Raw genomic sequence first — 288,358 nt, 5'->3', positions numbered from 1 at the left:
CTTACGACTGTTGTTGGAAGAGCGTCATGTGTGTTGGGAATACTTCCCTCGCTCTACCAAGTCTTTTCTAAATTACCAATCAAGCCACACAAAACTGGTAAAAAATGGCATTGTTTTTTCTAGCCTGAAATCTGCCATGAACAAGTCATGTCTTGAAAGAATCAACAAAAGTGTTTTGCGTCAAGTTGGCCGATTAAAATCTAGCGGTTACCCTTCTCATGTGATTTTCAGGGAATGTGATAAGCTTCTTAGATGGATCAAGAGCGGGGATAAGCCAAAACTTGAAAAAAAAAAATGTTTGTGGTGGTGCCTTACATGCATGGTGTGGGGCATGGTTTAAAGAATGTTGCGGCGAGATACGATGTTTATGTGGTCTTTTCAGCGCCTAAAAAAACTTAGAGGTGTTTTGCAGGCAGGTGGAAGAGGCTAAGGCAACAACCGCGAAGAAAAAGACTGGGGGTTGTCAGACCAACCATAAGAGCCCTTTTGTGCCCTGTAACGTGGGGGTTGTCTCCAGGATTCCGTGCACTTGCGGGTTGAGTTATATTGGCCAGACAGGACGTTGCATCAACGCTCGTCTTAGTGAGCACCACAGGTCCCGAGATAATGGGTCTTCTTGTAACCTTGCCCATCACTGGAGAGAAGGTACTTGCTCCCCTCTGTTGTCTAACACCGTCATCCTAGGAAAACATGACAGCCTAACGCGGGAAATTTTGGAGGCTTTTCACATCCGCTTGGAACCTGATAGCTGCATTAGTGATCCTTCTGTCGCACTAACTGATAAAGAGATGATGTTTTTATCCGGCCAAGATGTGTAGTTTCGCGCTCGTGCTGATTGTCACCTTTGTGGGCATGATTAGCAGCTTTGTGTCGTTTTCTTTTGGCTTTCTCTCTTGTTTGTGTTTGGCGTTCTTAGTATTTAAGATGCTTTGACGTTAATTAAAAATCTAGTTGCGAGTCAGCGCTTGTGGTGTCCTTTCTTCGTTGTGTCCTGTTGTTTTATTGCGCTGTTCAAATATGAAGAGCTGAAATAACTTGGAAGTACTTGCAACTGGGCTTGTTGGTGCATATTCGTGAAAGACTTAAGAGCGCAAACGGGCAACACGGACGAGGAAGGGAACAGGACGAGCACTCGTCCTGTTCCCTTCCTCGTCCGTGTTGCCAGTTTGCGCTCTTATATCTTTCATGAAATAACTTGCTATGCGAAAAGCAGATGGCGCTTCTGCCCGCTGGCGTGCCGGCGGGCGCAAGAAGCCCCTATGGGGGTAGTGCTCTCTGGTTCAGTCGGTTGATCGTGTGTGGGCTGCTGCCACTGTTTTGACAAGGCGTTAAAGTGTTAAAGACAGTGCGAACACTGGCATAGGCTGTCTTGTCACTTAGATTCGACACGGACTAGCTGTAACACCGACAGCGTGCCGCGGCAGGAGCAAATGCAAGCGTCACGTCGGGCCCGACCTACTGCGCCGTAAAGAAGCGTAAAAACACATCTCGTACATGATACCGAAACGAAAAAAGGAAGCGGGACAAATTGCAGGATGGAACGTCTTTATTACACAAGGTTCCATGGCAACAACTTACTAATGTCTTTCCTTGTGCGAAGTGCCCTGTGCGAGGCTACTGACAGCGCCTCATTTTCAGCAGCTTTTCCTTTCTCGCTGCACGCCGCACTCTTTGTTTACTGACTTTACAAGGAAATGCATCCTAGTCAAGGTGTAAAACTTGATCACTTCTGTCGTAATTCGGCGTCCATGATCCTCGCAGCCCACACCTTGAAGCGTACGTCCCTGAAGAAAATGCAGAAAGCGGACCATGCTATCTGCGTGTAGCTTATTGCGGCTGAAAAACACCGTAAATGCGTTGTCAAGCTTTGCTATGAGCTGTTCAATTGGCCTTGATGGATAAACTAAGCCTCCATGGTCAAAATTTTGAGTAAGCGAGGCATTGTTGTTTGACTCAGCTTGCAAAGGCAAAGTGCGGAAAGAAGTTGCACATTCAGGGCAAGGAAATCTTTTAAGGATTTTTCTCACAACATACCCAGCTACATAAAAAATTAGTCTGCTGTCACTTTTTTTGTCTGCACAGCCCTGATGGTCGCTCAGGCTGCTGTGCTCCGCGAGCAGCTCTGCAGCAGAGGCCAAGTTTCCTCCATTCAGTAAATTATCGACAAGTTCAGATATTCGTGCATTTTTTTCTTTGGCTACATCAGATGGTTGCAACAGGGCAGTCACAACTTCTGCAGGAACGTTTGCTCCTTTTGGCGGCTTTGCGAGGCTGTAGAAAGCCAGGTAGTTTATAATTATCAAAAACTGCCCCACAGTTGGATGGTCATTGCAACCGAAGCACTGGCGCACAATCCCAAATACATTCTCCATCCTGTCTTGGCTTAGGTTTGCGGTCAACAAGTACTTGTACTGCAGGGACGTGGTCAGGTAGTTTACCAGCGACAGTGTGCTTTGTAGCGTTACACGCAGCCCAAGGGCAGTTCCTGCACTTAAAAAGCCGCCACCCTGCTGTGCAGCATGTTCCTCCCATTCTTTGAGAAAAACAATGAACTCATTCAAAAACTGTGCACTTCTTGAATCAGCACGAAGGCCTTTTGATGGTATTCTAGACGACATTATAAAAATTAGTCTTTCCATTAGTTTTACAAACCGTTCTGTCGGTTCTATATTTCGGACGTTGTCCCTTTGCAATTGGTCCCGGTAAAAGAAAATACCCTTTAGTACCTCCTGACTGAAGAGCTGAAATGCAAGGTTTACTCGCATTTTTTCGAATGCACTTGGATGCACATGTGCTTGCGTGATGTGTGGCATCACCTTCAATGTCACAGATTCTTTGTCCATTTTCCAGGCTTCCTCTATTACATAAGCATGAACATGTCCACCTGGAATTTGTATGCCTTTTCCAACAAAAGCTTTCCGCACACACTTCACCAGGTGAGGGAAGTCAAATAAGAAGTGGATACTTCTTTCTTTGTTTATAGGGTGGGGCACTTTACACTTGATTTCCTTGGATGAAGCTGCACAGATGAGAAACCAGTATCAGTAACTGATGAGCTAAACAAAACAAAAGCCTTTAAGCAGTTTTAATGCAATAAACCTACCTTTGATGCCGAAGAGCTTCCACAGGCACCTGTTCCAGGGAGCTCCATCACTTGTCCAAAAATCGACGAAGACCCGATTTCTCGGCAAGTATCGTGGCTTCAAGAAGTATTTTCGAAAGCATAGGAGCTTTCACATTGCCTTTGGCAGCAAATACCCCTAGAATTTGTGTCCATTTCCCTGCAAATACAGAACATTGTATTGTGAGGAAAATAGTGTAAGCACCACAGGCATGGTGTCAGTGAAAAAATATTTTCAAAAAACATCTGCTTCGTTCTCAAAAATTTAACTCATAAACGTACACAAGTACTAACTTTTGTATAACAAAAACACAATTGCACAACCTTACTTGACTAACACACCTTGGAAAGGCTGGAACAATATCACTAGGCCATGATCACTCAGCACGGTCTTGCTGCTTTCGTCGTTAAATGGGCCGAAATCAACAAAACCACTAAGTCCACCAGAGCCCATCACGTTAATGTTCTCGGAGAGCTTTATCTCGTCGAACACAAGGCCCCCATGGCGACTAACTTCATCCATTTCATTTGAGAATACGATGCGATTAAACCCAAATGTGCTCTTGAATCCCTGCAAATACTTGTCCAGGCATGACTTGCTTGGCAAGGCCATAATCTCATGCCGCCTGACATGTTCATAGAGCTACGGGCTCCTCATTCGCATGAGGATACATTCCAGCACCCACAGCTGATCGAACCGCATGCCCCGGGTTGACTTTCTGGAAGCTGTCTCGAAACATCCCTTCACAGCAAGGCGCTGCTTTGGAGGAAGGCCTCCGATTTTCTCCTCCAGCACATTTGTTGGGATGGACTGCGTGAGTGCCCGGAGGTCTTCGACAGTCTTGTTGATCTTAGACAGTTTTTTTTTGCCCGGAATAAGTGAAGGGATTTTCGCTTCCTTGTATTTATTTGTTTCAAAGTTGCTAGTCGCTTCTTATGTTGCCTGTTGATCTGGTTCAAGATGAGCTTTCTTGAGTATTTGCATCGTAGACAAGTATTGCCATCGGACGTCGTCACAGTGCAGGCTTTCGAGAAGTATGCTTTTCCATACTGTGTATGTTGGCCAGGTGAGAGAGGCTCAATCTGACAGCCAGGACAAAGTAGCAATTTATCTGCCTTCATCAACGCTGCGACGGCGTCCTCTTCACACTCCACATGAAATTCTTCAACTTTGATGCTTCTGCAGTGCAATGTGCAGATGTACCCAGCTGCTTCGGCGCAAGCCGAAAACGTTACATGCTTGATCACGAGCACGTCACTTGGTTCCAAACTGACGTGCCACCTGAAGCACAGAGTGGCAGGATCGTTCAACAAAACAATTCTGCAACAAGATGATGACGGAGGGACAATGTCACGAAACGGATGCAGTGCGTGCGATGGCAGTTCTAATGTGCACCCTTCAGCACTGACATCTGCAGGGTCTTTGATTCCGTTACCTGATGCCATGCGCTTTGATGGTGGCAGACAGTTGTCCGCTAGGTTCCTTTTTTTCCTTTTCTGGGGAACAGGCCTCGTCATATAGGAGGGAGCATCAGGAAATATCGTCGGAACGGCATCATCGGTGAGCGCTGGCCGCTCGCGATCAATTTCCACAACTTTCCCGTTTATGACATGCCTGAACGTCCTTTGAATGCAGCGTTCGTCGAAATGCCTTGAGCACACTACACAGGTTTCGTCGAGAGCCTTGTCATCTCGCTTTATGTTTCGAGCCCATTCTTGCAACCGATGAGGGTCGGACGGGGCGCGGAACGACGACACTTTTTCTTTCGACGACTTGTAGCCACCTTTGCAGAGTGGCACGAAACACGTGCGTCCTTTTTTTCTCGGCATTATCACACGTGCTGCATAGACGTCACTTTTTTTCAACACAACGAGTCATCGAGAGTCGCACAAACAAAACACACAAATCAAAGCCCGCGCGCACTTGCCAACTGGCTGGGCGAACGGCGCGGCTAGCATAGCGCGGCCAAAGCCGCTCGCCTGCAAGCAGCAGCGCCACCTACGCAGTGCATCCAAACTGGTTTCACAGGGGCCCGTTGAAACGGCGGCCGTTCACGACACTAGGAAAAACTTCTAGCCTCTGTAGCGCAAGTGAAGCCACCGGAAGTTGAATGGCATGTCCCGGAAGTTCGGTGTCTGCTGTGTATTTCAATGCAGAAAGTCGTGTCTTTCACCCTTCCGTCCTCAGTTTTTCGCGTCGTTTTCGTGTAACGTCTACTGTAATACCAAAGGAATAAGCAAGCTGAACGTGAAAAATGTGAGCATTGTTCGGGGAACAGTGAACAGGAATGCATGTCTCAACATGCCGCGGCAAAGGGGTACGTGCATTAAACACTATTTTCTGACCTGGTTCTTGTCTTCCGAGCGTAATTAGGATAAGTAGTGGAATGACGATGAGCCTAGGTCATCTTAAAAAACAAATTTTCCTGTAGCAAATAAAAGGGAATGGCGCGGAAATCCTGAGACGTACTCGAAGAGCCACTCGTTATGCAGCTGCCAGTGTTTCAATTTCGGGTTGGTGGCGCACGATGTCTATCCTCCTCGATGACAGGTGATGTTTATAGATTTATTGTGACATTTGCATTCCATACGTGCTTTTAATCGAACTCTATAGCACAGCCACATTTCATCTACACAGCACGAGAGAAACGACTGACGAGAAAGACGAATGCAGCAGCGCATGTGACAAGTGCTGTTTGAAGTCAACTGCACCAAGCATCACGAATAACAGCCAATTCAGGCATAATTTGCTACAGTGCGAAACAGTACTTGATACACTAGCTCCGTCGAAAAAGTAGTACCATATACCTTTTGTACGCGCTAATATGTATACTAGCAGAACACCGACGGCACCCCACCAGACTGTGGCCTCGCCCTAGCTCGCTCCTGTTCGGTCTAAACATAATTCGGTAAAATGGTCACTGCAATGTCGGCTGCCTATTGAAGGTTTCCACCTATTCTTTCTTAAATGTATCCCCCTTTGATGGTATAACTTGGGCTTAGAGCGCGACAACGTGCATCGCATCAAAGAGGAGAGTTGGCGACGCAAGCGCAACACAGAGCTGAGCACACGAGGCTCCGTACGTACTGTGTGTAGCAACGTTCTGTCGTCTGCTAGTGTCGTCCCATAGCGATGCAATGGATCCTTATTTTGATACGTCTTTCCGAGAACTTTGCTGCCCTCCTCATGCAGTTGACGGCGCAACAGGTAGGCGTTGTCATGAAAAAAGACGAGAACGTAGAAAAGACAAGGTGCTAAGAGGAAAACGAAAACTAGAACAGAAAAACCGTGCTGAGGTCCGATTTCATGCACTGCCAAAGGCTGACTTCTGGGACATGCTGTCCAACTTCCGTTGCTTCACTTTCGGGCGCCCGATGCGGCATCCAGCCCCCTAGTTACAGTGTTCTAGAAGGTTGGGTTCTAGAACACTGTACCCTAGTGGAGATCACTGGGTCCCGCTTTTGCCTACACAACGAAACTGCTGGCGCCAGCGCCGCCGGATCTCTTTGACGTCACGGCCTGAGCGTCTTGTTTGTAGCAAATGTGGCGCTGCGTTCGCCAGCGCAGCGGGGTGTAGGCAAAAACGCACCGTGCCTGCACGGGCACCAAGCGATGCTGCCTTAGGAACTAACTCTCGCACGCGAATATTAGCTTTATTCGATTCAGAGCTGGTTCACGGAACCAGTCCTGAAAAAGTGTCGCTGGTGCCAGCGCAGTGCAGGTCCAGTTCTGTGGTGCAGGTGCAGCTCGTCAGCAGCGCCGCACCTTATGTGTGTACAGGCAGTTCTTGTCTGCTCGCCGTGGTGGTGTTCAGCGGTGCAGTTCTCGCGTGTGTTTTTTGTATGCGGTCGCTTTCGTGCATAACAAGACTTGCGTCGTCCATGGAGTTGGCCATGGTCGACGACGGGGACATCACCTAGTTCCTTGTTATGGAGTAGTTCTACTCTTGCGACAATGAATACCAGGAAACCGACTCCGTGCTGTCTTGCCGCAACTCACTTGTTTGGACCAATTGCAGCCGAATTCCGAAGTGCTGTAAAAGCGTGGTTGCAATTGCTACTTCAATTTCGAATTAATGAGCTCTTCAGACTATCTAGAGAGTCGTTCGAAGAACTTTCGGGCGCTTCAAGGCCCTGCATACTTTCCGGTGCCTATAGGGGGGCGCCAACAAATTACCGTCGAGAGCCCGCCTCGATCGCTCATTTAGCTCTTTATAAGCCGTTTAAAAGCTACCTCGCTGCTTTGCGTGAGCCCCGGCATCCCCGTAGCCGCAGCAGAATTAATGTCCAGGCAGCGGCGAACCAGCAGCTAGCATCTGGCTAGCGCAGCAGGCAGAGGTACCGGCGCCGTCAAAACACGTCCGCGATTCGCCCTGCGCGTATTTTTCCAATAGCCCACTCACCATTGTTGCGCCATTTGAAAAAAAAATGTTTCGTGTGATCTCGCACGCACACGGACAGCTTAGCTATCTGTTACAAGTAGCAGGTACAACAAAAAACACAGTTACCTGCTGTCGCGCATATTTCAGCGTCATTTTCTCGCAAAATGACATAGAACCCGTCGACGACAGCGAAGGCCTCCCTCAATTCACGTTCAATACTTACGAGCATGTTAGCGTCGTCTGCTCAAAGTTGTCTGCATGTGTACAACTTTCCTGCACCTCCTTCGCGGACGGTGCCAGGTTCCTTGCGCCACAGCAACACCATGGTTGCACCCAAATCAATCGCGGACAGTGGTGCAGGGGGCGCTGTGAATCGAGGACATTGGTGCAGCGCACCGTGAACCGGTGCCGGCGGTGCAGAGAACCACGGTCGCGGTTCGCGGTTTCGCTAATAAGGCCTCTGAAGTGAACATCCGCCTTCGCGACGGAAAGCTGAGGGCATGGGCGTTCCTACTGCAAGAGCATAATGCACTCCCACGCCTTTCAGGTTTCTGCGCATACCATTCACCATCTATCCCTGATCGCCGTTGCACCGCCTCCTCCCTCAGCCCAGGTAAATCTGCAATTTATATTCACAGTTCAGTTCCGCACACACCGCTCGACCTTTCACGGTGGTGCAACACACGTCAAGAGGTTGTCGCCCTTCTCGTAAAACCTGCACGCACACCCCTTATTCTAGTTTCTTTTTATAGTCGTCCTGGCTCCGCATCTCCCAATCTGGGATGGGTTCGTTTTCTACGTTCTACCAACTCGGGTATCCCTATTCTAGTTGGCGGTGACTTCAACGGCGCACACACTGCGTGGGGTTACCCATCGGATTCCTCAAGGGGTTCACACATCCAAGGGAGCTTTTCAGATCATTCCTTTCAACTTTTAAACCACCCGAATACTTCTACCCGCCCACGAGGTGGCCCGTATTCACCTGATTTGACTTGGTGGTTAGGCCCCGGTAACCCTCGTTGGGCTGTTGATTCTGATACTTGGGGTAGCGATCACTGCCCTATTTTTATCTCCCTCACGCCTACGCGTCTACGGAAAATACGCCGCACTGTACGAATAACATCATGGGATTCTGTACGCGCAGACAATCATTTATCTACATTCAACCCCTCTTCAGCATTGTCTACTCTATCTGATGTTCTCGCTACTCACACTATTACCACTACTGTAAATGAAGATGACCCAAACCCGGACATACATCTCTTGAATCTGTGGGCTCTTCGTCGCCAGGCGGATCTTTACGCTACTCGTCACCCCGATGACCCTTCGGCTCTTCCTACTCTTCACCGCGCTACCGCACGGGCGCGGCGCTATGCAAAGCGGCTAGGCAGGCAACGCTGGGCTGCATGGTGTGCCCGCCTGTCCTCTACGCAGGGCAATCGACATCTTTGGAGAGTGTTTCACGCCATGGAGCGCCCTTCTCAGGTTGCAGATTACACAGAGAGCATTCGCCTCGCGCTAAATGTGGATGAGGACACATTTGCACAACAAGCGGCCCGTCAATTTTTTCCAAACCATGACTGCACCGCTACGTCTCCACCTGACTTATCGGTAACAGAGCCCCCCGATGGGATTACTTCTGACCTCACCATGGCAGAGCTGCTGGCCTCCATTGACCGTTTAAAAACTACTACTACTCCCGGGCACGACGGCATACCTAACTCCTTATTCCGTAACTTGGAAGGGAGGGCTTTGGAAACCCTACTTGATACTTTTAACGAAGTGTGGCTTTCTGGCGTCATGCCGGGAGACTGGAAGCATTCTATTGTGGTTCCAATCCCCAAGTCAGGTCAGCCTCCAGTATCTCTCTCGGCCCTTCGTCCAATTTCCCTTACCCCTACCATCTGCAAGCTTTATGAAAACATTCTAGCCGCACGCTTATCATGGTGGCTGGAATCCCATGATTGTTATCCAGATTCCCAAATTGGTTTCCGCCCACATATTGGAACGGAGGACGGCCTTGCTACTTTGGCTGCTGACGTGCTTGACCACTCTCCATAGAGTCACCTTGTACGAACCGTAATCGCTACAGACATAACAAAGGCATATGATAACATCCTTCACTCTGCCATTCTTGCCTCCCTTCAAACTCTTGGTCTCCCTCACCGGTTCCTCCTCTCCATTCACGCCTTTTTAGCAAATCGAACCTTCAGCGTGCGTGTCCACGGAAAGCCCTTTGGTAATTTCACTTCCAATAGAGGAGTGCCGCAGGGCTCCGTTCTCGCCCCCACATTATTTAATGTGGCTTTAATTCCTCTGGTTCGAGCCCTAGAGACCATCCCTTCTATCCGCGTGCTTGCATATGCCGATGATATCACCTTGTGGTGCTGTCATCCAGATGCGTCTGCTCATCAGTCGGTCCTTCAGCACGCGCTGGATGTATTGACATCTCGCCTCCCACCTTTGGGTCTAACACTCTCTCCTACTAAATCATGTTTCATTCGAATTGGAAATAAAGCCGCCTTACGGAAAGCTCCCCCTTTAAATTTTACGGTACATAATTCTCTGATTCCTCAGGTAGAAACTGTTCGTATTCTTGGTCTTCTCCTCCATACATCTGGGACTGGCACCCCGTGGCTGACAGCCACCCGTAAATCGGCTCACGCTACTCTAGGTCTGATTCGTCGCATAGCTATGCGCTCTGGTGGCGCACGTGCTCATACGGCCCGCCAGCTTGTGCGCTCTATCCTTCAGCCACGGATAGTATATCAGGCTCAATTTCAACGTCTCACCCGCAGACAGTGGGACTCCCTTGAAGCTATCAATCGTGAGGCTATGCGCGTCATAACATATCTGCCTCGTTTAACACCCATACCTGTGCTACAGGAGTTCGCCCAACTTAATACACTCAGTGAGATCATCGACCAACGGGTGGCAAATAGAGCTCGAAAACAGTCTCTCAAACTTCATCGTTTAAAGACACTTCCACCGTGGTCCTATTGCCAGCTCACTGACAATCGCCCCACTGTTTCCCCGTCGGTATCAGCAGCGTATCTGCCTGAAGGGTGCATATTATACACGGATGCATCTCATTCTGCAGCCATTTACAATGCCATTGCTTCCCTTCCGCTCGTTCCAACATTCAATACAGTTCACATTTACACCGACTCCCGCGCCGCCCTTAAACAGCTGAAGGCTGTTCGACGAACGTTCCAGATTTCACAATCTATTCATGTGCTCTGCGCAAAGTATCCATGTCCTGTGCGCATACACTGGATTCGCGGCCATGCCCAGGATCCACATAACATTCAAGCGGATGCTATGACTCATCTTCATACATTAGACGATCCGCCACCTTCCCCTCTTCCCCCAGATCCGTTCCTGTCCCACGTTTCCGATTCCGAAGTTCTGCGCCAGCGAACACGCGCTCTAATTCCTCCGTGTTCGCACCCTCTCCCCCGCAGTCTTACTCGGCAGGAGGAGGTATCCGTGCGCCGGATTCGGGCAGGGGCGGCTCTGACACCATCTGTCCGTCATCGGTGGCGTGCCAAAGATCTGCCACTACCTGACAGGTGCCCTCACTGTGGCGCTGCACCGGACATATGTGATGTGCGGCACTTGTTGTGGACGTGCCCAGCGACGGCTGCTATCAGAAAACGGCTCCTCAGGGAGGTGGGCCTGCGGTGGAACCGCGAAAGTGACTTCGTGAAGTGGGCAATGGACAACCGTTTCATTAACAACCTCTGCGACTACCTCAGCGCAACGGTTCTTCACTCCTTCTTTTAACTTTCAATCCCGTGCATTCCTTCCCCCCTTTCCTTTTTCAACTTATGCCTCATGGCACACTTCTCGAATAAAAAAAAAAAGAACCACGGCTGAATCGAACAAAGGTATTTCAAAACGTGCGTGATCCCGGTTTACGTCCAGCCATTTCACTCCAGAGTACGCGAAATATTACTGGACGTCTTACAGCTACTTTTGATAAGGCGTGCAAATGCAATCTCTCTAAGGAACTCTGTCGACGGTGCAGCATACTTAAATGTTTTATTCTGCTTGATGAAATGGACATTTCTGGCAGGAGTCAAGGTTCCACTTTGCCGGTATTGCCCACAATGCTCTTTTTGTTCTCTTGGTTTTGGTAGAGCTGCAAAAGCGCATACATAAGCGTTTTCCTCGAGCTTTCAACGAAAATTACGTTTGCTCTACAGAGCTAAATATTTCAAATCATTCTGCTTATTCTAAAATTTGCATTCAAGTGCGTGCATAATTCTGCTTGATCAGAGTTGCTTTTATTGTAGTATTTGCTGATTTCGCCAAGTTCTGATCCACCTGCAATGGCAAAATTCAGGTAATCTGGAAAATAACACTGCATGAATTTTCCCATATCCTAGCGACGTTTAATCATTTGCTGCGACTAACGTTGAAAGGATATTTGTTCAAGCTCGCAAAAATGAAAATAGAGAAAACGAGGCGTCGTACGCACCAAAATCATAGTGATGCTCCAAATTGAAACACCAGCCTTAGTGGCTCTTATGATATGAACGCTGACGGCAACTGGCAGCAGCTGTTTTTTTTTCATTTTGTGTGCGAAGAGATGCCCGGGACGTAGTGTGGGTGACTGTCTTCTGAAAAGGGCCCCTGCGTTCAACTTACGATGACACGCACACGGAGTAGCCTGTCTAAACTTCTCAAGAGAGCCCGACAGAACGCGAACGAGTTGCAGGCGTTGATTCTTGCACTGTTCGCCGCGCGACTGAAGAGCGACGGCGCGGATTAAGAGATGCAATTATATCATATTTAGATGCAGAAATACAATACAAGCCGCACAGCCGATCCGTCGCCGAACTTTGACCCGCTCAACGGCCGTTACCCGACGCTTTCGCTCCTGTCTGAACACGATAAACTTGTGGAAACTTATGCCGCTGCATTTCTTCAGCATTGCGGCTCAACCAACCGCACCGCAACTCGACGGGGTATCGCGAATTACGTTGAAAAAAAACGCAAACGTGGCATACCCAGGGCGCACGGTACCGCTTTGTGCCTACACAACGAAAGTCACTGCTGACGCCAGCGCCGCCACATCTTCTTGACGTCACGGCCCGAGCCGTTCTCCGGCGCGGCCATTGGACGGACGGACGATGAAGGCGTCCCCTTTGAAACGGGGTGATGGCAGTTGCCACCATGCTCAGTTTTTTTCTTTTATTTTTGTTTAACTGCGTTGTAAGTTATTAAAATTCGCCATTTTATTTAAACACGTCTTCCTACACTTCTAACCTTATGTCACCTCTCTGCTTTTGAGCCACCAATCTTCCAGTCGCTTTCTGCTAATTTCCACCGCAGATTAATTTACATGACTATCTCTAAACCCGAGGGCCTCAGGAAGAGTGACTGTGCCTGCACCGGCATCGGGATGGATACCATCACATTTTAGTATGAGGTGTTCTATTGTTTCTACAATTTACCACACACAGCAAGTGTCATCTTCGTTAAATTTCTTTTTGTAGCTGCGCGTTCTAAGACACCCTGACCTACCTTCCAAGAGTAGGGCACTACCTCTTGTGTTATCATAAAACGCTTCCTTCCTGATCTACCTTTTCCAGTATCGATATAGTTCCACACTGTGCTTCGCTTCCATTGAATTTATCCAATTTTTACCTTCCCCGTTTTTAACCTGTCGTCTAATGCTCTTTCTTTCTCCGTCCTCGTGTCTGGCATATTCACTGGTTAGCTTCCTAGTTATTTTCCGCCATTGTGAGTCAACGCTCTTTCTGCACAGGTATTTAAGTACCTTAGCTGCCCCCCTGTAATCGTCCAATTTCCTCAGGCGCTCTTAGTATAGTATTCTACTCTCACCTTCCCGTGTTCGAACGATGCCCAGGCCATATCCCACTGTACTGCCTCGTTTGTGGTTTCCCCGTGGGCACCTAGTGCTAATCTTCCAGCAGGTCTCTGATTTACTTTTCATCTCAACAGAACTTCCGCCCTTAAGCACATAACCGCATTCCCTAAAGTTAGCCCCGGCACCATTATTCCTTTCCAAATACCTCTCAGTACTTCATACCTGTTCTACCTTCACAATTCCCTATGTTTCATTATCTCGGCATCTCTTCGCCCTTTTGCTATAAGAGACTGTTCGTGCTTTTCCGTGTACATCTGCCCTTCGTTTACCCATAACCCGAGATATTTGTATTCGCCCCCTCGGGGTATTTCATGGCCTTGTATTGTAAGCTCCAGATAAGTTGCATCGTTGAAAATCATCAAACCTGACTTAGTTGACTTAGCTGACTTGATTGACTGGGATTCCACGCGCATACTTGAGAAAGAAAAATCATTATCTACTCGTCTGCTCAAGGAATACCTTGACATACAAATGACAAGCCAAGCGATTAACAGGACACAGGGCAATCTACCCGAGATATACATCCGCGCGATACGCAACGTTTTCCCTACATAAGCAGCAGCCCGTCTCGTTTTTCATCCCATTGTGAACAAGGCACCCGTAGTGGTGCCGAAACGGAAGGGCTCCGGAAATTTCGACCACCTGGGGTCCTTTAGCGTGCACTGACATCGCACAGTACACGGGCCTCTCGAATTTCGCCTCCATCGAAATTCAGCCGAGCGCCATAACCACTCAGCCACCGCGGCGGCTGTTTTTTTGTCCTAGCCATTACATAGAAAGAAGAAACAAAAAGGAAAAGTGGAAACATTCACTATTAAGACAACAGCTTTCACCTGCAGACCCCAAATGAACAAAGCCTGCCTGTATAGTGAACAAAGCAACTAGGCTGTCACGGATCTAGCAATATAATAATTTTGAAAGTGGGCCTCCTGCTGTGAAACTGGCAACGTTTGTGCCCCTAGAGACAAGCAGTGGCGAGAGGCAAGAAGCCACAGACGAATGTAGGTAGGACAGGTAACTGAACGAGGAAGTAGTTCCCACAATTGGAGAAGACAAGGGCGAGACATGTTATGTTCTTCCTTCTATGTTTGTCGTTTTGTTTTCACAAGTTAGGAGTAGATGTTTGTTGTTGTTTCACTTTTTGAGGAAAATGGGGAGGGGATTGTTCATCTTGAGACATGTAGCCCAAGAGACAGAGCACAGGAGTGACTCAAACAACATTAGTGTTTGCGTTTTGTTCCTACTGTTCTGTGCGCTTGCACCCCTTGTCCCCAAATGAGGCATTGACATGATCTTACGTGGTGCTATGCTGGTAAAAGGATGTGTGGTGCATGCATATGGGTGTGGCATTAAGATTCAAGCACCAACACACGGCTTCTAGGGCGTAGGAATTACGGGAGGAAAAAAAACCTCAAGGATGTAGATGAATAGTTTAGTTCTTCAGTTTGCCTTTTCTGAAAAATTCTGTGGCAGGAGGTTTTAATACATGTCAGCCCACCCCGCATGTAATACTCCCTTGTGGGCCTTTGAGGTACAAATAAATAAAAAGGTAATGCCCTTTCAAACAGTATAATTTGCAGCTTTGGTGCAAGATTTTCGGTGGCCACTTCAGGGAGTGTTTGCCCAGAGCTTGTAGTGATTGCTTAATGGCGCTTGGTCCCAAGAACCGTACAGTTAACCAATTGCCCTTGTGCCTCTTGGGGAGAAAATCTGAGAGATCAAAATGACAATTTACCATAGCTGTGAACAGTAATGAGCTGGATGTATTGCCGAAGAGAGCCGAGGTTATCGCTTGACAGTGGTAAGAATTTTGGGTTGGTTAGAGCATAGATGGCTTAACACCATCTTCCATATCTTAATAGATATGGCATTGTTGGCATGTGTAATTAAAAATTTGTTTCTATGAGTGTGGCTGGTGAGCTGTCAGCTCGAGCATGACGAAGTTGTAAGCTCAACCAGAAGTACCTGTGCTGTTTGAGCTCAGGGCAAGAGCTTTGAGCGAGGCCACTGCACTACGTCCCTGTTGTACATTTGGCTTTCATGGTGCTCCAACTTTCTCTTTCCCCCACCTCTGTTAGGAATGTCGCCATGGGGCCGAGCGAAAGTGGTGGGGTGTAATTAGAGCAGTGGCATGGCCATAAGGTCCATCCGAACAGCACCGCGTAAGACTTGTTTGCTGGATAACTCGCCTCAGTTATGTTTGCGGGGCCAATGTGGTAAAAGACAGTAGAGCAGCGGAAAACATGCCACGAATGGTGGAGAGCTATAGTTTGGCGGCAACCTTTGATGCCTTTGTTGCCATTGTGGTCAAAGTTATCTGTGAGACCATCAAGGGCACCACCTGTTCTGAATGCATCGCATAGCAATAGATCAGGGCTTAAATTTTATAGTTGGATCATGGGCTTTACTGCAGGAGGTGTATGAATTGGTTCAGATTTCACATTGAGGTGCATCAAATTCAGCAACGTTAGTACTCACAGGTACAGTAAAACATCGTTAAGGCATACCTCGCGGAACTGTGGAAAAACTGCAAAGCGGCAATGTTGTCACGAAGACGACGAAGCTGGAAGTGGTGCGGGAACGGAAAAGTCACGTTATAGGCGAGTGGCCATTAAAATCATCTCACTGCCATCATTCATCGCCGCTTATTATTCGGCTGGTCGCCACTTAACATTTGGTGTGAGATGCGGGGTATCATCCCCATCCTGGTCCTGGATCTTCGGAGTCCTCCGCCTGCCGTTATCGTCGGCCGTGTGCACCGGGTTCGCCCCGCTGTGCCCCAGCCCGCCGAACCTGAACTGACCTCGCCGCTCACCCCAATCCCGTCCCCCGCCCTGACCACAAGACACGTTGACATGACAACGCTGCCGCGACCCGAGACGCCGCCCACACGTGAGGACACCGCCCCCCTGCACATGCCATTCGGTGCATTCAAGGGCTTCGTCCATCGGCTACTGGCGGCCTGTGTCCCGGAAGCTTCGTCGACCAGGATTCATTCACACATATCTTTCATCGTGACGCCCAACACTTCCCCCCATGCCATTTCTGTTGTACCGTCCTCCTCTGAACCCACCTCGACTGAGCCGTCTCTCCGTCGGTTTCTTCTTCTATTCGCTATCGGGATGATCGCTCGGCAGCCCCGGTGATATGCTTGGGTATCGGGACCGAGGTCTTCACCGCATGACGATGAACTCTGCAGACGACAGAGGGAAGCCTTCAGGAGGGTTGGTAAACTTGAAGGTTTATTTACATATTTACAAGAGAAGCAGGGAGACCAAAAGTCAGAGATGAAGTGCCGTGAAACCAGCCAAATCGCGGCTTAAATACAGTGGATATTCCCTAGGCACCTAGCTAGGGAAACCGGTGGCGGATCAAGCGTCCAATGTTCAGACACACTCTTCATAGTCTCTTCCCTAACCCCGTGACCGCTCCGCCCTCACAAACACGTGCACAGGCGATAAAGAATCCTGGCGCCTTGAGGTCCTGGAATGCTGTTTCCGACGGGTTGACCAGGTGCATAAGGTCGTTGGCTTTGCAGGCGGTGATCCCCTCCGTGGGAAAGATGCGTCCTGACGGCCCCGGGATTCCAGAGGGTAAGATGAATCAGCCGTGTCCGCCCCCGCTTTGTCTGGCCGCGCAGGTGCAAGCGAGCGAGGCGGGTCCAGCGCCTTTGTTCGGGTCTTTCTGCCGGTCCACGTGAGGGCGCAGTTCGGGAGAAATGCCGCATTCCATACTCCGGACGAAGGGATGAGAGGCCTTTCGTCACAGCTCACCGTCGTCAGGAGCCGTTCCTAATCCTCTTCTCAGGACGACAGCACCTTTGGTCAAACATAGTTCGATGGCGCCTGCCGGGCTCGTCAGTTCCCGCTGTCGGGGCCTCCGATCACAACACCGGGTAGTGTCACTAGAACGACGAAGCTGGCAGTGGCGCGGGAACAGAAAGGTCGCGCTATAGGCGAGCGGCCATTAGAATGATCTCAATTCCATCGTTCATCGCCGCTTATTATTCGGCTGGTCGTCACGTAACAATACGCCCAAACTGAAAGCAGCCTGAGTATATCCGTTGACTTGGTAAAAGATGATACCTGAGGCATTTCAAAGAATGTGCAGGTGAAACGTTTTAATCACATAGCTACTAGCGCAGCCTCAACGGTATGTATACCAGGTCCCGTGTCCCAGCTGCTCTATTAGGCCGTATTTGAGTGAACAAGCAAGTGTCTAGCACGCATGCAGGTTTTTCCAACAGTACAAGTTTAGTTGTCTTCAGCTTCCATGTAGGCGTTACTTTCATTGCATGGTGTTTTGCCAATGATGGAAGCAACAGTGTCAATACCAAACTGTGCTGTAGAAGTCTTGGACTGCAGTGTCTAATGCATCACCAATCATGCAAAAAAAATGAGTCTCCGCAATGCGTCCTCTGCAACAAAACACCTCCTGTGGACAGGAGGTATTTAATAATACCTGCTCTATTCCGAGGCCTGGATTGAGAACAGTTGGGGATAAGAGTTAATGGAGAATATTTTAGTAATCTGCAATTCTCAGGTGATATCGCTAAGTCGCTCAGCAGATGAACTGCAAAGCAAGATCAGTAAGCAGAATGGTGGGTCTAAAGAATTAAAGGAGTATTGACACCTAACTTTTGGGGGGGTGTTTTTTTGTTTGTAATGATACGTAAGGCATTGGTATACATGAATTACCACCTGGTATTCTCCTATAACCACTAAATAATTTATTATAATATTTCTTTCTCGTGCTGTTTCGGTCTCGGTTTCAACAGCCGAATGAGGACTGTGACGCCAACGTGTGCTTACAGGTCACGTGAGGCATGAAAAAACTGCAATATAATCGCTGCTTCCACATTAGTTGTCATTCCGGCTCTTGAGGAAGGCTGGCTTCAGCAGTGCAGTAAATCATGACGATGAAGCAGCGATTATATGGGCGTTTTTCCATGCCTCATGTGACACAAAAGCACTCTTTGGCGTCACAGCAATTTTTCGGCTGTTGAAACTGAAACAGCGTGACAGAAAAAATTCAATTATAAATTATTTAGCGGCCATGGGCAAATATCACATGGTGATTCATGCGTAGTAGTATTTTCTGCATCGTTGTAAAGAAGAAAACATGCCACCAAAATTACGTGTCTATATTCCTTTAGCACGCAGAAAACCAAATGGAAAATGCTCTTGGCCATTCCCTCCAATGCAAATGCTGTGTGGTGTATAATATTGTTACTTGGTGGCTGTCCAAAGAGTGAGTTGCGATGAACGATGGCAGAGATATAATTTAATGGCCGTTGGCCTAGCGCGAGTGCTCTGTAACGCACCACAGCCAGCTTCGTCGTCTTTGTCACAATATTTCTTTTTCTCATGGACATTGTCACATGTAGGAAACTGGGTGGTGTGTCATTGTTTGCATAAGAACTTAATGACACTGAGAAGTTCCCTAGGCAGCCGCTGACCACACACCATTCGTGGCAAAATTACTTTTGAAATGTAATTAAATTTCATTACTAATTACTTTTCTAGAAATCACAGAAGTAATAAATTACATTACAAATTACTGGTCTCAAAAAGTAATGACATTACACTACAATTACCTGACAAGTAATGAAAATTACTTAGTTTCGATGCTAAAATGTTACACCTTGGTCATAGTGTGATGACCCCCATAATGCGCAGGTCCACACGGGACGGAGAGGCAAAGAGACACCGTATGGCTCAGTTTAAACAAACAGGTATATTCAATAATTACACATGATTAAGGTTATACATCAGAGGCTGGGGCGTCCGAGCTTACGTGCCGACGACTTCATGGGGGCGATGGAGTGGCTCCGGAGTTGGGCTCGAGCGGTTGCTGGCAGAAGCTGCACGCCGTCGGGCTTCGGCGCTGAAGGCACTCTTGGCGAACGATGTCGTCCTCAGCTCAGACTGGACTGCATCCGTTTACATGTGCTTTTAAGCACTTGATTAACAAAGGACTAAGGGCGGTCATTTCCAGTGGCCCGCCCAAAGCATCAATTCTCCAATCCAAAATAACATGCGAGATGGGGACAACCCCTTGGGTTGGGCTTAGCCTCGAACCCAGAGTCTGTTAACAATACAAACTAAATAAACAACAAAAACGCCACCACTCTCTCTCAAGTGAGAGTATACACAGGCTCTCTCTTCGGAGCTAATTCACTAGCGCCTGTCTTTCCACATTCTTGGCGAGTACTGCCTGTCCGCCATGACAGGTGTCCGTCACGGCCCTTCTGGGAATGCGCTTTTGTTCACGAGGCACGGCGGGAAGCTGTGGGTGCCTTCCCGGCGATAGCCCACGTCGAAAGGGGAAGGAGGGAAAGAATGTTGTCTTCGCGGTAGCGCATAGCGTCGGCTGTGGTACGGCGCGCTCTGGCCCGCTGACAGCTCCCTTGTCCTGGAATGTGCCCGGGAGGGCCGCACCTGGAACGGCCACGCAAATTGGGGAGGATAAAGCCTGTTTCCCCGCGGCGGCGGCGGCGGGTCCGGTTGTTCTGGTCGTCACTCAAAGAGCATGGCTGGGTAATTGATGATGCCGCTGTCACGGCGGCGGGTCGCTTCGTTCTGGTCGTCACTCAAAGTGCATGGCTGGGTAATTGATGATGCCGCTGTCATCTGGGTCTCCGTCTACGCCGCGCCGTGGAACGCGGAACCTCGCAGCACACAAGGAATGTCACACTCGCTCACCCTCCAGAAGAATGTTCTCCGAACATTTGAGTCCCTGCAGCTCCCCTTGTCTTTCTGAATCGCCTCGCACAGTGCGTCCGACAAAACACTTTTCGCTGCACTCAACACCACTGCACAACACCAATGCCTCCGCTGTCATAACTGGCGTCTCCAGGGGCAGCACTGATCTTCTTTTTCAGATAAACATGAAACTCAGTACCCAAGCCTCTCCTTTCTAGTCCAAACTGGACGAAATAAATTTACCACAGTTACAAAGGAGCTCCCACTTCTAGCACGATCACGGCACAGACAAAAATATAGATAACGAAAGGAAGTAGGGCAGGTTCTGCATGCGCTCCGCATGCTCTCCTGTGAAGGTGTTACTTAATGACAGAAAGGTTTAACTATTAACTCCGATAACTTAACACATACGCATATAGCAATGTTATGAGCTGCGGCATTACACAATTCTAACCAGTTCACAACTCCGCTCTGTTTACGCCATTAGTCCGACTTAGCTTTCCGATTTCGCAGCGGATATCGGCCTTCATGAGTCATACTAAGTAAGTCTGTGCCCCTTTGTCTGCTTTGGGACTCGCGAGGGCTCGTGGCAGGAGCCTCTCCTGGCGTTATCTGCGCGGCAACCTCGCGCGCTTCTTCTTCTAGCAATGCATGAAGTAAATCCGGTGGCATTCCGGCCGTCACCTCGGGCGCCTGCCGAACAAATGCAGGAGAGGGCGTTTCTTGCGAATTATCTGCGCGCTCCACTTCACTTCTGTCCCCATCAAAATCCGCGCTTTCCCTTTCCTCATTTCGTGAATACTGAACCGGTGTCGACTTGAGGCGATTTGCGTGTATCCTTATCAAACGCCGGTTCACGTCTCGGACTCTGAAGTTTACCGGAGAAAGCTTCTCGACAACCTCGCACGGTCCTCTCCACTTCGTCTGGAACTTACGAGCTAGCCCAATCTGCCTTTGGCAGTTTTCAATGTACACGCTGTCCCCCACATCAAACGGCGCGTCTCTAGCACTGCGATCGTGCACCTCCTTCCTGCGCTTCGCCGCTTTCTTTAAGGACTCCTTTGCGATGTCCCTCGCCACTTGCAAGCGCGATTCTAGCTCAACCTTATAGTCGTCCAGTGAAGCGTATGGGACACGACGGGGGCCCTCTGGCACTTCACTAGGCTGGTCCGGGTCTCGGCCGTAGAGAAGAAAGAATGGCGATTCGCCCGTGCTCTCGTGTGCTGCGGAATTGTAGGCAAACATTGCATACGGGAGCCACAAGTCCCAGTCCCGCTGGTCGCGCGAAACAAAATGCGACAGGAACCCGGCCACGGTTTGGTTCAGTCGCTCCACCGCGCCGTTGCAAGCCGGATGGTACGGTGTTGTCTGCTTCTTAGCGATCTTAAGCAGCTCGCAAACTCTCCTCATTAGCTGCGACACGAAGTTCGTTCCCCGATCTGTCAAGAGTTGCCTCGGGGGTCCATGTCGGAGCACGATCTGTTCGACAAATGCTCTTGCAACCGTGTCTGCCTTCTGATCTGGGAGTGCTACCGCTTCCGCGTATTTTGAAAGGTGATCGACAAATACTAAAATGTACTTGTTTCCGGAAGTGGTCGTGGGCAATGGGCCCATTATGTCCATACCTGTCCGCTCGAAGGGAGCCGAAACCTCAGGGAACGGCTGAATTGGAGCTGGTCTTCGTCCCTTGGGTGTTTTTCTTTCGAGACAGGAATGACACTTCGCACAGTAGTCTCTAACATCCTGTCGCATGCCACTCCAAAAGTACAAACGCTCCACACGCCTGCGTGTCTTCGCTACGCCAAAATGACCGGCGCATGGCGCATCGTGAAACGCGCGAAGAACCCTTTCTGCCCACGACCGAGGTATGACGACTCTCTCCCAAGCGGTTTTCTCTGGTCTCCCTTTCCTGGTTGGCCTCGTGCGCCGACACAGGGTGCCGTCTTTGCCAATGAAATAACCTAGCTGTTCGGGGTGAGACGGTGCGTCCTCTAAGCTTTCGATTATTCGCTTCAGGTCCGGATCTTTGCACTGCTCTGTGCGTAATTCGGCGGGGTCGACTACGGGGACAAACTCATCTATAGCTGCCACGGCAGCTGTGCGGCTGAGTGCATCAGCATTCAGATGCGTCTTTCCTGACTTGTGCTCAACTTCAAAGCAGTATTCCTGCAGGTGTAGATTCCATCTAGCGAGTCGCGAGCTAGGGTCCCTGACACTCATCACCCATTTCAGAGGATGGCAGTCTGTGACTAGCTTGAATTTGCGGCCGTAAAGGTAGCATCTGAAGTGCTTTACTGCCCAGACAACGGCGAGGCACTCCCTTTCCGTAGCTCCGTACTTTTGCTCTGTGGGGCTCAGCTGTCGGCTAGCAAAAGCAACGGGATGTTCTTTGCCCTCGATAACCTGAGATAGCACGGCACCCACTGCGAACTTTGACGCATCTGTGGCCATAACGAAGGGCAAATTAAAATCCGGGTGGAGCAACAGCGGTGCACTCATTAGCTTCCTTTTCAGGGCCCCAAAAGCATTCTCCGCGTTTTCGTCCCAGCGAAAGGCGACATTTTTGGCTGTTAAGGCGGTGAGCGGCTTAGCGAGCTTGGCGAACTCCTCTATGTGCCTTCGGTAGTAACCGATCAGGCCGAGAAACTGCCGGACCTGGCGGACGCTAGTCGGGGATGGAAAATCCGAGACACACCTTAGTTTCTCAGGGTCCGGTCGCACGCCGTCAGCTGAAACAACGTGCCCGAGGTATTTCACCTCGTTTTTGAGGAATTGGCACTTAGAGGGCTTCAGCTTGAGACCCGCTCCTCTTAGTCGCACCAAAACCTGCTCAATATCGAGCAAATGGTTCTCAAAACTGTCACTGTATATGATAATGTCATCCATATACACGAAGCACAGCCTCCCCAGAAGACCTGCCAGGATAACATCAGCGGTTCTCTGCCAGACAGCAGGGCTGTTGGCCAGACCCATCGGCATTCTTTTCCATTCATAGTGCCCTGAGGGCGTGTTGAATGCCGTTTTCTCGGCATCTGCCGGATCCATTGCTATCTGCCAGAATCCCGCCGCCATGTCCACTACCGTGAAGTACCTGGCAGAGCCCAGCTGAGAAAGCGTCTCCTGTATATTGGGGATGGGGTATGGATCGATGCGAGTTACGGCATTTAGTTTGCGGTAGTCCACTACCAATCGATACGAGCCATCTGGCTTTTCCACCAATAGTGCTGGTGCTCCCCAGGGTGACTTTGAGTGTTCGACAATGCCGCGATCAATCAGGTCCTGCACCTGCCGCTCCATCTCCTCACGTTGGGAGTAAGGAATCCTGTACGCACGCTGGTAAACGGGCGATGAAGTGCCGGTTTCTATCCTGTGCTTTATAACGCCACAGCAGCCCAAATCCAGGTTGGACGCGGCGAATACCTCCGAGTAGTCGTTCAGCAAACCAGCCAGAGCCTCCCTCTCTCTGGATTTTACGTGAGAAAGATCGAACGACACCTTTGGAGCAGCCGAAGGACTAGCATGCTCTACAGTTGCGAGTACCGTATCGGTGGGCTCACGTTGCTCTATCGCAGAGGTGAAGAAAGCCAATGTTTTGTTCTTGGGAAGGCTCAGTGGCTGCTGGCTACAGTTAACCACCCGTAGGGGCACTCTGTGGGCGTCATTAACTGTCACGAGGCACGCGGCTGCCTTCAGGCCATTGCTGAGAGAGTCGACCGGCTCAAGCACTCCCACGGCGCCGCTCTCTACATCTGAAGGCACAAACGCGTACAAAATGTGCTCCGACCAAGGAAGGACGACCGCCTCCTCGACCAGCCGGACGGCAACCCGCGAATATACCTTCTCCAATGATCCCACTGTTTGACGGGTGTCAATATCGGTAATGCGAATCTCAGCCCCTCTCCTGTTCAAAAACGGAACTTTTGAGCCGCCCGCATTAACCTCTTCCTCAGAGAATGAGACTACTACCTTCCCTTTTCTCAAAAAATCCTGCCCTAATATACCTGACACTCCGTTTGGCAGAGACACCGTGTCCGGGCATACGTAGCAGGGGTGCTCCAATGCAATTCCGCCGAGAGAGAAGTGTAACCGGTAGAGTCCACTTATGCCAAGAGGATCCCCCGTTATGCCTACAAATTTGGTTGCCATACCACCAGACGCTTCCAACACCTCGCGGTCCCCCTTCCTTCGAAGCGTGTTAAAACTGCTCTCCTTAAGCAATGTCACCTTTGACCCCGTATCTATCAACAATTCCATGCAACAACCATTTAACTTGCAACGCACAACAGGGCATGCCTCGTCGGCCACACAAACTACCACCACCTCATCATCCACTGCTCCCTCCCCACGCTCCTCAGGCTGGGGAGGACTAACTAGTTTTTTGTCTCGGTATCTGGAGCCCCGCTGTAGGCTTGCTTAGGGCGTGTCTCGCCTGCTTCTCTTTGTGGCTCCCCACGGCGCACGTTTTGGCAGAACCTGGCGATGTGTCCGCGACCCTGGCAAGCGAAGCATACGATTTCTTCAAAATCTCGCATACCGCGCCTGTAGCTTTGTGGCGGTCTCCGGTTTCCAGCGAATGAGCGCTGTTGAGCGCGCGCTTCAACCTGGCGTTCTACCTGCTGAGATAGCAGCTGTTCTAAGCGATCTAATCGCTCTGTCAAGAGAGCAACCTCAGGGTTGAGCACCGCTCTCTCTATGACGCGCACTCTCGCTGCGGCTGCCGTTAACGCCTCATTTCGTTCCTCATCCAATGCGGCCTCCACGGCTTGGTCGAAATTGCTCGGCTTGCGCGAGAGCACGAACCGGCGCACGGGGTCTTGCAGACCAGCCACGAACAAAGTGGTCATTTCCTCTTTAAGTATATCCTCCGTGTATTTCTTCTTTAGCTGGTCTCCTTCCTCCTCCCTGCTTAACGTATCGCGCGCTAAGCGCTGAAGCCGCGACGCAAACGTTCGCACGTCCTCCCCTACCATCTGTACGGCGTCACGGAACCTCTGTACCCGCACGTGACGTGGTTCAGTGTCGAAATGCTCAAACGCGAGCTTCTTAAATTCCGCAAATGATTTTGTGGATTTTACTTTTTCGTCTCGCCATGCAAAATCATGAGCAGCTCCTGCCATCTTACACCTCGCCATTCCCAGCATTTGAGCATCGGACCATCCCCCCATTTTCCCAATCTCTTCTAGCATGGAAAAGAAATCGCAGATTGGAACCCCTGTCTTATCTCCCGTAAACGTCGGAATGACGCTTCCTAATGCCAGCATGCTTGCTCCGAGCGACGGCTGTGGAGTGGGAGCTCCCTCAGATAAAAACATTTTTTTTTCAAGCCCTCCGGTGCCTCAAGCCTCTCAAATGGGGGTAAAAGTCCCACAATCAGTCCCGTGATTCCCTTTTGATTACAATTTTGAAGTCATGAATGTCACAGCATTCAGAGGACATTTGGTTTTGAGACCCCACTTCTGACACCAGTGTGATGACCCCCATAATGCGCAGGTCCACACGGGACGGAGAGGCAAAGAGACACCGTATGGCTCAGTTTAAACAAACAGGTATATTCAATAATTACACATGATTAAGGTTATACATCAGAGGCTGGGGCGTCCGAGCTTACGTGCCGACGACTTCATGGGGGCGATGGAGTGGCTCCGGAGTTGGGCTCGAGCGGTTGCTGGCAGAAGCTGCACGCCGTCGGGCTTCGGCGCTGAAGGCACTCTTGGCGAACGATGTCGTCCTCAGCTCAGACTGGACTGCATCCGTTTACATGTGCTTTTAAGCACTTGATTAACAAAGGACTAAGGGCGGTCATTTCCAGTGGCCCGCCCAAAGCATCAATTCTCCAATCCAAAATAACATGCGAGATGGGGACAACCCCTTGGGTTGGGCTTAGCCTCGAACCCAGAGTCTGTTAACAATACAAACTAAATAAACAACAAAAACGCCACCACTATCTCTCAAGTGAGAGTATACACAGGCTCTCTCTTCGGAGCTAATTCACTAGCGCCTGTCTTTCCACATTCTTGGCGAGTGCTGCCTGTCCGCCATGACAGGTGTCCGTCACGGCCCTTCTGGGAATGCGCTTTTGTTCACGAGGCACGGCGGGAAGCTGTGGGTGCCTTCCCGGCGATAGCCCACGTCGAAAGGGGAAGGAGGGAAAGAATGTTGTCTTCGCGGTAGCGCATAGCGTCGGCTGTGGTACGGCGCGCTCTGGCCCGCTGACAGCTCCCTTGTCCTGGAATGTGCCCGGGAGGGCCGCACCTGGAACGGCCACGCAAATTGGGGAGGATAAAGCCTGTTTCCCCGCAGCGGCGGCGGCGGGTCCGGTTGTTCTGGTCGTCACTCAAAGAGCATGGCTGGGTAATTGATGATGCCGCTGTCACGGCGGCGGGTCCCTTCGTTCTGGTCGTCACTCAAAGTGCATGGCTGGGTAATTGATGATGCCGCTGTCATCTGGGTCTCCGTCTACGCCGCGCCGTGGAACGCGGAACCTCGCAGCACACAAGGAATGTCACAATAGCTTGTGCAAAATTTCTAGAGTTTTTTGTTTGCACCGCCACTGAGCTTGAAAATGGGCGTAAGAAATTTTGCCCCTTTTTAGTCAATTTGAACAGCCGCTTTGCTGATGTAGATGAGGTCTTTGTCATATCACTCTTCAATCAGAAGTACATCGTTCAGTGTGTAATATGGTCCCACCATCCTGATTTTGAAGAATTTGTCATCCGTGTAAACAGTGAGAGTGCATTGACTGCTTATCCACGCATCATCCCAGAAGTGCACAGGTGCGCGAGAAGCTGCCAATTCTGCTGTTGAATTGATTTGTTCTGGAGGAAAGTTAGTGGAAATACATTGCATGCCACTGGGACACTGTTGCCTATCTTGCCCTTGAGTTATAAATACGGCCTCAGATGAGGCCACAAAAACCCAACAACTCATGGCCAACTTTCTTATACATGTCAGTTGAGACTTCTTGTCAGTGCGGTGACGTCAAAGTACTTGCTCAAGCACTCGCAGTGCGTCTGCGCAAAGGTGCCATATGGCATGACTTGGTCATCGAGCTCTCTTGGTGGCCATGCAGTGCGTTTGTGTGTGAGACCTTATGCAGTGCAGGGAGATGCGTAGCAGCCCTGTGACTGATATGCAGACTCTTCACGATCTTCACCAAGGCAGTGCTGACGCCTGCGCGCACATCACCTCTCGTCCGCGTGCGCCGCTTCCCTGGGGTGCTGGCTATTACTGGTTGCGCGCTTTTAAGGCAAGAGCCTTAAGTGGCACATTAACATCGATACCCGGCTATGTTGTCGATGTCCAAGAAAAGTGGTTCACAACCCCCAGTGACATCATCAGCAAAGAGAAAAATTTCTTCTGAGGGTGCAGAGAATTGAACCAAGGGCCTTCAGATTGTGAGGTGATCGCGCAACCCATGGGCCACAAAACCGCATTGCTTCGTGGCAAGTAATGATTCATTTAATGTATGTGTTGCCCTATGACTGTATGCTAATGAGAAGGTATGTCACTAGAAAGGAAGGAAGCAATAAAAATTAAACAGTGAATGTTTTTCGCCTTCAAAGCATGGAACTAGTCTCTAGTGCCCTCCGTAATTCATTCTTGTTTTGGGAGCCGCCGCGGTGGCTCATTGGTTATATGGTGCTGGGCTGCTGACCCGAAAGGCTCTGGTTTGATCCCGGCCGCAGCAGTCTCATTTCGGTGGAGGTGTAATGCTATAGGCCCCTGTACTGTGCGATGTCAGTGCACTTCAAAGAACCCCAGGTGGTCAAAATTCCCGGAGCCCTTCACTATGGCATCCCTCATAGCCAGAGTCGATTGCTTTGGGACATTATATCCCCATATACCCTATCTTTGCTTTGTATATGCTCATCTCCACAAACGCGAGGCCAAAGCATAGCAGATACGAAGAGAAGCATGGACTCGGTATGCAGCAAAAGTAATATCGCTAGTAATTAATTACTTTTCCGTGAAATTACTGCTTGAAGGTAGTTAATTACATTACTAAATTGCCAGGCCACAAAAGTAATGAATTACATTACCGAGAGAAATAATTTAATTACTGTAATTTTATTACAATAATTTAGTTGCTGGCTAATCTTCCACACGCTGATTTCAAGGTGATTGCACACTGCTTTTCAATGAATTCGAAATCCTCACTTGATATCTCTTGCAAATGGTACGAAACAACGCCTGTTGCATTTTTAAGGCTAAGGTTTGTGCCACCTTCCCTTTTATTTTTGTCTCTCCCCCCTTTCCCCCTTCATATGTTTTTTTTTATGTTATGAATGCAATGTTTTAGCAACAAGCTTGAATTAGCCCCTATGAAAAATTTTTTTGCTGGTCTGCACGTGACTGTCTCTATGTCCAGGTTTTGCGCCATTTCCTAGTCCCTGGCATTTATTGGCACTTTCACTTCAATAAAACTTTTTTGAATGTGCTGGCACAAATTTTGAAAAGTTCCTTTGCTAGCGCTTGCAAGTTGTTTCCATATTTTTTGTTTCCCATGGGGGTGAAGTTTCATGGTATGTCCAGTCCGTCAACTATTTCTTACCGTTCTCAGATACTTTGTCCCGTTACAGTTGTGCATTGTGGAAGAGCCGCAGCTGTTCTTAAGATGCTTTGTGTCCTTGAATTTGTGCAGGGCAGCAGCGGCGTCTTCTCCGCAGTGCTCAGTTGCATATGGGCAAAGCATCCAAAAATGATGACTAGCTTGGCTGGTATTTTCTCTTGGTCTCTGAGTGCATCATATGGTCAGAATTTGGCAAAATTAAGGACATGTATACCAGGAAATCGTTTCAAAAAGTTATCCAGGATTTGAATTATGAATAAAAATAGCACAACAAGCATAATTTTTTCGTTTTATGATATTGCAGATTACACGAACCAAGAACAGAACAGCAAGGTTCTATTGTATTTCTTTGAAGGGCTGTGACAGTTTTAAAGGTTTTAAACGCTGTCTAGCAACCTAGAATTGTCAAGAGGAATTTCGTTTACCTGGAAAAATCGGGCCAAGTCTCGGAAAAGGACAGACTGAAATTAACGCAGAGGTCTGCTGCGAGTTTTAACGATACTCTGAGTGTCCAGCACACGGTCCGTTCTTATTGGCATGCCATCTTTTTTGCTTCTGATGAGTATTAGGCATGGCAGCCTGTCTGTTTTAGCTGTCTTTTTCTTGTCTTCAATTAAGTGAGCATTGTATATACTAGTTGGTTCTGTACAGGTTGCCACACTCCTCATTAAGTTTGGTCTTGTGCATATGAATAGACACAGCTACGTTCAAAAGTATTTTCTGTGGAATAAGCCGTGGTCATAGTAATGTGCAGAATTCATGCACTTTCAGTATACTGATGCGAGGTGCCACGTCACCCCAGTGTGGCATCAAAATCGATCTGTAAATCTTGCTCTTTCAAGAGTCACAGCTAGGCTTGCCTCACCGGCACTCATGTTATCAGCTTGTATGAGGCAGGGCCTCCAACCTGCATTCAATTCCATGAGCACTTTTGTTTCCTGCAGTGTATATTTATGGCATCACTGGGACTCAGCTCCAGCGGATTCCTTACCCTCGTTCATTGGCACATGGATCTCCATGCCTTCACCACCCACCCCTTTCCAACTCCCTCCTCCTCTCCCCTACGGCGCGGTTCAGGTGTCCACGGAGCGTGAGACAATTACTGCGCCTTTCCTTCTTTCACAACCTCCTGACCCTGACCTCGTCAATCTTGTAGGCTATTGCAGAAACAAACAGAGGCTAGTTTCTCTGCGGTTCGAGCTGTGATGACGAGGTCGTAAAAAGCTGTTACTTTTTGTGGAAATGCTTGGTACGTGTGCGCACCTGTGTAACGCTTTGCTTCTATTTCCCAGTTGTGGCCTGCACCTGAAAACGTCCATCGCCTGGGCAAGCCCAGACGGCCAGCCGATCAAGTTTGCCTCCGAACAGCGAAAGCGTCCACTGCGCCTGCGCTGTGATACGCCCCGAACGCTGCCGTCCCTGACGCTACAAAAGGAAGCAAGGCGGAAATTTGGGCGAGTTGGTAAGTGTTCGTTTTTGCTCTCAGCGCAACACGAACGGGACACAAGACGAAGGACTAGCACAAACAGGCGCTGACTATCAACTGGTTTTTTATTGAAGAACGAAAAGCGTATAAATACAAAACAGTGAACTACTTATCAATGAACAAAAGTTATCTGGAAAGCACGTGGGAGGTCAGATAGCTCAATTCCCTCTCGGATAACGTTATGGAAGGGCTGCTGATACATTTTGTGCCGTTGTTGTGAATATAAAAAGCCTCCATTACCTCGCGTGTTAATTTATTGTTATGTTGGAACAGGATGTACGTGTTCTTGTAATCGGGGAACACATTGGAACTTTTTGGCAGCATGTCGTCTCAGGGTATCTTCAGAGGCAACTGTCTTCTTTGTGCGTTCCGGACCCATTTGTGATTCCCATTTCGGACTTGCTGGTCGATTTTCTCAAAACGGATAACCCCGGTAACTGCATGTTCTTCAGCGTTGACGTGGTGGACCTTTATTATTCCTTGCCACATTGTGAACTCATGGAAGCTGTGAAGATGTGCATAACACAGGACAATGATGAAAGTGCTTTTATCGATAGATGCGGTGTCTCGGTTGACCGTTTCTTAGAAATCTTGTCCTTTTATCTATCTGCAACAGTGGTTGATTAGGAGGGAAAGGCTTTTGTACAAGCGTCAGGGGGTTTGCATAGGCTCCAGGGTGGCACCTGTGTTAGCCGACATCTTTTTAAGCAGGGTTGATAGGAAAGTTGAAAAGGCATTGGATGGGGTAGTTGTCAGAATTTTTCGGTATGTCGACGATTACTTGGTGTTCACCCGAACAGGCAGTTTGCCTAGAAGTCTGGTCGACGTTCTGAAGACTTTTAAGGAATGCGGACGTGGGCTGGAGTTCACAACTGAGGTTCCCAGCAACAAAGAACTGCATTTTTTTTTATTTGGCACTGTGTGGGGTGGGGGGGGGGGCACTTGTGTTGGTGGTATCGCCCGAGGACTGCCAAACCATTGCTAAACTTCCGGTCTGGCCATTCTAAGCTCATAAAGGAGGGCATTGCTGTATCTTGCCTGCATTCAGCTCTCAGGAAATCTTGCCATGAAAGGACGCGAGAGAGCATTTTGGCGCAAACAGGCAGGTTACGGGTGAACGGGTACCCAGATCAACTCATTTCCAGGGCAGCGGAGAAACTTCTTATTAGGCAGCTCAAGAATGGGGCTCAGCCGAAAGAAGCCAGAAAGAAAAAGCCGGCTGTGGTCCCGTATGCACACTGCTTGTCACATGGGCTGAAAAAAGTTGCGGGCAGATACGACGTTGATGTCGTCTTTTCTGCACCTAGAAAACTTAGCGCAATGTGCAAACAGGTCAATCAGAGGCACTACGGCAAGAGCAAGAGGGATGCTTGTCAGGTGCGTCATGTGTCGCCATCTATACCTTGCGAAGTAGGGGTGTATGCCAGGTCCCCTTCTCCTGCGGTGCCATGTACATTGGCCAGACTGGCAGGTGCGTTAACAAACGCTTGATGGAGCATGAAAACACCAGGATAAATGACCCCCTGTCTCACACAGGCTCCCACAGCAGGCAATGCCAATGCAGGCATGAAAAGGATCATGCAGAAAGGAGAACTAAAGGGGACCCCCTTGCCCAGGCGTCTTTCCAGTGCAAAAAGTGCCAATGTGTTCCCGATTACAAGAACACGTGCATCTTGTTCCGACATAACAATAAATTAACACGCGAAGTAATGAAGGCTTTTTATATTCACCACAACGGCACAAAATGCATCAGCAGCCCTTCCATAACGTTATCCGAGAGGGAATTGAGCTATCTGACCTCCCACGTGCCTTCCAGATAACTTTTGTTCATTGATAAGTAGTTCACTGTTTTCTATTTATACGCTTTTCGTTCTTCAATAAAAAACCAGTTGATAGTCAGCGCCTGTTTGTGCTAGTCCTTCGTTTTGTGTCCCGTTCGTGTTGCGCTGAGAGCGAGAGCTACAAAAGGAACTGCTTCATCGCCTCCTGCTACATTTGGCAGTAGCGACGACCCGTGTGCGCACCTGTATAACGCTTTGCTTCTATTTCACAGTTGTGGCCTGCACCTGAAAACGTCCATCGCCTGGGTGAGCCCAGACGCCCAGCCGTTCAAGTTTGCCTCCGAACAGCGAAAGCGTCCACTGCGCCTGCGCTGTGATACGCCCCGAACGCCGCCGTCCCTGACGCTACAAAAGGAACTGCTTCATCGCCTCCTGCTACATTTGGCAGTAGCGACGACCCGTGTGCGCACCTGTGTAACGCTTTGCTTCTATTTCCCAGGTTAGTCAAAGTACAGTTTTTTTCTCTTCTTGTTTCCTTTACTTCGTCGCTACTGCCTGGTAGATAACTTAGTGCTTTTGCCTCAAATAGTTTTGTGGAGCTTGGCGTTTGCACAGCTGTTTATTCTTGCCCCTTTGCATTGTTTTTGACTGTTCGTTAACACTTGTTGAGATGAAGGACGAGATGAAAGCTGAATTTGCCAAGATGAAAGAGGAAATGAAACAGGAACTCAAGGTTTTCCGCGAGTCGATGGAAAGGGACCTGCGTAGTGAATTCCGGGACCTAAAGAATGAACAAAATAATATAACCCAAAGCCTCGAATTCGCGCATGCAACAACAGAAGAGCTAAAAAAGAAACTGGATGACGAGGTTGCTAAAAACCGCCAGATAGAAGCTCAAAACGAGGCCCTTCAAACGAGGCTCACGTCGACGGTGACCAAATTGAAAGACCTAGAAATCCGGCTAACCCGCTCTGAGCAATACTCAAGGAAGAACAACCTTTAGATACAGGGTGTGGTTAAAACTGAACATGAATCAGCCCGTGATGTTTTGGCAAAGATCGGAGATGTTATAAAAGAGCAAATTACTGAGGCTGACATCGAAGTCTGCCATCGTGTGCCAACCCGAGATCCCGATAAAAGTAACATCATCGTCCAGTTCCGGGCACGCACTAAGCGCGATAACATCCTCGCGAAAGCGAAAAAGGCTCGTTTCACGAACAGCAACATCGGTCTTAACACTTCAGAGCCCGTCTACATAAACGAGCACCTATGTCCAGCACTTAAAATACTTCTAGCCATGACTGTTAAGAAGTACGAAAACAGTTGGAAATCCGTTTGGACAAGCAATGGGAAGATCTACGCAAAGCAGGCCGATGGCATGCAGGCAGTACAAATCCTCAGTGAAGCTGACATCAATAAAATCTTTTCAGACCAGGCTAGGCTTATGTCTTCATCTTCAAACAGTGACTGAAGTATGTACAGGCTTAGCTGCTTGCACAAAAGGTAACAAATGATATGCACAAAATGTCAGTACAGCTCAATGCCTCAAAAGCCTAAAACCTGATGGCATTATCTTTTCTGCACCTAAATGCCCGTTCGCTGGAATATAAGCATGGTGATTTCGAACTCCTGCTGAATTCCGTAGATATCAAGTTTGATGCTATTATGGTATCCGAAACCTGGTATACTGAAGCTTCCTGTTCGTTTAATGATCCGGCTTATAATAGCTTTACACTTTGCCGTCCGCATAAAAGGGGCGGCGGTTTGCTGCTCCTTTTGAAACATTGTTTTAACGTGCATATCGTCGAAGAATATTCCGAGTCAAATGAAAATTACGAAGTATTGACTGTTCGTGATGCTTGCAGATTTTTCACCGTGGTTTATCGTCCACCACACGCAAACGTCGCATTTTTTTTGCGTTTTCTTGAACATCTTTTTGACTTCATATCTTTAAATAAGTACTCATTATTTCTTGGTGGCGATGTAAACATTGACATGCTTGTCAATTCAACCTGTCGAACTGGTCTGTTATCTGTTTTTGATGCATATGGCTTTGTTAATCTCATAAATGAGCCCTCACGTATAACATCATCCTCGCAAACTCTAATTGATGTATTTGTTACAAATGTTGATAAACCTGCAATCTCAGGAACTCTTGTATGTGATATTAGCGATCACTTTCCTATTTTCGTATTTATTCAGGATAAATATGCCCCCAAGACAGACAGCTCACCTACCTTGCTTTTTCAAAACATCACCGATACTTCTTTGAACAGTTTTCGCACTGATATTCAAGCCCACGACTGGACTCATGTTCTTGAAAAAACTGATGTTTATTCCATGTATGACGCTCTCATGTCAGATATTTCAATCCTGTACAAAAAACATTTCGCGTACATGTCACGCGTAAATAACAAAAACTCACGGAAGCCATGGATTACAAGCTATCTTCTAGCTCAAATTAAAATAAAAAATAAGCTATACTGGAACTTCGTAAAATCAAAGGATTTGTCAGAGCTTCAAACGTTTAAATCAATCAGGAATCGTTTAAATGCCGAACTTAAGCATGCCAAGCATCAGTATTTGATGGCGCATTTCAATGATGCAATTAAAAATACTGATTTGCTGTGGAAGCGTTTAAACAGTCTTCTACGATGCAAAAGACAAACTGTACGTACAAGCATGAGGGTGGGTAGTACAGATGTGACTGGCAAGGCGCTCTCTGATATGCTGAATGACCACTTTATTGGTGTGAGTGCCTCAAGCAGACTGCCGGCAATAAGTTCGGTCCCACTTGCCGGACGAATTTCAGTCAGTAATAGCGTGGTATTTTTCCCCACAACTGCGACAGATATTACATCTGCATTTCAGGCAATGAAAAATTCTAAATCACTAGATGCCGATGACATGCAGATTTCTCCAGTTAAGTATGCCCTTTATCTGAATGCGCCTGTCTTATACCAACTATATAACCTGGTTCTAGAATGCAGCTGTTTTCCCAGGAACGTGCAGATTGCAAAAGTGGTGGCCCTATACAAAGGAGGTGATAAAAATAACATAACTAACTTTCGTCCCATCTCCGTACTGTCTATATTTTCAGAAGGTTTGGAAAAGATAATGCACACGCGTCTTGACAATTTCCTAAACAAATTCTCTCTGATCTCGCCGTATCAGTATGGCTTCGTGAAAGGAAAATCCACGGAATCTGAAAAGGAACTCATCATTGGCGCGCCTTTGACTGTGAGCGTTCGACTGTGTCCGTCATGAAACCTTATTGTCTAAGCTGGAGGACTACGGAGTGCGCGGCAGTGCAAATCTTCTTCTTTCTTCATAACAGGTGCCAATATGCAAATCACAATAATCATAATTCTAACATAAAAAGAATCCCTTCCGGTGTACCGCAAGGAAGTATCTTTGGGCCTTTGTTATTTGTTGTTTATATTACTGATATTTTTCCCAGCATGACGCCATATCATGGGTCGGCTACGCGGATGATACTGCTTTGTTTTTCAGAGGGGCAAATATTGATGATTTAATTTACTCTGCAAACCATGCACTGTCATTTGTTAGCGACTGGTCGCAAAGAAATCATTTACGGTTGAACGCTAAAAAGACACAGGCTATTCTTTTCCGCACTAAGAACACAAATGTTAGCCCCGAAGGTAAGATACATTTAGACGGTGTGGAAGTAAGCATTGTTAACGATATTCAGACCCTTGGTGTAAAATTTTCTCGGACCCTTGCGTGGAATAAGCATGTTGAAGTACTCTGCAATAAACTTAAGGTTTGCGGGATACTAAACAGGCACCGCCACTTCCTACCGACCGCAGTTAAACGCGTAATTTATCACGCACAATTTCTGTCTACACTAAACTACTGCCATCTAATCTGGTCAACTACATCTAAGGGAAACTTAAAATCTGTCAGAAACGTGCCTTGCCTGCGATTGCTAATATTCCATGTCATGCGCATACACTGATTACTTTCATCACTTTAAACTTCTTCCCATAGAATCCATCTTTTTCGTCTCATGTCTACACTATCGCTCGTCCGTTTTGGCGTAATCGCAGCTTCCTGGACTTAATAAAACTTCCACCCCACATTTCCTTCTACAATACTCGTCGAAATGACTCATGGGTTGTGCCTTTCGGTCGTACAGATTATGGTCGCCAGTCCATTTCTTATCACGCAGCTGTTCTTTTAAATAACCTTGCGGCCATCGATGTCTGCCCGGAAAAGATGTCCAAACGAGGAGTTTATGCACATTTTCTTGCAGCTAACGCCTGATAAATTTTGTATGCTTGTGTTTGTACTTTTTGGTGTTCTTGATGTATGTTACTTGTTGCTTATTTTATTGCATCCTGTGTTTTTGACTGCCATGAAGTGTTCTGTAGTGCTGCAGATTCTTTTTCTGAATGGTGTTGAAAGGTTCTTTTATAGGCATTTTGTTTAAGCTGAAGTGTATTTAACGAAATCTGTTTCTAACTTTGTGAAGCTAAATGTGTTTTTTTTTCAAACTGCTGCCGAATTGTACATGAGGGGGCCGGGCTTCGTCAAGCCGCAATCATGAGGCTTTTACCCGCCACCCCCTCTTTCTCCTTGAGAGAGAAAATAAAGATTTGATTTGATTTGTCCTACATGTGGTTTGCTGCTATCGAAAGGGATGCCAGTGTGTGCCTTCATTGGAAAGGCAGTGCTTCTCAGTGATGAGCAAACCAACCCTTGTCAGCCCTCTTGTTCAAGGGTTCCTTCTTGAAAGCCTGAAATATTCTTTTGCAGTACAATGAACAGTGTATGGAGTCCCTGAAAGCATGCAGAGTGTTAATAATAATAATAATAATAATAATAATAATTGGTTTTAGGGAAAGTAAATGGCGCAGTATTTGTCTCATATATCGTTGGAGACCTGAACCGCGCCGTAAGGGAAGGAATAAAGGAGGGAGTGAAAGAAGGGAAGAGAGAGGTGCCGTAGTGGAGGGCTCCGGAATAATTTCGCCCACCTGGGGATCTTTAACGTGCACTGACATCGCACAGCACACGGCCGCCTTAGCGTTTTTCCTCCATAAAAACGCAGCCGCCGCGGTCGGGTTCTAACCCGGGAAATCCGGATCAGTAGTCGAGCGCCCTAACCACTGAGCCACCGCGGCGGGTGCATGCAGAGTGTTCCGTTTAGAAATTTTCCATAATTTTCGCAAAGTAGAGTTTCGTTTCTGTTGTGAAAGCACATGTAATGTCAGCACATATGGCCACCACTCTTATGAACCACTAAAAGAAAGCAAAAACTTGTGAGCATAATTTTAACAAACTTCCAAATCTAAGAGTCCAGATTACAACATTGTACAATGAATACATCCCACTACACCCCATGTTACTTTTAGGAGATCAAGCACTGGTTGATTTTTCAAGCATTTTTAAATTTCTCAGAGAAGCCAATGTTTTATACAAACTGTAGATATAAAAAGCGTAACCTTTAACAAAAGCTCTAACCGTGTGTTTGGCGCATCATAGCCTCAGTTGCTTTTGCGCCATTAAAATCAATACAACTAACTAACTAAGAGTCCGGATCAGTCAGGCACTTCTCGTCTAGTGAGAAGGAAAACAGCTGCTGAAATTTCAGCACAGATTCCTAGTTGAAATGTGCCAGCATCTGTGGGTCCGTTACGGCCAGGGATTCCAGTGTGGTGAAACCCATACACTAGAGTCAAGTGGGCCATGTCCCGTCAAGAATGCTGCATCTGGGGCAGCATTCCACAGCTGGAGGTGTCACAAAGAAGTGTGGAAGAGGTCGTCTTGTTAATGCTCTCACTCTTGTTGTAGCTTAAGCTGCTTTTCATCGATTTTTGTGTCATTAATGTTTCTCAACAATGCCACGTCACGTCATACGCCTTTTCAGTGTCTGAACTGTGACAAGAGCATCTCCACCGCAGCCGCGGCCTCGTGCTTGCCTCGGCTACGGGAGGTCGTGGGTACGATTCCCGCGGCCTCCGGTCCTCCAGCCAATTAGTTCAATAGGAACAGGCGGTCCCCCGGCCTAGTGCTCGGCTCTCCAGGGCTGCACTGCGTGGAAAAGATAGACTGCGCCTCAAAATTCCCGTCAAATGCGGGCACAAAAACGTCTCCACGTGGATAAAACCCGCAGTCCAAAACTCTCGCCTTGTGCCAGTTACAAAACTCACAACGTTCACTTCTCTAGCCTCAAGAGAGATGTGCCATAGCTCTCTCCGCTCACAAACCCCCTTCGAGCAAAGTGCGGCGGTATTTGATTGCTACCGTTGTGGCTGGCTCACACAAATCAGCAGGTGTGCATGATGGGTTAAAAAAAAGATGGGCTTCTACCGCACGATGTGGATTTAGGGTTGCTTGACGGCGGAACTTATCTCTGATCCATCAAGGCAACGGTTTGGTTGAAGACCCTTCTCCCAAGTATCTCACCCTAGATAAGCCGAGCACCATGGCGGGGAAATCTTAAAACCGGTGGGTACCCGGCGGCACTGGGAATCGAACACAGCACCTCCCGAATGTGAGGCGGATGCTCTGCCACAAGGTCGCGCTTCGGTGCTATGACCTTCGCCAAAAGGCCGAGAAATGAAAAGCCGAAAGATTGTCGTTCGGCAGCTTACAAAGTCAAGCTGTCATGGTTTTTTCCTGAACACAGTTATGGCTCGGGCTAATTGTACCATTCTACATGATTTTCCCTCATTCACTGAGACGCTCAATAAGCTTTAGGATGCGATAAATTATGAAGAGGAATGAAATATTTGTGTGAAATGTTTCTTTTCATCACTGCATTTTGTGGAAACATGTATGTATTGTGATTTCAAATGTTTTATATGTTGAACTACTCGGAAATAAAGCATATCGCAGTACTGGCCGGCATTTCGAAAGGCCTTGATGCACAGCATGTGTACGAGAGCAGACGATGCAGCGGTCCTTGTGTCACTACTTTTGGACCCCACATGACCAGGGTTGCTGCTCTTCCTCGTGAGTGACGTCATAATGCACCCCGACACTCAGAAACCGAAATCGCTCAGTATAAATAATGCGGTAATATTTAATGTTCACATTTAAATTGCGGAGCACGTATCACGCACCGGGTGGGAGTATGCAATGTTTGAAACTAAGAACACTCCAACCAAAAACTTGATGTCTCCACCCCTTTAAGGTTTTGGGTTTAGCATATGGAGCTTGTGACCTCCTGTGTGCCAGCGTCAGAAGCCTTTCAGAAACCCTTTCGTTGTTTGTCTTGACTGTTTTTATTCATTCTTGGTCCATGCCTTGTACACCCTTCTTTTTGTGTGTGGTTTCTCTGGCACATCTTGAACAATGTTCCTTTTATTCTTTTTAAGGATCTTTCTAATGTCCATACGCAAAGCCACTACAGGAGTGCGTGAGCTACTGCTGTAGCCTGGTGGGAGATGTCCTTATCTTTTTTCCCTCTTATGCATTAAATTTTTTGTGTATTTGTTTGTGGGTTTCTCTTAGTGGTTTATTAGTTGCATTTTATTGTTCTGAGCTTGCAACTTTTTCTCTTTTCATGGCATCTAACTCTGTATGACTGACACTAGTGGAGGGACTGCAGCAGCCGACCTTGCATGGTGCGGCATTCTCTGGTCCAAGGCACCTATTCCCCGTTCCAGGCTACTGGCTCAAGATTGTGCCCACAAGTCTGCACCTTGGCCTACAGACAGAGTCGCATTAGGCCCACGTCGGCCAGGACTTCCTTGCCAAATAGTGTTCCTACCGACACGCCTTGTCAGTAATTGATGAAGCGTATGAATAAATGAGTAACAACTTCGTTGGCCGTATAGAAAAACCGTGTTACAAAGCAGTTTTTTTAAGGTCATGCCCAGCCACCACATTGTTTCCTCTGAGCAACCTACTCATCTCTGAGGTAAGTGCTTGCCGTATGTCGCATCACAGTCTGAAGTGTTGCTGCAGAACTGCATATTGCCTTCCTGTTTATGCCACTGCAGCAAAAAATGCTCCACAAAGCTAATGAACAAAAAAATTTCGCCAACATACTGCTTTGAGACAACTGCTAAACGGGTGCTGAAGCCCACTGAACATTGTAATTGAGGCCCTTTGAATTGAATGTTCTTTGTAGGTATTTTACAAAGGCAAGATAACAGCCCTAGCAGTGCTACTGGGATTGCAACTCGCTGCAAACGAGGCGGATTCTGTAGCGCTGGGCTCTTGCTGGCAGTTTGTGAAATTGGCATTACCCGAAACTGCATTGTAAAAGAGCATAAAGAAAACGATGTCTTCCTCGGTAATTCATGTCATGCAACACGACATGGAAACCATCACATGGCCAGTTTATCCATTGCCTTCAGGTTCAAGACATCTGCCAGTTTCTATGCGGTAGCTTGAGACTGTTGCACTGTAAAATTACATTTCTCTTGAAGGCACCTTTTGAGCAGGGATTGGGTTTATTCTGGTTTTCGTGATTTATGTTTCGGGTGCACAAACTGGGTAATATCAGGCTTTAACTGCTAACAAGAGGCTCTAAATATTCGCTAAATTTGATTTATAGTCTTACTGTTGTAACATATATCTTTCCTCAAGCAGAACGGTGGCTGAGTGAATTCGCATCACCTGTTAATGTCAGATCATTTTTTTCTTTTCTCAGCTGCTGAGGGCCATTATTGCCAGAGGGGTATGTAAGGTGTGTACTGTAGACAGGGAAATCGCTTAATTCAAACCGACGGTATTTACAAACTGGCACTTCGCTCCCGTTAAAATCGCGTATTTCAGTGCGACAAAGCTGCCGGTAATATAAGCATACGCAGCGGCCGTACAGCTTACCTGTCCTGACCGATGAAGCATGGCAATGCAGCGCGCTGCATGTGGCCATCGTGGAGAACCACTCTACTACCCCTGTCACACGGTGCTTTCGAAGGGCAGTTTATCTCCCCAGCTGCGCTCCTGTTCCTGCCACGACGTGGGACCAGTTTATTTTAGCCTTTGCGGGGCCTATCGAGTGGAATCTATGAGGCGCCGCTGAGAGTGCTGATGAGCGATCGCATAAGAATGAAAAGACCCATACCAACCCCTGTAGTCGGGCTCTCTTTATTTCGAACTCTGCGTAAAGAACTATTTTTCGGTCCCCTTACCTTTTGTTTCTAACCAGCATAGTTTGAACAAATTTTCGGTGACTTAATAGTTTGAAGTATCGAGGCGTCGAATGCCTGACCATTGGCACGTGGCCATATATATGTTTCCCACCCATGGCGCGCGAACAATTTGTCCATAAACGTAATGACCGTTGGATATATTGTCTTCATCTTCAAGACTTGTCGAAAATCTCAAAAGTTTATTACAGCGACAACTTTTTATAGAAGACTGCTCAAAGGGAGCACGACTACAAAACCACCGCCGCACACAAGCGCCCACTCTTGGCGTTTTTAATTCAGTTCCAATAGATTGACCGAAAGTTTGAGCTATAAAAGTGAGCACGAAACAACGAGAATTCACTGTGTGAGCGTGTGTTTGAGGAAGGATCGCGCATAAAAGGTTTTACCACTAAATGCACTGATCATAGTGCTTGCATGCGGCACAGCGAAACGGTGATATCAATATAGGATGGAATTCCGCATCTGGCGCTTCTAGCCCTCGCAATGAAAAGAGGCAGGATTAATTTTGCCCTTTGCAAAACAAGCATCCAGTAGAACCCGCTGTTACGTTCGCGGTTGCTGCGTTTTTCCCGGTACGTTTTTTTTTTTTCATATGAGCCAGATAGTCCAGCTGCCACAGAAACCCCTACAACTGAAACTCGATCATCTATATCTGTTACATAATGTAATTGTTGCATAATTCCCTTGTCGTACGTCGCGAAAGTTATATCACGATGGTAGTTTACACCGTCCCGGAATTCGTTCAATGCGCGCGTAATTGCGACGCCAGCCAGCAAAAGCGATACTATACACGTACTCTACATAGACACTTGTTCGCCGCTGCGTTCGGCGACTTCTGGAAGCACCCAGGCCAACGCCAACACACTTGCAGACCATGTGAATTTTTGTGCGTCTGTTTGCAGTTACATCGACGCTGCGACGCTAGCGCGAACGACAGCACAAAAGCGAAACTATGCCGCGGCAGACGGCACAAACAGCGCTGTACGAAATGCGCTTGCGTGGGTTCGCTCCGACAATTTTGTTTCTGCCATCCGCTTTATTCTTGTCGCCTGCACCTTAAAATACACAATTTCTAGATTCCAATATAGCGATGATTCTATGGGATTAATGCGGCCACCGCGATAGCAGCGAAGAAGCGCACGCGTACCGCATGTTCGCACGCTCCAGGCATGCTCCCTCTTCATTGCTAAATACCTTCCACAGACAGCTGCTCAGGCTAACCGAGACTCATCGCAGTGCGTTTCTGAAGGACGGTATTTGCTAATGTCAGCTTTGTCCCCCTTTCCCTTATATATCATGTTCATTCTACTTGATCGCCATTGGATGTGCCATACTGGGCACATCCAATGTGCACAGTATGTCCCATAAATCCTCTTGAATAACGTTGCCGTAGGCTCGCCTGATATCCAGAAATGCTAGCCATAGGGGCCTGTGTTCCTTTTCAGCAATCTCTATATAATGCGTCAATGAAAACAGGTTGTCCTAGCTCCAACCTCCTGTTTCCGGAACCCATTGTGTAGCTCCCCTAGCACCCCCTCGTTCTCCACCCAAGCCTGCAGTCTGTCCTTTATAATCTGCATCACCACCCTATAAACCACACACCTCACTGTTATGGGACGGTACTTGCTTATGTCAGCTTTATCCCCCTTTCCCCTATATATCATGTTCATTCTACTTGATCGCCATTCATCCACTATCATTTTGTTCACTAAATCTATTAATGTTTGCTTGGATTTTGGTCCTAGCTTCTTTGTTAACATAATCGGAATACCATCTGGTACTGTCGACGTGTCACTAGCAACCTTCTCTTGTCGTAACGCGAGTGCGTAGCTGCGCTCTCTGGAGGGCCACTGCGTCCGACAAGGCCGCGCATCGAAGCGAAGTGGCAGATGACGGGAAGCGCCACGCCCAGGTCCAACTTCTGCGCCCCTCAACGGCGATGATTGGCCGTGTCAGACGCAGTGGCCCTCCAGAGATTGCAGCCACGCACTCGCGTGTTCAGGGTGGACGACCCTGTACGTATGGGACCGCTGCTCGCTTCGACCGATGGATGCCTCGGGGACTGCAGAACCACCGTGCCTGATCCTATTTCTGACCATTGCCACACGTTGTAAAGAATTCACATTACTAACTTGCCTATACTGTGCGCAAATCAGGACGAAAGCTCGGAACGGATGAGCGCACATATGGCCACTCGAACAACCCATAAATTACGCGAAATGAAAGCGTATTTTCATACGGTCAATTACGACAAGATTTTCCTGAGAAAGCTTCGAAAAGACTCATTTTTCTGGAGTGCCTTCGAAGGCACAGGCACTACACAAGTACAAGCACACAAACCACACAAGCGTCCTTTCACAACGAATGTGCCACACCACACGTCCAGAGCATCCAGAGGCCGACCAAACAAGCAAGCGATGCAAAACGCCCGCGCCCGCACGACCGGGATCCACAAATCACAAATGACGCCAAGCCAATTAACTAATCCATGAGTGAAAATAACGATTTCGTTATTACGACCAGGTCGGAATAACGATTTGGCTTGGCTTTCCGTAATTTTCACCTGGTCGAAATAATGCCGGCCCGCCGTCACATGTATATGACGCCGCAGCCAATCCACCTTGGCCAAGCCACAGCCACAACCCCACTTGAAGCTTCATTCTTCGCAGCGACACAACCTTCATGTTTTGCATGTCCGGCGATAGTCTTGAAGCCTAGTCATAAAAAGTACAAAGGAGAGTCTGTCCCACCTTCCTTCACGTGGGTAATATACAGCTGTGCAAGGTAGATTTGCAGGTCCGCTTCGTCAGCCGTGTACAGGCCGCATCTTTGTCGACCGCTACCAAAGTAGCACGCAAGGTCTTCAAAACGTCTATTTTAGAGAGAAAACGAATAAAAAGGATCTTCGACCAAAATAAACGCTTTCAAGAAGCCTTTTAACGTCAGGATTCGATCTGTCTAAACTATGCGCTTAAAAGAGGACTTTAGAAAACGTGTCCTATCTCTGCCCTTTCAAAGGAATCTTAAAGCCGATTAAAACTTTGGCGGGAAAGGAATCCTATTTTGGCGGCCTTTTTGGCCTCACTATGGATACGGGACAGATGAACGATTCTATTTTATAGAGGACACAAGTTTTGGTAGGAAAGCATTCAATTTTGGCGGGCTTCTTGTGGTGTACGTACGTGAGGTTGAGGACGGGTTCTATTACTGCCCTCTTTAAAGGGAGACTGAGGCGGTTTTCAAATCTGCTAACCTTCTAGGCTTTTGAAGTATACTCATTGTTGATCATGCTTGTAAAGTTATTTTTTCAGTTGTTGCAAGAGCACCGCCACAATCACAGATTGAATGCGCGCCGTTCAAATCTCCCGCGTCCCGAGAGAGCGCAGGAGAGGAGAACAGCAGAGAGAGAAATCTCTTCCATGTCGGCCCGTGTGACGTCATTATGAGGAGCCGGAGACCCTCCGAGTCACATGAACGTGCTTTCAGTGCGCGTAGTTCCTCGTGTTGCCGGCGTTGTGGTCGTAATCCCAAAGTGTTTCAGCCGAGTTTTGAGCATCCGACCACGTGCAGCCGATCTAACATGAGGTACTGCTGTGCGTTCGGGTGTACGAGCACCTACGGCCGCGACGATGTCGTCTTCCACACTTTCCCGAAAGATCAAAAGCTCGCAGCGCAGTGGGTCGTTGCTGTGAAGAGGGAGAGTTTCAAGCCTACCAAAGCAAGCGTACTCTGCTCGAAGCACTTTCGTGACAGCGACTACGTGCAGAGCTTGTCCCTAATGCGATCGCTAGGGGTTTCTGTCAAAGGGGCACGGCTGAACCATGACGCGGTTCCTTCACTATTTTTGCACAAACGAAGCATGCCACCACCGCCAAGAAGTGCATTTGCTAAAAGAAGGAAACATGAGGTGGGTGCTTCTACTTCCGATTTTAAAGTCATTACTCTGCGGCAGTTCTGGTCTCATTTGCGTGTGGAGCTTTGCATGAAGCGTTGACCGCGAGTAGCCCACGCGGAGAGCGATCCCGCGATGGTACGGGCACAGCGCCGCGCGGCTGTACTCGGGTTTCCTTTTCTCGCGCAAGGGGATATGCTATAGAGACCCCTGCGCTAAACGTCACTTAACTCATCAACGAAACACTGCGGATGATTCCTCGCGTGCAGACGGGACGGGCAATTATAATGGCAATGTTCCTGCGCATGCGCACTGGCGCCTCGCTATTCCCCTATGTCCCTAACCGATAGCTTCACACTTTTTAAATCTGTCCAATTCCGATGTGGTTATGCAAATGCGATAAGTCTGCAGGCGTCACAGTATTCTTTCGAGATAAACATACATTTCGATGATCACCAAACAGCCGAGAACGACTTCACATACGCGGTTTTCTTGCTTTGATATAAAAATTTTCAGTAAAGAGCAATTCAGTAATCCAGTACGCTTTTTATCCTTTCAGGTCCTTGCAGAACTGCTTGGAGAAGGATCAAGCGTGGAAAAACGATCCAAAATTGGCCAGTCCCTCTGGTAGCTCAACAGACATTGACGCTACATTCAGCCTGAACATTAGTTGTGCATGCCTATGGACCTCCTTCACCCCGCGACGTCACGAAGATGCGGTGGCGCTGATGTTAGCAGCGACTTTCGCATGGTAAGCAAAACAGCTTCCGCTTGCCCGTGCCTACCGCAGCTGCCGCAGCTACCGGCGGCTGCTTCAAGCCTGTGCACTGCAGAAGCAGCATGTATTGATCAGCTGCGCCACTGCTGGATCCGCGTAGTAGCATAAAAAATATTAAATTAGCCTTGATGGGTTTCTCGCGCATAAATTCCGCATTCGGAAACTGTCTAACAGGCATTGGGCCACGATAGTAAAGTGCGAAGTCTGGGAGTCGATAGGCACTGCCACTCAATGCACTTATAGCATGCAAGTTACTGCGTTCATTCCCCTGAACTTCAGGATAGTAGGCTGATAATTGCTCAAGGAAAAAAAGGACATGCAGCTGCACACGTACTTATCACCTTGAGCCGGAGTGCACGGGGCGCCAACAGGTTCACTCGCCCCCAAGGAATGCGTTTTTTTTGTTAATAGCACACCATGTTTTAATGGCGCGTTTTATGGCATTTAATATTTACTTGAAACTGTTCCTTGATATGACGACGTAATTATTTCATTCGAGTAGAAAGAAGTCTGGTAAGTTGTGTCAATCTTGCGCGGTCGCGTTGGTGTGCTTAGAATAGCGTACCTTAAGTGTGCTAAACGCCATATGCTTTTTCAATGCATCATGCATGTGTCATGTTTCATGAGGTAGTACATGATCGCGAAGCTTGTTTGGAAAGAAGCAGCCGCAGGCGTGCTACTAACAGACACGTAGCGAGATTGAGAGGGGACGCGGCAATGAAGTGTTTTCGTTATTCATGCATGCGATATGTAACTAAACTTTGTGCAAATATGAAATTCCTACGCTCGTTTCAGTAATTCCTTTTATTTATAGCTATACCTGGTGCAGTTCTGGGTAATTATAATTAACACCGTCGTCAAGTCCCCCCAAGGGCTCAAATAATTGAGTAGATAGGGCGCAGTTTTTTATGCCAGCATGTACATAAAGCCCTGTTCTGTACGATGACGCGATTAGTTCTTTTTCTATATGATCAGTATTTGTGCATGCATATTTACATGAAAACGTTTCTTACAAGAAATAACTAACACTACTGCACGTGTAGGGAAAAAAATCGAGAGATTTATTACGCTCCTCAACGTCTCAGGAATAGTTTGCAACAACTGGAATCATTTGATTTTCATGCGAATTACGAAGGTGAGTGATCCAGTCGCAGAAAATGTGAGAGGTCACAAAACGAACCTTAAAGTTTATTCCCTCGTTTATGGCATCTTCGCTTTCGCTTTGGTCAAAGAAATGCGGCACTGAAATCAAAGAAATTACCTCACAATTTTTGACGACCACACTTCTAAAAAGCGTAATTTATAAATTTGTACTCAATATTTTGCTATAATTTTTCGTCACGAAACTAGAATTCAGGACTAGGAAAGAAAATAATTCTAGAAATCAAAAAATTTCACCAAATCGACCAGCTTAACAAAAGGACAAGTCGGCCTGGCTGGTGCGTGGTCATGCGGCTAAAAACAGCGCTAAGCGAGACAGATCAGGGACACGACGCTGTCCCCACTTTTCGCACAGCGCGACACGTACGTATGTCAGCAGACGATGAGCGCATGTCTGCTCCGACGAAACAAGGCCAGCACTTCCCCTCACTATTGTCCCTAAGTAAAATCATTCCGGCTAGTGCAGAGTGTCAAAACTTGTTTTATTCAATGCCTAGCGCATAAATAAACGGCAGGAATGCTTTCTACATGTTTACTACTAACCATATATACAATACAGTGGCAAACTATTTCTCTTTATAGGCCACACGTGGCCAACGCGAGCTCGTGTACTTCAACAAATTACTAAGTTGGAAGCATCGACCATTGCTATGATTCGCAGAAACTGGAAACGCGCCTACAAGCCTTGAAAACCCGCGCTCAACACCTATCCGCGATGCCACTCCCCGACCTTTTGCCTACCACGAGCTTGCTAGCGACTGCAGCGCCACCTCGTTTGTTTACAAACATGCAGGAGGTCTATACTGTGCATCAAATCATGTCTGTCTGTGCTGCAGATGTCACAACAGAAGCTGGAACAGATCTCTGTGCAATGCCACATGAAAACTTCGGCGTGAAAAATTCACTAAGTATTCTCGCTCTCACTGGTAATGGCCAATCTTCAGCAAGCAGAGTAATGCAAGGCATTGACGCCTTACACATTATATGATAACCTACTCATTATTGCAGATTCAGCACATGATGCAACGCCGGAGGTCAAACTGACAGAGTCTTCTGACGGAAGACACAAGTCTGTCCAAGCAACGATGCGGCCAGCGACAAGAAGCACAGCTGTACAGGCATGTGTGAAAAGCATGGCATCACGCCACTCTCAGACAAAACCACACACCGTATTTATCGGTATGTGCCTCCACATTCAGCGTACATTTTTGATGCATGCATTTGTACAATAATGACGGGGAAGGGGGCAAAGCATTAGAGGTTTTCAGTTGCACTAAAATTTCCGCATATTCTATGTTGCGTGCAGGGGTAACAAGTACTAAATGCAGCTGCACATATCACATGATTTTTAGGCATTCAGGCTGGCAGTCCCATGATAAATGTAGCCACTCAAACGACCATGCCAATCCAAATAGAGGCCATTGAAAATGATGACAGCACAGAATACGAAGGTAGAGATGAGAACTACGATGATGAGGACTACAGTCCATGCGAAGAATTTGAAGAGAAGTATGCGATTTATTAACAGTATGATAAAGACTTGTTTGCCCTACTTTTATTCTGGTGCCATAAACATTCACTCCTAATGTTTTTCATGCAAGGTAGCGTGTTTAGGCTGTCCAGTGCGATTGAAAATTTGCCCATTCACTTCCAGGCAGGGATGTGTTGGAAACTCCCCAGATGAACACGGCAACAAAATTTTTTGGTGCAGAAGTACCTTTGGAAGCTTTTCCAGCTGTGCACAGAGTGCCTCGCACCTCGTACAGTCAGATTAGAGTGTGAAGGCACACTTCTAGAAGTTTATGGGGAGTGTGCATCTGGCCATTTCGTTTACTGGTGTAATCAGGACGTCGAAAAACAGCAGCCGATGCTCAACCTGCAGTTTTACGCAGCAGTTCTCTTCTCTGGATGCAACCCAACAGCTACACTGAGAATGCTGGCTTCAATTGGTGCACCGGTTGTGAGCAACAGGACGTTTTCTGCAATCCAGAGTTCATATCTGTGGCCTGCAATTGACAGGGTAAGGAGTCATTGTGAAGAAGTTTCCAGCTTTTTTGCATGGTCAAGGTTCAATGTGCAGTTTTTTTTCAGGTTTGGAAAGAAGAGCAGAAAAGTCTGCTGCAAGAGCTGCAAGGCCAACAGGTGAACCTTGCTGGAGATGGAAGGGCTGATTCACCAGGATTTAGTGCTAAATATGGCACGTATACTCTGATGGACGTTGAACGCCACAAAGTCTTGCATTTTGAAGTCGTGCAGGTGCGTTTCCACTTTGCTACAATGTTCTGTAAATTTCTATAGCTCACTAATGCTGTCAAATGAACTGTAACGCAACATTTAAATATCATGACTCCTTTCTACAGCACATGCATTATCATTGGCTTAGCCTTGAATACCCGTGCTGGTAGATGAAGCATCAGCACAGCACTACCATTGTTAGAAACACAAAGATTTATTTTCTCAAAAATAGTTACAGCTGGGAAGGAGAGACCTCCATACATGCAGTCTTTTTTTTAATTGGTAGACACGCTGCAAATCACACAATGTCCTTTGCCATTATCATTCCACAGTCCAGTGATGCTGGCAGCAGCTATCGCATGGAGTTAGAAGGCCTGAAACAAGGCCTTGCTTTTCTGGAGAGTGAGAGCATCAAGGTAGCAGTGCTGGTGACCAACCATCATACACAGATCAAGTGCTTTCTCCGCAACAACAAAGCTGCAATCACCCATGAGTTCGACGTGTGGCACATGGCAAAAGGTATCTAGCAGCTGCGGCTTTACGGTGGCTGATAAAATGTTATTTTCAGCATATTTATGGAATATATTACATTAGTTCTATTTTTTTAATGCATTTTAGGTATCACCAAGAAACTGCAGACAGCTGCAAAACAAAATAACTGCAAGGAACCTGCACCCTGGATTAAGTCTGTGTGCAACCATCTGTATTGGGCGGCAGCATCCAGCAAAGGCAAAGCAGAACTCATTGTGCCCAAATGGCTGTCACTTCTTAACCACATAAGGGACATCCACACACACACGACCAGGCATCGTTCCCCACGTGCTTGCACGGTGACACTGAACCCAAGCAGTGGCTCAGAGAAGGTATGTTACATTTTGTAATGAAAATATGTGAAAGGCCCTAGCGAAGCATAATTAGGCACATCTAGGTTTGATATATAAAGTAATAAAATTCCAATAAGAGAGAGTTTCAGGTAGGGAGACAATCTCTAGAGTACTATTTACTGCGTGCTTACAGGAGGTATTCACAGACCTGAAATGAGAAGAACTGGCAATAAGAGTTAATGAAATTTGGTGATCACGTTGCCTTGCTAAGGAACTCGGAACTCCAGAAGAGTGGCGAATCAGGCTAGTTGGTGCCTGTTTGTCATTTTTCGAAAACGCTAAAACAACATGGACAAAGAAGGAACAGACAGGGATGGGCGCTTGTCCATGTGTGTTCCTTCTTTGTCCGTTTTGTTTTAGCGCTTTCTAAAAATGAACTCGGAACAAACTGCAAAGCATTATCGATGACCTCGACAGGCAAAGCAGAACAGTGGGTCTAAAAACTTTATGCATAGAACTTAAGCAACGTCCAACAGTCTCTGAAGCGAGCAGTGGTTTATGATAGGCAGCGAAGCATTAAAAGTGGGAAGGGAAGAGGTCTAATTAGTGTAGGTAATAACCGCAGATCCAGACCATGAGAGTAAAAGAAACAGGATAATAAGAATAAGGACCAGTGCATTTAACAAGTATGCTGAAATCATGAATGGTAATTTACCAGCATCGCTCAAGAGGAAATTGTACAACAGCTGTATCTTACCGGTACTCACTTATGGTGCAGAAACAAAATTAGCAAAAAAAGTTGAACTTAGATTGAGTACAATGTTGCAAGCTGTGAAACTGAAAAGTGTAACATTATGATATGAAGAGAGCAGAGTGGGTAAGTGAACAAACGAGTTAATGATATCCTGGTAGAAATCAAGAGGAAATGGCAGGGAATGCAATGGAGAGGCTGGAAACCTATGGTTGTTGAGATAATAGACTGCGTTCCAAGATTTCAGCAACCTGTGCAGTGCAGCAGGATTTCAATGAAAAGCTTCATGAGCTAAGTAAATAATGGCTGTTTCAGTTTCTTCCATACCATTTATTACAGTGCACCTCAAATACCAATGTTTATTAAAACTATCGAAACTTATAAGATGTGCATTACTGAACACAAGTTTATTTACTGGTGTACTGAAACACTTTTTAACTGGTTGATGCAAAGCATACAGCAAGCCGCACACTTAGATCTTTACAAAGATATAATAATGGCTGTTTCTTTTCAGAATCAAAGGCTTTCCAGAAGCTTCAAGACATTGCAAATTCTAAGGCCCTTCTGCAAGACATGCCACGGCTATCTACTAGACATCAAACCTATGGATTAGAGGCATTTCATAGCCTTCTAGTGCATTTTGCACCAAAGGCCTACCATTATTCGTATTTGGGAATGAGGGCCAGGTAAGCTGCTGTCTTCTATTCTCTACTTTTACAGTCAGAAGCCATCGATATCACAAAACAATTGTGTTAAACAAATGTTAGACATGCATCTGTAGAAAAAGTGAAAGGCATGTAGGCACGTGCCACCGCTATATGAACAGGTGCCCATCTTAAATTACACTTACTGAAATTGTCAATAGTTGCATCATTTCTTATGTCGTCTAAACAGAAATTGAAAACACAGTCTATCGAATCGGAAGGGATTTTACATGCCGACACTTTGTGGGCATTTAGTTTCAGCTGTGTTTACCATGCAAGCACTGCATTTTCATTTTCAATCCGCCCGGCAACTGAGGCGATGCTTTGTTCTCATAGCTCTTCAAAAGTAGTACTTTGCTCCTCCAGTGTTTTCATCACGTGTGCTCATCGTGCTTTCAAGCACTAATTGCTAACATGGTGTTGTGCTCAACGCCCATCAGTGGCCTTCTTTTGTCACACAATCTTTACAGTGGGACTGTTTACATATGTTACAAGGTAACACATTTTCACGCTGTCCTATGCAACTTTTTCAGGACCCAACTTGCTGTAGTTCACTACGAGAACAGTGGACGTGGTCAGGCACGCACAAAGGGTGGCACACTTCGATGGTGTGTTTGTTACCCAAAGGCAGCAGTTGGTGACCCAACAGCTTGTCCAGTAAAGGAGCCACCCACTCATGGTAAGCTTGCACCACCTAGTTTATTTGATCACGAAGAAACTGAATATTGTACAAGCTACAAGATGAAATGCTCACACAGGCTACGTCAAACGCCTCCTCGACAAGGTCTACGTCAAACGCCTCCTCGACAAGGTTGTAGCCATGGCTGAGAGCATGCAGCCTCAGGAGAGGAAAACTGCTCCAGAATCTCGTCCACCACTCAGCAGCAGTTTTCCAAAGGCCCAAAAAGAGAACCTGGTCGAGAAAAGAAAGTCAAGGTTCAACAGACAATAATCAGTTTCTTACCATCTGCAGAGAAAACACTGGTAAGTAGTACGGGGTATACCGCATGTCCCAAATCTGAATGTGGCTTGATAGCCATTGTGACAGGTGAAAATGTACAGCAAAGGATGTGATGACATGCACCGTATACTTTAATTAGGGAAAACTAGTTACCAAAATGTTCGGTTCGTCAAAAAAAAAGAAAAACGGATATTACTAAACATAAGGCAGAGTAGGAAATATCATGCAGCCACTAGAAAGTATGTAGACCACTGTGCACTATATGCTGGGGATTGCGTAGATTATTAAGGAAAAGAATGCAACCTTGATAACCACTTTAACACCTCTATCCTTTCCTTTATAGCATTTTTTTCCTTTAGCTTTTTTTACCTTTTGCTGTTTTATTGCCATTGTTCATTTGGTTCTGTTGTATATTTCTTGAAAAGGGGGGGGGGTCTGTTTTTGCATTCTTTTCATGTCAGTATGGCTATTAACCTGCTTCTCTCCTACCTGTAGGTGATAGCCTCCATGGCTAGACAAGAGCTGTTTGAAGACCAAGTACGCCATCTTCCCACCCTCCTCACTCCACTCCTCACCATAACCCCAGTCCATCCTCCTTAGAGTGAATGGCCTATATAACCTCCGCCAATGATGACCGCACTTGACCTGACAAAGACAAGTCCTCTTGTTGGAACGTTGGCCACTGGACTGAGGCTCTCCCTTCATTTTTTTTTAAGATTGAAATCTCCCATACTTCTTATCTGCCATTACGAAAGAAGAACCAATGCACTACTACCACATATTTAGCAACCATTGCTGTCTTCTAGAAAATATTACTAGCGACAGACTGGTGAACACACCATACGGTATACGACAGTATCTGCATGATCTTAAAAGCGCTATGCTTCTGCATTTCTCGACAATTTGCAGGCTAGCACGAAAGAAGACTTAATCATTTTGCTTAGTGTGCTTCATGGAATAGTCATTTGGTAAGCAGAAAAACTTTCTTGCCACCTTTCTGCTCTGCATTTTTTCGGTAAACATGTTGCAATTTTTTGGGCCTTATTGATTGGAAGGGCAATGATGGTGAAGAAATGAACACAATGCACATTTATAGCTAGGAGTTCAGTGTGTTGGCCCTCGACTACGGCACTATCCACCAGACTGTAGATGTAGCTCAATCTTTCACAAAATTTAGTTGAACGATATTGTATCCATCATTGGATGTCTATGTCCAACCATTTAACCATGCATGAACTGCAAACAGACCAACTACCTCAATCCAAAGCCATACTAGGGAGACAGCTAGACGCCAGGGCAGACTACAAAGGAAAGTTTCACCCCAATTACAGATCTTCAGAGGTGATTTTTTGTCCTTAACGCAAGTAGGTTTTGCATTGCCAACAAGCTTCCAAAATGGTTTTTATTTTTTCTGTGACAGTGTTTAATTTATTTTATTATTCACAGTAGCAATTCTAACATGATTAGAGTTTTATTGCTTTAGCTTGCCCTTCTAAGCGTTCGATAAGCCAAACAGACCTTGTCTCTTATTTCAGTTTTCTGAACAAGTGTCTACTGTGCATGCATCCATATGCTGCTAGCGTATAATTACTGCATGGAGCCCCCATAGTTGCATTTATGCCCAAGATTTAAAAAAATAATTTAGCTGACGTAAAATCTTATTTGAAGTGGACTTGCGAACTCACTCAGCTGTAGAAGCTACGATTTGCTTAATCCCTGCAGCTGCATCTTTCAAGTTGGTGTTCAGCCTAACTGCCTTATTTTTTCTGTCATACTTGTATCGGTGACCGCTACCGCACGTGTCGGTCTCTCGTATACAATACTGAAGAGCCTCAAGTGATCGAGAATTTTAGGGCAGCGTCATCAACTCCCCATAAAGGAATGAAGTTTTACTAACTCAGACATACTTGCTTGGCACCGGCGGCAATAAATGCCACAATACAGCTATTCAGTGTAGTAAAATGCAACTTGATATTGGTTCAACATGTGCCTAACTGTTTTGTTGCTGCTGGCGTAGTGGATCATCACAAGCAGCCACTGAAATGCTGGATGCCAGGAGGCTGTCACCTACTACCTATAGCAGAACAACGCTCGGCCAGCTTGTACATGACTGCTCAATGGCAATAATGGTCATTGAAGTTACAACCCGTGTAATCCCTGCTGTCTTATCTTGCAGGTTGGTATTGGGACACAATTATCTTGTGTGACCTCGCTGAATGGTAAGAGATGTTCTGCCAATCTTCACAAATTAATGCACCTTATTAACATTTTTAGAGGACCACAAATGCTTTTTCCTGTCTTCAAAGCGGAATAAAATTCTGTTTTTTTTGCCATGTGGTTTCTTCATGTCAATCACATTAGTGCCACGTTCCTGCACAGTGATTGCAAGAAAACCTGCCACAACTCAGCAGACCCAGCTAATTTAAATTAGTCCTCACTCCAAACAGCCATTTTTCTTGCTCTCACTTTGCGAAAACCTCAAGCACTGAAAACAACACACACCTCTGTAGGAACCTCTCTCTGCAGGAACAAGAAAAAGGTGGGTTTCTCAGACTGTATCCAGGAGACAACTTGGTAGAAAGCGTCGACTGGTTCTCATTTGTTTTCGGATGAGCCAAACAGCAAGTACACTGCATTTCGCTATAGCCTGTGAATGAAAAGTGCTAAAATTTCCCCCAGGGTTGATTCAAATTTCTCTCATTAGTGGAGCATAAATTTGCTGTTTTTTTCAATTGTTGTGTTAAACCACAGGCTATCATAAATTTCGCAGTAGCCGCACAGAGGAAGTCTCTCCTAGCGATTTCTGGCACTTGGTAATAAATGCAGCAGAAGTACTCATCTTCCATTCTGTGCATGCATACAAACACCTGCTATGAACAAGTAATATTGCAGCCACAGCGAAAATACGGTTATGCACAACTGGGTGCCACCCTACATGCGAAAAAATCGCGTACCGGCATCAGACACGTACCGGAAATTTTTTCGCGAATGGTGCCGGCCGGCGCATGCACAACCAACTACGAGAGCACTGTGGACGGCTCCTTTCGAAAGGGAGGCCCCTACCGACGGCAGCGAGTCTTGGCGCAGTACATGTGAGCTAGCGAAGTCGCCTTTCCATTGCATCAAGCTTCGGGTATAACTGCCGCTCTCCAGCGTAACCAAAGCAATATTGCGAATCACATCGCAGCAGACGAACGCACTCAGATAACGCACAATCAATTAATTGTGCAGCAACATAATACTTTATACTCCATGCAACGCTTTGTACGTTGTGCTATTGCCAGGCGAGAAAAATGTGGTCGCGGGTCTTTTCACACATATGCCACGGCACGATCAAGAACGCATCGTAGGGCAAGCGAAAGCAAACACATTCCGGTTTAGTCGTTTCTGTGGACTACAGGCGCACTGTCACGACCTTCCGAATCTTCCTCAAAGTCCGAAAGGCATTGTGCGAAGTGGCTTATCGCGAGAAAGTTATCGGACAGTCGTCAAGCTTCTGCAATAACGACATGCAACTTCGAAAAATGACGTACTACGTACCAGAGCAAGTTTCCAACGCCGGTAGACGTTCCCGGCTGCTCTTCGCTCCCCGCCGCCACGGACATGCTGCGTCGTTTGTGTGTGCAACTGGCACGAACACATACAGTGAAACACCGATGTTCACGTTAGTGTCAAAAGTGTCCTATAATCGCTTTTACAACACCGCGAAGAGCTGCAATCAGCACGCAACGCAACACTGGTGCCATAAGGTGTATCCAGACGACGGACCACGGACCTGTTTTGGCCCGCGGACTAGCGATCACGTGGGGTTTCGCTTCGCCGGTCCTCGAAGTGTCACGTCTTCGTGGCCAATCAGAGGCGGCGGCGCGACCCGTCATGTGCCCCGAGGCGCCGGCTGCGTATTTCTGCTCCTCCCCCCTGACAACTCTCCCTCCTCTCACATATTTAATACCCTGCCCTTGCTCAGCCCCGTTGCGGTGTTCCCTTCCCAAAGGAGACATAGGGCTGAGCACTCCCTTTAATTTCACCCCCCTCCCTACCCCCACCGACCATTCAGAGAATCTCAATTGTGCTAAAAACGACAATTAGCGCTTGTTTTTACCCAATTTTAGTTCGATATTCGAGTTTGCAGCATCAAAAACTCTAAGGGGCCGCCGCAAGCCCCTTATGTCAAAATACTGGAAGATATATATAGCAACTGCACAGCTACTATAGTCCTCCATAAAGTCAGCAATAAAATTCCAATAAGGAAGGGCGTCAGGCAAGGAGACACGATCTCGCCAATGCTGTTCACCGCATGTTTGCAGGAGGTATTTCGAGGCCTGAATTGGGAACAGTTGGGAATAAGAATAAATGGAGAATACCTAAATAATCTGAGATTTGCTGATGACATTGCCTTGCTGAGTCACTCAGGAGGTGAACTGCAAATCATGATCAACGAGTTAGACAGGCAGAGCAGAACGATGGGTCTAAAAATTAACATGCAGAAAACCAAGGTAATGTTCAACAGCCTAGCAAGGGAACAACAGTTCACAATTGGCAGCGAGAGCCTGGAAATTGTGCCGGAATACGTCTACTTAGGGCAGGTAGTGACAGCTGATCCGGATCATGAGAGGGAGATAACTAGAAGGATAAGAATGGGGTGGAGCGCATACGGCAAATTCTCGCAGATCATGAGTGGCAGTTTACCAATTTCCCTCAAGAGGAAAGTGTACAACAGCATAATCTTACCGGTACTCACCTACGGGGCAGAAACGTGGAGGCTAACGAAAAGAGTTCAGCTTAAGTTAAGGACAACGCAGCGAGCCATGGAAAGAAAAATGATAGGTGTAACGTTAACAGATCGGAAGCGGGCAGAGTGGGTGAGGGAACAAACACGGGTTAATGACATCCTAGTCGAAATCAAGAGAAAGAAATGGGCTTGGGCAGGGCATGTATTGCGAAGGCAAGATAACCGCTGGTCTTTAAGGGTAACGGAGTGGGTTCCAAGAGAAAGTAAGCGTAGCAGGGGGCGGCAGAAGGTTAGATGGGCGGAGGAGATTAAGAAGTTTGCAGGCAAAGGGTGGATGCAGCTGGCAAAGGATAGGGTTAATTGGAGAGACATGGGAGAGGCCTTTGCCCTGCAGTGGGTGTAGTAAGGCTGATGATGATGACAACAGACGTTTCTGCAGAAAGGCGCATCTAATTCTGGCGGGCTGTTTCGGCTCGGCGTTTATCTCGGTGGGCAGTTGCCCATCTTCATGCTTGCTGTCTCCAGGGTGCATTTGCACGCCTGAAACGGCACGCTTTCTCTAATTCCTGCACCTATCCTGATTCACGATGTGCAGATTCCTCATCGGGTTGCCAGCTTTGGGGAAACCTGTGTGTCGGACGTAACCCTTACCGCAACTCTGCCGCGTTTCAGCAGCGTATCCTTCGTCTACATATTGCTTCCCAGCTGCACGGCGGCCATTGCTTGTGCCTTCGTGCGCTCGCCCTGCTCTTCGCGCCATCGCTATGCGTGAGTACCTTTGGACATCGTCGCCCGGTAATGTCCTGCAGCGGTCTTCGTGAGAATCTGCCTGCAGTTATATCCGCGTCGCTGCCTATAAATTAGAGCAAGGTTGTTCCCTTGTCCTTTGTGCAGTGTCGTCGCTGCACGATGGATATCACGCGTTCGCTCCTTCTCGCCACCGCTGCGCGGTGGTAAACTTGCTCTTTGTACCTCTTCAACCTTCCCGCTGTACAGCGACCATTCAGCGCACACACTTCGCACCATCGCGGTGTAGTGGTTCTTCGGCGATCCTTCCCTGCTCGCGCCACATTTCCACCATGCTGTGTCTTCGCGGCTCCGAGTGCATACCATTTACCAGTGCTTTTGTCCGACCACAGGGAAGTGTGGCTACCTCTACGTGCACCTTGTCGCTCACATGCCCTCCTCTGGAGCTGTTGCAGCTGCAGCGTCTCACTGGGCTTACGGCGTCTCCATGCTCTGCTGCTACATGGGCGACTCTGGTGGATCGTGCCTCCTGGATGTCGCAACGACTTTAATTTATAGTCTCCGAAGGCTGGTATCGCTGCAGCAGACACCATCGGGTGTGGGCCTGCAGAGGCTTCTCTGCTGTTGCGGATGTCATATGGACTTACCTGCCACCGCATGCCCCGCCGCCCGTTATTGTCCTGTACCAGCTGGGGTATGCGACGCCAAGTGTGTCATTCGACCAATCTCTCCCATGTGTCCTTGATTATCACTCAGGAACCACAATCCCCCTACTCGCTCCGCGTGCCCCTCTGCCTTTGCTTTCATACACACCCAATCGCCCAAGATCCCGTTCTCCAATCTCAAGTTCACAGCAGTGCTTGTTTTAAAGGCAGCATAACTGTGTCTATGCCCCAGTACTCCTCCCACCTCCGCATGCATGGGTATGGCTTTATTCGCTTCTTTTATCAAGTTATACAGAATATGGGTCGCTCTTGCTAAGATAATTGATTCGCCGTGCTTATGTAGTTTTCTCGCCTTCGTACGCGAGGACACTATATAAGCACGGTGAATCAATATCCGGGAAGGCGCAGAATGTGCGCACGTTTTATTTACGCTGGACTAGAGATATACTTAAAGCGACATTACTTTTTGTTCTCAGAGGCGAAGCCGCCATGTTACGCCAAGAGGGCGCATTAAGCATCAGACAAAACAATATCGACGCATTTCCTTTAACTCTGCTGTTTTTGAGCTGCAGCCTATTGTTCAATAATTGCAACCTATAGAGGCTGTTGCGGGATGAAAGAACAATCGGTGTGCCACGTACGCAGTCTGTGCAAGGAGGCGGGAAAGTTCATGATCTGCTTGTGCCTATTTGGTTTAGGCCGTTACGCCATGGGCGATGCCGTCAGAGCTGTTTTTTATTTTTCTTGGCCTTCTAATCTAACGAATATATCGCGACATAACAAGCGCGGGCATACAAGTGCATGTAACCGCGGCTAGGAAAATTAGCAAGTCTCAGAAGACCCTGAGTGGAATCTTAGCTTTTCTTTTCTGATGCACCGTTCATTTGCATCAGATGCTAATGATATGACTTATCCCAGATGCTTTTTTCTCTGCTACCCCATTTAGTGCAGCCCGCTGCTGCTTGTGGCGTTTGTTTTGAATAAGATATTTTATTCATCGTAATAGAGCGTTGCTTTGATATTTTTCTCTTCAACTACGCGGAATAGCAGCAGCTGACGCCACCATTAAGCTTGCAGCGCGAAGCAGGACCGTTGTGCAGTGCAAGCTTGATGTGGGCCCACAGTGCTCCAACTCTTTTGCTGAACAAAATTCATGAGAACAAAATGGGGGCTACAAATCGTATCTCCATCTTCTAAACTACCTGCATTCGTATAGAAAAGGTCATCCTGTTGCTCATTCTACGACGTTTGGAAGTATTCAGTAGACCACTTTTTAAAGTTTCTTGCCTACACGCCTAGAAGACGTATTCCGAGAAGTCTTTTGAGCCGGACATTAGACGAGCTATATGACTGATATAAGACGTTAATCAGCCGAAAACGATTTTCCACACCGTTTCCTAGCAGTTTGTTTCGTTTCGGATAGTTGCTCTCAAGACGTCTTATATCTGGATTTCTGCTAGCTGGGTAATGCTGACCTCTCTAACACTTCGCTTATTACACCTAAACTGCGGCTGAATTTGCAGCAACAGCACTAAATTTCGCTAAGTGCGAGCCCGTGCTCACCTCGCAGCACCGACTGCGGCAGTGATGAGCGCGCGAGCAGTGGCAGCGACCCCGTGCTCATGAGCGCGCGGTTTTTAGCGTGCAGTGGGACGCAATGCCTCGTTAATGAAGTTATCATTACGCGAGCCTCTCCAAGCCTCTGCCTAACCTTTCCCACGCCCTCACAATACGATTTTCCTCGGCTTCTTTTAAGAGTTGAGTCAAGGAATAAAATATTAACTGACTGACATGTTAGGATGTAATCCAAACACCTAATGAATTTCGCAGCATCGGCCTGGGTGCAGACTCCCACTCCGTAAAATCACCTGGTTAAACATGACACCTTACGTTTAGAAGCCGCCACAACAAGCTTATCTAGAAAGGAGGCTTGCTTGCAGCTTTTAATTAAACTTCCATGACGATACACGTCATTCCCTCACTATATGGGCTCTCTGAAAGTTAGTGCGCGAGCTATAGGGTCACGACGAGAGTAGCAGCAGTTGGCATTTGCCAACGCGCTATTACAGAAAGAAGTATAGACGCCTAAATTCGCTGGCGTTTTTTTTTCTCTACAACGATGCGGAAGACACTAATATGCATGAATCAACATGTGGTATTCGCCTACGACCGATAAGTTATAACAGAACTTTTCTGCCAGGCTGTTTCGGTGTCAATGGCCGAACAATGGCTGTGTCGCCAAAGTGTGGTTATATATGTCACGCGAGGCATGGAAAAACTGCGATATAATCGCTGTGTCATCGTTCTAATTCACTACAGTGCTAAAGCCAGCCTTAAGAGCCGGAATAACGAATAAAGCAGCGAGCTAATCAGGTCTCACGTGGCCTATAACCACACTGACGTCACCGTTCGGCTGTTGAAACTGAAATAGCACGGCTAATTCGAGTATCATTTAGCGGTCGTAGAATACCACGTGGTAATCCACGTATAATGCCTTACGCATCGTTACGAAGACACACGCCAAGAAGTTAGGTGTCTATAGTCTTTCCTTGCCGCGCCCATTGAGCATATTGTTATCCCACTAATGATGATCTCGCGCCGATTTCTGAACCTCCTGCGCTGCGTGTCTCGTTTCCGACTTTTTTTCTTCCGCTAGGCGGATTTTTTTTAACGCGCTGGGAAGACGCGGTACCGCGGACTTCGCAGTTTCCCGCGCTGCTTGCTACTGTTTACGGGCATACTGCGTCATCCGGCTTGTAAGTAGACAAATAAAATTTCGTTTTCGATGTTTTTTCTCCCTCAAGGCGGCATTTATTGAACGCGCTTCGAAGGCCTAGTAGCGTGACTCTTGGGAGCCACCACATGCGCGACGCGCGCTCTAAAATGTCGCAATCTCGGAACTCCGCTTCGCTTGCGGTAGATTTTACCGATAACCCGAGCAGCAGCGAATCTGAAGGTACCACCACTACGTCGGGATTCAGTTCAGACATCCGCGACGGCGGAAACCAGCCTGGAACACAGGTGGCCGCGCTCCGCTGCCCAACTATAGGGTTTCCAGTTTTGTAGCAAGTATACTATATTCACGACAGCAGCCGCAGAGTGGGAGACGGCAGCCAGAACGATTTTCTGAACTTTCGCTGTCATTCAAGATAGGTTAGATGTTTTCAATGATAGTGGCCAATAGAATACCGTTTTGTTCCTATTTTTACCTAAACCTTGATTTTCTTCAAATTTTCTATCGCAGCGTCCAATTCTTTATTCAATTTTATATGCCTGGAAAACAATTATTTAGCTTTGTGTATTGCATTAAATTTTATATAGAATAGTTTTTGCAAAAAAAAAGCTCCAGAAACCTACAAAAACCGCCAATTTTCCCCACGGTAAGGAGTTGACGTGCCCAAATGCTGCTAAAATATCTCCACTAATACGAGATCAAGGCGAAACTACGTTTGAACTCTGCGCCCGAGCAGCCGTCTGCGGACGCGCAAGCAGGGAGTAGCAGACGACGCGCGCGAGCCCATCCTAAAAGCGGCCGCAGCGCCACCGTCTAGGCCGCAATCGCATGGGTCCATAGTTTCGTACTATTAACAACAGGAAACTCCATGCATGGGTCCGCTTCGCTCCCCGGCTCTTTGCAAACTGACCCGAATAATTACCTATCACTATATCTAACGACGTTGCCCTGTAGCAGTAATTAACGTTGCCAGAACTAAGACAAAACTTGCTAAATCACCAAGGTAGCCAGATTATTGTCAGGTGCAGTGTTGCCGCCTTTTTTTCATGGTTGCCGTATTTTAGCATTTAGACAGTGTAGCCAACATTTGTTGCAGAACAATGTGGCTAGACGAACTTTGATTTTGGACGTTTTGAACGGCATGGGCAAATTTGGAATTCCATCGAAACGTTGCATTAGAGAGAATCAACCGTGCACTCACCTTTTCCACTTGCAAACTGTTCACTTGCTGCGTTTACGTTTGCACAGACACGAGGAAACCGAAATGCTGAAGGTCAGTTCTTTGCAACTAGTTTGTGGAAAAAATTTTTTTTGAGGGAAGGAAATGGCGCAGTAATGAAAGAATTCGAAAGTTCTTAGTGGAGTGCTCTGGAATAATTTAAACCATTGAAATCTCTAGCGTACACCTACATCGCAACACGGGCGTTTTTGCGTTTCGCCTCCGACACGCGGACAGGTCCTAACCCGGGAACTCCAGCTCAGTAGCCGAGCCGTCGCGAGGCATGAGAGACTGCCCTCCTCAACTGCTCCTCGCTCGAGTCCCAAAGGGCTCTGGTGACACGGGCGAGAGACGGGGCATTGTCATGCGATGTCCCGGACTAGGGACGCCGACCATGTAGCGGGGCCACTCTGTGGCTCCCAAACTCTATTGGAGCAATTAAGTTTTCACCACCACCACCCGCGACGGGCTATGCGCGTGTCCCTGCGGAGTGTCCTTTTGTGTGCCATGCAATTTCTCAAATAGCAGCTTACAAAAATGGCTACTCAGGACTGATCAGAATAAGAAACGGCAATTTTTTCTTTTTAAAGCAAAGGTTTCAAAACTACCCGCAAACGCCGCGCGTCCCCTACCCCGTAACGTCAGTAGGCAGAAGAGCCAGTCTTCAAGCTCGCCCGGTCTGCCCACTGACGTCATCGGGGTAGGGACGCGGCGTGCTCTCGCCCTAATCGGTTGCGAGCCGAGATTTTTAAATTTTTTTTTAAATTGTAGGGCCCACGTAGAGCTTTCCAGTTTGCCTCGAATACCCACAAAGACCACCTCTACAGACCTGTTGCACTAGAATAGGCCCATAAAAATAATTTCAGAGCCCCTTTTAGATTCCTCAGATATCATTTACAGTTCCTCATTGTGTTAAGGTTTGTGTAGTTCATGCTTGGTCCACAAACCGCCATTTATACTCATAACATATATGATCAATGTACACATCCATGCTACGGGTTTGCTGGCCTTTTTTTGATTATGATGGAAATGGAAGTAACTTCTCTTTTGCACCTCCCCTGTGCAGACTAACACTGCTTTTTAGCATATTACAGAGTATGCCCCTACCAATGCATACCTACATGAATGACCAGTAGGTCATATTTTCAACACATGTTCAGAATTTGTATATTGGCATGCATATATATAATCGATTAAACCAGAAGCAGGTGCCTGCATTTATGCAAAATTAATTCACTGTCAATTTATTGCTCAAACTTGGTTGACAAAGCCTGTTGCTTTCATCCACTTCAGATAACCCATTTTAGTAAAAAGAAGTAGCTGTATGTAAACTCTCTGTATCCAATGCACCTGCCCCTTGTTTAAGGATCTCTACTTCAGAAGTGGACTGGTGTGCTGAGAGTTGTGTTAAAATGGAACGTTTTTAATGTGAGTGCAGATGACTTCAGAGGGAAAGTGAAACCTTGTAGTCAATATGTTTGAAAACTCTTATCATAAATATTACATATAGCAACAATATGGTCTTGTACATAACAAAAGTAATTGCGTCCATACTTACCCCTTTACTACAAAGTATAATGCTGAATGTACTTCTCTGAAATACGTGCCTAAAGGTGACCATGAAAGAAAGGCGATGATAAAAGCACTATATATATCTTCCTTATTTCTTGATCATTTTTAGTGCTCATTTCAAAGAGTTGCAGTCGTGAACTTTGGGACCTATTGCTGCAATACTTACTTTGTATTTCCTTTCTGCGTTGCATTTTTGTAAATATATTTAATAAAGTGAAATCAGATGAAATGTTTTCAAGTTACCTATCTTGCTGCTGCAGGAGTAGCATTCCGAAAAATGTAAAAATCATTCTTTAAGAAATGTTTCACATCAGATAATCAAGCTTACAATGCACCCACCAACAGTATGATGCAATAGTTTGAGCTGGCCAGCAATTCAGCTGTTGATGTGTTGAACAAACCTACATGTCTATTGGTGGAGTGGCCTTACACGAGAACAATGAATTCTTTGTCTGGAACTAAGTCTGGACTTCTGGAAAATGGGGCGGGGAGAGAGGAGAAACCGTGATGTTTACCTCTGGTGTCAAGCAAGCATTTTTCAGGGCAGTCAGCTTGAGCTATCTGTCCCTTAAAACTACTGACACTCGGTTATCTATGGCATTAACAAAAATAAACAATAAATGGCACACCTTCGGCTTTTCCATGATACCAGCCAAATGTAGCATTCTTCTTTCACTGTGCCAAATCTTTTCACATACTACTACGTATTTTTAAGTATTGTTCCATCTGAAGGGATACGCAGCATTTCAAGTACTTAAGCTGATTAGCTTGGACCCTTATTGCTATATAGGGTACCAGGGAACGAAATATGTGAGCACCAAAGAGAAAACATCACCTCCTTGCAGAGTTTCAAGATTGCTTGTTTCCAGCCTGTGCACAAGGTGCTACTGGCACTCCAAAACACAAACTGTCAGCTCAAACTCAAACCTGTAGGAAACTGTACTTCTTACTTGCTACTATGCTGGAGCTGTTAACAGTCTTGCAGGAGCATGACAGCAGGGCCCTCAAACAACTCAGAACAGTCATGAAGTGGCTTGCATATTTTTGACAATGGCACTAGGGGACGTTGTGCTGCAACAGAATATATTTTCTGGAACCCCATTTGTGGCTTAATAATGGTTTTGTGACGATTTGATAACTGCTCATTATCAGACAGACACAAGCCACAAGAAATGAGCAAGGCATGCACTCCGTCAAAAGTGTGCAGCATACCATGCAGATTTGTAACTGGGTCATGTAGCTTTTGTCACACCACTTGAACTCCTAAGCTCTGGATGACTGAGGACAGTCACCCTCAACACTGAGATTTGGAATGGTGGCAATAGAAAATGGGCCTCACTGCACAGCCCAAAGTGGACTTGATGGACTGAATATTTCTGACAACGTACACTGGGTGTTTCAGAGTGTTTCTTTTGTGACTACCTTTGGTCGATGTGATGTACCTGCACTGCAAAAGAGATCACAGTTACCGTAAAATACCAAGCACCTGCTCATGCTCAATTAAGTATCCATTCCCTTTTTCTGGAGATTTTGAGTTTTCCTAAAAAATCCAGCAAGCATCCCTGTGATTATGTTCTATGTTCAGGAGGAGTTCAAAAACATGGCAAAGATACATAAAGTGCCCCATCTTCGGTATCTCTGTGATGCCTATTGCGGAGGAAGAGGGTGTGGTGAACACGGCAATGAAATCTTTCAAGCGATACACCGAAGCTCAAGGTCAACCATTTTTGAAAGGATAGAAACAAAGAAAACCCCAGAAAGCCGTTGCGGAAAGATGTCCTCAATTTAGTGTACCAAGTATGGGTGGCAGTGCCGGACGGTGCGATACAGCTAGGAACCCTTCCAAACACTGTGGCATCACCACTTGCCTGGCTGGCAGTGGGGACAGAGCATATATCTATCAACTAGTGGGAGTGGGGCTGCCATCTGTGCCCGAGAATAGTGGCACTCTTACTGATGAGCACCTGGATCTCATGTTCTTTTCGGTCTTGAGTCGTTTGCCGGATTCAATGATGAAGGTTAGCCATGCTTTGATCACCCAGTTTTTCACGTCTTCTAATAAATTGCTCAAATTATTCGTCTGGTATTTGCTGTTTACGCACTACCAAGCTTGCTCGACCCACCATGGTGGCCCCGCCAACTTGAATGATCGGTTCTCAAACAAAGCAAGGGCTCACTTCATCATGTGCCTGGTCTGGATTTTCACACCTGGACCTAACAAGCACCTATCACCCAATATTTTGTGATTATCTGCAAATTTTAGGTGGGTGCTTACTCGGTATGGTAGATAAATCATCAGAATGAACACTGCACAAGTACCGACTAGCAACTCAATTTTATTCCAGAACTGACCTAGCTGTTGCAGTCACTTAGTAAATAAGGTGTTCTGCTAAGCCAAAGGATGCACGACTGAATCCCAGCTATGGGAACTGCGTTTAAATGGGGAACTCTAGGTTGTCAAGATCAATCTGAAGCCCCCCACTACAATGTCCTTCAGGGCCATCTGAACCTTTGGGAGGTTTTAACCTCCCACATACCATATCCCACTATTCCAGAATTTGATGTAATTTTTTCTTGGTGCCCATGCACCAACGTGAAGCTGGTTCTTCTGGAATAAAATCGATTTGCTAGACAGCACACAGTACAAGTCGGTAAAGATTCCATTACTAGAGAACAGTGAATAAGAATACATCACCGGAACGAACATGAGGCAGGTGCTTACTATCGAGCACTTAAAATTCATTCGAGATTATTGTATTCATTTCTCTATTTTTAATTTAATGCTGCTCATCAGCTCCTGTCTCAAGTAACTCCTTGTGATTTGTCTCATATTCGCATTGCTCTTCTGTGATTATGGATCTTGAAACACAGACAGCACAGACCAAATGTATCTGCAGGCTTAAGTTAGGAAGCAAGATACAATCTGTTCTCAAGCCTGTATGGTTAAAATAAAATAAGGTTAGTATGGTGCATGACATCTAGTTTCTACACCTCTGCTACAGTTCTAAATATGTTGAAGCCAGATGGTAGATGCTCTAAGTTCCTGTGCAAAATGTGAAATAAAGATGCACATACAGACAAATCACAAAGTGGTGCACAAATTCAACTCTGTTACACATCACCCAGGGCCATCATAGTGGCCTATCTGTATGTGTTACCTGTGATGTATCCTCACAAAGAATATAAAGATTGTTTTGAACAGCTCTTATAAAGAACCAATCGCAACCATTTACTTACCTTTTTTTATGTGCTGCCCAGCTGAATGTGATCTCTAAAGCTGCTAAGAGGCTTGTACAGCAGTGCTAATCAATGACAGACGTTATACACACATACTGCTGCATCACTTAGAGAGACAAGTGTTAACACTTCTTCCAGCCAAACTGCTGCTTTGTTTAACAAGCTCTTTTTTCTGACCGATGTGGCATTTTTTATTGTTTAGTACATTTTTGTCCAGCAATTACTTCTCCAGCTAGAAAGAATTGAAAATATGCATTACCTGTAATGTGGTTCTATTCGTTAATTGCTCTAAAAGTTAAAACTTTTGCTTTGCCCATGCTTCAGCCCTGTGTTAACAGATAGCACCGCAACTCCTGCCATTGTGAATATTTTCAAGCATTGCCACAATATGCACTCCTAGTTCATTCTGACAGAAAAAGACAAGCAGCCCACCCAAACAGTTATAAACATTCCATTGCCAAATTCCACCTCATCAAATGTGAAAAGGCCTGCAGTTTGGATGGAGCAAGCTTTTATACCTGCCACTATGAGCAATGCAACAGCCTATAAAAACAGTGCACTGCACTTCAGAAGCAATTGTGAAATACAACTGTAATCATCTATTACATTCCACCATTAAATCTAGATGATCCACCATTAAATCTAGATGATCCTGAGGAGTTCAGTTTGGTCTTATGGTGATATGGTATTTCAAGCAAATGAAGTGCTCCTTTCATGATGTGCCATCAGTGCAGCTCTGCAGAGCATTGAGTATGTAGGTAGTTGCCTAGCAAAGCAAAATGTGATGAGATTATTACATGCAGACCTTAAATTTATCCACTGATTTGTCTATAAAAATAATCAGGTATGGTCAAATCCTAGCTGAGAAAGCTGTTACTAGCTTTCCTCTGTAGCCGTATGGCCACGCTGGGTAGATGCCAATGAGTAATTACTCCCTTATTATAATTACAGTTATCTTCACATGGTATAAAAGTATCTTTACCAACTAAATAATGTTTTGAGTAAAGTGTGCATGGCATATCAAATACAGGTGTCACAACATTGTTGCAAAGGACCTATTTGCAGAAAATTCAACAACTTACTTTTTAGCATTGCTACAGACCTTTGCAATAAGGGCTCCCTGGGTGCTGCAATATTGTTCACTGGACTGTCCTGTGCCCCTCGTGCTAGCACGGTGGAAGCAGGAACACAGCCGGTCCGGTTTCTGACAGTCAAGAGAGGAGCCAATTCAACAACTCCCTCAACCAATGCAAAGGTCAATATTTGCTACATGCAAATAATACCCTTGCCAGAACTTGAACTAGCATGCAATCTCACTGCTGATGCATACAGTGTGGATGGACTTTTAACACATCCCCAACAAAGCTATATGAACTCGCTGCATTCTGCTGAATTTGTTAATGAGTTTTGCTTCACTGCTTATGCAAGACCTGTGACATACGCATGAACTTGTATTATGAATGCAAATCAAAAATAACCCTAAATTAGGCAAAAGTGAGAACAAACCCAGTATATAACAATTAAAGGAATTGAAAGCATGTGCCGATAGCTAGTCACCTTATACACAAGCACAAATTTTACATGATTTCTTCCACTGACTTGAAAAGATGCATTCTAGCAGAGCAAATATCCTGGTCTAGATATTAATGCTGTGTCAATATGCAGAGCGAGCAGGCAAGGAGCAATTTCATGCCTAGTGAAAAAAAGAAAATATGTAGTTGCTATTACATTGCAGCATGAACGATGTGTCATATCAGCAGCCAGGACAACATACTTACTTTGCTGGACCAACGTGTAAAACATGCAACTTCTCTGCTGTGCCAGATGCAGTTCCCAGCTGCCCGCCAGATGAGCTGGATCAGGAATAAAGAGCAACAAATATAAAATTCTGGCATCAGTAGCTTAATCCAAGAGCTGATGGCCAACATCACATACAGTAATTAACAACTGATGTATCAAATGCACAAAAATAAAAAAATCTCACCCTTTACCCAAGATTTAAGGTATATGTGCTTACCATAATTCTTGTGGCTGATTTTCTTACCAACAGAGCCAAACGGGCCTCATTGTCACTGCTGGTACAGATGCAGACAACCCATGATCAGTAACTCTCCACGTGGAATAACTTTGCAATATGCAGACAAAATGGCATTGCTTAGCCTCTTGAACACCTGCATGTCACAATGGAAGATCTCAAGCTCCAGGTAGGAAGGCTTCAGCTCCAGGTAGGTGGCAGGAAAGATGTGCAGTATGTTATCAAATATATGCCTTTGAAGGTTGACTCACCAAGAAGCAGAGGTGCATCACAGCCGTGTTGAGCCAACTAGACCACATTGTAGAGTTTATATCCAAGGGCACAATGACTAGCAGACGATGATCTATCATGTGCTTTTTAGTGTGCTTCCTGATGAAGCCCCAAGGAAGCATGAGTGCTCTTCAGCAAAAGCTTCACAGATGTTCACAATTTTGTGCCAACTTATAATTGAAAAAGAAAATGGTGATCACTGCAAGCTCTCAGAAGCCTGACACAATTCACTCACTATATGCTTGAGCACATGCACTGTTGAGATCTAATTATGTGCACTATATCCTTCAACTACACACTGTTCACTTTATGGCACAACACTCATGAACACTACCACACCACATGTGACACAATATGGTCGAAAAACTATAACCTGATTGCTCTGTGCCTCTGCCAGCTAAATAAAACTCATTTTCATTGAACTTGGGGAATCACTGCACTTTCGCTGTGGGCCACTTTGAGGTGCACGAGAAAGCACTGACGCACTAGTCAGCCGCACAAAATCTTGGATATTGATGATATATCACGATGGGCCAATGGGCCTTCACCACACCTACAAACGAAGAGAGCTGCTTTTGCACAAGGAGTAGCACTGCACAAAGTAGCACTGCACAAGATGAAGCCAATGCCACTGAGCACATTATATATTTGAGCATCAACACACGCCTTCACACACTAACCACTTCACTGCTTCCGTAAAAATTCTCAAGAGCACATGCATAAAAGGTAGCATACATGCTGATAATGATTCACCACGCACTTGCAGAGGGAATGATGCCTTTGGTGCTCACACCCACAACACTGCAGAAAACACTCATAACTTGGCTTAATCTTCATCTTCTCTTCCAACCACAACACTGCACTTCACCAACCACAGAAATATATATTTCAAGCTGTTCACCAGGTTGTATGCTGTCCTTCACAGCACAGCACAGCACACCACAGCACAAAAACAATGCCCAACTTCCAATTATCAGCCACTTTCTCATAAGAGGAGCACACTATTGTTGGCTTCAGGTGTACATACTGAAGTAGCAGAGTGGCAATGGATCAGTCTGTATGAAGCTTGTTGCTGTTGGCACTGAGCACCACTGTGCAAACATAGGCTTGGTCGTTTATCACAAATTCTGAAAGGAGCTTACAGAACAATAATGCCACCTGGAAGATGTAGCCTATGAGCAGCTACTGAAAACCATGAACAGAAGATCAAAACTTGTAAAAGACTTTTAAACTTATTGCTCTCTGCAGCAAAACTACCAGCTGCTGCAGGTGTCTTCTAAGCGGTGAAGGTAGGCAGTTGTACGAGGGCTGGAATCGTGAAACTGAAGAAAGCTGCAGATGGCCCGAGTCTATTGTGGAGGATGGTGCCTTCGTTTGTTTTCCAACAACTTCAGAAAATTCTTGCTGTCCCAAGAAATGCAGCGGAGGGTGAGAAAATGAGGCTCCAACTTCAGTAACTTGCTCGTGAAACAAGCATATAGCCAAATATCTTTTCAGGAGGGGCCCAAGGTAAGTTTCTGTATCGAGTAGGGGTCACCTTTAATTCTAGAAATTAGCGGGGGGGGGGGGGGCTTATATAAGTTCCTGGGACATCGCTCGGTATGGTGCACAAAGACTAACCCACACCTTGACTTGTGACATCAGCATTGATACCAGTGGCCATCTTCAAGAAAGCAGGTGATCTGAAATGAAATGAAAAAAAAAGCATGACATATCTTCAATAACTACACTGGCTTTTCACTTATGCTGCTTTATTTCATTAAACAAGGTTGCTGAATTATGTTTTCATTTCAGTACCACTAAGAGAAATGAGAAAGAGTGCATCAAAACTTGTTTTTAATCATGCATAATTGAGCAGAATAGAAAACCAGCTTGAGCCAAGCTAACATAAAAATTAATAATCAGACAAATCGAGCTGGGTAAAGCCACACCAAATAAAAAAAGCTTTCTTAACAAACATGAATTCAACAGCTGTGAAGATAGAACAAAAAGTAGTTTTACTGTAAAAAATATTTCTCTAACATATAAGCAATTATAAGCAAAAATATTAGTTGTAGATCACATCATTAAGAGGGAGGAGGAGAAGGGGGAAAAACATTACTAAACCACAAGAGAAAACTGCTCTCAAGCTTGGCAGGTGGCTTCCTCATTCCAAGATCCACTGGCCTCGGCCACCTGGACAACTAGCTTGCTCAATAAGTGCTTGTTGACTTGCCAGGGTATTGCCAATCAGCTGTACCTACCACTGCTCAAATTACTTGCAATGCGTCTTTCAAGTTTTCTGGCGTGCTTCCGCAACCCCACAAAATGTGGAAGTGTGTGGGATGGCCCCGGCCCGCACCAAGGACAAGTGCTGCGATAAGTTGTTGGGTACATTCTACTATACCTATAGAGATTTGGGAAGGTGTTTGTATAAGTCCAAGGACTACTACATCTTCTGTGCTAAGCTTCCTATGTGGTTCTGGATAGGTCCTGCAGTCCAGCTGCTGTGACTTGAGGCATTCGCTATAGTTTCACGACAGGGATACGATAATTGGAGGATCTGGTTGCCTTCCCAGGTTGGCTAGCACACGGGCTAAGGCATTCACCGGGCCCTCTTTATTCCCCTCTAGTCATGCGTGCCCCGGAGTCTACATGGTCTGATGGTACTCTCCCAGCATCGGCCCTAGTACCTAAGCAGCCAGCGACGGTCTTCCATTCATGAAATTTCAACAAGCCTGCTGCGAGTCCGTGATGACATGCACTTTCCTGCCAGCTCTCTCCTGCTGCTTGATGACCAATGCCACTGCTATGGTTTCTACCACAGCTGCAGTCTTGACCTGACGAGCGCCGCAAGGATCAACAAGTGTTCATGGTCCGTGGCACCTACCAAGAATACGCCCCTTAATTTAATTCCGTGTAATGCTGCCACATCCACGTACATGATGTATGGGTTTTTTTGGGATTTATTCCTCATACATGCAACTCTCGCCTGCTGTCTGCCTTCGTGAATTTCGTAACTCATGTGATTTGGTATGGGTCTCACCTTGATGTGCCCTGACTTCAGCGGGAAGAGATTATTGCCCCTCCAGGACCCGTAGCTCCTCTACTGTGCCTGTCCTATAGAGAATGGCTCTGCCTGCCAGGGACTCCGTAACTTTTTTTTTTGAGTGGGGGGGCAAGACTTCGAGCTTATTTTACATAATAAATTTTATATATTTTTTTTACCAATGTTCAAAGCTTGATGCAAACTGTCACGTTGTGGTGACAACACTCCAGCAGTCAGGAAGACAACAAAGAGGCTTCCAAAATAAATTGTTTAAGGGGCTGACTCGTGCCACCTAAGAACTGAATTACTCAGCGGCAGCGATAGACAGAAGCATGCTCGGCGGTCATTGAACTGAATGCCCGCAGTTCTTGGTCATGCTCAATTTAAAGCTGTCAAGGAACCTTCAAGATAAAGAACCAAAAGGCAAGGAACCTTCGAGGTAATTAAAGAACAAGAAGCAGCTACTAGAATCTGGAAAAATATGGAATCATTTGCACGTGGCCACGATCAATGGATATAAGTCTGGTCACATCTCGCATTACAAAACAAAATGATAAAGTCGCGTGCCGGTGGTTGTGAGTGCGAACGAACAAACGATGCAAAGATTCACGGCAATATAAAGTGAATTGAAATGGTGAGCTTTATATGTGAGAAGCTTACGCACGAGGAATGATCAATTGCATTAAAAAAGTTTGTGCACAGTTTGTTTAAATTCTGCTAATCATGATTGTGTACACGGGTCAGACAGTCGACTTCTGTTGGGACATGACAGGTCTAGGTTACTCATATATGAAATGCTTAACTGTCTATGAAGCCAAGTAGCTCAGTCCCATTGTGCTTTGAATTAAGAGAGTCCTAACTGAAGTGTTTCAACTGTCAGAAATCTGGTCCAAGTGCAAGCAATTGGAGACTGGGGGGGGTGCTGCCCCCTCTGGAAAAATGTTGGGGGGGCAACCGCCCCCCTTGTTCCAGGGTCCCTGCTGCCTGCCAGTTTCTTCTTTTGCGAGGCCAGAACCGCATCCAACAGCTCGGCGAAAGTACTGTGAATTTCTAGAGCTGCGCTAACTGCTCATTCGAGGTGGTGACTGGGGGACTGAGTGCCATCTTGTACACACCCCTAATTATGGTCTCGATTTGGCTTTCTTCCTTCTTGTTGAGCGAGTGATACGGCAAGCCGTATGTCACCCTACTGATCACCAGGGCGTGCACGAGACACAGTGTCTTCCTCTCTCATGCCCTTGTGATGCCTTGCTATTGACTTGATCACACGGTTCATAGCAGAGCATAGTGTTTGATTGGTGTGCGATGCTATCAGGCTGCTTTGGATCCAGAATCCTAACATCTCGATCCTATCTGTCTCCTTGATCTCCTGACCCTGTATGAAGAGGCTGATGGACCTGGGTGACTTGTAGTTTCTGCCATGCACCCGGATCACCTCTTGATTTTTTTCGGTGCACAATGCAATCCGCCCCCTGAAGGGCTCCCTCGCGCAGAAAGAGACCACCCTCAAGTGCGGACGTTGCCTTCAAGATCACAAAAACTTTCGAATTAAATAGAACTTTAGAAAAAAAAACAGATTTGTATATATGGTTTTTCTAATTACTTACACTCCAAAAATTTTCCTTGAAAACAGGCTGGAAGTGACTTTAAAATGTTTTTGTGACCATAGGTAGCAAATAAATGGCTGATACAAACCTTCATGAAAATGCCAATTTTCTCAAGTGTTTTTTTGATTTGATTACCCTGCTCACAGAAAGCATAAGCACGACAATGGGCTCATGGATTTTTATGCAGTTTGCTGCACTGTGTTCTTTGATAAATTCCTTATGCAGTGATGTTCCTATATTCCTGAATTACTTTCTCATTTTTTCACTGTCACTAATTTGGAATGATAATGAGCACATTATGCAAGCATGGATATGTGTAGAAAAGCTCAGGTTGATAAAAATATTTGCAGAATATCACAGCATGAACTATTCCTCTGGCTGAAATGTAAGAGTAACTCTAAGCTCCTGCCATGTTTTGTCGTGCCATGGGCTTTCTGCAATTTTGGTATATTAGTGAAGCACATAAAAATTTGTCAATGTCAAGATACTGAAGACACGAGAGAAAATTTGTATTTATTAATTTAGTGCAGTGCCCAAAAAGCATGCCAAATCTCATCACTCTACGCCAAAAAGTAAAATATTATACCTCCAAAACCCACATCCCCTTAAAGGGTCTCTGCAACGGTTTTCGAGGTGGCTATGAAATGCATGCATTGCATGAAGGCTAATGAGCATTCAATGCCAAGTACAAGTCCTCAAAAGCGAGCTGATAATTTACAAATAATTTTATAATTCTCATTCCCGGGCCTCGCAGCGACATCTGCCCAGTCAAAAAAAAAAAAATGGGTCCAATTGGACCATATCATTTGGTTCCAATTGGACCCAAATGGTCAGCCAAGTGGGTTCATGAATCCAATTGGGTAGTCCATTTGGTTTCCCTAGTTCCAGTTGGGCATTCCTATTAGATTACCGAACTGGTTCGCGAGATCCCAATTGGTTTCAAAACTCGCAGTTGGATCACCCAACTGGAACCATTTAAGACCAATTGCAGCCACAATTGGAAGCTGATCTCCCAACCGGAAGCTCTAGTTGGTTCCAATTGGGCGATCCAATTGGAAAATATGAGTGGAAGTCAATTGACGTCCTTCAATAAGATTATGTATGTATTCTATAAAAGAAAACACTAAAGTAGGATACAACTTGAAAAAATAGCTTAACACTGGGCCACGATCCGCGGCATACTGTATTACTCCGCAGGCCAGTCACAAAAGTAAACGAAATCAGCTGTTTAATGTTTGACTTTATTAAACAAGCCAGGTATCGAAATTCTACAGCTTGTAACTTTTTTCTCATGATTAGCTAGCTAATTGTTGTTTAGGTGACAAGAGAAGTTTTAACAATGGACTAATTTTTTGTTGAGGAAATCTGTACATGTGCCAGTCCTAAATGTGTGTGGAGCTTCACTGTAGACTTAAGTTGTATCTGACTATAGACTAATTAGGTTCTTGTAAAAGAGATATTAGCAGCTTAATCTCTTGAATTGTTTGCATCATTTTCACCATCACTGCGGGCATTTTTAATATATAAGTTCACTTAATGAGCTGCCACGAGCTGGAGCTAGAGTCTCATGAGTGCACATGTGACTGCAAAGGTGTGTTCTGCAAATATATGTTGAGCACTTATGTTGGTATACGCAGTGTCTGACAACATAGTGTTCCTGTGTGTAATGCATGCTTGTTGGTCTCACTTGATTTTCACAAAAGTGTGTAATTAAATTTGAATTTCCATGTAGAAATGCTATTGGCAAAAGTCTCACAGCAGTCATAGAAGAAAGGCCACTTGGTTCCAAATGGAATTCAAATTTTTGTAGCGAGAGCTAGACTGGGCTAGCAGTCGAGCATTTTGCGGTGGCTGGGAGAGGCCAGTTGTGCGCATGCACCGTTACCATGGCAGCCGGAGAGCAGCAGCTGCAGGTGCGGCGTGCTCTTCGTCATCGCCGCGCGCCCGATCCACCGTCGGAGCCGTGCGTGACGTCACGCGGATAAGCAGTTGTGCGCATCCGCCGATACCGTGGCAACCAGAGAAACCCCGCAGGTGCGCCGCGCGCTTCGCCGCCGCCTCGCCGCTCTATCACCCGAACCGCGCGTGGCATGGGCAGCATTGCGTATAAAAGGCAGAGATGTCTGGGCGGCACTGTGTCACGTTTGACATGGATGCAGAGAAGGAGAGTTCAGCCGCTGCTAAACGGCGGTATAGACGAGAGAAGATTAACCCTTCCGATCCTGAGGTTGTCGATCGCTTGGCACTTGGCTACTCAACAAAGAGAGAATTAGCGTGAGAAGCCGAACAGAGAGAGGAACGTCTTGCCAAACGGAGATGCCAGACTGCCGAGAATAATAGACGTCGCATAGCCGCCGAGATGGAGCCTATATGTCTCTCATTGCTAAACATAGTGACCACAACAAGCTCAGCCAGGGAAACGTACCTCTCGCTACGCATATCCTGGCATAGCAGAGCTATGCCACTGCCAATATTTTTAGGGCGAAAGCCTTTATAGGCTCATGATTCGCCAGCGGGGATATTTGCAAAAAAGTGTCACACTGCAGCTGTCAAACTGATGATGTCATCAAAATAAATCAGAATAAAAAGCAATAAACATTAAAATGAAGGAAAATAAGAAATAAAGAAAAAGAAACAGACATAAAAATCATAATAGAGAAATAAAGGGAAACTTAAAATAAAAAGAAATAGAATATTTAAAATCAAAAATGAAAAATAACACAAATTAAAAAGCAGAACACGTACTGCCGTCGTGGCAAAAACCAGCGTTCTAGAAAGTTCCATGCTTTCGCATTCCTGTGCATAAGCAGACTTAAGTACCTTCACAACCATTGTGTAGTCTTTAATCAACATCTTCACCAGTCACATCGGCGACACAAGCAGCAACACCGCGCTAAACGCTTTCGCACTCACCGCACTTCAGATCAAGTGCCCCCCCCCCCCCCTGAATTTTTTTTTTTTTGCTGGCCTGTTAAAATCATTTGAATAGAATAGTATGCCATTTAAGTTCAATTCGTGGGCCATTTGGTCTGGTTGGACGAACCGATTATTTCTAACTGGAAGCACCAGTTCTCAGCCGCCGCTGTGGCTCAGTGGTTAAAGCCGGAGTACCCGGGTCCGAACCCGACCGCGTTTCGATACGCAAAAAGGCGCCCGTGTGCTTTGCGTGCAGAAATTATTCCGGTGGACCTCCACTAAGGCAGCTCTTCTTCCTTTCTTTCACTCCTGTCTCGCGAGACAACCGGCCGGCACGGCGATGGTAACGCCAGTGCCTTTATTCCGGAGTATAAGCAGAGGGTGATGGTTAGAGTGGCAAGAGATTGCGGAGTCCGACCGGCGGCGGCGCCGGTCACCTGATGCTTCTACACAGCAGGACACGCACGCAGATCCCTGGGACCCTACCGGCACGGAGCGGCTGTGCGTCGGTAGAAGAGCAACCACTCCAAAACGGAGTCGAGTCTTGACGGACTTATCTGCCCGGCCTGACCACCTGGATCGGTAAATTCCGTGTTTTGTCCGAGTTCCCTGATGTGGCGCTAGTAGTCGTTGCGGTCTCATCCGCGACCTGCTGTCGCTAATAGGGGTGTGCGCTGAGGCATCGACGCGCCGCCGCCGACTGCCCTCGCTGCACGGCCGCCACCGCCGACGTTTCCACTCGGCACGATGGCGGCGCGCCCTCTAAATATGAATATACTTTTCCCCGCAAATCTAGCTGCGTTTGAGATTTGCTTTTGTCGCGTTTAATTATTTTCCCTGTCTGAGGCATATTATCAAGCCAACGAGTCAACATGTAGTGTGTTGCAATGAATCAACACAAAACAAACAAAAGCAACACTGCTCTCAGCGCGTCTACGCATGCGTATCGTCACCAGAAAACGCAACGTCGCATTCCGAAACTTCTTCAAAACCGCAACATGGCACAACGAGCAGAAACAACGGATCCGGAACGTCGAAATCACGACTTGGGGTCGCGGGCACTGTGGCTGCGGGTGGAATCAACGATATGTCCCAACACGGCATCAACGCATCGTAACAATCTCAGCTAGAAAAATGTTCAAATGCTGCAAAAAAAAAGCATTTCATTCCTTTTTTATTCCGGGAAAAGGCTCTTATAAGAACAGTTACTTTAAACAAATGGTGATTAATATTCATAAAGTGATTTCACAAACTGCCCAGACGGAAATGTTTGTTTTGTAGCATCTACTGATTGGTTGACAGCTAAAGGGCTGAACCAAGCAAAAGTTAGTGATAGCACAGGTCTGTTTTTTTCTACATGAAGAATAATGTATAACCACAATCTCATTTAGAACAAGTGGATGTATGATTAACATATCGAGTGTCACGTGCGTCGGTGCCGGCTTGACAATTCTAGACGAATTGACTGACTCCGCGCAAAGGAAAAATATCTACATAACCGATGGATAGCAAAAAAGAAAACAATTGCGACTATGGCGCAGAGAACTAACAAGGTTCTGCACGTTGGTGAGCAAGAAATATATAAACACAATCAACATACGCGCTTGTGATATGTGCCTAATTTTCTTTTTTATATATGGCGGCAAAACATATTTTCAGAACATTTTGCATCTCTCTCACCCTTCAACCCCTCTGTATTCTGAACCCCCTCCCGCCACCCCCCTTTCATAGCAACAACCACCACCCTTAGTACGAAAATCCCTAAAATTTCAACCAGTTTAGCAAAGAAGGCTGTAGCGAAATAGCTTTTTAAATTTGTGGTTTAGCTTTCCACGACGCCGGCGCCGCCGCCGTCGAAAAATGGCCTTGCGCCGCCGCCGATGAATACCAGGCTCCGCGCCGCCGACGCCGCCGCCTTCCAAAACCGCACGGCGCACAACTCTAGTCGCCAACTGTCGGCGCGAAACGTTGAGGGAGTTCCTACTTCGTAACTTGAAGTGCCGTTGGTGTCGTCGGGGATTGGGCTTTCCTGTACTTGCGAAGGCGTGTACGGTACTATATGGCGACGGTTTCGCTGAATGAAAATTGAAAACTGGTTTTTGGGGAAACGAAATTGGACCTCTCCCTTCTTTCACTCCCTCCTTTATCCCTTCCCTTACGGCGCGGTTCAGGTGTCCAACGATATATGAGACAGATACTGCGCCATTTTCTTTCCCCCAAAAAAACAATTATTAAACGAAATTATTCCGGAGCCCTCCACTACGGAACCTTTTTTCCTTTCTTGTTTCACTCCCACTCCCTCCTTTATCCCTTCCCTTACGGCGCGGTTCAGGTGCCACCCGAGATGTGAGACAGATACTGTGCCATTTCCTTGATAATTGTTTTTTGGGGGAAAGGAAATGGCAGATACTGCGCCACCCGGGAACTCCGGATCAGTAGCCGAACGTCCTAACCGCTAAGCCACCGCGGCGGGCACGTGCCTGTTGGTGTTTCTATCACGTAAGACCGCGGGCGCTTTGGCGGGCTTAGCCCCTTCGCTTTGCGTTTCATATCCTTCACCCATACCTCCTCCCCTACGGAAAGTGGGCGGAGTTCAACAGTAGCACGGCGCCTATTGAAGTCTTTTTCTTGCTGTCTTCTGGCTGCGCTATCCTTTTTCTCGAACTCCTCGTGTGATGGCCACTTTGGCTGAAGCGTTTTAGGCACTTTCAGAACTGTGGTCTGCAGGCGTCGACACATGAGAAGCTGCGATATGGGCTGTATCTGCTTGCACCCGGGGTGTCTCAAGCAGGTGGCCATGTGTGGGTCTCCAGACGTTTAGAACATCTCCTTCCTGACCATGCGTTCCGCTTCGCTGTTCGCTTGGGGATATGCCGGGCTGTTTGTGACGTGGCGCAACCCGTGTGTCTTGGCGAACTCTGCGAATGTTTTTGCCGACAACTGCGGTCCGTTAATTATTAGAGACTAGCATGTCGGGAATACTGAAGCGGGCAAATGTGCTCTTAACGGCTGCGATGACTGATGTTGATGTTGTCGACACTAAGCCGATTACTTCCGGATAGTGCGAATAATAGTCAACTACGAAAACAACTCCCACATGCTGCCATGGCCGACTGGGTGTTGGCGTGCTGATGGGCGGTTCAGAGCGCTGCACTCTGGTCTGCGCGCACCGCTCGCAGGCTGTCACGATCGAGCTATTCAATTTCGCTGTTGAGGGTGGGCCGCCAAACTGCGTCTCTTGCCCTTGCTTTGCAGCGTTCGACGCCTTGGTGCCCTTAGAGGATGTTAGGATCTCTCGATATCGGAATGATGATGCGGTGACCTTTGAGTAGGAAGCCGTCGCACTCTCGTTCTTTCCAGTATTCCCTTAGGTGCAATGGAGCTTCGGAGACGTTTTCCGGCCACCCTCTCTGGCAGAAGCGTGGCAGCAAAGAACAGACGCCGCGTCCCCTCCTTGGTGCTCTCGCACTTCCTCCAGACAGGATGAGATGAGGTGGGTGGATGCAGCCAGAGCTTCACCGACGAAGAGCTTGACATATACGAGGATACAGTGCCTGTCGTTGACAGTGCTCTTGATCCCGTTCCTTTATTGGTGCTCTGGAAAGTATCCGTTGTGGCTACCAGTTTGCCGGGAACGTAGAGGACCTTGAACTGGTACCGCATGAGGCGGATCCGCAGTCGCTGAATTCGGGGCAGTGTCACGTCGAGTTCAGGCTGATCCCAGCAGCGTGACGAGAGGATGGTGGTCTGCTTCAACTAGGAAATCGATGCCTCTCACAAACTGGCCGAACAGCTCCACGGCCCATGTCACCGCCAGGACTGCTTTTTCGGTTTGGCTGTAACGGGTTTCTGTGACTGTGAACGATCTCGACGAACAGGCTACTGCTGTACGCTCTCCGCATGGCTGGCCTTGCAGCAAAACAGCACCGAGGCCATTGGAACTTGCACCGGCAGAGACGACTGTGGGATAAGACGGGTCGTACTTGACCATGCAGACTTTGGAGCTTAGCATAGGTTTGCTTCTAAAAAGCGGCCTGCTGACTCGGTCCCCTGTACGTACCACGCGTTTTTCTTTTGCAAAAGTGTTCTGATATGTGTTGTGACTTGGGAAAGGTGAGGAAGGAAACGACCTACGTGGTTTGCCATACCGAGCAACCTTCGTACACCGCTGACGTCCGATGGTTGTACCATCTTGAGCAGTGCTTCGAGTTTTTCTGGATCTGGGCTGATGCCCTGTGCGTTGACCGACCCGCCAAGAAACTTCACCTGACTGGCAGAAAAAGCGCATTTCTTCTTGTTCAGTTTGACACGTCTGACTGGCCTAAGCGCTACAGAACCAGATCAAGACGTCGGTCGAGTTCTTCCTGTGTTGACCCGGAGACGAGAATATCGTCTATCATGCTAACTCCCTCCAGGCCTTCGAGGATGCGGCTCATCTGTCACTCGTACTCTGGTGCTGAGCAGATGCCAAAAGGAAGTCGTTGGAAGCAGAACCGTCCCATCTTTGTTATGAACATTCTAAGTTCTTGGCTCGCTTCGGACAGCTTCACCTAGTGAAAAATAGCGGTGGCTTCCAGCTTAGAAAAAACTTTTGCCGATCCCAGGCGCCCGAGAGTATCTTCAACAGAAGGCAGAATATGTCGTTTCCTCAGCAAAACATTAATGCGAGTGAGGTCTATGCAGATGCGGAGGCCTCCTCCGTTCTTCGGGACGACAACCATGCCCGCTCGCCAATCTGTCCGACAGTTCACCTTTCGGATCACTCCTTCGGCCTTTTTCAATTCCTCTCTAACGATATTGTGCAGCGGAATCGGAACACCACCTGCACTTGACACGTTTTGCTGGACACTTTGCGAGGGGATGGCGATCCCGTCCACAGTACCTGCAGGTTCTTGAAGCGTCGCTTGTGCGGGACAGACACTTCGTGCTTTTGTCGCTGGCCTTTGATGCATCCGAACTGTGTACGTGCCGTTGCTTGGAGAAGCCTTTTCGAACCTTGGCTTCGGCGACCACGCTTGCGGGATTCGGTTCCCTCTGGAAGAACACTGCACGGGCTTTCACGGCATCTTCGTGAATACGAACCTGAAGCCTGCAACTTTTTCTAGCGAGTTTCGTAATGCGGCACAGCTTGTCCACGAGGTCGGTGTCTAGCAGACCGGCGACCAATCCGTCTCAGACCAGACGTTCTTCTGCTGAGTCATTGTTGCACGCGTGCGTAACGCAGTGTAGAAATCGTCAATCGACTCGCCTTCCTGTTGCACGCGACGGTGAAAGCGGACGCTTTCATAGACCTCGTTTGCCGGGTGGATGAAGTGGTCAGTGAGCTTTTTTTTCACCGCCTCTAGAGAGCTCCAATCTCCCGCAGTCAGCTCTACAGTGCCGAGGACGCGGCAAGCTTCTTGGGAGCCCATGGCGTCTTGAACTTCGCCCGGTGAGTGGTAGAGACCAGATGCATAGCGATAATGTTCCAACTGGAACTCCCAGTCTTTCCACGCGCTGGGGTTCGCAAAGTCGAAAATCGGTGGTGGTTTAATGCCTGCGCCGCTGAATTGTGGAACTGACCGTGCATCTTCATCCGACATGGCGGTTTTAGCAGGCAGCGCCCGTTGACTTACAGCTGGAGTGTCAATGACATGTCGTTAGCATGAATAACGTGGGGCTCTGGATGATCCCACTTATCTGACACCATATGTCTCGCGTGGAAGCGAGCAAAGACAACCAGACAGCACGGTGACGGTAACGCAAGTGCCTTTATTCAGGAGTATAACCAGAGAGAGCTGGTGAGGGCGGCAAGAGAATGTCAAGTCCGACTGGCGGCGGCGCCGGTCACCAGATGCTTCTACACAGCAGGACTCACGCACGCAGAGGGACCCTACCGGCACGGAGCGGCTGTGCGTCGGTAGAAGAGCAACCACTACAACTCCCTCCTTTATCATTTCCCTTACGGCGCGGTACAAGAGCGTTGACTCACAGTTGCTGAAAAGGGCTAGGAAACTAACTAGTAAGTATGCAGGGCACAAGGTCGGAGAAGTAAAGAGCTTCGACAGGTAAAAAACGCAGAAGGTAAAAACTATATTAGTCTAATGGAAAAGAACCAGTGTGTAGAACTATACCGAAAGTGGAAAAGGCGGATCAGGAAGGAATCGTTTCACAATAACTCAAGAGGTGGCGCCCTACTCTTTTGCTAGATCAGGGTGTCTTAGAACGCTCAGCTGCAAAAAGAAATGTAACCAAGACGACACATATGTAGTGTGTGGTAAATCTGTAGAAACATACCTTTTATTCTCAAATGTAATGGTATCCATCCGGATGTCGATGCAGGTACTCTCCCTGAGGCGCTAGAGTTTGGAGATAACTATGGTCATGTGAACGAATATGCGGTGGAATTTAGCAAAAATCGATTGGAATATGGGTGGCTCAAAAGCAGAGAGGTGACATAAGGTTAAACGTGTAGGATGAAAAATGTATTTAAAGAAAATGGCAAATATACGGACAGACTTATTGCACCGTTAAACAAATCTGAAGAAAAAGGTAAAGCCAAGCATGGTGGCAACTGCTACTACCCCGTTTCAAAGGGAACGCTCATATACCTTCCATCCACCCGGCCGAAAGGGAGGAAGGATAAGGGAAAGGTAGGGCAGGGCTTTCACGGCGCACGCTCCAGGCAAGTAGCACAAAAAATTCGTTACAGACACCCAAGACTGCTTAAGTGTGGGAATGCGAAAGCAATAGCTTTTACGCCCGGCGGCCGAGTTCCTTTCATTAAGTTCTTTATGCGAGACGGTTCGTCTGTGTGGTTGTACACGAAGACCGGCACACGTTCGCAACTTCGAGCTGCAAGGCCAAGGGCGCTACAGGAGGAGCAGGCGAGCGGAGATCCGTCAGATGACGTCGCTGCGCGTGCGCCGCTTTTCCTTCTCACCTGCCGGCCTCCCCCATGAGTCGGAGCAACACCCTCTGGAGCAGCGCCATCCTTCTAAAGTGGGATCGCCCGTGCGCCGAGTCGGTGTCGTGACGTCACCCTAATGATTGCGCAATGTATCGGCTCAACGCGTGCGCGTCACCCGCAGACGACGCGATGACGTCATCTTTTAGTGCGAAAGCACTATTCCAGACGTACCAACCCCGAGCGAAAACCTTGTCATCTTGTGCTCTAGTTTTGTGTCAGCTGTGGCCAATGAGAGGAGGGCGTCGCGCCACCTAGGTCATGAAACCTTGTGGCGTCGTCACAGGCTGTCCACCGGGCAGGTGGCAGTTATATTATTGATTCGTCGCGACAGCTTGCTCGAGGAGAGCAACATGGGTCGCACAATCCCTACCCGTGGCTGTGATAGAAACTGATAGGAACAGCCGCCCAGCAGTGCAGTGGCGCATCGCTTAACCGCTGCGCTACTGCGCCGGTAGTGGGATGAGGACTCGCCGCGATCTATGAATGTTAAGTAGAGAATGACCAGTTCTGCATATATGGGCACCAAAAACCTATCGCGTCATACCCATAAGGCGGAGCTTAAGTGTCCACTCCTAATTGAAGAATGAACACATCCTTTCGCACGTCTACTCGTTTTAACTATGTTAAACCCCTACAACTCTTTAGCAACCATCTCTCGGCCTCAACAACGCCGGTCACCGACGCAATTTCGCGTAATGGGGCTATTATAGTAATGCTTTCGCATAAAAAATAAAACTCCGGAGCGCGCGTCCGGCGATAACTAAGGAGAGAGGCGGCTCCTCACGTGACCACACCGCATAATAGCGTGCGGTGATATCATGGAGGAAGGAAAGCTTACGAGAGGTCCTCGCTATCCGAGCCAGTGTTACACAAAACCACAAGCGCTGTCTGTGGATGGATGGATGGATGGAAGGTAGGAGCGTCCCGTTTGAAACGGGGTGATGACAGTTGCCACCATGCTCAGCTTTTTTTTTCTTTTTTTTGTTTAACTATGATGTAAGTTATTAAAATTCGCCCTTTATTTAAAAACGTCTTCCTACACTTTTAACCTTATGTCACCTCTCTGCTTTTGAGCCACCAATCTTCCAATCGCTTTTTGCTAATTTCCACCGCAGATTTATTTACACGACCACTGTTATCTCTAAACCCTGGGGCCTCAGGAAGAGTGTGGCTGCATCGACATCGGGATGGATATCATCACATTTTAGTATGAGGTGTTCTATCGTTTTCTACAGGTTTACCATACACAGCACATGTGTCATTTAAGTTTCTTTTAAGAGCGTTAGCTCTAACTCATCACGTTTCGAGATTTCGTGGGGTCTGCTACAACCCTTGATCACAGCGCCATCTGTGGCAGCAACTACTCATCACGTTTCGAGATTTCGTGAGCTCTAATACCACTCTGAGATCAAAGCGCCATCTGTGGCTGCAATTAGAAAGCCACATCTCGCATTGAGACTTGTAGCATCATCTACAATAGCACTGTAGAAACAACCACCTGCCACGTGCCAATGATGACGTCACGGTCCAAAAAGGTGACTAGAGGTGGAACTACGAATATCACGTCAGGGGACGAAATGGCGGCATACTTTCGGTGTCTCGAATCCAAGATGGCGGCCATCAAAATTGGCTGTGCCCTCTGCCTTCAATGCTTTTATCAGCGTTTCCCTGCCTCTTGGGCCAAGTTCATTAACTTGATTGGAATTTCGTCTATGTAGGGGTGCCATTGAAATCCCTCTCGCGGCCGGTTCTGAAAACAACGGCGAGGTGCGCCTGCCCCCCCCCCCCCCCCCCTCCTCCTTCAGCACGCATTTCCCGGCAAGCTGCCGATTTGTTGCGGCCGCAGTGGATCAAGTTGGTGGCTGAGATTTCCTCTTCGGGTTTTCCAGTGAAGGGCGTTTCTATTCCTACAGAGGTAATCGGTAGAGATTGATCGGCGCTCATCGAGAGTGGCCGCACCTTCGACGCCGCTGCAGCATGGCGAGCCCAATGCGCACATGCGCTAAGGGTAGGTGGCAAGAGCAACGACGCCCGACTACGAAGCACAGTTGACCGCATTCACCTATTTCTCAAGGTTCCTAACAGCGCATATACGCTGCATGTGCTGTGAAGCCCCAACAATCCCAGCAACCGTGCGCCGCGGAGAGCCGACTGTGCATACTCGCTTATCGGGCTGCTGAAACCATTGAATGTCTTGGCAGTAAATTACCACGTCAATGCAGAAACCGAACCTTTTGGCGGAGTTCCTCGATTGTTTCGACAAAGCGGTCTGATGCTCGATGAAATGATATTCTGTGGCTCTGCCGTAACCCGGTCGGTTGCTGGTAGCTGAGCTGACTAAACAAAACGGGGTGTGGGGAAAATGATCGCCTATGCTGCAGTATTTTGGGGTCCAGCACTAAAGTGCTGTTTCGAAAGCACTGCCATATGGCACTGGAACAAAACGTAATATGTAACAGCATCACTGTACAACGCTTTGCAAAGAAGCTATAGCGTTTGTTTTCATTTGATTGCCACACTAGCAATACGACACAGTATCTAAAAAAAAACTGGTAATAAGGCATTCCTTCAAAAATATACAATTTTAGATGGTAACTCCTAACTACTGGTAATATTGCCGGCGTAATGTCTGCTGTAGCCTTTCTCACTTGGCATTTCTTGGTTGAAGAAAATAGTAGCAACTGCACCGAGTGGTTGATCTTCACCTGACACCTGTCGGCAGTTGTAGTTTGGGAACACTATAGCCTACATGGTCGGAAATTTGGTCGGTATTTACGCTGGGCTCTTGATGTTCGATTTCTTCCCGTTAACAAAATATAAGCTGGAGATCTCGCTCTCTTTCGTTACACTCTTATAGGCCAAATTCTCACAGCCGGTTTTTCGCTTGCTCCGTCGCGCCCGCAGCCGACGGAGGGGGCTGATTTTGGACCGGTTTTCCCCCCAAATCGTAGGGCCGGTGCCGCAGGGCCCTGTTCTACGTTTCCGTCGAGCGGCGGCGACGGAGTCCCGCCCCACAAAAAACGTGCCAGTCACAGCGCGAGCTCGCCTCATTTGTCCCACGGCTTGCTTGCTGCGAGCGAGAGATGGCGCTGGCGAGCGTAGCGGCATCGGCGGCGATGCGCCGGTGCGCGGGCACGAATTTTTTTTTTCTCCGTCGTGAGATGCACACAAGTCTTGCTCCCCGAAAAACGCCCGCTGCCAAGGGACAGAGAGCGGATGATGGTTTTATTTCATTTGACAATATAGAAGGTGTTCCAGCTGAATTTTCTGTTTGCACTGGGCGCGGGATATACGATAAGCGAATTTTCATCTGGTGCGCTAAAGTAGCACCACAGTTATGCCGTGTATTTTGAATTCCCCGCGTTTTCTTTTAGATCTTTTAAAGAAAGCTGCCCAGGTGGTACTTTGTTAAGAGCACTGTAGCCGGCTGTTTTTTAAGGTGACCTACAACATTTGAAATGAACTTTTTACCGAAGCCAATATTTAAATAGCTAGCTAGTTATTTTGAACTAATTAACCAGCTATGCACTACGAAAAAAAAAATACTGCAGAATATGCCACATGACCCTCAGCAGCACTGCGTTAGTTTTAAACACCTAGGACAGACCGCCCTTTTTAAAAACGTGGTTACAGCTGGTATATGTATACATATATGAAGATATAGCTGTCAGGAAGAGAATAATCAAAAAGTATATCAAAGGCAAAACATTAGAATAAAGGCGCGACCTACCGGCCAAGCAGACCACTTTTTGTCGTTTTCTGCGATGAAAGCTCCGATGAAACCGAGTTCAACCGTTGCTAGCTTTTAAGGGTGCATTGGTTCCAGTAGCCGATACTAGCGAAATATTATTTGTCTTGCTAGATTAATTCTTGGTTGGTTGTATGAAGATCAATCTCGCAAATTCCGGGGAACCATTCCTATATTGATAACAAAGTTCCTTATGTCCCTAGATATCTTCCGATTTCGATGACTGGCGAGAATAATTTGAGTGCAGGGCGCATTTTTGTGCCGCTTTAAAATAGCTTGATATATTCGTATCCACCAGTTTTAGCGCCGTACGCGCGGTGTTTTGCAACAAACTGGAGCTGCGCATAGTTACTGAAATTAACTCTAAACCTTTGCCAGAGCTCGCAGGACTGCGTCGTTTCTGCGATAAAGGGCAAACAAACCAACGCGCCAAGCAGACGACGACATTCACTTCTTGGGAGCCCGCCGCCCACCGCGCATCTGCGCTTTTTTTTTCACGCGGGAGAGGGAATAAATGGAAAACACTGACGTAGAGTCACGTGGGAGAAGCGAGTGAGCGCGCGCCCCAACTGGTTCGCCGGTCTCCGGCGCCTCTTTCGATTAGAACACCGCGCCGCTCCGTTACTGCCGCGGTTTTCGTCTCCGTCGCGCCGTAGGGGAGGCCGGCTGTGAGAATGTGGCCTTTAACTTTACAGCCGTGTGGATTTGGTATTGTGAGATCATGTTGAAAAGACAAATACCCACGAGCTACTGTTTTCGGCAAACTCGGGCGAACATCGATCGTTAGGGAACCGCGGCGAATGGATGCAGAACCATCAAGCGACCTTTCCGAAACTTTACCAAATTGGGCACACGCTAAAGCAACGCACGCACACACACAAAGTGAGGGCAGCGGAAAAGAGAGGGTGGCCCTGGGCACGCGCTACCAACAGGTGTCGTTGACGAGTAGGCGCGTGCGTACGTGGCTCGTTGTGTGCTTCAGCGAGGTCGGTGGCAGAAGTGCTTTGTGGTATCGTTTGGCGTGGCTTGACATGGACGAGGTCCATTTCAGGAATGCGGCTACACCATCTATAACCCATCCTAGACGGCAGGCATGTAGCCAGAAATTTTTTTTCGGGAAGGGCCCAAGACAATTTTTTTTATACGAGGGGGGGTGGCTAGACAGTACTACGCTGGTATTGCATGACACTTCATTCATACATCTGCTCTCGACAACGAGAGACACGAGAAGAGGGAAGGCTAGTAAAAGCCCCTTTTCTAAGCAGCCCAGCAGGAAATCCTGCTCGCTCACGCAAAACACGAATTGCAGCATGTCGTTTGCAGCAGAAGCAACTTGCATTTAGAATACTCTCTGGCCATGAAACAGGGGCTTCTTGCTGCAACGGTGACGTGAAAGGCGATCTATGTGCTTGGGAGTATGCAAACTAATGAAAAGCAAGCGGAAAAGTCGCGTGTGAGGCTCTGAATTCCCTCTGGCTCGCATGGTAAAGTAGCAGTAAGGGAATGAAGGAAATCTGCCGAGAATGTGAGCCGGGGTACAGGTGAGATGCGGGAAAGTAAATGGAGGAGGGCGAAAAAGATGAAGAAGGCAAAAAGAAGGAAAAAGATAGCAGGGTTAGAATTTAATAAAAAAGTAACAAAAACCGACTGCACAGAAAAACGAGCGAAGAGCTAAAAACACAGCGCGCAGGAGGGGGATACAAAAAATAATCTTAATTTACAAAGTTTAACACATAACCCTCTCTGTTCTTTATCGAGAGCTCAATTCACGGATCAACCTGGCCAGGCGATTCTTAATTTCAGCTCCTTTCTAATGGCAACATTCAAGTGCAGAGTGGCGCAAAACTGCTCCATTGATGGCTTTATTTTCAACTTTTTTTTTTACTTCGCCGAAAGAATGAAGCCAACGCGGTCTTGCTCTGACGCGGTCAGTTTCTGACAAAGGCTGCACTTCCGCGTACCGATAAGTGCAGGTATTGCAAAATGCGTGCGCTAGACGGTGGTATCAAATGAACAAAACAGGTGCCACCTTCGTCGACCATGCTAAATTAGCATAACAGCGTCTTCAAGACGCCGTCTGAAAACCCAAGTATGGCGTCTCGGTGGCACTGTTCCACTCACGAGTGTCCTTTTGTTCACAACCCTATTCTGCATAGTAGAAGAGCTATCGTACTCCACCCCACCTCTTAATGTCCAGCACGCATTTCTCAGCGCATGACACACACACACACACACGTGAGCACATGTGAGCACACACACACATGTGGTGAGCAGCCATCGCCAGATCTGTAGCGCAGTCAGACGCCATAATACATTTTGCTAAAACAGTTGAGAGGCGTACGTATATAGTTTTTCTGCTGCAGACTTCCGACATTAAACTTGCCAATGAACAGTATAATGCTGCAATTCGTTTTGATTTGAAGGCCTTACAATGGGAATAATCGTGTCGTGGAAAAATAATGCGTTGTTTTGGGATGCTGTCCTCCCCAGAGCAAGCCGGCAAGCACGTTGCGCACAGGTTAAGACTTTCACGGACCGTAATGCAGGATCGAAGTGCATCTGACTGGCATATGCGTCATTCCGTTTCCGTGAAAACAAACGAAAAATTATAATTCTTGCCAAACAAGGCGGCTCCTTACCACGACGTTGACCTCCAGGCCGAATACGGTTACGATGAAGCTGGCATACTTAAAATACTTCTGCATTAGACGAGAAGACGCAAAAACTGCAGCGTCAGACTCGGCAAAGCACTCTTGACAGGCAAACCGGCGTAGAGATCACGAAAAGTAGGTAATGGCGTCGGGTTCCTTGACCAGGCTTTCCGAAGTCTTCAGTGTCCCTACATAGTCGGCAGGAAAATCCCCAACAGGGGCCTCTTTGTCCCTTTCCTATTTACGTATCGCGGCAGCGATAAGATATACATTTCTGCTGCACTTGATGCAGTATGGCTATTTCGAGAAGAAAAAAATTGTTGGTTGGAAAAATAATTAGCCACATCATACCAAGATGATGGGACCTTAACGGCGTGGTACCGCGTCTTTGTCCCCAACTTGGTGAAACGCTGAACGCTACAAGCTCCTTTTTCTTTAGTTTGCTTGTCTGACTACCTGCGTAATTGGACAAATTATATTTCGTAGTACTATTATATTCTACTGGTATTTGAGTGCTGCAGCTGTCATCAGCAATTAATCTGGGGAACGCATCGCCCGTTTCACGAACGCGTCGTGACGCGTGACTGCTGCTGTGCTGCCTTTCGGCTGGCATGCGGTAATTGCAAGCTTGATGGGGTGGGCACCTCGGTGCATACGCTACTCTGCAAGTTGTTAATTTCCCAAGAGCTGTAAACGATAAAACTTCGAGCGCGCTTCCGCTACAGCTTCATCGGTCCGCGAACACAGCAGTGTAGCATGAGCGTGCGCTCAGTCGCCAACACTTCGCCGATTAGTTGCACGCACATGCTTCGAGCGTCGTCCTGCAGCTTTTGCACAACTGCGGCTTTCCTTCTTACCGTAGACCCCTGCAGAACCGCACTACCAGCGAAAGCAACTGCCACAATTTTCGTTCCCAATTTAACGAGGCTATCAATCTTGTCTGTCCTCCATGCGACGTCTGAAATCGTGGAAGCGTCGCACACATCCACGCGTTCATTTCGAAGCAGAACGGTCGTCACTTGTAGCGTTTTCCGGTAGAACCGAAAATCGTTTTTGTGAGCACGCCTGAATATTTTTTTAAGTACGGTTTTAAACAGCAGATGTCTATTCAAACAGCACAGCTCGGTTGATGGGTTTTACGAGCCAAAGCGACGATAACAGTGACGGCGCCAAGGCCAGAATGTGTGTGCGCGGGAGGCACCCAAAAAATTTGCTGGGCTACATAAAAAGTGGCCAAGTGCTGCGTTTAGACGCTAACAAGGACGACGTTAGTAAGGCCCCGTGCTGGCGGAGAGAGAGTGCATGTTGCTCATACCGTAGCGTTGTATTTCTGCAAGCAGCAATGCCAAAGAGGCATGATCATACCTCAAAACTTAATTCCTCCTCGGCGCCCCACTAAATTCCTTGGCGCCGTCCTCGACGATGAAGGGGCTCCCCATTAATTCCGGCCACCTGAACTGTCATCTAATCGCTTAGTTGTGCTACTGGCACGGGTCTTCACACCCCTTCCGGCAGCTATGCCGCAACGTTGCTACATCATGAAAGCAGCACAAAGGCCACAGTATGCTACACTAATTAGGTAGCAAGCCTACCACGCACGCATGCATTCAATAAGTTAGGTTGTTGACTTTGCATGCCTATATTAGCAAGAGAAAAAAAGCACATTTTTCGCCAGATTTAAAAAATAGTTATGGTAGCTAAAGAAAAGCTTAGAAGAGTTTCCAGCAAGTGTGCACGAACATGAGGCAATGCTGGTGTCTGTTCAATGAGACAGTTATGGTAGCTGAACAAAAACATTACCAGAAGGGTTGTTTGAAGGGACACACAAGTTTTGTGCCCCCACCATGTCATGCACACTACTCGTCTATAACGAGACTTTCTCCACGACTTCAGCCAGTGTAAAAAACCGTAGAGGAGCCAGAAAGGGTAGCTTGCAAAGAGGTAAAAACTGAAAAGGCACAGTGTTTGACATTTCTTCTTCGGGCACAGCAAAAGGAAGGTGCTCTCCGCCATTCAAAGCTTCCTTGTAGACACTACATGGCTCCTATCCAATTATTTTTCTGAATTCCCTCTTCTGGCTGCTCATGCTCAAATCTGTAATCAAACCAACCAAAACTCTGCACATACAGCCCCATTCTCATTTTCAGTTACCCATCTCGCTGCAACCAATTTGTTCTTAGTTTTAATCAGCCAAACTGTATTCCTTTATTCTATTTCAAAAACGTTTTGAGCATCTATCAGTTGTTGCTTATGTACTGACCCATCCCCGTCAGTGGGTACACGCCATTAACTCCTTGAGGACAGTTATAGGTCCACTATAACACCACCATTTCTTTCATCTATAAAAAATTGTTGCTTTAAGAAAAATTTCTACTCTGGACAAACCAATTTGCACAAACATTTGTTGGAAGAGGAGGATTAAAATGCATATTTAGTGTGTTGGTGAATGTATTGTGTCACAAGTAAAATTAGAAAGAAAAACTCAAGATACGTGTTAAAGATTTTATTTGGCCAGTGAAAACCTAGCTTCCTGTCAATATACAGCTAGACCTATGCTGCATATATCTGAACGCCACTGCCAATGCATTTCAAACCGTAGCGCACCTAAAAATGGAGCTTGTACTCGGTGTGCTGAATCAACAGCGCTGTTATTAGCACAAATAAAAAAAAATAGCAACCCATAATACACTGCAACCTCTCCAGGACACTTCAAGTAGAAAAACGAGAAATTCGGCGGTCCACCTTATCACCGAGTGCCCATCTAAAGCATGAAATACTTTCTCTTATACTTGACCATGTTAACACTCATGACGGCCCCTTGTGGTCATACCCTTCACACTTCTGCCTGAAGTTGGCATGTCTTGCATAATGTACACAGCATACATAAAATGTAAAAGTTTTGCAACCAATGAATTTCATCACAACTTGTGCAATGCCACCGCTGTAATGAGGTGTGTCAGCAGATCCTTAACAGGTGCCCAAAGGAAACTGTGGGAGGAAGCTCACACACCGAAGGTGCCATTAGTTAAATGACATACTCATTTGTTTGCACTTGTGTTCCTCGGTGAAAGTGGAAACCACAGCTAAAGGAATTATATCAAAACCTTTTTTTTTACTTATTTCAGTGAGAAAGTATCTAATATTTTTTGCACCTACTTTCTGAGCAAGAAACGTGTCATGCTGTGCATACCAGGAACAACACTGCAAAGAAAATCCCAGTACGAACCATCAAATGGTGGAGACAAACCCAAACACAGTGGCAAAGGCTGGAAACTGCACGTACCACGGCCTACACATAAAATGGGTACATGCAGTGTCAGCATAGCCTAGATCAGTCTATTCCAAATTTATCACCAACATGCAAGCATGGGTGGTGACAACTATCAGAGTTCAATCATTGCTACGACTGTTGCTTCACAATATGTGACCAATGTACTCTTCGTAGCCTTTCATGTCACCTCTCTCGCCCTACAAGGGCAGACAGTGAGCAAGAGAACAGCACAGGCAACACTGCCTCGCGAACCTTCGTATCTACTCTATTTTATGATGTTGCCATCATCTACACACATCCACATTGTTGCATGCTTAATTTTGCTGTTTCCACTGTTTCCACATGCACTACCAGCTTGCACGAGAGAACTGCCCCCACTGATCGTTAGCATGAACCAGTACACCTCTGCAGTTTTTCATTTTGAAAGGACACAGCTGCTGACATCTGCTAAATTACAAAACAATCAGAGGTTTGCAAGTGCTGGAGAAAATAGCCTCAATATGCATTAGTTACACACAGGAGCATTACTAAAGTCGTGCTGCTGGCGAGAAGCAAAACAGTGATCTGCCAAATATGACAGGAGTCAACAGTGGCTCTTGGAAGATGTCTACACACTATGGAACAGAACGAACAACCACCAGCTGAGATCCAGCACCACACCCCTCGTGGCCATGACTCAAAGAGCACTTGGTCACAGCCACATGGCCTAGACAGCCAGTGAATTTGTCATCTCGAGCATCACCGACTATCCGTACGCACTTCTGAATAAAAAATGTACACGCCAAGGGTTTCTGAACTGTGTCCAAGGAACACAGCTTAGATTGGATTTCGAAACCACCCAAACAATGTATGCACTTCCTCACCTTATAATAACACAAGGCTCAACAAATTTGACGTACCCAAGAAAGGCTGGCAAAGGTGAAAAGATGATGACAGATCCTCTTATTGAAAAATCAGCAAGTTTTTCCAACACAACTCTACTTGGATCACACAGCCATACTTCCATGTTGCAGCTGCCGTCACATAAACCTTCTATACCTAGACTTTTCAGCTCTGAATCTTGTCACAAAGGCGTAGACTTTTGCCACCTTAAGAAAGTCAGACATGTGCCATTTTAGTTTTACACAAAGCATATATATACCAAACAAACCCTGCCGGTTTCAATTGCCTTGCTTGTACACTTTGATAGCAGTCCTTCTCAGAGAATGTTCTATCAGATATATATTAATGAAACTAAAATACAAGTCCTTTCAATGCATTCTTGCAGTGAACCAAGTACCATTACATGCAGCAGTCATGACAACTTTAAGGGCCAAGAAGCTGCTGTAATTTCCAAGACATAGCTGCTACAAGACGAGTATGGTGTAGCACATTTGTCTCGTAACAGTGCTAAGATACAGGTCTGTCTAATTAATAGCAAGTTGACTGTGTTCTAAATATGCAGTGGCATGTGGGTGTCTTTGCTCCGTACCTCAACACACGTTCGGCTACCTAAAGAGACAACTTACATCGAATAAATGCTACTCCTTCTGTATTCACTCTCATCTCTTGTATTACTGTAATCTGCCACTTCCTGCAATATGCACTACCAACCACACCTCATGCATCCTGGGTACAACAATTACCTTGCACATGTTTTGCACCTTGCGAAAGTTCCACACAAATTGCCTTTTCTGGATCTTTTTTTTTCTGTAAAATAAGTCTGGTGCAGCCACTCTTGTATGTGGGCACCAAGGGCATGCAGCCTTTAAGCACTTCTTGAAATCTGGTGATACTTTTTAAGGCCAAAATTCTGAGAACTCCTGGTGTACACTAATACATTGTTACATCATGTAAAATTGTTTCTGTAATATGTATTAGGAAAATGTAAAACTTTCATTAGTTCCACCAATCCAGCACATTTCCTTTCAATTTTTTTTCTTTAGTATGGATATACTAAAGGGTTTTAGTTGGCACCAATCACATCTGAGGGTGTTGTCACACAAATTTTCAACAGATCTGCTCGGTTTCCTTTGAATTCCATCAGATTTCTTTGGACCTAGTTGAATTACACAGTCAGAAAGCATTTCATGCTTTAAAAACTGAATCACATCAAACACCTAGAACCAACAACCTCTGTATACATTAGGATTGCAGCACACAATACTCAACAGAAACAAAACCCAGAACAATGCTGCATTCCAAACATCACACATGAAGGGAGGCACAGAGGTTGGGTGCTCTGGCTACTACTACTTTTCTTTTTTTATATATATATATATATAACTGGGTAATATATTACAACTATGATATAAATCTAGATTGCATTTCATTGCATATACACAAGCACACAAGTGCACGCACACGCTCACTCATCCTTTGCCTTGCTTACCTCCGAGAGCACAAATTATCACACGACTTGTGAAATGAAGTTGCAATATGCCTATGCAAGGTATTTCACCAAAAACTGTTCACAATTTTTAAAAGCTGCTTTTTTGAGCTAGAAGACTGTTTTCTTCAATATAGTGTTGTCACCAGTGACAGGCATCAGAAAACAGCTAAGCTGTGTTAACCAGCAAGCTGGTTAACTAAAATCTAATAACTATCAACTACTATAGTAAGGCATCTCAATTTAGATATTGGTACCTCGCCATTAGTAATATCCACAACAGCTTTTAGACTTTCAAATATGCAATTCTAGCTGCTTTTTCACATATCAAACCAATACTGCTAAATGGAGTGCATGCAACCATGCCTACAAGTGTGTGTTGCATGCTTTTTTTCGCTGCATGTGCTGGTGACTCAGTCTAGCCATGGAGTAGCGAGTGTGGGGAGAACACGTGACATGGACGCCACTGCATGATGCACGCTTGTTACTAAGCATGGCTACATGCACGTCTCAGCAGCATGGTTCTGGTTTGCTGAGCAAAAAGGGACAAATTCCTTACTCTGCAGTATTGGCAAGAATTGAAAACTGATATGGGTATGAATAGCAGCAAGCTGCCAATCTATAAATGAATGAGGCACCAAAATGCAATAAGAAGACTCCCATTAAGACGAACTCTGTTAAGGTGAATTTTCCAACAAGATAAACAAGTAAGACTGGTTGGTTTCCCATAGGCAATATAAAAAAAAAATCTGCTCAAGGCGAACTGCTTCGCATGTCTTTTGGTTAAGACGAACTTTGCAGCGACCGCAAACCATGGCAACCCTGTGCAATATCACTTGCAGGGCGTCCGTGCAGTATTATCAAGGAAAGAAAAAATATATAGAATGTGTATATGCAAAGAAGCGCACGCCCGCAAGGTGGCTTCCGCGCACCTTCGCACAAAGCTGTGAGGAAGCCATCTTGCGAGAGTGTGTTCTTAGGGAAAAGCACTTTTGCCACTGTGGAAAAGGCAAGACACTGCCTATGCTGGCCGCAGATTTTGGCATTAAGTGCATGTCACATGCCGCACGCTGCCCCCCACAGACTAAGAGGCGCGGATGCTAGAAGTGCACTCGATCGTTGACTTGGAGATTAAAAAGGCTTAATTTTCAACAGACGCAGCATCACAACATGGGCTATCGCAGCAAAGAAATGGCCAGATTGCCTGCGGCATACAGAAAGGCGCGTGGTGTGCCTGCTTGTGGCATTGGTAACAGCTATGCTTGGCCACCCTGTTGACACCTTCGAAGCACTCGGAGCAGGATCGAAAGCAAGGATAAAAATCACAAATAGCAGCCACTGTGGGACAGTGAGAAAACTAGACTAATGCCATTTTCAAATAGGATAAAGTGATATTGTTTCATGGCCTCACTCTTCAGCTCACTTCATGCAAAATGCAATAAATGCCGTATTTGCAAATATCCTCTCTCTGAAAGGCTATTTTTGTTCATTGTTTTCATGTAACGTACATATGGACACACGTAGCATGGTCATATATCTTTTATAGGGCCACTTCTGTTAACATGAAAAAATTTTCTGGTCCCTTCAAGTTAATGTTAAAGGAACTTTACTGTAGTTGAAAAACATCAGACTTTAGTTAGCCAGACAGGTAGTGGCCACCGTCACAGCTGTCTTCTGATGTACCCAATAATGACAATACTATAACAAAGCACAACTTAAAAAAAGAAACCTATTTTTAAAAATGACCAACAGTCTTTGGTGAAACATCATGTATATACATATACACATATATGACATATATATGTATATGTAAATATAATATGTCTAGCATGTTGCGCTGAAACTGACGCTGTCCATGGCATCTTATTTCGGCTCTGAACTTCTGAAATAAATAAAAATGTTTTCCCAGGAGTTGAAAACATAAATGGCACTAAGTGCAGAGCCTCTATTTACAGGCCAGTGCACTCAGGTATTTGAAGAAAAAAAGGGGGGGGAGGGGTCAGAGACGGTGGAGATGGGACGGCTAGGACCCCTGACCACTGACTGGAACTGGGGGAGGCAGGGGCAACCACTGGTCCAGCTGTCACAGAAGGCACACATCTGAGTTCTTTTAAGAGGCCTGCCGCAGGGCCATGCACCCCCAGCACACCAACCATGGCTGCCTGCCTTCTCAGGGCCCGTAGCCACGTATCCTCTTCTGGAAGGTTCAGACACTGGCATTAATGTGTCACGCTTGCTTTGAACGTCAGACAAAACAGGTGGTGAAATATGGCCCATGACACTCAGTTGCACTACACTGCAGTGCATTTGCAGGAGAGCATTTGAGATGGCCGTTTTCAATAAATGACAACAAGCAGACAAGCAGCAAAACAAGACTTAGTATTACAACTACACCAAAGGCCAATTTACGAAGCCCAAAAGAAAATGACAGCAATGAACAGCAAATAAATCAGCTGTGCGTTAACTACCTAGTGTGCCCAATGGTCACAAAATGAAGTCAAAGAAACACTGCTGCAACTCGAAGCAATGAACACAACATAAGCAGCTGTAATTTGCCCGCTCCCTTACCCAGTAGTTATGATTTCAAGACCAGAAGACAGCACCACTGTAGCTCACAGCAATCAAACACTGACACACCCAGCTGCAGATCAAGTTGCTACAAAACTGCAATCAAGTATACAATGTATTCTATGCATTTAAAAAAATCACTAGCCCTTTTTAATAACTGGCCACATTTCAACATACATTGCAAATTTTTCTGTTACATTTTCAAACTAATTTACATGCTACTTGTCCATTTCTATGCACCTGCGGCCATGAACAGTTCCATGCAGGTTGTCCCCAGAATGTTTCAGATCTTTCAGCTCTGCAATGCTGAACACACTACTTCATATGCTTATAAAATTTGCACCATCTGAAATCACATCTCACCATGGTCCAAAGGGAGTGTGCTAGTACATCCTGAAGTCTCCTGAATTCTGGAACCCTCAAACAAGCCCTGCGTCTAGGCAAGCTACATAGCTTTGTCATCACAGAGGAACGTCTTGGACAAAGTGTTTCATCTGCAGAGTACTAAGGATCCTGATCAACCGCAACAGATTAAACTTCCCTTCAATGTATGCACAAAATTTTTTGTTTCTCAAAAGGCCCTGTTTGCAGTTTTGTCCGCTACACTCAATTCACTAAATGTGCACACCACAAAGACAATGCACCTACGGCCAAATTATAGCACTTTTCAACACAAGAGACCATGGACACACATCGCTGCTAACGCTCCAGATAACCCCTTTCGTAACTGCTGGCCACTGCTCCTCCAGTCTACACCGATCTTTGGATGAACAGTGGTGGCTTTGAGCAAGCTCCATGCTGGGTGGGCGAGCAGCAGTGCCAGCAGCTTCTGCTCAAATGCCCGAAGCGGACTCCAACACTGGACACGCGTGCTACTCCTGGTCAGAGTCGCCATCACTAGAGTAGCCACTCTGAGAGTCTGTGAGCCGATGATGTGGCGAAAGTTTACGATAGGCCTCCAGCCACTGGTCCACCATTTGTAGCACCAGGTGAGGACTGCGGGGCACCTTCTGCTGGGCTACAAGTAGGCCACCCTCTGTCACACAGCAGTCGAGCCATTGCTTGATTATCTCCTCTTCACGCCCAACCTGCAGACCCATGATGGGCAAGAAAAAGTGCAACAAATTACAGCCTCCTGAAAGCAAGAAAGCCAGAACAAGAATACAGCTTAGCGCTTAATTCGGCCGCTTTGCACTGCATTTTCACTACTCCAACTACAGTACAATCCCAATGATACGAACCTCATGGGGCAGCGAAGGCAGCGAAAATATTTCTATCCTCCGAAACGAACAAAATCCATAGGTAAAAATTCATTCATGTAGATCTGTTCATGGATGATGGCATTTATTTATGGCTGCGTGGCCACAACTCACCAATCACGATGTGTACAGTGCAACTGGCGATAATGACGTCGGCGATGTACGGGCCCAAGCCGCCGCTCACTGCTCCCCATGTGTACAGCGCGATTAACTATTGCAGAGTCTGCGGTGCGCATGCCCCGAACCGCCTCTCACTGCTCCCCGTGCGTACAGTGCGAACAGCTATCCCAGAGTCTGCGGTGTCCGGGCCGTGAGCTGCCGCTCACTGTGCCCCGTGCGTACAGCGCGAATGGCTGTCACAGAGTGGGCGATATGTGGGGCCGCAACTCACTGCTCCCAGAGCGTACAGCGCAACCAGCTATCACTGAGTAGGCGGTGTGTGGGCTTCCACTCAATGCTCCCTGTGCGTACAGTACGCCATTTCACACATAGCAGGCAACGCTATGGATGCTGCGGAACCATATAACTGCGCCACATATCATTTGTTCCTCTCGAAGCCTCGGCGAGTGTTTCCGATCAAACAAAGAGTGGTATGAATGCAGTGGTAGCACTGAAAATCATGGTCGAAGCTGTAAGGAACTCAGTGTTTAGGCCCATAGGCTATGATTTTCACTGAGTGTGAACTACTTTTTAGGTGCGGATGGAGTCGGAGCGATGCGACCCATCAGCCATGCATCATACCATCACATGTCATTCTTACTTCTCGAAATCTCGATGAGTCGCAGGACGAAATGTGGCAAGAGGTCAAAGTCCAGAAGGTTGCCAATCACAGAACTTGAGATTTGTGGCAATGAAATATGCCTGTGTTCACTTCGGTTGTAGGGCGAAATACGCTTTAGCTGCGGACTTAGCTGCATGAAGAGGCGCGCTAGTTTTGGCATCGTTGCCTGCTATGCATGAAATGGAGCATAGCTATCGGTTGAGACGGTGGTGTGTGGGCTGTGAGCCGCCACTCACTGCTTCCCGTACGTACAATGCGACTAGCTTTCGCTGAATAGGCGTTGTACGGGCCTCCACTCACTGTGCCCCGTGCGTACAGCATGACTAGCCACCGTGGAGTATGCGGTCTGCCAGCCTCCACTCACAGTTCGCGTGTGTACAGTGCGACTAGCTATTGCGGTGTAGGCAGTGCGCATGCGGGCCGCCGCTCACTGCTCCCCGTGCGCACAGCACGCCTAGCTGTCCCGGACTCTGCGGTGTGCGGGCTGCCACTCACTGCTACCCGTGCATACAGAGCGATTAGCTATCATGGAGTCTGTGGCGTGCGAGCTGCCACTCACTGCTCTCTGTGTAAACAGCGTGATTAGCTGTTGCGAAATATGCGTTGTGCGTGCCGCCACTTGCTGCTTCCCGTGCTTACACAGCGCAACTAGCTCTCGCAGTCTAGGCAGAGTGCGGGCCCCAGCCGTCACTCAGTGCTCCCCGTGCGTACAGCGCGACTAGCTGTCCCGGAGTCTGCGGTGTGCGAGCCACCACTCTAGCTCTCGCGGCGTAGCCAGTGTGCAAGCCGTGGACGCCACTCAATGCTCCACATATGTGCAGCGCAACTAGCTATTGCGGAGTATGCGGTGTACGAGCTGCCACTTACTGCTCCCAGTGCTTACATAGCGCAGCTAGCTCTCAACGTGTAGGTAGTGTACCGGCCGCTGCTCACGGCTCCCTGTGCGTGCAGCGTGACTAGCTATCGCAGAGTATGCGGTGTGTGAGCTGCCACTTACTGCTCTGTGTGCGTACATCGTGAATAGCTATTGCGGAGTAGGCTAGTGCGGGCCACCACTAACTGCTTCCCTCGCTAGCTCTCGCACAGTATGCGGTGTGCCTGTCTATACTCACTGTTCTCATGAGTACAGCACGACCAGCTAAAGCGGTGTGGGCAGTGTGCGGGCCGCGGCCGCCGCTCACTGCTTCCCGTGTGTACAGCACGACTAGCCATTGCGGAGTATGCGGTGTGCGGGCCACCACTCACTGCTCTTCGTGCGTACAGCGGAACTAGCTATTGCGGACTCGGCGGTGTGAGGGCCACCCCTCACTGCGTCCCATGCATACGGCGGGACTAGCTATCGCCAAGTCAGCGGTGTGCGGGCCGCCATTTACTGTGTACCGTACGTAAAGCGAGACTATCGCTGAGTTGCCAGGGTGCGGGCCACAACTCAATGCTCACCATGCGTACATCCCGACTAGCTATCGCCGAGTCGGCAATGTGCGGGCTGCTCAGTGCATACAGCGAGACTAGCTATCGTGAAGCAGGCGGTGAGCGGTCGGCTACTCACTGCTCACTGTGTGTACACCCCGACTAGCAATCGCCGAGTTGGCGGTGTGCGGGCAGCCACTCACTGCTCACCGTGCGTACAGGGAGACTAGCTATTGCGGAATCTGCAGTGTGCAGGCAGCCACTCACTGCTTCCCGTGCGTAGATATATTAGTCTGGGCAGAAAAAAATAAAATTGCCCAGCCTGCAGCACATAGGGCACAACGGGCTTCCACTGGGCATACAGGAATACTAGCTATTGTGGAGTTGGCAATGTACAGACAGCAGTGCTCGAGAGGGCAGTCGCGGCTCGTGCATGCGTATCCTCCGCAGTGGTGCGGGAGAGTGTGTTCAGCACAATGCACTCCGGCCTGAGAATTCAGAATTCTATCGCAAAATTCGTATCAACCATGTCAATATCGCCGAGACTCTATTGAACCTTACGAACAATAAGTCAAATTTATTGTTCATCTCAACTCGCGGCGAAACGTGACGTTTAGAAACGGCAGTATTCCTCAGAGAACAGACTGCCAGCACGAGGCAAAAGCTCCGCGCGTGGTGCTAGGCCTTGAGTACAATCAAAATGCGCTGATGGCCATGAAGACCCGCCGCGGAGGTAAACTAAATGCAGCACAACTCGGCACGTCACAGCGTTGAGGCACGATGCAGTCGACACCTGGCTGTGAGCCTGACTGCCAGCGATCCCTTCGTTTTAGAGCACTACTATTTGACATAGAGCGCACGGAAGCGATCGGTTTCCGGAGCAAAGGGCGAAGAAGCAGCACGTGTGCGCTGCTGCGGCTATTGCCTGCGACTGCTCCGAATTTTCGCAAGTTGAAATATAGGAACTCAGTACCTCAGGCCACAGAAGACTACAAACATATCTGGCTAAAAGCCTGCCTGCGAGAATGCACCGCGTACAGCACGGCTCGAATGCTGGAGAATATTAAAGCCGCAGTCTCGTTCGTTAACTTCTCGCGCCTTCAGTTCGCGACAACATTTGGGTCCAATGTAGCTTGCGGTCCTGCCAAAACGACACGTGAGGGCTAAGCAGACGTGTCGGCATGAACGCTGCGCTTGGGACAAGATTTCACAACCGGTGCTTTGTCTTCAGTCATCGCGAGGCAGCGTGGACAGGATGGTCCCGTTCTTGTTGCAATTCAGGTTGCTGCTTGCATCCATTTTGCAAGCCGTCTTGTTGTGTGAGCAATGCCTTGCACCTTGCCCTTCCATAACCGACCACTGACGTCACTCCTCCAGTAAGGAGGTATCGAGATAGCAACCTTACAGTGCTTCATGACCGCATTCAGTAAGCTTTTTTGCCATGCCAGCATTAGGTCAAACTGTGATATCACTTTTTTTTTTTTTTTGCACTGAATGCAGTTGTTATTCAAAGAATTCTATGAAATGTACAGTCACGCATCGTTAAAACGACCCCGTTAAGGGGGGACGCGGGTCTTTGGGACCAAAAAATCGCGAAAAAATTGACTTTTCAATTTTGTCATAGTTGGATATGTCTCATAATTTTCCATCCTAATTTCAAGTTTCGTGGCTGAATACCGTGTAGTTTACGAGAAATCGACACCCAAAGATGCAATTTTGACAAGAGAGCTTGCGAAAATCGGTTAGAAAATGCCCGTTTTGCGTCGCATGTCGCGTCAAAAGTGGCCGGCGCAGCGAGGCGACTTTGGTCTCGTTTGTTTCCCGCCTGTGCGAAAGGTCTACTACGATTGGTCGCCGAGAAAAAAAAAAACAAAAAATACAAAATGCGGCAATGCTATTGGCTGTTGGACGTCACATGGCGAAATTCAAGCGCCTCATTGGCCGGCGCCATTTTTTTTAACGCTCCACGCTCGTAATGCGACGCTATTTAAAAAAAAAAAAAAAAAACCGTGGTGCGAAACCGTATCGGAAGTTCGCAGCGCGCCTAAGTTTGGGAAAAAACGTAAAAAAGGCCGCAGAAAGAAAGTGGAAGAATAATAATAATAATTGGTTTTGGGAGGAAAGGAAATGGCGCAGTATCTGTCTCATATATCGTTGGACACCTGAACCGCGCCGTAAGGGAAGGGTAAAGGAGGGAGTGAAAGAAGAAAGGAAGAGAGAGGTGCCGTAGTGGAGGGCTCCGGAATAATTTCGCCCACCTGGGGATCTTTAACGTGCACTGACATTGCACAGCACACGGGCGCCTTAGCGTTTTTCCTCCATAAAAACGCAGCCGCCGCGGTCGGGTTCGAACCCGGGAACTCCGGATCAGTAGAAGAAGACAAGTTTGTCGGCAGTGATGTCAACCAGCAGCAGCGGAGAGCCTGAGCGTGGACCGGCGGATGACGCGACCTTGGCAACCGTTCCAGCATTCGTTCCGAGCGCGGTGCACATCGCGGCTGCAGCGGATGACAGAGCCGGAGGATGGTTTTACTTCACAAGCAGTGATCAGAACAGGGAATAACGAGGCACAGGAGTGCAATTCGGCGGTCGTGATAAGCGCTTCTTTGGCAGCTTTGGTGTTCGCCTTCGAAGTCGCGGGTGAGATTGGCAGCAGCGGGTCAGAGTAGACACATTTCTGCCCAGCGCTGATCACGAGGAATTGTGAAGCACGCTGATGATAAAATCGCCAGTTTGGCAGCAAATTCTGCAACCTAGCGCAAGATGTGGACGCTAACGAACGAGCATGTAGACACCAACCCGCCATTTGCCTGCGGAGCTACCGACGTGGTCGTAGATTTGGTGGCGATCGACAGACCGCTTCACAATACAGTGTGCACCCTCGACTTCATTTTTGCAGCTTGCTAAGCGGCGGCAACAGCAAAAATGTGATTCAGACTATTCACTATGGGCCTTCTAATCTGTTTGTTTCGGAAAATTAAGCACTGTAATGTGCTTACACAGCTTCAAAATGTTTCATTTCGTTTTCTGCGTTTTTCTCAGTTTCATTTTCTGCACCACCCTTCACACTGCTGTCAAGCTTTTCCCGACTTTGGTTCGCGCGATTTTCGCCATTCTTGTTTTATTTGAAAGGTGAATGATTGGAGATTGCAATAAAACCATTAACAGCACTCTTAACAAAATGTGAAAATATTAAGCAGCATAAAGAAAAATCACCTTTTTCCTCGCCACTTTTATGTGAACTTCAAGACATCATAACTTTGGTTGCAGAAGCGCTAGAACAATGAAAGTACCCTTATTGCAAGCAATAATAATAGTAGAATCCACTGGGATAAAATTTATTTGAATCTGAGCAGCGAATTTTTTCAAAAAGTTGCCAGAACAATTTTACCGAAAATTCCTGAATAAATAAGAAACGACGTAACATACACAAACATGGACACCATATTTGAAATCAGCACACTAAAATACATAATAGCTGAGGTTTGTATTTTGCTAAGTCCAATATTAAAAAATTTTTCTCTAAGACCCTCTTCCCCCCTTAAGACATTGATGGGGGCCATGAGAATTTGTCTTACCAGAGCTGACTCTAAAAGGCTATGTGAGTATGCTAAGTGCGCTCAAATATATGTTACACAAAGAAGCAAATAAAATAAACCTTGCTGTGAGATGTTAACTGCAAGGAGGAGGAGGAGGAGTGAGCTTAATAGTGAGGGCATGAAACAAATAGCATTGGTCTGTTTTTTCCTTATTTCATCTGTTTCTCTCTTCCATAGCGACCACTATTCCATGCATTTTTTTTGCATTCCCTAGGACTCCGAGCTCTCTGAAGGTGTGAAGCATGCTAGCCATGTTGTAGTCCACACTCTGATATCACAATTACCTTCTCACTCTCTCTGTCTCTTATAGAGTAACCGTTACCAACTCCATGAGCAGCTGCACCAAGGTCTGGCGATGTTGATCCTCTGTGCTATGAAAACGTGTGGTGCGATGCTATGTGAGTTGCAAAACTGTTCACTCCCAGAGACAATGAGCAGTACACTCTGAACGTAACGTCTTTTCGTCTGCAGAGAGCAATGCAGAAATCTGGCCACATTAGATCTCTGTGCCACTGTGCCGGCATACAAGATGGTGCCCTATCCATCATGCATACACCCATAAGAAAAAACTCCCGCCAACACACTTCCTCGCAAAAACCCTTCGCTGCAAGAAATCTTTCCAGTACAAGGTATAGGGAAGGTTTCCTTTGCTATGACAGAAAATCAAAGTGACCTCATCAACGCTACACAGCAGAGTACCTATGCAACTCTCTCTCGAGGCAAGCATGCAAAATAAAAGAAGGGAGAAAGAGAAAAATAAAGACGCTTGCTCGCAACAAATCTTTCCTGTGCATCAAGGACGCACTAGGTACATCAAATGGCAGGTGCCATCAAAACGATGAGCAATAAGTGCTCCTGACCAGACTGACCTCGCCTTGGGTGAGGAAGTGTAGGGGTAACAGCTGACGGTCAGCTGTCATCAGAGGAAGGAAGGACACCTGCAGGTCACCTCGTGGATTGGCCTCAGCGCCTCCTATCACTTCAGGTTCGGGCTCCATTGGCACCAGGGCTGAGAAGTGGCCACGTGTGTAGCCCAGAGCTATCGGGGACTTCCAGCAGAAACTGGGCTCCCATAGCAGAGGTATGTAGATGCCTGCCATTCAGAAAAGGGAAACAACAGTTGGCATGTGACCATATAAAAACAGGACGCAATACACAAAAGTGCCAACCTCAAACGGCACTCCTTCAAAGAAATACTGAGCCCAAATTTTTCAGCTCAAGTTTTTGATGTAAACAAAAGTTGAAGTCATGAATATGACAAACTTTTGCATGATACAGGCAAACCGCAAAAAAGCCAAAAAGGAAAAAAAAAAAATGTCTAAGATTCTGATGTAATCAGTGAATGAAAAAAAAAAACAGTAGATATCAGAATGGAACAAAGAGCTGATTTTAAGAAGGCTGCTGCCAGTAGTAGATAAAATCTGCTGAACTGTCATCAAAAGATAACAACAAAACACCTCCATTCCCATTAAGTCGCAGCGCACAACCTTCTTAAAACGCTACTGATGGCAATCTAACAAAAGTACCAAAATGCAGCACAAGAAAATGCAGCGTGTAAATTGAGCATTCCCAACAAAATTGCATATACCGTACTTTCCAGGGTATAAGACGCTTGGTGTATATAAGGGGGTTTAACGTCCAAAAACAACTCGGGCTATGAGGAACGCCGTAATGAAGGGCTCCAGAAATTTCGACCACATAGGGTTCTTTAACATGCACTGACATCGCACAGTACACGCGCCTCTAGAATTGCGCCGCCATCGAAATTTAACCGCCACGGCCACGATCAAAACCACATCTTTCAGGTCAGCAGCTGAGCGACATAACCACTAAGCCACTGCCCCTAAATTCTCCACTGGTGGTATTGTCAGCGGTGGGAATGGCCAAAGGCATCTCGGAGCAGGTATTTCAAGCAGGCCAAAGTTCAATTTGGAGCAGCTTCCTCATATTTTGTAGCAGGAGCCCAGTACCAAGAACCCGGTTTAAAAAATAACGAGCCGCACGACGATTTGAATGCTGCAGGGTTATAGGCAGCCGTCCCAGCCAGGTGTGCATATTTTTATAATGCGCCCAAGTTTACTTACTGTTTAACCGTTTAAGGGCTCATTAAAACAAAAAAAAAGCAAAGGCACCAAAATGGCTCAATCTTTTAAGACGTGACATGCTTCAATAACACAAAAATATAGAAGAAAACCTTTCACAGCAGAGAATAATACTTCATTAGACATTATGCATTGTCCACTCTTTTATAGTCTCTTCACTATCTTCTTCACGTGGAGAATAAAACTTGACGTCGACCTCCTCACCGCTTGCGCTATCATAACACTCTTCCACATTATAACGCCACACGGATGATGCCATGCTTGTTTAAAAGCACAGGAGAATCTCATGGTAACAAGGTGAGCCTTAATACAGAAGGAATGCATTCTGCCATCTAGTGAGAAAACTCGTTCAATAAAAGTGCGGATGAAAGAATGGGTGCTGCTATCTATGTTTTAAATGAAAAACACCATCTGATAAGACAGCTCGTCAAACACCATTTAGAACACTGATCACAGTGTTCTAAACGGCGTTTGACGAGCTGTCGTAATAACCCATAACGAGGTGAGCACGTCATAAGTGAAAAGTGGCGATCACTTGTGACGAGCTGAGGTCATGAACCTTTTGGGGAGACGCGGGGATCAAATTGCAAGAATCTCTATTTAAAAGAAGGGGGATTTTATAAAACATCAAAACTTGGTATCGATAAGCCGTTTTTAATCACAGCCCCGAAGTGGTCTTAAAACGTATTTGTAACCGGAGGTAGCAAAAAAATGGCTGAAATCTAGGTGAAAATGGCAGATTTTCAAGCACAATTGCTTCGGTTTTGCACTGCTGCTTGCCGCAAGATTGCCATCACCGGAAAGCTGGTTTCACCGCAATACTCCTGTTGGAATCGCGTGTCTACGACCAAAAACAAACACACAAAAAGTTAAAACACGGACTCAGAAAGCCACTGCTTGATGATGATGAATTTTTATGGCGCAAGGGCATCTATGGCCAAAGAGCACCATGGCACAAGGTTTTTCTTTTTCTCAAGGTGGGGTCAGACTCATTTCCCAAGCATTTCACCCTAAAAAATCTGAGCATCGGGTAGAGGAAACCTTGTGCCCATTGTATCACCGGTGGGTACCCGAGGGCACTGGGGATTGAACCTCGCACGGCTCGCATGCGAGGCGAATGCTGCTTAGCGTCGATTGGTCAGGCCTATCACATGACGCTCAGCGCATCTTGTGAGTGGCTGCTGTGGCATGTATGCGCGCTTTTGCCGACTCATCGGCAGTTTCTAATCTCCGAGATAGCATTCCTTTGTAGAGCGAGATGGACGTGGAAAGTGAACGTGGAAACATCTCATCCGAAAATGAGGTTCTGGGTCATGTTAAAGAACCCCAGGTGGTCACAATTTCCGAACCCTTTCACTACGGCGTTCCTCATAGCCTGAGTCGCTTTCGGACGTTAAACCCCTACGAACCATGAACCAGAACCTCTTTTTTGGATGACATGCTTCCACACCCGCTTTCCTCACAAATGCTTCTTCAGAAACGTGCAACCATCTATCGCTGGCGCACAGAACCTCGCGCTGCAAAAGAACGCTACCTCGGAGAGTAGAAACTGCCGATGAGTTGGTAAAAGCGTGCTCACATGCCACAGCAGCAGATGGCCCGAGAAATGGTGCCAATCAGCAGCCACTCACAAGATGCACCGAGTGTCGGCAAATGAATCGAACAAAGCCAGGGCCGGGTCGCCATCAGCGACGAAAAGGATCAGCGTGCTGTGTGATCCACTGCAAAGACAAAAATGAGTCTGGCAGTGAAAGCGACAAAGATCCCGTGTGTTATTTCAGTACTACGATGCAGCTCCAGCACAGGGCAGTTTCCACCGACTGATGCGATCACACACTGAAGCATGGACGCGTCGCACTGCAATGGATGCGGGAGGCATTACAATTTTGTAGTAGTTCTGCTTCAGTGCTCCCGACAGTATGCGCCCAATAAAGCATAGATGGGAACGTAAAAAACAGTCATTGCCACGCTGTTCTCATCTCAAAATTGGGCAACTACTGCCCAGAATTTCACCAAATAAATTCGAACATTTTTTCTGGTCCCTTGAAGTTTGAATTAACCAGTTTTTACTGTACTGAAGTACATGAAGGTCTAAATGTACTAATGCTATGGGCAAGTACAGGCGCAAGTTTTTGCAAGCTAAAAACATTCCACATCATTCAGGAATTATTCTACCTAGCATGCGACTAATTTTGTGCCCAACAAAAAGACACATTATGAGACTTTCACACAGATGCAATGCAAAATAAAGTGTGCCTATGGAGCAATGATCACCATGGCAGACAATGCATGTGCCTGCGCACTACAGCAGCTAGTTTGCTGCAGGCATGCAACTGCACAGATTTGACGAAGTAGGATTACAAGCTACCATTTACATGAATGTAATAGACTGGAATGTAAGTCGACCCCGCTACCCAATATCGCATGTCAGGAAAAAAAAAGAAAAGCGTACCCACCCACAACGAAAATGTATTAGCAATTGGACTATTCATCCTCCCTAGCGCTGCCATTGTCATCACTGCTGCGGTGCCACGCCACGTTACTCTAATGTTGTCATCCAGTGAAATCCCGCACTTTGCAAAATAACCGCACCACGACATCAGTTGAACAGCTGAAACTTTTACCACACCTGCATCACCCATCGCGAAACGTCAAGCTTGCGGCCCAGCACACAAGTTAGCATCTTCAGTGCCAAGAATGACAGCCATCAGGAATGTAGCCGTGCAGGAGTGCGAAACACCAACTGGACCCGGAGGACCAATGACGACTAACGAAGCATAACAGTAAAAACTGGTAAAATGTGGCTGGCAGTCATCAAATGTATCAAACAGAGCCAAAGATAAACCATGCGTGAGCGGCCTTGGCTCTTCCATCAGCTATCAGCACTCCCTGGAAGCGCTGCCATTCTGAGTGGCGGTGCCGCAGCGAGTGAAACAGCGGCCCTTCCATCAACTATCAACGCTTCCTGGAGCACTGAGTGTGCAGTTGAAAGTAAAAAAGATGGATTGGTTTATGACAGTTTAACGTCTTAAAACGACTCGGGCTATGACGGACACCATAGTGAAGGGCTCCGGAAATTTCGACCACCTGGGGTTCTTTAACATGCACTGACATTACACAGTACATGGGCCTTTTAGCATCTTGCCTCCATTGACATGCGACCACCGCGGCCGGGATCTAACCCGTGTCTTTTGGGTCAGCAGCCGAGTGCCATAACCACAGAGTCACTGCAGCGGCTGAAAGTAAAAAAGAAAAACTCTTCCAAAAATAGCATGCAGAACAGCCGAATGCTACTGGACAGAGCAGTAGCGCAAACATAAAATTGAAACCATGCCATAGCGTCCCTGGTACCTCATTTCTCTCAACTTTATTGAAGGTGCCATGCTTTGGTTTTGATTTTAAGTAAACCCCCAAACTTTGGATGTTCAGAATTTAAAAAATAGGTTGCCTTACAATCATGTAAATAGAGTACCTGTCTCTCCTAGAAGGAATTGATAGATGTAAATGGCATAGGCAATAAACACTATTGAAAAATGAGCTCCAACACAGGATGGGAAGAGTTGTTGAAATGCATGGTTGATTTGCCAAATGCGAATTAGATGTGCTAGCAGTTTGGTTTTTCTCTTCGGTTCTGGTGTTCAGATCCAGCTGTTCGGATAGCAATAACGGGTTCATGCCCGTACATGAGGAATTGGGCATTCTCGCCATTCACAGATCCCTGGGAGTCTTCCTACCCCTCCTGCTGCAGTGGTGCAGCGGCCAAGCGATGCGCCACTGCCTTTCTAGGCAGCTGCTGCCATCGAAGGGACTTGGTTTGCTTGAGTTGGGTTACAACCCAGGCTGACCTTCCCGAACAGCCTCTCATGATTAAATGAGCAACCGCCTGACAAGGTGAACACGTTGCTAGGTATATATTTGCATGCCTGGGCAGGCTGCCCGCCACCCGGTGGGCAGGCAAGCAGCTTGCCACAAAACCGGCTTAAACAGACAGACCAACAAACAAACACACAATAGCTAAACGCAGGGAATGGTCACTATAAGTACTAGCGCGCTAAAAAAAGCGACTTGCCTTCAAAACGAGCATAGCCGAGGGCTTCCCCACGAAAGCTCTTGACGTACTTGACACCATACACGACAATGGGTCGTCGCAGAACGTGGGCCAGTGTGAACACATGCATCTGCTCGAGTGCTGAGCCAGGCTGTGCAGCCATGGAGACCAGTGTGGCCCAGTCCTCCTGCCACTGTGCCTCGTCCAGAGAAAAATGCAGCAGCCGTGCCTGCAATGCCTCCGCTTCTCGCCACCGAGGGTACAACCTGCATGCAGCCCCAAAAGGAGAGCAGAATGCACAAGTTCAAACCACACTTCTTCCTTTCTGAACTCCACATGACTGAGACACATGCTTCTAAACAAGATGTATAACCTGCACCTGGGAAACCTTTGTCCTGTACAGTAAGCTTCCCAAGGCGTTTGCTCCTGGATGTCAAAATGGCCACTGCTCGCATGAACCTAAGTCCACAAAACATATGTAGCAACAGTGTACGAAAGCCTGAGATGCAAAAACAGCTTGCTCGTGAAACAGATTTTTTTTCCCACCGTAAATCACTCGAATCCTGGCAGAGCTACATGTCAAAGAATGGCCGCAATTATGTCCTATGGGCTGTTTCATGCTGTTAATCGAACCGATTGGCTTTGATAGGTGCAGTAAAGAAAGTTAAACTGCGGTACATGCTCTAATAGCAAACTACAAGTTGAACATGGTGATCCTTGGATTCCGCAACTTATTGCACTTGACAAAATGCTTTATGGTCAACCCAACTCTGCAGTCACATGTATCATCTCAAAGAATGTAGAATACGAAAAAGTATTTCCCTTCTATGCCGTGTGTTCCCTAAGATGTACCATACCAACTAATCCAGGGGTTATCAAACTAGATTCCACGGAACAGGAGGGTTCCTTGGATACTTTTGGGGGTTCCCTGAGCACCTAAATCCATGCATGCCGCAACCCCCACTTTTTCTTTACCCAATTTATATTGGGTCTAATCATACTCATTGTTTATTGCACACTGTTTCACTATACAGCGAGTCATTACTAATTGAATTTGGGCATTTTTTGAGGTGCAATGTGTCTGCATGCGACTTTGTAGATGCATGTCAGGCAAGAAGGGGTGGAAGCCAAGACGTGAGGGGTTTCTCAGCACCTTTCAAATGCTGTTGGGTCACCGAAGCTGAAAAATATAAAACCCCTGAACAAGCCCAACTGTCTCTAGAGTGTCCGGCTTATCAGTAGACTAGTTTTACAAAAGCCTTTAAAAGAAAGCCATAATGATCATACTGCTGAGCACTGTCGGGTAAATTACCGTATATACCTGTGTAAGGGTCTTATTTTTTTAGTGGTTTTGCCAGGTTGCAGCCCTTATCAGAGACCCCCATTTTTCCGTAAAATTTTTCTACCTTCAGTGGAGCCCTAAACATGTGACACTAGTCCATGTGCGAATAGTGGTTTTTTGGTTCAAAGCGAATATTTCTAATACTTCTGGCACAAAAAGGTTGGATGGCACAATAGGCATTTTCAAAATCATGGTTTGGTTTGGATTATGGGGGTTTAACGTCCCAAAGCGTCTCAGGCTATGAGTGGAGGGCCGTAGTGGAGGGCTCGCAGAAATTTCGACCACCTGGGGTTCTTTAACGTTCACTGACATGGCACAGCACACGGGCCTCAAGAATTTCGCCTCCATCGAAATTCGACCGCCGCGGCCGGGATCGAACCCGCGTCTTTCGGGCCAGCAGTCGAGTGCCATAACCACAGAGCCACCGCGGCAGCTTTCAAAATCATGTATTTTTTCAAAAATACTAGGCCATTACATAAAAAAAAAAAGAGAATGCGCTGAAGCTTTGCCACACTGATTGCAGCTGTGTTGACATTCTGCAAATATGGCCATCGGAAATTGAGGGAGTAGACCTACATGCGGAGCCGATGTATTTGTGGGGTGTGAGACCTATGTATGAGATCCCCGGCAGCTGGTCTTAATTGCAATTGCGTCGTTGTGCAATCGCAATTAATTTACTTTTAAGCGACAACTCCTGGCACACCTGCTAAGGGTACATACCGCGTGCCCAGCGTGCAGCGCCACCCCGCATCAGGCTTCAGAAAAGGGCATCTCCTTGCGCTAGCTTCCTGTTGCACTCGCACTGTCGCGCTTGACTTGCGAATTTCACGTGCCTCAGCATGGCTGCGGCACCTGCAGTCACCCCAGACTCGTTCCGCGGAAGTTAAGGAAGCCGCGCATTCTGCAATTTCAGAGATTTAGCATAGAGCGATCCGTGGCCCCTAGAGTTACACCACAGCGCAATCAGTGATTCCCTAACGTGATTCCACAGGGCACCACTGAATACACGCAGAAGCGGATTTCGCAAAGCTAAACCTCTCTACTGATGCACGCTGCCATGCTGATTATGGCGCGTGCGCACTGCGGCTAGCGTGGCTGCAGACATCTTGCAGGTACAGACCTGGGCGCCACACTTCCGTTTCCGTTGCCGCGAGCATGCGCAGACTGCCTTCGTCATACGCACGGGATCGCCGACACTTGGCATGGAATTGGGGCTTTGTTTGCATGCGTGCGCTGCAGTACCAACCAAAAGAAGGTACAGTCGCGAGTAAAAAATAGCACAAATCACTGGCGACCAGAATTTGTGTATCCCACCATGCGGCGCTGCGATTTGCAGACCTACCTATCAGGCCGTTTTCATATTTACAGCCTAGGGGGGGACGGCACGAAGTAAGCTTTATCAAGCATGCCATCGCCCAAGCATCGAAGTGCCGACCCTATGTGGCTGTGCATGCGGCATTTATTTTGGCTCGGTTATCATGAGCAAACATGGCTTTTTTTATTACTGTTTATTAATGTCCGTGATGGTTTGTCAAAAGGAACTCGCGGGAACAATAGCGCTGCTTGTAGCCAGTACTCCACAAGCTCGAAAAACAGATAAGAGTTTAATTTCCCGGTGTAACTAATTCACAAAAGTCACTTTGTTGGGACCCGCCGCGGTGGCTCAGTGGTTAGGGCGCTCGACTACTGATCCAGAGTTCCCGGGTTCGAACCCGACCGCGGCGGATGCGTTTTTATGGAGGCAAAACGCTAAGGCACCCGTGTGCTGTGCGATGTCAGTGCACGTTAAAGATCCCCAGGTGGTCGAAATTATCCCGGAGCCCTCCACTACGGCACCTCTTCTTCCTTTCTTCTTTCACTCCCTCCTTTATCCCTTCCCTTATGGCACAGTTCAGGTGTCCAACGATATGAGACAGATACTGCGCCATTTCCTTTCCCCAAAAACCAATTATTATTTGTAGGGAAAGTGTAGTAACAATATTAACAGGAGCACTATCCCATCAATTCAGGAAAAGAAGTAAGGAGGATAGCCAGCTCACTGTCGTGATGCGAGATCAAACACGTCGTTGCACTAATGGCGTGCATAGGCCCCACCAACCCTCACAACGCTTTGAAGGCGCTCAGGGAAGGAGTCAAACAGGCTGCTTGCAAGGTCAGGAAGAGCCTGGAGCCTGCTCCATTCCTCTTGAACCGCCGCCCAAAGGATATCTGGCAATTACTCGTGCAGCTGACTTTTAGGTAGTCGCTTTTTCATTAACCCCCATATATTTTCAATTATATCCAGATCTTCTCCTTTGGGAGGCCATGGCAGCTCCTGGATGCAGAGCTGTTAAAGGGACACTGAGGAGAAATTGAAGTTGGCTTGTATCGATAAAATACCAGCTCCTGATCACAAAAACGCCGCTCTTACTGAAAACAAAGCTCTTGTAAGGTAGAAAATAGTAAGAACCAAAATACAGGTATCGCTGCCACAGGCCAAACTCGCAAGTACAAGCGTGGTGACGTCGTAGGACAAGAGACGCCACCTTGGAGGAATTTTCCTTCCTACATCGGGTGCGAATCTCTGAGGCTGACACAGGAAGATTGCGCGGTTCAATATTGAAGTAAGTTTTGTTTTAAAACCGATAGTGCACTTTTATCACACAAAGAAGGCAGACAAAAGGCAACTTGAATGTTGGAAGCAAAGAAAACCGATGCTTGGCGGCGCCACACGCGGCCAGGAGAGTTTCGATTTGTTAAGGCGCTTCGCGTCTATGAGCTTTGCGCGCCCCGTGGTTTTGTTTTTGACGCGCTTCGATTTACAAGCGCTGAACCGCAGAGGAACTCCAAGTGCCGCTTCAAGTGCTAGTTAACCTTTGAAGGAGCCTGTTAAGGCTTGTCAGATGATCGCCACGGTCGATGAAAAACTATGATGGCACGATGGTCGGTAATCGTAAAAGGCAGCACTTGTGTCTTTGCACGCTCGCCCGGCGAAACATTCCCGGCTGTGCCAGTCAACTTCAAACTACTTAACAGAAATCGTTTATTAGGGACGGGAGAAAAGGTACAAGGCAGTTTAGAAAAATTGCTGATGGCCTAGCACTGTTAGGCCAGGATATACGTAGCGAAAGCGCGGAGATTTCTGCATCGGAAGGGTGCATTCACTAGATGCGCCTTTACTGATAATTGCTACTTGAGCCGTCGTGGCGGTGTGGTAGCGTCTCCGCCTCAAACGCCGGAGGCCCTGGTTCGATTCCGAACCTCGGCACAGAATTTTTTTTTATTCAGTCAGTGGGCGGGGGGTTTCAGTGGCTCTCATAGATGCCGCCACTGAATACGTTGGTTAGCGGTTAAGCGCAGGCTCTGTTAAGGCGCGTTTACACTCCGGCGTAACACGCGCGCGCGCGCTGCACGGTGACGTCACGTCAGCCAAAGCGAGACCCTCTATACTCCAACTGCGCTTGACCGCCGACGCGTTCGGCGGCTTCGGCGCACTCTGACCGCACTGGCGGGGAGACTTGGGGCATGTCTCTATTTCGCACCGAGTGCGCCAGCCGCCGCCGGCCCGGCCAGACTGATCCGGCTCCGCAGCAAGGTGCGCGTTGTGACGTAATTCAATAGCTTCGGCAGTTGGGCGGAGCTGTTCTTTGGGAGCTCTCGGCTAATTCAGTCCATTCACATTACACATCTGAAGGTACATGAAAGTGGGCAAGAGAGCCCGATCCAGTGGACCCGTTGGATCTAGTGGAAGCCGTTGAAGCGTCGCGCGCCGGCTTTAGTTTCAAGCCGCGACTTTAAACGCGACCGCCCTTGAGCACCCATCCGTTTTTTGTCGTAAAACATAGATAAATAACTTGGCCCTTGCAACCGTGGGAGACCTCGACGCCGCCTACTGCGCCGTGCAACCGCGCCGTTCAAGGAATCACAATCCGTTGGCCCCAAAGCCCCGGCCAGCCTCCGATGGGCGCAAAGCGCCGACCTTGTCCTAGCCCCTCGCGACTCCCCGCACTGGGGTTATGATATTTAGTTTGCAACGGCTGCTCACTGAGGAAGGGAGAAACGACCCGCCGGCGCCTAACCTAACCTTGCTCCCTCAAAAGCATCGCACGCTCTGTGGGGCTGAGGTCGCTGAAATGCAGGCCGAAGTTTTTGCGAGAACTACGTCGTCGGGTTCGGGAACAGGATCCATCGTAACGCTGGCAAGACGCCGCTGCAAACGTAAACGAAGCGACGGTAGCGACCCCCCGATAGATGCCTTCAATATGCAGCGGCGGTAGCACGGTGGAAGCGGTAGCTTTCATTTCGGCTGCTGCTAGACCGAACCGTTAGCTACCAGACATCACGGAGTCTCCGTGTACGTCACGTTTCATGTCACTCGGTCCTATGACGTCATAAGTGTCCTCCGTGACGTCATAAGAGTTCTCGAGTTTGAATCGGAGCGGCGGGAAAAACTTTTTCAACTTCGAATCCAAAAATAAATGCATCTTTCGCTCCCGGACAAGCGGCAACAAAGCCATGAAATGCCGAACTATCAGATTTTGCTAACAAAAAAAATTTGATAGGGTTCTCCTCAGTGTGCCTTTAAGGGGGGAGACGGCTTCTGGGGGCGAAAAAAATCACCAAAAAAAAATCGATTTTTCAGGAATAAAACTTTTGAAACCTGCAGCTGTTTTTCTACTAGTCTGAGAAATTCCAGAACTCCAGAGTCTATATTTCGACTGTAATACGATTAAAAAACGCAGATCCGCACAAACTTGGGACAGATTTTGACACGAAAACCACGGTCTTTCTACGACACGCAGCCGTCGTTCTCCGGCAGTGATCGCCGCCATCTTGGTCTCATTCGAAAGAGCAGCTTTTCGTGTTCAATTTCGCGCCATTGCTGTGCTTTTACGCTTATTGATTGTGGGAAAAAGAGGCGCCAAAAAAAAAAAGTCGCAACGTGCACTGCTATTTGCTAGTTGCCGCACGTGACAGACGTGTCATCCGATTGGCTGACAAGCTTCCCGTCGTCTGCTTGGCGCGTCCAAGGCCGGCCGTGAGCTCAAGCGGGAGCCACTTTGTGTATCATTCTTCGTGCGCTTTGCAGCAATGTCAGCACCTAAGTTCCGCACGGTGCACAAGTTCGAAAAAAAGAGGAAGAAGACGCTGACTGACAACTTCAAGAAGAAGCGCTCTGCGGAAACCGCAAGCATCACATCTGAATCGCAGTGCGATGTGGAGACCATGTTAGGCCTAGGCCTAACGGCGACCGCGGATGTTGGAACATTGGACAGCGGTCGCTTTCGGCGAGACACCCCGATGCTGCAACCTTCCGAGATAGCAACAATTATGAGGAAAGCGCATGGGAAACTGCAGCAGATGGCATCGACTCCTGCAACGGAGCGCAAAGCTGCTTTCTTCGGTGCAACCGCAGACGCCGCGACTACCACTGCCGAACCGCTCGGCGACGCGACTGACGCACCCTTCGCGACTGTTAGTTTGGAGTCTGTGAATGCGCTACTAGCGTGTGTGGAGTGCAAAGTGTGCTGCGGTAATGTGAACATCGGCAAATGTGACAACGAGTACGGCCTTGCTGTGAAATTGACTCTTTCGTGCGTAAATTGCGGCGACGTTTCTTCCGAATGGAGTTCGCCGCGTGTGATCGGCGGTCAAAAAAAGAATACGTTCATTGTGAACATTCTTGCCGCGCGTGCCATGCAAGCAACCGGAAATCAGCGTGCTGCACTAAATGATCTATTCTCGGCAATGAATATATCTCATAGGGGTTTGCACACGAAAACGTGGAAAAAGTACGTCAAAGAAAAGTTGACGCCCGCGGTGGATCGTGCAGCCCTGAGGATGACAGGTGACTGCGCACGATACGTTCGGGAGGTGTACTCGGAGCTAAATCTCGGACACCCAGGTAACATCGCAGTCTCATTTGACGGCTCGCGGATGACACGCGGGCATTCCTCGCACATTGGAATCGGGACAGTTATCGAGCTCTTTACTGGACTTGTGCTCGATTACGTCATGCTCAGTAATTTTTGCGCCGCGTGCAAACGGGGCCCGAAAGATGATGACCCGACGTACTCAGCGTGGAAAGCAAGCCACATATTCCAGAAGAACACCAACAAGAAGGGTGGCGAAATGGAGGCAGAGGCTGCACTCATCTTATTCAAGCGGTCTCTAGAACTGCACAACCTCCGGTACACAACCATACTGTCCGATGGAGACAGCCGCACTTTCCTTGCTTTGCAAGAAGTATGTGGGTACATTCCAATCACCAAAGAAAACTGCATAAATCATGTGCAGAAGCGCATGGGAACCGCTCTGCGCAATGTGGTCTCAAAACAGAGAGGTTCTAGTGGAGAATCCCTTGGTGGGGAAGGAAAGCTTACGGCAGATTTAATTTCTAAATTGAGTTCATACTATGCATGGGCTCTGAAATCACACATTGGTGATGTGGAGGCCACACATAGGGCTGTGATGGCCACCTATCATCATGTCACTTCTAATGACGTCACCGCCAACCACAGCTTATGTCCAACAGGCCCCGAGTCTTGGTGCAGACAGAATGCTGCAGAGGCCCGAGGTGACACCATGCCACATCACCGACACAACCTGCCCCCTCATGTCTGCAATGCTTTGCTGCCTGTATATGAAAGACTTTCTAACAAGGGGCTTCTTGAGCGCGTCCAACGAGGCCAAACTCAGAATAATAATGAATCCTTACACTCAATGATATGGGCACTTGCCCAAAAGGAGCGCCATGCCTCACTGAGGCTGTAATGAAGTCTAATGCAGGAAATGAAAGAACTTCTGCATGCATTCTGAAAGAGCTGAAATTGACCTCCAGCCCCCAGGCAACCAAGCGCATGCAAGAGAAAGACAAACAAAAGAAAGCTGCATGTGCACAAAAGCACGAATTTCTAAGTGGCATATCTCAGCATCTATAGCTGACAGAACCATAAATTTTTTAGTGTATACCTATGCGATCTGAGCATGCAATGTTGGAAGCAGATTTTTCAATTAAGCCTCAGAGAATTTTTTAATGATCTAGTTCCTGATTGCATGTTAGCCACAGTTTATTGCATGAATTTCATTGTACTGTGAAATCACTATTGATGATAAAATTAGAAAACTGTCTCCAACATTGCATTCCATTTCCTTTCTGGAGTCTAATAATGTGCCGTTTTTGAGCTTTTATGCCTTACTTTTCTCTCAATGTTCTGGTGAACAATGGGGGTTAATTAATTATATTTTAAGAACTAATTAACCTACCAATAAAGTAATTGCATTTTCGAAATCAGCACGAGGAGCTGGTGAAGGATATGCAATTTCATTATGTTTGGTGGAGAAATAAATATTTTCCTCCAGAAGCAGTCTTCCCCCTTAAAGGGGCTGCGAAACACCGCTTGAATGGATGCCGGTTATGCTTCATATGGATTCTTTATGTCACACAGATGCTGACTCAAAAAGAATTATGAGAATCGATGCATAGGAACGGGAGTTATTCAATGAAGAAATTTCAAAATACAAGCAAACAAAATGCTGCCCTCAAATCGATTTTCGCGCAGCTTCCCATTCCCATTTCACTCTCCCAATGACGACACCGAGAGCGACCAGTCAAAACAGCCTATCTTAGCACGTGGCAGAAGTTTGCACTCCATGGTTGCCTGTTCTCCGTAACTCGTTCACGCCAAGGTTGGCAGCACCGTTTGCATGGTTACAACAACCATGTGAACGCCCAGCTGACCCAGCGATGCTTAATCGTCACGTCAACGGCGCAGAAGGGAACACTGATCAGTGACGTTCCCTTACTTATGGATCCGAACTTATGGATCCCACATCTCCAAGCCATCAGGATGGTATTTTTACCTCCGAACACCACTTCGATCTCGAAGCCGATGGACCAAGGCGTCATTCACCACACAAGGAAGATTTATCAGCACCACCTGCTCAAGCGCATGCTCCTTTGCTATGATAATGGCAAGGAGTACTCCATTGACCTCCTCGGAGCCATATGCCTCATGGTGTACGCTTGGAAACAAGTGGAGCCCACATTGATCAGGCGGTGTTTTGAACACACTGATTTTCCAGTGAAAGAACTGTTGGTGCCGATGCAGACTACCCATGTACGCTTGACAAAGAAGGACTGCTGTTGCGAACATGCGAGATGACAGCGACGATAGTGACGACGACACCGACAAGACTACCCGAGCACCTGCTCTCGGTGAAGTTATCGGATCGCTGAACGTTATCCACAGTTTTGTTGAGCAACTCGAGACCAAGTTGACCAACTCGAGAACATGACCTTCGGAGCCGCAAACTACCGGATGCGGAAAACCAGCATCTCTGATTCAAAATATGCCGCATAAAGGTAAGCGCGGTCCTGCAATGAATTTTTTGGCCTGAGCCGTGTTTCTTGGTGTGTTCAGTTAATTCAAAAACCCACTTTATTCGAAGATTTCTCGCGGTCCCGATGACTTCGAATTAACGAGGTTTTACTGTATGTTTGTACAAGTGCGGTTGGTCAATAAACGTATTATATGACCCCAATTTTCCGAAATTTTAAACGTAGTAGCCGGGAAATTGTGTTTTCTGGAAACGTATTAACTGGAAAAAATATAATGTGACTCTATGGGACATTTTTAATGTCCGCGATTTTGAGCATATGAACAGGGAAATCGTATGAATGGCACCGCAACTCTGACTTTTCTATCGTAAAACAACTGGTGTTTTGATGATAGGCAAGACGCCTCTCATTTTACACAAGCTACCCCAGAATACATATTGCCGGATACGATGCAGATTTTGGCTCTAGTTGCTAAGCCTAAGTTGCTAAGCGTTCTCGTTCCAGGCGCATTGTACTGCGGGTGCCACGCAGTTGCCGCAGCAGCATGTTCTCTTTCCCGTTTAGACTTTGTCCCAACCGGAGCGTTCATCGGCGACATGCCGAGGGCAGCACAGCTAGACCGAGCTCGTGAAAGCGGTCGCCACCCGCAGTCTGTGCACATGTCGCACGGCGAAATTTAGTCATGAGGAGCTTTAGGGTGCGTGCAATACAACTGACCCCTACCTCCGGCATATTGGTAATAAGTTCGTGATTTTTTTGGTGAAATTTGATTTTTCCAGACTGCCTGAATTTTCCGGTCGTTAACATGGTCCCTAGAGAGTCCGAAAAATCGGTGGTCGACTGTATTTCATGCCCAGAACCAAAACTAGTGGCGACCACAGCGGTGGCCTAGTCGTTTGAGCAACCGCCTCGCATGCGGGAGGTGCGGGGTTCAATCCCCAGTGCCGCTGGGTACCCACCGGTGATACAATGGGTACAAGCTTTCCCTGGCCTGGTGCTCGGCTTAATCAGGGTGAAATGCTTGGAAAATGGGTCTTGGACCCCACCTTGAGCAAACGAGAAAATACCTTGTGCCATGGCGCTCTTTGGCCGCAGATGCCCTTGCGCCACAAAAATTCACTATCATCATCAAAGCTAGTGGCAAAATAATCATGACTGAATGAAATCATTGTCACATCCATAAGACGGGATTCCATCCAATGCTTACTTGGTCAAAAGCAACTCAATGAAACCAAAGAAATGAAACTGAAAAATTTAGCATCTGTACCTCTTTATGTAAAATTTATGCACTAGATGTGAAATAACACCCCTACAGTGTATCCAGGCTACTGCAACCAATTTTAAAGGCATAACTCAAGCCTCCTTACAACACTTACACAATGGCAAAAGGAACGAGCAATGCTTGAAAAATTTCTGTGCCTTCCTCCACTCTTCTAAAATATCAGTGTAATTCTTAAACGTACTGAGTAGGGGCGTGCGAATATCGAATCGAATATCAAATATCTGTTCAGTACAAAAAAAAAATTTCAGAAAATGATAAATAATCAAATGTTGTTGCCCTTATTTTCTTCAAAATAGTGTATGGTCTTTGCAACTAAAATAAACAAAACTAGAGTGCCGCAGTACCGTACAAAAAAACATGCACAGAAATGTATACTATCGATGAGACAGCATAACAGTATCCAAAACCAAAACCAGTTGTTGGGTGATTTGGTTATGGATCACCAGATAACAGTATCCAAACTATAATGAGGTCATGCAAAACAAAATCCATAAAATGACAAGACTGGCAACAAAAGACAGCATGATGACTAGTAAAACCTCATTCATTCGGAGTTAAGGGACCAGAAGAAATTCCCACTTTATCCGAAGGCCTAGGTTTATAAACTTCACTGCGCCCCCCCCCCCCCCCCCTCCCAAAAAAAACCTGCCGAAAATGCGAAGATGCAGTAAGGCCTTATGAGGCAGCTCCAACGCGCTAACACCTGTAAGCCTGTGACAAGCCACCCATTGGAGAACAACACAAATGGAAGCAAGGGGCCGGAGAACACACACTGGCGTCGGAATGGTGAGACGGCTTCTAAAAAGGAAAAATAAATCACCTGCGATGTGCCAGTCGGCGTCCAAAAGCCACGTGGAGCTGGGATTAGACTACCGGTGACTACGCGGGCTGACAGTTGCAGTTCCCGTGGGGCAGCGGCGAAGCTCAGAAACCGAAACAACGCGGCCAGGCTCTTCTTGACCTAGCGACAGGGGCCTTCCAATCGTCACACATGCCGTCGTGCCCACTAAAGAGGTGCGCGGGTTACAATCCACCACGCAATAGGCGGGAATTGTACAGGATCGCTTCCCCTATTGTGACAACTCGACGCGCCCCTTCAGGGGGCTCCCGCGGAATTCCGCAAGTAGGCTTTCCCACATAGCATAGTTTACAAAACGGGGTGGCGGAGGTCACGCTCGAAGAGTTATGAAGGCGACAGGATGCATTCTTCGGATTTGGGCATTAAACGTGTAACATATTACGGAAGAATTAATAAAAGCGCGATTTCACGTTGCGATTGTTCGATGCGGGCCACCGACCATCTTGTTCGCAGCAGGGGTGATATGTGGAAAAACCCACTTGCAGAATTCCGCATGAGGTCAAGCCTAGTGGCGTCGGAATGCGATCGGACCGCGTGATAAATGACGAAAAAGGAAGGGAATAGGACCTCTGTATCATTTTCCTGGAATTTTTAACTCGATCATCGGCTAATTTGCCCAGACATTGTGGTTTTGCCACAGTTGAATTTATGAAAGTCTGCGCAGTATACGATTGCTGGCGAGTATTCGGGAATTTTCGAATATTGGGAAATTCTCAAATATCAATTTCTCGAATATGAATCGAATATCTTTGATATTGATACGAATTTGATACGAATAGAATATCTTTGATATTCGATTCGTATTCAAAATTTCGAATACTCGCACACCCCTAGTATTCAGCACTAATTTCTTTGTGCAGAACCTACAGCCACCAATGAGAAGCAAAAGCATCACTCACACAGAAGCAGCTTCGCTCAGGCTGTCACCAAGAACTTGCCGTAGCGAGTTGTCACGGTCAAACACGCCCCAAGTTGCTTGCAGCGCAGAGTCTAGAAGACAGTTGCCAGCACTGCGATTCCACAGGGCATACAGCCTTGAACCTAAGGTCTCAGTCAGCTCCAGACTCCAGTTGATAATAGCAGAATCCTCTTCAAGCTCTGGGTCACAAGAGCACAAGAAACATAGCGTTGAAAGCACGACTTAGCAGTAAGGGTGAAGCAGTTCAAGCACCGATTATCAGGCTAACATGAAATGCACGCATCGCAGAAGCCATTTCACTGCTGGTAGAGATATCATTGTGCCACAAATTTCACTATTCCACACTCTATAAAGTGTTCTTGGAAGTCAAACACACACTGCAACAATAAAATTCCTAACAAATTTAGACACCCCCCCCCACTTCCGCATGCCCCATGTGCGCGCATGCATATTGATATACAGTTAAATCTGAATATAACGAAACTAAAAAAAGTCCGGGATTTTTCATTGCGTTCTGGTTTTCGATATGTGCAGTTTTCGCAATACTCGAAAGGACAATGCAGAATGAAAATAAAGGTGAAACCACTTTGAAAAATATTTACAGAAAACCCCTTACTCAAAGTTATGAACACGGAGAAAAGTTTCACGATTGCATTGATAGCATGACAGTCGCCACCACTTCTGCAGCGGCTGGTGCAACGCCGTCACGAGTGGGGTGGGGAAAGTGGGGAGGTGGGGGCACCGCGGCCGAGCTATAGTCGGTTACAACTCAAGAACGAAGTAGCAGATGCCCCTAAAAGGAGGCCTTCCAGCGAAAGGCGTCAACCATGTTCCATCACGGAGCAGTCAATCCGATTAAGCCGTGGTTATTCCCCGTTAATCTGCCACCCCTCCAAAGTCAAGCTAGCCAGCCAAAGGGGATCGGTCAAGGGGGAAAATCGGTCGACGCCACTAGCTGTAGGGGCTCCTCTGCTGGCTGTTCCAACTACAGAGGAGAGCGCACGTGGTTGCGCCGCTGCTGCTGGGAGACTGGCCATAGAGGCACTTGCTTCTTCTCTGATGTTCCCTCTCTCGGTCTGTTCGGCACTGTTGCCCCAAGAAATGGACTCTCTGTCATGCGTTGCCAGTGCTCTCCGCCGTCCCTGCTCCCGACGCGCGAGAGCTATCAGCCTCAGAATCAAGCAAGCAACCACGCGTCGGCGATGGACGTGCATTGCTCAAGCAGTTTCTTTTTTGTTATGTCCTATTATTTTTTGCTGCTTTTCAGCATGAACTGTTGTAGTGCCACGCAATACGACGCTCCAAAAGTGAAAGCAGCAGAGATGTGCCGATAACACTGCAGCATGGTAAATTGTGTCAACTGCGGTCACATGTTGCGATCATAGACATGCGAGTTCGTGCTTTATCGTCATGCAACTACTCTGCCAAATTTAACTCAGCGCAAGTTAAGATAGTCTGCATAGCGAGGTCATTACAAGGCAAACGGCAATAGCACTTCATTACATGGAGGCCTCGAATACACGCGCTTCAAGGAGAGCGGCATTAGGGAATTGAGAAACTTCGTAATATCGAGGAATCGGTTATATGGAGGTTCGTTACATTCAGGTCTAACTCTACAGCACATTTGACAATGACATATTTGCTATGAGGTGAGCCTACCCTATCAGTCTAGCCTGACTTAGTATTCCCCTTTAGTGTTCCCTTAATCCTTTGGTTGGCTCTACAGCCTGTGAGTGCCCTTACCTCCACCAGGAACATGTACAATCTTTGTTCTGCGAACGCAACGCAGTGGGTCGCATGTTGCGATCATAGACATGTGAGTTCGTGCTTTATCGTCATGCAACTACTCTGCCAAATTTCGTAACTCGGCGCAAGTTAAGGAAGTCTGCGTAGCGAGGTCATTACAACAAGGTAAACGGCAACAGCACTTCGTTACATGGAGGCCTCAAATACACGCGCTTCAAGGACAGCAGCACTAGGGAATTGAGAAACTTCGTAATATCGAGGAATTAGTTATATGGAGGTTCGTTACATTCAGGTCTAACTGTACAGCACATTTTACAATGACATATGGCAATGACTGAGGTCTGGGGAATAGCGCTGTGTTTTGTAATACAGCTGACTGTGTAATAAACACTTATGCTCTCAAATTCACTGCGCCTTCCTTCCTTCAGAGTGATATCGCAGGCACGCAGTGCACACTGGTTGTGCCCTCAGCTTGCTCTGGCCCGAAACCACATTTTATGGCAGAACATTACTTGTGAATCATACCACATTAAAGAGCCCGGGGTGGTTGCAATCTATTCCGAGTACTCCACTACTGCGCCTCTTTCTCTCCTCCTTCTTCCCCTCCCTTTCCTTAAGTGTTGGTTGAGATGTCCACCAAAAAGTGAGAGAGTTGCTGTGCCTTTCCTTTCCTCAAATCCCATTAGCTATTTTACCTGATGTGTGAATTTCATAGAGAAAACCTCATTTTTTTATGTGTTAAACATGCAATCGCATGCAGATCTCAATAAAACTCACCTTTCTGCACATCCTGATCCAGAAGCTCATCGAACAAAACCTTCTGCACAGATGAATGAAACTCCTTGATTTCTAAGTGGGGAGGAAAAAAAAAAGAAAAATTGATGCTCAACAACCGCAATCATTTACAGTAGAATCTCAATGATACGATCACCCGTTGATACGAATTTTGGTATGATACGAATTAGTAAAATGCCCCGGTCAGACTGCAATGTGAGCAATGGGCAGAAATTCGGAAGTTACGAACTCCCTGCCCCACTGTGGATGATACAAACGCGCGGGCCACGACTGCACCCTCAAGTACCAGATACTTGCTGCCTGTACGTCGCCAACACCACGAGTCTGCGGAGGCGTGCGGTATGCACCGCGAGCAATGGACGGTGTTGCGTCGCCCTACATCGCCAAAGTCACAAGCATGCGGTGGCGCGCGGCAAGTAAAGCGCCGACGTTGCCAGTCGCACAATATGTACCATGAGCAGCGAGCGGCGACGCGCACCCCGTACATGTTGCGATCGCGAGTCGCGTGGCGCATACCACGAGCAGTGGGCAGCGGCGCACCGCCCTACATCACCATCGTCACGAGTCGACGGAGGCACAAGGCCGTAAGTGAATCCCGTGAGCCAAAAACAGATTTGTGTAACCTTCGTACACAAATTTTTGTGCGTTTTAGATGATAAGAATTTCGGATGATACAAATATTCTTCGTGATCCCGTGGGATTCGTACGATTGAGATTCTACTGTATTGATATTTCAAAACAATGTGTCATCTACTCGTATACACTAATCAAGAAACCTAAATTAATCCAATAGCTTGGCATTCTTACGGAGGCTACAGGTAGCTCTGAACACGTGTGCTGCATTTTATCCTACCAGCATACCAACATACCACAACCAACGCCAGACATCAAATAAGTGGCCCTCTACTCCAGAGCAGAATGAGGATGGCAACAAAAACCTAACGCTATTTGCGACTCCCCGCCTCTCCTCCCTTGTTCTGAACCTGGGCGCCTTCAATGCACAGTTGCCACATATAACAGGGAGACTGAAATAAAAGTAAGAACGAAAAAGGTTTTAAGAAGACGACGAGGATGGTGATAAGGATGACGTGGATTAACCGAAGAATAAAGAAGATGAAGAAGAAGTATTCAGTGAGGTGGAGAGAGATGATTGGTGGAGAAGAGAAGAAGAGGACGATGAAAAGGATTACGTGGACTAACGCAAAGGCTATAAAAGGGCGAGGGAGAGCGAGGCACAGGGGGAAGAACAGAGAAGCGGAGGCTCCGACGGGTCAGCGACGCTTCGGCTTGAAGAGAGCGACGCGGCCACTGCTCCGGTGAGCTCGCGTTCTACGGCTTCGCATCGTGGACTTCCTGCCATTCCTGAGTCCGAGTTAAGTGGAGACACTGGTCTTAAAACGAAAACCTTTATTATTAGAGATATTGTAATGAAATGTATTTCTTCCTCCTGTTTTCAAAAATGTACTTAGTTTCAGCTTATCTCAATTAGTTCTCTAGTTATGAAAAAATAAGCCTAATTAGGTAATTTCTTAGGGTCATTAAGACACTATCCCTCAACATTTTTTGGTTCCGATTAAAATGTAGCAGTAGCCAAAGACTTACCATGTGGAGCTATGCTATCTATATTGTTAAGGTACATCATCATATAAAAATGTTCAATTATGTCGATGCATCTCAATTCTGGAATATAATTAGCTGGTATTATTGTTCACAAAATTTAATATGTTTAACTTAGCCACATATAAAATAGCATAGCTCCACAGTTCAATTCTTTCTGAATTGAACAGTGTAAAATTTATTAAAATTGCACATCAAAAACATAGTGAAAAGTTCCGTAAGGCTAGTGACATTGGCAAAAAACATGAAGCTGAGAAAATCGCCTTTAAAGATTTGACGCTGACTACAGAAAATTTTGGGAGGAATCTTCAACAACGAATTTTATTTAGATGTTCCCTATCTGTTTCCCTACAAAGCAAAACACAGTGTCTTATTTCATCCAAGGAAACATTAATAAAAAAAATGTCGAAGGTGTAAGCGTGATGAAGTTGTAAAAAAAATGATTTCTGATAAAGTTATCGGTACATTTTTTTAGAGACAATCGAGTGCAGGGCTAGGGTGTTGAGCTCTAAAGACAATATTCTGAATCCTGAAAACGTTTTTGAGAGACCTAGCGGTCCGGAGCCAAGGACATCCGAGCCCCGCCCCCATGGCAAGCAGTTGGGTGCGACGCTCGACACGTTTCCTACACTGTCTTTGAAAAGAACCGCCTGGATGTTAGGCAGCACGCTGCCCTGTGCTGCTGGAGAACGTCTTCATAGCAGTCCAGGACTGCTTCAGTTGCTCCCGTTTTGTGCTGCCTTGTCAGTCTCTCTTTCGAATTAGTTCTCCTTAGCTGAGCTCCATTTGCCTTGCGCAAACGCAGGGTGTCTTTTTCTAGGCTTCTGCGAGCAAGGTAGCCGCCAGCAGCATAGCCCAGACTTGCAGTGATGGATTCATTAGTTGCCCTCCTTCCTTGGTTGTAGATGGCAACAGCCTCAGCAGCAGCCTGCTTCACACTTTCCAAAGAAGCATTCCCATTCTTTGAAGCTTGCGTCCAAATGAGAGAGTGTGGGCTCTCACTCGCATTCTGAGTCTTTCCTTCACTGCACCATGCCAACAGGTTCTCATCGCTGAGCCTTGCAAACACTGGCTCCAGAGCAGCCCCAACAGAAGCCGGCAGGACACTCTTGTGTGGAGGTGGATGTTCATCATTGGTCAAGGCTCTGTTGAACTTGCACCAAGAGTCAGCACCCTCAGGGCACTTGGAGTGGTTCGGGACATCATCTGTAGAAGTCATGTGCAGGAGAGTGTAGCTTCCACTGCCTTCTTCATGCCTGGAACGTCATTACTGTTGCTCCTCAGGGCATAGCCGTGGTAGTTGATCTTTTCCTGCGTCAGCCTGCCTCTTCCGCCAAGAGATTCACCTTGAGCCTTCTTTCTACCAACCAGGTTCCGCAGAGCAGTCCCCATTCGCTTATGAACGTGGTTGATGCAATCCTTCTTGTCAATATTTATGAATCCGTACAGTTTTGCTTCTGACAAAGCATGAAAAGTCCGGCTGTCTCCATCAGAGAGGACGGTCGTGTAGCGCAGACCATGCTTGGCCAGAGACCTCTGAAACATGGTCAGCGCAGCCTCCACTTCCATGCAGCCAGAATTACAATCGACGTTTCGCTGGTACTCGTGGGTGGCGAGCCAGTCACTGTAGCCTTCATCTTGCGGCTGTGGTCCCAAGGCACATCCGAGACAAAAGTTCGAGTAAACAATGTGGTCGATCACAAGACCAGTGTACAGCTCAACAATGCAGCCCACACTGATGTGAGAGCTACGACCTCGGGTCATCCATGAACCATCAAAAATAACGTCAATGTTCCCGACTGGATTCAAGAAGTCTCTATAGAGATCCTTGATGACTGCCACACTGGCAGCTTCACTTGCAGTTGCTGTGCTCTCGCAGGCTTTCACAGAAGTTTTTAGGTGTCCCTGAAAGGTCTCGTGGTGCAGACCTCGGTGTGACAGGTTCATAAAGACGCAAAAAAGTCTGCAAGGGCAGTCACGCCTTTGCCTATCGTCTGTATTCCCTTCATGGCCCTCATGTTGACCTCGAAGGGAGTTATGTTGGCCGTTCCACTTACTCGCGGGGAAGAAAATTGCTTCCTCTCGAAGTTGCAGCTGCCACAGACGAGCTGGAGCTTTACAGCTAAGCCATACTCCTTGTCTGTTGCCTTGCTCAAAGTCAGACTTCCTGCGCCGCAGGTTCCGCACTTCGTTTGCGCAAAAAAATTGTTTATAACTTTCATGTCCACAATCACGAACTCGGTACCAGCAGCACCAGTCTGGCACTCCGCGCTCTGACGCCAAGAAGTTCAAACTTGTGCTGGGTCGCTCCGGGAGATCCGTGACAACAGTAGACAATCTTGTCAGGAAGCTCATGCACTCTTGTTGCAAGAACGCAGCTTTGTACCAGCGCGCACTAACGAGTAGAGCTCTGCTATTGGTGCACATGCACTGAAGCCTCTGCTGTTTGCCAGAGACGAAACCAGAAGCTGTGAGCTTCACTAAAGCAAGATGCATGGTTCTGCGTACGGCATACCAATTACCTTACTAGCAATTACCAAATACACAAGTGTTTCAAATGCAGATTTGGAACGCTTGTGTTCTGTTGTCTACTGCTGTGAATATGAATGTGTTGTGTATATAACAAGCGTCAATTCTTTGCAAGAAATACCGAATCCTCACCTGTTGGTAGTGCGAAGGTGACAAATTCAGTGACAAAGTAGCATGAAAAAGGTCCCTTCCTCTGCTTGAAAGAAGCTGCAATGTGGCGGCGGATGTCAGCAGCAGCATCCCGGCCAACGTCGGATGGCACACGCTTGGCAACAGGGTGAGTCATGCCCGAATTGGACAGCAGCAAGGCCAGAATATCATCACGCTGCAAAATCGATAAAAGAATTACCGCAAGTAATAGTGCAGTGGCTTCACATCAAGATATCTGTGCTAAGTGATAAACTCGTACCAAAAGGAACAATCAAGAAAAAGAAGCAGTGAAGAATGAACTCCCAACAGGCGATAAAATCAATGGGCTAACTTTTCGGACCTGCAACTTAGCTCCTCAATGGAGGGAAAGAACAAGGAAGGTTGCTGATGGCGAGTTCCCCAGCCTCTCTCTCACCGCAAAAGTGACAGAGAAAAGAGTGAGAGAGGAGCACTGCCGAAATGGCATCTGATACAATCACACCAGCACCCCCCCTTGTCACGTCTCCCCACTCCAGGTGCGACCGTGTGCATTTCTGGCATGGTTCATGTACAGTCATGGACAAAAGTTTGTGCGATGCGGATTCGTGGAAAAAAAAAACTATTTCTGCGTTGCCTCACTAGTAAGGAAGCTGGTATTCTTCCAGAAGATGAAGTATACATGTGGCCTCATATGAGCTCCAGTGCTTTTCATTGACTTGCTTTGCTCGAATGAACCGAAATTTTTTTCCCGCAAAACTGCATCCCATGAACTTTTGTCCATGACTGTACACATCTGAGTAAGAAGTGAGGTTAAGAGGTGTAAAGCTAAAGGCTGTCTTTACAGCTAAGAGATGTGCCTATGACACCACTAACCGGCTTCTGAACAGATGCTGGTTGGTTAATGACCCCTACGATAGTGCACAGACCACTAAAGAGAGAAAAAAAAAGAGGGCCCTGATGAAGAACCAAATTAACAAGTCAGCAGTAAGAAGGAAAGTAAAGGAATTCAGGATATTGCTTCAAAACAGATATTCGGCTTTAACTGAGGAAGACGATCTTCATGTTCATACAATTAACGATAATCTCACAGCTATCATTGGGGAGTGCGCAGTAGAAGTAGGCGGTAGGACGGTTCGACAGGATACCGGCAAGCTGCCTCAGGTGACGAAAGATCTGATTAAGAAACGCCAAAGCATGAGGGCGTCTAACCCTACCGACAGAATAGAACTGGCAGAGCTATCAAAGTTATAAATAAGTGCAAGGGTAGCCGACATAAGGAAGTTTAATGTGGAGAGAATCGAGCATGCTCTAAAGAATGGAGGTAGCCTAAAAGCGGTGAAGAGGAAACTAGGCATAGGTAAAAACCAGATATATGCGTTAAGAGACGAGGAGGGCAATGTCATTAGCAATATGGATAAGATAGTTAAAGTTAAAGAATACCTAAGTAATCTGCGATTTGCTGATGACATTGCCTTGCTAAGTCACTTAGGAGATGAACTGGAAAGCATGATCAGTGAGTTAGACAGGAAGAGCAGAACAGTGGGTTTGGTTTGGTTTATGCAGGTTTAACGTCCCAAAGCAACTCAGGCTATTAGGGATGCTGTAGTGAAGGGCTCCGGAAATATCGACCACATGGGGTTCTTTAACGCGCACTGACATTGCACAGCATACGAGCCTCTAGAATTTCGCCTCCATTGAAATTTTACCACCGCAGCCGGGATCAGAACAGTAGGTCTAAAAATTAACATGCAGAAAATCAAAGTAATGTTCAACAGTCTAGCAAGGGAACAGGAGTTCACAATTGGTAGCAAGGTGCTGGAAGTGGTATTAGGGCAGGTAGTGACCGCTGATCCGGATAATGAGAGGGAAATAACTAGAAGAATAAAAATGGGGTGGAGCACATATGGCAGGTTCTCTCAGATCATGAATAGCAGTTTGCCAATATCCCTCAAGAGGAAAGTGTGCAACAGCTGTATCCCACCAGCAATCACCTATGGGGCAGGAACGTGGAGGCTAACAAAAGGGTTCAGCTCAAGTTCAGGCTAACACAGCGAGCTATGGAAAGAAAAATGATAGGTGTAACGTTAAGAGACTGGAAGCGGGCATGGCAGAGCGGGTGAGGGAACAAATGTAGGTTAATGGCATCCTAGTCGAAATCAAGGGGAAGGAATGGGCTTGGGCAGGGCATCTAATGAAAAGGCAAGATAATCGCTGGTCCTTAAGGGTAACAGTGGACTCCAATGGAAGGGAAGCGTAGCAGATGGCGGCAGAAGTTAGGTGGGCGGATGAGATCAAGAAGTTTGCGGTGATACGATGGTTATAGCTGGCAAATAATAGGTTTAATTAGAGAGACATCGAAGAGGCCTTTGCCTTGCAGTGGGTGTAGTCAGGCTCGTGATGATTAAATATACAAATCCATTAACATGTTGATGCACAAATTAATCCAGGCATTATTGGTGCCTTAGATGTACAGTCGAATCCCACTACAACGAAATTCACGGGGTGCGCGAAAAATTTCGTTGAAGTGGAAATTTCGTTCGAAAGATCTGACCGCACTGTTCAAAAATATCATTTATTTCCAAACAATTCGGTCATCTTGACTTGCGTTCTTTTAGTGGACAGCGTTTAGTGGACATCGTTGAGAGCGGGCTCTTTGAGATGCCCAAGTCCGCTGCAACATCTCCCTTTTTCCTGCCGCTGGATGCCGCGCTGATAATTTGTGCTTTCTCTTCAAGAGAAATTTCCACTTCCTAGACAAAGCCGCCATGCTTGTGCCAAAAACAGTGCACAAGCACGAGTGAAAAAAACTAAGGCAAACGCGCTGCTGCTGTTGCCAGGCTGCAGTATCCTTTGTCGGCGGATTGGTTGCAGCTCTGGCTTGGAAGACAACGGGAGTTTGCATTCAGGCCTTGTCGCAAGGCAGCCAGCCCGATTGTCATCCCCACCAAGCAAATGGCGGTTTTCATCTGCGTTCGAATGAGTGGATCAATTGGTTCCAGCGAAGGTTTAGTGAAACAAAGCGGCGTGGACCTGCATAAGTAAACAGATGGGCGGCAATATGCTTGTTTTATTTGAAGGTAGATTTTTAAACCCAGCTGCGCATAGCAAAAATTTCGTCAAAGCGGAAACGCGCGCGAAAATGGTTCGTTGTGATGAGAAATTTGTTCCATTACTTTCTATGGCGAGCTGACGGGGAATTGGAAATATTTCACTGAAGCAAAAATTTCATTAAGCAACATTTGATGTAGCGGGGTTCGACTGTACTCTAAGTATTGCAATTAGCTTGCACAACAACTCCTACAGCAACACAAGCAACTCCTAAAGAACACTTCACCACACAGCATCGAAGCGGTTTGGTCAGCTTACCTCTTGGCGAATAGCCATGTGTGCCAGGGTGAAGCCTACATCAAAGTTGGCAGTGCGTGCTAAGAGCCCTGCCTCAGCATGTGTCAGCTGCCTTGCAGGGTCTCCGCCAGAGTTCAGGTAACGACTGATGGGTTCAGGCTCTCCATCCACAACAGCTCGGCATGCGTTGAGCCACAGACGATCCATTTCACGTGCTTGACGCCGTAAACTGCACAGGTAGTTGTTGCTTGGTGGGTTTTCCTCTGCCGACATCTGAACCTGGCAAGCAAAGAAATGAAAGACACTTATGCCTCACGTTGTGACATGCATATAGAGATAGACTCATAATTCTGGACGCACAATTCTAGGCAACAAGGTTGCATTTCAAGTTCCAAAAGTGTCAAAAGTAATGGTTGACAAGGAGCCCAAGTAGTAAGAGATATAATAAGTACACCACGTCTGTTGGAAAATACTATCAGCTGCTACCCTGCACTTATTTTTCATAAAACCAACACCCAGGAGACATTTATCACTGCTAAGTACAGAGACCAAGGAAGAAATTTGCAGCATTGAAACATTGGCCACATTTAGAATTATGGCTGCTTCAATGCATCATCGAGATGAAACGTTTTTTTACCACACCAACATGTACCAAAAACACTCTAAAAGCCTGGAATTCCATTTAAAAAAAATGCTAATGACTGCTGGACAAGTAGTCCAGTGATTAATGCATTTTCGTTTTGGAATATGCCCATGGGCACGCCCACGCGCGGCAGCGGATAGTGGCTGGCAATAGGCGGTGGTCGCAGGATAACGCTATCGCGTTCTATTAATAAAGGCAAAGTTTAAACGACCTCCAAGTTTAGTTTTTTTCTGAATTGTGATGTGGAGGGGTCGACTTACATTTGTGTAAATACAATAATCACGCTTAGAATTTTCTCATTCCCTTTATGCAGGCACTGCAAGAACCACAAGATGCGCTGTTAGGCTTTTCATTTTTCTGGAGTAAATAAATAAAAGAGAATGACCTAAAAAAAACTGCAGTGTTTTTCTTCATGTATACATGGGGAGACTTCACAGACGATATTTTCAGAGGTTTGCCATGGCGTGAAATGCACGCATGCCCATTGACGCCTAATAACTAACTTGCCTGCTAACTCACGAGTTCAATGCATAACCGCAGCACCACGGCTATTGAGAACCGTAAGGGGCGCCAAAAATCCACCTCTGGCATGTCAAACGCATCGGTGTAGTTGTGCATCGCTGGCGGCTGACCATCCATGCACATGATCAGCGGGATCACGGTGCCAGAAATTGCACATGATCATGACGCAGGGAGCTTCAACAGCTAACAGAGAGTTCTTGAATAGCAAATGCATGTTTGCGCACAGTAAACATAAGCATTTTGTGGGACATTATTCTTTATGTTACATCCTTCAACATACACAAATGCAGACGCAACGATAACTCCAGTGATAGTGGTGCCATCAGGTTTGGATGAAGTGAACAATTTCTACAACGAACTGGTGCTCGTTAGGCCTAGAAGCTACCGAATTATTCAACATAACAGGCCAAATTTATCGTCCATCCAATTTTTTATAAGGAATATAAGACGAAGCAAAAGCCGTGTATCCAACTCATAGCCAGTTGACGTGCTGAAAAACAGAGTAACACTAACGAGTTTATTCCAAAGCAAAAGCCTCCGCTTAAGAGTGCGCCACCATGTTGGCTGCATTGGGGTCCTTGAGCATCTACCTGTTATGGAGCGTACACATAGTGCAACGTCACCGTCCGGTTTCTTCACCAGTTTTCACTGCATTCAAGCCGCCACGCCCTCTTCTGGCGTTTCTACCAGTCTGGTGTGGCGGGTATGGCTGATTATGACGGTTTCGAATGTGACAGAGACTCTGAATACGGGCCCAGGTCAATTTCCATTTGTCCTCACTCAGTATCCGTTCAAGCTGACAGTAAGCAAACTAAGCATAACATACTGAAATCCTGTTGGGTGTACTTCCACGGTGCATTTTTTATACAATACACACACACGTAACCCAGCTCGTCCCTTTGGCACTGGTAGGTTGCATCTTTGCTTTGCTGCCCTCTTCTGGCTCTACAGTAAAAGCTCGTTAATTCGAACTGCACGGGACCGGAAAAAAAAAAATTTGAATTATCCGATGTTCGAATTATCGAATGGCCTCGAAAAAACTGACAAGAACCATTTGCATTACGGTATATGTATCGTCTTTACTCATGTAACGAACCTGATTGGTCCGCACTGACAGCCCACGTTGGCCACTTCCGGCCAGCGGCTGACTGCCGGGCGATGCTAAAAGCCGGCGTCATGATCACGGCTGACCGCGTGCTTCCGTTGGCGACTGATAGGTGGAAGGATGGATGATACTCGCAAAGAAAAAAAAAAGTTTTTCGCACATAATTTGTAGCGCCCGTCCAAAGTTATAGCCTTCAATGGGCGTTGGCCGGGACCGTGCCGACAGTACTTATCCCTATTTCCGAATTAAGGGGAGACGCGGGTCGAAAAGTCGCGGTTTTCTAAAAAAAAATCACTTTTTCGTTTTAAGCTGCATTGTCATCTTTGGTGTATAAGCTTTTATTTCTGTAAATATCAAGCCGAAATTCGCACGAGAAGTTACCAAAAAATGCGCCTAAGTGAGCGGCGGTAACTCTATAATCCACCGAAAGTTTAGAAAGTCCGCACCGTTTGCATCGTTCTCACGCAATCCAGCCTCACCGCCCGCCATTTGCAATCATCGGGGCGTGCAGCGTCAGCCCTTTCCTCCAAGGTTCAATGGCTGTCAGTCTCGTATGTTCACGGAGAATAAAAGAAAAACGAGAAAGAAGACGAGACTGTCGCGTGTTTTGAATTGCGCGCCATGCAGCGCGGCGCCGCCATTGGACGGCGGTGCTCCTTTTGTGCAGTAAAGCCGAACCACCGCTGCTGCGTGTTCTCGAAAGCCGCACAGTTTCCCGTGTTCTTTCCGCGTTTTCGTGATGACTAGCCCGAAAAAGTGCAGTTCCGACGCCCGGAAGTATCGAACTCGGCACAAGTACCGGGGGAAACGGCGTAAGACTGTTAAAAAAACGACAGCCGGGAATGACGCCCGCGACGCTCCGGCGTCGGTTAGGCCTACCGCCGACACCGGTCACCGCGACAGTTGTGAAATCGACGCTGCTATGGATTTCGTCAGTGCATCGCAGAAAAAGATGGGATTCTTCAAAAGTGACTCAAGGTCGGTCGGTGCCCCTGCTGCTAGCACGGTGTTGTGCGGTGTTGTGTGTTGTGCGGTGTTGTGCGCATTGACGGCACTGGTGGCAGGATCGGCATGCCCTACTTGCCGCGAACGGAAACTCGCCGTCCGAGAAGCAGCTGAGAAGCGCAAAGGGCTTTCGTCGTACTTAGAGCTACGCTGCGAAAATCCCGACTGCCCAGAGTCTGTGCTTTCATTCACGCACACGTCGAAGCGGATCATTTCGGCCGGTGAGTGCGGTGACCCCGGGGCGAACACTCGCTACGACAGCGGGAGCTCGCGCGACGGCTTCGCCGTAAACGTGAAGGCTGTTTTGGCAGCGCGTGCTATAGGTGCTGGATATGACCAGCTTTCGCGATTTTGCGCAATCATCGGCCTTCGAAAACCACTGCATCACAAGACATTCCATGCTATTTCCAAGAAGCTCCATGGTGCTGCAATGGAAGCTGTTCGCCAAAACTTGGAACAGGCACGAAAGGTGACGAAGGACGCCGTTGGCGGCGGCGATGTGCCGGTCATGTTTGACGGCACGTGGCAAAAAAGGGGCCATAAAAGCCACAACGGAGTGGGCACAGCTGTGTCCCTGGACACAGGCCTTTGCTTGGACTTTGAAGTGCTTTCAAATTACTGTCTTGCTTGCAGTATCCACAAGCCCATGGGTGATGATGATGAGGTATGGCAAGCCTTTCATCGCCCTGTATGCGAAAAGAACACTGAATGTTCATCTCATGCAATGGAACCTGAGGCAGCAGTGCGCATATGGCAGAGGACTTTGTCATATGAGACCCCACTGCGGTTCACAACTTTCTTGAGCGACGGTGACAGCAAAGCCTATACTGCCGTCTGTGGGGCTGAGGTGTACGGTGACACTGTCATCGAAAAAGAAGAGTGCACTAACCACGTTGCAAAACGCCTAGGCACTGCTCTGCGAAAAATGACAACACCACTGCCACGAGGTCAAAAGCTATCTGTCACAGCCATCCAGAAACTGCAGACATATTATCAAATAGCCATAACAAATAACAAAGGCAGCGTGCGCAGCATGTACACTGCTATATGGGCCTCCTATTTTCATTGTTGCTCCAGTGATGGGGCCAGCAGCCACAAATTTTGCCCTGCTGAACCAGATTCCTGGTGCAAACATAGGCGTGCTGAAGCACTGGGGGAGCCTACACCACGCCATACCCCTTTGTTGACAAAAGCTCAGGGCTTGGCAATTATGCCTATATATAAGCGCCTTACTGATGAGAAGCTCCTGGCTCGGTGCCTTCATGGCAAGACGCAAAACGCAGCGGAGTCGCTCAATAGTAAAATATGGCTGCTGTGTCCAAAAACAAAATTTGCTTCTCGGACATCTGTGGAGACAGCCACGGCTATTGCCGTGCTGTGGTACAACAAAGGCCATGCCGGCTTTGAAGAAGTCCTTCAAGAGATTGGGGTACTTCCCCCAGAAGAGTTGGTTGCACGCAGCGACCATTCTGATTGCATGCGGATAAAGAAGATGAACTTGAAGCGAACCGCAGAAGCAAGGGCGCACCGTCGGAGCGCAGTGAAAAGGGCTCGCACCGAGGAGACCAACCGTAGGAGCCGGGAAGGGCCAAGCTACAGCGCAGGAGCCTTCTAGAAACTGTGTGTGCTTTCTGTAAAGCTGCTCTTGGGTGTGACCAAGATTCATCGGAAAACAATCGCATTTTGAAGAATAGAATGTTTTGAAACTTTCAAACCTGTTTTTCTCATTTTGAAATTTTTTTATATTTTCGTGTCTTCCGGGAAGCCTTTTGTACTCTTAGAATTGGTGTATACTAACGAAATTTGGCATACATATTCTTGAAGGTATGTAGAATGCCGATATCTACTTGAAATTTCATTATCGGTCGTCAGTAATTACAATATAACGAAGCTATGTTTCAGGGAACTGAAGAAAGCAATGGTTGAAGTGTCAATTTTTTTGTCTAACTTCCAATAACTGAACACGTTTTTTGACTAGATATTGGCACTCTGTGATCTACAAAGAGCTAAATAAGCTATAGCACAATACCTTTTGTGAAAGTTTAGTGCATAAAAAAGTGCCCATAAAATCGTTATAATTTGTCATTAAGTATAATATAACTTTAGAACTGTAGCAGCTACATAAAAACTAATTGCATATTTGAAATCTGCATAAAAAACTGTCTAGTTGGCTGAATTTTGAAGTCTCTGGTACAAATAATAAAAAAAAAGTTGTTTCGAGGAGCCTCTCCCCTTAACAGGGCTCGAATTAACGAGTATTTAGTTGCGAGTTTCGGAGATTGCGCGGAAATGAGGGTAGGCAGCCGCCGCCAACCCCTACCCTCCGGCGCTGCCAGCCGCCACGCCGCTGATGGCGCCATACCACTCTTCCACAGTTTTATCTGGTTCCATCTTTTGTCTCCGCTTAGGACGTGCGCAGCCTTTAACTACGCGGAGGCGCTTTTTTTTTTGCCATGTGCGCGGCACGTAGTTCGAATTATCCGTAGTGGAACCGACCTGCTTTTGAATTAATGGGCTTTTTTATACACAGATCTCTATGGAGCTTGGCCGGACCAAGTAGTGTAGTTCAAATTCTCCGAAAATTCAAATTATTGAGGTTCGAATGAACAAGCTTTCACTGTACTTGGAAACAAACAAGTAGCTTGCACATCAGATCAACAGGCCTGATCGATGAGTGGCCTAAGGCGTGCATTATTTTAAACAATTATTCAGACAGCAAGATCGAACCCACGACCTTGGGATCAGCAGCAGAACGTCAAAATCACAGTCACTGCGGCGAATAACTTTTTCCTTCAACACATATAACATGATGGTCACAGATATACATTCATGGAATCGGTGTCGCAGTTTTTGACAGCTATACCTATCACTCCATGAGGTATAGCGCCGCACTACAGTGCCGCCACTGATGCTGCACTGTTTCACATGTTGTTTCAGCCAATATCCCTAAATATATTCAATTCGATTTTTAGCTACATTATTTGTATTCAATTCAGCTTTCAAAAAGTACTATTCAGACACCCCTAGCTATTCTTGCAGTGAAAATATTTCAATGGACTTAGAACTTACATGAACATTATTCAGACACACCCCTAATCCTTAGGTTATAGGTTTTGGCTGAATCAACCTACATAAATGATGAAAAAATAATGGTGAACATGCACACTGGTAGAAAGTAGCAAGACAGTCCACATTCACACACCTCAATCTCAGTTGTTCCCGTGAGGCGATTGCTGCCACCAGTGCACACAGCAGGTACTCCAGTGGGGGTGTTTCGCAGGTCATCAGGATCAGGGGTCTGGTTTCCTACTGGTGAATCACCTTTAGAACGGGTAGCGTTGCACATGATGCACTGAAATGCAAACATAATGTCAGTGACACCTCTAAAATGAGAAACAAGCAAGACAACACAGTCCATGGTTTTCTCAAGCACTGTTTCGTGAAACATATCGCATTTACACGCATCTAACGCGACAATGAATATAACTCGAAAGGTGAGTTTGAGGTCTCATGAAAATGAAAATTCACACACACACACACACACACACACACACACACACACACACACACACACACACACACACACACACACACACACACACACACACACACGCGCACATACATGCATGCACGCACGCAACGTTTATAATGCAATCTCAGCTTGTTCAAGCCAACTAAACCACGGGCTCAGAGAGGCAACACTTCTGCAATGCACACGTCATTGTGTGCAGCAAAGCTTCCAAACCCTCTCCCACCCAGCGGCCTCCGCAGTCACTGCAGTATGCCCGTGTCATCACTGCGCAGTGTTTCCTGCTGCCCAGTCCTTCTTTCCTTTCCCTCTCCACATAACTCCTTCAGTGCCCTCTTTTTCGCAGCAGCCCGCGCCGCCTTCTTTCCACGTTCATAGCCACCCACTCCTTAGCTCACACATGCCAAACGGCTCCAAGGCAGTTGAAAAGTTGGCTTCTACTATCGGCTGGCCAGTCTGGTGGTGAAGCTTGCTGCAGCTATCTTAACTCATCATATATGGTAAAAACCCGCGTATAATACTGACCCGCATATAATACGAGGTGTAATTTGGGGATGGAAAAAACAAAAAAAGTTTTATCCACGCATAATGCAAGTCAGGAAAGGCAGTCAGCTCGAAGACGTTCCGCAAGTCGCGAAAGCCAAACGCCCTCTGTGTGTGCAGGCTGCATACAACCAAATATCATTTATGATTGAGCTGCATGCTGCTAGTGTACCTAACAATGTGCAATTTCTATAGGTCAAAGTGTGCACAAAGACTACACATATGCCCATCATTTGTGGTGTTTCCAAGATATTTTTACCATTCAATTTTATAAAGTTGCAAAGTCATAAAGTTGTCTGATTGAGCCGCTATGATTCTCGCTTTGATCCTTTTGGATAGAAACGGAAGCAGCTCAGAAAGCGTCAGAAAAAACGATGATGAGACAAACTTGCTCCACACGACATCTGTTGAGGAATGTTTCCCGAGTTGCCTTAAAAACGGACAAAATTCTCCATACACGTTAACACCATAGTGCACAACCACAGTCAAATTCAGCTTCAAAGAAATTCATCAGACCCGTGAAAAATTTCACTGAAGCGAAAGCTTTGCGGTCATGAAATCGGGCCAGAACATTAACAGATTAGACTGGATAGTTCATGAACAATGTCCATTTCCCAAATATCTGCCAGCTTCAGTCTTTCGCCGCTTCAAAATTGGCGCTGCAGCGCGATTTACTTAGTACTCCGGAAATCTCAGACAATGGATTTGTTTGCATAATAAACACACGGCTGCACTTGCTCTGAAAACTAATATTTTTTCCGCACGACTTTTGCAAGCGTCCATGCTTTCGTCCTGCGAGAACTCGTACCGAGGGCGCGCTGCCTAGAGGAATTTCGGCGTGCATCCGCGCCACTCCGTGTTGAGTAGCGCTTACATGTGCCTCGAAATTGATGCTTTTTAGACAATGTGTGGAACAAACCGGCAGAGTGTCGCTCTGTTGATTCTCTGCCAAGAACCACCCACACGCAGTGCCTGTACTAGGTCAAACCCAGGTGCACCAGACAGGAAAAATAAAACGCTATCACGGTGCTTGCCTGCTATGCGAAAGCGAGACTAGAGTGCACTCTAGCCGGCGATAGGTTTCTTGCAACAACGTGCCACCTAACAGCAAGCCAGACGACAGCGGATTGGTGGATCATTGCACGCCACTTGCTTGGTGTCGCTAAGCCTAACGTGCTCTGCAAAGAAGCTTCAGAAAAAGCGCTTTGGAACTAGCCACCGCTTTCCATAAAACATTCAGCATTTTCACCAGTTTTTCGTCGGCACGATAGCTTCACACTGGAATGAACGCTTCCAGTAAGCCTTCGTCAGAGAAGCGAGAAAAAAAGCCGAAATCCGCCTTGCACCAATGAGCGTGGTTCACAAGCACAGAGTACGAGCCATCGGCGAAGCTGTTACGAGCAGTTGTGCAGCGCATTGCATCTTTATGCGCGCATGTCTGCACATATTATTTCTGCTTCCACAGGGAATATACATTCCACGTGACGACCTTTGTAGAGTCTTTAGGGCATGTTCGCGAAATGCCTGTATAATTTGCACACCCTCTTTTTGAAGCCTTAATTTTAGAAAAAAAAAAAATGCATAGATCACGCGAGTAAATCCGGCATATTGAACTATTTTTTTTACTAGTTCGCTATTACAAGGTTCGACTGCATCACGTTACTAGCAGACATTGTGGCACTTCAAATTATTACGAATAAGAGTTGAGGAGACGTGCACATCGCGATGCGATCTGGCACTATTTGACTAATGACACTTTGGCTACTGGTTCAAAAGGGCACTTCACACACGCAAGACCCACTACAGTCGGTATTAGGCAGCTCTTACACCGCCTGTTTCACCACTTGCTTCCGTGCTGAAAGCGTTGCAGATATGAGTCTATCTTCATCTTAAGGTGGATTTATGTTATTGTGTTGCTCGCTGCTTCCCAAAAACATGCCGCATGAGAAAAATTATACACGTCAAATGTTGCTTTCCTTGCGCTTTTATTTCTTTAAGTTTTTCATCGCCTTTGGTATGCATTTATGTCCGAATGTCGGCCTCGCACATGGTGCGTTGTCACCATTCCGCGGGAGGTACGTTAGCACTGCCAAACACTCTTTATCATAGCAGTTTTTTTTTTGGTGAAAAAAACCTTCACTGTAACTGAAAAAAAAAACTGTACAGTCTATGGGCAGCGAAATACGACTGCAGTTTCACTTTACTACCATATTTACTGGTGTAATTTGTGCATTTTTTTCTTTTAGAGCCTCAAAAGGAGGGTGCGCAAATCTGGCGAAAATTTTCTCAACAAGGTGATAACGTGCAATATATACGGTATATTGCCGCCACTACGTAGAGGACCCCCCCCCCCCCATGGCCAACAAAAAAGTTAGTTGACTTCAAATAAAAGACGCATACCCGCTACCGCCCCACCCTATGCTATGTAGTTCCCCACGGGATGGCATGACGGTGCACGCACAGCTCAAAGCAATAAACAAGCAATGATACAATTGGGAAACCAGCAGTAGGAGGCAAAGGAGATAACGTGGAAAAAAACAGGCCCTCGTGTGCGGCCCAGTTGACTATACTCAGCGACAGCTTTCTGTGGCTATGCAGCGGAAGCTACGAGCATGCTCTGCCAGCTTAAACGCATCTCCCTCGTGAGCGCGACATAAGAGCGCGTATGTGAAAGCCTTGCGCCTCGCCTTCATAGCTTTCACTGTAGAGCCGCAGAAAGCTGTCTCCAACTGTAGCGGCACACCGAACATCAAATGATTCCTTAGTTTCGGATTCAGACGCGCATGCAACTGTTCGTCCAGGAAAGCCGCTGCCAGCACCAGTGAGCCGTTTAAACAGCGCACAACTCGGGCTCTTGCCCATCGCACGTTTCGCAACCACACACGCCGACACGGCCGCACCGATCTTCCTAAGTCTGCTTTGCGAGCACCCGAGTACATGCTGGTGGTCTGGCATTGCAGAGAGCGCAAAATATTCTAGTACAGTAACAGCTCGTTAACTCGGTTAATTCGAACTTACAGTTAATTCGAACTGATGCCTGGGTACCCGCACAGGCTTGTGTATTTCAATGGGGAAAAACTCCCGATAATTCGACCAAGTCTGCATCCACTACGGTTAATTCGAACTAGGAGCCACTGGCTGACACCACTCCTCGTATATAGAAGTTGACCCATAGCGAGTAAAACATGCTCCAAATTTACCAGAGATGCAAAACAATGGAACAGAAAAAAAAGGCTGAGTGCCAGAGGCTCACGGAGCCCGCGTTCCGGTGCATGCCGTAGCAGGTTTTCGCCGCCGGAGTACTTGTCCGCGCCACTGATGCTTCGGCGCAAGCCGTTTCAGGTGTTCGTTGTGTCACAGTCGCTGGATCGCAATCACGTAGTGTACACAATGCAGATCGGCCAGTTCGGCCGCCACAGTAATGTTTTTTGGTGGTGCCATGAGCTACGTGAACAGCAGCGTGGAGACGGAGCCATTGAGTGACGTTGATATAATTGAGGCTGCATGCTCCCAGCAGGTGTTGCAGGGCTCACGTGCAGTGAACACAACCGACAGTGATAAGTCCGGCGGCGAGCCATTGCCACCGCCAAGTGCATATGAAGTAGCGTCGGCGCTCGGTGTTGCAGCACGCTACTTCTCTGCCTAGTGAGAACTAGGACGTTGCGCTTGAGCTCTTGGGCAAGCTGTAGATGATGCTGATGGAGTCTCGGCAGAAGAAACGTAAGCGAATACACACCACTGATTACTTTTAATTTTGAAAACCCTTACCCGTAAATAAACATGTTTTGGAGCATAGTCTCCTATATTCCAGCATTAAAGCTCGCTGCTCACGCGAATGAATTCCAGTACTCGTTTCTAGCACATAACTGGCCGATCAATTTATTGCACTTGCTAATAGAACTGCATGAATTTAATTCTCAGAATCGCCCGACACAAAAGTGTAGTAGCGCCTAGCTCGCGATAACGGGTCTAGATGTGACTGTTTCGGGTTCTGCCCGCACGGCGGGGCACACTCCTTCTAGCGCACATTCGATAATTCGAACTTTGCTTAATTGGAACAATTTTCCGGTCCCCTTCGAGTTCGAATTAACGAGCTTTTACTGCATTTTTTTCTTTCAAACATTCAGGTAAAAAGGTGAGAGTGGGCAAATTATGCGCGGGTGCAAATTACGCAAGTAAATACGGTATACAGTTTACTACAGCGGGGTTCTACTGTTTGAGAAGAGCAGTGCGGCAAGCGTAGCCAAGAATGCAAAGACTCTCACAATTAAAACAGCGCAAAACAGGCAGGGGAGCACTGAACGAGCACTGAATCTTCCACGTCGCGTTCTGCGCACACGGGCTACATGTGCCCACTGTACACAGCGAGTTCAGAACCACAAGCTCTCAATGGCATTCACGCTCCATGGGGCTTGTTGGGCGGCTAGTGAAGCGGTTTTGTTCTCACTTCAGCCGTTGAATCTGCTACTGCGTGCAGGCTGTGGGCGTTCTGAAATTGCAAAGTGCTGTTCCCCATTTTTTTTTCTTTTAGTACACGCTCATGCAGACATGTGCACACATGCATGTCGCATGGTCTTCCATGTTGCCCGTGCAGTGGAAATGTGAATCTGCTTTGAGGTATGCTGAAAAAATATCTGAGAAGTACCACATGCATGCACAATCACCTCTCATTTGGCTCGTTAAAGAAAAAATTGGCAGTGGTTTAGCTCTGGTTAAACCTGGAGTGACGCGATAGCTACAGCTGGCCAAGAGGAACATGGTCACGTGACCAACCACGTGACGAACCACATGATCAGCCACGGCGCCGCACCGCCAGCAGCTGCTCCGCACCACCTGACCAACCACGCTGAAGGCTCGAAATGCTACCGTAATGTAGCTATTGCTACAAAGTTTCCCAGCATGAGTCGTCATGTGACCAGCTGATGTGTGTTTGTGAAGATTATACATGCAGTCGCTGCCAGCAACAGCGGGCAGCAGACTACAGTTGGCCAGAACATACCCCGATTTGTTTCCGCATGTAACCCACAGGAAGCAATCCATGAATGTAGAAATCGCAATGACCACAGCAGAGTCAGTCACAAGGGTCGTCTGCAATCATGCTGCATAGTTAGCCAACAAATATGTGATAACTGACAGCACAGCGCGCCAACTGATGAGCAACGGGAGTGCACTTTTCACTCATATGTGGTGTTGAATGAATTATGTCAGAGCGCACCTGCTGCTCACATGCTTGTGAGGATCCCTCGAAGCTTACGTGTACACTTCATACCAACACATGAAGCACCAAAGGGCATAATTTTGCCTCGTCACCAGCTATGTTTATGTGCATGAGAGCGATAAGTGCTTCGTTCTGCAGTCTGCGGCTGCCCTTGACAACTTCACTTAGTTACTTTCGCAGTAACGAGGCGCAGCTGCATGAGATGCAGCGGAGAGCATATACCTTTCAGTGGGGTAGGGAGCTCACAGATGAAATGGCCTGCATTTGAACCTTGCCGCTGTGACCACTGATCTGTTTATTTTTGCTTTTCGGTTTCCAGTCGCGTTTCAAGTCTTCGGAAGTGGTGCCCCTTATTTGTCGGAAAGCTCCATTGCAGATGTCATAGAAATGACATAACTGTACTCATTTTTTGCAGGCAGCTTGAATGTGTGTTTTGAGACTTTCATTTGCTATTTTCTTGGCAACGCAGCCACCTTTCTGCACAGAAAAATTGTCGGTAGTGTTCCCGAGGAATAATCTATCTGTCTAGCTACCTTTCGGGTAACAGCTCCCGTATCACTGATACCAGGATTTCCACTAATTCCGCAAGGCATTAATTAATACCCCTGTCAAGCGCACAAGTTACGTACACTTACAGGGAGTGCGCTTCAGCATCCTGATTGACACTTTAGGCTATGCGGTGCTAAACGGGAAGACAAAGTGCACTTGTAGCAAAAAAAAAAAAAAAATGGTGACACGAAATGAGCGAAATTTTTTGAAGAGGTCGCCGGAAAAGAAAAAAACTTAAAAATTGACTGTTTGATGTGATAGCGCAAATAAAACGAGCTTAAACAGTTTCTAACAATGATAAAAAAATTGAAATAGAAGAAAAGCCAAGGCTATCCAGAATTTTGACAACAAACAAGATGGCGGCATGCAGCGGAGTTGCATTTGCTCACATTCCTTTATTGTGTTGCTTGCTTCTAGCTATAACGAAGAAATATTTTTAAAAAACAGCGTTACAGCTAATAAAATAAACTTGCGAGACTTTTTATGCACCATACATATCATGCCTTCAAAGTCACTGGTGTCAAGGTTACACACTCGGCCCTCAAAGTGTGTTCTGTGACATACTCCACCCGGAGTGCTCTCTTCTGCAAGTGACACTCCATTTGCGACATTTAGATTCGACAAAGTGCACTTATAGTGAGTGACACTATCCACAAGTGCACTTAACTTTCCCACTTGACAGGGGTATTAGTGGCTCTCCACTGTGTTCCTGTATCGTTTGAACTATACCTAAAGCTACCAAAATGTAAAAAGGTTAGAGAACAGGGGGGTTTGCTTATGGGCTATGCCGTTTAGTTCGTTATGCATCGCCAGTACTACAGATCTCTTGAAGGTGTAAGGAACTCTCATTACAACTTCCACAAATGGTAGAAGAGTCCCGTAACACAGCAAACTACTAAGGCACTTTACTTTTGACAAAGGTTGGCCACCATCAATTCGAACAGTTCTTTCATGATGGCACATGCCAACGCGCATGCCAATTTTCACAAGAAGACATCCCCAAAGGTTGGGATGCAAGCACTTATAACACTGGAAGTAGAGCAGGAAGCATCAAAGATAGCAGCACCAATGCTAACCTTGCGGGACTTGGGCCAGTTCTCGTAAGTGCAGGCACCACACGTCCACTTGGACCGCAGGTCTGCACTGGTGTGCTCCACTTCGGTAGATGTGGTAGCCTGCTGTGGCTGACTGGAAGGTGGGCTGGCTTGAGCATTGCACGGTGATCCCCGTGGATGCAAACACTGGGTGCATTTGCTTGACCGCGGCCAGTTCATGTATGTGCACCGGCCACATGCCCATTTCTGGTATGAGCTGGTCAGATCAGGGGACACCAGAGGTGAGATCTGAAAAACAGCACCACTATGTTCTGACAAAAGCATGAGCTATATATGCACATGGAACTGTGCCCATGCTATAACAGGCAGCAACATAACACCATCAAGACAACATAAATTAAGTTACCACTGCAAGACAGTGCAACAATAGAAAAGGGCAAAATTCATTGAGAAGCTACTGCACTGTTAACAAGAGACATTTAGGAGCTGCAGTAGACTAATACCGCTGTCACACGGGCACGTGTAAGGCCTTAGGAATTAAGGTCCTTTGCCCCAAAGGCACCTGACGCGCATCTACACGGCAAAGCGTCGAGACCTTTGCGAAAAAGGTCCGTAGCCGCAAAGGCGGCCGTCAGCGGCCTTGAAGTTGCTTAAAGGAGCAACCCAGACGGCAGCGCCAGCTAGCGAGCTCAAACAATAAAAAAATTGACGCAATATTTAGTTTTGCAAACGTAAAAAAAAAATATCCAATTTATCTTATTTAATGGTTAATTTTGCGTTACAGTGCACTTAACCGTAGAGGAGGATGACTTAAGACATCTACACTGCTAAGAAAGGACTTGAACGCATTTCAGCAGGCGCATCGACACACACGTGCTTGCACTACTCGCTTTGCAGTTTTTTCTTTGTTTGCTCTTCATGGCAATTATACAATTCGTTTTAACGTCTTGCGGTTCGTCTCACATGATTACGGCAGCACGCTAACCAGGCACAACCTAATTTCTTTGAAATACGCACAAGGACATAAGCAACAAAGCACGCTTCTCACACACAACAAGGAGCCGAACGGAAAAGTGCGCCTACCGTGGTCGGACCGGGAACGAGGAAAAAAAACAAAAAAAAAAACCTTTGTTTCAAACTATCTGTTTCTCACCGTCAGAACGCTCGTTTATTATCGTGATAGCTACTTTTTCAAACACATACGAAAGCACTCTTATCCTTTTAGCTGAAGTGCTACAGTCTGCTTTAATTTCGTAATGTTACTAGTGCCGCTTCACACACAGCGGTGACTTTTGGCATTCACGGAGGCCGCGTTCTAGCTCCTTTGGATTTGCCGTGTAGCAGCGCCGCTGCTGCTTTTCGGTTTTCCTCCTTTAGTACATTAAGACAACTTTACGGCAAAGGCCGTGAAGAAGTCCCGTGTGACAGGGGTATAAGAAGGATAGTGCTCTGCCAGTTTAAGTACGAGGTCACTTTTCAAAAAAATTTTTAATAGCAGATAAAAACAAATAATTTGTCTGTCTTAAGAAGGACATTGTCTTATCCCAATCAAAATGTCAAAATAGATGAAAGAGAAATTTACTTTTTTTATTTTTAATAAATTTACAAGATATACATCTGACGCCAGCAATCATAACTTTAATTTAGTCCATAGCAAGTCAAACTGCTTTTGCTGTTATATACATAAAGACAGGAGCTGCACATGCAATGAACCAAAATAATTATGATACCATCAACTGCCACTGCATAATAGGGGAATGATCAAAAACAATGGTTTTCGTATAGGCATCTTTGAGGAAAAATGCAGCTGTAAAAAACAAATTGCACAATTTTATTATTTGTGGTTCACTGCACTGCTAGATATATAAGAAATAAGTGTACAAAGTTTCAATTAAAATTTCGTACAGGGATGAAGTTAATTTGCTCACGTAAGAAGGAATGGCAAAAAAGTGAATTTTGAGAAAAACGAGAAAGATTAGGAATCACCACAAATGCCATAAGAAAATGTTAAAAACTATTAAATCCACCATATTTGTAGCTTAGCTCCTTCCTTGTCTTCAGTTTTCTTGATTTTGCTCATGCAGCCACTCAAAAAGCAATTATGCATTATATTTTTCCTCCCATATTGGCCAGCCACACCATACAGGATGCCGCTGGCCAGTGGCACCCTGGAAGACCAGGAGGCACTAGTTGCCATCGCCAAAGCGTCGGCGGAAGCCACTGGAGTCTTGGGACTGAGGACCCCACACACAATCCGCTCCGGTTTTCTTTTTACAATTAAATGTTTATTCTCTCTCTCCTCCCATACAATATTAACCCCTTAACCGTTTCGGACAAGCACAGCTCGTCCTTCCCGAGCTGTCCCAAAACCGTTTCGGACGAGTATAGCTTGACCTTGTAGATGCATTCCTTTCCTTCGCCGTTTTGGATGAGCAGCACTCGTTAACGGCTTATATCGTGCACTGCTCAACAGATGGCGCCACTGATCCATTCAGTTGCTTTTTCCTCCAAATCCGTTTTTTTGATGCAACTTGAGTTGTAAAAATGGCGTCCGGTGGCGAAGTCACGTGTGTTGCTGGTCCGTCCGTACGGAAAAGAACGTTTTCTCCGTCGTCTTCTTGCGAAGATGACTCTGACACAGAAATCTACATTGTTTTGGGAAGCGAGGACGACAGTGATGACCTTCAAATGAGTAGTTCTGATGAAGAAATGGACAGCCGAGAAGATAGCGTCGCGAGTGCGCGCCAATGGATGAGGATCGACTTGGACAACATTCCAACCAAAACTACCAGGTTTCCGTTTTTGGCTGTGCCTGGTAAGAAATTCTCGATTACTTCGCCTGATGACTTGTTTGAATACATTCAGCAGTTTTTTGATGGGGAGCTAATTTCTTTGATGGCTGACGAAATGAATCGCTACGCCGCAGAGATAAAACGCTTGTGCCCCACTGGGCATTCCCGCCTCAAAAAATGGGTGCCTGTCACAAAGGAGGAGATGTGGTTGTTCCTTGCTCTCCTACTCTTGCAAGGAATCGTTCAAAAGCCGCAACAAGATATGTACTGGTCGAAAAACAAGCTCCTGTTCACACCTATCTTCGGAAAAGTGGTGAGCGGTAATCGGTTCCAACTGCTAATGCGGATGCTTCCCTTCGTTGATAATGCCTCTGTCACAGACCTCAGTGGGCATCCACAGCCGAGGCTGCACAAGATATGGCCATTTTTTGTTTTGATGTTGAACAACTACCGCTTAGCGTACATACCTGAGAGGGCCACATCTATTGACAAAAGCCTCATGCTCTACAAAGGCAGGCTGGGATGGGTGCAGTATATTCCGTTGAAAAGAGCAAGATTTGGCTTGAAATTTTTTATGCTTTGTGAGGCATCGTCAGGATACGTGTGGAATGTCGTCATCTACACTAGAAAAGGCACCAATCTCGGTACGCCAGCAAACATTGAACCCGGCTCGCCAATGGGAACCAAAGTTGAAATGAAGCTCCTGGAGCCCTTGCTTGGCAAGGGGTATTGTGTGACCCTAGGCAACTTTTACACTTCTCCAGAGCTCGTGGATCTCCTCCTTCAAAACCGCACAGACGTATACGGCACCGTCACAGAAAACAGAACGGACATGCCTCCCGAATTTCGAACCATGAAGCTGAAGAGAGGTCCAGGCTTACCAGCGGGGTAAATGTGTCGCCCTCCAATGGCGTGACAAGAATGTCATGACAGTCTTGAGCACAGTGCATAGTGCAAGCATGGAAACGTTCACCGACTCAAAAGGGCGAAACGTCACAAAGCCAAGTATTTTGCGAGACTACAACCACACAATGGGAGGTGTGGATAAGTCTGATCAGATGCTGGCCAACTACCCTGTCCCGCGGAAACGGTAGAAAATATATTACAAGAAGATTTTTCGCCACATGGTGGATGAGGCTACATTCAACTCTTTTGTACTATACAAAAAATATGGAGGGAAGATGACTCACCTTGACTACCGTCTCACCGTTATAGACGCAATACTGAGCAAGTACCTGAACCCCTCCAAGAAAGCAAAGCGTGGACAGCCATCTGATGTGCTCAATGACGTATGCCTCAAGGAGCGACACTTTCCAGCTTACATTCCGCCAAGCGAAAACAAACCAACGCCAACAAGAAAGTTCTTCATTTGTTGCAAAAAGCGAGACAACAAGGGCAAGAAGCTAAGGGAGGAAACACGATTTTGGTGCAGCAAGTGTAACAAGCCCCTGTGTGCAATCCCATGTTCTCAGATCTATCACACCGTTCCAAACCTTCCTGTGTGAAACTTGGACAGCAGACGTCAGATTTGTGATGTGGTAACCAGCAGGCAGCTGATTTTTTGAAAAAAGAGCAAGCAATAAACTTCATCCTGGTATTTTACATTTGTAACTGGCTCGAATATTTTTTAAATATTTAAAACATGCTTTTTATTACAACATATTTTCAATTCAACAATAAAAAAAGTAAGCAGTTGTGGTGAGAAATTTGTTGCTATAAATAAACAGTTAAGGGGTTAAAGTTACAGAAGCTGGCTCAAGTTCTTAATTCTCAAAACGCAAGCTTCTTGGATTTTTTACAACACTGCAGTGGGGAGTATGAGCATCTCCTGCCGGTTTTCAGCTGTGTGCCTACGGGTCGGGAATGATCCGTGATGGCAGCATAAAAGAAGTGCTACAATACATCAAAGCACAGCTTGAGCATGCCTTCATTTCGAGAACCAATGCACTGGAAACCACGAGAATAAAGGTGAGACATGAGGATCAGGAAAATTTGTGTCTGCGCTACAGAGAAGAGGATTTTCTCAAGAGAGCATCGAATAAACTTATCCATGTTCCAACCTGTCACAGTGGCTCAGTGGCTTCGGCGATCAGCTACTGGACCCGAGAACACCGGACCAAATCCGAGCTACAGCGGCCAGATTTCAGTGGAGGCAAAATGCAAGAACGCCCATGTGCTGCAGCGGACATTAAGCTCCACGTGGTCTAAATTAATCTGGAGCCCCCTCACTTTGGCGTCCCTCATAGCTCATGTATGCTTCGGTAAACCTCATGTACCACAACATTATCTAAGCTTTGTCACAGAAGGGGAGGGAAATGAGGGGCTCGTTATGACATACATATGTAGGAGGGCTCGTTATGACATACATATGTAGGAAGCTTAAAGAGGGCCGGTTCAGGCAGTCTTGATGCCATATATAGCATAAGAGGGCTCTTGCGCAGCTTCCGCCTTCACCACTCGACCACATTTCATGTGATGCTCTCAACAATACAGGACGTAAATGTTCGCCATTCGCCATAACGGACGATGGTGGTGCTGGTGAAAACTCTCAAGGTTAGGTTACACGCAACATAAATACCCCCGAAAGTAGAAGATTGGGCACACTACCATAGCTCAGTTGATAAACCACCGTATGCGAAATTTGAAGGCCGTGGTTTTGGACCTAACTAGTGGCATGTGGTTGTTTTTTCTTCTTCTTTCTAATAAAATATCTTTCAGCCAAAAAATTTAATATTACTTTATTTCCCACCGATCAACAACACAAATAAAAAGAATTAAAGGGAAATATTCCCCTTTGCTTTCCTTGGTGTCGATGACTGTTGGCTTCCTTCATACGCATCTCTATCCATCACACAAGTTCTTGGAACGGAGTGCAGCTATAGCAAAGCAAGGCAGTGGCTTCCACAAGTGAGAGATTCTCACGCGTTCACAAACCAACTACAGTACTAGAACCCCTCTATGTAAAGTCAACTTGAACCAGCAAAAATTTTTCCTATATCACTGTCTTTACTATGTCCGTTGCTAGCGACTGGGTGGCTCTCAGGATGCTGTCTGGTAATTAATTGGCTACTTACTAAATGCATAGCATTGGTTTATGAAAGAAACACTCAGAAATACCTTCCATTTTGCTCTTATCATCCCTTTACATGATCATTAATCACAGTAATTATCACATTTTTGATTTCCTCGAAGTCTTATGGCAGTACCTCATTTACACAAATACAACGAGTTTGTTTCAATATGAAAACCAAAGCTTTGTGTGAACATGTCGTCATCTTCTGTGGCCTCAGTGCCACCTAAGGGGCAATGGTTCAGAAAAGCACACGACAAAACCATTCACGCAGTGCTGCTGTGCCTTCGCTTCTAGTGTTTCGTGCTGCCCAGTGCTGCGAACGTTTCGCCTTTTTCTGTCCTTCCCTACTCCTCGCAGTACTTGCATTGTCTTTCCTTTCTCAGCAGCCTGCGCTGCCTTTTTTCCATGTTGATAACCGGCTTTATCCACACGGCTTCAAGAAGTTTGAAAACTTGGCTTCTCCTCGCAGATCCCGAGCCTGAAGGTTAAAAGGGCTCTGAAAGGGGCTCTAATAAAGTTGCCGTATGCTTGGGACATTAAACATTGCCAATTCATGAATATTGTCCAGCAAGAATTTTTTTAATGCGCTTTGTAGAAGCCGGGTTATCTGTAGTCAAAATTGGAATTTCAGCGTCTTCTCGCCTTTTCCTCTCCTCTTGTCACTTTTAGCACTCCGGAAGGTTGGCGCTCCTCCGCCGGGCTCACCTCCAGCAGCGGAGCTTCCTGACCTGCCAAAGCTAGGCGGCCATGGTAGCCGTCTGACGTCTGAAAGAATCTAACCAGCAGCCATCTCCCAACTTGTATACTCAGGCACAAGCGACGGAGGAAGGTGGGAGCATGGAAAAGTCACCGGGAAGGGCTCGCCAACTTTCGCGCGTGATTGTGGGTCCTCTGCTGTGTGTAGAAGTGCATTATTTGGCTCAGGTTTTCATGACAACACAATGCAGTGATTGAGCGAGTTGATGTGCTCTCCTGGGAAGGTGTTTCACAGCCCCTTTAAGCCATCTGAGAGTGCAGTTTTACCATCATCAGCATCCATCATTATCGGCCTCATAATTACGCCGTTACATGTCTGTGGTTCAAAGATGTCCTAGACTGCGTGCGTGCCGCAATGTTATCATTTCACGGGAAGTATGTGGCCGTGGCCAGATGCTCTACTATAATAGTTTTTGTTAAAGATATCTTTACTATAAATGAAACAAAAAAAACATACAGTCATCTATGCAAGGTGAAATGGACCACAGAGTCACTTTACTATATCAGAGTTTACTATGGCGGGTTCCACTATACACACTTCTGAAAGCTGTTGGCGTGTGCCGGCTTAACTTCCGCTGCACTTGCAGAACTTGTGAGTTGGAATATGTCTAAACACCCTGCAGGCTTGCAGACTGGCATTAGAACACATGTCGCCGCACTCGATGACTGCAAGAGTGACTACATGTTTACATATGTGCTGTCAACAGCTTCATTGCAGCTGCAACTAGTGCCAGTTAACTGCATAGCTTCTCAACAAAGTATAAATGTGTGTGAGCACCAGAAAAATAGATGTTATCACCATTAACTACATACAGTTTTGACACATCAATACGTGTTTGCACAACATACCAGGCGGACACTTCCCTCCAATCGCATGATATAGCCTCTTTCATGTCATGAATATAGTTTTCAAAAACTGTCCTGCTTGGATAATGTTTTCCCTAAAAAAAAAAAAAAACACTGATCGATTTGTTAACGCGCAGCTGGCGAAGAGATTTCCTGACAAAGACAGAACTGGTCATGCAGCGGCGCTGACTGCAGGCTAACAGTGGTCACACCTGGCGGATGCAGGGTGCCTATAGGGGAAGTTACATAAATGGACCCAAAAGAACTTGTGAAACAGCTGATGTTACTGTTGGGAATCCCAGTCATTAAAAGAGACATATTGAGAATGGTTAGATAAAAACATCTAATTCAGCCTAGAACATTACCACTGCTGTCAAGCGCATTGCAATCAGACTGAACAAAAATAAACAGTACCAAACAATGTCACAAAAACTAACGAATGTTACACGAATACGACAAATACATCAGCTTTCAACCGCACCGCCTTTGTGTAAAGGCATAAGTTTGCCCAAAATGAGCATCGCATGCAAGAGAGACAGATTGTTTGCAGAAGGATGCAGAAGATGTAAAAGGTGGTGAATTAGAAGGGACTGTGGGACATGTACCACAAGTGGAAGTGTTCACCACAGGCAATTGATGCAGTTGGTCTACTGATTACTGCAGGATAAAAGGCAAGATGCATTAGTTATCAGATGTGACAGTGCATGGCCCAACTGTCCCGTCAGCTTGAATAAGCACACTCACGTAAACATAAGACACACTACATTTGCCTAATAGCGTATGTGATGCACTTTCATGAGTTACATAAATGCAGCTTATGCTGACAACCAGCTTTTATGTTTAAAATGACAATGTTAACTGATGTTATGGCATAAGGGCAGATAGTGTTATCTGCTTTAACTTTTATAATGTCATCTGCTGTAATGATAAAGTTAATGATGCCAACATTATCCAAGCAATGATAAGCATGCGTCATGCGACGGAAATGTCATGCCTTCGAGATGCAGTGTGCTGGCATGGTCTCTGCCAGCAGGAAGGAGAGCATTTGTTCAGCTGGAACAGATGATCTCCTTGGCAGGGGCCTCATAGATAGTGGCATTTTATTCACGTGCCTGTCAACTTTGCAGCTCATACTCTACAGCATCCCCTACTTTTAGCTGGCGGTTTGCCTGTTAATAGTGATGCCCATCTCAGCTCCCAGCTGCCAATGTGACGAAGGGGAGGGAGTTTTGACAGGTTCCCCTCGTGGGAACACCACTTGCCATTTCTCTTCAGAAATTTTTGTAAATTGTGGGGTTCAACATCTCGAAGCGGTGCATGGCTATGAGGGATGCTGTAGTGGAGAGCTCAGGTTTAATTTAGATCCCCTGGGGTTTTTTAATGTGCACTGATATTGCACAGCACAAGGGCACCTTTGTGTTTCACCTCCAACGAAACGCAGCCGCCGTGACCGGAATTGAACTCGGGTCCTTCAGCTCAGTAGCAGAGCACCCTATTTTGATCCCAGGCATATTGCACTCAAAGGGAAATGCGTAATTGTTCAATGTATCGACATTTCTATACACTGATAATTCATGAGATAAAGAATGGCGGTAGATAACCTTATATGTAAACTAGAAGCTACAATACACTGCACCTACGCTAGTGATACACTGTTTCTAATGACGTGCCCGCCGGTATGCTGGTAACGCACCACTCGCAGTGCATCGCTAAGATTAGCCTGCAGCGGACAGTGCTTGAAACTAGCCACTGCCTATGATAAGAGATCGAATCCTGTTGCTAATACACTATTAACAGATTAATCTCTAATCAAAATTAAGTTGGTTCCACAACGCAAGGACTGCCGCTAGGAGTCTGTCAGTTTGGCTTCACCGCATGACAAACTGTGCACCGAAATGACAGCGCTGTTGTGTGGAAAATGAGTGTGAAACCGTATGCTACCCTCAAGCACTCACGATCACCTCGTCATGCGCTTTTACAATGTTAGAGCAGCCAGCCAGCAAGTGCCCAACGCCACACAGCCGACCCGCCTCCACATGTGAAAAGTGATTGCGGGAACAGCATTAAAAGAAGCATCACTTAAAGCAACGCGGTGTTCGTTGTTCAATATACAGAATTTTCAAGTAAACGGGAGTTCGATAAAAGGGAACAACAGTGCTTTACTTTTGCATGGGATTTTCAAGGGGATGTTCCAACTATTCAATATATCCAGGATCAACTGCAGTTTATTCAGGCCTCAAGAAAAATCAATGAATTAGACTGGTCAACTCCAAAAAACACGAATCGTAACTGTTTTATGGGCATGTAAAAGACTCATACAAAGTGTCGAATGATTGAAAATTCTAACAACAAAACACCAGGATTTATCTAAAGAGTACTCGAGGGATTAGACAATTAACATCATTTATGCAAAGATGCACATATGACGCTAGAAATGCAGAAATAACATTATTACAGGCAACAAACCCTGCCTGCATTAAAGTGGCTAAAGATTTGCTACAAGGATCATTGTGTTGAGGAATATTATATGCTGCGTTCACCAGCTGCCACAAAAAAGCACATTATTTAGGATACAGGGTACTGAATTCATCTGAAACACAGAAACCATTAGTTGTTGCACGATCCAAGAAAAAATTCACAATGCATACAATTATGTATAAAAGCATCTAACGTGCTGACAGAAGGGTGCACCCTGCTGTCAGCACGTAGAACCATTCAGAGAACACTGGTATAGCAACTTGGTGCCACCCACTAAAATGCCAGAAAATAACTTGCTATGCCATTTCAGTGGCTAGGGCCTTCTGATCAAATAACTGGTTTGAATGTTTGCAACAACAGCTGGAAACCTGGTGGGTTACTTCTGATGATGTTAATAACTGAACACTCCCATAACGCTCTAACACAGGAAGCCTGTAAGGTACGGGGCCGTCCAAAATATGTGCAACATGGCTCGGAGTGGCCGCGCTCAGCAGAGCGCCTGTGTGTCCGGCGCAGTCGCACATCGAAGCAAAGCCGCGCAAGCGCACAGGGAACTAGGAGGGGAGGTGCTTCGCATCGTCTGCTACAGCACTGGAGCACGCCGCCCTTGCTTTGCTGTGAAGTACACCTCAGTAAACGTCAGCGACTGAGGGCCTGAAGCGGCGTTGCTGGAAAGCCCACTTCACTCAATGCGCCGTACTGCGGCCGTTCCAGAGCAACAGCACTGAGGCTTCGACTCAGCCGAAAAGCCGTTCTCTGCGGCAGTTAGTGCGGTCCCCGGTGCGGCCTTGATGAGCCCAGTCTATAAACTGCATAAAATGATAATCATGATTCAGCAATACTCAACATGCCTTAACATGACTGCCATGACTCAGTAAAACATCGATTTTCCATAACTGTCATAACTTGTCCTGACTAAACATCACTCACTAAAATTCACATCGCTAAATGTCCCTACCACAGCTCAGTAAGATTTTCCAGGACTGCCACAACTTAGAATTACTTGAAATGACTAAACATGACTATTAAGCCCCATCATGATTTTCCGTTACTCAGCACGACTTGCCCTGGCTAAACAGGATTCAGTATTATGAACATTACATACCATAACTAAATATGACTATCATGACTCAGCATTAACTGCCAGGACTACCACGATATGCATGGCTTGCCTTTGCTGAGTTTCATGACTAGCGTGTTTCAAAATTATTTGCGTGACGGATCATGATTCACGATTTGCCCTAACTTGATTCAGCATAACTTGTCATGACTAAACATAAAATATATGACTTACCATAACTTGCATTGACTAAACATTACTCATGAATCAGCATGATTTTCCACTACTGCAGGAACTTGCCTCCACTCCACGACTCAGTATGATTAACATGACTGATTTCCCAGGACTGCCACTACTGAAAACGACATGCCCTGACTAAACATGACTCCGCACGACGAACGGGACTTGTCGTGACCAAACATGACTATCATGTGTCAGCATTATTTGCCAGCACTGCCATGACATGCATAGCTTGCCATAGCTAAACATGACTGTCATGACTAAACATGCATGACGGAAGCCAACAGTACCAAAACCAAGGACCATAGAGGATGTTGCTTTTTTTCATTACTTTGCAGAGTTCACCAATGGCAGTATACTAGGGTAATTACATAAATATATATTATTATAAAGCAGAAGAAAAAGCAACATTCCGCCAGTGGGATCCGAAGCCACGACCTCCAAGTTTAAATTTTCTTCTGCTTTCATGTCATGTTGAGTCATTAATCATTAGTCATGACAAGTTGTGCTGAACATGTTAGTCATGGCAAGTCATTGTAAATCATGGAGCGTCATGCAAATCATTTTAATCATGCTTACTTTAGCAATGGCAAACCATGCAAGTCATTGCAGTGCTGGCAAATCATGCTGTGTCATGATATTCGTATTTAGTGGTGATAAGTTCTTCATAATATTTGGTCAGGTTTAGCTGGCCAAGTCCTGTTAATTCATGTCAAATCATGATGAGGCTATAAAGGTTTATGGGGGTTTAATGCCCCAAAGTAACTTAGGCTATGAGGGACGCCGTAGTGAAGGGCTCCGGAAATTTCGACCACCTGGGTTTCCTTCACGTGCACTGACATAGCACAGTACAATAAGGCTTTATATAGCATCACTTGCCATGACTAAGCATAACGTCGTGGCAGTCCTGGAAAATTATACTGAGCCATAATAGTGACATTTATTGATGTTACCTACTGAGTCGTATTGAGTCTACACAAATTCTGGCAGTAATAGAAAATCATCCCAAGTCATAATAGCCATGTTTAGTCATGGCAAGTTATGATTTACTAAGTCCTTATCCTCTTATGACCTGTTGTCGCGATTTCGCATCATACCGGTTTTAAGCCGCTCCACCAGAAGAAAACATCTGTAGCCGCTACCCCTGCGCTCAGAGGGAATCCACAAATGTCTGGCAACACGTGGAAAAGGCAGCGCCATCTATCGTCAATTCAGTAAAGAGCTGACGGCTGCCATTTCTCCAGTTGATGCCGACGAAGAACAGTTCTCACTATCCATCCATTGACATCCGTCTCCATTCAAGGTATGTAAGTTTTTTGAATATAAAAAAATTTTGCATAACGGGCACTTGCTTCAATAATGCACGCAGATCAAGTAAATAATTTGTTTTTGAAGATTAGTTGTTTTTTCAAGCATGCGTCGCTTTGTCGCGTTTTCGCATCAACAGGCTGTAGCGTCCCGATTTGTGCACAACTTCGTCTTCCTCGGCATGTGGTCAAAAAACTAGTAATTGTTGTTTTTTGCAGTTATTCGATGCTTCTCGTTCGTGATGGACACCAGAAGGTTCTACGGGATCAGGGTTCCACCCGTTGAAGAAAGCGAAGATAGCTGCCTCAGCGACAGCGATTCGGAATACAGCCCTGACACAGAACACGCTGCCCCATCAGATCAATCTGGGCAGTCTGGGAGCGACACAGGTGTGCAATTTTTTGTTTGTTGGGAGAGTTGCATTCGGCTGCAATGTGAAACACCATCAGCGTTCTTTCGTGTTGTATTGCAGTGGCGCGTCTTTTCCTTTTGAAGCGAAAAGCATCACTACGCTAGTCAACACCGCGTTTCGCGTGAGCCGGCGTTCGTCGAAGCACTAGTGACGTCACGCACGGCGCAGGCTACTGTCCATGTGTGCCGTCGCTTCTCTGCGCCACCGTTTGACCTTTCGCCGCAGCCGTGCGCAGTGCGCATTTGAAAGGAGGGGTATATAAGGCGCGCTTGCCCATAGAACAGGCACACGCTGCCACGCGCTATGCGTCATCGTTTGACGTTCGCCGCAAGCGCGTGTTTATCGCGGATCACAGCAGCTTTTCGCTTCGAGATATCCAGGCCGTTAGCTAAGCCCCAGCCAATTTTTCAAAGCCAATGTTGTATGGCTTCTCAAGTGTGGTTTGCCGACCTAGCAGTGATTTTTTCTTTTTTTGCAGATGAAGAAGGTGAAACGGAAGAGCCGTCAACGTCAAGCGCAAGAAGTTTCCTCTGGAAGCAAGTGAACCATCCGCGGACATGCCACCCTCAATGGGAAGACGGTCTTCCAGACCCTCCAGATGAGCCGAAAGCTCCCATTGCGTACTTCCGGTATTTTTTTGACGACAAGCTTCTTGACGAGATTACAGACCAGTCCAATCTCTATGCAGTACAAAAGAATGCCAACAAAGCACTATGCCTAACACGCGCTGAACTGGAGCAGTTTCTTGGGGCCACAATGTATATGTCCATATACAGGCTTCCGCAATCGCGCATGTACTGGAACCGCGAGATGCGAGTAGAAAAAGTGGCAGAAGTTATGTCACGTGACAGGTGGCAAGCGATAAAGAACAGCCTTCATTTCAACAACAATCTCCTACAAGCAAATGCTGGCAAAGACAGGCTCTTCAAAATTCGACCACTCATTGACAATCTGCTGCTCAAATTTCAAATCCTTCCAAAGTCACAGATGCTGGTGGTCGACGAGCAAATTGTTCCGTTCAAAGGCCGCTCGTCACTCAAGCAGTACGTCCCTAGCAAGCCTCACAAGTGGGGCTACAAGATTTTTGTACTTTGCGACACCCACGGACTTGTCTCCGACTTCTCTATATACACAGGGGACATCCGCCCTGTTCCTGGATTACCTGACCTTGGAGCAAGCTCTAATGTTGTGCTCGAGCTTTCGCGCTCCATCCCAGAGAACAAGAGCTACTTGCTCTTTTTTGACAACTGGTTCACATCCATAAAACTGCTGGTAAATTTGGATCAGCGCGGTATTCCAGCTATGGGAACTGCACGCGCAAACAGGATTTCTGGATGCCGACTGCCCAGCGATGCAGAAATGAAGAACGGCAGAGGAAGCCACGTGGAGAGGCAGGCTACTATTGAAGGGGTCGAAGTCCGAGTAGTGAAGTGGTACGACAGCCGGGGAGTGAATATTGCCAGCACATTCGGGAGTGCCCAGCCTCTAGGAAGCTGCCAGCGGTATGACCGCAAAAAGAAAGAAAGATGCGAAGTTCAGCAGCCAGCCATTGTGAAGACTTACAACACTTTTATGGGTGGAGTCGACCTTCTAGATGGGCTCATGGCGTACTACAGAATTTTTCTGAAGTCAAAGAAATTCTACCTGCGATTTTTTTTCATTTTGTTGACATGGCTGTTGTGAGCAGCTGGCTGCTCTACCGGAGGGATTGTGATGCTCTAGCAATACCAAAGAAACAACAACTGGATCTTTTAGCGTTCAAAACTTCTCTAGCCAGCTGCCTCTGTAATCAGAACAAGGACATGATGAAGAAGAGGGGCCGGCCGTCTCTTTCCGTGGAAGCAAAGCTTGAGAAGAAGAAAAGAAGAGGACCAGCAGCTCCAACACCTAGTGCTGAAGTCCGTCAAGACAATGTTGGCCACTGGCCTGAAGTGTCGCAGCAACGACAACGGTGCAAGATGCCTGGCTGCAAAGGCCAACCTGTTTCTTTCTGCACAAAGTGCAAAGTTCATCTGTGTATAAAAAAAAGTTCAAATTGTTTCATTTCTTTTCACAAGAACTGAGATACAAATGTGTTGAGCTCAAAGAAATGAGTTGTGAAGTGTGTTTGAAAATAAACATTTTTTGATCCATTACGACCTGTTGTCGCGTTTTCGCGACATAGCCGTAACTTTCTTCCTAAAACCCCGACATGCATAAAAGTTGCTGTGTAACTTCCTCATAACCAGAACATAAAAAGCCACAGCAGAAATAATTTTTTTATGCAGTATGCTAAATTCAGGCTAGAAGAGGATATTATAGTCACGTTAAGGAATGTTTAGTCATGAGAAGTTATGCTAAATCATGGCAGTCACGTTCAGGCATGCTGAATCACGATTATCATGATATGCAGATTATGGACTGGGCTCATCAATGCCGGACCAGGGACTGCACTAACTGCCGCAGACAACGGCTTTTCGGCTGAGTCGAAGCCTCACTGCTGTCGCTCTGCAACGGCCGCAGTACGGCGCAGTGAGTGAAGTGTGCTTTCCAGCAATGCCGCTTCGGCCCATCAGTCGCTGGCGTTTACCGCGGTGTAATTCACAGCAAAGCAAGAGTGGCGCGCTCCAGCGCTGTAGCAGATGATGCGAAGCACCTCCCCTAGTTCCCTGTGTGCTTGCTTGCACGCCTTCGCTTCAATGCACGGCCACGCTGGACACACAGGCACTCCGCAGAGCGCGGCCACACTGAGCTGCGTTAGCACATATTTTGGACGGCGCTGTACATAAAGAAATAAGTACATAAACAGAATGCAAGGAACAGTAGCGTACAGGGATTTCAGTGCTCACTAAAAAGCACCAAACAGTTAAATCTAGACTATTCAGCCATGACTATAATTCTCTAGAGTCCTAAAGCTACACACTGTGAGTTAAGCAAGCACTGGTCTTCATACCCAATTTCTGCACTCAAACGAAGGCAAACACGAGTACAAACTGCAGAGGCACAAGCACAGTACAATGGAGAGCCCACGGAAACGAAACGGTGGCAGAACGCTTGTCAGCGCTAAATGATGGTGCGTGCCTGTTGTTGAGATATGCGCAGTGCGCCTTCCCTAATACACTGGCCTGTTCGCACAGGCATTCCAAATGAACATGGCTTTTCGACAGAAAAGCTGCAAGGGACTGCTCTTTGCTCCCGTGGGGGAGGACTGTAGGCACCAGACCCAAGGAAGCGAGTATGGACTGTTTAGCAGCCAATCTCTATTGCAAGTTGCTAGGGCAGCACTACTTTGCGCGTAGGTTCTGCATTCTGTCTGAAGTAATATACGGCTCCCGATCCACGGGGGTCATTCCCACGAAACTATACTGCAGAGTGAAAGCTAAAGTTTACCATGGTTTATAATGTTTAGCTTGGTTTATCATACCAAGCTATGTTTCCTGCAGAACAGCTGCCGCCTGTGCAAGACAACGAAATACAACTTATCATTGAGCTCAGCTTGCAAGATGCTACATAGTGCTAGATTTGTTGCCACACTGGCCATTCACAAAATACAGTGAGCTGTATTATTCACAAAGAACCTGCAGTAATGAGGCCCTACTAACGTTGGACCATTGAAAGAGGCTTACATCAGGGATCACTGCTACATGTACACCTCATGAATTTTTTTTTTTCTGATGAAACATAACAATGACTTACAAGGTACACAAACTACAGACTGAACCTCTTCCAGAAAAAAACACAAGAATGATACACTAGCACGCACAAGCACACAATTTGCGAAAAGGGGCCATTTGACTAACCTTGTAAATGTCGCGTTCCTCACTAGACGCTTCCTCTTCAATCAGAGTGGGTCTAGGGTTTTGGCAGATGACACACCGCAATGCCTTTGGCCAGTTCTCATACGTGCAGTGCTGGCAAGTCCACTTGCAACCCTGCCGACTCATGACTCCACCGGGCCCAGCACGTCTCGCGTCCAGCTCTTCAACAGCATCTGCCGGCCGCCTCTGCTAGTGGGACGCCAGCCTGGGAAACGCACGAGCGGACGCGAGTCGTCGGGTACCTGAGCACGCTGGTTTCAACTTTCCGCTCGCATCCGCAGCTGTCAGGCAGTGGTCTAGTTACTGAGGAAACGGCAGGCTGCCTAGTAACGTCTTTTTGCATTTCCGTAACACAATGTAGTCAATGACGAGGTCATTAATCGCCTGTAAGAGATGTCTTTTCAGAGCTATACTCCTACATGACTAGTCCACTCTATCGATTGAACAAACGATATGTTAGCATGGAAGGTTATTAATCTGCAGGCAGTTCTGAATTATAACGATACCATAAATTCAATTCAAAATTGTTAATCCAAGTAAAAGTTGCTTCAGTCAAATCATACCACATTACCTTCACAACTCGAACGCGTTCTACAGCAGTGCCCTCGGTGCGCTACTGAAAAATCAATGACTTCAAAGGACAGCCCTTCATCCGTGGAGCAGAAAAGGCATTTCAAATAGAATTCCACTCACCCCAGTTAGGTAACAGACGATCCCCTAGAGGGCCGTTTTTCATTCGTCATAGCAAAATGATTAGGCTTACCAAGCTACTTCTCTCAGCAACCGCGAGCATCGAACAGATTTAAGACCAGATTATAATTAGATGACTACCAATTCCTCCTAATGCTAGCAGTGCTAGCAGAAGCGTGAATACCTTTTGACGGCAAGGCAGAGAGGCATTAGAAGCCAACGTAATGATCTGTTCAACTAAGACAGAACATTCTTTTTTTCTCTTACTGCCGAATAGCTGCCATGTTTGTTTTCAGTAAGCTCCGACTCTACGCCACAGATGGCGTTAAAACGCTGACCTTGTTGCGAACAATCTATCCGCGTGACAAACGCTCAAGCTCTTTGTAGTTTTGCGTAAAAAAAAGCATACCAGCGATTCTTGCACTTAAAAATTAATGATGTTTCGAGCTGTCTGTTCGCGAGCAATCTTTGCGTTCGGCCCTCTCAGCGCTTCTTTGACCTCTTCCCAGAGAGCAGCATCTGCATCCGGGTTTTCATCGTCGTTTCGCCGTTTGCTTCAACAGAGCAGGTATTGTGCATTGACCGTCAGATGCATTTTTTAAGTACAAAAGGTGACTGAACGCTGCAGAAAAAAAAAGCACCTGAAAGCCATATAGACATACCGCGCCTGATGCTGGAGTCTGTTTTGTATCACAATTGTAAACACACAAGATATTCTGTAATCTGGAGGTTGCCGATGCCTACCCACGCCGGCCTGGGGGAAAATAATACTGTATATTCTTAGCGGGTTGCATTTACTGACTGCATCCCGTGCGCACAGATTCTTCCACTAGACGGAATTCCTAGTTGTTTCTCGAGAGCATGGATACGAATAGTGGATTCGTAATTCCTCCCCAAGGCCGCCAAAACAACGTGGTACCGGCTTCGTGTTTACGTCCTAATAAGCCTAAGCTGTGGTAAAGGCTTTTATTTACTTTTGTTATGCTTGAGTCTGGCACAACTGGGCGCCCGCCGTAAAAAAAAGAGAACATCTTGTAGACGTTCGCTCTCTATAGTAATTGGCTTTGAATTTTTTTTTTTTAGGCAACCCGTCTAAATTGCTGTAGCGAGCCTCATATTCCTGTCCGTTGTTAACAGGCAAATGTAATAATTGGACGCGGCTTGCAAATTTGTGTTATTGTGCAAAAATTGAGCCATAATTAGCGAATGTTTGTGGAAGACGAAATTGCGTTTGAGCTTGTATTGTGCCGTCCAAGTGGACCGAGGCGCGGTCTGTCCGAACTACTGCCGGATAATGTGCGGTCAAAGTTCGGTCTGATAATAGTGCCTTTGGCTGTCGACGTTCGTTTCTTCCTTCACAGTGTGTACCTTCAGAAGGGCACCGGGATGACAAAGATGGAGGACAACCAAGTTGTTCCGGACGTGATCGACACGGTCCCGAAAGATACCGTTGAGGTAACTAGCCTTCTGTTGTATGCACTTCTTCACGAGCTCGGCCGTGCAGCTATTAATGCACATGGTGCTTTCTCTAGCGACGTTGGCGTTCACTTCACCCGCTTCCCGGTAAAAAAAAAAAGCTGGCATACTTTCTTCTCCCTGGCCCGTTATGGCTCAGGCCCCCAGCGTAACATGTTTTGAGTGCCCTGGAAGGACAGTGAGAAGTCGGCGAGTTCTGGTGATTATCAGCGCCATTTCCTTGTTTGACGTGGCTCCGGGGTTTTTTCTTCTCAGGTGACCTACAACGGTGTCTCGGTTAACATGGGAAATACGCTGACGCCGACGCAAGTCCAGTGTCCACCAACTGTTTCTTACCCGACGGACGCTGGCGCCCTTTACACGCTATGCATGACTGGTGGGTTTCTCTGTGTTAAATGCAGTGCCAGATCCAAATGTTTCCTATGCTGATGCAGACCCCGATGCTCCGAGCCGGCAAACACCCAAGTATCGGGAGTGGCATCACTGGCTTGTGGTAAACATTCCTGGCTGCAAAGTCTCAGATGGAGAGACTCTGTCTCAGTATGTTGGTTCAGGACCTCCAAAAGGAACAGGTGAGACTGCATTTATGCTGGTTGTTTGCTTGCAAGAAGCTCCAAGCATCTAAAATGTGTATGGATACAACAAGTAGAAGACATTTTAGCTCAGTCCAGTGCGAAACTATACTTCCTTACTCTTTTATGGTTTTATTGCAGGTCTCCATCGGTATGTCTTTGTGGTTTACAAGCAGCCTGGGAAGCTCTCCTGTGATGAAAAGCGCCTCACAAACCGCTCTGGAGATCACCGAGGTGGCTTCAAGATCCGAGACTTTGCCAAGAAGTATCAGCTGGGAGAGCCAGTTGCTGCAAACTTCTACCAGGCAGAATGGGATGACTATGTGCCCAAGCTCTATGAGCAGCTGAGCGGCAACTGAGATCAAAGTGCACTGATTGGCCTATGGGGTTTGCCCTTTCCTGTCTGTCCTTACTGCGCTGTTCTTTCCTTGTTCTTTGCTTTCTGTTGCATAGCCCCCTCTTTGAGCTCAAGCACTTTACTGTGCTCTGGCATGCTCTGAATAAAGCAGAATTTATGTTGGTCTTAAACTCCTTCCTTGATTATTCCCAAGCCTCTTTCTCTTTTCTACATACACTACCCTTATTAATACCCTGAGTATGGTGCATGTTTACAGTGGTGGAAACATGTCTAAATTTTTCGCTTAAGTGCAGAAGATTTTTGTGCACATCTATTAGCAACTGCATAGTGCAGAATTCTGCTGTGATAGAGCAGGACACATGAATGCATGCCCAACATTTATTGTCTACACTGCATTGTGCACAATTCTGCTGTGAACATGCCCAAATCACCAGATTTGTCTGGAGGTGTCTGGTACTTTCGTCTTGCTATGCTTGCACTATGGGTCTCCTTCCTAGTAGAAAATGCTGAAATCGGCATGATAGCACAGCTGTAAGTGCATGGCCTATTGCAGTCATATGTGTGGGCTGGTGCACTTTGACAGTGTTGCAGAGGTACAGGCTTGTGTTGATGGTCACATTGTGCTAAGCTGACATGACATTGATGAATGCATGCCTGAACCAATTGCGACAAATCCGTGCAGTTATTGTCAAAAATAAGTGTGCACTATGCAAGTTTGCTCAGGGGCATGCATTCAGAGGGTCAGTCAAATGGCAACTTCTTTTTGTGTACCGCAGCATTTTATTTTTTTTTGTGCTCGCCTTGGGCTAAGGAATGCCCTTTGGCATTGCCTAATAAACACAGTTTGTGCTGGACTTCATTCTTTTTCTTTGAAAGCACATGCACTGTTATGGAAACTTCATCCTAAAAAGAAGCGATCAACTTTTTCATTGCCACCTGATGATACGCACCATTTTCCCCTTGAGGACAGTGATGACAGTACCTAGGCACACGTGGTCCACAGTGTAGATGTATTCGTTTGCTAATATGAGTGGGATCTTTCTTGAGTAGTACTTGCCAGGGCACCATTGTTAACCCCTTGGTGGACTTGGATGAGCCAGGCTCGTCGTAAGACAACTGTCATTTCTGGCTCCTGATGAGTCCAGCTTGTGTGTTCATCCGGTTTAAGGCGAGTAGGGCTCGTCCAAAGCGTTTTGCTTTGCCAACAGATTGCAGAATGGGTACTAAATGACCATTTTGATACCATTTTATTTTAAAAAATATCAAGGGTTAAGATGAAAATGAGGCACTCAAGAGTACCAGTTGGGTAATGCCTGGCAGACTTCTAATCTTGTGCACATGGCTAGCTACAGGCAGTTACTTCCAAACCTACTACCATTATCATAAAAAGCCACGGAAGCTAACTTCGTAGGTGTAGCCTGTATGATCATTTAAACAAACTTTCTCATATTTTATTAGTATGTCAAAACATCTAGGACAGGCAGGAAATGAAAGGGCACATGCCTTCACTCGTGAAAATGAGGCCCTGAATCGCCTAGAATGCTGGTCCCAGCACTATGACCCTTGAAAAGAATGCTGCCCACTGAAAATGCCACAGACGGCACCTGAAGGACCTTTACCATACCTGCTGCCTTTTATCGCCACTTGCCTTTAAGTGGTGGGGGGAGGCAATCGTCGCACTCACTTCAGTTCAACCAATAACATGCCACATCGCACACATATCCTACACTACTAGGTCTGTCGGCTATTTTCACACAGAACGCACAGAATAGACTTGTTCCTGCATTCAAGTCTCCCCACATCTCTCCATGTTCCTATTACTTAGCTACGTGTATTGCAACACTAACCTAGCATCCTGTCCTTTGGCTTCTCCTCACACAGTATCTGTGCTACTACATATAAATGCCAATGCACATACACTTGCACAACCCACCATGACATCCACACCTCTCAATCTTCACAACCTTAAAGTTGGCAGGAGGAAACTTGGTTTAGAATACCACTGCAATTCCTCAAGCATATCGCTCAACCCCAACCCCCGCCCTCGCCCTATACAACTGCCATGGGCCTCCCGAAAAAAATTTCTGGCTACATGCCTGGTTTCAAAGGTAGTGGAATTCAAGATTTTAATTTTTTTAAAGTAATTTGCAATTTTCTGATATCAAGACTTGCCAATACTTCAAAGGATTGGCCTGAAATATGAAAACGAAAATTACACTGAAAGGTAGGCACTTTCCCCAGAATTGCAATGCCCAGGTATCGCCAAACAGAACTATTTTATAATTGTTCGTGTTGCATTAAAATAACATTACTGTAAACATTTTTCAATGTAGAAGATAGTTCTAAACAGGCATGGGCAGCATCAAAGATACATGTATCCTTGATAAGTATCGCTATCGAAAATGCATTTTCAGTGCATCGTGTATTTTAACGATACCCGATATTTAAAATAAAAGTTTCCACTGATTTCGATGCTGCTGTGGGTCAGAGACTGAGCCAGCAGCACTCGCACGGTCGTTAGCACACTAAATAAAAAATGTCGATTTGCACAGTCAATCAAACACGAAGTAGGTGCGCTAGCACTGCTTACCCCTGCTATTCTTTTATAAGCAACACAGAGTGCACTGGTGTTCTATGAGGCTGCTCCTTTTCAAGACTCGCGACGCGGCTTAGCCATGTCTCCGCGCTTCAAGCTCATGGAGAGAGAGAGCAGGGGCGGCTTGCACGTAGCATATAAGACAGTCTTATTCCCAGTTTAATCTTATTCGCGGTAAAACCTCTCTCGGTTTTGTGAAGAGGAAGGGAGCATAGCTAGTTCACTTTGTCGCTGGATGCCTGAAGTGCCAGGAACGCCGACTAACAAGCTATCAGTCACAGCGTTTGTGGTGCGCTCGAGGTGTCTACAGACAAAGTGAACTAGCTATGCGTCTTTCCTTTTCTCAAAACCCAGTGTAACCTTATTCACACCTTTCTGGTTCGGAGAAAAGGAAAGGCGCATAGCTACCGTTGACTAGAGAGCTAGCCGGCACAGGCTTCAAACAGCCATCGGGAGTGATTGCGGCTATAAGTGTTGCGCACTAAAAGGAATAATTAGGAAGAGACAATGCCAGCACTGTTGGCCCGGTCAGTCGTCTTTCTTCCTAAGTTCATTGTTTGGCAGATAGATGCAAGAATGCCGGAACAGAGGGGCGGTCATATTGCCCAAACATTTCTCCGGACAGTGCAGAACCCCCATCTCCAATTGCTTGTACTCGGATCAGATTTCTGAAAAATGCATAAATTCTAGGACATATACAGCACAGTGGGGATTAGCTAGTTGTAAAGCATTTCGTTTCAGTAACCTAAACCAATCATCCCAACAGAAGTTGATAGCCTGACCCCTGTTCAAGAGCATGGCTATAGCAAAATTGACACAGACTATGTGCAAGCATTTTCAGTGCAGCCAGTCACTCCTCATTTGTATATTTTTATAAAGCTGCCCATTTCAATTAATTTTATCTGCATTAACAAATACACCTCAGAATAGCGCAAAATAATAAAAATTGAAACAAAATTTCAATATGCAAATAGAACGGAATAAATAACAAAAACTCAAAAGTCTTGCCCCTCACTTAAAAATAACTTCCACCCAGAGTCCCTGGATCGATGAATTATGTTGTGCTTCTGCACACTCAGTGACAGAAGGGATGAGCAAACAGGCTAACCAGTATGGTAGAAACAAGACCCCTTGACCCCTATTTAAAGTTGCAATGGTTGCAAACAGAAATTGAAGACTTTCGCCTTCACGCTCCAAAGCTCACAGAAAATTTTTTACATTGTAACCATGATAAAGGTCATGCACTTTTCCACACACGGGCCAATAGGGTCATCAGCTGATGCATTCCGTTCTTTTGGAGGAGCAAGCTACTTCACTACAAGTCGTAGTTCTCAAGAGGTGCTAGTGAAACAAGTTCCTTAACTATACCTCAAGGATGCTCGAGTCGGACATGGCTATGCTTCACTCTGATCCGTAGACAAAAGACACCTTCATAAAATACAACACGGCAACATGCTCGTCTGGCTCCTGTAGATGGGGTTTTTTAAATTGCTTTGGTTAAAGCACAACCACGTCATGAAGCTCTATCTGATCACCGGTTTGAGGAAATGCAGTTACTTAATGTCGTTAAGTAAAAAAAACATCAAAATAACAGATTAGCAAATTATGTTTTGCCCGATTAAAAATTTTAGCCATTTTATTATTTGTTGGTTTCCTTCTAGCTTTTAACGAAAAATGTTAACTTCGAAAGTCTGTAATACACTGTATCGGTGAAATAACTGTTCGGCCTTCCCAAGCGCATGGAGTTTGCACATTTTAGCACAGGGCAGAGACAGAACCAATGTTAAGTACTGCAGTAACAAACAATGAGCATCAGATACAGTTTCAAGTGTATTCATGTAGGCAAGTGCTCGGAGACCAGTTCGCATGAAGAACATTAGCTTTAAAAAAAATCTTGCCAGGCTGCTTATAGAAGTAAAGTAATCATTTCAATGTCCCCATGGCTGAGTTTACGGTGGAGCTTAAAGAAATCTATGCAGTTGAATTCATTTTAGCCCTTTCAATTACAGTGTGCTATACCGTACACACTAAAAATTCAGAGAAACCATGGAGAAATTTTTAACTTGGCAAATCATATTACCAGCTTTACTAATATTGGCGATTTCAGTGCTGTGTTGAAGTATCGACGGTACAGTATACAGTACCTGTATCGGAAATCAATTTTGGTTCGGTATCTTGTATCGGTATCGGAAGTACTATTTTTGAGGGCAAGAGGTATCGATAGGTATCGTACTTTTTTCAAGTATCATGCCCAGCCCTGATTTTAAATCGTAATGACCAAATCACGAATAATGAACAGTAAGTATATTATAAGCACTGTGTCCCAGAGCTTTTTGCCTACCATACTTTGCATATATAGTGCCAAAAATGAATTAGAAAACTTGCTGTGAAGTTGCCTTCATTGTTACATATGCTATGAGGCTGACTTCCATTTGAGGCACAACACCATGCACCACTCAAGCTTAATGCATATCCAGTGTGCCAAGCAGTGTGCAGACACGCATGTATATTTTATGTACCAACACATCTTAGCAACAACACATTGCCAACAAATCCTAACATATAATGGAAGGAACCACTCATATGTACTGTCATAGAGAACGCTTGAGGTACTTTCCACTAAGTGGTGCTGCAGTTTATTTCCAAGACTAGCAGCAATGTACTGACAACCAAGTAAATTCCAACAGCAAAGAAAACCACACATTGTGTGGCATCATGAATACCAGGCTTTTATTTACATATGTACAGACCTGTACAAAACTATAAATACACAATCAACAAAGCACAGCCAGCTCTGCTGCATGAAAACAAAAGATGTCATCATAGTATTTACATAAAGATGCTTGCTAAAGCACTTCTTTGCATGTACTATGAAAGCTTTAAGGTCCCCACTTTTACCTCGGACCACAGGCAGAACAATGAAGATATTCCCAAATGCCAGCAAACTTACCAAGGCTAACATTCCTCTCAAAGGCATGCCATTTCAATAGCACCATAACAAAAAAAAAACAGATGAGAGCACATTTAGTATTGGTCCACCCCAAGAACAAAATAATGATTTACAGTTGAACCCAGATATATCAAACTCGGATATATCAAACGCTGGCCGCCGACCTGCTGGTAGCACACTACTCGCTAGGTGTTTGTAAGTTTAACCTGATTCGAATCGAAGCCGCTGTAGACTGTTCTTTTGAACTAGCCACTGCTTATCATAAGATGTTCTATCATAAGATGTTCTACATAGCCAATAATTCGAAATATCTGAATTCGATGCATCTGGGTTTGACTGTATTGCCGCATCTGAGGGGAAAGCTGTGGATGATATAGCGTCGCCCCCTTGTCTTCTGATGCTGGTCCCTAACAAAAAAAAAATGTTTGAGCAGCAAGATAAACAATGTGGCCATCACTATGCAATATGAAAAATTCAAGCACTTTAGAAGTTAACTCAAAGAAAACAGTCAGAAGGTTGGCTGTACAGATGGCGAGTATCAGCTTGATGCACAAAGGAATGTTTGAATGACATGAATGGAAGGAGTCGCTACTCGGACAGAGAAGACGACTGCCGATGAGAAAGGGTGCGGCGACGTAGCCTGGCCCGATGGGCGATTTCATCACTTGGCTGGAATGCTCGGAAGAGGGCATGCTGCCTGATATCTCGAGCAGATGGCCGCTTCTCACTGTCATGGCTGAGAAGCTGCTCTATGAGCTTGCACTGCAAATTCAAACAGTTTGATCATTATAGAAACGGCTGCGCAAAAAATAACACGCAAGATGCAAGGGATGTTTCATAAAAAGAAATCACACTTTCAAGACGCAGGAATTTTTACTTTTTAAGCTGCAGTAATCAATCTCGCATGATCCAACACTACTGGAATCCAAATCTTGTAAGTATTGATTTCTTTTCAACATAACGTTTTCCGCCAACAGCAAAACTACTCATCAGCGTTGTCTGCTCAATGCAGTGAGTAAAAATGTCTACTGGGTGCCATTCCTAATCTTCACAGACCTTTTCCTTCATTGATTTGAACCATCAAGCATAATAACCAAAACGAACTGCTTAACTCGAGGTCATGGAGTTGGCCTAAATAACTAAAGATGACTTTCCAAAAAAAAAAATAGCTGTGCAGGGTTCAATAGGCCAATATTTTTCTTTTATGCACCAGCATAAGTCATGCACTGCCACATGCAGTAATTATTGAAAAATGCACGACTAGTATTTGCTAAACAAACAGTGTCTAAGCACTAGTATTATGCATGCTTGTGCTTGGACACTAGCTTGTATTCAATGAACAGAATTTTCATTTCTGATGCAGTTTTATTTTTTTTCATGAGGTGGCATTTTTTTAACGCACTGTGAAGACGTGGTACCGCACTCATTGCTCGCCAACGACGACTTTGCCGCCCAACTTCAGAGCCTTCTGCACTGCTTAAGGGCACGCTGCATCATCTGGCTTGTAATCAGACAAATAAAATTTCGTTTTTGATGTACTACTACTTCTTGCAAGGCGGCATTTTTTTAATGCACTCCGAAGACGTGGCAGCGTCAAAGTTGCTTGACAGCCTCTGCATGCGATGCGCACTCTAAAACATCGCAAATCTCAGGACTCTGCTTTGTCTGCGGTCGATTTTATCGATGACACGAGCAGCAGTGTTTCTGAAGATACTGCCATTTCGTCAGGATTTAGTTCTGACATCAGCGACGAAGGAAACCAGCCTGGAACACAGGAGGCCAAGCTCCAGCGCCCAACTACAGGGTTTCCAGTTATTATTTTGTAGCAAGAATACTATTGAAAACGGAAGTTTGACAGGTAGTGGCCAATAGAATACGAACCATTTTGCATATTTCAGAAAATTTTGTTCTTTTTAGATACAAGCGTGTCTTTAAAGTTCTGTTCAATTTTTGCCTAAAATCTTGATTTTGGCAAATAAAATTTTCTGTTGCAACATACAATTAGTTATTCAATTTTATATGCCTAAAAAGCAAATTTATTCAGCTTTTTTTTTCGTGTATTGCATTCAAATTTAAATGCAGTAGTATTTACAAAAAAAAGCTACTGAAACCTACAAAAAAGGGTCATTTACCCCAAGGCAAGGAAAAGGTAAGGAAAGAGTTAAATAGCAGAAGTAGAACGGTTGGCTGAATGATGATGCTAGATGATACTGCATGCCCATGAGCTGCCACCAAGACCAAGACAATCTATTGAGTACATTCTAAAGGATCTCAAACTTTTGCAGTAAAAGAAAAATAACAGCAGCATTTATACACCATGATTTATACATGGCAACTGCTGCAAGAGTTACTAGTCACACCTCACCAGCCATTTTCATTCCAAAAGTGCATTGACAAAATCAGAGATACCAATTAATGACAAAAAAACAAAAGAGACTAGATTCACAAAATTACCTGACACGTACTTGGTACAAGAACAGCGGATTCTGACTCAGGCAAGTCAAATGAGCAAGTTATAGAAGCACTGACTGTTTAATATTAGTTTTACCATAATCCCTTGTATGTGCCACATATAAACGTGCACTAAAGATAAGTCTAAAAAAATTCGTTTTCGCTTTTATTACATTTTGGGGGTTTCCGTGAATAAACAGTTTCAGTTGCAGACAACATAGCCGCGAATAAAGCCCACGGAAATAAAAATTTCCTCAGCGAGTTCAAATAAAATAGCGGGAGCACGCTGAAACTGCACGCTCTTTTCGATGTTTGTGCGATGGAGCCTCCTCATAAGTCTAAAAAAATTCGTTTTCGCTTTTATTACGTTTGGGGGGTTTCTGTGAATAAACAGTTTCAGTTGCAGACTACATACCCGCGAATTAAGCCCACGGAAATAAAAATTTCCTCAGCGAGTTCAAATAAAATGGCGGGAGCACGCTGAAACTGCACGCTCGTCATGGTCTTTTCGATGTTTGTGCGATGGAGCCTCCTCATAAGGCTTCACTTTCGCATTTTTGGCTTTTTTTTTTTAGCGGGCATGGGGCAAATCGGCCTTCAGATAAAGCTCTGTCCTACATGTCGGATGCTGGGCATATATGCATTAACCTTTTGCTTAGAACGAGAACCTAAAGATGAGGGGCTCACTAATTGAACAAGCCCCAAGCCGCTATCTTGCCATACACTAATGACACAATCGCACAACAGTAGTACTATACTGTTCATTCAGTGTGACAACGATGGCTTGGAGCACCTTATTTTATTCCTTCCTCAATGCAACTGTACAGAGTTGGATTATGATGACGATGACATGATTTCAATGATGCAAGGGCAGCTTTGGTAAACAAGCACCATGACTAACATGTTTGGTCTGCATGATGCAGAGCCAAAGAATAAAACTTAATTTTCCCAAGCTACCTCTAAAAAAGCCAAGCATCAGGCCAGGAGAAAGCTTGTACCGGTGGGCACCCAGTGACACTTGGAATCGAACCCAAACACACAGGGAGATGTTGCAATGGCTTACTGAGTGGAGACCTACCACGCGGTTACGCTGGGTTGTGACACCTGAACAGCTATGCATTCCAGAGATAGAGGTTTTGCACCCTGTACTTCGCACATAATGCCAACATGCCAGACACACAATGCTCTTTCATCAACATGACAGCGCTGAAGGCCACCAACTATAGCTATTGACACTGCATCATGCCAATAATAGAAGCCTTCCTATTAAATTCGCCAGCATTACCTAAGCTGTTCCACACAGGCCGCTAAGACCAAAGGCTGTAACGTAAATAAATGTGAGACTTGCGCATGGAACAAAATAATTAGAAATAAAAATGGCAAGCATCAATGAAAAAAAAACTGTGCATCAAAACATTCGGCCCCTTATCTATAATTTTACAGGCTGCTGTTGCCAAGCAAAGCATTACTTGTACAGTCCTTGTAAAAAATATCCAGCTCAGCCCGCCCCCGTGTGGAGCTGCTGTGGGGATGGGTAGCAGCAATCCTGTCACCTAAGCGCGCTTGCTCCAGGGGTATATAAGGCGAGGGCGATGGTTTCCCTTACTCTTGGGTGCCTAAGGAAGACAGAGTTGAGCTGGCTGCAGGACAGCAAGTGCAAAATTTGCATTATCACTTCCTTCACGGCACCTCTGTGCAAGGGCACCTGCATCTATCAAAGGCACAGCATCACTTTTGTTCAGCAGGATGCGTCACTCTTGTTGGGTGCTCTGAAACCTGCATGCATTGCGCGAATGGCCAAGTTGTTGCGACAGCTCAAGAATAAGCCGTGAAAATTTTTTCGCATCACCGTGGCCTGCGAATAAAGGAACTAAAGCAGCGAAGATAAGTTTTTACAGGCACCGCCTGCAATGAAAAGGTTTGAAGCCCACTTTGTGGTTTGTAATGCGCACCAGCATACACGATTCTTTTACGCTCTTTCCTGCACTCTGTTCGCTCCAAACCATGTTTTGCGAACTTAAATTTTCATTTTCTTAGCTTCACAGCAGCACTCCTTGAACATGATTGTGTCGCACACACTTTACCTTTGGTGAACATACATTAGTTCCTTTTTAAGAAGTCAACTTTTCTCGCCGATGGTAAACTTCAATGGACACCGCTAAGGCAATGTTTTAGATAGAATTCTGCAGGGCTGCAAAAATAGCAAAAAGGAACTCCCGCACCCTGCATTAGAGATATGCTGCAATCTGTTAATTCAATATGTAAAAGTCATCCTTATATATTTACTTGTACTATTTGCAGTACTTCCATGTCATTTCATTTTGAGCAGCGTAGCAATGTTTGCAGCACAATGAAAAGTTGTGGTAAGAGTTAAGATGTTAAAGGACTGAAGTCATAAAAAACTACTTTCACCAACGTCAATGCCCCTGTAATACTTAAAAAAAAAAGGTTTGTTCTACTCAAACAGGTGCTTGTTTTCATCCTTGTGGCCCCCAGGTAGTGAAAAAAAATGTGGTGTGCATGGACTGTGAAACATGTTGCCTGCTACTTGAGGCATCTTGTGCAGGTGGCTTTGCAATTTTTAAAAAGTAAGCATGGGCCAAAAGCTAGAGTGACCACGACAAAGTCAATTTTAATGAATTTCCAATCCAAATTTTGCAGATTTTTGGATTTGAAGCTAACACTAAGTGCAGAAAATGAGTGCCAAACCTCATTATAGCAAACACGCAAAAAATCTTAAAATAGTTCAATATAGCCGAAATTCATAACATAAAATTTCGTGAAAAACGCGCGCAAAAGCAGTGCAGAACTGGGGAGACCTTTTTCAAGTTTTAGTGGTGTTTACGAAGGCACTTGCAGAGATTTTGCAGGCCACAAAAAGCAGGGTGCCAGTTGAGTTGTCTTCACCACACAGCAGCACCAGCGAGTCAGGAACCAGAGTTAGGGTGGCTTCCCTGCTCCAACACTGTGTCCCGTGGAAAATGGCACGTCAGAGCGAAAGCTATTGGCATTTTCACCACTTCTGTGACAGCCAATATGAGTGCAGGATGGTCACTACAATGGTACAACTGTCCATGCCGCTGCTTCCGGGGTGTTTTCAATGGGTGTGAGAGGTGCAACACATACTGACCGCCTGGCTACCAACCCTCCACGCTGCTCTATTTTCCGTGGAGCTGTTGGAAAGTGTGAGATTTCACACTAGCATGAGATAAAAGTGCGAACCTTGGCAAGAACGCTTGCCACACCATCACCAGTCGCTTGTGTAATGCGGCGAAGCTTGCCACCTGCCATCCAAGCGGGTGCCACTTGCTGCTGGGGGATTCGAAATATCCCTTTTGGGGCCAACCACGTTCAATATATCAAGTGAAAATTGCATGTGTTGATTAAAAATATTTACAAAGAGTTTGATATAGCCAATAATTCGTAATATCTGCATTCGTTACATCAAGGTTTAACTGTAAAAAGAATCATGTGCACGATGAAGCACATGCTTCACTGCAAAGCGCAAAGCAGGTTTGCGGCCTTTTCACAGACAGAACATCCGACAACACTTCTGCACAGGCCGTGGTAAAGCGGAAGAATTTTCACGGCTTATCCTTGAGCGGCCACAAGAACTTCGCCACTTGAGCAGCGTGCACCACATTTGGAGTGCCCAAAAAGAGTGATGCTGTGCCTTTAAGAGATGCAAGCAACCTCACATTGAGGAGCCAAGAAGTAGCAACATGAATACCATACTTGTTGCCATGCAGCCAGCGCAACTTGGTCTTCTTCAGGCACCCAAGAGCAAGACAGACTACTGCTCTCACCCTTGATACTGTTGGAGCACGCTGGCCCACAGCTGCTCAGTCTGCACACTGGTGCAAAGGGCTGTATATTTTTGACAAAAGCTGTACACGACCAAACTAATTATGGTTGCTCCATACAAGTCGTATAACATGCTGGTGACGATAACAAGGCTGTTGCTAGTGCAATGCTCACTTCCTTCCAGCCCTAAAGCACTAGCTACTCGTTATTTTCAGAATGACCAAAAAAAGCCAACTCAAATTTTCTATACGAACCAAAGCAGTAACACTTGACTGTGCAAAAAGAAAATGTCTTTTCCTGCTCTGTCATACCTAATGGCTGCACTAGGTGATGGCACTAGAGCACACATTCACAATAAAATGCGCAATGAAAAAAAAAACAAAAACAATGGAATGCAACTGAAAATGATACAGTCGATCCCGAATATATTGAATTCTTGTTTATATTGAATAGTCAAAACATCCCCTAGAAAATCCCGTGCAAAAGTATACCACTATTTGCATTTAACAAACTATCGAACTGCACGCTACACACTTCATGTAGCACTTCTCCTACCAGCACTCCCCTGATCACTTTTTACGGGTAAAGCCAGGTTGGCAGCGCAGCCTTGGACACCTACTGGGAGCGCTAGCCATGTGAAAACACTGTAAAACCTCAGCACGACGTGAGAACGGGGTATGGTTGTTGATAGCCTTCAGCCTGGCATACCTAGGTATTATCAAAGCTGCACCGCTCTCATGTGGGGAAGCCGGCATTCGGCGCAATAGTTTTCTTGTGGCAGCTCTTGTGTGGCCTGCTTCGCTCGCTCCGCAGCTGAAGGCACCGCAGAAATCAACTGTACCTTAACTTTAATGAGATATTATTGTGTTTACAGTGTACCGGCAAGAGGTTTAGAACTCTTTAGGATAGGGGGCGGCTAGTTCCAAAGCACATCCACTGCAGCTTCAATTCAAAACGAGCTAGGCCTAGCGATATCCAGCAAGCGGAGAACCACTTCGTGGTTCTAGGTTACAGATATGCCTATCTGTTGCCATTTTTACATGCTGAACTATCGTATTGCTATTGGTATGTGGAGTTTAACGCCCTGAAGAGAGACATGCGCTAGAGAGATCCCAGGTGGTAAAAATAATGCCGGAGTCCTTCACTAAGTGCGCCCCTCATGCTGAATTATTGATATATCAAACTATTTCGAGATCCCCTTCAAATTCGATATATTTGGCAGCGACTGTATCTGCTTCAGTAAGACGGCAAGTTCAGATAGTTGGTACATACTGACTGAGAATAACAGCGCAGTGACAAAGGGAGCAAACAGGACCGGCGCTGCAGAATAATGGACAGAACTTCACTCTTAACTTCTGCTGCACCAAGCACGCTTTAATTCCACTTAATAATTGTGAAAAAAAGATCTAATGTCCACATGCATGCACAACACTCAAAAGCAACTATTACCTCAGCTTTATATTGCTTGACAAACTGAGATGGGAAATTCAGCTTCTTGGCATTCAGTAGTACCTGCAATGATAAAACCTGATAAAACCGACTTGCCCGATAAAAATAAAACTGAATTGCTGACACTTGCTGCTGTAAGTATCAGCAAATTGCCTTGCTGCAAAATGAAAATGGTACACATACTGCAAAAATTAAAAGAGCTTTGAAGCTTTCTTCAGCGCAAGGTGAAGTTGGTTCATGGACCCAATCCAGGCAACCATTTGCTTGTATAAATTACAGCTATTACAACGTGCAGTAATTTGCAATACAATTGTACAGCAACGAATGCCCCAAAAATGATTACAACAAGCCCTGCCCCTTAGTTTTCTCAGGGAAATTTCACGTGCCTTGCACTCTCAAAGGTGAATCAATCTATGGATCACAAGACATTTCAAAACAGCCAAACCAACAGGCACTGTTCTTATAACTGCGTATTTTTTCTGTTATAAGAGCACTTAGTTTGTGTAACAAGGAAGCATCTTTACACCATTTCTGCTTGGTAGAAATAATAGCTTTCTTAGTAAATAGAAATTTACTACCAACAAATTTCAAACAACAAAAATCAATATTCTGTCTCAGATTCACTGTTCTGGTCTAGCAACTCGCATGCTTCGCAGAACCACGAAGAACTGGTCATGAGCACAACAAAAGCATAGGCAAGGACTAAGCACTCGTAAATGCAAATAAGAAAAAAAAAGTGACTAAGCTATGCAAAATTTGGTACACATTCATTCTTCCGTGCACCATGGCAGGAATTCAATTGCCATGATTTCACTTTGCGACCTATAACTGATGCTACCAGCATATTTTGCGGTGAGCATATAATTTAAAGCAAGCAGAACCCTGCTCGTAATGTTTGGAGTAGTAGTTCTGGTAGCAAGTAAAACATTTGTGATTCGTAGTCTTTCCAAGGAATTTCTCTTGAGCAAATGTTAGCCAATGTTATTGTTTTCAGCAGCCACACATGCCATTTGCATCAGCATGCGTCACATTCCTTTCTTCCCAAGAGCATGGCCCACTGTCGGTGAATGTTGGCCTGCATGCTATCAATCACACGGTGGCGTGATTGATAGCATATAAGCAATATACTATAAGTGATATACTTCACATTCATGACTTTCATACAGCTGAACGTATTCAATGTAACGCATAACTTGTTGTTTTCGATTTCATTATAAACACTGTCTAGCGCACCAACTCTAAAGCTGCAAAATGCAAACTCACCTGTATTCTCTCCATCTGAGTTGAAAAAGGCCATAGGAGCTCAAAAAAGATCAGCCCCAGAGAAAAGATATCTACTGACTGGTTGTATTTCAGACCATCAATCTACAAAAGAGAGAAGAACCAGGTCCTCCAATTAAACACGCTGACAAAGGCCACCAATGCATGCTGCTAAACAGGAGTGTTGCAGGCAGTACAGCACACTTCCTATAACTCTTTTGCTACCGCCAGAAAACAGGCGATTTCAGGGCAGTGCACGCAAAAACTTTTTTCTCCCGTAAATTAAAAAACTTTACTTCACTGCAACACACCGCAGTGTAGCTATAAAACCTCTTTTTTAATGACATAAAGAGGAAAAAAGACAAGATATGTACTGGTAACAAAGAGAAAATCTTGGGCAAAATTTGAGAAACTCGCACAAAAATTCACAAAAATATTAAATATAATTAGCCAGAAAACAGGAGAATAAAAAATCTAGAATTTTAGGGGTTACTATGTCAGAAATGAGTAAGTTATAGAACTCTTGATGCTAAATTTTCCAATCATGTAAAAAAAAAATCAGTTGCTCGGGCAAAGCACTTTCGGTGCCTACTCAGCAGTGCAGTGTCCAGGTCGATCCTGGGCCATGTCAGAAAAAACTCGATCATCTACTCCACTGGTGGCATAGAATCGATCAGAACAGGCTCGGTGCTTTCTGGGGGGTTCTGAAAACAGCGATTCGCCTCGACAACCGCAGAAACGAAAGTTACAGATCGGCACCTGTCGGTAGTCCAGGCTGGGCGGAGAAGTCATCATTGTCCGAATCAAAATCAGACAAATGGACGTCATCTTTTCACAAAAAAAAAGTGTTGGGGACATTTAAGCTCCGCCATCAAGGGGACGACGCAACAGCATTAATGGGTCCCTTTAGCGGTTCATGTAGACCCGGACACTGCTTCCTCTTTCACAATCATTATATGAAAGACTGCATGACATACATATAAAGCACTGCTTTAACCAAGCCATACAAACATACCTGCATGGCCTAGCTAGTGTCATGTATATATTCTGTATGGTCATGGCCACCCACTCCTGCCCAAGACCTTGCATAAGGTCAACAGTACTAAAAAATGTCTGACCCGTAACCCAAGGGTCAAGGGTTCAATTTGCGACTAATTATGCACATTTTCTTTTCAGCGCAATACATTTACTTTATATTTTTCAAGTCTTAATGACATTTAAGTCATGTTGTGACCTTCTAATCACCAGTTTTCTTATGTTTTAATCACTTTTTAAATCTGCAGCTCCACATGTGACGTAGCCACCTTTTCGACCAATCCGGATTTTTCACTCCCAACACAGCCAACTAAGGAAAGAGTAAGACAAACTTGAATGGACCATGAAAATTTGTTTGTCTGATCAGAAGTTATCCTAACTTAAGGGGGGATGTGGGGCTAAAATACAGATTTTCAGAAAAAAATTGTGTTTTTAAGTTTGAGTTGTTTTGGATTGCTGGTTTAATGAAGAATATTCTCGCCAAGTTCGGTTGTTATCGGAGCAGTAGAAAAGAAGAAAATTAATTCTTTTCACGAGGCGGTGGCACACATTTGCCGTCGAAGGCGTCTATGAACGCTCTTCTCAAGACGCGGCCGCAGTGCGGGCAAAAAACCGAACGCGAAGTGAACGCCCACGTTAAAAAAGAAAGTGTTTTACGCGCTTTTTAGTCACGGAAGACAGTCTATCGAGAATAAACAAGGTCACTAATGAAAAACTAAAAAAAGAAAGGCATAGTTCTGGCCGCGGCAACTACAGAGTGGCTGGCAAGCCAAAACAGGAGCTTTGATTGGCAGAAAAATACCATATGGCCATACAACGCTGTTTCACGTTTTCGCCCCCAAAATAAAGATATCTGAGCACGCTATGCATACTAACAGACTCCCTCAAGGCGCTATTGTGGCTGCAGGGCATTGCGCACACCCGTGATCGAATCTTGGAGAGCCTCTGTGCATTCCTCGAACAGACAGGCTTGACATCCCGTCTGTTCTCTGCTATGTAGTTACGTGCAGTGACCAAACGCTCCGCGAGTGCTACCTTGGACGAGTAACAACTGGATGGCCCAATCCAGTTGTAGTCAACATACTAGTGTTGTGCGTGTGTTTTTATACCTCCATCATGAACTAATCACGTGCACAACCTGGACACATTTCTTATTGTGTAAATAGTTTGTACATATTACTTCTCCCCCTATCCTCTCTTCCTGTTCCCTCACCTCTTTCATTTCATTTCTCCATTCTGCCTGCTATCCTTCTTTTCCGCTGCCCCAGCCCAGGTGCTTCAGTATCAATGGCAGATGCCGGAGCTAGCAAAAATCTTTTCCTTCCTTTTATTACTATTTTAATAAACCACTTACTACTACGCTATGCATGTCCAAATATGTGTTACATGAAAACAATGAATAAAAATGCCTTGCAATCAGAAGATAATTGTAAATGGAACATATATGGCAATATGCATTAAGAAGAGAGGCGGGTCTTGAAATGAAAAAAAAAAAAATGCGAAAATTTTGATTATGAAAAAGTGGCATATTCGAGATCAATACACTCAAGTTCCTGGCTAAAAAGTTTCAAGGTCTAAGTTCGACCTCCAAATACTAAAATATCTATATATTTTGCGCCTACGAAGCCTGGAACTGGCGGTTTCAGCGCAAAACGTGGCAGGACTTCAAGCCTGTAGCTTCCGACGACCGTGTCCCTATGGCCGCCATCTTGGTTTTTTTGAAAGCTGGACCCCTTCCCCACCTCTTGGTATTACTCACTACTGTGAAATATTTTTGGAATGGCGGCATTCCACTCTTTCCTGGGGCCTTGAAAACGATCTCCGAATGGCTGGCGCACGCACTTCAAATGCTATTTTATCACCTTCGTGTTTTCTGTCAACGTGACCGGCTTTACGGAAGTGTTTATTATGTTTTTATACTGTAATTTCAATTATTCTTATAGCGCTGAATTCAGAAAAAGCTAAACTGTGGAGCTATGCTGTTTCTGTTCAACTGAGTCAAACATTTTAAATTTTGTGAACCATAATGTCATCTAATAATATTTCATTATTATGATGCTTCGACAATAGGTATTTAACATTTTTATATGATGATGTACTTCAACAGCAATATAGTTAGCATAGCTCCAGATGGCAGGTGTTTGGCTACAGCCCTATTTCAATCGAAACCAAAAAATTTAGGAAGAAAGTGTGTTGTTGACCCGTAAGAATTTACCCAATTAGGCCTAAGCTATTTTCATTAACATGGGAACTAATTGAGATATACTGAAACTAATCATATTTTTGAAAGCAGGAAAAAGAAACTCATACACATATAATTTCATTATGATATCTTTAATAATAAAAATGTTCATTTCATGACCCGCGTCTCCCCTTAGGTGAGCTATACAGTGAGGGCATGAGACAAAGTCACATTATCCTACCTAAAGACAGGTTTGGTCTAGTTTAAATTTTTCATCGTCTCTTTTTTGCTCTCTCTTCTGCAGTGATTGCTATATGTGTTTTTATTTTATTTTCTTTTTGCTCCTTATTTGCATTTTTGAGGCTCCGAGCTCCCTGAAGGTGCCCAGCTGGGTAATCATACATCTCTATCTTATCTCGCTTCTTCAACAGAGTAGCTGTTATGGACTCTACAAGCAGGTGCACCGTATGTCTTTTCGACCGCCGCAGGCAATACCCCATGTGATGACGATATCTGGCCATCTCTAAGCCGTGATAACGCTTACTGCAACACCATGTGAGCTGAAAATTCGGCCTGCAACTGTTTAGGCCCCAAGTCGACGAGCAGGTGCGCTCCGCACCTATGCACCTTTTAGCACACCTGAGACGTGGGAAACGTGAGGCACGCAAGATACCAAGATTTGGCATCCCTGCACCACACGTAGGCAGGAGTGAAGGTAACGTGCCCTTTCCGCATCCACAAGAAATCTTCCTCACAAGATAGCTTCCCTGCACAACTGTGCAAAGTTGCACAGAAGCTATCTTGCAGGGGTGCGCATTCTTGCGTGGAAGTGCTTTACATTTTCTTTCCTTTGCTTGACAGTGCCGCGCAGATGCCCTGCGAGTGCCACTGCGCAGGCTCCCGGTCACGGTGAAAGTTAGTCTTAACCTAAGCATGCGCGAAACAAGCAAATTAAGCGGATTTTTTTTACACTGAATCCTATAGGGAGCCAACCAAATGGTCTCACGTTCATCTTATCTGAGAATTTGTCTTAACCAAGTTCATCTTAACAGGAGTCCACTGTATTTTTAAAATGCTCTTGCGGGTAGTTTCGACTCTGGTACCAGTTCCATCAGCATCTGTTGTGCACATGTTGCACATGTTGTGCACTATTCTTGTTCAACATGATTCTGAATGTGAGGAGAAGGAGCCCCAATGAAAAATTTGCGCTGTTCAATAAATGCTAGAGAACGAGAACCAGGCAGCAGGCAGGCAGTTTGACGTGAACGAAAAAATGATCTAGGACTGGCACAAAGCCACAAGAGCCCTCTGGTCGCTGAAGCCAGCAAAAAAGGAAGACTATTGGAAGAAGGCATGAGGATCATCTATGCACAGCGACAACCGCAAGCATGTATCACCACTGCACTCTCTAACAAAAGGACCCTCAGCATGTTCTTACAGCGCTTACCAAATTAACATGAGCATCTTATACAATGGTGTGACTTTTTTTTGATAATGTTATTTATTGCCTCAGGGCATAAGGGGAGTTGGGAAGGTAGAAAGAGAAAGAAAAGAGTGGGTGGTTACGTATGTGTGATTCTTTTTTGGAAGAACTGCATCTGCAGGGGGAAGGTGCAAATTGTAGATTGAAAAAATTAATGTGGATTAGCTGCTAATCCAGGATATACAAAGCGAAAGATGTCGGCGTTCACTTGTTCATTGGCGTTGGCGTTGACAATGTTCTAGATGGTGACGGCTTTGAGCAAAGGAAGGGCGCATAACTCCATGGCTCCCTGGATATGCGGACGCCTCATTCGTGCTTTGATACATGCGGCGGTGGTGAGAGAGAGATGTGGTCTGAACGCATTAGCGCTGACAGCATTGTGGCTGACATGCGGCACTGCAGCAATAGCTAGGCCGCAGCGTTCACTTGGTGATCAATCTCTCGCTAGGGTGGCGGGAGGGCGTGCTGCCTATCCAGTGCGCGGAACGCAATCAAAGCAGGCTTTTGCAGTTGAACACCAACACCACGTATATGAAAGCGAGATTGATGTCTCCACTGACCCACGGAGTCGGTTGTGCGCCTCTGCTTTCGTGAAATTGAACGGCCTTTGCAAATTAGTCAACGCCAAACAACTCTATGAACGCCGCCGGCTCACTTGTTTTGTTTGGTTTTTGAGGAAAGGAAATGGCAGAGTAACTGTCTCACATATCTTGGTGGACACCCGAACCACGCTGTAACGGAAGGGATAAAGGAGGGAAGGAAAGAAGAAAGAGAAAACTGAAAATTGAAAGTTGGATTTTGAAGTAAGGCGCGGCGCTATGCAGCGGTGGAACACCTGTGGCTCGGTGCTACTGGTGGCACATGCGCAGTAGTGACCAGGGAGCGAGAGAGAGAGAAATATCCGCGGTGAGGCGCACATTGTGACATCATGTGCCTCCTCGGAGCACTGCCACGGCAAAATCGCAAGTTCGTGGCCAGTAAAGCTTTCGCTTTAAAATATGGTACTCTGTTCAATGTTCACTAGCCAAAGATGGATAACAGTGACACCTCTAAAGGAGCAGTTGTAAGAGATGAATAGAATGCACAAGACGCGTGAAATGTCAGAAAGACAAAAAGCTACTTAACTGACAGGAGCGAGGAGTCCCATGTAGCCCACAGAAAACTCAGATGGAACATATTAAACTAAAACAGCACATACTAAACTAGTATGAACTGCGAAGTGTCGATTACTGAATGCAAACCCTTAGTTCAGAATGCAGACTAATTTTAGAAGCTGCATGGTGCTTAATAATGTCCATGCCACTGTTTGGAAGACACTTGTCTAGAAATAAAGTCATCTCATTGTTTTTCTGTTCCAGGAAAAGAGGCCCAATTTCATTCCAACTACTATCCCATTCCCTCCCCTCTACCCAAAACAACACTGCAAAAATGCAATTCCAGAATTGAGAACTGCACTCCAGTAACCAGTGCCAACCATTCCACACCCATGGCAGACCTCCGGAAAACTGGAATAATCTCCAAATTATTACAACTCTGGAAGAACAGCTGCACAACCATGCAGTGAGCCTACCTGCTCTGGGCTCATGTAAAGCTGTGTGCCCACTTGGTCAGTAAGGCGTCCCGATTTGCTCGAGAAGATGTCTTCTGAGGGTGCCTTCAGAGGCGTCGATACTACAGAGCCACCAGTCAATGCCGTCACCAAGCCAAAGTCACCAACTTTGATTGCATCATCCATTGAAAAAAAGATGTTGGAGGGCTGTGCCAGTTGAAATAAAAAAAGGAAGAATGGTGAAGAAAAGTCACAGCGTGAACAGCACACAAAAAGCTTCTCTGAAAGAAGCTCGAGGACAAGTTTTCTGTTTGTCCAGCAGAAAGAACATTACCTATACTTATACCCCTGTCACACGGGCACTCTAAAGGCACTTTGAACTAATGCTTCTTTACGCTCCCAAAGGAGCACTACTTCAAGGGAATTCGTCCGTGCTACACGGTCACGGAACGACCTTCGCAAGAAGTTTTTAGTGCCCTCATCGGCGAAAAGCGTTATTAAAATTGCAAACCTCACTGGACATGTAAATACAGAAATGTCACATTTTTTTAGTAAATTAGTTTTATAACCGTATTATGTTAAAGCAACAAACAACATGACCGACATGGCGGCATATTTACCGTGGCTACCGTGACGCTCGTATATCTGGATCGAGAGTATGGCGTGGTGAGACTGCCACAAAACAAATGATCTTATATTTTAAAACACCACTAATCTTATGAAGTGAATTTATAAAATTAAAATTGAACGTTTCTTTTCTCAATTTATTTATGCTGTTAACTCGCTGGGAGAGAGAGTACTCCCTTGAAGCCTCAAAGGACGAACTCGAGCTGCCTTGTTTCGAAGCTCCTTTGAGCTAGGTGTCCTTTGGCACGTCCGTGTGGCAGCGCGCGTTCGTCCTTAGAGTAATGGAGCATTAGTTCAAAGTACCTTTACAGTGTCCGTGTGACAGGGGTATTAAAGTGACACTGAGGATAACTCTATCCAATTATTGTTATCACTAAAAATTGATTCCCTAGCTCTTTCTGGCCAAGTTGACGTTTGTGTGGCAGCAAAAAGAGGCATTTATTGGAAAGAAAAATTTCATCTGGAGACCGTCCCACCAGTCCATTCAAACTCGTGATGTCGTTACGAAAACGGACAGGTTGCCACCGACTTTAAATGCAAAGGGGTCTAGCATCCTCTTAAGATATGAACCCAAAAATCAATGTGAATGCAGGCATTTTACCTGCAAAATCAGCCGGTAATTCCAACACCTGCATTACATTTTTTGGTCTCTTCTAGCTACTAAAAGCTTAATATTCAGGGAGAGTGGTCTCTTTGCGATCAGAATGCAGTCCCTTGACAACACAAGCCAGCTTCAGTAAGAAACATGAAGAAAGAAATGCTCCTGCAGTGTAAACACACCTTGAGGTCTCTGTGGATCAAGCCATTATCATGGACGTACTCAACAGCGCTGACAATTTGGTTGAATATGTCAAGGACTGACTCATAGTTCCGAAAAGTGGAGTGATCATGCAACCATTCCTTAAGGCTTTCTTTCTTGCACAGTTGCATCTGAAAGACAAGAAGGAGAAAGAGAGAATTTAAGTTTACTTAATGAGTCAATAAAATTTGCCTGTCTCAACATCAAAATGCCAAAACTACAGATAGTATTGGCATACTCATCTGCCCACAATGTCTTGTCTGCAGCATTGTAAGAGAAAGGCCTAATGAGCATGACCAAATGAGAACAGCAAGGATAATCCGGCAAAAAAAACTGACACCCTTGAGAAAGACTATGAACTATTATTGCTAATACTATATAGCATCACTTACTGTATACTGTAGCGCATAAATCGACCTTTTCTTTTTACAAAAGTGGCCATCTGAAATTTGGGGCGTGATCTATCTGCAGTGTCTATGGTAGTTTCGGCCGAGTGTCGGGTAAATTGTGCCCCGTGCCGGTGGTTGTTCCCACCAGGATGCGTGGAGCTCCATGTCTCAAAGAAAAAAATCATTAATTTGCAAGCAAATTTGTTCCACTCACGAAAATTCAAATTATGCACAGATTTCCCAGCTTGATGTACTGACGGTCACTTTTGAGGGTAAGTGATAGACAGTGCGAGAGCCAACTTTCAGTAACCATTATTGCATTCCTTGATGTCAAGAGAAAACAACTGCATGCATTTTCGCAAATTCCCTGGAATCCTTAAAATTGTCATAGGACCATTGGTAGCTCCATTTGTTGGTAACCATGCTAGTCAGCCAGCTGCACACGAGTGTGGAAGGCAGGAAGGTGCTCTGTTTTATCACATTTAATCTCCACTTGCCTCTGACTGCTGGCATTGCAACTGCAACATTACACATACAGTAAAACCTCAATAATCCAAACTCGGTTAATTTGAAATCTCGGATAATTTGAAGAATTCCTGTAATCCCTTAATTTCTAATACCAATTTGGCCGGATAATTTAAAGTGGCGGCCTGCACCAGACCAGTTAATTTGAAGACATGGGGTTCTATGCAGGAATGACTGATCCCGATTTCGCCACAAACTGGTGAAGCGACGCCTGCGCTTGTCCTGCGATGCGACCATTCTTGCTCTGTGCCCGCAACAGGCTGACTGACTGCACCCAATGCAGGCCTGTGTCGTTTCTTTGAGTGGTGTGCTGTGGTTAAAGGGTTAGGCTACCGACATCTTGGATTACTTTAGTACCACCGCGTATCATCATCAGCCTGACTACACCCACTGGAGGACAAAGGCATCTCCCATATCTTTCCAATTAACCCTGTCCTGAGCCAGCTGCAGCCACCTTATCCTCACAAACTTCTTAAGGTATGAGGCTACTTTTTTAATTCAAATTTTCAATTTCTGTTTAATAAACATGCTGATTCATTCCTGAGTGAACTGTAACAAAAACGCTGCTTCTAATTAACGCTGTTATAAAGATGCAGCTAAAGTTGTAACCCCCTGCACGTTATGCGAAACCGAAACTGAACATTTTCCAGCCAAAGAAACACGTAATTTTTGCACCGTTAGTAGATTTTTTCTTTTGTTTTTCAGTTTAAACTTATAATAACAGTTTATTACCATCTGTGCCTATTTTTCTTTGTATTTATAATTAAACGCCCACAAAAGCAACGCAAGACATTCGGAACACATTGAATAGTTACGTCAGGATACCAACACTGAAGTTTGGCTAGTATGATGGCATGTGTCATTTCAAAAATGGTAACAGGTACACTAATATTTTGAAGCATATCAGGACCAAACCTGGTCCGCAAACACAGAAAGCTTGTCTGATAGGTGGCCAGCGACGTATCTGGAAATCTCTCTGTAGATATACTGATGCCGCAAAAAAATGCACACACAAAAAACTATGCTGCCACACCAGCAAAATCAAGGAAAAGCATGACAAAGGAGGATCTGAGCAACAAATACAGCAGATTTTAAGCCTCCAGGACATTGGTTTATGGCATTTGTAGCTATCCCGAAAATCTTGCACGTTTAATAATAATAATAATAATAATAATAATAATAATAATAATAATAATAATAATTGGTTTTTGGGGAAAGGAAATGGCGCGGTATCTGTCTCATATATCGTTGGACACCTGAACCGCGCCGTAAGGGCAGGGATAAAGGAGGGAGTGAAAGAAGAAAGGAAGAAGAGGTGCCATAGTGGAGGGCTCCGGAATAATTTCGACCACCCGGGGATCTTTAACGTGCACTGACATCGCACAGCACACGGGCGACTTAGCGTTTTTCCTCCATAAAAACGCAGCCGCCAAGGTCGGGTTCGAACCCGGGAACTCCGGATCAAACCCGACCTCGGCGGCTGCGTTTTTATGGAGGAAAAACGCTAAGTCGCCCGTGTGCTGTGCGATGTCAGTTTTTCTCAAAACTCACTTTTTTGTCATTCCCCCTTACACAAGCAATCCTAGCTTCATCCCTGTACGAAATTTTTAATTGAAACTTGGTACACTTATTTCTTATACATCTACCTGTGCAATGAACCACAAAATGTAAAATCGTGGAAACTGTTTTTTTTACTGTTTTTTTACTGCAGTGGTGTGCGCTTTGTGAACACCGCTGCTGGCGGCTCAGATTCTGGGCCCGAAGCTGGAAGAATACCACCAAATCATGAGGACGCCGGGCCACGCGGGACTGGAGGGGAACAACAGGGCAAATGCCTTAGCTCGAGTGTTAACCAATCGAGCGGGGCAAAACCAATCATCCTATCAATCCCCATCCTTTACCTTCGTGCCCCTGCAATTCAATTACTGCGAACACCGCGAGATCCAGCGCCTAAACTGCAGCATTTATCCTCCTCCTCACGAAAACCTCAGCACTGAAGATGTTGTAGCTCTCAGACTTATTCAAACACATTCCCAAACCTACACAGATACAGCAAGATGTACCCACTAACATATTGTGGCTTCTGGCCCTGGTGCGTCGACACACCTTCCACACCCTTCCACATCTCATGGGGGTGCGGGTACAAACCCCAACACTTAAAGATGCCTAGCACATCATATGAGCGGTGAAAGGTACAGCTGTCCAGTGATACCCTGGGGGGGACAAGAAGCGCTCGTCCAGCAAGTTTGTCGAGCAGGCATGGCCAATGGAGCCCTGGAAAGAGGAAGCCACCAACTTGACCACTCAAAGGAGATCAATAATTTCATTAATTTCAATAAATGTTTCTTGTCCTCCTCCTTTCAAAAGATGCCTATACGAAAACCATTGTGTTTGGCCATTCCCCAATTACACAATGACAATTGATGGTATCATGATTATTTTGGTTCATTGCACAGCTCCTGTCTTCATGTGTACAATGGCAAAAACAATTTTACTTGCGATCAAATAAGTTAAAGTTATGACTGCGGGCATCAGATGTGTATTTAGTGCATTTAAAAATAAAAATAAAATTAAATTTGTTTAAATCTGTTTTGACATTTTGGTTAGGATAAAACAACATCCTTCTTAAAGAAAGGCCTAATTTTCTGTTTTTACCTAGCATTAAAAAGATTTTTCGGGAAAAATGGCCTCATACCTTAACCTCACCCGCCAATTTCACTTTCTGCCACCCCCTGCTACGCTAGCCTTTTCTTGGAATCCAGTCCCTTACCCTTAAAACCCAATGGCTATATTGCCTTCGTAACACATGCCCTGCTCAAGGCCATTTCATATTCTTAATTTCGACTAGGATGTCATTAACCCATGTTTATTCCCTGACTCAGTGTTCCCTTCTCCTGTCTCTAAACATTACATCTATCATTTTCCTTTCCATAGGTCGCTGCGGCGTTCTCCATTTAAGTTGAACCTTTTCGTTAGCCGCCAAGTTTCTGCTCCATAGGTGAGTACCAGTAAGGAACAGCTGTTATATACTTTTCTCTTCAGGAATATTAGTCAACTGCCATTCATGACCTAACCGAACCTGCGAAATGCACTCCACCCCATTCTTCTAGTTATTTGACTTTCGTAATCGGAACCTGTGTTCACTACTTGCCCTAAGTAGCCATATTACCTTAGCACTTTCCGTCGTGTAGTCAACCTTTCTTCATAAAAACAGCCATCCGACATTGGGGGTCGACCAAGATAGCTTTGAATGACAGGCAGGTAGTACGCGCCCCATGCTGGTGCCCATTTACAGCGGGACATACAGGACGCCAGGAATAAAAAAAACAACTCGCTAAATCATATACAAATCGGTTCCACTACAGAAAATTCGAACTGCGTGCCGTTTACCTGGTTTGGTCGCACTGGCAGCCGCTGCCTCGGACAAGCGATAGGTAGCGCAAGAGTGAACTTCTAATAATCTCCGGGGAATACGTTGCGTCGGAATCCAAAACTACAGGACTGTTTGCAATTCGGTTTGCCGCGAGTTCGCCGGGCCGGACGTGAACGTGGAACGCAAGATGAAGCGCCATTTCTTCACTTTTGACCTCAATTGGCACTGCTGTCCTTGCGATCGCACTTTTAAGCTTAACTTTTTTTTTTTTGTGCCGTGCTCCCATCCAGCGGGAAACTACAAAACAAAACGTGACGGCCAGACAATGCGGAGGGCGGTGCACTGACTTGTGTTTGAAGCAAACTTTCTTCTTTTTTTTTTTGCTAGCACAAACTGTTGGGGGGGTAGACTTTACGCAGAAGTATATATAATCAAAGTTAGCCTAATGTAGGTAGTGCGTGCCCACAACAAAATTTTTTGTTGAATCCTATTTTCTTTTGTTGTGCTCAGTTATTTCAAACACCTGGTTAATTTGAACATTTTTTGTGGTCCCAATGATTTCAAATTAACGAGGTTTTCCTGTACGTTCCTTTGAGCTGCGCGCACACTCTGTTATCACACAGAAAGCAACACGTGGGTATGCTGCAGATACGAATCTGCCTTTTTTGGCTAGCCAGCATGGGGAGAAGGGGGGGGGGGGGGGTGGGGGGGTTGACTTATATTGACTTGCTGACATGCTATGAACACAACTGTGTACAAATCAAACTCTCAGCTTTTTCTGAGAGTGTGCTGCACCTAGCAGTGAATTCTTTGTTTCGGGTGAATTTCGCATCCCTCATGCTGCAAACAATCTTTAATGCGATAGAGCGAACGCAGTAAATAATATATTGTATAAAAGCGAGCAAGGTATCACGTCGTCCACCATATTTGTGCAGACATATTCTGCCACCAGCAGAAATATCAACTATTCTTGCAATTTCAAGCGTAATGTGCACCTTTGAAATAAATATTTACATGAACCTTCACGTGTTTACCTGATAAGTCATGCATTTCGATGTTGCTACTTCCACCAATTTTGACACTTTGTACAAAATTTTGCAAATCCCTGCAAAAAATTAACCATTATATTCTGTGCTGGAAAACTAACAAATTGTCTTTTTTAAGGGCTTCAATATATGATTTAGACAGAAAATTATTTCTTTTCGATGGAAACAAAAATCGACATCTGAAAGGAGCAGAGGGTATTCGGAAAAAATTTATTAAGTCACATGTAAGAAATCTTCAGGGAACATATATTTTTTGATGTAGCTTTTCCAAACTAATGCCATTTAATTGTATGTAAAACAAATCGTTGTGCACTTATGTAATATGTTATGCAAGTTTTTTGCCAAAGGATTCTAAGGTGCAGAAAAGAGGATTCTGAGTTCGTCTTGTTATCGCAGGAACTCGGTGGCTCAGTGGTTAGGGCGCATCGCTACTGAGCCAGAGGACAGCCACGTTTTGATGGAGGCGAAGTGCTAAGGTGTCCGTATGCTATGCAATGTCAGAGGATGCTAAAGATCCCCAGGTGGTCGGAGCCCTCCGCTACAGCACCTCTTTCTTCTTTCACCCTCACCTTCCTTCCTTCCCTTACAGAGCGGTTTGGGTGTCCACCGAGATGTGAGAGAATTACTGCATGATTTCCTTTCCTCAAAAACCAATTTTTGAACTCGATCTACACACTCCAAGCATTCTTAGAAACTTCGATTTATTATCCTGTGTGGCCAATTTCCCTATTAAATAGCATTAAACGTCCTGGCTCCTGCTTTATTTTTAAACTCACCACACAGAGTAGCAGGAGTCAACAAACATTGTTGCCATGGTGAAAAGTATGCTCAGAGTGCTTTTCAGCTAATCGCATGGCAGCTTTCCACTCTGCTGTTGGCTGAGTAATACATCGAGTGATCACCGGAGATGTGCAGTTTGCTGGTCAGACTATGTTCAGCCAGAGCAGACAATTGGGTGCATCACCCCTGTGGCAGCAGAAGAGGAGAAAACAGACTGCGTGGGCTTGTTATTATTGTGATATTTTCTCTGAACCACAGATATATAGCGGTTTTATGAAACTATTACTTACATAGAGTCCGAAAAGAGTAATAAAAACTTCTTTGGGTGCCTTCATGGATTATACTATTTTCATTGGCCATCGCAGAGTGGTGAGGTTGAGTCTCATGAAAGCAAATAGTCCACACGTATTTTCGTTTCCGTGGGCTTAATTTGCGGCTATGGTGTCTATCACTGAATATTCACAGAAACTCAAGAAATAAAATAAAAGTGAAAAAGAATTTTTCCAGAATGCTCCTTAGTGCACCTTCAAGAAATTTTGTTGCAGGAAACTAGATAAAAGCATTCTATTGGTTTCTCTTGAAGTCAGGGAATGCAATAAGGGTAAAATTGTCATCCTGCTTATCATAGAAGGTCAGTTATAGGGTTTTGAAGTTTTCACTTCAGAAATGAGAAGAATAATTTGTATTCCTGTCGTACTATTCCTCATGAGCTGAGATGTGGCACTAGTTTATTGTCTTCCGTTATCAACAGCAAAAGGTACTTTTCCAGTGCGCATAAATTGACAATGATAAAGTTAATACACTGAATTTGAGTTGTGACCACCCAAATGGAGATCAGTGCTGCATCTTTTAACAGATACAGCTATAACTGTGAAAGCAGTACTTTACTGTTTCTCACAACTGCTCATTGAATATCGCACAAGCACCGAATATTTGTAAAAGTATTCAATTCGTGTTTGATTCGGTAGCAAAGCAAGTTTTCTTATTGGATTCGGTTTGGAAAAGCACTATTCGCACACCCATAGTAAGCAGCCCGTGATAGCTGCCTATGACCGCTAAATAATTTTTGTTGAATTTCTTCTCTCATGCTGTTTCAGTTCCGGTTTCATCAACCAAATGATGGTTGTGATGTGCAGTACACCTTTAGGTCCCGTGAGACACAAAAAAAAAAATGCCAATACTATAACAGCTGATAAGCCATTTGTTTTAATTTTAGCTCTTGAAGCAGGCTGGTTTAAAAATTGCAGTGAGTTAAAACTTCGTATCAGTATTTAAATTGCAATTTTTTCGTGCCTCACGTGACCTAACAGTCAGCTACACATTACAGCCATCATTCGGTTGATAAAACCGAAACCAAAACAGCATGAGAGAAGAAATTCAATTATAAATCAACTCTTCCGTTACCACGCCACTAGGTTTTGATCACTGGTGATCGAGAAATTCAAACTGCTACAATAGTGCGACCGCATCTACAGCATTTATTTTTGACGCATCGAGTAGCAGGGACTCCAAAGACGATGTTGCATCATCAGATTTTGTTTCAAAAGCTCAAACTATGTAACCAGAGACCAGAACGTTCGCCTATTTTGTTTATTTTCTTGTTTCCGGTCTGTTTGTGCGAACCAGAGCGCTCTCCTAAAGAGCCACTATGATACTGAGACATCTAGTTTGTTCTTCAGAAACTGCAGTTTCGTTTTCTGCGTAGACTGCAACTTTCTCATGAGGCACGAACTTTTGAAATGCCCTTGAAGTGGAGGCTACGGCATACGGCGCTCCCAGCGCAGAGACAGTGCGCGCTCGTAAAAACTCCGCTGCACACGATTCTACTGCATTGGCAGCATATATTTTCGATGCATCGAGTAGCAGGGTCTCTGACGATGATATCGCATCGTCAGATTTTGGTTCAGAGGCTCAAAACTGTGCAAACAGAGCTCGGGATGTTGGCCTGTTAGTTTCGCTTTCAGCTTCCGGTACGCTTGTGCAAGCGGAGCGCTGCTATGAAGCATATGAAGTCTCTACGATGATGCAGTGCCATCTGGTTTGTTGTTCAGAACCTAGTTTCAATTTTCTGTGTAGATTACAATTTCCCCACGAGGTGCGAATTGTTGCAATGCCCTTGAAGCGGACGTTACGGCGTAGGTCTCTCCAAGCATGGCGTCGAGCGCGGGGATGGAAAACGCTTGAACAAACCCCGCTGCATGCGATTCTACTGCATCGGCAGCAGATATTTTCGATGCATCGAATATCAGGGTCTCTGACAATGGGATTTTGGTTCGGACGCTGAAATGGTGCAAACACAGCCTGGAACGTTGGCCTGTTATTTGTGCTTGTATAATACGTTTGTATATTTTTTCTTGGTTTTTCCTGAAATGATATTAGTTACAATTTGTATTTTTAAAAAGCATGCTTATCAAGCTTTATTTTGGCACATAACATAATACTTATCGAAGACACACTGAAATCAGCATTTTCAAAGAGCATTAAAAAAAAATTTCTCGCTCAAAAAGTATTTGAGTTATAACTTTTACATTTTAGTGCCAAGTTATCAAAAGAATTTGAATCATTTTGTAATTTCTAGAACTTTTTTAATTATTCTGGAGAGTTATTGTCATGTAAATACAAATTTTCGGTTTCTTTTTAACTTTTTGTTCAGTTTTCTATTTTTCCACAATATTTAAAACAATTACTTCTGTTGAAATAAATTTGATAAGAAAGCACATTCCATTTCAATCATTGTTAAGCATTTTGTATACTTTTACCTATCATACATTTTCTAGAAAAAATGTTTGTCTGAGACCTATGAAAAACTGCTTTTTCCTGTGGTAACGGGAGTGTTAAGCGGTCGTAGGCAAATACCGAATTGGTATCCATGTTCTAAGGTCTGACACATCATTTGAAAGAATAAGGAATAAAACAAGGTGTCTATAGTCATTTAACAAACAATGCAGTTTGTATTCATACTCAAAAGCCTGCACTGTACTGATGATTTTGCAATATCGATACACATAGGAAAACCTGGCTATCATTCCCTTTGAACACAAAGAATTGTTTTGCAATTCCAGATTCCCCTACAGCAAATGGCTCCTGGACATCTTCATACTGTTGTTCATGTACGTCACTTGCTTCCAGCAAAACCAGTTCGTAAAGACGGCGCTCACAGACACAGCCTTTTCAACAGTGTTAGCGTCTTTTTCTTGTCTCATCCATGTGCTACTGCACTGTAGTCCCGGGTATGCACAATCAACTAGCCAGCCATTATGTATTCAACCCAGAACATGAAAAGGAAATTTCTTTGTTAGCACTCCTAGGATGATTGGCAGTTATACTTGTAATCTATCTGTCAACAATTCCCTCTAGTTCAAGCTTAAACTCAAAAGAACAAGCTTCTGCCTCAGCAGAAAAACTTGAACACCCGTTGAGGCTGTCAAACACAACCATATTAAAAGAAAGAACAACCAACTGCCCATATTGAACCAAGGGAAACGCAACTGTACCAACATACAACAAGGAGAATAAAAAGGTATGCACAAAGGAAACGATTACTATGTTGAGCTTGACTAAGTGTACCTGAATGTATAAGTAGACTTTCACAGGAGGTGATTCAAGTAGTGACAGGCTCTTTGGTCGTTCACCATTTTCCTTGGGTCCCGAGGAGGACTTGGTCTTGGATTTCTCAGCACTTTTGGCAGATTTCTCAAACTCGATGAGAGAGTCCTCCTCATCTGTGGTGGCATATGCATCAAATGGTAAGCGCAGAGAATGACCATCCGATGTGCGGCGATCGATGGTGATGCCACTTGATGAGGAGTTAATGGAAGAAGAAAAAGCTCCATTGTTTCCTGCGTCCCCAAACGAAAAGCGGTCCTCGAAGGGCCGCAAAGGGTTGAATGGGCGAGTGGCAGTTCCCCAAGAAGAGTCCTTCGCAGCTGATGTGGCAGTCTTGTCAGACAAGGAGCAAGATGTGCATCCATCAAAGCTGCACAAGCAGTGAAAAGTTTGTGAAAAAGTGAAGCAGGGCATATACTTTGATGTCTTTAAACAAAGCAATAATTTTACAAGCATCTCAACCAATATACAGTAGAATCTCGGTAATACGAACATGGCTGATTTGAATTTTAGTATGATAAGAATTTGTAAAATACCCTGGCCGAATAAAGGGCATTACACAAAATGTTCAAAATTTCGGGTGTTTTGAAAACTATCCCCGCCCCCTACAGATGATCGATACAAATGCGGGAGCCGCGACTGCACCCGCTAACTGCACTGCCATCACATCGCTGACATGATTGCCAGTTGCATAGCACGCAGTACTTGCCTCAAGTACTAAGCAGTGGCGTGCTTGGCCTGCACATTGCCGATGCCGTGATCACCAGTCAAGTGGTACTTACAGCAAGCACTAAGCAGTGGCATGCAGTGGTAAATAATTCCTGTTAGCCGTAAACAGATTTGCATTAACAAAGCGCTTTTAGCTTCAACACATCAATTTTCTTCGTTTTTTGATGATGCAAATGTATTTAGCTACCCGTGAAAGTCGTATCAGCGAGGTTTTACTCTACATGGTTTCAAGCAAATGCGATACTCTCTTCTCTCTGTTTCTTCTATAACCTATGAGGTGGCGAGGTGTTAAGGTAAGGGGGAAGGGGGAGAAGGTTGCACTAAGCGAGGCCAACACCTGCTAGGCTAGTGTCTAAACACGAAGCGTGTAACGCTCCATTACGTGGCATACAAAGGACAACATGCTGGGTTCTTTGAGTCACAACGTGGCACTAACGTACTATGGATGTACTATTTGCAGTTGACAGGAAATTTCACTTTGCTCACTGCAATTCTCCATAACAATGCAGCATTATAAATACAGTCCACCACTTCTGAATCTGTGTTATTTTGCCTCGTGAATATCTTGTTCAAGTATAATACCGTATACACTCGCGTAATGAACCCCCCCCCCCACACTTTTGTTGGCCAGAATTTACTTTTTTTTTTCAGCCTTTAACTTTTTGTAGTGGGTTCCCCAGTTTTCGCGCTGTCTACAGCGCAGACCTTGGCAGCGTGCCAAGATGCTGCCCACCGCCGATAACACCACCACTCGTTTATAGGAGAGCTCTTAACACAACGCGCTCGGCAAACTTGGAAGAGCGCCACAATGTGTGTGCTGTAAGCTAGAGCTTAAACATTCGCATTACACACTCGTCACCGTGCTGTGTGTTTTTTTAACCTCATGTAAAAATCACGCGCCTGACCCTCTGGGCCGGTGTTCAACATGTTCGCGTTATCGCGCCACGATTGGCTGGCACTGCCAGCTACCACAAAATTTCCGGATGACGCCAAACTGAACAATGCTAAACACCAGTGGCACGAACGCGTCAGACCGCATGCGTTTGTTGATGACGGAAGGACGGACGGAGGTATGATATGAAATCTGGACCCTTTCAAAAAAATCTGTTGAAACTTTTTTTCCCGCGTAATGAACCCTCCTCCCAAACTGATGTCAACTTTTCTGGAAAAAAAGTGGGTTCATTACACGAGTACATATGGTATTTCAAAAATATTCTGAAGGACCACTAAGGCCAGCTCCTACAGCATCACCCACAAGTGAGATGCAGCAGTGAGGTACTAGTATGGCACGCAAGACAACAGGGACTTGTGTGTGACATCATAGGTCAAGATGGCATTCCCCCTGGACCACTATGGGCAGCGAGGCCTAGTTGCACACACATACTATGCACTTAAACTATTTATAGTCAGTTTCTTCACCTCACATTTCCTGGTACTCATCCTCAATTGCCGCCTCTTGAACGTGACACTGAAGGAGTCTACCTAATGGCTGCCTTAAGCCAACCATGACGACAAAGTGCGAAGCATGATGGGGATTTGAAACAAGTGCAGGAAATAGAGGGATTGGAAGTCCTCTTTTATAGGTAAAGCTACTATGCTTGGTCTAGAGGTTCACTGCAACATGAATTTTCAAAGAGCAGGTCTGTTCACAAAGTTAAAGAAGCGTTTCGGGGACTCTAAAAACCAAGTAAAACTCTGCAATGAGCAAAATAACAATAAGAAATTATTTTCTTTGCCCCAAGCAACTCTGCCGCTAACTCCAATGCAAGGTCTCACAAAAAACAACAAAATGCTGGTTAAACCCACCTTCCACGCCAGACGTCGTCTTGATGCTCTTGCCAGCCAGGTGGTGGGCTCTCCAGCCAAGCATTGTAGTACCGTACAATGCTCGAGTGGTCTAATTTTGCCAGCGCCTTTGCTTCACGCATCACCTTGTCTCGAGCCTCCGGACTGCACAAGCACGTGCGGTGTACGTTTAACAGAGATATTGCTGTTGCACACCATACATAGAAAAAAATGCAGGATATTGCACAACATACTTGTTTGGAAGGCAGATGCGCTTCACAGCATAGGTGCAATCATCCAGTTTGTTCCGCGACTCAAGAACAAGCCCAAAGCCACCTTTTCCAAGGCAGCGAATCGGCTCAAAATCTGCAAGGTACCTGCATGTCATGAAATAATGTCAGTAAACAATGGAAGACAAACTGCACAATTGTCTAGTGGTATTCCTCTAAGACCGCTAAATAATTTATATTTTAATTTCTTTTTGATGTTGTTTTAGTTTCGGTTTCAACAACCAAATGATGGCCGTGACATGCAAGGTGTGTTTAGGCCAAGTGAGGCATAAAAAAACTGCAATATAATAGTAATAAATAGTTTTAATTGACTAGAATCCTGCCTGCATCCGAAACTGGAATGACAACAAATGACATATCTGCGGTTATATTTGTTTTGTTCGTGTAAAAATCCCGCCTATTGCATGGTGCACTGTAACCCACACAACTCTTAGGTGGGCATAACGGCCAGTGTGACAATGGTCGGAAGGCCTGTCGCTAGGCCAAAAAATAGTCTGGCCGCATAGTATCGGTTTCAAGCTTCGCCGCTAGCCCGTGGCAATGGCGGCTGTCGGCCCGCCCAGTAGTCTAATCCCAGCTCCGCGCCGCTTTTGGCCAGCGGCTGGTACATCACCAGTGATTTCTTGTTCCATTTTAGAAGCAGTCTCGCGTTCCGACACCAATGCGCGTTCCCCCCCTCGCTTACGTTCGCATTGTTCTTCCAGCACATTGAAACTGGGCGCTCGTCATGGGCTTATAGATGTTTGCGCAATGGCGCCACCTCTTAAGGCTTTACAGCATTTTCGCATTTTTGGAAGCTTTTCTTTTTTAGAGGGCCGCGGGGCATTTTTTAAAACCGACCTTCGGGTAACCCAGGCATTTCTTCCGGTCCCTTAAACACTGAATTAATGAGGTTTTACTAGCCACCATATTATTTTTTGTTGCCAGCCTTGTCATTTTATTCATTTCATTTTGCATGACCACGTTACAGGTTGGATACTGTTATACTGTCTAACCAAGTAGCATACATTTCTGTGCATATCTTGATTTTTATATGGTGCTGAATCAGTCTAGTTTTGTTTATATCAGTTGCAAAGTCTATACACTAGTTTGAAAAAATAAGAGCAACATCGTTTGCTCGTTTATCCTTTTCTAGAATTTTTTTTTTACCAAACAAATATTCGATATTCGATTAAATATTCGAAGCCATTTTTTCTCTGTATTCGTATTTGATCCGTATTCGAAAATTTCAATATTCCCACACCCGTTATTATGTTCAATGGGAACAGAGCCGGGGATTTGACTTTGCTTGTTTAAAAACAAAACTACTGTTTAAGCGGGTACATTTTAACGAGGTTTTACTGTATCTCAATTCGACAATGATTCGGCATCGACTTCATGCATGGTTTCAATCCTCTCTAGAAATATTTTGGCACAGTAATTACCACTGACGGACAACGTTCTGAGTAACTACACTGTGGCACACCACACAGGCTTAACTTGGGGTGACCACTGCAATCAATCACATAAAACACGATGCAAAAGGCACTGAAAAACAGAAACAAAGATGCACAGCAGAATCAGCAAAAGCTCCATTTCCTCATTACACACACGCTCTGGTTTTGTGCACAACTGTGGTTTCGAATTCTGAGCGCTGGTGATGTTGCAACATGACCGATTCGCTGTTTCTCGGCACTGATTGCATCATCAATCATTCAACAACAAATTTGAATTAATGGGTTTTGTTTTTCATAGACTCCAATGGAACATGGATGGACCAAGTCACAGTTAAAATTATCCTGAAACTCAAATTATTGAAGTTTGAATTACTAAGGTTTCACTGTATATACCTTCTAATTACCAATAACATAAATATCAACGAGTAGTAGATGAGCTAGTCATAGCCTTGAAGAGCTTCAAGTAGTTTCAAGCTTCTAAGCCTCCCAATTTCAGAAGAGGAATGTGCTACCTTCTAAGCACGAAATGGACATTATGTTGAAAATACTGGCAAAGAGTAGCAGTAATTCAGCCCTAAAAAAAAAATTATCAATGATGCCATTGTACCTCATGATATCATCAGTATCTAGCATGTGCATGCAGTCAACATTCATGCCAAAACTAGACAGAGATGTGTCGATGCATCAAGTTAGCAACATATGCAAAAGCACTGAAGGACAGGATCGTATGCCACATATAAAAGTGGATTTGCCTTTTTGCACAGATTACTGGTAATGAACTGGGTACTAAAACTGTTTCAAATCTGCAAAGCCACCAGGTTCTTTTCCTTTCTTTTGGATTCCATGATATGACGAGAAAGAAAGCAAAAATCTGCCAGAAGCTCAGCGAAAAAAAAAAAGGAGAAAGGGAGATGGGAAGGAAGTAAACAGTTATTGAAATGAAAAAGTTAAAAAAAATGGTTCTGAGAAAAAGTATTTTACATGAGTCGAATTTTTTTTAAAAACGCGAAGTTGAAATGCTATCAGATTTCTCCAAAAAATGCTGGACACCAACCACAAGTGCATGTCAACAGTTTCAATGTACATATGGCCTTGAGAATTTCAGCACAGCTCAAAAATTCTTAAGGCTGCTGCACAATCTTACTTGGATTTTTGCATCAAGAGGAGCACTTTTCTTAATCACCTGGAAGTGTATTTCGGCAGGTCCCCCACAGCAGAGCAAACCTCGACTGAAGGCTGCCCAATTGGATGACCTACTGGTTGCTCAGGTGGAGCTATTGTTGCAGACTCGGACCCAGAGCTGCTTTTTGCATCCTAAGAAAAGAAGGAAAAGCATGTAATGAAGTGATACCACGTTTCATTTCAAGGACACAAGTTCTGTGGCTGAATGTCTTTTACATTAAATTAATGAATTCATGAACTGGCTAATAAGAATGTACCTGCCGCAATCGCTCAGTGGTTAGGGCACTCGGCTGCTAAGCCAGAGTTCCTGGGTTCAAACCCGGCTGCGGCGAGCCCATTTCGATGAAGATGAAATGCAAGGCGCCCATGTGCTGTGCAATGTCAGTGCACGTTAACGATCCCCAGGTGGTCGAAATTATTCCAAAGCTCTCCACTACGGCACCTCTCTCTCTTTTTTCTTTCACTCCCACCTTCCTCCCTTCCTTTACAACCAAGATGCTAGAATATTACTGAGCCATTTCCTTTCCTCAAAAACCAATTTTCAAAAACCATGTGACCGTAAGTACCACAACTGCATATGAAATGGGAACAATGCAGCAAACGTCTAATCGTAGTTCAAACACTTATAATGGCTTATAAATATCTGCTCAATATGCAAGATGCACATGACATATGAGGAGAAGGTGGTGGCATGTCACATCAGCATAAGGTGATGGGCCCAGGTGGGCGCACTTTGTGAGCATGTGCGTAGCCTTGACCTGTTTTTCCCGTTCAGTCATAAGGTGCTGGTGCACAGAAAAGTGGGCACTCACGTGACATAACTAAAAATTTGCGTGCTTGTACACAGTGCCTCACTGGCTAGCATTTCACAGCACCGAGCGGTTAGCTGGCTTGTGTGTCCGCTGCAACACTAAAGGAAGGACAGTGCAGCAGATAAGAGCAACATAAAAATGGCTTGGAGCATACTGAATGGGTTTGTACTATTAGCGGAAAAGTAAATGCATCAGAGAAGTGACTTCGAGGTTTCACTGCAAAACAACATAATGCTGCAGTTGCATAATGTTGACAATGGCACACATGATCTACCATTCTTAGCATTTACCGTCAGGGTGAACTTTTACTGCTATGCTAGGCTTCAAGCAATGAAATTTTAAACTATGGTCTGTCTACCTGTCCTGCCGACAGTACATACAGAAATTCCTTCAGCCTGGTGAAAGCAGTGATGAATTGCAAGTGACCTTACACACAGCATGTAAGCAGGCACATTCCCCTTTTCAACATAGAAACGGTTTCATCAGTAAGGTGCAGGTTGTGAATAGTCCTCACAAACGTTGGACACATGTCCTTCAAATAAATGCATCAAAAAAGCAAATGCCGTCAAAAAGCCAAAGCCTACAACAACTGCATGATTACTGCATGTTCTGACTGCTGATTTGTCAAAGCATCTGCTTTCAGAGAGCTTAAAGGAAAAAGAACATAGAGGAAAAATGGAAGATGTCCCATATCAATTGATTACCTCATTCTAATGGCAAATAGGTTACTTTCACTGAAAACGAAGCTTTTATAGGCTAGAAGAGACCAATTTATTAGGCCTTATATACAAGCGAACTGCGGTGATGTCAATGCTTTTTATTTTCTTGTTGCACATCTTCAAGGCCAGGACATGATGCTATTCACATCCAGCTGGCGAGCACAAAGTCCATTTCAACACTTGCATCACACTTTTGAATTTTATGGTTGAAAAAGAGAGTATACACACCAGATTTTGGTTACAAGCCTTCTAAGCAATGATGCGCAAGACACCGTACAGAAGAATCTCAGTGATACGAATCTCACGGGGTCGCGAAAAAATCTGTACATCCAAACAAACAAAATTCGTATGCAGAACCATGAAAAATGGATTCACACAGATCTGTTTATGGCTGACAGGATTTATTGACTGCTGTGTGTACGGCCACAGCTCGCTACTCGCGGTGCGTACTGCGTGATTAGCGATCGCGAATTTGGCGATGTGCGACCCGCGCACCGCCACTCACTGCGTGCAATGCGCACAGCGCGATTAGAAATCCCGACTATGGCGATGTGCGGGCCGCGCACCGCCGCTCACTGCGCACGATGCGTACCGTGCGATTAGAGATCGCAACTTTGACGATGTGCGGGCCACGCACCGCCGCTCACTGCACGCGGTGCGTACCACGCGAATAGCGATCGCGACTTTGGCGATGGGCGGGCCACGCACTGCCGCTCACTGCGCGTGGTGCGTACCGCACGAATAGCGATTGCGACTTTGGCGATGGGCGGGCCACGCACTGCCGCTCACTGCGCGTGGTGCGTACCGCACGAATAGCGATTGCGACTTTGGCGATGGGCGGGCCACGCACTGCCGATCATTGCGCGTGGTGCATACCCGCGAATAGCGATCGCGACTTTGGCGATGGGCGGGCCTCGCACTGCCGCTCACTGCGCGCGGTGCATACCGCGCGAATAGCGATCGCGACTTTGGCGATGTGCAAACAGCACTTAGTGCTTGAGGGTGCGGTTGTGGCTCGCGTGTTTGTATCATCCATAGAGGCAAGGGAGAGGGTTCGGAACATCCGAAGTTCCGCGCATCATACACAATGCACTCTGGCCAGGAAATTTCGCGAATTCGTATCATCGCGAAATTCATATCAACTGGATTCATATTGTGACGAAGAAGTCGTGAGATGGCAGTGGCGTGAGATGGAACGCTCGCGCTAGGCCAGCAGCCATTAAATCATCTCATTGCCGTCAGTGAACCCGTCTCATTCTTCAGCTGGCCGTCACGTAACATTTGGTGTGAAGTGCGGAGTTCATCCCCATCCTGGTCCTGGAGCTTCGCCGCATGTGTCAGCCATGGTCGTCGGCCGTGAGTTCTTGGCCTGCGTCGCCTGGCCCTGACCCAGCCTTTCAGACCCGAACCGATCTCGCCGTTGTTCCACCACCCCGTCCACCGCCCAGACCACTGGACACGACGAACTGAAGGACCCAACCTGCCGACCCCACCGACCCGAGACGCTGCTCACACGTGGCGACACTGATTCCCTGCCCATTCCGTTCGGCGCGTCCTGGGGCCTCGGCCGTCGGCTCCTGGCGACCTGCGGCATGGAAGCTTCACGGACCAGGAATCATTCAGCCATCTCCTTCATCGTGGCAGCCAGCACCTCACCACTTTCTCCTTCCTGTCCCACCACCCTCTGAGGCCCATCACCATTTCGCGCGTCTCTCGTGGCCCCGGGTAGTGTGACAAAGAAGACAAAGCTGGCAATGGCGTGAAACGGAGCGCTCGCGCTAGGCCAGCGGCCATTAAATCATCTCATTGCCATCAGTCAAATCGTCCCATTTTTTGGCTGGCCATCCCGTAACAGTATGACAGAGATTCAACCATAAACATGGATCACAACGTTGTACAGTCAATACCAGATATATCAAACCCAGAAATGTTGAATTATTGTTTATATCGAACTGTCAGAACATCCTCTTGAAAATCCCATGAAAATGCACAGCACTGCTGTTCACATTTATTGAACTGCCATCCGCTAGAAAATTCGACACATCGAACATTGCCATGCTTCTGCAAGTGGCGCTTCTCTTACTGGCATTCCCATGATCACTTTTTTAGCGTGGAGATGGGTCAGCTGCGTGGCCTTGGGCACCTGTTGGCTGCCCAAGCATTGTAAAACCACACGACAAGGTGAACATGTGTGCATGAGGATAGCCTTCAGTCTCTCGTACTTATTTTCCATACGACAACACTGTCTTGTAGAAAAGGCAGCTTTCGGTACACAGCCCTTCATGTGGTGAAGCCAACTGAACAAAGGGAAGCCTAGCAGCAGCTCTCGCCTGGTGTGCTTTGCTCACTTTGTTGTAGAAGGCATTGTGTGAACCAACTATAACTTAATTTCAATTGGAGACTATTCTATTTATAGTGCACCGGCAACAGGATTAGACATCTTATCACAGGCAAGTGATAAAAGAAGCTTGGAAGAACGCTAACATCATCCTAATCCATAAGAAAGTAGACATCAAGGACTTCAAAAAATTACATACCGATCAGCTTACTATCCACTGCCAACAAGGTATTACCAAGGCAATCACTAACATTGTCAGGACAACTTTAGACCTCATTCAACCAAATAATCAGGCAGGCTTTCGTAAACGCTACTCAACAACAGACAATATTCACGCTGTCAATCAGGTGATATAGAAATGCACAGAATATAACCAACCCCTTTATACTATATATACTCGTGTACTTTGCTGCACTTTTTTTCATCAAATTTTCTCTGGTGCAGGTTATACACAAATCAGGCCTATAACTACACATTAACACAGTGTGGTGCCACTGCAACTACTACGTCAGATAATTAAAAAGCTGGAAACAGATACGAACATTTCATTTCACCATTCATTGCCACTTTCACGATAATCGTCGTCGAACGAACTTAGCTCATCGGCACTCTCACCGCTGTCGGATGAACTCGCCTTATTGGCGTGCTCCCAATGCTGGTCGTCCTCTGTGCCGTCCATGGCATTTGACAGCCCCATGACTCTAAAACTCTTTGAGATGGTGTCCGCTGACAACAAATATCACGCCTGCAGAATCCAAGCGCACACCTGCTGGAGGGACGCTCGCTTCAGCTGCCCTGTCAGAGTTGTTCCATGGCGGCCATCCACTCGGTATAGCATTGCCGAAATTCCATCTTGAATGGCCGGAGTTCAGTTTCCCCTTCCGGTGGCGATGAGAGGAAACTACTTGATGATGAAATCGGGGTTTCTTGATGACCCAGTGGTTCTACTCGCAAACATTCACATTACTCAAGGAAAGGAGAAGGTTAACTATTTATTTACAACATCGGTAAAAAAAACGAGAAGGAACAAAGCAAGGAGAAAACTATTTACATGACTAAATCGTGGATCAGACGAATTCAGCCCCTGCTCAACCCAGAGCGCTTGGTTTTAAACCCTCTGTCTCCGCCCTTAGCGGGGACAGCAACCAATAAGATAACCAACGACCCATCTCGCCAATCAGTGGTCAGGGAAAGGAAAATAAGGATTTCCGCCAACTAATCACAGATTGGGGAAAGAGTGCTGATTAACCATTTGGGAAAGGAGAGGTTGCAATCAAATAGACAAACAGCACAAACGCGACCACCCTCTCCCACGGCACCCACGGCCCAGCCGTTACCACTTTCTTTCGCACACGCGACAAAACGATCCCTAAAAAGTTTACTGAATACACCGCACGAGACGAACACAGTCGTTACGGGAATAGTGGGTTTCTGGTCACTCGGCTAAAGTGTTTACTGAATACACCGCACGAGACGAACACAGTCGTTACGGGAATAGTGGCCACGTTTCCGGTCACTCGGCTAATACTCAGCCGTATCTCGTGCGCCCCCGAAACCTCGTCAACCCCTTAACAACCACATGTCGACAGCTGTACATGGTTAGCGTTTTTCCTGGCGGGTCATCCCCGTGACGGCGCGGCGTAAACGAGGACGTCCGCTGCACGAAGGGGAGGCAGGGACGGGACGGGCTCCTTTGTTGGGGACTTCCGACCCCACTGGAGCGGCCTTCCTTGCGGACACAATATCAACGAGTTCGCGGAAAGGTCAGCGAACTCCACACCTCCCAACCAAGAATGTCACGCGGACACTTGCTGTCAGTGTGACATAAAAGTTCAGTCACAATTTGCCGGAACACAAAAAAAAAATCACACAACCGTGCACACACACACGCATATTGTGGTTAATTCAATCCGCACACAGGGGTAGAACACCAGTCTGCACATTCCATAATCCACCATGTCAGATCGGTGCACCAAATTGGCAGAAATTACTTCTAGCCGCCTACATCTCGAAAAAGAAGTTCATGTTTCTTTTTAGCTTTGTCAACAAGAGTGGACCGATATTTCAAATTGTCCGGCACAGCGCCGGTTGCAAATTCTGCCGCCGCTATCGGATCAGTAGAGCTCACCGGCTCCCCGCGGGCTAATAAGATTGCTGCTGCCATCGCGTCTGCATACACCCTTACTTTTAATTTTACCGTCAGGGTTAGGCCTGTCATCGGCAATTTGACCTGCAGTTTGACATCGTGTTTCAGGCAGTGCTAGCTGTTTACAGCGTTGGCGGCCGGTGTTCTCCTCAGAGAAGAGCCTGCCCTCACACATTATCGTTTTACCATCACCTTCGCCGCCGAGCTTGCACACTTCTGATGATGGGGCAGGTGGCTCCACGTGGAAACCTACAGGAATGGAGGCATTGCCTACATCCACCAGTGTCCTATCGGCTGCGAAATTCTTTGCAGCTGTCCCTGTTAGCTCCCAATCTGATGCAGACACATTTGCAGCTTCGGGACCTGCCTGAAGCTCCACTGAAGCCTCGAGTCTGTCTCGAACAGATTCGTGAGAGATTCTGAAATGCTCATCGAAATCTGAGCTCTGATGTTCTTCATCTGGCTGGTTCCTTTCTGGCTGCTCTAGTACCGAGTGTGTTTCCGATGTTACTAGCTGCCCTACACCTTCAGCTAGATCTGTCAGCGCGCACAGTGTCAGCACCGACTGGCAAGACAACTCATCTTTGGCAGCTGGATTACTATCTACAGCGAAGAGCGTTCTCACTATCAGATCCGCCTTCTCCCCGTCCTCGACCCTTAATGCTGCGTCAGAGTTAGCGCACCCTGGCTGGGTACGATGCTGAGCTCTTGTTCGCGAGCAATACAGTCATGTGTCTCCTGGGTCTGGTCTATATCGGGTTGCTCTGACAACATGTTCGTCACAGGAGTGACTAACGCTCTTATGCCTATCTCTTCTGGTGCGACACACAAGGTTAGGCCTGCTGTCTAACCGCTTCCGCTTTCAAAGCTGTAGTCATCGGCACACACGACAGATCAGCGTCCGCTACCTGGAGAACCGCATCTTCCTGTTTCGTTTCTTCAGAGCACTCACCCCTAGAAAGTAACTGAATTTGGTCTCCTGTTAATTTTATTTCAGTCCCTGAATCCATACAGGCTTCAGAACTCTGACGTTCGGTATGCAAGTCTCCGCATGCCAGATCATCCGTCCCATCTGGTTGACTGATCTTATTAACAGTCATCTCCGACTGGGAATGCAGCTTATCAGGCGCCAGCATCTTTACCTGAGCTACTAGTTTGCACACATCTGCCCTCACCGCGGGAACATCTGGTTCTTGCTTTGAGTTCGGACAGTCAATCATCGAATGTCCAAATTTCATGCAGTTATAACATTGAACTGCTGCGAATAAGACCTCGCTATCAACTTTCGTCCCTTGCCTTAATTTCAACTGCATCTGTGCAAGTTTTTTCTTTTCTAGTTCAATTTGGAGTTTCAAATTTTCAATTTCACTCAGCTGTTCAGCCTCCTCCTGCTCAACACGTCGCATCCTGCCCTCCTGATCATACCGTACGGCAGCCATCTCCGTTTTCCGTGCTATCGTTTCTAGCACTAAACACTACACCGACATGGTGAATTCGGAGAAAGCAGAAAGGTCTCCTACCTTACTGGTTGCTCTCTGCCCCGGTGATCTCGTCGTCCTCCGTGATGACGACAGGCTCCTCGGTGCGGATGACTTGAGCTCTGGATCTCTCAGCAGCTCGCTGACTTCTGCCTCGTTTGACTGGCTTGACTTGGTCGCCTGGTTACTTATCAGCAGCTCGCTGACTCGAACCCGTTCGATGTGCACGCCTGGTTCTTTTCAGCAGCTCGCTGACTCGAACCCTCGATGGCTTGTTGTTGCCCGGCTCCTTCAGCTCCTAGCTGACTTGAGCCTCCGACGTCCTCTCGAACTCGACTCGTGATCCTGAAGCTTTCGACGTCAGTCTTGCGACGCAGCTTCACGTTTTCTCCTTTAGGACAAAAAGCTTGTCCACTGACTTGTTCTTCTCACCTTCCGTCCAATGCCTCGAGTAGAAAGAAGTTGCGATCCTGTGTCGACTGTGCCAGTTGAGTTTCCCCTTCCGGTAGCGATGAGAGGAAACTACTTGATGATGAAATCGGGGTTTCTTGATGACCCGGTGGTTCTACTCGCAAACATTCACATTACTCAAGGAAAGGAGAAGGTTAACTATTTATTTACAACATAGGTAAAAAAAACGAGAAGGAACAAAGCAAGGAGAAAACTATTTACATGACTAAATCGTGGATCAGACGAATTCAGCCCCTGCTCAACCCAGAGCGCTTGGTTTTAAACCCTCTGTCTCCGCCCTTAGCGGGGACAGCAACCAATAAGATAACCAACGACCCATCTCGCCAATCAGTGGTCAGAGAAAGGAAAATAAGGATTTCCGCCAACTAATCACAGATTGGGGAAAGAGTGCTAATTAACCATTTGGGAAAGGAGAGGTTGCAATCAAATAGACAAACAGCACAAACGCGACCACCCTCTCCCACGGCACCCACGGCCCAGCCGTTACCACTTTCTTTCGCACACGCGACAAAACGATCCCTAAAGTGTTTACTGAATACACCGCACGAGACGAACACAGTCGTTACGGGAATAGTGGGTTTCCGGTCACTCGGCTAAAGTGTTTACTGAATACACCGAACGAGACGAACACAGTCGTTACGGGAATAGTGGCCACGTTTCCGGTCACTCGGCTAATACTCAGCCGTATCTTGTGCGCCCCCGAAACCTCGTCAACCCCTTAACAACCACATGTCGACAGCTGTACATGGTTAGCGTTTTTCCTGGCGGGTCATCCCCGTGACGGCGCGGTGTAAACGAGGACGTCTGCTGCACGAAGGGGAGGCAGGGACGGGACGGGCTCCTTTGTTGGGGACTTCGGACCCCACTGGAGCGGCCTTCCTTGCGGACACAATATCAACGAGTTCGCGGAAAGGTCAGCGAACTCCACAGCCGGTTAAAGCAAACATCGAGCGGCTGCAGTACGCTTGTCAGGCCACCAGGAATTACAGCCAAGTCTGTTCGGCAGTCTGCCAGCCGAGTCCTCACTCAGTCTATTAGGTGCCCTCTAAAGCTGTCAAGCACAAGGGCTTTGCGGCGTAGTAGGCCTCCTGTTCGGTTCTGCCACGCTGTTTTTCAGCCAGTCTATGAACAATTCGTCGGGCATCCAACCTTTTCTTGCACCTGGACTACGATACCCTGGGGGAACTTCTCTCTTGGCAGAGTCTTCCTCTTAAAGACAACGTAGGGTGAGAGCTTCCTTCCATCAGCGGTGATGCAATGCATCACTGTGCACCTTTGCCATTTGGCGCCAATAGTGTGCATGGAGACACTTTTTGCCCCTTTGGCTTCTACCACGCAATTTTCAGGGGCATCGAACCAGACAGGGGTCTGATCAACATTGCCTACATGTGAGAGGGCGTACTCATGCTCCCTCCGAAGTGCACTGAAAAAATGATGAAACTTCATCATTTGGTCCTCCTTTTCGGCTGGCAGCTTCTGGCACAACGTCGTTAGGCAGCAGATGGAGAGTTGGTGCTGTGTCATAAAACATTGAAGCCACCCTCGACTGGCTACAAGGTCCGCTAATCGAATGTTCATGTGTTGAGCGATAGCAATTGCTTTCATGCGGGTCATTTCCGTAGACACCATGAAGCCGCTGCTCCCAGTAGTGCGAACATACTCGACAAGGTACTCTTCAAGTTTTGGGAACTTGCACTGTTTACCATGAAAAGCCTTCCGGGTTCGAGTAGTCACGGTGAGGTCTTGCATTTGCATACATCAGCAGCGAGCATACTTTTTGTCGACTTCAACTTTGCGCCCAGCCTCCTGTTTACCCGGTTCCTCAGTGTACTTAGCCATTTGAAGTTTGAAGCCTGCAGTGTAGGGCCATCTGCACTTTCCCATTGCTTTTTGTACGCATTCAAAAGCAAGCAGCCTAACACGTGACGGTGCACGCAATACAACAGATTACGCAAGCAGTCCACACACTTCCGAACGAAGCACCGGATAACAAAGACCAAATGGTGCTGGGCAAGGCACCGTGAAAACCAGAAAAAGAAAGTTGCGGAAACGTCGTCTTGTGCAACGATGATGATAATGGATGCGGTGCCGGAAAAACTAACTGGTGCCATTTTGTAGCACTTTGTGAAACTAGGCACGTTTATGGAGCGTTTTAGTTGTTTTTTATATTTGCGGCCGAAAGTGGGGAGTGCGGGCTATACACGAGGGTGGCTTATACACAAGTGCATATGGTATAGTCTTCACAGATTACGAGAAAGCATTTTTCAGTTGAAACCTCAGCAGTCATGCAGGCATTTCGGTATCGGCATGTAGATGAGCCTTATGTAAAAATATTGGAATATATCTATAGCGGCTGCACAGTCACCATAGTCGACCATAAAGTCAGCAATAAAATTCCAAAAAGGAAGGGTGTCAGGCAGGGAGACAATATCTCGCCAATGCAATTTACCGCCTGTTTACAGGAGGTATTCAGAGGCTGCTTTAAGTTCAGTATAGCTTGAGTGAGGCATGAAAAAATTGCAGTATGATCACTTCTTCTTTATTCATAGTCATTTCAGCTCTCAAAGCAGGCTGCCTTTAGTGTCGCAGTGAATTAAAATGACAAAGCAGCAATTTATATCACTGTTTTTTCATGTCTCATGTGACCTATACTGTTCAAACCAAAACAGCATGTGAGAATTAATTCAATTACAAATTAATTTTGCAGTAGCTGGCGAATATCACGTGGTCATATGTGGACTATTGTCTTATGCATCATTACAAAGAAGAAAACCGGCAGTTAACAATTTGGTGCATATACTACTTTAAATCCAAATTTCTCGGCAATAAAAGTGCTGCCTTACAAACATCACATAGCCCCACAAAAAGCCAAGCCACTCATTTTTACTAAAAATGAAAATTGGTTAGAGCAGTCCTCAGAGTCACTTTAATAATTGATTCCTTTAAAACTCCTCACCTGTACTGCAGTCTCATTCCTAGTTTACTAATGGCGCCTATGTGCTCTTACATGACCTAGTATTTGGACACTTCTATGAAACTACACTTTGAACCTAGCCAAAGGGCCTCTAGAATTTCGCCTCCATCGATGGAGGCGAAATGCTAGAGGCCCGTGTACTGTGCGATAACAATGTGTGTTAAAGAATTCCACGTGGTCGAATTTTCCGGAGCCCTCGACTACGGCATCCCTCATAGACCGAGTCGTTTTCGGACGTTAAGCCCCCATACACTATGAAACAACTTTTTAGAGGCTGAACAGAGCTAGAGGACCTCGTCTGTCATCGAGAAAGAGTCAACTGCATGTCTATAACTGTCATGCCTATACTGCCCACACAGTGCCACTTTACTGCCACTCGGCATTCGCAATTGAATGCGTTCCTGGCTGTACTTAGTTCTTGGCAAAGATGTGCACTTCAGTTAGTAAAAGCAAATAATTTTACCTTGGATGACAGTTCCTGCAGATGCTTGAGCTTGAACCTTTGTAGAACATGCTTGGTTATGAAGATATTTATCAGAAATGTGGCCAAGACTATCAACGAAATTTCTTTCCTGCCAAGAGAAAAAAGACAGCAGCTCAATTCATGCCGTTATGAAACAACATCCACGAAAGAAAGAAAGAAAAATAAATAAACTACACAGATTACACAGTCATCACCTGGCTTTGAGCATATGTAAATTGTACACATGATGGAACGTATTTCACTAAATGCACCATTAGGAAAAATTAACACTTCTAGATGGGTCAGTTTTTTATTAGCGTGTTGAAATCTGCTGAAATTCAAAAATTGCAAAAGTGAACAAATCTGATTTGCATTTTAAAAAATACCATCATCAACGGTTTTCTTTAAAAATTCCCCGAAAGATGTTAAGTACTTGGTTATTAAAGAGTCCCAATAAAGTGTTGTGTTATATTTTTTAACTATCAATTAAATGCCTAATGCAGACCATATTTCATTCAGTTAGTATCCCCCTCCCCCCCTTCATAGCACCAACCACCACCATCGTTACTGGATAATGTCTGTTAAACACTCTAGAGTAACAGTCACTTCAAACTAAGTAACAACTTCAAACTGGGTGCGTATGGTTACATTTTAGTTGGCACAATGATAAACCCTCAGAACATACTTTAGAAGTACATATTTTGCATGTTAGACCCATTTTTAATATGTTCACACATACTCTCTCCAGGCATCGCTAATTCCAGAAAGCCAAATATTGTACCACGGCAAAATCGCCGCAGCAGACGCAAGGCTGCGCAACCAAAATATTCGAACAAAAAAAAATCTTTCCCCCTCTCTATCCTCCCTAACACAAATGTTTTAATATTATTTTAATGTTTATTTAATATCATTACTTTTTACAATATATATATATTTGTTTTTTATATGAATCTTGTATTGCCTCTGGCTCAAGACAGACAGAAAGTGCTGAAAATTGGTTTTTGAGGAAAGGAAATGGCAGTGTCTGTCTCACACCTGGATGGATACCTGAACTGCGCAACAGAAATTACTGTTTATGCATTTTAAGACAGCAACTTTTTAGAGTGTGAACCTCAGCAGCTCGATGCAAAAAAGCACAGTTAACTGGTAAGGCAATTAAGTCTGAGGAACAAGCCTGTGCAGGCTCAGATACATCGAGGCAGTAATATAGGACATTGTTTGGCAGCACACATTAGGCCACTAATGCTCTTGTCTCTTATGTATACACACTCAGTTTCATACATAGCAGTCAACACTGTCAAAGCTAGCCTGCCTGTAAGCGCAGGCTAAGTCCATGTCCGAAAAGTTCACTACAGAACATAAGCGAACACAGGCATATTTCGTTGCGACAAATCTTCAGCGCAGTGACTGGCAACCTCCGGGACTTTGTTTTACCCCTTGCTATAATTTCATGCTGTGACTCATCAAGACTTCGAAATTAAGAATGACATGTGACGGTATGATACGCGACTGGTAGGGCGAATCGCTCAGACTCCATCCACGCCTAAAAAGTAGTTCACACTCACTGCAAGTCACAGCAAGAGGGACTGAACATTGCCCGGTTCACCATGGTTCGACCACGGTTCACAATGCTAACACATCAATTTATAACACTCTGTTTTCGTCGAAACACTCACCGAGGCTTCGAGAAGAACGAATGATACATGGCAGAGTGATATGGTTTTACGAGCACACTATTTCCGCAGCCTCCGCAGTGTTGTCTGGCACGTATTGTTATGAAGACGAAGAAGAGTGCAGTGGCGCGGGAAAGAGCGCTCGCGCTAGGCCCTCAGCCATTAAATCATATCTTCATTCTGTCATCATGTCATGCCTTCTTTGGCTTGCCACCACGTAACATTTGGTGGAGGTGCCGGGGTACTCATCGTCATCCTAGTCCCCGGAGCATCGCCGCCTTCTGCTCGCCTTCGTCGTCGACTGAGGGGACCTGGGCTCCGCCACCCGGCCCAACCCCAGCTCGAACTGACCAGAACCGATCAGCCGCTTTCCCCCAGCCCCGTCCCCAGCCCCGAACACAAGACACGGCGACCAGGACCTGACGTACGATGACCCGACTACGACCTGAACCAAGACGGCACCCCCGCCCAGGCTGTGCAGCGATCCCTCAACCCTTGACCTTCGGCTGTGGGTGACCGACCGCTGGACCCGAAGCTCCGGGGGCAACTGTCCACCAGATAATCTCCTTCATCTTGGTGGCAAGCCTTTTATCTTCTTCTACCCTTTCTGGCCATGCTCATCGTCACCTCACCGTAATTAGAGCAATCGATCGGGACGATCGCTCGGAGGACCGGGGTCATGTTATGAAGACGAAGAAGAGTGCAGTGGCGCGGGACGAAGCGCTCGCGCTAGGCCCTCAGCCATTAAATCATATCTTCATTCTGTCATCATGTCGTGCCTTCTTTGGCTTGCCACCACGTAACAGTATGAAACAGAGTATAGTTCTTTAGGTCTACGTTGAGCCCACATGGCAGTCAGTCAACAAAATGCATCCTTTACTGAGAAAATAATTTCCATTTCAGTGTTTCATATGAAGGTACCTAGAGGATGTGCGACCATCTTTAAACAAAAAAAAAACTTGTTGGGTTCATGACCCCCGTGTCCATGTGGGTGTCTACGTAAATCCTGCCACACACGGTGTCGGTACGCAGCCTAAGGGTGAGTTTCCGTACATGTACCATCAGCGTGCAAAGAGAGAGACTCGCTGCGTGGTTCGAGCACCAAGCAGAAAGGGGTCCAATCTGCTCTTGCCACACTTGTATGCTCTCACTCCGAGAGAATTAGCAACATTCACAGTACTCGTATTTATTACGCAGACAACTACGATCTAAAGACAAGCACTGTATTACACCCCTCAGCTAATACGCACCTAGCGTCCACCACAGCCCGACAGTGGCTGCAGCACATGTGCGTACGGACATGCGCACGGACGAGGGTTCATGCGTGCAGGCCAATGCAGCGCAATAACCCTGGAACTGCTGCTAACTCAAATGAGCGGTGGCGGTTACTTGGCGGGTTTTGCATGGTGTTCGCAGGTTCTGTAAGGGTGGAGCGCAAGGCTCTTGGCTCGTGATGTTAGGCACCAGCCCTATAAGGTACACGAATGCCCATTAGCCAAGGCCTCGGAGAAAGCGAATAACGGTTGCTCATGTAACTTGACGCTGGTGTTCGGCTCCGTGTCTCAAGCTCCTCGCTCGCCTGCATAGAAACCCCCGTGCAACCGCGACCGGCCCCCAAGCAAGCACAGCTTGCACCAACACCATGCCCCTACGGCCCAATAAAGGACCATGTAGCACGTCACTACAGAGCATAGGGCAGACGGCGTACAGAGCTGCATCGCGCCTCACTGAGCAGACAGGGTTTCATGGGAGTCAAAGGAACAGCGCATGCTGCCCTCCAGACAGCGAGAGTGCCCACACCCCTCTTTCCTTAAATGACCCGGATGATCTAGAAAGCCAGTCGTACATCTGCCTACAAACATGCACTGGGCACTACAAGGAAAAGTCCCGACTGCCAACCTCCATTCCAGCCCTTCCATAAACGCACTAAGAACAAATAAGGAGCAATACAAAATGCAGAAATGCTCTGACAAGCAACAAAATAAAACAATGAGATTATAAACAAATTAAAAGTAGGCCTGCCAAAAGCCCAATGACGCATCAAAACATGCAAGCTGAACATATACTATACAAATGGCATACATGTCCACACCCACACACGAACACCCCGAACACACCAGTATTCAATGCCAATAAAAAAAAACTGGAGGGGACCCTTAAGCTCCGCCTTACAAGTATGACGCGATAGCATTAATAGATGTGGGGACCTGTCCTGCAGTCCCGTGTTTGCTTTCCCGCGAGGCACCATGCAGCAGCAGCCTCACCTCGATGAGGAACGCATTCCCTTGTCAGTTACGTTAACTGGCAAGAGAGGGCGCCAGCGTCGCTGCGCGAGAGACTGCTTGAACGCTGCGCACGGGAGAGGGCAGGAGGCTCTTGGGCTGGGATCGTCGGCGCGAGCGGATGTGTCGCTCGCGGCTCCGCTCTTAGCCAGCGGGGCGAAGAAGCGATGGGGAGACCCGCTCCCGTATCTCATCCCATCCAGCCTTCGAAATATATCCCTTGCCCTAGCGCGGGTGAACATTCGCTCGGAGCCTTGCTGGTGAGTCGGACGACTTAGATTCATTAGCATATCTTGTTGCTAGCTGGCGTTATTGTTGCTGTAGCAATAAATGCCTGTTTGTGTCAGCCAAGGTGTCGTTCCTTTGTTCGCTCAGAGCAAGGCCCGCCGTGGTCGGCGAGCACGAGGTAGCGTACTGGACCATGGGGTGGGGTCTCGGCGGCTTTGAACCATGTCAGCCGCGATTAAAGTGTGGAGAACGTATATCTCCCCAATTCAACCCCACATGGGTTAATGCCTATTATGGTTAATATGCGGAATTGGTGATTCTCGACTTTACATTCATAGATCCCTGGGAGTCTCCATACCACTCTTGGCACAGTGGTGCAGTGGTTAAACAATGCGCCACTGCCCTGCGATGGCAGGTGCTGCCCCCGGGAGGGCTTGTGAGGCCCAGGTTCTTCTTCCCGAGCAACCTCTCGCAACTACCACCTCCCACAGTGGGCAATTTGCTCACAATCCGGTGGGCAGGTTGTGATGACGCCACAAGATCACATGACCTAAACAGCCCACCTACGTTGCCAGCTGTGCTCCTGTTGCTCCACTGCAAGGCTTCAAACGGTCACCAATGCTGACACCAGACAATTTTTTCCGACATGGGGGTACCAATGCTCTCACGTTAAAACTGCACAAAGCAATGGGCGCAAATGTCTTACGCAGTTCTCTTTGAGGTAGGCGCGTTCGCCACGAACCATCTCGATGACCTTCGCAAGCGGGGACCATACAACCACCTCGGGGCCATATTGCTTGCATGTCACCACCGTGCGCACCGTTGCCATGCCCCCCAAGGTGGCGTGCTTGCCCTGCTCTGGAGAGATCTGGATGCCAACCAAAAATCTGTGCACCTCACGCTTTCGTCTCTGGCAAGCCAGATGTCGCTTGCGATGTCATGGAAGCCGAAATGGTTGCAGTACAGGAACCAGAGCACTCGCAGGACCTCACAGCAGATAACAGCAATCTGTCCTACATCCAACCCATCTCGCTGATGAAGTCCGTCCATGGGCCCCATTCTCGGCACTCCATGCCGACCAGGGACCATATCAATGCCCCACTTAGCATGGACGCACCGTCAATATGGGCGATCGCAGCCCAGAACTCCCAGCGTCAGCCCGCCCTTTAGGCACGGCCTCGTAGTAGCTGAATTACAAGGTATGCCCTTACCCCCGCCAGGGGTCAGTTGAGCATGTCCAGCACAGCCTGGTTATTTTCTTCAGCTCGGTAGAGAGTCCCGAAGCTGCCAGGTCCTTGAGACCGGCACGCTTGAGAACTTGTCCGTTGAAACATCGAAACACGGGTAACGAACACTGTGTGCTCATCTTGGTTGGTGATGAGATACCGGGTTTCTCAAACTCCTTGTGTTCTTTCTTCACACCTTTGAAAATCTTCAGCCTTGCCTCCTCCCCTGCTCGGACTCCTTGGGCAGCGGCCGCATGTCCGTGAGCAGAGAAGTCATGGCCTGCACTGTGCTATAACACTGGTGAGCCGAACAGGAAGTGCGGGCCGCTTGTTATCCACGCCGTCAGCTATCTTACACCATTGCTACTGAACCCTAAAAGAAAGCAGGTTCCAGCCACCAAAAGTTCCTTCATTGTAGCACGCTCCAACTTGTCACATTCAAGGTCACTTGTCACCTCTAGCACCTAGTAGTACGCATTACCCCAATTACGGTTTCCATACATGAACACACACACTCACTCGTACACACGCACTGAACCAAAATTGAACATGGCATGCCCACAAAGTTACAACTGTTCCACATGCACTTTCTACATTTATACAAAGCAGGCTGCAAATTCGCGAGCTCGCCTCAATACAAAAATTCTTAGAAAAGGCATGCGCTCGCGGAGGCTGGAAGGAGCAAGGTGTTGGCTCAATACCGGAAAACCCCAGAGTCAAGGGCGAGCTTTAACCATAGAGCGCATCGCCTGAGGGAGTACCAATGCAACAGCTGAAAGCAGTCAAATGCACCCAGCGTGCTCTGCCGCCGAGATACGCTACCTTGCTTTGACTCCCCAGCTTTGACTCCTGTGGCCTACAATGGTTGGCTTTCAAGTCGGCTATATAAATGCCGCCGCTGGTGCCCCACGTTTGAGGACCGACCAGCTCATACACAACAGGAGAAAGCTGTTTGTCCACTCGGTAAAGCCCCAGCCAGTTAGGAGCTAAAGTAGCAAAATATCTTTTGCAGGCATCACTGAGGGCATGCTTGCGTTTAGCACTAAGTCACCTGTCTGAAAACTGACATTTTGGTGGCTTTTGTCATACTGAGCCTACTGCTGGGCTCGAGCAGCACCCAGGCTTTGCCATGCCCTACTGAGCTCTTTGTGTAAGCCTGCTGCGAAGTTGCGCCGCGTAGAAAGAATGCTCCGCCGATGCATTTTCAACCGCTTCTTGGCGCTGCATGACAACTGTCAGCAGATTTGCCAACTCTCTACCAAAAGTGAGAAATGCGAGAGAGAAACCTGTGGAATGGTTATCAGCAGTCCGAATTGAGAATGTGAGTTCGTTTAGATGGTCTGCCTAATCCTTCTGGCTCTTGGCAAAGGCAGTGAGCATCAATTTTACGGTGTGGTTGCAGCATTGTGTCAGATTAGACTGAGGGTGGTAGAGCAATGTGAGATCATGTGGTATCCAAAGAGAGGAACACGTTTCTCAAAACACCCGAGCCATGAATTACAACACATTGTTTGTGATAAGGTGCTCTAGAAAGCCAAAACGAGTGAAAACTTCTATCAGCTTGTCTAACACAGCCCGGGCCATCACCTTACGGAGTGGAAAAGCTCTACCCGCTAAAGTGGTCGAAAGTAAAGCAACCGACCACTACCGAGCACTACCAAGACGCACTGAAAGCCCTGCTTACTTCTAGGGAAAGGTCCCATTAAGCCGCAGGCAGCATATTGCCATGGCTGCTGACTGTCAATCGGTTTGATCAATCCCGCTGGATGGCCTACGCAAGATTTCACTGCCTTACACACAGACGGCAGGTCCAACAATAATGGAAGATGTCCCACTTCATGCCGGGCCACGTAACAGTGTGGCTGAGTCATGCAAATGTCCAGCCAGTAGCCCACTGCGAGCATAGTGCAAAAGTGCACATCTCAAACTTCGAGTACAATCAAACCCGAATAAAATAAAACTCGGATAGAGCGAATTATGCTTTATATCGAACACTGGGAATTTGTTCTAGCATTATGCATGTAAAATGTAGCTTTTATAATGTAGCGAAACCCGTGAAGCACACGAGCGGGAGCAGCCCTTCAATATCCGTGCAGATTCCAGCAGATTCAATGTGCAACTAAATAAAAACTTACCCATCTAAAAGTATGAATTTTTTTACAACAGTAGTGCGGAGCGATAAATACTGAGGAACATTTTGAGCATCAAGTTCCTATTTCTTCTTGTTCCATTATTGTCTTGAAAACTGCCCTTCTTCGAACACATAACTTGATGAACAATGCTTGCAATCGTGATTTTTTCCACTGCACCTCACAGAAAAAACTGCACACAATTACCGTATTTACTCGAATGTAATGCGACCACGATTGTAATGCGAGGGTCGACTTTTCGGGTGTGAAAAGGGGAAAAAATAAAAACTACGATTGTAACGCGAGGGTAGACTTCAGGTGTGTGGCAGAAAAACCGAAAGAACCCAAATGTGACGCGAGGAACCGACATCGCACAGTTCTGAGGGTTAAAGACAACTTTATTGAAATACAAGCCAAACAGGCATTCCTATACACCCTCACCCTCACGGCAGTTGTCGCCGTCACTGTCATCATCACAGCTTGACTCTTCTTTGTCACTAGCTGCCCCCCACAGCAGGTCATCCTCGCTTCCGTCTAGACATTTCAAATTGAGCATTTCTTAAATGCGCGGTAGCCCAAATCATGAGGCAGCCCGTACCAGGCTGCTGAAACCCAGTGGGCAACGGTAGATGCGCTTGGGCATTTCAGCCTACCTGCAGGTGTTGTTGATCCGCTTTCAGTCCACTCCCAGTATAAATGTTGCAAGCGATCCCTGAAGGGCTTGTTCATGCAAACATCCAGAGGCTGGAGAATGGAGGTCACGCCACCCGGTATAACGAGATGCGTTCGGTCACGCTGTAGCTTTTGTTTGACACCGGGTGTCAGGTGACCTCGGAAAGAGTCCAGAAAGAATATTGCTTCCGGATGCAGCAATGCGCCTGGCCTTCAGCCCCACAAGCTTTGAATCAAATCTATGACAAAATTCGAGTCCATCCAACCTTTTTCATGACAGCGCACGATAACGTCTTTCGGGAAAGTTTCCTTCGGGATCGTCTTCCGGCGAAAAATTATGAATGAAGGGAGCTTGCGGCCACCAGCCAAACATGCCAGCATAACGGTAGTTGAGTTCCTTTTACCCCTTCTCTTCTTTGATGTCAGCCCGAAGGGGAAAGGTAGAGGTTGTTGGATGCCGACGTCTTGAGGTTCTAAACTTGCTCAGTCACATTACTCGTGGAACTTCAGGAAGTAAACTGTTTAATCACACATAAAATAGCTAAGACAGAACGGAAGGTACAACAAGGAGAACAACTATGTACATAGTGATTGATCCGCAGAGTGACCAGACGAAATCAACCCCCGGTCCCACCAAAACGTCTTCTTTTAATCCATAAGTCCCCGCCCTCAGTGGGGACACCAACCAATTAGGTCAAAACACAAGCACGCATCCAATCAAGGACCGGGGAAAGGAAAACACATCCAATAAAACACATGGGAGAGGAAAACACATTGAAAAAGAGACAGAGGAGCGTAAAACACGCCCAATCAAAGATTGGGGAGAGGGGACAGGTCACTGTCACGAATACTAACAATTCCCCTCTCGGATCACTCCATCCTCCCCCGCGGGGCGGCATGATTACTCGCTTAAAGAGCATGCGAGGGCCGCACAGATTGTCGAAAGCCGTGCCACTTAAGGCGCCGCCGCTCCCCAATTCTTCCTGATGCCTCACGTGCACAGGAAGTGCCTGGCAGTCATATGGAGCTGATAAGCGCTCACAGTGAACATGAGGAACGCGTCTTCAAAATTGCCTCCTAGCCACACACTGAACGACCGCCGCCCGGGTAATGGCCTTGGGCAGCGTCGCCGCGGTAGGGATGAAAGGCGACGCGCCTTCGTTGCTGCTTCTCGGAGCGGGCTGCGAACAATGGGGCCCGGCCAAGCTGGGTCGTCTGCGCACCCCGAACTCCCCTCCGTCGCCGTCCGCTTGACTCGTTAGTTCCATGTGGAGTCAAAAGGAAATGGATCACAGCGTACGCACTCTTGTCCACATACAGGCGGCGTTCCGTACGTGATTACTTGAGGCTCCGGATGTGTCAAAGCCAGCCGCGCACGACAACGGTAATCCGATTTTTTTCGTTGCCTGTGCTTCTAAGGCGAACTTCATGCTCGCCAGACTTGTGCACTGTTCTGGACATAGGCATGTCCACATACACGGAGGTCTGGTCGGCATTGCTGATATGTCCAAGTGGTATGTTGGTAGAGCGACAAAGATCGATGACGTAGTGCTGGAACTCTCGAAGTCTTGTTTCGAAGTCCCCGGCCAGCTTCTGGAAAATAGAAGTCGTGCGTCGAAGGGAGAACCCGGCCCTTCGCATAAACTTCTGCACCAAGCCTCGTGATGCCTTAAACTGGTTTTGGGTCAAACCCATGTCCCGCACAAGCTCCTGTGCTTTGCACTGAAGCATTTCAATGCTTACTCCAAGTAGTCGGGAACGTTGCTCGCTAATGAACTCTGCAAGGCGACGCTCCAACTCCGGGAAGCGGCCTTTCTTGGGCCCCTGAAAGCCTTTTCGCAGGCTGTTGCAGTTAAACAATTCCTTGCGATGTTTCCTCCATCCCCTGATCGTCGATTTGTTGACGTCCACTGTTGACTTCGTTGTCCACTTCGTGTCCGTTGACTTCATGTCCACTTCGTTGACGTCTTGCAGCCACTGTATTTCCGACTTTCTCAGCAAGCAGAATAGCGTTGCGCTTGTATACTGTATACTGAGCTGTATACTGTATACTGTATACAGCTGTATACTGAGCGCGTGAGCACGCCATTCCGCTTGAAGACAACTCGACTGTTTGATGGGGATAGGCCTAAGACTCTAAGCACGGAACGCTCAACTACACGCACTGGCACCAAACACTAGAAAGAGCGAACAAAGCACGCTGCTCCATGCCCTCCTGCCTGTTAGTCACATGGCCACGTTTTTGCATCAGTTGCAAGGATTAACAGACAGACGGCGGTGGGATCGCTTGCTCCTTTGCTGGCGTATTGGCGGCGATTGCGAGCGCTCGGTGCCTCCGAGATGGCTGTTTCATTTTGCGGTCACGGAGGCCACACAACCTCGCTACAGGTTGCGAGCATTCGTCAAGAGGTGGCGCCCTCTCATCGTGCCAGTGACTCTAGCTGGCGTCGACTCTTGTTGGCTTGTTCTCACTGGCATCGTTGTTTTGTTTTTTTTGCGTTTGCGATTAGGTTGCCGCTTTGTCCTAGTAGTTGTGACCTGTGGTTCGCGTACTGGTTGACCGGTGAGTTGGAGTGCGTGATTTCGAACGACCAGTACGATCAACGCACACGTTTGACACATGAAATGATTGTAATAGTGTGTGTTTGGTGCTCTTCATAGCGTTTTTAAACCTAGTATTCGATTGTAATGCGGGGGGTGACATTTCCTTTCTACTTTCGGTAAAAAAAACTCGCGTTACATTCGAGTAAATACGGTACGGAAAAAAAGATTCCGGTTCTACATTTCGTGCTGCAGGAATCCAAACCGGTAATTTTGAGAAATTGCAAAAGAGATGTTTTTCACCTGTGGTGATAAGATTTTTTTACAAATATACTACAGTGTTTCTTGCAAAACTGAGGTCCTTTCCTTTGTGTGTTGACACATCTACCTATCACAAGTAAAAATTTCATTGCAAACAAAAAATGGTCATGGGACCTTGACTACCATCCTTATCAGAAGCCACCACCCTTCCCATCGTCCACACAGACACACAGAGAAACAACAGGATCTAGATGATACGGATCTCATAGGGTCGCAAATTGTCCAAAAACGAACATCTGTACACAGAAGCACGAGAAATACACACGTAACTGGCGACCGCAGTGTCAGCGATGTATGGGCCGTGCGTCACCGCTTACTGCTCACGATGTGTACCACGCGACTGCCGATCGCAGCACCAACGATACACGGGCCGCACGCCGCTGTTCACTGCTCGCAGTGCATACTGAGAGTTCATTGATGTGGGGACAGCGCTTAGTGCTCAAGGGTGCAGTGACGGCTCATGAATTTATATCATAAATTGTCACAGGAGAGTGTTCAGAACACTCTATAGTATTCGTATCAGCTGTGATCATAGCATCATGATTATGCTGTGTATAGAGAAAAAACCTATTCTACTACAGATCCTTGTGTTTGTGGCAGAGTAAACAACTAAATTCATGCACTGTATACTTCAAAATTCAGTTTTCTGTTAGTCAAGTGTGATTACCTAGTTGATTATTTCGGAGGGTATACCAATATACCAATTGTTTTCACCTTTATGATTGAATTACTGTGACCTGTGAGAAACTCTGTCAAAAGCTTTCAAGAGATCTAAAATTATTATGTCAACCTGACAACTGTTATCAAGAACTTCTGCAAGCACATTATTGGTTGCTATAAATTGTGTGTTAATACAAAAGCCCTGTCGGATGTCGTGTTGCACATTATTTAATTACGTTATGATGATTCGAAAAGCATTTATTAAATACTTTCCCAGACTAGGCTCTAGCACTTTGGAAGAAATACATGCAAGTGAAATAGGCTGGTAATTACTGATTTCGAGCCGGCTACTTTTTTAAAAAACTAGAAAATACGGGTCAGTAATTAATTTGTTGGTACTTTGCCAGATCTCTGGGCCTTATTAAATATTATGAAGAGAAATTTTCTTAAAGTTCTGCGCATCTCATGAGAAAAGTGCCTGAAATTTCATCTGGACCAGATGTCTCTTTCATGCCTCATTGTGTGAGCCTACTTGCACTCTGTCATTCTCTATCAGCTTAAATTGAGTAGAAAAGCAGCATCACTTATTCCATTTTCTTTTTTTTCGTGCACTTCCACTCTGCACTGAAAAACGGAGGTTGCTGGACTGATTTGAGGCCCAAAATGATGTGAACTTACCACCAAAATCGCAAGGACTTAACAATGTGCTCATTGAACGTTTCAGCAGCTTCCTCCTTCTCACACAAGAGCACAGAATCATTGTCTAAATCGACACCTCTGTAGAGATAGTACCCAGTGTCTGGATCAGAAAAAAAAAATTAAGAGAACAATAAGTGCATCAGTCAGGAAGAAACTACAGCATATTGAAATCGAATTAGGTATGAAACAAAAATTAATCTGGAAGAAAGGCCCAACATCTGTGAAAAAAAAAAAGACACCGTAAATATTTGGCATGCCACACAAATTACCAGCATTAGAATACGAGTAATTACCTAGGATAACTTCTTGTCAATTTGAACTATGCTTTCGCGTAGGACACAAATGATATAGTGTTAGCCACAATATACTCCGTTTCATACATCAGGTGCAACGCTGTCAAAGTTAGTGCTCTTGTTTGCCTGCAACCTGCACTGCCTGCATCCACGACCAAAAAGTAGTGCGCTCCTTGTGGTAAGCGAAACAGTAAATACCTTGCCTGCAGGCTTACTACATGACACATATTTCATCAGCTTAATTACAAGTACTCTTATTCCTGATGACAAGCTGTCACTTTCCCTTTATTTAGAACACTCAGCAGAACACTCAGCCACTGAACAAGCGGGGAGTAACACGCCTCCCTTTATTTTCCTGTGCGGACTACTTCCGTACCTTTCACAACGTTGCACTTGGATGTATGAAATGGAGTATAGTTAATGGCAATTCTCACCAAGTCTTTTCAAGCCACACGCAAAAAGGAAAAAAAAATTAAAGAATGATTTGTGAATGCGAAATCAAATGAAGAGCGTTAGGTATGTTGTTTTCACCACTGCTTTCGACTATGCTTTACATTATTATTAACGATGGTTATTAACGTGCACTTTCGTTATATATGAGGCTCAAATTCGCTATATACGAATTTCACTCCCAGGTTCCAAATTCGAATACTAACGTGTACATCCCAAAACGACGATTCGTTTGGTACCAGCTGCATCCCTCTGCGACCACTGGTTCACCTGCCACAGCCCTCCGAAGGTCGCCTCCCATTACGGTTTCGAGGACTAAAGGACGTCAGTACAAATCCCTCACACATATTAGGCTTCATCTCGACTAACAACTTTGTGCGCCAAATCATGCCGATTCGTTTTCCACCCCTCTGAACTCTCTGCACCAAACGGGTGGGCCACAATTTTGTCACCAATGGCGACCCCAAGTGGCACCAGTCTCGGCACCCGCTCAGATGGTGCATATAAAATAAAACTTCGTTGATATGTTGCCGGTTCAAACAATTTCCTGGTTCATAAGCTCAAAATCGCGGACATTAAAAATGTTTCATAGAGTTACATTATATTTTCCCGGTTAATACGTTCCGGAAAACACAATTTCCTGGCTACTACGTTTAAAATTTCAACAAATTGTGGTCGTATAATACGTTTATTGACCAACCGCACATGTGCAAACATACAAGTAGGTCGAACGAGAGGGCACGCGACGTTTTTTTTTTTTGTGTGTGGCAGACACCTGCCATGGTGGCTTCTCTGCAGTGCCTCGATGCAACGAGGCGAAGCACCACCACCATCACCACCACCACCAAGAACAAAAAATAAAAGCGGAGCGCTAGCATTCGCGATGGCCATTTCTGCGGGGACGCGGTATGAAGAGGAGAAACACTGAGGTTTCTAGAGAACGGAGGCGAAGCGCCTACGAACTAGAACGATGCGCTTATATACGAACGGGTCGGGTCTGGGAAACTCAGCTTGAAAACAAAAACACCGCGACAATTAGCCGCCGCGGTGGCTGCACTTGCGTGCAAAGGGACGAAGCATCCGAAAACGACAAGGAAGAGATTTTGGTTACTTTCGTCACTGCAATCGACGGACCAGATGCGTTACAACAAATTTCCTTCCGCGCTAAAGACAGCGCGAACGCACACTGAATTCAGTGAGCACTGGAATAGGATCCGTTCAGCTCTTGTGCCAAGAAATGGCAATCGACATTTTTAAAAAGTGAAATTGTCAATAAATGTCTTTTTACCTCATTCAACAGTTACATTTCTCAAATCAGGCGGTTTGGATCATACGTTTTCCCGGATAATACGTTTTTGCACGCAATTTAAAAAAAAAACGTATCAAATTGTGTTTTCCGGAACGCATTAACTGGGAAAAATATAATGTAACTCTATGAGACAATTTTATTGTCCGCGATTTTGAGCGTACGAACCGGGAAATTGTTTGAACCGGCAACAATATCAATGAAGTTTTACTACCGCGGAGCACCCGCATAGAGGGTAAACCGGCCGCAGTGCCGGCCCGATGACTACGTGCGCGCGTCACGTGATGGGGGTCATGTTTTGCATGATACTGCAGCAATTTGACCACATGACCGCCCACCATCTTGCAATCTCAGACGGACATGAAACGCTCGATGGGGAGCAGCTTTAAGAGCTAACACTTTTAAAACAGAATGACACTCAAGATGCCTGTTGAGGCTTGAAATAAATGTCAATGCGGCATAGCACACAATGCTTTCTTACCAAAAGGGTAATCCAGTACGTCATCCTTGATCATAAGTGCTCCCCTTGAAGAACTAGATTCTTCCAACACTGAAGGTGCTGCTTTGTTGCCAGTATTGATGATGGGTGTCCGACTAGGTGCTGGAAGACAAAGATTTTCTCATGAGCAGCAACTTCTAATCGACCATTTCTCATTTCTTCACACCCCAGACACTACTGCCTGGAGAACTTCTAAATCGCTACTAATTTGGCCTGAGCAGACTTAAACTTGTCACAAACATAATACTTTTGTTCCACAGCTGCACGTGCAATGAACTGAAAAGCAACAACCTGAATTCAACTAAACGGCCACCACTCGTGTTGAAAGTGTTGTTGTACTCAGGTGACCTGAGACATCATGCTAGGAACGCGCCCTCACGAAATAATCCTGCAATGACTCATTAAGAGAGGCCGCGGTGGTCGAATTTCGATGGAGGCAAAATTCTAGAGGCCCGTCTACTGCGCGATGCCAGTGCACGTAAAACAACCCCAGGCGGTCGAAATTTTCGGGAGCCCTTCTCTGCGGCGTCCCTCATAGCCTGAGTTGCTTTGGGACGTTAAACACACATAAACCAAACCAAACCAATCATTAATAGCAGTGTTACAGCAGTCGTAATCAAGCAATTCTGCCATGCTTGTCTCACCCCTGCCCGCTCCAAGCCAATTTCTCTCTTGCACCGGGTCAACTAGCCTCTACAAGCAAAACTCTCCTTTCTCCTCTAAGAGAAGGTGCAAAGCTGCATCAGACCTTGACGCCATGTACTCTGTCTGTGCTGTGGCAGGCGTGCACCAACACCTGCCACCTGTATGCGGCAGATAACAACTAGTGCACTGAGGATTACATTTTGATAAAACATGATTCAAACACAATAGCACTGTAAGGCACAAGAGCTCGTCTGCAACTGCTATGGAATGCACTCTGCAAAGGCCATGCACAGGTAAATGCGATAAAACTGTAACACGAAAAGAAACAAGCAACCGAACAAATTAAAAATGCAACAATAAAAAGGCCTCAAAGGAACACAAGTGGACATACATTGTCTCACAACTTCACTAAGCTGAGTAGAAGCTAAGAGCGTGAGGCAATGGCTTCCACAAATGTGCTATGCTCACATATTCACACATTGGTCTGTGTGAACCATAGAGGTTTAGAAGCTGTCACCTCAAAGGAACACAAGTGGACATTACATTGTCTCACAACTTCCCTAAGTTCAGTAGAAGCTGAGAGCGTGAGGCAGCGGCTTCTACAAACGTACTATGCTCACATATTCACACACTGCTCTGTGTGAACCACAGAGGTTTAGAAGCTGTCACCTCTTGCTTGTAGTTTTGACTCCCCTGCATACAAGTTAAGACAATGCAAAACAAATACACTTGCTTCTTCACACCTGAAAACAGACAATGCCGGGAAAGAGCATGTGCAGACAACCAAACTCCAGGAAAGTGCACCGCCTACAAAATAGGATGACCAACCAATAAGCTCTCTGGGCATTATGCATCATGCGGAACACAAACAAGCTTTAGATTGAATTTATACTGCGTTATAGCACACATGAGTCCAATATCTTGCAGAGAAGATTGTAACTGTTCAATCTATGCACTGTGCTCGTTTGTTTAAAATGGGTAAATCTTATCAGGGGCTCTGAAGGCTAAAAAGAATTTGGGTTGCTGGGTGTTCAACAAAGCCTTTCTGCTCATACAATCATGCGGAAAATAAGAAACCTTACAGAGATGTTCGTCAGGCAAAAGACAGCAGCAATGACTGCCTTCGACCGATAACTCAGACAGAAGTGATAACAGGAGATGGAAACAAGGAATCACTTATTACACCACTAGGCTATTAGCAACTTTAAACTCGCCAAAAGGCATACAGTACAACAAAATCGAGTGACAAGGAAGCAGTGTGCATGCATTTCAGACTTTTATGAAGTAGATAACTTTTTGCTGCAATAAGCTGAAACACTCAGATTAATGCAATTGAATACAAAATTACAGCTCAGTACAAAAAAACTATTTCACTGCAGTGGCATTTTCACAACACTTCTCCTCTGGAATAATTTATCCAAAAGCTACGATTGACATTGTAGAAGTCTGGTGAACAAGTCACTAAGCATGCTATAACCTCTCCTTTAAAAGACATTACTTAGCTGGCAAGATCAATACCTGAAGCAAGATAGGGTTTCCACTCCACATGTGGTAAATGGCTCCTGTGAGGATCAATCAACTGTGATGATGCTCCAGAAACTTCAGTCTCCACACTTCCACTGTGTTGCACATAAAGCTGCCTGTCATGCATACCTGCACATGAAAACAAGCACAGGACAATAAACAGCAATTTCTACTTCTTAAGGGGAGACCATGCTCTTTAAAAAAAATTTTATTAATGAAGCCAAAATGCTGAAATCTTCAGGGAACATATATTTTTGCATACTGATTCCAAATATGCACCTTAATTTAATTTAAAACAAATCCTTGTGCACTTATGCAATGTTATGTAACTTTTTGGAGAGAGATTTTAAGAAAGTTCGCTGCAGGGAACTTGCTGAAATGTATGCCACTGGTTTGTCTTGACATCAAGGAGCGCAATAATGGTAAATCTATCATCCTGTCTGTCATAGAACTTGAGTTAAAGGGTTTTTAAGCTGCCACTCCAGTAACAGGAACACCAACTTTTCTTCCCATTTCTGAAGTGGTGACTATTTGCACACTCATAGAAAAGAGTCTAACAATACTTTAATAATTTCAATTAAGGTTTACCCTTTCAGTCCCAGTGATTCCAAATGGAGTCATCAAATTTACAGGCCAGCAGTCTTCAATTCAGCACGAAAGTTCTACAGTAGTTACGACGTTTACCACTTCATCAACATATGTTGGCAGCCTTTGATCTGATTGACTTATGCTAGTAGTTAGGAAAGGGATAAAGAAACTGCATACGCTTTACTGTCGCCATCGGCTGGCCCACTTCCTCTCTTGTACCATGTCGAAGAAAGAAAACCATTTTTGTTTTTCTCTAATCATATGCAAGGGTACAAGTAAGCCTCAAGTTACTCCTCTGAAATAAACTCTTTTGGCGAAACACACATACAAGCGCTGAAATATTTCGCAAATAATAATGATTCCAAATGAAATCAATGAAACATATGAGGCCCTAATGAAGAATAAACAGCGCTGTCGTAATTGAGTTACCTGTGACTGCTTCTGGCATCTAAATATCGCTTCTTGCGCAGTCTATATGTAACAATAAATGTTCATTCCTCCAAAGAAGATAGCTATATTAGTGCAAGCACTTTTCACATGGAAAGGAATAGGTTTCAAGAACGCCCCACCGCACATGCAGAGGTGTTGATTCATTTGATGAAGAAATAGCATTCATGGCACGAGCCAAACACGAAGTGTAACACGAAAGCATTGAACCTGGCAGCAAATTGTTCAGTAAACTGAAAACTCATACTGAAGAAGTTGGCGCGGAAAAACGAGGACAAGTGAGACAAACAAAGACGAGCGCTACTCACTACTGAAGGTTTATTCCAGACATATGCTCGAATAAATAGGAAAACCAACAAGAACAAAACAAAACGCAAAAACGTCATGAACATCACACGTTCACCCCGTGAATACCAATGATTTGGTCAAAAAGAGATTCTCCCTTTCAGAGAAGTGAACGGAAGTCTGACTAACGCATCTATCTCCACTGATGCGCATATGGAAGGCTTGAATGAGCTCACGCGTGAGTTGATCCCTATGCCTGAATAGGATGGTCGTTTTGTCGAAAAGCGGTTTGCACTGGGTTTTCTTTTTCTTGTCGTTCTTGCTACACGTGCAGCATGTTTAAGGAGATTATCAAGGAAATCTCCCCCGAGTAATCTTCGGTGCTCCCCTAATCTTTCGTTGATGCATCGTCCAGTTTGCCCGATGTATAGTGCGCCACACGGTAACGGCAATTTGTACACAACCCCCCTGGCACAGGTAACGAACGGGTCTTTGTGTTTGATGCCACATTCATTTTTTGCTTTTCACACTGTTCTTTCGCCTCCTTCTTCCGTCCGGCTGTGCACCTGTGAACAGATTGCTCCCAAATTTCAAAGAGCGGAAAACACAATCGGAATGCTGTAATGTCCTGCTACATTTTTAAATCCATGTGCCAATCTGTGCACGTATGGTATGACGGCAAAACTTCGACGCTCTGTTTCCTGGAGTTTTGGTCGCGACCCATCCTTGATCCACCTTGCCAGCCTTCCACAAGCTTCCACGATTACATGCTGAGGGTACCCGCTGTCTTTTAGCCTTTTCAACTGGGACGCGACACTTTTCTTGATTGCACGTTAGCAAGACTTGGTGATGGCCGCCTTCAGACAGGAAGTGACTATCCCGTTCTTTATGACTTTGGAATGGCCGGATGAATAATCAAGCAACGTTTTTTTGGCCCTAGGGTAGTATGCCCAACAAACATGCTTGGGGCGAAAATGCAAGGACAAATCTAGGAAGTGGAGCCTTCCATCTCTAGGTAATTCTACTTTGAAATTAAGACCAGGGCCGCACTCCTCAGAAAGTTTTAGCCCATTGACGACCGTGTGTTGCTCGCTGGGTTCAGAAGACAACACTAAGTAGTCATCTACATACCTACATGCCTTCAAAATTATCCCTCCTGATTTCTGTTCTATGGCTCTATCAACCTTAGCCAGAAAAATGTTGCTAACTAGTTGATCGGAATCGAGTGGATACGTGCAGCAGCTGTCGATCTCGATCGCGCTTCAAACGTCAACCGCGATTGACACTGTTCGCGATCTGAAGTGCCCATGTGACAGGGGTATAACATGCCACCTTTCAAAAGAACCAGTGCTTGTCTTAACCTGACCCCCGGCAGAGGCCAGTTGAGCATGTCCAGCACAGCCTGGTTATTTTCTTCAACCGGAGTCCCAAAGCTATGTGTCAGAGTACAAGCTGTGTGTCAGGTTATTCTCGCGTATTCTTGGTAAGAACTGTGACACATACCTAATTTCAACAAAGATAACCGCTCTTTCAGCGCAGTTGGCAGTTGATATTACGTTAAATGTTCAAAGAAATCACCTGACTAAGCATTATGCAACCACTAAGTGATTCTATTTGGAATCGTGCAAAAAAAACTGATTAAGAGCAGATAGAACTTTCTGATCTTGTAGCATTATCCTCCTCCTAAGCAGGCTGGCCTCTGGATATCAATTTCTATACTGAACAGCCTTAATATGAGCCGGAAAGGGTTAAGAGAGATGAGAGAAAACTACTTGGTTGTTACTTTCATGCAACACTCTTATCAACCCGTATACTGAAGATCAATGCATGTTCAGGAACAAGCACTTAGGCACCAGCTGTTCGAAATTTTTTTCTGTGCCACGGTTCATGCATCCACTTTAAAGTAAGGACTCACTACAGCAGTAAATACAATGAAGAGAACCATTGTGTCACATTATGGTTTATGGGGGTTCAATGTCCCAAAACGACTCAGGCTATGAGGGATGCCATAGTGGACGGCTCCGGAAATTTCGACCACCTGGGGTTCCCTAACATGCACTGGCATCGCATAGTTACACGGGCCTCTAAAATTTCGCCTCCATCAAAATTCGACCGCCATGGCCGGGATCGAACCTGCATCTTATTAGCCAGCAGCTGAGCGCCATAACCACTGAGCCACTGTGGCAGCACGTCCATTGTGTCACATTAATCACAGAATGTGCATGAACATGAAACGGGCCATGACAGTGAATTTGTGAGCCCAAACTCACTGTTACACCTTAGTCCCCACACACAAGAGTGCCTCCCTTCAGAACCTGAAGTCAGATGAAAAATTTCTAACGCATAGTGATCAATAAGACTCCCGTTATTTTTTATAGCCATGCTGGATCATCCTCTCTGAAAATTTTCCAAGTAAAGCTGAAAGTTAATTCTGAGTACAAACAAAGCTTTTGGCAGCTATTTTAGCAAGCCTAGTAAGCAGTCAAAGATTTAAAGCCAATGATGCAATTCCAAGTGAAACTCCTGCTGGGAGGAACCTCATAGTAATTTTTGTAATTTGTAATTTTTTTAGCACACCAAATAGCACTTTACAGTCAGTTCCTGTCTGCTTAAGAATGCAGGCTTGCATGCAGACAGGGCAGCCCCTATGTATATAGAAAATAAATACACAACCACAGCACAAATCTCAGTCTTTACAACCTCAATAAAAAATGGAAGCACTGGAACAAGGAAAATTTCCCCACATATAAACTCTAAAACAGGCAGGAACACATCAGAATAGGGGACAGACGGTCCTCACAGATTCCCATGGGCAACCAGGGGCACACCACAAGGAGCGGTTCTCTCTCCTACTCTGCAATCTCGTCCTCATGCATCTGCCAAACCAACTCAACCAAATCAAGGGCATCTGCCATGCCCTCTCCACAGATGACATCACTATCTGGACGACCACCGGTAACCTGGGCAAAATTGAGGAAATTCTCCAGGTTGCCGCCACAGTAGTCCAAGCCTATGCGCAGGGGTGCGGCTTGCGCTGCTCACCAAATCAGAGATGCTCGTCATGCGTCAGAAAGGTGACGATGCTCCCATGCAAGTCATCGTCCATGCCACCCCTATCTCTGAGATGGAAACACTAAGAGTCCTCATACTCTTGATCAACAACAAGGGTGTTAACGCCGCTATGATCACTAAAACGCATGTGGTATATGAACAGATCACGTGCATAATCGCCCACATCCCCACCAAGAAACGAGGCAAGCTAGAGGAAGATACTCTGAGCCTAATCGAGGCCTTCATCCTTAGCTGCAATGTGCGTCGCCCCGTGCCTCAAGACATCCACCGATTGTCTACTTCAGCTGGGAGTCCATAACATGGCTAACGAGCTGATCACTGCAAATGATCCGGCTCACCTGCACGAAAACAGGACGGCAGGTCCTCGCCGACCTACCCTCAACTGCCCTCACCACATGGCAGCCAGGCAAGGTATTCCCCAAGGATGGAAAGGCATGTTTCGCACACTTCCTCTTTCCAAAAACATGCATCCCACCTACCATCAAACCCAGAGGAAAGCACGAGCCCAGAAAATGCATCAGTACTATTCCAACAAAGAGGGCGTCTTCTTCACTGATGCAGCGGGTCCAGTTAACAACATCTCAACCATCGTGGAGGTACACAAGACTAAGATGATCGATGGGCTTTCCATCAGAAGCCAGCAAACTTCAGTAACGGAAGAAGTTGCAATCACTCTAGCCGCATCCAATCCCTCTTCACAATACATTCCCAATGACTCCCACATTACGTATCATACCTTCATGTGCACCAGAATGGCCCTGCAGGCCCACAAAATTTCTAAACAACGAAAAAGCACACGCTTCATGAAAGGAGCTGGTGTGGGTGCCACGTCACCAGGGTCACTAGTCACGTCACTAGTGCGCACATGCCTAGACCAGAACATTTCTCCCCCCGAGATGCCTCCTCATCCCCTACAGACTCTGTCTCCTCCACCCCACAAAGACATGCTGAGTTCGCTATAACGCGGGGTTAAAAAAAAAAGAATGTGACCTTTCGTGCACGGGTTTCTAGGCACACACTGCTGCAGCCGAGCAGCCCCGCACCAAGTACGCAAGCGCCATTGTCGCTCCCATCTAGGGCGCACAAGTGTCTTGGCACTCTGCCAAGTTCGCCGAGTGCGCCACCACCGCTGAAGCTCCCGTCAAAGCATAAACACGCTATATGTTATCGAAGGACAGCATCTTGGTGTGCTGGCATGGCCTGCACTGCTGTACGCTGAAAGGAACAAGCTAAGAAAAGCTAATAATTTAAAATGAGGTGAGAGGCAATAGCAATTTGGCGGCCTCGTGTGCACATTTCTTTATCAAAGCATGAATATCTGGCAGGCGTTACAATCGAAACCATTGCCTTTTTTTTCTGACCTTGAAAAATGGGTGCGCGTTTTAATCAAGGGCGCATTAGAATCGAGTAAATGCAGAATTTGATCCCATGACCTTGAGCTCAGAAGTTGAACTGCATAGCCACTAAATATTAAAAATAGGGAGCATTTTCTTCAAAGGCATTGCCGGTTTCATAAGTGGGCACTTGCTTTCTCATAAAGGGGAACTACATTTCTGACCCAAAAAAAGGGACGCTGCTGTGGTGGTTACTTTAGAAAGTTGCTAGCAAGAAGAAAAACTTACTCACCAAGGTATAACACTGGGTTGCTTTGTTTGCTTCGGTTTGGGCCATCCAAACCTAGGATACGAGTGTGCTCAAAGAGGTCAACAACCTCCAACTCCCCATTTCGTAGGTGCCAAGCTCCAACAACAGGGCTGGGAAGCTGCAGAATGTGAAAAAAAAGAAATGCTTCACCATGTTGATGAAATGGCTGAACTTTTTCAATAATCAATAATGCTGCTACACCTGCAAAGAAAGGAAGCTGGAAAGACAGAGGTGCACTTACCTTGACAGACCACTCCATTGATCCCTTGGTCCCACTGGTTGAAGCAACAAGGCCTTCAGGGACCACTACTTGAATCAGGCTTTTCTCAGGGCAGCCTTCTTCATTTGAGCAGTTTGCAGGCTCCTCCATCACATAAGAGTCAGCGTCACTACCATGGCCACCACTGCCAGCACAGCTGGGCATCAAGCCCTTTAAAACAGTCAGCTGATTCTCACCAACGCTGAAGTTCCACCTAGTAAAGAAAGTCCAAAAACATTGTCGAACAACTCCAAGCAGCCGTTCCTCAGTCTCAAAGCTTTAAACCCAAATAGAGTGAAAATAAATACAGCTGGCTCACAGAAACCCAAATATGGATAAATGGGACTTTCAAACCAATTCATAAATTTTGACTGGCTTATGTTTTCAATGCGTAATGTAAACACTCAACTGAGGAATTTTGATTTTTTGAATATTACAGATGTAAAGAAAACGACACTTCTACAGCCCGAAGCAGCTGTACACAAATAAACACAAACAAAATCTTGGGCTCTTACTGCCTGTGTGGTTCATTTAAAGCTTTACAAAAGCACTAACAAATCTTTAGATGCAGAACGGCGACCTGCATAAAACTCAATTGCAACTACCTAAATCAGCTTATAACGATACTGTTACGTGGCGGCCAACTGAAGAATGAGGCACAATGAACGATGGTAGTAGTGACAAGATTTAATGGCTGCTGGCCTAGTGCAAGCACTCCATACCGCGCCACTGCCAACTTCTTAGTCTTCGTAACAATATTCACAGCTTGTGCCCAAACTAAACGTCCCCACACAAGCCACACAAAACACGCTACTCAAACAAGCTAATTTCCAACATACACCTTAAGGAAGACGCCTGTCTTAAAATGAAAACTTTATTTATTAGAGAATTTTTATTATTAGAGATATTGTAATGGAATTAAGTGTGCACATGTATTCCTTCCTCCTGTGTTTAAAAATATATTTAGCTTCAGTATATCGCAATTAGTTCCCATATTATGGGTAAATAACTGAAGCCTAAATTAGGTCATCTCTTACAGATCGTTAAAACACTTTCCCTCAATATTTTTTTTAATCAGGCTGAAATGAAGCTGTACGCAGAGACCTGCCATGTCGAGCTATGCTATTTATATTGTTATTGAGGCACATCATGATATAAAAACTTTTAATTATGTTGAAGCACCTTAATTATGAAATATAATTAGGTGACATTGCTCATAAAATTTGATATGTTCGACTCAGCTATAAATATATAGCACAGCTCCATAGTATAGTTCTTAATGAATTCAGCGGTACAAGATTAATTTCAACTGCACCATAAAAAATTGGGGGGACACTTAAGCTCCGCCTTTAAAGCTCTGCTTTAACAACGCCATCAGAACGTGCCTGTGTGGCCTCGCGGTAGCGTGCCTGACTTGCAACCCAACGGTCAGAGGATACAGCGAAAGGTCTGCTGCATAGCAGCTTGAGAGGCGACGCCAGTAACATGAGACGTCATCTGCTGCATGTACGCAAGGACAAAGAGGAAGACTGCAGCTGACGGTCCACGTGCTTGGCACGTTGCTCGCGGTTGCTGAAGATCCGATGCGTCGCTGGCGTGGCTGGTGCCATTTATGGGAGCCTCTTGTAAGAGACACTTTCAGTCACAACAGAAACGCCGACAACAATGCCGCCACAAGCTTTTCTGCTGAACGGGGCCCTTATGCTGTCGCATAAAACATAATGAAAACTTCCCTAAGGCTAGTTATGTAGGCAAAAAACACGAAGATGACAAAATCGAATTTCAAGTGAATGTGCCACCCATTCGGAGGCTGTTATAGAGGCCTCAGAAAACAGCGGAATCCGAATGTTTCGAGAGGAGTAATATCGGAATGTAGGGAAGAGCATCAGCTTTCGAACAAGACCAAGTTGGCAGCCATCACGGACGTGGCTGTTGGAAGCAATAGGCACGAAGTTCTGCTGCATTTTGATCCGAAAATGCCATTTCAGCGCTTTGGAGGCATCAAATATATAGATTCTTTAGCAGTTGGAGGTCGAATCAGACGTAAAAACTTTGTAGGTAGGTACTGTGTACGGAACCTGAATATGCCATTTTTGAAAAATTGAAATTTTCGCACTTTTTTACCATTTCAAGACCCGCGTCTTCCCTTAATACACTCACAGCATTGTGGGCCCCCATCGGTCATGTCGTGTGTGCAAGTTGTGCAGCCGCGAATACCGCATCACACATTGATGCCGTGGGAGGGCTTGGCAAGTTTGAAAGATCCCATGCAAAGCATACATGAACGGTCGCCCTCATCATCTGGTCGTAGCTTAAAGCGGCTGCTTTTGCCAGTAGTTAATTGGCAGGTCATGAAACACACAAAGGAAGTTAAGGGTGGCCCACTGGTGAGCCACGATTAGGACTGCAAAAATCACTGACGCACTGAACGTGCTGAACACAAGAAAAGCCTGTATTACAGAACATGCAGAACACGAAATAATGCAACCTTGAAGTCTTTTACCTACCAATAGCGTGACTACTGTTGCCATATTTAAGAACTTTATTGAAGAAAGAAATTTTAAATCCCATGGCCAGCGATCACACCGGCCCCAAAAGAAGGGCTGTTATCAGGAATATAGAGGTTTGCTTCAGGGTTGTGCAGTGTGGTTCATTTTCCATCATTAGTGCTCCAAAGTTCCCAAAGGTGAGGTCACCTGCCATCTCCACCTCTCCAGAGATTAAGATCTCCACGGGCAGTACAAGAGCTCTGTTACATAAATGTAACCCAGTAGCAACTCTGGTGGCTGGTATGTTTTATATCAAGGGTGTACACCAAGAGAACTTGTGGCAGAGGCATAATACAGAGTGCAAGCAGGAGTACAACCCATCCAATAGTGACCAACTGTACCATCTTGGCAACACAAAGAAAGGGAAAAAAATTTGCATGAAATTCACGCACTTTTCTCGACCAGAACGTGGCTCGATAGCCCTGACAGTCTGGGTGTTGCGCTTCACAACCAAAACATCTTCAGTGCTGAAGTCTTCCTCTTTCACGTTGTCACAGCCACCCATTGTGCAGATGTATCGCACCTGCACGCAAGTAACATACTTGTTCATCAGCATGAAAGCACATAGTGCACTTCAGCACTTATGCAATTCTTGAGACAATAAGAATGAAATGAGAAGGTTGCAGTGTTGTAGTAGGATCCACATAATTTTTTGCTTAACTCCATTAAGCTGAAGAAGAGGAATAAGTAGAAAACAAAAATAAAACAGCTTCGATAAGATACAGGGGCTTCTGCGGGCAACCAGTGTGGATGCATTTCTGCAGCAGTTGCTTAGTGTTCCGCATGCGTATTTTCCTTACCAAATTTTCTTTCCTATTGTCTGTGAAGTTGCACCCAGTGTTCCGCATGTGTATTTTCTTATCATTTTTCTTTTCAAATTGTTTGTGAAGTGCAACCAATGCATTGCTGTGTATCACTACAGTGAAACTCTGCTCAATGCATCGACCCTTGCCAGATTGTTATCAGCATCACTATCACATGACTTGACCTTATAGGAGCCACAGCTAGCAGTATTTAAGTGTTCTAAGCACCAAAACATCCATTTTTTGGGGGGGCCACCAAAGTGTCATGCAATGAGGCCCGAACAGTGCCCATCAAGTGTTAAAAAGCCTAAGCAAGGCTCATTTTTTTCTCGCAGCATATGAAATATGGGACGAAAGACGAAGGTATGACACAAACAAGCACTGCAAACTTGCTGTCATGCCTTTGTCTTTCGCCCCATCTTTCGTGCACTGTGAGCAAAAATTAACACTTACCAACTCGCCCAAATTTCCACTTTACTTAAAACACTCAAATACAAGTCCATTTGTATTATTTCTTGGTACCCAAAGAAAGCAAGCAACAGGCACTGGCTCACTGGTGGATATCGGCACACCCAAGAGAAATCACAGGTGAAAAAAAACGGTGGGTCATTCACAACATTTGGAGTAATACTTAGACCGCCTGATGACGTCACCCCATTTTTCTTGCCATCGTTGGGATTTTCTGCACCACCTTCGAGTACACGCATTAACATGCTACTAAACTAAAACACGCTGCCACCTATTCTCGTAATGGGACTAATAATGCTTTCGCATTAAAAGTCTCAGTTTTCAGTTCTTGTAGTGAACTGCCATCTCCATGGATGATAAGCAGTGTAGGCACAGCTTGCAGTTTCCTAGGATGCCCTTTGCATACTCCACTCGTCCCTCAAGGCCATCATGAAACTCTGAAAGCATACCCTGATGGCCTCTTCGCATTAACTGCAAACGTAAACGGCAGAACTTGGAGTGTAATTTTGATACCACTAGTTGTTCTCAGGTATCATATACCTTGAAGAAAGGAACAATGTAAAGATGCTGAAAATTCCAAGTTTCCATAATGAACGTGAAATGGTACTTCCATTACCTGAAGTGACTAGAAGTTTAATTGCCTTGGGCCAAGTATTTATTACTCACGCAAATAACTCTGAACTGCATTTGATAAAAAAAAAAATTTCTGTACATCAACCATTTTTTTTATGTTGTCCCTCTTTAAATAAGTAAATTAAAACAACCAGGTTGATTCATTGCTGAGGGGAGAAAAACAAAGCTGTCTTGCCTGCCCAGTGTGAATGTTGATTCCATAGGTGCGAGCCTCCTTGCCGCCTGTAATGACAAGGTCATCACCCAGGCGATACGAGCTCCTCAGAAGGAAATCAGCAGACAAAGGAAGTGGTTCCACAGTCTCCCCATTGAATTTGTACAGCAAGCCATCCAACGATGGGACAAGACGCACCCGCTGACCTCGGTTATGCATCTGATATTGTGAAAAAACGAAGAGAAGGTGTGGGCAACCGGTTCAGGTTCAACAATAGCATTACTTCAGATTACATTCAACAAATCGCCACACTAGAAAGCAGTACGAGAGGCACGATTACAATTGCATGAACATACACTAAATTTGTGTGCGCACTGTTACAAAGTCACAAAAAAAAAAGGAGAGGAAACAACTCTCCTGAAAAATAAACTTATCACCGACTATTCTGAAAATTAATTGAGACAAACACAGGTACAGTAGCAAGCCTTGTACGAGGAGGGACCCAAAAAGAAAACAGATTTTTTGTATAAAAACTCTACTAATTTTTTTTTAAATTCCTCCAGTTACCTTTAAAGCACTCTCTATTAGATGCGATGCACTTGTCAAGTCTTTTTTCCCACTGTCTGAAGCATCTCTGGAACACTTCAACTTTGATATTGGCCAGCACCCTTTGCGAAGCTGTCTTTACCGCCTCCACATCATCAAAACACTTCTCTTTTAGATTTTTTCTTTATTGCCGGAAAGAGAAAAAAAGTCGCACAGGGCTAGGCGTGGTGAATACGGAGGGTGGGGAACGACAGGCCATTCCCAAGAAGCCAAATAGTGGGTCACTCGTAAGGCCGTGCGTGCGGGGGCGTTGTCGTGATGAAGGAACCAGTCACTTGATCGCCAAAGTTCCGGCCATTTCCTCCACGCATCCTCTCGCAGAAGTCTTAAATCTTCCAAATAAAAGTGCTGGTTAACAGTCTGGCCATCGGGAACAAATTCCCGATTCACAATTCCACAAACATCAAAAAAGACAATGATCACCGCCTTCCCATTCGACTTCACTTGTCCTGCTTTTGTGGGTCTGGGAGTGTTGAGAGTCTTCCAGTGGCTTGACACTTGCTTAGTTTCTGGGTTATACCCGCAGCACCAACTCTCATCACTTGTAATGACTTCGGTGAAAAATTCTGGATCACTTTCAATCTCTTTTTTTTAGGTACCGGCTCAAATTCAATCGAATTTTTTTTTACCCTGTGTGAGAATTCAAGGAACAAATTTAGTGGAAACAAGACTCATTTGCAACTGCTGAGTCAAAATCCGTTGGCATGAGCTCCAGCGTGCCAACTCATGCTTGTTTCTTCTGACACTTGGTCGATCGTGAAACGACGACGAAATTTTACGCGGAATTTTTCAATGTTTTCACCATTTCGAGACGTTGAAGAACACCCAGAACGAGCACGGTCTCCAACACTCATCTCACTACGTTTAAAGCGCCCAAACCATTCGAAAACTTGTGTGCGGCTCATAGCATCGTCTTTAAAAGACTTGCAACATTTGGTAAGCTTCTGTTGCCGATTTTTCAAGCAGGAAACAAAATTTCAAACACACTCTTTGTTCTTTTAAATTTGCCATAACGACTTCGCAGATGAAACAAAATAACAGTAAGAGAAACACAACACCACGCTCAAACGTTAACCTACAAACTGACGCCATCTGCACAGCTGTTTCGTGAAGGTCTCTACTAACCTCATCTAGCGGAAAAACTCTCTACTACGTCTATGAATGGCAGCGCGCTCTCAGTTCGATTTTTTTTTTTGGGTGCCCCCTCGTACGCACAACACTAGTGATTTCTGTGATGCTCGTGCCATAAAACAGCCAGCAAGCATATTTGTCTCATACTAATGTCAGGGGACACACAAAAAAAGAAAATGGGAAAAGGGGCTCGTTTTTACTAAACATACATTGTACTATCGGGGACAAAAGTGGTATACTCCACGAAGCGGGAGTCGGAGCAATGGAAAACAGCATGGTAACGCCACCTAAAGCCGAAATATTGAAACGAGTCAAGCGACAAGCCTACAGATAATAAAGGGCTCCCACTGGCTCTCTCGATCCCAGATGCCACCTGCACATGGCGTCACGATGCAGTTTTCCGTTGCTCCGGCTCCCGCTGAGGAGTATACCACTTTTGTCCCCGATAGTACAACACAGACACATGCATTAGCAAGACAAATTACAAAATTTATGTCTAGGCTATTAGATCTATTTCTGTGTATGTGACCTCCCAATAGAAAAAAGTTTTTTATGTATAGGCTCACTCAGTGAAACTTTCATGTTTCTCCTTTCCACGATTTTTATCCTAGTCCTACCTGAGCACTTTTTCATGTTCCTGAAGTGTTTGATTAGATTGTTGGTGCGCCGTTGAGAATGCTTATCCAGCATGTTCTGCAATTAAAAGCGTGCCATAGAATGGTTCTCTGGGCTGAACTGGTGAATTGTTCGAGCTTAAATTTCACACAGAAATGGCATTTGGTCGGCAGAATTGTTTCATGGTACATTTGTTTGCGGCACTTGCCTGAATCGATCAAAAGAAGTCTGATATTCACATCATCTGCGGCAACAACGAAAGAAACCAATACATCATCTCAGTGATTGCACCGGTGGTGCCATTTTGTTTGTAGGCCGTGGAGATTCGGCAAAAGACGGGGGTCTTTTGTGGAAGGTTTGAAGACGCTTTTTCACTAGACTTGAAATTAGGTAAAGTTTTGGTCAAACTTAGTTTTTTTGTGATCACTGATAAAGCAGCAAAAAAAGCGTGTTCAAACCTCCCGCAACCCCCCCCCCCCCCCCTTCCCCCACCAACTTTGGCAAATCTCGATGGCAGACAAACGAGATGACGCCACAGATGCAAATATCCTACTTGTTTTGATCAATTCAGGCTAGTATCCGAAACAAATGTAGCATAAAAGAATTCTGCCGGCCAAATGACATTTCTGTGCAAAATTTGAGCTCGAACAATTCGCCAGTTTAGCTGGGAGAAGCATTCTACAGTGTGTTTAATTGCGGAACAGTATGTATATGCCTTGTATTGGTTCACAAAATAAAGTTGAAAGTCGCATAAGTGTTCCTTCTCTGTCCTTGTCCCTTTCGAGCAGCAATGATTTCGCCAAATGAGCCAACTAGCCCGACAAGTTTTGCTGTGAAATGACAAAATCAGGAAATAAATTTTTGTGCTACACACTCAGCACTTTTCTTGGCATCTGCCAAGTCTGCAATGGAAAGCTGCAACTCAGGTTCATAAATTCTGACAGCAGTTCCTACACACTAAAACTGCCATAACACAACGGAATCTACTGCAGTAATAATGCATCACCTAAATCGCAAATGCTGCTAAAAGGGTATTTGTGACAACCACAGAAATACAGAAATGAATTTTCTCGAACCATACTTATGCACTGCATACTTTATAACAAATTAAAAACTTAACACGGCACAAAAACATGTAAACCCCAAATTACCAAGGGCAAATATTTGTGCATGCGCAACGCGACATTGCAGTGGAAGGGTATATGCTTACTTCCAGTTTACTAAGGCTTGAAGAAAGAAGTCCTCCTGGTCCCGTTTCGTGAGACCACACAAGGTTTCCGTGAGCTTTGGGATCAAGGGCGGTGATCTTGCCATCGAGTGTGCTCACAATGAATAACTCACTGCAAGAAATTGCATATGTATACATTAAGTTAATGCACATGAAAATGCGCCATGCATTTTCGGCATAATTAATAATGGGACGCTAGAGTCCCGAGGCCCTTTGGGCACTTTAAACATGTTCGGTGCCAGCTGTGCTTGAGTCAGCATGTCAAGAAAGCACATTCGATCATCGACATTCCGACGGCGACAGAGCGTGCACTGTCGTGCTGCAAGGGTGATCAAAATGCAGACGCACGTAAAGAACACAGTTACCGTTCGCACAGATTTTAACACAAATCGGTCCGCATCGCGAGCAATCGCGAGGCATCGACCGGCACGCACAACAAAGCTCTTTCAACAAACAAGGAAAACCTCCTCAGGCACGTGCGTGGGATCTGGGACTCCGTCTCAGCATAACTGCACGAATCGGAACGTGTAAAAGTGCTGAGGTAGTGATCATTGCCCAGCACAAGAAGGGTCCCACGCCAGTCACACTAGCTCCAGCAAAACGTCTACGTATGGGCGCTTGCCCGCGCTATTAGTCATGCTCTCACCGGAACGTCTTTCCCTCGTCAACGTCGCTCGGTTTCGGAGCCTTGGAACAATCTGGAAGTTCTTTCGCAGACGACTCGTCCGTGCCTTGAGCCACGAAGGAATACAGGAGGATCAGAAATACGTGAAATAAATGCATTCTAGTCCGCTATCTGGGCATGACAGCAGAACGCACGATCCTGAGCATCACGTGAGGACCACCGAACGGCTGCGGCGCGTGCAGCAGACGTTGAGTTTGTTTTCATCCAAACCCCAACGTGTAAAGCAATGACGTGTTCTCACTGGGCTGCTCAAGGCGAGTCGCAGTTTTATATTTGGCATTAGATATTGCTGAACATTTGTGCAGTAACTATATTTTCTAAATGTTCGCTTAAAATACTAGTAAGTGGTTTTATTTAAAAAATAATAAACAAAGAAGAAAAACTAAAAACCTAAAAAAACGCGAATTTAAGGGCATTAATTAGGAGGTCGTTACGGCTGGCGTTTCTTACAGTTATCCGCTCTCTATCTCTGGTTAATTTTTATTTTATGGTTCCATGGTCACTTTTTTGTTCTTTTTACCATCTTTTTACAGCCTCACTGGTGTTCGCGATGCTTTCTACTATGAAGCTTCGTACTCTGTGCTTTCTCTCTTCCTTTTTTTTTTTTTTTGCTCGATCCCTAAGCCGGGGGTGGCACAGTTACTGCGCCTTTCATTTCCTCAAACGAATTTTTCCTTTGAAAAAAAAAAGACGCAGTAACCGCGTTAATATTACTACACCTCAACTGACAGCTCAGGAGGTAGCAGACAACAACAACAACAAAAAAAAAAAAACGCGCGGGATGCGGGAGATGACGCACAGAGAGATGACAGGACGCCAGTAGACAGATCTTATTGCCATTTTGTTTGAATAAAGATGGTGGCGAGTCCCAGTAAACCATGAATATGCAGAGAATATCCACAAATGGTCCTAACGTACAATGTCCATGTATCGATATCCTCTGCATGTTGAGGGGACTATTGGATTCAGATATCAGTTAGTGGATATTCAGAGAATATTCGAATATGCATGATGTTCTTTCAGCACATTGAAAGTTTTGGAAATGGGCAAACAACTTACCAGAACAAGATATCTTTGTTTTTGAAGGCATGAGCATGATGAAATTATGCCACCTTTAGATTTTAATCATTCCTGCTTTCGCAGTCTTACATTTTCAAGAATGAATTATTTCAAGCAGTCGACTATTGCACGCTTTGATTTTATTTTATGCGTGCGAATGCATGTACGGTACGATTATTTAAAGAAATTGCTCAAGTTAGACCAACAGCCTCAAACGCCATAATTTCAAAACCAGAACAATAATTAGAACTCTCTTGACACTGAGCAGCCTAACGGCCATAGACATCGTCATGACCCGCGACGCTAGCCTCACATTCAATCCAATCCAAGCATCATTACCAGCTTTTCAGCGCCGGCCGCGATGTCTTCGTGATTTCAGCGTTTCTTCGCAAGTTTTTATTTGCTGTTTCGCGTGTTCACATTTTCTTCGTTGTGGCGGCAAGCTTGTTGTGCATGTTGTATACAGTCCTGAGCCCTCACTGGTGGAAGTACTGGAGGATTACGCGGATAACAGCAATAATGGTGAGTGTTATGACACTGTTCTGTCAAACAAAGTGTTAGTGTTCGTTTGTGGCATTGTGCAATTTCCATGCTGGCAATTTCATCATCCGGTTTATCAGTTCATTGAGTGCAGACATTGCTTTAAAATCTGTGGTGTTTAGTTATTTTGGCTCGATTTGTCCCCGAAGTAATTTCGCGGGAATGGCTGCGCTCTGTGCCACTTCTCTGCCTCTAAATAACAGCCTGCACGCATGAGACTTCACTGCTCAGTTGTAAGGCAAACAAAGTTGTTGGCAGTTAGCTGTGCCCTCTAACACTTGTTGGAATAGCCTGCACTTTGATGGCACACATTTCACTGCATATTCCGGCCGTCTGTCATGCTACGCCCCTTACTACAGGGGAAGGGGAGGACAGTTTCCTGTCTCCGGCGGCTCAAGACGACAGTTTTTGCAGATCTTGTGTTGCTCTAAAATTTGCTAACAGCGCCAAATACGCTCTTATCTGCCTTCGTTTAGTCAAGCCCTTGTGTCTAACTTTGCATTTTTTTACCCGGAATTGTTTTTTTTTTCATCTTTGTGCTTTTAAACATTTGTGGGAACTTGGGACGTTCTCGCTTTTTGTAATTTCCTTTTATTTCAGTAGCACATTTCAAGATAATTGGCTATTGAATACTTTTTGTTTCAGCTCGTGGCTTTGACTGCTTTTTCTGAAATTTTCTAATTACAGTGTGTAGAATGAAAGTTGTGCTGTGAAAATTCTTGCTACAGGTTGTGTGCCCCAGCAAGGGCTTACATATTATGTATACAATGAGAGTTGCTGGTTGCAAACCTCGTATAATGCAGCAGGGCATGACCATTTTTCTTTGCTGTTCCTTTTCAGATATTTTGGATAACATGTTCAGAGAAACAATAGTCTCATGCATCTTGTCACTCAGTAGATGCATTTTGTGTCATGAAGACAAACAGCTGGTATGTAACTGTTTTTGTACTTCATTTTTAGGTAGTTATAGTCATGACTACGGAAAGCAAATAGTTTTCATCAAATATTTTCTAGTTCTTCATTAATTACAGTCCAATTACCAACTACTGCCACATCTTTCTTCCTCACATAGCACACAAAAAATTCAATCAGTCACTTTTCTTTGGCCTCATTGACTCGCTTCATTTAAACCTGTTTTCCCACTTGTCTCAACTTCGATTCCGTAAATTCTTTCATGGAAAACAATATCTAATGTTCAGCAATGATTAACATATATTTGGAGCATCTGGGTTTGGAAAGAGCTTTGTTCTTAGATGTCTTCAAGGCATTTCTCACTGTTAAGCTCCAGGTTTCTATAATAAAACTAAGGCACCGCAACATTCACTACTTGGTTCTCTAAAGTATCACTGACTTCCTTTTTAACTACACAACATATGACTGCTAATGCAACCAGCTCATGGTTTTCCCACCCTTTCAGGCATGCGTCAAGGATGTGCCTTAGCATGTTTATTTTTTCTGACCTGCATTAGCAGTTCATTCAGTGTTGTTTCTAGTTCTACTATTTTTTGCTGCTAATTGTTTTGATAGTTCTGACATTGCATCACTTCGGACTGAATTCAGTAACACTGTGTAATGGTTTCGCTAGAGTGTGGAGCTTTACTTTTTAAATTTGAGCATTTCTCATAACTATTCACCCTGTCCCTATTATTTTCAAAATATAGTCACCTTTTCTCCCTAGCATACAAGTACTTTGACATAGATATTACAACCTTTAACAAAAATTCATGGAAGTCTAATATTGACTACCTAACATGAAAATCTAGTTGCATGCTGCTGCATTTATTACACAATTTTTTCAGTGAAACTGAAAAGGCTTTCCTATACCTGGCTTAAGCTACGATGTCCTTGTTCTATGTGGGCCATGGCTGGTCTCCTTATAAATTCCCTCAAGAATTTACAAGAATTTATAAATTTTATCTCCTTATAAACATCATAGACATGAAAAAGCCAAATATCCTCCCTCACTCTTTGCCATAAGGTGTCTTCTGTCTTTTTCAAAAGACCACAACTGGCTCTGATTGCTCTTTGTCATACCTGCTACTTCATACCTGCATGCACCAACCACCCTCCTGAAGTCAGCATACGTCACCCAATATGGTGATATATGCATGCTCATTCCTGCTGAAAGCCTGCTGTGATTAGCACCACTGTCCCACTGCAGTATTTTTGGATACGGCTTAAGAACGAAGCGACAGATGTCCCTCCATCCAAAGGCGGGGATCGATTATTATGCCAAAGTGGTTAATCCCCTTTCATCTACGACGTCACACCAGCTGGTGCAAATGGGGTAACACCCATGACATGAGAATCTGTTATGCTAGTGGATGGAGGGCCTGCTTTGAGAAGGCATTTGCCACTTCATTCTTGAGTTTTATCCGAATGCAGTCGCCAGCCAACATTATTCACTATTGCTCTGCACATTCTAATTTCATTGCAAAAGTATGGTCTCATATATGTACTTGAAATTCTTGGTTGTCGTCCTTGTGTTTGTTTGCTGAGGCTTGGGTTTCTTTCTTTATGTTAAGCATTCAGGCTATTGCATGTGATCTTTGTACTCTAAAACCCCTGTCTGGGTTTAGTCTTACCTCTGGTAAGGCTATAGGTTATAGTGGAGGCACGTTTGTGTACTTGGATTCTCATCGCATGCTTTTTTCTTCATTACCTTTCAGAAAAGATACTAAGCCAGTTGGGTGAAACATTAGCTTTTGCATATTCTTGTGCACCCGTTTTTGTCCATATTTCCTGCTGTGTCATTAATACTGTTCAACAGAATGCACTGTTATATTCACAGGCCTCCGAGGACCTGGAGTCAGAGAATGAACAGCGACAGATGGTGATCATTATGGCTACTGGGCAATAAAATATGGCTGAGGGCAAAACAAGTGATTGAATTCCTTGGCGTTCTTCCGTACTCGAAGCCTCTGCCTGTGCATACTCCTTGCCCGCGTACTGCCTTGAGGTGCAATATTCTGAAGAAACGAGAACTGCAGCTGTTTGATTAACCTTTGTTATTTTATGCGCTGTACAGCTGACAAGAACACAATGGGTATGATGAAAGATCACAAAGTCACAGAGAGTGCAAACTAATGACTGTTCTATCTTGCACATACCGGAAATGACAGTTCAAGTAACTTGCATAACAGAAAATGACACTTCTTTGTGACATGTTTATGTTATTGCATTGATCAAAGCCCAGTGTGTAATTTTCTCATAATGCACCTGTTATTTGAAATGTTATTCCCAGATCATGTACAAAATATCGAAGTTTCCTGTGTAATGAGCAACTGTTGGTTTTTGCTTTGTATCTCTCTGTCATATCTTGCATCATATTTGTTTTGTTGTAAGCTGTACAGCGCACAAAATAAATGGCACAGCATCCAGCCCCCAACCTGAAAATAGATTGGCAGAATATCTGGTTAACATCCTCTGAATGTCTAGGAATTGTCACATGTGGGCACAATGAGTGTTATATGGACATCCACAGTGATCAAAATGAACATTGTATGGACATTACATGGACATAATATGAGCATTTGTGAACATCGTGTGGACATCTGATATCTTGTGGAGGATATTATATGAATATCCACTGGATATAACTTGGTTGGCTGAGTGCTGTTAGTGTTTTTCTGTGTTCATCGCATCCGATAGCTGCGATCTCTTTGGTATGCATGGCAGCCAGTATATCCATGATGCTGTCTTGGTGGAGCTTGTTAGAGCTGAAACACCCTGTAAATATGTCCTCAAGGTCAGTAATAAACTTCAAAAGTTTCACGGAGGGATACAATAGGCCACCGAAGTCACAGTTCCTCCCTTCTGAAGCAGGGAGTAGAAGCTCGTTCGTGCAGTCAAGGCACTTCGACTTTAAAACGCACTTCCTTGCCACATAACCAGCCACATAATAGATCAGTCTTGAGTCACTTTTTTGTAGGTTATCGTGGCTTTGTACAGGCATATCATTCATTGCAGATTACACTCCGGTAAATCCAGGGAACTCATGCAGCGCCCAAGATTTCGAAGGAGGTGTGAGTCCACGCAGGTCGGCGACATTAACAACTTTGTCCGTTTCGGCAAAAGCTTCGCATTCTTCGTTGCCCACTGCAACGTCCGCACCATGATCTCTCTCTTGATCGCGGTCCGAGCGCCCAACTTTACATCTGGTATCGCATGGCTCCTCTTGCTGCCGTCTTTTTCTTTGGAGTCGGAGTTGTCTCGCTCAAATAGGCGGGCAAGTTCGGGAGAAGGGTTGGATTGGGGGCGAGCTTTGCAGTCCCCGGCCCTCGGGTATCTGACTTCCTTTCCATCTATAACGTGGACACAATCCCTCAAAATGAGGTGCGGTTCAAAGTGGAGTTCGCAAACTGCACAGTCGGGGCCAAGCGGCCTGTCAAGCCTGCGCAGATTTCGCTGCCAGGCAAGCCTTTGGGTTTCATCTTCGGGAGCCTTGAAAAGAGAACTTCCGCTCTTGGGCTGTTCTTGCGTACCCAGTTGTGCAGCCTGGCGCGTAACAGTGGTTTAACCGCCGCTTGGGCGGCATCATGAAGACACTGACGCAGAATAAGGCACGAAAGAGGCGAGGTGCCGCGACGAAAGCAATGCGAAGCGATGCGCAGTAGCAGACGACGAGCGCGCTCGCTTCAAGTGCGGGCGACGACAGCGCCGCCGCTACTTTCTCCCGAATGAGGCACGCGGCGAACGGTGAGCCGGGGGCCTCCGCTCGAGCCACTGTATATGTTATAGTTCGCTGTAGCCGTGCTGCTACATCCTAGGCATTAATCACAAAGTGAACAAGGGAGGGAAAACCTCAGGGAACTTGCCAACGTTTAGACAAGAGGATTTGTCTTCGTCTGGGCTGGGCGACGAAGACTTACGTTTCCCTGGCTGAGCTTGTTGTGCATGTTCACTGTATCTTTAGCAATGAGCGAGACGTATAGGGCTTCGGCTCTATCTCGGTGGCTATGTGCCGTCTATTAATTACGCTCGACAGTCTGGCATCTCCGTTTGGCAGGACGTTCCGCTCTCTGTTCGAGCGTATCCGCTGCTCTCCGCCTTCTGATGCCAAGTGCCAGGCGACAACCGCAGGATCAAGAGAGTTAATATTATATTGTCTATACCGCCGCTTAGCAGCGGCTGTACTCCTTCTCTGCATTCATGTCAAACGTTGTGATACAGCCGCACATTACACCTCCGCTTTTTACACGCAATACTGCGCATGCGACGCGCGGTACGGGTGCACGATAGAGCGGCCGGCATGCGGGGAGTAGCGACGAAACGCTCGGCGCACCTGAAGCTGCTTCTCTCCGGCTGCCATGGTAACGGCGCATGCGCACAACTGTCCTCTCCCAGTCGCCGCAAAATGCTCGACTGGTAGGTAGTCCATGCACGTGTAGCTCTCGCTGAAAAAAAAAAGGAAAAATGTGGTGGGCACCGGTGTAATTGCTTTCCTGCTATAATTATGCAATGGGCACTCATACTGCACGAATCTTAGCTTGCAAGAACAGAATGAAATGTTTCGAAACCAGCATTCGCATACAAGAGCGATGAGAGACATTGGGCTGCATCTCGATGGTGGTGGTGAAAACTTTATTTAAAACGGGGGAGTTTAGGACACGCAGGTCCTTGGGGCCCCCGCACGGCCCCACTGCACTCAAACGTTCATGTCCCGGAGGCTCATGACACTGGCAGCACGGCTTGCGGCGATGGATTGCTGCCCGGGTCCTCGGAGCGCAGTAGGGTCTCCCAGGCCTCCCAAGTGGTAATTAATTAAGGTGCTCCAGGCCCCGCGGGGGAGGATCCGCCGGGCAGAGGAAATTTAAAGGATATGGTGGAGGGTGGCTTTGGGGTGGTGGTACGGAGCGAGCGTTTGTGTGGACTTGGTGATAGCGCGAGCGTATAATGGGAGGAAAGGTGCGTGTTTGGAGCCGCCTCCAAATTAAGTGTCTGGTGGTCATTTTCGAGGGAGTGACGGGGTGTGGGGTAGAGCCGACGCTCGGCTTAATTTGCAGGCCTGCGTCAGTTCACTGAATGAATGCATATGCGCTCCCGTGAGAACCCTAGATCGGAGGCCGCCGGTGCCCGGTTTACAGAACCTAAGCGTTGGCAGCCTCGTTTCCGGGGTTCCCGCCCAGGTAGCACCGAACATTAGAATAGTGTTATAAAAATGTTAGGTAAGTTGCAGTAATGTTACATGTTCCATTAATTTTAATGTTACTTAACGTTAAAAATTAACATATAAAATTGTGTGTTATAGAAAACGCTATTTTAACGCTCTAAAAAATATCTTTTAATAGTCTTCCAAACGTTATTTAAATGTTAGACGCATAACTATACAACAACATTACAAATATATTTGGAGCACTGATTTCCAGAACCTTTCCCACCCTTTTTACAGCAAAGATGTTTTTCAACTGGCAGTGCTTTAAATTGGAACTACACCTAGTACTCACCATAGATTGCATGCACAGCGCAATTATTTTTCCAGTAAACTGGTTATTACACATTCGCCACTATCACTCATGGGACATCCTTTAGTAACGACTATATAAGTTTGACTCCATGATATCCGCTCGGAGGTGAATGAATACGAGTTAAGTTGTGCTGTTGAGTGGAGTCGAAGTGTCACCCTCGTCGCTGGTTCTTGCAAATCGTTGTAAGGTGGTATGTGCCAGCACAATTAATTTTAACCGGCGGGCCTGCATGCTTGTGCAGGGCTGCTTCACCGTTTTCGAGAATGTTACATTTATGCTGTTTACATGTTTTATTAATGTTCTGTGAAGGTTATTGTAATGTATAACAGTGCTATGACATTAGAAAAAAGGACATTAAGCACATTGATATAACATTTGACCATAACAAGTTTCAAAGCTGCCTGGGGTGTGGGCAGGCACCCATATGCGCTCCATGTGGCGGGCCTCCCGGTGCGCGTGATGGCTAGGGCAATGACGGCCTCTTCAGCCTCCTCCATATGGCAGTGGGGAATGTGTTAAGGGGTGGCTATCGGTTGGAGGGAATGGTTCATGATGGCTACAACCGCGTCCTCGATCGCCTGTGCATGCGGTATCCACCCACACGGCATACGGTTCCGTGCCAGTGTTTGTGGAGCGCCCGTGCGCGAGCTCTGCGGCGGGGTTCGTGGTAGGTGGGGTGCATGTTTTTGGGGAGTGGTTTAATAGCCAGTTCGTGGTGAATGTGGTGGGGGACCGGGAGCTGTGTGTGATCCGTGGCTGGTATGCGGATGCCGAGGGTGTGTAGGATGTGTCTGTCTGCCGGTGGTGGTTCTCGCGAGATCGACGTATGTATTGTGCTTGTCGGGGGGCCTCGATGAGTCGATAAGCTCCCTATCGTGTTGTGTAGGCCCATGGCCAGTTGGGGGAGTTTTTCGATTCAGGTATTTATAGGGTGCAGTGCTGTTTAAATGCTGTTCGGATCATGGCATAAGGGTGCAGATTTCTCTGCCCTGGAGTTTCAGGTAGGGAAGCGTGAAGAGAAATCGGCTGAGGACGAAGGCATGAATGAGACATAGGCCATGCTCCTTCATGCCCCGGTGGTGTCCAGAAACTCGGCGGATTAGGTGGGATATCGCCACCGCCGTCTGCTGTGAGAGTTTTTCCCGTGGTTCTGGATGTGGAGGCCAGTACCCGGAGAGTGTACCTCCGGGATGTACCGGTTTTCCAGTGTCACGGTTATGAGGGCTGTGGGGTAGTTTCGGGTCGTGGGGCGGAGTATGAGGAGCTCCGACTTCTCCGGGGAGCATGAGAGTCCAATACTCCGCGCATGTGTTTGGGTGAGGGTAGCTGCTGACTGCAGAGTATTCTCTATAGGTCTCCACCACTGCCATGGGTGGTCCATAGCGTGATATCATCCGCATAGAGTGTATGTCAATTAAAGGTGAGGGATGGTATATTAGTTTGAGGGCAACGGGGATGAGAGTGACATTGAAGAGAAAAGGGGAGAGGACAGATCCCTGGGGGGTGCCAACACCACGGGTGTATGGGCAGGATGTATGGGGACCGAAATGAATTTCGGCCGTGCGGTTAGTAAGGAATGCTTGAATATAGGTTCAAGGGGGAGAGATCCAAAGCGAGGACAGCTTTTGTGTGGCCGGGCATTAGGGGGTCAAAAATGTCCCGTGAGTTGGAGCATGGCGTCCTGTGCCGACAGATGGGGACGGAAGCCCACCATGCTGTGCGGGTATAGGTCTTGCTCCGCCATGTGTTGGGGGAGTTGGGCGAGTGCGACATGCTCCAAAAGCTTGCCCAGGCATGACGTTAGTGAGATGGGACGAAGACTTGCAGGTGTAAGTGGTTTATGGGGCTTGGGTATGAATAAGATTATGGCGTGACGCCAGGATTGCGGAGGGTGCCCTCCTGGCAGCACGTGTTGAAGTATACCCGTGAGCTGGGCGATCGACTGATCGTCCAAATTGCGGAGCATGCTATTGGAGCGGTCAACTCCTGGGGTGGAGTTAGAGCGCAGAGTCAGGAGGGCCACTCTGACTTCTGCTTCCGTGATCGCCGCATCGAGATTGGCATTCGGAGTAGGGGGGCAGGGGGATTCTCAGGTACCGGCAGTTTCACGTGTGTTCCTAAGTATATCGATGAGTGCGTCGGGAGAAAGGTCGGTCTTGTGTGTAAGGCATGTGACACGTACGTGGTGTTGTGTGGCCGTTGGATAGCGTGGGGTCAATAAAGTGACGGAGGAGTTGCCATCTGCTTTTGGGGGCAGATTGCCCTATGCGCCGCCTACTACGCTCGGCAGTCTGGCATCTCCGTTTGGCAAGGCGTTCCTCTGTTCAGGCGTCTCCGCTGCTCTCTTCGCCTTCTGATGCTCTTCCATTTCTTCCATTTTCACGCAGGCCGGCATGTGGCCGCGGCCACAGCTACAACGAGAGTGTCGGCCCCCCAAAAAACGCTAGCACTCCCCATAGCGTCTGCGCTGCATAGCATGCCACGTACATAGAAAATGGTTTTGATGGCCTAAAGGCACTACCTTCAATGACAAATGTGTAATCCCGTACGTTCGATGAACTGCATGCTGCTTGAAGTTACATTCACAAACAAGGCGGAGTGCAACTCGCATTTTCTAAAAAAATTGGGACACCACAGCACAAAAGAATGAAAATTTAGGCCTCTTCCGCGACGGTTTTAATTCTTCAAGCTTTTTTTTCATCTGTACCATAAAGCACTAGGTCTGTTGCGAACTGCAGTGCGCTAGAGCTGGCGAAACAGAAGATAAAGCAGCTACACTCTCTTAATTACCTTTAGCGTTTCATTGCCAAATAGAGATTATCTGCTTCAGCGGTAATGCCTAGAGATAGTCAACACAAAAAAGTAAAGTTGTGAGCCAAATTTCAGGTGAGCGAAAAGCCAAATGAGTAGCAGATAATCCACACCCGAGCGCCAGGCGGAGAACAGCAGTGCCAGATTTGTTGTCATGAGGCGGAGGCGCACTGAACTACGCTTTATCTCATCATCATTTATTTCATTCCAGCTCCTATAGGTGGCGCGGCAGCAGCACGACATGGCGGACAAGGCCGGCGGTGATGGCGCCGATACCATAGCGTGCGTCTCTGTTGAAGCAAAAGCGGCTTCATTGACGTTGTGGCACTTTTGGTGCGAATTTTAGAGTCTAGATAAGCAGCAGTACATGATTGTCGGTTATTAATAGGACCATCCCAACACAAAACCTCAAAATTTCCCAGAAATATCCCATCAGGACGTTTGGAATGTCCCCAGGAGGTCCTCATTTTTCCCGAAGACATCCAAAAAACGTCCCCACAACTGGCCGTGTCCAAGAAGTCGTGCGTCCCAGGGACGGCCCCAAAAGGTTAATTCTAGATTTCTCGGCTCTGGCTCAATAAAATTATTTCTTTTTCGTGCAGACATCAGGCATCTAAGCGCACATATGTGCCAAATTTCAGGCACATGCTTACGTTACAGGTGGTGTAATACATCAGTCCACTCGCGTGAATGCTTGCTGGCTAGGCTATTCAGACTTACCTGTTTGCATGAAATGGGCTTTAACAAGGTGAAAATTTGGGCTGGTTGGTGCATGATCTTGTGACGGGAGCAGCGCAGCACGAAACAAAGAGAGAGAGGCGGGACATGACGCTGAATAACAACCATATTTTTAATGCACGTTCGTCGAATATATAAATCTCGCTCGTATAAGAAGAAAAAGAAAAAAGCATGAAAAACGCACAAGATGTACACGTGGTGAAATATTAAAACATCGCACGCAGATAATCAATTTCTCTGTCACGAAGCGCTATTGAAGGTATGCAGACGCATATGTCGCTCTTTGGTCGGATGTTAAAGGCTTCTTCAGTCTCCCTGATTCGTTGATCAAAATATGACGGGATGACCATAGTGTTGATAAGCTGCGGAGCGCATTCATGCTCTCCGCAATGTTTTGCTAATTCACTGCTGATGGCGCCCTTTAGGGATCTTTTGTGCGCTCGAAGCCGTTTATTCAAACAGCGCCCTGTTTGACCAATGTAGGTGCGTCCGCATGACAGAGGTATTTCACAAACCCCGCTTTTCACACATTTCACATGTTTTTTCAGGTGTTCTTTCTTGCATTGATTTTTTTCTTTGCTCGCTGTTCACTTTGGCGCACAGGCTCCTTAACTTGTTGTGTGCTGACATGAGCACTTTTACACCAGCTCTTTCTCCTACCCTTTTGAGCCTGTGGGAAATGCCATTAATGCAAGGAATGGCCGCGTACGGCTTCCTTTATTCTGATGTGATTGTGACATATTTTGTGCCTCTAGGTGCTTGCAGAATCCCTTCTGCAACACTGGATAGCAGTCTCGTCGGGCAACCTGCTGCTTTCAGCCGACGGTTCTGGGTGTCAAAACTGCCGTGAACTTCATGATGACAGGATCTCGTCAATGCGACTCTCACTGCTGTTTTTTTTCTACCCCCTCTTTATGATCTTGGAGTGCGCAGGTGTGTAGGGGAGCAGTCCCTTCTAGCTTCGTGGTCCGTACCGCCAGCATATGTGAGTGCCTAGAAATGCTAGCGTCAAGTCAAGAAATTGCATAACGTTGTTTTCTGGGAGTTCACTTGTTATTTCTAGTCCTAGTTCTTCTAGTCCTTAGCAAAAGTAGCAATGAAAGCCGCATTGACGAGATCCTCTCATCATGAAGTTCAAGGCAGTTTTGACGCCCAGAACAGTCGGCTGAAAGCAGCAGGTTACCCGGCGAGACTGCTATCCAGTGTCGCAGAAGTGATTCTGCAAGCACTTAGAGGCAGAAAATATGTCACAACCACATCAGAAGAAAGGAATCCGTACGCGGTCATTCCTTACATTAATGACATTTCCCTCAGTCTCAAAAAGGTAGGCGCAAGAGCTGGTGTAAAAGTGCTTATGTCAGCACCCAATAAATTAAGAAGACATGTGCGCCAAAGTCAACAGCGAGCAAAGAAAAATCAATGAAAGAAAAAAGCACCGGAAAAAACATGTGAAATGTGTGAAAAGAGGGTTTGTAAAATACCTCTGTCATGCGGACGAACCTGCATTAGTCAGACAGGGCGCTGTTTGAATGAACGGCTTCGAGAGCACAAAAGATCCCTAAAGGGCGCCATCAGCAGTGAATTAGCAAAACATTGCAGAGAGCATGAATGTGACCTGCAGCTTAGCAACACAATGGCCATCACGTCATATTTTGATCCACGGACCAGAGAGATTGAAGAAGATTTCGACAATCTACAAAATAGCGACGTATATGCGTCAGCATACTTCCGATAGCGTTTCGTGACAGCGAAATTGATTATCTGCGTGCGTTGTCCTAATCTTTTACCACGTGTACATCTTATGCGTTTGTCATGCTTCTGTTCTTTCCTTATTGGACGAGAAAGATGTATATACTCGGTCGAACATGGATTAAAAATCTGGTTGTTAGTCAGCGTTGATTCCCGCCTCTATTCTTTGTTTCGTGCTGCGCTGCTCCCGCCACAAGAACATGAAATGTGCCAAAATTTTACACACAGAGGAAATATGAATTGAAGAAGTCCCCCGATTGCGCCCATATAACAGGAAGTAGCAGCGCAATACTGATGTAATTTCAGTTTATTAGATGTGCTCTTTGCATTTAAATGAACTCAAACAGGAGACGCATATGTATGCACCATTTAACACAGAATGTACGGAGCACTACGGCACCAGCATATAATAATGGCCAAATTTTTTTCTAGCTCTGAGAAATCTGAAAAATAAAGCAATAAAAACTTAATACAGGCTGAATGTTGTTGCACCTCAAGCAAACATTCTAAAGGGTACAAAAGCATATATGCTCACGCAAAAGCAAACGCATGTAAAGAGCAACCTGCCAAAAGAAAAGACGATATGGGCGTACAATACAGATACGCGGTTTCAGGTCACTGATATTCTGCAGAGTGAAACCTCCCTCTGGCTTTGCCTCTCGCACGAGCCTCGGAGTAAGCTTGAGCGTGTTATCAAAAGAGGAAAAAAAAATTAATTCTACGAGGCGAAAATAAAAAACGAGCATAAACCAGCATACCTTGACGACGTTGCCAACGGAAACTCGGGGATGAAATAAAATGCTGCAACTATATACCTGAATTCAACGCAGCCTTCTGTCCTGCGCCTTCTCACGGCACAGCGAACGCTCAAACATACGCGTTACATCCTCGTTGCACCCCCGTTTTATTTTCTTGTGACTAAGCGTGGAGATAAGACTGCTTGGAGCCGGATGGAAAGGGGGGACGTCTTGAGGTAGGAGCCCTGGCGCGCCGCACACCCATGGTATAGCAGACCGCGCGTGCGGCACAATACGGCGTGGGAGGCGAGATCAAGGGGATCAAGGCACAAGTAATTCGGTGGGGATGGGTTGAAAGTCAGCGACGCGAACACAACACAAACTATACCACTGCGACAGGATGGCAATGTAGGTAGAGAAGGTTAATCCATGGGCACTCGCAGCAAGTCTGGTGGGCTTCCGAAGATCTATCCCGCCTATGACCGCAGTGGACGGCCACGCTGTCACCAACAACACGCGACAGTCGTCGGAGGTGCCGAGGGATGCAGAGTGCGCACTACGAGTCGCCCATTGTCTTGAAATCCGCTGCCGCGAACGACGCCTGTAAGAGCGCCATTGTGGTGTAGGGCCGTGAAGCTGCGCTAAAGACTTGCGATGCGCCGCGCGCCGCTGCATCAGTTCCAAAAGGAATTATGTGGGCACGCCGAGGTGCGCGGGAAAGCTGCCATGAATCCGTAGCTACGAAGTTCACGACAGCCCAGTGATGAGAGCAAGAGCTGCCGCGCGCTGGGGATTGCGCGCGAGCGGCTAGGGGCTGCGCGAATACGTGTGCGCAAGATGGCTTCCATCTAGCGAGGAAGCCGGGCGAGCGCAGCGAGGAAGCCGGACGAGCGATGGGAGGCCATTACTGCGCCTCTGCTAGACAGCGGCGCAACGAGGACTGCTGGTAGTTGGAGATGCCTGCATGGACCGCCGCACCGTGCTGAAGTTGGAAACACTAGAGAAGACTGGCACGTTGGTGACCGCCGCTCCCGGCGGTGCGATGAAAAGGCAGACCGCCGTCGCCTGCCTGCCTGCAGCATGGAGCCGACGGCCCACGAGAGAGATGCGGGGTGAAATGCGCTTCCTTCGGCTGTTCGAACAAAACTGTTTGATCTCTCAAAACGGCGAGTGCAAGAGCAAAACCTTCTCTTCCCGTAGCTTTTGGCGCGAGGGAGAGAGAAAAGGGAGCGAGGAGTCAATTTGTATTTTTTGTTGAAAAGCATTGGTCCCAATAACGTGTTCCCAGTTACCTTTTTGGGACCAAAATGGTATTTGTTTCTGCTTAACACCCTCGAAAAACGTTTCTAGGACATTAGTGGGCGCACTTCTCTTTTGCTTTTGTTTCTGTGTTCTGCCTCTACGTCCTGGAAATGTTCGATAAATATTTTACTGGGACTGGGACATTCCATCCTTTCTGGCCGCACCTGGGGAGGTACGTTGTTTGCTGGGATATGCTTAAGTTCGGCTGCATTACAAGCGCGAGTTAAATTTTTATCGATATGAGCATGGACTCGCTACTTCGCAAGTGCTGCAAAAACTCCGAAACTTGCGAACTCAACATAGTAAAGTGCGACAAACACTTTGAACTCTAATTTTTTCGCGCGTTCAATTTCTTGTTTAGGCACTCACCCGAAAGCGGAAAAAAGCTGCTTTAATGACCCAAACAGTCCGACGCTATATTTCGTGTCTACACGAGCGCGGCCCTTACCCGCACAATTACGGTATGTGCATTTATTGCGAGCTGATCTTATAAAGACACAATTGAAAACAAAAAATCAGCAGTTGGTTACGCTGTCCACGGTCCATGGCGTAATATAACTGCACTTACCAATTACAACAGTGATCAAAATCAACTTAAGCACCAGCGAGGCAGGCAGACGATTCCACTCTGTTGCTGTTTTAGGAATGAATGAATATTGATAGGATGTAGTTCGGAAGTGGAGGACACCTGCTTTGCATAGATTATCGATGCGCTTCGTTACATATGTGGGTGACGTGATCAGTTCATTTTTTAGGATTGGATTGGTGGAGTAAATTTTAAAGAACAGGCACGAGCGGGAAATTTTTCTGCACATTGACAGGGGTGATATTGATTTTGATAGTGATATTGAAGTTCCTTTCATGAGTGTGACGCTTGATAAACGACCATAGTCACCAAGAATAAAATGTGCGGAGCGATTTTTTACTGCTTCAAGGGAATTGGCTAATTCGGCGGTATGTGGGTCCCATACTGATGAGGCATATTCGAGTTTAGAGCGAACAAGTCTTTTATAAAGAATTAGTTTCACAGATGACGGTGCGATAGAAAAGTTGCGTTGAATATAGCCTAGCATGCGGTTAGCGTTTGTGATAATAGAAAGAATGTGTTCAGTCCAGGTCAGGTTCGATGTTAGAATAATGCCGAGGTACTTATAAGACCTTACTGATGTTAGTGGATGATGATTAAGGCAGTAAGAGGGAGGGCATATAATTCTGCGGCGTGAAAAATGCAATAGTTTACATTTTGTCGTGTTAAGTGTCATATTCCGTGTCGAGCACCAATCGGAAATAACATTACGATCACCTTGAAGTACTGCTGTATTGTTAGTAGTCCTTATTGCCCGGTAGACGACGCAATCATCAGCAAAAAGTCTGACTGAAGATCTAAGATTGTTTGGTAGATTGTTAATGTAGATTAGAAATAAAAGAGGGCCGGGCACGGACCCCTGTGGGACACCTGATGTTACAGGGAGTGACGACGACATGTAACCATTAGCGTGCACGAACTGGGAGTGGTTTGTTAAGAAGCATTCAATCCAGGCTAGTACATACTGGTCAATACTTAGTTTACTCAATTTATAAAGAAGAAGCCTGTGGGACATTTTATCAAAAGCTCGCCGAAAATCCAAATATATGTAATCAATTTCGAACCCCTCATCAAGTAAATAATGAATCTCGTTTGTAAATGCAACTAATTGAGTTTCGCATGAGGAACGCTTCCTAAAACTGTGCTGACAGGAACAGAAGAATGACGTCGATTCTAGAAAGCTTGCTATGTGAGAGAAGATGACGTGTTCCATGATTTTGCATGAAATTGGTTAACAAGGTAGTCTGAATGCCTGCTTGAAAATAATGTCCAGCTAATCGCCTTTCCCATTTGTAGAAAATCATTATTTTCCACTATTTTTTGATTTGTTGTTTGCAGGTTCAATGAAATTGGGGGGTCGTTGTTGAAGAGGCTGCCATCAAGCGGCTTCAACGGACATGCAATAGCGGCCCGGGCAAGTTCGCTCGGGCCCTTTTGAGGTACCTCTTCACTGACAATGCGCTGAGGGGGAGGTCCCTCTTTGGACAGAACAACTATGTTCAAGGAAATCTACCAGTCAAAGAGGCCCTTGACTCTGTACGACTCAGTGCAGTGTTATTCAAGTGTGCTTGCATTCTATCTGCATGTGCTGCTTTCATTTGTTTTTATTATTTCACCTCATCATCACAACTAAGCTTCACTCGCCTGTTAATATTTTATCTAGAGCTTGCAAATGTGCTTAGCTAAGCGAGGTTTTAGTGCAGTGCTGCTGGCGAAAGAAAAGAGCAGTGTGAAAAATTACCAAATTGTTTTAGATAACACAGAATAAGACGTGAGAGGACATCCATTTGTCTTCCAGCATCTGAAGTGTTATGTGGTGTCTCTTATTTCTGATTGATGGTATTTGTCAAATTGTTAAATTTGCGCTGGCAAAGTCATATCATCTATTTTGTGTGCATCGCGGTCATTTGTCAGTTGCCTAAAATGAGAGCCTCATATTTGTCACATGTATTGAGGAAAATCAAAATTTTTAACCGTAGGGTAAGTTTTCAGTGCAGACCGCATTGTATTGTCATTCTTGGTAGATTAATGTCTTTTTCTTACACACATGTTTCACGTGTAAAATTTTATTGTAGATACTATGATTTATTTTCTGTTTTTTTTACAGACTATGTTAACTCCAAATTTTCCGCTGTTGGCCTAAATTACATAAAAACAGCCTCTCATCGATGCTTGTCCGGGAAATAAAGTTAATGGAGTATTATATTTCCCTCTGTGCATCCTCTGGTCATAATTCACAAGCAGCTCTTAAGGGAGTGACAGCGTTAATGGCTGCTGTCTGCAGCTCCGCTTGTGGATTTTAGTTTGCATACTTGCTCTTTAGCATACAGTCATAATCTACCGCATTATGCGCAAGACTATGCGATAACAGTATAAAGACATGCTTTACCCAAGCCATACGAACGTTCCTGCATGATGGTAGCGTGTCTGACTCTCGATCAAAGCGTGCCAGTTGCATTCACATCATACCCTCCCATGTCAAAGTAGCTACTCGACCATGTCGTGTAGTTTCTGGACATCACACAACAAACGCCATGTCGCCTGTCAACTACCACCTGCTAGAGGCATTCGCGTGATTTTTCGCTTGCAACACCAATGCCGGATTTTCTGAAGAAATGAGTCTTTAACGCTGTCACGTTAAAAGCTGCTGGAGGGCAGCGAAGCAAGTGCTTTGATTTTTCATCTTGCTTGGCAAGCACTCAATCCTGTAGCGTATAAGTTTCATTGCTGAATGGCATTATTCACTGACCGGTTTTCAGCGAGCTAACAACACAACATCAATGTTGAGCTCTCTCAGCACAGACACGGTGGCGACTTTTCTACAGGGAAGCTTCATGTGCTCAACATAAATTCAACACGGCATGTTGAATCTGTCCAGTAATTGCAACAAGAATTCAACATGAAAACACTTTGAATAGGCATTGGGAATTCACAACTCTGGCATGGTGCTTGCTTTTTCATTGAGTTTCAACTCTGCCTCAATAAATCACCAACACTAGGCCATCTTAGTCCCAACACAAATTCAACAGTGCATGTTGAGTCTGCTCATGAGAACTCCGACACTGTCTCAAGAATAATATTTGTAAGGGAATGAATTGAAATCTGTTCGATGAGTGATAATAAATAGAACAAAAAGTTTGATTGGAATATATTAATCAATTAATTAGAAACTAATGTCAATGGACGGCCGAATAGGCTGGACGGGTATATAGTAAGTGGGTGGGAAAACAACCATGGCGCCAAATTTGAAAGCCCCAAATATTAGTGAGAGAAAAAGAGGGCATAATGAGAGCAAAACTGGTTAATTAAATTGAGTAATTATGGAAATGGGAAAAAAGAATTAAGCGGATGAGAAAGCAACCATGACGCCAAATTTCAAAGGCGGCGAGTGCTGAGGAATGTGTCAGTGCTTTCGTGTTTCTCCAATGCGGGTAGCCGCAGTGATCTCTTGTGTTTATTTCTCATTACTGTGTAATTTTTCATTTGTTCTCGTTTATACTTGATTTTCTGCCACATGCTGCTGCCTAATGGAGATTTTATTCCCGCAAGAACGAAAAGCGCACAAGTGCTGCGCTTTCCATGCTGAAGAAAGCTTGACATGAGAACACAGAACGGCACTGAAAACATTGTACTTTTAGAGCACTGAAGCACAACTTGCAAACATGTCAAGTTTGGCAGCATTGCTGAGAAGTGTTCCCAGTTGTGTCCTTTTACCGAGCCCTGATGTGTCTAATGGATGGCGAACTGTCGTGAGCAGCAATGCAGAGAACAATATCGCAGCTAGGCCAACACATCTGAGACTTTGAGATGACGCATAATGGCACGCCAACAGTCTGTGTTGAGCTCATCGCACTGAACGCTCGTGCCACGTGCAGTCTAGCACACGACGGAATGCTGCACAACACCCGTGAGGACAAAATAATTGTCCAACAAGTAGTTCTTTGCTGAGGCTATCTCCACCACTGCTTCGCGTTTCATTAGTCCAAAAGTCTTCCTCACGTGCGCAGCGAAGCCAGGTGTTTCGGAGAAAAGCTCGAATGCCTCAGCGCACCATCGGTCTGTACCACACCGGAAAATAAACCCGAGAGCATAATTCAAAGCAGCCTTATTCCGTCGGATGGTGTTGGAAATAACCAAGGTTGAGTGGTCGTTCCACTCTTCTCCCACTTTTAAATCCACAATAATCGGGTTCATCGACACACCTCGTGACAGCTCCGTAAGGAACGGGCCACAAAAGTCACCATCGTAAGAAAGCTGGAAATTGTCAGCAGTCCTGTTGTAAGCAAAGTAATCTGACAGCGCTAAAACATTTCCCATTTCTAGTGCATTGTATTTTAGGCCTATTTCAGTTGTTTCGATTGACACTCAGGGCACACAAGAGTTCTTGAACAAAGTTCTCGTCACTTCGGAAGGCGATACAGGCCCGCCTGATGAACCCGTTGGTTTTCAGCACGTTGCAAAGGGCTGTTATGTTTTCTTACTCATTTCGGTAGATTACAGTGCTCAATGAACTAACACGGATACTGGAGGATAGGGCGTCGAAAAGAAGTTTGACGTTCATGTCGCGGAAGCCGTGAGTGTACATACATCTCGTCGAGCTCTGTGGGGCACGTTGCAAGAGAAGCCAGACACACCAATTCTGACAGGTAGGGGTCCTTCATATAGGGTAGATGCACACGACTGCAGCCATCGACATCCACTAGCTTGTCTGCCAACGCGATCCTGCAAGATGGGACAATGCAAAGCTTTCACTTCGGAAGCATATTGTGTCCGCCAAGAAAGCAGCAAGAATTATAGGGCAAAAAAGTGTAGCTGTTTATAACTTAGCTGCAATCCAGCATGAGTGATTTTTGGGCAGGGCCTAATATGTGACAGACATAACCAGAAAAGTGTAAGGAAAACAGAGTGGGATGCCAAGGGCAGGAAAAACGTGAACAAGGTCGGCAAGCACGCCAGCACTTTTGCTGGCGAGAATCTGCAAACTTCGCCGAAAAAAGGCGTTCAGTGGAGATAGGTGAGCTAGGCGCATGACACAGAGTACTCCACAAATTAAACACTCAGTGACCATGGCCAGGACATTTAATACACGCGGTCATCTTCAGTGAATAAGAGCGATTCAACTTGGCGAAGACGTGATAGCGGAGACGTATACCGGACTACCAGACACCTCGTGCGTGCGCCCTGGTATACAACTCTGCTATGCTAAATCTCTCTAATAGACGTTTTTATCATACTGGAGACGTACCAGCGAAGACGTAAGCCGGTTTACCGGATGCCTCCCGTGCACATGTGCAGTTAGTTACATGGGTGCAGTCAGGTGGGGCCACCGCGCGTGCGCATGAGGCGTTCAGTAAACCGGTATACGAGTTCGCTGTGCTAAATTTCTCTGCCGACTGAACGTGGTATAAAAAAATCTATGTTGTTGACAGAAAGCAACAGCCCAGAGCAGAATACACTGGTGGATACCGGATTGAAACTGCTGTGCTCTTATCGCGAATAACCTTCCCTTTACTACATACAAGCTAACGTAATGCGTTTGTTCAGATGTCACGTTTATATCGATATCTTCCAACACGTCTCGCTGTCGCCTCTCTGTGAACGCCCATTTTGGAGGTCGCCATATCATGTTGGGAACGCTCAATTATGGTTGGACATCGATTTTTGTCTAAATCAGCCGAGGTCAAAAGCCGCCACGGTGGCTGAGAGGTTATGGCGCTCGGCTGCTGGCCCGAAAGACGCGGGTTCGATCCTGGCCGCGGCGGTCGAATTTCGATGGAGGCGAAATTCTAGAGGCCCGTGTACTGTGCGATGTCAGTGCACGTTAAAGAACCCTAGGTAGTCGAAATTCCCGGAGCCCTTCACTACGGCGTCTCTCATAGCCTGAGTCGCTTTGGGACGTTAAACCCCCATAAACCAACCAGCCGAGGTCAAATTACGGGGGTTGCCCGGGCAAAATTTTGGAAACGACCCGGGCCAAATTTCGAGGCCGCCATCGTGTCGGGCACACTCAATTATAGTTGCACATCGATATTGGTCCAAATCGGCCAAGGTGAAATTAAGAGGTGAGCCGCGCCAAATTTGGAGGTCGCCATCGTGTCGGGCACGCTCAATTCCGGTTGGACATCGATTTTGGTCCAAATCGGCCAAGGACATATCTAGGGTGTGGCCAGGGCAAAGTTTTGGAAATGACCCGGGGCAAACTTGGAGGCCGCCATCATGCCGGGCACGGCTAATTATGGTCGGACATTGATTTTGGTCCAAATCTGCCGAGGTCAATCTGTCGTTATACTGTACTTCTCAAGGTTAAACCAAGGTCAAATCGGGCACGGAGTAATAATTATAATTCGCTTTTGGGGAAAGGAAATGGCGCAGTATCTGTCTCATATATCGTTGTACACCTGAACCGTGCCGTAAGGGAAGGAATAAAGGAGGAAGTGAAAGAAGAGAGGTGTAGTGGAGGGCTCCGGAATAATTTCGACCACCTAGGGATCGTTAACGTGCACTGACATTGCACAGCACACGGGCGCCTTAGTGTTTTGCCTCCATAAAAGCGCAGCCGCCGCGGACGGGTTCGAACCCGAGAACTTCGGATCAGTAGCCGAGCGCCCTAACCACTGAGCCACACCGGCGGGTTAGGCACGGAATGGTGAGCTACTTTTGCGTTGAGTACAGCTACCAATATAAAAAATAAAATCACTTCGAAGAGACGCGGACTCGTATGACACAGCCTTGTGTCCCGCATTCGCATAACACACAAATAAAAAAACAAAACATTGTATTGACGTAATTGCATTGCTGCGATATCTGGCGAAGATTTGAAGATATGGTGTGCTTATGTAAACGCAACCGCGTTACTCACTGCAGCTCTCGCAAGTACGGCACACTTCTTAAAACCTGCAAGATACAGTTTCACTGCTCTCATTACAGGGGTCTGTATTTTGTTTTTCTTTCAACTAGATTTTGAATGTAGTGGACAGAAATGAAATTACTACGCAGTCTGTATATACAGTGACGTCAGAACTCTTTGGAGCCACATGACTGTCAGCTGAATCTCGATGACAGAGTTCTTCTGAATGAAATCTAATTACACCACTACCATTACCCACGTTCTGCCACTTTACTACCGACCTTAGTGAGGTGCTACGCACTATTTGAAGTAATAAGGATGCTAACGAAGAAGTTGAAATTAACCGGAATTTAGGCTCTTCACGTAATAACAGTCACATTATTCCCTTAACTTCGCTATCAAAAATAATATTTAAGTGTCATCAAAATATGAAACTTTTTAGGAATTACTGTTCAAAAAACAGTCAACAAAAAATAGGTGTAGACGGATGATGTCGTACCTTTCTGAGTCACCCGCTAGGAAGTGCGGAAGCCCCACCTCTTTCAAAGTCTTGTTGGTGCGTAGCGTATCACACAAAGCCAAGACGCCGTTGAAGCCTTGACTGCAGCCCTCGAAGTGTAGCTTTTCTAGTGTGGCGTTCTGTGAGAGCGCCTTTGCCAAGCGCGCTATGCAGTAATCGGCAATTTGCCCACACAAGCCCAGGTAGAGCAGGCAGGCGTTCTTGGAAATTGCAGAGCCCAAAGCATCTCCGCAGCTAGCATCAACTGTGCCGAAGGCATTGCGTAGCTCTTTCAAGCTGGTGTTCACTTCAAGAGCAGTAAACAAGTCCTTGAGCAAACTGCATAGTCCAGACATGTATAGTTCAAGTCTAGTCTTATTTAACTGCAAATAAAAAAGAGCCGGATTTGAGCGTGCCACCACGTATCGACTGCAAGTAAACATGCCGCATGCGTTACTTGAACGAATGGGCAGCCAGAGTGCACTCGAAAATAGTAATTTTAATCAGCGCCCATCAAGATTTGAATGAAGCCCGCCGCAAACAAGCTAAGCTGCTTTTTCGTTCTAACCAGATAGCTTATAAATATATAGGCGCGAAACGAATTTTTTGGCGTGCCATAAACAACACCTCGTCTTTGAATCACCGTCGCCAGCTCTCGCATCATCCTTGCATTTATCAAAAAGGCAGATACAATTCCTTGCTGTAGCAACAGTCTACCACAAGACGCGGATGTTGCGAACCGAAAAAAGCGATAGCCGCTAGCTTGGCCTGACTAATCATCTTAGAGACTGCATATCTTGCTTCCCTATTTTCATCACAGTGATGTATTGTACAGTTACCCAACACAGTTAACCAGGGAGATTATGGAGGCTTTTTACATGACGAAAAAACCTAGATTGTGTGTTAGCAGCCCGTCGGTATGCCTGCATGGCAGTGAGGTTCGTTTCCTCGATTCCACGTAGCTGCACGTCTGTTTGCTTTGCTATCTTGTTTGTTAGCCCGCTTTATCTTCCTTGCTTCCTGTGAACAAACCTTCAGTTGTGAGTTAGCGCTGGTCCTGTTGTTTTCTTTCCTTGTTGTCCTCGCCTATTTCGCTATTTTCGCACAAGTATGTATCACCAACTCGCCCGTCTTGCCATCGTGCTGACTGGTAAGCCTTTGGTTAGCGAGAAAATGAACCCACGCACGGCGGAGTGATTCCTGGCCTGTACTAATTCCTCTTCGAGTTCATTTTGAGAGACCGCAAGCAGTCTCAATATAGGACCACTCATTCCTACCAGTTGAGTGCCGCTACCGTTTAATCATTTGTTCACCGGAAAGATCGTAAGGCACATAAACGCAGTAGAAGTACAGACGCCCATAAACCAGTCCAAACAGCGCGTGAGTGGCGTGCCCTTCCCGGCTCAAGGCAGCTTGTTCGTAGCCTCCTCTGTTTGTCGTTGAGCGTGCATGGAGTGTTCAGCTTTGTCGAGTCACAAGCTAGAAGGCGTGGTTGCATTGCGCCCCGTTCGCCACTGGGGGGCGCTGGCTGCAACGGCGGGCGGAAGCGCTAATGCTCACTGCATGCTGCGTCGCGCACGATACACGCAACAGGCATGGGGCGCCACCTATCCTGCCCGTCGCTCGAAAAGGCGCCCCAGGCGGCGGCCGAAGGTGTTCCCCTTTCGACCCACGGGAAACAAGCTGAAGAGTTCGTGATAACGTGATACTCGCTGTGGTGGTCGCTGTCGCCGACGGCAGGCCCGGAGACGAAGTATACCGGTTTACCGGACCCCTCTTGCGCACGCGCAGTGGCTCCCCCTTGTGGGTTTCTCAGTAGGCACAGGCCACTACCCACCGCGGGTTCGAGCTTCGCGCGAGCCAAGGGCCCCGATCAGCCGTCACCACACGCACCCTGGGGCACCGCTGCGGCGGCGTTCAACCTCTGAAGAGAGGAGAGCGGCTCGCCGCAAGAAACAGGCCTCCAAGTTCACAAAGGAGACGTTTATTGACGCCGTCCTCCAGCGGTACATACACACACTCAACAGTCACCCCGTCCCGGGGCGCGCTCAGAGCAAGGCTCCGGTGCGCGCTCGGGGCAACAAGAGAAATGCGCGCCGCTAGCACGCCGCTGCAGGAGATTGTCCCCGCGGCAGTGCTGTGATCTCTCTCGTGTCGGCCGTTGGGCCGTTTGCGAGAGAGAGTGGGCAGTCAACGCAAGGTGCGCCTGTCAGAGGTCATTGGACCCCTGGACAGGCTCGAGCCGCGGCGGATCAAGGACCCACGCTGGCGAGCTCGAGTATGAACTGGTCCGAACGGCAGAGGCCGGCCCGGACGAACAGTAACGTACGCACCTTACGCTGTCTCGGAGGGGTCTCCTCTCTTCTCCGGGCCCCGCTCGGAAGGTCGCGCGACCACCCCAAACGGGTCCCGAATTCCCGCCAAAAGTCACCAATGGCAAAGGCCCTTGGGAAGCCGGGGGCGGAGCTGCGGCCGAATGACAGCGATTAGCCACCAGCCGTCTCTCCGCCGCCCGAGGCGGGAGAAAGGGAAAGAGGGCGACGCGGGATGCCGCGCAGACGCCACGGCGGGAATCTAGCAGGCTTCCCACATCCTCCTCTCCTTAAATGCCCTCCTACCCATCGGCGAAAGCATGCGGCAAAAAAAATAAAAAACAAAAAATTAATCCACATAAAACTACCACACCAGTTCCAGCCATACACTCAAAAGACAAACAAACAAGAACAGAAAACAAACAACACTTGCATACGTTCCAAGGAGAAAAAAAAAAACTAACTACACTGTACACTGTACACAAGGCCAGCTTACAGGTGGCCTGCAGCCTCATAATGTTCGGTGGCGCGGCCCATTGGGCCTGTCGGCGGCCAACTCACGCTTTTGCTGCCTTCCGGGTCCCGGTGGACGATTTATTGACGGCGGTCCCATGCCCTCCACAAGGTCATCAAAGTTGAGCATGAGGACGTCGACGACGCTCGACGATCCCGAAGAGGACCCGCAGCCCGACACCTCCTCGCCGGTGGACCACTTGCCTGGCCGCCGCTAGGCGCCGGCACTCCGGGGGCCAACAGCGCGGCGAACGCCGGGCTGGCCTCCGCCCGCCGGCGCTAAAAATCCCTCCGCCGAAAAGCCTGCTACTGAACATAATGCAGCCACACGCACAAATATGTAATTCAAGGTTTGGTGAATCAATCTAATATAAAGTCAGTTGTCATAAATAATTCGCAAGGAACCGCAGGGGGGGAATGCGCAAAGGGGATGCATTCATGTGCTGTGGCGCATTGCGTGATGATCTGCTGTCTTGTGAAATACGAGCACACCCGCTGCGGTGGTTCAGTAGGCTACCGAGGACGGTTGCTGCGCATGAGCTAGCAGGATCGCACCCTGGTGGTGGTGGTAGTGGTTTTTTATTAAAAATAGTAAAAAGGAAGGAAAATACGGGGCCGCCTAGCGGAGCAGGAAGCGCCCGGGCGCCCCTCCAGCTGCACTCGTTGTTTGTGTCTCAAGAGCGAGCCGTCCAGATCAATGACTGCTGCTCTCGAGGGCGTTGGCAGCGGGCCAGCAGCGCAACCTAGCAACCACAGCAGCCAAGGCTAGCTTGCCACCTAGCTAGCTATTCACCAGTAATGGCGAAAGAGACGCCGAGAAAACCGTCGGTGATCAAGAGAAAACAGGGACGTGGCGCGCAGCCGGTGCTCCCTTTCCATCCTCCTTTCTTCCTCTCTTCTTACGAGCCACTCGTTCTCTCATTGCACACCACAGTGCTCGCGAAGCCCCGTCGACTCCCGCTGTAACCTTGTGTCGGTGGGCGCAAGTCCGAGGTCCTGCCACAGCTGGACAATGCTCATGATCACATTTTCGGTACTTCCGTTTGCTCTCTACTTCACCCACCCCGACCGACTGATCTCCTTGTGCCCTCTCGGCATATGCCTGCTTCGACAGGATTCACAGCTGGTCGATTTTGTTGTGTTGTAGTTAGAGGCTGCTACAAGGCAAAAGTGGGACGAGGCAGGAAACGGAGCGTGCAATGCTTCACTCGTGTTTGTTTGTTTGTTTCTTTGTTTTACACCTTCCTTCATGCGAAGGCTACGCTAATGGGGTGCGAACGTCGCGAATTTGGCGTCGGTAGAAGTGTGTGACAATAACAAAAGTAAACGAGCAGACACTTGTCGACACCAACTGCGGAGAAAATGCCGAAAAGGTGACTATATAGGCTTTGCAGAACTTGGTAACGCGTTTTGTGTCCATCTTTGAACCATGGCCAGGATTCTGGTTCATCCGCTCCTAGTTCACAACGCCGCCACCACGGGCCGCATGAAGTTGAGCTCCTCCTCCTTCTCTTAAATTCTTCCTCCCGGTTTGAGAGAGAGACGTTAGTAAGCTTCGCCCATTGTCCGCTTTGTGTGTCCTCCCCTCAAGCCAAGCTCCTCGGGAGGGGGGCACCCTTCGCGTTTCTGTTTTTTTTTTCCACCCAGCGTGTTCGAAACGGGCTGACTGTGCGGCTCCCTTAGTCTGTTCCTTTACTGCGGTGCAAGAAAAGAAAGAAGTCGGGTTGGGGTTGAAGCGGTGTACACGCCCCGTCTTTGTCCGACTTTGAGGGGCCATTTGTCAAAAACTACTGGCGGTATATATGCACATCACACAAGATATGGCTAAACGTTCCAGAATTGTGCCAAGGCCCAGATATCACTCAGTGAGTCCAGAGCATAATGCGTGGAATAGAATTTTTTTAGCGCTGCACCCAACTTCTCCCCGTGGGACGGTCTGTGTCTTCATGGTAAATGGTGTTTTGCTGTACAGAAATCTGATGACTGGTGACAGAACAGAACTAGCGGCCGTATAAGCATCAGTAAGAACCTTGTGTTGCGCATTTGTTTACACGTCAGTGTTTTTATTTTTTCGAAAGAGGTTGCAGTTATAACCTGACTCACCATAATTGTCAAGTTTTTTCGCAACGGGGAAAAAAATTACGGACAACAATTAAGTCTACTGACGAGCTGTGAAGGAGAAAGCTTGCAGCGTGGTGTTCGGCTGCGGCGATGGCGTGCTGCTCTAATGCAATGGCCAGCGAAGCTGATCAGTTCACGCCGCCCGAATGGAAGTTGATGAAGGCGACGATACCCAAACCCAGCTCGAGCCCCTGTGCTTCCTTTTTTCGACTTGAGTTGAGTTGTCGACAGAAGGACGAAAGGAAAAGCACGGGCTTGCTTACTGGCTCAATGCGGAGCCACGCCCAGCTGCCTGCGTGCTGATAGTAGGAGGTGAAAGATGGGAGTAAAGAGACAGAAGAAAAGCGCGCGCAATAGCCCGTATAGGCCACGGGCCAATCCCGGAGGCAGTGCAATACCGGGCTGACCTGTGCCAGAGTGCGTTACGCCAAGCACTCCGCCATACTTTCAAAAATATGCGTAACACCCAAGCCTCAAGGGCCCATATGAGATATTAAGCCAGGTATGTGAATGGCATCCCCCTTCGAAAGCGGACCGGGGATTGAGCCACACCCGAATACTCGATCCTGTACTTCCTTGCTATCGCTCCCCTTTATATTTCTCCTCGATATCATTTCCCTTTCTCCTCCGCCGGCTGCAGCTCGGGTGGTTAAGATATTAGATAGCAATTGCCACGGCCGGAAACATTATTTTTCTTCACTTTTGATGCGAAAGCTTCACTATGCTACCTCGTAACGATTTCGCGGTGCTTACGGTTTTGACCTTCAAGTGGGCCAGAGGTCAGTCCTCTCACGGCGTGGTTCCAGCGTCCACCGATATATGTGAGACAGTTACTGCGCCATTTCCTTTCCTCAAAACCAATTTTAGAAACTAACCTTGAAAGTAAAAATTGAATATTGGTTTTTTGAGAAAGGAAATGGCGCAGTATCTGTCTTTCATATCGGCTGACACCTGAACCGCGCCGTAAAGGGAAAATGGAGGGAGTGAAAAAAAAGAAGAAAAAGGTGCCGTAGTGGAGGGTTCTGGAATAATTTAGACCACCTGGGGATGTTTAGCGTGCACTGACATCGCGCCCTATCCACTGAGCCAATGCAGCGGGTTCCCTTCGTGGGTGCGGAACCCACTTCGGAAAGTATTTTATTTACGAAACTTAATTTTTCTTTTTCTGATTAGGTCACGTGGTTTTTAAAAACCTCTGGGGAGGACAACGCCTGATTTTCCTCCTTATGAGCTGCTATGCTTTCGCTAAAATGAAAATATGCTGCCTTCTACTTATAAACGGCGCTGATCATTTTACCTAGGCTGCTTGCACACAACCTGTGTTTCCTGCATTTATACACAAGTATGGTGACAGGTTGCTCAGCGTACAAATTATTGAATAATACCATTTAAACGTGTAACCATTTTCGGGATGCGCTTGTATAGGAATTGTACCTGCATGCACGTGACTTTCTGGCGCCCTAGTTCACTGCCTTTTTCTGCATGTGTGTGTGTGTGTGTGTGTGTTGGGCTGAGTGTGTGGGTGTGCGCGCGCGCGCCACGGTAGAGTCCATTGCATGCAGTGGCGCAAAAACGCGGAGCTCCCACTTGGCTTGTCGCAAGTTTGGCTTGGTTAGGAGGGCGAGGGCCGGCTCAGGATGTGAAGCTTTTAAGTTCCATGGCTGATCACCGGCCTGTCTTATGACGTAGGGATAATGTAAACAGGAAATTCGAGAATGTAACATGCAACCAGATCCCTCGGATTTTTTTTTTCATCACATTACTCCGCATGAATATGTCCAGATATCGAGAACCACACGCTCGAGGCAACACAGGTTTTTTTGCGCGCGTGGTTTTCTTCCACCGGCCTTGAGGAAACGCGCGCGCCCATTTTCATACGACAGTAATTCATGTCCCCATAAAAAAAAAGACATGCTATGCTTGATGAATCGTTTATCTTCAAGACAGTCACGTTTCCATACCCGCCCCCCAAGTCGCCACGTGCTCGTCGGCCATGGCGGCCTCGTCGACGGCGACGTGCGCAAGCAGTCATATCGGAAAAGAGCGGGCTTTCTGCGCACCTATTCGCTCGCGTCAGCCGCCGCCTCATCAACCGTCGTCGGACGACGTGCGAAAATTATCTGGTAGGTCCACATTGGTGGCGGCGCTCACCATCGGGTGAAAATCGCCGGCCTCACGCCGTAAAAACGCCTCATACATCCCGGCATTAAACGCTGTGGCTGAGCGGGGTTAAGATACTAGATTACGATACCTGGTGACATGACCAAGCGCCGTCACATGTCCGAGATGGGAGGTGCACTAGTGGGTGGCTGTTGGCTGGTTATACGGTCGAGTGCTCATTGCTCGCCGGGCTAAATGTTACGTCATGAGACCATGCGAAATAGCCTGAAATTTCGAATACAAAATATGCAGAGGACACCAAGCCGCAGAAAAGACCTGTTAATGCTATAGCATCATACCAACAAGGCGGAGCTAAGTGTTCCCCAAATTTCTTAATTTCAGCGCGATTTCTTTTCTTTGTTCAAAAGTACTGCTCATAGTGCTGCCGCAATGAGGAGTTGTGTAGTCAAGTCATCAATGTTGTACTTTGCGATCGTTATGGAGCGCTTGGATTTTGATGTAGGCGAAATGCTAGTGGTCCGTGTACTGTTCGATTTCAGTGCATGTTAAAAAACCTCAGCTGGTCGAAATTTCCGGAGTCTTTCACTACGGCGTTCCTCATAGCCTGAGTCGGTTTGGGACAATAAACCATAAACCGAAACGCATGGAAATATTATACGGCTTATGGAAAAGCGTGATGAAGGAGATTCCGCAATTATTTTTGGGTGTGACATAACTATGAGGGATCGGAAAGCAAGCATTGCTTTTTCACGTTGTAAGAACTCGCTCAGCGGCAGCTGGAGCTGTGATGCGCCAAACATACCTTTTCACGTATTTGAAAGCACTGCCTGACAAATGTTTCAAAGACGATTAGAGATCATATAACGGCAGCAATGCGTCCCACCCGGTCCTCTTCGTTCCTTCTGTTGTTTTTCGTAACTGATCTAAATTGGGATCCAAGTGGAGACACATCACTTATGTTAAAGCTGAAATTTACTAACGTACCCTGACGCCCGGATCTACATGACGTTACTCACCAGCATGGTGACGTGACTCGATTACGACCGACGCTGAATACCCCCGGGAATTCGGTCCCCTCGCCGTCAACTGTGAATGCTGAGGCGGCCGCAGATAGAACATGCCATCGCAAATGAGAATCTCCAAAAGGAGGCCATATTAGGTTCAGGAGTGAAGTTGAAAATAGCGAAAATTAAATGTAGCAATGCGTACATTCAGTTTAACTTCTTCAGCCTACCGAATTTCCTAACCTGTTGAGTGTTTTGCTCAATTCTTTGTTCCTGTCCTTTTGTGCAAGTTGCAAAAAAAAAATAACGGTGGTTTAGCTTTGGTTAAACCTGGAGTGACGCGATAGCTACAGCTGCCCGAGTGGAACTTGGTCACGTGACCAAGAACGTGATCAGCCGCACCACGTGACCAACCACGTGACAGGGTGGCGGCGCATCTACAGGGTGTCAACGCAGCCACAGGGTGGCGGTGCCGCCACCACCACGGCGCCGCCACGTTGAAGGCTCGAAATGCTGCCGTAATAATCGCTACAAAAACTCGTACAAAAAATCAAAGCGGCAGTTTACTTGACATGACAGAATACATTTATTATCGCATCACATCATGGCGCAGAAAAAGTCTAAACGATACATTTCGACAGTTTGCTAGAACTACACAATGCACTTATGCACAGAACCAGCTTGAGAAAGTGTCGGTAGTAAATATTAAGTATGGCAAAACTTTACACTTTCTACATAGACGTGTACCACTTGCAACCGCCACACATCACTAGGCTGGTTGTGAGGAAAGGAGAGGTGCAACATTCGCGCTACAAAGAGGTCAGCCTCATGAACCGCGCCGTTTCTCAGGGAACATAGGCAGCCAGAGGTGCACTGCGAAGGCATTTCAAGCGTGCACTGCAGTAATTATAAAACACAATTGGCCTAATCTTGATGAAACCCAAAAAACACAAAACAACACAGCGTGGCGCGATACAAAAAATATAAACATATCATACATGAATAGAGATACAGGGTGTAAATATTGCACATCAAGGAAGATTATCACAAATATGGCGAAGAACGAAGAACATTTACTGCACATATAAGTATCCACAAGCACAAACAAAGCATTTCACTCTCGTTTAGTCGTACCAGCGAGAATGCGAGTTTTAGCATTGAGTGAAGAGACATAGTAAACCGTTCAAGCTGCAAGTGTGCACATACTGCACTACAAAAATTTTTGATGAATATTTCATTAAAAAAGTAAGAAATGATAAAAACTGAGGCATACAGACTTGTGGAACATCGCGAGCAGGCAATTGCTAATTGCAGGCAATTTTTGCTAATAGAAGTCCAGTCGACTGCTGAAAACATCGTTTTTCTCTTTCTTTGCGAAGCATTTCACGCAGTTTGGGAACTGATTTCACTTTCGTTGAAATGCCAGCAGCTTTCAATTCGGTCCGCAGTTCAACCGCGTCCATATCCTCGATGCAAGCGGGAGGTGTATCCTCGCGCTCCATTTCAGGAGCGCTTCGAGCCCTATTTGTGCGACTCTCTTCAATCATACCCTCAACTCAGTATGAACGATCGTGTTTTTTGTACGCTCGACTTGTTACGTGCGCGCTATTCTCAAGGCGTTTTGCCAGCTTCAGCGCATCGGCGGCCGCATTCCATTTATTGGATCTTGCATGATGCAAATGCTTCAGAATTTCATTCTTTTTCTCAATGCCTTCGCTCGAAAACCACCCCAAACACTTGAATTATTTATGCTTATTTGAGGCATGACAGACAAGAATATGCATATATGGCGTCATTCTTTCAGCCCCGTAACCCTTATGCCCTCGTTCTCCAAGTTCTAAGTACGTTTTATGGAATTTGGCTATTTCTTGCTCGATGCTTTCACCGGTCGTGTTATGTTCAAAATGATCAAAAATGCGACTAAGCATTTTCCAAAGTGAGATGATTTTTTTTTTCTGTTTCCGGGCTGAGTTTTCCAGTGAGCCTCTCTGGCAGCATTTCGAGCAGGCGCTCGCAGGAGTCTCTTTGAATACAGGTGAAATTTTTTCCTTTTCTTTCGTCCTGCCACAGTTCAAATTTTACACCACAGCTATTAATTGCCTGCACAATTGCTTCCACGTGAGTGCTCTTGGTGTTTAAGTTCGTAACTTTATCGCGGTTGTCTTTGTCCATTGCTTCGACAATCAATCCATCAACCAAGCGATTAACGACTCTAATGCGCATGTGTAAAATGTCTGGAACCACAAATGCAGGTTCAATGTTGAATAGGGGAACGACTTTCATTCCGAATTCTTCAACAATGCCGTCCTCCCTCATGTTTTTTAGAGTGCGCAGAAGAGGCGGCTTATTACACTCCTCTGTGTTTGCCCCAGCTCTGCTTCGTTCCTTTAAATTAATACGAAAGAAAGGACATGGGTGCCTAGAAGACGCTGACTGCAATCCTTGAACCATGAGCAAGAATTTTAGATCTGAGCCCAGACTATGGCGGGAACTTCCTGTCCTTCCAAGCTGACACTGCCCCTTTTCACAACACTGTTAACTTCGTCTATCAAATCCTTCAAACTTTCTCTAATCTGAAAATAGTTTTCAGAGACTTCGACGACTGCGAGCAGGCGATGTAAGGTATGGCTCTGCAGCCACCGGCTGCTGTCAATCAGGAGAAAAGATAGAGTTGTCCAGCTTGTTCGTGTGCTGACTACACAGCCATCTCCTTCTATTTTGACCAAAATTGGCTGCGACCTGAGCTGTTCTCCTGTCATACCTCTATTCACTGCGTACTCCGCAACGGCAGTTTCAAGTTCGTGCACAAAAGACACCTGAGCGCCAGCTGCTCCTCCTAGGGTTTTAAACACAGCAGTGCTTTCGTCTAGTTTTTGCCTGTATGAATTGATGACACGGAGCGAGGGTAAATTAGGGACAGCTGAAGACATTTTTTTCCCAAAAAACATTGCTTACAAAGTGGTCGTCTAAGAGCGCGGTGATTGCACAGACGCTTTTCTTCTCGGGGGAAGAAAGATCCTGATAGTTTTACCATTACTGCGGTATTCTTTTTTGATTCCTCGCTCCACGGAGATTCCGTCAATGTCAGAAAAAGTAATTTTGTACAGTAGCCCTCGAAGGTCTTCTACAACCAACTGGCATAAGTCCAAGCCATAGCTTTCCAAAATTTCTTCTAGCCCTTGAACTATCACGCTGCCTACAGAATGCAGCTTTCTTCTATCGGTGCTTTTCGAACCTTCCCCGACCCTTTTTCCGCAGTTGTTGAGCAAGCGGCAGTTTTTTGCCTGTGATGACAGGCTTTTGTTTTCTTTTTTGCAGCTGAAGGCATTTTGCCTCAAAATCCTGAATGGACTTACGCAGTTCAGAAAGAGACCGTTCTGATACACCCTCCATTCGCTTCACTTCTTCTTGTAAAGCTTGAATAATGATGTCCTTGATACTGTTATTTGAATTTTGAACAGAACTTTCCTTATCGAAGGGAATTTTTACTTGGCGCTCTTTTTTAAGGAACCCCTCTTTTGCTCGGCCATTAATTTTTCTGTACTGAGTATCTACCGAGGAGCAGAGGCTTCTAAATCTTGTCTCTACTGCAACCTTTAAACTCTCTGGGATGGACATGCCAAGTGGAATAAAAGATGTTATTGTCTCAAAATAAGATTTCTCCAAAACCGTTTTGTTGCTAAAGATTTCCAGAACTGTCTTATTTGTCAATGTAAATCTAAATTGCAAATTCAGAAATCTCTAAGCGCAAAGCTCCCGAACTCATTTTTAAGAAATTCTAAACAACACAAATTGAAATGCAAGAATCAATACTATATCGAAAAAAAAACAAAGTTCCAAAACGTTTGCTGCCAACATATATGTGAAAGGCGGAAGGCTCACTATTTCTGTGGGTTAGGTTCTGCATGCAACAACCTTCGACACAAGGAACATTTGCAGACTTTCCACAGGATAGCCGTTTGGAAAGAGCTTGCAAGCTTTCTGTCGTGTCACAGCAGCCTTCACACGCACTGGGAACTCAACTGCCACTACACTGCCAAGTTTCGTTTCTCGACTATGCCACCCAAAGGGAAGATTGAGTTTTGAAAAGTCTGACTCATTGCAAACAATCCAACCCCTTTCGAGCGGCCTTCCTTTCCTACTGAAAACCAATCTAAAGATGTCCAGGTCTATGTTCACCTTGACAAGCCCGCTGGATCGACGGCTGTTGGAAAGTTTCTTTTGCACAGCGTAAATTAATTCCTCAGCAGCAGCTTCCAGTCGTTGTGGCGATGGCTTGCTTGGGTGCTTAAATTCCCGGAGACAGGCGCCGTTCAGATTTTTTCTTGGTCCAACGGAGCAATGCCACTTGGAATATCCTTTCCATTTTATAAGGTATCCCTTGCTCTGTAAAAAAAAGATGGCATGGTGAAACATTTAGCGCAAGAAAACTCACACACGCCGAGGAACGACAAAACGAAGCACAAGTGAACCAAAGAAAAGACAAAGGAAAGATATGTCACTACGAAATGAAGAGCCAATGAACTTGAATGGTAATTTATGCAAATGTTAACATATCCATTTGTGACGAAATGAGTGCCTTAGAGGACTTAAGTTACTGGGGATTGAAGGGTTTGCTCAAAATCTTGACCGCGTTATCTACCTTACTAGACTCAGGCTGCCCGCTAAGCGCGAAAAAATATATTTATGAAAAATGCTTTGTCTCTGGCATCATGACTAAGTTTGGAAGTCGAGTGTTCCAAACTGGCGGTAGTCGTAGTAGTAGTAGAAAACATTTATTCATAGAAAGGTAGGATAAAGAGGCGGGAAAAAACAGATTTTGGGTGGAGTCCTTATTTCAGGACCCCAATGTCCACCGCAGTTGCTCTTGCTTGGGATATCAGGCTACGCTGGGTCACCAAATCGGAGCTGAGCAGGGCAGACTCCCAGTGTTCCTCGGATTGATGTGTGTCTATACTCCGTCTCACAAGATGTTTGCAGCACTACGAAAGGTACAGCTCTCTCGTCCAATCAGGATGGCGCGCACTACATTAGTGTGTTCCTACGCGCCTGTGGCTCGATCCACCTGATGTCCAGGTGGCTTCTTTCTACCTCTATTTATAGTAGCACCGAGCCACAGGTGTTCCACCGCGCAGCGCCGCGCCTTTCCTCAAAATCCAACTTTCAATTTTCTCTCGCTTCTTTCCCTCCTTTATCTCTTCCTTTACGATGCGGTTCGGGTGTCCACCGAGATATTGTCTTTCTTCTTTCCCTCCCTCCTTTATCCCTTCCTTTACTGCGCGGTTCGGGTGTCCACCGATATATGTGAGACAACCAGGGTACTGTTCTCATCAGTTCCTCTGTTGTCGCGTCGCAGTAAATTTCAGTAATCGTGTCATGTGCATATAAATTTATTTACTCCAGCGTGCCGAGGCAGCCGAGTGTCGATGGTGGCGAAATGCAAAACAAGCCCATGTGCTGCGCGAGAGGCAACGCACGTTAAACGGGTTCGATCATCTCATCGTCCTCATAACAACTGAATTCAGCACTGCTGGTTGTGTCGTCCTCCAGGTTGACAACAATGGCCGGTCCCTGGTCAACAACATCGTCGATGATGTGGTCCAGTTTTCTCATCACATCTTCCTCACTGATAATATGCTGCACGTAATTCTTCCATTTCTCAACAGTCACTTGCGTGATGCCTTGCCAAACCAGAGGCTCGACGTCTTGGAGCTTAAACGTCTTGTTTTGGCTGGCCACGAAACCCTTGACGTCGCTCCAGACAAGCTCTATCGGGTTCAGTTGGCAGTGGTACGGTGGCAGGCGCACAACGAGATGGCCAGCAGCTTTAGCAATGCAGTCGACACGGTATTGCTCCCCACCTGTGTTCACATTGCTAACAAGCTGCATGAGCTCGGCCTTCACCATGCCGCTGCTCCACGCGACACCTTTTCCGGACAGCCAAGCCTGTATGTCCTTTTTGAGGCTACTCATCCGCGGCACTTTATCCTGCTTCACAGAATGATATGGCGCGTTGTCCATCACTATAACGCTGCCGGGTGGTAGTAGTGGGAGAAGTCCCCTGGAGAACCAGTTTTCGTAGTGTTCCCCGTTCATTTCCTCGTGGTAATCGCCCGAGTTTTTCTTCGCTCGGAAAACTTCCGCTGCGCCTTCGACAAAACCTTGCTCACTACCGCAATGTTTCACAATAAGCCTGCCACCTTTGCCACTGGGGTTTTGTAGACCAGTCGACAGTCCGGATCGATGCGCTTGGTGTGCAGATTGGATGGTGCAGTCAGTCCACACTCGACTTCGCGTGTGGCCGGCGTTAACCCACGTTTCGTCGGTGAAGAAAATAAGCCTACCCTGGCGTCGCAGCTCCGCTATCTGGCGCAGGTACCAGCGGCGACACCGCACAATGTGCGTCGCTTCGATTAACATCGCATTCCGAGAGCGCTTCTTATATCGGAAGCCAAGTTTCTTCAACATCCTCTGCATTGTCGCTGCGGACACGGTCGGTAGCGTTTCGTCCTCTTCGAAATGCGCAACCACCTTCGCGATAGTTGGAATTTCCCCTCTCTGGAAAAAGGTGTGTACCACCCTTCGCAATACGCTCAGGTCAAAATCGTCCAGCTTCTTCGTCCGCTCGCGGCCTCTTCCGCCAGCACGCTTCTTCGGTGACAACACTCGGCCCGCGTTCAACGTCTCCGTTGTCCACTTGTAAAGCGTTCGCTCGCTCACCTGCGTGAGTTTTGCCGTCCTCTTGATGAGCGCATTTGTACTCCAACTGCCCCCGCACTCGGCGCGAAGCGCTTCAAGAACATTTAAAGCCACCTGCTTCGCCTGCTTGGGGAAACAGCGCACTGTCGGTGTAGAGCACATAGGAGACACAACAGACTCGTCCGACGCCATGTTGGAAAGTGGCGACGCATCACTACCTCGCAGCAGGCCTCCGCAGAGCTGTGTCCGTACGGGCTTTGTCTGGTAATTTCACCAGTGATTGAAACACTCCCTACCATTTAAATATACCTGTCCAAATCATGTTTTTAGTTGCAATGCTTATTGTTTTGATTAATAGTCATACACTCCTCAAATATTCGAGGGACTATTTTCTGCGTTTCTG

General features: G+C 46.2%; 5 protein-coding genes, 1 long non-coding RNA gene and 1 pseudogene across 11 annotated transcripts; 3 read left to right on the top strand and 4 right to left on the bottom strand.

The window, feature by feature from the left end:
* Nucleotides 1–3,150: 3,150 nt before the first annotated feature.
* On the bottom strand, nucleotides 3,151–4,951 carry LOC144097325 (uncharacterized; annotated as a pseudogene).
* A 47,148-nt stretch (nucleotides 4,952–52,099) lies between these two features.
* LOC144112850 (uncharacterized) lies at nucleotides 52,100–90,667 on the bottom strand. Of its 4 annotated transcripts, XM_077645666.1 has the most exons (7): nucleotides 90,481–90,667; nucleotides 69,575–71,275; nucleotides 69,333–69,459; nucleotides 69,067–69,141; nucleotides 68,391–68,492; nucleotides 55,923–56,009; nucleotides 52,100–52,334 (listed from the first exon to the last, which is right to left on the bottom strand). In XM_077645666.1, the coding sequence occupies exons 3-7, from the start codon at nucleotides 69,353–69,355 to the stop codon at nucleotides 52,262–52,264; spliced, it is 360 nt and encodes a 119-aa protein (XP_077501792.1). In that variant the 5' UTR covers nucleotides 69,356–69,459; nucleotides 69,575–71,275; nucleotides 90,481–90,667; the 3' UTR covers nucleotides 52,100–52,261. The 4 variants fall into 4 exon arrangements, 1 of the variants encoding a protein (XP_077501792.1); XR_013310497.1 differs by having other exon boundaries at nucleotides 52,100–68,492; nucleotides 69,306–69,459; XR_013310499.1 differs by having other exon boundaries at nucleotides 52,304–52,334; nucleotides 65,002–69,459.
* Nucleotides 90,668–92,980: 2,313 nt separating this feature from the next.
* trbd (ubiquitin thioesterase trabid) lies at nucleotides 92,981–166,720 on the bottom strand. 2 transcript variants are annotated; one of them, XM_077645655.1, is made up of 11 exons: nucleotides 166,587–166,720; nucleotides 165,695–165,917; nucleotides 148,972–149,238; nucleotides 141,259–141,408; nucleotides 134,803–135,060; nucleotides 131,440–131,632; nucleotides 127,144–127,215; nucleotides 124,601–124,799; nucleotides 111,920–112,164; nucleotides 106,618–106,841; nucleotides 92,981–99,787 (listed from the first exon to the last, which is right to left on the bottom strand). In XM_077645655.1, exons 2-11 carry the CDS (start codon nucleotides 165,836–165,838, stop codon nucleotides 99,572–99,574), a joined length of 1,968 nt encoding a protein of 655 aa, XP_077501781.1. In that variant the 5' UTR covers nucleotides 165,839–165,917; nucleotides 166,587–166,720; the 3' UTR covers nucleotides 92,981–99,571. The 2 variants fall into 2 exon arrangements, with proteins under 2 accessions (XP_077501781.1, XP_077501782.1); XM_077645656.1 differs by lacking the exon at nucleotides 166,587–166,720 and adding an exon at nucleotides 166,406–166,577.
* Nucleotides 137,512–140,288, top strand: LOC144112844 (uncharacterized). The gene has a single exon (XM_077645657.1). The coding sequence runs from the start codon at nucleotides 137,791–137,793 to the stop codon at nucleotides 139,669–139,671; it is 1,881 nt and encodes a 626-aa protein (XP_077501783.1). The 5' UTR covers nucleotides 137,512–137,790; the 3' UTR covers nucleotides 139,672–140,288.
* A 114-nt stretch (nucleotides 166,721–166,834) lies between the features above and the next one.
* Nucleotides 166,835–169,662, top strand: LOC144112845 (protein D2-like). 2 transcript variants are annotated; one of them, XM_077645659.1, is made up of 5 exons: nucleotides 166,835–166,970; nucleotides 167,764–167,857; nucleotides 168,134–168,254; nucleotides 168,313–168,450; nucleotides 168,592–169,662. In XM_077645659.1, the coding sequence occupies exons 1-5, from the start codon at nucleotides 166,837–166,839 to the stop codon at nucleotides 168,807–168,809; spliced, it is 705 nt and encodes a 234-aa protein (XP_077501785.1). In that variant the 5' UTR covers nucleotides 166,835–166,836; the 3' UTR covers nucleotides 168,810–169,662. The 2 variants fall into 2 exon arrangements, with proteins under 2 accessions (XP_077501785.1, XP_077501784.1); XM_077645658.1 differs by lacking the exon at nucleotides 166,835–166,970 and adding an exon at nucleotides 167,249–167,358.
* Nucleotides 169,663–174,003: 4,341 nt separating this feature from the next.
* LOC144112840 (eukaryotic translation initiation factor 2-alpha kinase 3-like) lies at nucleotides 174,004–250,084 on the bottom strand. The gene is made up of 19 exons (XM_077645653.1): nucleotides 249,812–250,084; nucleotides 249,148–249,277; nucleotides 245,607–245,804; nucleotides 243,920–244,050; nucleotides 240,961–241,192; nucleotides 240,702–240,837; nucleotides 234,678–234,812; nucleotides 232,497–232,616; nucleotides 229,946–230,066; nucleotides 217,536–217,644; nucleotides 206,136–206,266; nucleotides 203,481–203,603; nucleotides 203,248–203,391; nucleotides 200,674–201,082; nucleotides 190,975–191,124; nucleotides 189,589–189,774; nucleotides 183,322–183,423; nucleotides 182,059–182,121; nucleotides 174,004–175,116 (listed from the first exon to the last, which is right to left on the bottom strand). Exons 1-19 carry the CDS (start codon nucleotides 249,946–249,948, stop codon nucleotides 174,943–174,945), a joined length of 2,931 nt encoding a protein of 976 aa, XP_077501779.1. The 5' UTR covers nucleotides 249,949–250,084; the 3' UTR covers nucleotides 174,004–174,942.
* A 1,139-nt stretch (nucleotides 250,085–251,223) lies between these two features.
* LOC144132920 (uncharacterized) lies at nucleotides 251,224–254,346 on the top strand. Its single transcript, XR_013314951.1, has 3 exons — nucleotides 251,224–251,431; nucleotides 252,290–252,378; nucleotides 254,241–254,346. It is a non-coding gene; the product is annotated as an uncharacterized LOC144132920 (long non-coding RNA).
* The last annotated feature ends 34,012 nt before the right edge of the window (nucleotides 254,347–288,358 follow it).

This window comes from Amblyomma americanum, chromosome 1 (assembly GCF_052857255.1).
Source record: "Amblyomma americanum isolate KBUSLIRL-KWMA chromosome 1, ASM5285725v1, whole genome shotgun sequence".
In the NCBI taxonomy this organism is placed as follows: domain Eukaryota; kingdom Metazoa; phylum Arthropoda; class Arachnida; order Ixodida; family Ixodidae; genus Amblyomma; species Amblyomma americanum.
Note: the sequence above shows the minus strand (reverse complement) of the source record. Positions and strands in the feature narration are given on the sequence as shown.

Excerpts from the sequence above, each read along its gene's own strand:
- LOC144112845 (XM_077645659.1), top strand. The coding sequence starts at position 166,837 with ATGATGTTTCGAGCTGTCTGTTCGCGAGCAATCTTTGCGTTCGGCCCT. Across the intron at positions 166,971-167,763 it reads CGTTTGCTTCAACAGAGCAG|TGTGTACCTTCAGAAGGGCA; the intron begins GTATTGTGCATT and ends CTTCCTTCACAG. Across the intron at positions 168,255-168,312 it reads TTACACGCTATGCATGACTG|ACCCCGATGCTCCGAGCCGG; the intron begins GTGGGTTTCTCT and ends ATGCTGATGCAG.
- LOC144112844 (XM_077645657.1), top strand. The coding sequence starts at position 137,791 with ATGACTAGCCCGAAAAAGTGCAGTTCCGACGCCCGGAAGTATCGAACT.
- LOC144112850 (XM_077645666.1), bottom strand. The coding sequence starts at position 69,355 with ATGAGGCCCGTTTGGCTCTGTTG. Across the intron at positions 68,493-69,066 it reads TTACACGTTGGTCCAGCAAA|AAACCGGACCGGCTGTGTTC; the intron begins GTAAGTATGTTG and ends CTTGACTGTCAG. Across the intron at positions 56,010-68,390 it reads AGGGAGCCCTTATTGCAAAG|TTGCACACACAAACGACGCA; the intron begins GTCTGTAGCAAT and ends TGTTCGTGCCAG.
- LOC144112840 (XM_077645653.1), bottom strand. The coding sequence starts at position 249,948 with ATGCATTTATTTCACGTATTTCTGATCCTCCTGTATTCCTTCGTGGCT. Across the intron at positions 249,278-249,811 it reads GACGAGGGAAAGACGTTCCG|TGAGTTATTCATTGTGAGCA; the intron begins GTGAGAGCATGA and ends AATTTCTTGCAG. Across the intron at positions 240,838-240,960 it reads CAATGGAGTGGTCTGTCAAG|CTTCCCAGCCCTGTTGTTGG; the intron begins GTAAGTGCACCT and ends CACATTCTGCAG.
- trbd (XM_077645655.1), bottom strand. The coding sequence starts at position 165,838 with ATGAGTCGGCAGGGTTGCAAGTGGACTTGCCAGCACTGCACGTATGAG. Across the intron at positions 149,239-165,694 it reads AGGAACGCGACATTTACAAG|ATCTCACCTCTGGTGTCCCC; the intron begins GTTAGTCAAATG and ends GCTGTTTTTCAG. Across the intron at positions 124,800-127,143 it reads GGATCAGGATGTGCAGAAAG|AGCTTGAAGAGGATTCTGCT; the intron begins GTGAGTTTTATT and ends CTTGTGACCCAG.